This window comes from Urocitellus parryii, chromosome 13 (genome assembly GCF_045843805.1).
Source record: "Urocitellus parryii isolate mUroPar1 chromosome 13, mUroPar1.hap1, whole genome shotgun sequence".
In the NCBI taxonomy this organism is placed as follows: domain Eukaryota; kingdom Metazoa; phylum Chordata; class Mammalia; order Rodentia; family Sciuridae; genus Urocitellus; species Urocitellus parryii.
The window spans coordinates 67,112,395-67,400,752 of record NC_135543.1 but is presented as its reverse complement, the minus strand read 5'-3'; the positions used below and the strand labels follow the sequence as shown (position 1 = coordinate 67,400,752).

The 288,358-nt window shown below is 48.4% G+C and overlaps 2 protein-coding genes across 2 annotated transcripts; both read right to left on the bottom strand.

Moving 5' to 3' along the window:
- Nucleotides 1-69,009: 69,009 nt before the first annotated feature.
- Phf2 (PHD finger protein 2) lies at nucleotides 69,010-168,795 on the bottom strand. Its single transcript, XM_026406930.2, has 22 exons — nucleotides 168,653-168,795; nucleotides 111,487-111,572; nucleotides 107,542-107,656; nucleotides 97,376-97,536; nucleotides 93,527-93,668; nucleotides 90,001-90,187; nucleotides 89,023-89,185; nucleotides 87,746-87,833; nucleotides 87,228-87,334; nucleotides 86,643-86,734; nucleotides 85,480-85,569; nucleotides 84,589-84,957; nucleotides 83,602-83,721; nucleotides 83,122-83,237; nucleotides 81,067-81,245; nucleotides 80,886-80,956; nucleotides 80,025-80,185; nucleotides 75,453-75,727; nucleotides 73,704-73,799; nucleotides 73,100-73,209; nucleotides 71,826-72,204; nucleotides 69,010-71,047 (listed from the first exon to the last, which is right to left on the bottom strand). Exons 1-22 carry the CDS (start codon nucleotides 168,748-168,750, stop codon nucleotides 70,959-70,961), a joined length of 3,294 nt encoding a protein of 1,097 aa, XP_026262715.1. The 5' UTR covers nucleotides 168,751-168,795; the 3' UTR covers nucleotides 69,010-70,958.
- A 12,118-nt stretch (nucleotides 168,796-180,913) lies between these two features.
- Fam120a (family with sequence similarity 120 member A) lies at nucleotides 180,914-281,634 on the bottom strand. Its single transcript, XM_026406929.2, has 18 exons — nucleotides 281,126-281,634; nucleotides 265,140-265,386; nucleotides 262,090-262,172; nucleotides 243,684-243,812; nucleotides 242,808-242,904; nucleotides 228,679-228,776; nucleotides 228,188-228,471; nucleotides 218,008-218,095; nucleotides 215,385-215,612; nucleotides 212,644-212,818; nucleotides 202,212-202,461; nucleotides 196,164-196,278; nucleotides 190,809-191,018; nucleotides 189,844-190,027; nucleotides 189,124-189,261; nucleotides 186,774-186,915; nucleotides 185,921-186,017; nucleotides 180,914-181,803 (listed from the first exon to the last, which is right to left on the bottom strand). Exons 1-18 carry the CDS (start codon nucleotides 281,597-281,599, stop codon nucleotides 181,492-181,494), a joined length of 3,351 nt encoding a protein of 1,116 aa, XP_026262714.1. The 5' UTR covers nucleotides 281,600-281,634; the 3' UTR covers nucleotides 180,914-181,491.
- Nucleotides 281,635-288,358: the final 6,724 nt, after the last annotated feature.

Sequence of the window (288,358 nt, the reverse complement as noted above, 5' to 3'; positions counted from 1 at the left end):
ATCACGGACTGAGTGACTTCAACAACAGAAACATGTCCTCCCACATTCTAGAGACCTGTGGTCGAAGATCAAGTTGCCTTCAGGGTTTCTGGGAAGCCTCTCTGTCCCGGCTTGTCAATGGCCACCTTTTACTGTGACCACATAAGTCTCTTTTTGGACCATCTACCTCTTCTTAAAAGAACACCAGCCCTACCTGGGAATTAGAGCAGAAACAGTGACAGTGCCGGAAGAAGACGCGGGCAAAACACTCCAACACATGGCCCAGGCACCAGCATCCCTGAAAAGACTCCTAGAGGTCAGTAAATGGGATAATATTAAATTTAAAAACCTTCTGCAAGTCAAAAGAAAAAAGAGCATGAAGAGAGAGCCTACAGAATGGACAAAAATCTTTGCCAGGTACTCTTCTGACAGGGGATTAGTGACAAGAATATATGGGAACTCAAAAAATACCAAAACAAATGAACAAACCAACAAACCACCCACACACACAACTCAATAAACAGGCAAAAGTTCTAAAGAGAAATTTCTCAAAAAAGAAGAAATACAAATAAATGGCCAACAAACATTTAAAGAATGCTCAACATCTGTAGCAATCAGGCAAACGGAAATCAAAACTACATTGAGATTTCATCTCGCCCGTTAGAATGGCAATCATCAAGAATACAAATAACAATAATTTCTGACAAGGATATGGAGAAAAAAGTATACTTACACATTGTTGGTGGGACTGCAAATTAATACAACAACTTTGGAAAGCAAAAAGGAGAGTCCTTAAAAGACTAGAATTAGAACTACCATATGACTCGGCTATCCCACTCCGTGATATTTATCCAAAAGAATTAAAATCAGCATTCTACAAGGAGGTGCGCATACCAATGTTTATGGCAGCATGATTCACAATAGCCAAGTTATGGAACCAGTCCAGATGCCTGTCAATGGATGAATGGATAAAGAAAATGTGGTATATACACAATGGACCTCTGCTCAGAAATAAAGAAGAATGAATTATGGCATTTGTGGTACATAGATAAAGATAGAGAATATTGTGCTAAGTGAAATAAGCCAGACTCAAAAAGTCAAGGGTTGAATGCCTTCTCTCATATGTGGATGCCAGAGGGGAAAAGGAATTTATAAAGGGAGATCAGCGGAGCAGAAGCAGAGGACCAACGGTGAGGGAGAAGGGGAGGGAAAGGGGAAGAATTTGGGAATGAAGTTGACCAAATTATGTTATGTGTATGAATGCGAAAGTGCCACAATTCATTCAATTTTATATGTAACTATCAGGTATCAATTCAAACCACCAGAGGAAAGGGATCAGGATGAAAGAGGAGGGGAGGTGGAGGGGAAGTACTGGGGGTTGGAAGGAAGAGAACTGTTATATGCATTTATGAATACGTCAAAATAAACCCCACTATTTTATATAACTGTCACGCACTAATAAATAAATTAGTAAAATAAAATGAAGGGCACGAGCCTTATCAGATTAGGCCCCCACTTGTATGTATGACCTCAGTTAACCCTAATAACCCTCCTCAGAATGCTATCTCCAAACATAATCACACTGGGGACCCAGGCTTTGACATAAATTGAAGTTGGGGGGGGGCACACAATTCAGTCCACAAGCTTGTGCCTTTTTTGCCCTGAATATTCACATCCTCCTCGTATGCAAAATACTTTCACCTCATGCCAACGGCCTCCAAATTTCAACCCATTCCGGCTTCAATTTCAAGTCCAAAGTCCCATCTAAAAATCACTAAATGAGGCATGGGTGAGACTTGAAGTTTCATTCTGGGACAAAACTCCTCTGTGGGCGTGGATCTCTGAAACCAGACAGGTCATGTGCTTCCCAACTCCAAAGGCAGGGCACACAGAGCGTAGAAAATCCCTTTGCAAAATAGAGAACTAGGAAATACGAAAGAGGTCCTGGGTCCCATCAAGTCCAAAACCTAGCAAGGAGAATTCCATTAGATCTTAAAAAAAGGATCAAGATGCTAGATGCTAGATGCTCGACTTTCCGGGCTCACTGAGGCAGCAACATCGCCCCTACTTATACAGGCTTGTTCCCACTTCCTTGTCTGTGGGTGGGAACTCTGCTTCCAGGGATCTTTGGTAGTCCACCCTCTGAGGCATTGAGCAGGGTGTCCTGTCCTGCTGACACTGAAGAAAGCCCATCTCCCCATCCCTGAAACCAAGAAGGAACAGGCTCCATTCCTGGGCTCGTGGTGGGAGTGGTGACCCTGACGTTCTCTGAATCACGTTTGGGATCATTCCTCCTTTATTTTATAGGAAATATCATGTTCATGACCAGTAGCTCCATAATCCCATCCTGTACCATCCTGGAATTCCTAAAGCCTGCCTTTATTCATCATGGGTTCACTCTGGTGTGACCTGGCAGCGTCTCTCCTGGTATAATCCCTTCTCAGTTCCTGGTTGCTGCTGGGGTGTTTCACTCCACGGGTTGATCTCAAGGAACGTTTGTTCACCTACACCTTTAGTGTTCTCTTCCAAAAGCTTTTCAGGTTTAGCAATGTGGGTAGGCTGCAAAGTTTTGAAGTGTACAAGTTCTGGATCCTTTTTACTAAATGTTATCTCTCTCTCCCGACAGATGTTAGATAGATAATAAAGGATAGATAGATGATAGATAGATAGATAGACAGACAGACAGATAGAAAGAAGACATACATACATATTTGGGGAGCTTTCTCATAAGGAATTGATCTTGGCAAGTTTGAAAGAAGGAAAGGCCCAAGATCTGCAGGGAGATGGGCAAACTGAGGACCTAGAACCTGTGAGTTAGTTTCAGTTTGAGTCTAAAGGCCTGAGAACCAAAAGAATTGAGTTTGTACCTTTTAACCAGAGACTGACAGGCTTGAGACCCAGAAAGAGCCTTTATTTCAGTTTAAATCCAAAAGCAGAGGGGGAAAAACCCTGATGACCCATTCAGACAGTCAGGCAGGAAGCATTTTCTCTTATTTGGGAAAGGGTCAACCTTTTGTTCCATTCGGACCTGCAACTGAGTGGACAGGGCCCACCACATTTGGGAGGGTGATCTGCAGGACTCCGTCTAATGATTTAAATGCTAAACTCATCTAAACATCCTCACAGAAACACTCAGAATAATGTGTGAACAAACATGCGGTTGCTCCGTGGCCTGGTCAAGTTGACCCATAATTTTAATCATCACACAGGACATTTTGATTATCATAGTCTTAGAGTCAGTCCTGAAACAAAGTAACATGAGTCCTAATCGTAGGGAGAACGCATCTGGCTTTTCCCCACTGAGTGTGATGTTGGCGGTGGGTGTTTTGCATGTATTATTTATCACTTGGAGGAACTTCCTCTCTATTTCCAGTTGGCTGCTAAATACTTTTTCTACTCCAATTGCTATGATCATATATTTTCTTTTTTAGTTTGTTGATATAGTGGACTCATTGGTTTCTTTCTTTGATGTTGAACTAGAGTTGTGCCCCTTGGTCTTTTTTTCGGGGGGTGGGAGGTGCTATTGGGGATTGAACTCAGGAGCACTTAACCACTGAGCCACCTCCCCAGCCCTTTTTACTTTGAGACAGGGTCTTGCTGAGTTACTTAGGGCCTTGCTGAGTTGCTAAGGCTGGCTTTGAACTTGTGATCCTCCTGCCTCCACCTCCCGAGTTGCCGGGATTTCAGGTGTGCATTGTTGGATTTGATTTGCTAATGTGTTGTTGAGGATTTCTGCCTCTGTATTCATGAAAGATACTGGTCTGTGGTTTTTCCTTTTGTGTATTGATCTAATTTTAGTATTTGAGCAAACGCTGACCTCATAGAATGAGTTAGGAATTGTTCTTTCTTCTCTCCCTCCTCTTCCTCTTCTTGGGGAAAAGTTGTATGAATTAGTATCATTTCTTAATTATTTAGTGGAATTCACCAGATAACTCATCTGCACCAGGTACTTTTTGTTTTGAAAGTTACAATTAATCATTCAAGTTTGTTAATAGATAGGGGAATGTTCAGATTGTCTATTTCTCCTTGTGTGAGTTTTGGTAGTTCATTGCCTTTCAAGGAACTGGTCCATCTCATCCAGGTTATTAAATGTGTGGACATAGAATAGTTCTCATTGTTTTTATTATCCCTTTAGTGTCCACAAGATGAGTCATCTTATGATATTGGCAATTTATGTCTTTCATGTTTTCTTGGTTAGCTTGGTTAGAAGTTTGTCAATTTTATTGATATTTTCACAGAACCAGCTTTTGTTTTATAGGTTTTGTTCCCTATCTTTTCCTGCTTTCAATTTCATTTATTTCTGCTCTGACTTGCATTATTACTTTTCTGTGCTTGCTTCAGACTTAAATTGCTTTTCTTTCCTCTATTATCCTGAAGTGAAAGTATAGGTTATTGATTTGGGGGAAGGGTACCGAGGATTCAACCCAGGGGCAATTTAACACTGAGCCACATCCCCCAACACCTTTTTATTATTTATTTGTAAACTTAGAGATAAGGTCTCACTAAGTTCCTTAGAGCACCCTAAGTTGCTGAGGCTGGCCTTGAACTTCCAATCTTCCTGCCTCAGCCTCCTGAGCTGCTGGGATTACAGGCATGCATCACCACGCCCAGCAGGTTATTGATTTTTTTAATCCTCCTTCTTTTGTAAATACAAAGTTAATATTATAAATTTCCCTCTAGGCACTCTTTTTTCGGCATTGCATATATTTTTATGAGTTCAGAATACTTTGAAATTTTCTCTAGACTTCTTTTTCAACTCATGTATTATTTAGAAAGATATTGTTTTATTTCCAAACAACAGGAATTTTCTAGCTATCTCTGTGTTATTGACCTATAGTTTAATTCTGTTGAAGTCAATTTGAGAACGAACTTTGGTGTGATTTCTGTTCTTTTAATTTGTAAGTCATATTTTGTGGCCCCACATGTGGTTTAATTTGATAGGTATTACATGTGAGACTTAAAACAGTATGCTATGATTGAAAGAAGTAGTCTGAAGCATCAATTATGTCTAGTTGATTGATCGTTCTACTTGAGTGAACTCATTATTTTTGTGATCTGTCCATGACTGACAGAGGGGTGTCCAACTTCAGTAATGGATCTATCTACATCTCCTGCTGTTCTATCATTATTTTACTCATGCATTTTGATTATCTATTGTTACACACATACCTGTTTAGCACTGTTAAATCTTCTTGGAGACTCATTATGTATTAACCCTCTTCACCTCTCAATGTTTCCCTTGCTCTGAAGTTTTCTCTGTCTTAAATTAATGTACTTTTGATTGTTGTTAGCATGGTATATCTTTCTTCATCACTTTACTTTTAATTGATCAGCATCAGTATGATTAAGGCAGGTCACTTGTAGATTACATACAGTTGGGTCTTGTCTTTTTACCCACTCTGACAGTCACTGGTTTTGATTGGTGTTCTTAGACCACTAGCATTTAAAGTGATTATTGATGTGTATGGATTAATATCTATTATAGTTTGGATGTGAGGTATCCCCCAAAAGCTCATGTGTGAGACAATACAAGAAGGTTTGGAGGAGAAATGATTGATTAGGTTAGCCTTAACCTAATCAGTGGATCAATCACCTGATGGGATTAATTGAGTGGTAACTGAAGGCAGGTGGGTGTGGCTGGAGGAGGTGGTGCACTGGGGGCGTGGTTTTGGGGTATGTATTTGTATCTGGCAAATGGAGATCACTCTCTCTCCCACCCCTTTCTGAGCATCATGTGAGCCGCTTCCTTCTGCCACACTCTTGTGCCATGATGTTCAGCCTCCCTTTGAGCCCTGAGGAATGGAGCCTGCTGTCTATGGGCTGAGATCTCTGAAACCCTGAGCCCTCACATCAACTTTTTCTCCTCTACAATTGTTCTGATTGGGTCTTTTAATCACAATGGGGGAAAAGGCTGACTTAAACAATATCAACCATGGTTGTAACTGTTTTTAATTCATCACCAAAGGCCTCTTTTCAACTTCCTCTGGTTCTAATTGAGTGTTTTATGATTTCACTCTTTCTCCTTTTTCAGTGCATCCATTATACTTTAAACGAATTTAGTGGTTGCCCCAGAGTTTACAATATATATTTGTAGCCAGGTGTGGTGGCACACACCTGTAATCCCAGGCTCGGGCTCAGGAGATTGAGGTGGAGGATCACAAGTTCAAAGCCAGCCTCAGCAAATAGCCATAAGCAACTCAGTGAGCCCCTGTCTCTAAACAAAATACAAAAAAGAGTTGGGGATGTGGCTCAGTGGCCGAGTCCCTTTGAGTTCAATCCCTGGTACCAGATTATATATATATATATATATTTCTAACTAAGCCTACCTTTAAATAACACTAATCTTCTACCACTATGAACAGTGCTCGCGTTTACTGCAGGATGCTTGTAACAGCATATTATCAATCCTTTCTCCTTTCTCTTGTGACATTCTTACTCTTGGTTAACCCATTGTATAGTGGGTTAGCAAAGAGTAAGAAAAGTAAAAGATTTTATTTTACTTTTATTTATTCCATCTTTAACTCTCTTTCTATACCTGCACATATGAACACAAATGGAAAGATTTCTATGAAAACAACCAATAGTATGCTTTATTAAATTTAAGATGATCAGCAGAGTTCTCATCTCCTCAATCTGTTGCCTGCAGCTCCATCAACGTTTAGAAAGCAAACCTAACCCATGATCCAAGCATCCCTGGTTGTCTGGAATTGGCCTTTTGAAAAAACACTATTTATTTTGCTTTTTCTAGATTGTTTAGATTTTACAGGAAAATCTTGCACACAGTAGAATACCATGCCCCCTTCTCCTCCAAACAGTTTCCCCTATTGTTAGTACCCTGCATTGGTGGGACCTAAGTAATTCACTTGTTTCATACAGACCTTATACACATAAGCTGAAGGTAATGTTCTACATTATTTTTAGTGTGCCTGTGTTTTGAATGCAACTAGTCACTTTAAGTCAGGTGTGGAATTTTCTACTTGTGACATCATGTCAAAGGGTTTAGAATTTTGGAGCATTTCAGATTTCAGAATGCAGCTTGCAGACTTTTCAATTGCCTCTGTTCACTTAGTGCATTTTTCTCCCTTTTTTATGGCTTCGTAGGCTCATTTTGTTTTAGCACTAAGAAATATCCCACCGTGGCACATTATTCTGTACTGCAATTTGTTCACCCTCTCACCTATTGATGGGCAGCTTAGTAGCTTCTAACTTTTGGCAATTTATAAATAAATTTTATGCAAATATTTGTGTGCAAGTTTTGTGTGGGCATGTTTTCAACTCCTCTGAGTGAACGCCAAGAAGAATAATTGCCGGCTGTATGGCAAGAGTATGGCTAGTCCCAGAGGATGATACTGCCTTCCAAAGTGGCTGGATGAGAGTTCCTGTGGCTTTGCATGCTCACCAGTACAGTGACGTGCATCCACCTTTACAGTGTCCCACAGAACCATTTCACTGCTGTGGGTGTTGTCTGGGCTCTGGACTCCAGCCATTCTGGTAGATGAGTAGTGATGACTCATTTCTGTTTTAATTTGCATTTCTCTGATGCCATTCAAACTGCGTTTTATTTTCGTGTGCTTATTTTTGTCTACATATTTTTGGTGATGTGTCTCTTAAGGTCTTTGGACCATTTTCCAAACGGATTTTTTTTTAATTGGTGAGTTTTAAGAGGCTTTTGAAAAACAGTTCTTTATCAAATATGTCCTTTGCAAATATTTCTTCCAGTCTGTGTCTTGTCTTCTTATTCTCTTGATCATATCTTTCACAGAGGAAGTTTTAAAAATTATAGTGCAGTCCAATTTATCCATTCTCCTTCATGCTTTTGGTTTTGTATGTTAAAAACCTGTTATGTCCAGGGTCATTCTAGTTTGCTCTTATGTTATCTTCAAGGAGTCCTAAAGGTTTGTATTTTACATTTATGTCCATGATCCATTTTGAGTTAATTTTTGTGAAAGTTATAGTTTGTGTCTGTATATACTTTCTGCCTGTTTATATTTTATTAGTGTGACATAGTTTTCTTTAGATAGATCATACATACACACATAGATGATAGAGGATAGATATCAGATAAAGAAATGAACATGTTTATACATGTATGTGAATATGTATGTTGACGTAAGCATGAGTCCACTTATATAACATTTAGGAAAAGGCAATGATTATCCATGATAATAGAAGGCAGAATTTTGGTTATCTGTCCAGGGAAAGGTGTTGGTTTGGAAGTGGCATGAGGGAGCTTTCTGGGGTGCTGGAGGTATTTTATAACCTGGTTACACAGATGTATGAAAAAGTAAAAATTGAATTCCACCCTGTTGTATATAGGAGTTATCACTCATTTTTAAAGATTAAACTATTTGCACACATAACACAAAGGACTTTTCCTTTATACCAATTAAATTTTCATGTCACAGATTCAATTTCAAAGCGCTCAACCCATGTTTCTTACCACTAAGAAAATGTTGAATCTGATTCTGTCATCACTGGCATTAGTTATATACGATCTAAATGAAATAGCAACTGAACCTTGTAGACTTTTGGTGCTAAAGAGCTTACACCAACACCTTGAGTTTTTTCATTCACTGAAATCTTCCTAACTTTATATGCCACAACCAGTGCGGCCAAACAGGTTCCCATGAGGGTCAAAGGGGATAAGAAAAATAAAGACGAACGCAGATTGTGAAGATATAGCTGGGGTCAAGTGGAGCGCTGCTCTCTGATGGAGAAGCAGGTCTAAAGAATTACACCAGAATTTCTTTATTTATATATGTCTCATCATCAGGTTAAAGACTATGCGAGCATTATTCTTTGTATTCAGGAAAGTTACAAAGTTAGCAACATTATGCAACTTATTCTGCAGTTACAGTCTACAGTTACAATGTGCAATGATAGGAGCTTTTTTCACTAAAAAAAATTTTAGTTGTAGATTGACTCAATGCCTTTATTTGTTTTTAGGTGGGGCTAGGATTGAACTCAACGCCCACACTTGCAAGGCAATTGTTCTACCACTGAGCAGTTAGGAGCTTTGTGCAGCTCTCAAGAAAGTCCGTTGTTTAAAGTTACTGTTATGTGGTTCAGGAGCAGCAGAGCTGGTGAAACATTGTGGTTGTCTAGCAGGAGAGTTCCTCTATTCCCAGGAGCTGTGTGCCTGAGATCAAGGTGAGGCTTGATCTAATTGCTTTGGCTAACATTTGAAGTACTATATTGAATAGGATAGGTCATAGTAGACATCCTTATCTTGATTTTAGATGAAACCAAAGAACTTATTCATGATGCACAATCTTTTAAATATGTTTTTGAATGTGGATTTTAGATGAAATGCTTTCGGTTCATCCAGTCTGATTTTTGTTTGGGTTTTTCATATATATCCTTTATGATGTTGAAGCAAGATCCTTCTATCCCTAGTTCTGCAGTGTTTTTAACATGAATGGGTACTGAATTTAATTGAAGGCTTTTTCTTTATCTATTGAGATAATAATGAGATTTTTGTCCTTAATTCTGTTTATGTGATGGATTATGTTTATTGATGTGTGCATGTTGAACCAACCTTGTATCCCTGAAGTGAAAGAACTTAATTATGGTGTCCAATCTTCTTAATGTTTTTGAACATGGATTGCTAATATTTTATTAAAGATTTTTGCATTTATTTCCTCAAGAATGTTGACCTGTAATTTCCTTTGAAAATACGACTTTGTTTAGAAGAACCAAATACTCTAGATTTTATTTCAAGATGGTTATTTTTCCTCTTTCTCTGTTATAAGAACAAAGGTGTTTTCCTTTGATCTTCACCCTAAGAACTTGGTGTAGTTCTTGGAAGCAAAACTCATGCAAGTTATGAACCCCTTAACTCTGGACCCCATGAGCTTTTATCTGCAAAGCTACTCTATTCTAAGTCTCTAGAATTATTCCGTTAATTACCCCAGGCGTTCAGTGGCTGACTTCAACAGTGGCTGCAGTTCACAGTGAGCCAATGCTAGGCATCTTCCTGACTCTCTGGGTTTCAGGGCAGGAAACTGCCCTCTGAATTCAATTTTCTGACATGGTGATGAAGAATTGTTGCTGGTTCCCTTTTGTGTGTGTGAGGACAGAAGTCATGATTTTCAAGTTGCTTAGGGCCTCAGTAAGTTGCTGAGGCTGGCTTTGAAGTTGAGATCCTTCTGCCTCAGAAGATCCTTCTCCCAAGCCACTGGGATGGCAGGCGTGTGCCCCTGATCCAGCTCTGGCAAAAGTGCTTTAAAAAATGAAGGTGGAGACCACACCAATCATAAACAAGCATGTGGAGCAACAAAAAGTCTCAGACATAGCTGGTGGGAATGCAAAATAGTTTAGTCACTTTGGAAAAAACCTGGTAGTTTCTTAGAAAGTTAAACATACTCCTGCAATATGATCCTGCAGTCACTTCCCTAAGTATTTATCTGTTAGAGTCTGTAAACAAGTCAGGATGGCGCCTGGCATTTTGCCAGAGGGAGTGGTTTGTGAAGTAACTTGAAATCCTCCTGCCTCAGCCTCCTGAGTCACGAGGATGACAGGCATGTGCCACCACACCCAGCTATGACCAGATTTTAGAGTGAAAGAGAACACGAATAATACCTCCAATTGGTTTGCTGTTTGTCTGGAAGCTTCTGCACTCCCTGATTTAACCTTTGGTGGGGCAGGGTAGCTGTCTGCCAGGACCTCCGTGGCAAGTAAAGGGAACACATATCATCTGTGTCCCATAGGGCCAAACGGAAGACCCCCAGGGAGAGAGAGGCTTCCCATTATTCCAGGTCGTCTCTACCCTACACCTGAGAATTGGCATTTTCTTCTGCATTTCATAGAAGACACAGGCTCAGACGCTGAAGTGACTTACATAAGGTCACAAGGCAAGGAAACTGGAGCCAGGACTAAAACCTCATCCTGCCAGACACCAAAGCCTTTCCCACCTCTCATCCCCACAGGCTCCCTGCTCAGGAGCCCAGCCCCCAGCCCCCACCGTCCATAAATGAGTGTTGGGAAGGCCGCGGCTCCTATTCATCACCGTGTCTTATGAATTAAAAACAATGTCCATGAGGTCATTTCCATGGGGCTCGAGGGTGGGTTGTGTAAATATTTGGCCTTCGGGGCTCTTCTCGGCCAAGCTCCTCGGGGTGCTGACGTTAAACACACTCCTGCAGGAAAAATGCAGTGGGTTTCAGGAAGCCCCCCGAGCCGGGCGCTCAGAGGGTGTCTGCTCAGGCTAATGTTTGACAACACAAAGCCCATTTTTCCTCTGACTTTTTCTCATTTAAGACAAGAAGGATCACCCTCGGCTTGCCAACGCACATACTCACCAGTCATTAATACGCAGGCATTTAAAAACATTTGTGATCAGAAAGGTCTGTGTTTTCTCATCTCTTTAAAGAGTCGGGGAGGTTGGAGAGCGAGAGCCAGAGGGGCGTGGAGAATGAGCTCGAACCAGGAAGGAAGAAAGAGGGAGGGAGGGGGGAGGGAAGAAAGAGGGAGGGAGGGGGGAGGGAAGAAAGAGGGAGGGAGGGGGGAGGGAAGAAAGAGGGAGGGAGGGGGGGAGGGAAGAAAGAGGGAGGGAGGGGGGAGGGAAGAAAGAGGGAGGGAGGGGGGAGGGAAGAAAGAGGGAGGGAGGGGGGAGGGAAGAAACAGCCTCCCCGTCCACCAAGCGTGGCTCTGTGACCGTGTTGTATCCACAGTGGAAAGCCGCTTACCCACTCAAGCCACCCTATGAGCCCACGTGGAAATGTCCACAGTGCGTCCATGAGTGGGAGAGGAGGTAGGTGTCCACACAGCCCACGGAGCCGCCTCAGGGCCAGGGCCATGCACACAGGCACTGCCAATCAGGAGCAGCCGCCTCCTCTGGGTGACAGAATTGGGGCCGTTTTAACTTAATTCCATGACGGAGACTCACTACGTTAGTTTCCTGGGGCAACTGGAACAAAGGACCAAAAACTTGGTGGCTAAAAAAGATAGAAATGCATTCTCACAGTTCTGGAGGCTGCCAGCCTCGTCCTGCTTCTGTGGTGGCTGGAAACCCTTGGTGCTCCTTAGCTGGTGGCTGCAGAGTGTCACTCTCTGCCTGTGCACTCACAGGGACATTCCCCCCTTTGTGTGTTTCCGTGTCACCTCCTCGTCTATGAGGACCTCAGTTGGGTTGGGTGAGGCCCTGCTCCAACAGGGTCTCATCCTGGGGATCGGGATCTCAGCAGAACTTTTTGGAAGGGCACAATCCAACCCCTAATACTCCATGATCAGAAAGTGGCCATTTGTAGATGGTGAGTGGAGGTGAAGGTGCCCACCATCTGGAGTATGGAACCTCTGTGTTTCTGGGGAATCACAGGTTTCCCCCAGATTGATGCCATTCCCAGCTCCAGGCACTGTGTCCCCACCAGACAGGCTGGGGTCCCATCTCCAGACCAGGCTGAGGGCTGCAGATGAAGGAGCCAAGGTCAGACGGTCCCCACTATTAACTGTGAACCTTGGAGAGCATTTTCCTGGTTTACGGGGAGGGGCACAGGGAGTGGGACATCCAGGATGAACTGATGGGACACTGCATCTGAGTATCTTATCACAACCCCTGCTGCTTCCGAGAGCAGAACTGGGCTCACAGGCCTTCCCCAGGCCGGGTGGGTGGGCGGGATTCAGGTGGATCACAAGGAAGAGCGACACCATCAACTCTTGCTGGTGTGGGTGGGGGGGATGGGGGTGGGGTGACTGAAGAAAAGAGAGACCCAGGGCCAAGGGCAGGGGGCTGTGTCTCAGGAGGGGATCCCAGGTGGGTCGTGTGAACAGGAAAAAAAGAGGCGCCAGGGACTCCTTCTTAATAACACTGGGTTCACAGGAGTGTGTCTAGAGCACATGGGCAGGGAGGATGCTAGGAAAGGAGCACCTTCAAGCTACCCCGACCCTCAAGAAATAGGAACCCCACCGCGGCCCCTCCCACAGGGCGGCTGCTGCACCCACACCCCGTCCACGGTTCCCTGGTGCATTCAGAGCTCCTCTCGCCACACACCTGTGTGCCTCCTCAGTGATGGAGGGTGCATGTTGCTTATTTCCAGACTTTGTAGAGTTGGAACCACAGGCTATAGATCCCTTGGTGAGCGTGCGTGGTCGTGAGATCCATGCACGGTTAAATACGTATCTGTAATGACTTTTCCTCAGTGTTTGTGCTGTTGCCGTTGATGGTTTTGTTGCAGGAGTTCACAGTTTGTCCACTCTACTGCCAAGGGCCCTCACTCCCTTGCTGTTATGAGCAAAGTTCCTAGGAACATTCTTTGCCTGTCTCCTGGTGCCTGGGAGTAGGTAGGGACTTGCTAAGGAGTGGGAATGGGGTAGTTCTGCCAACTGATGCCAGACTGGCTTCCAATTCCCGAGGCCACCTCACGTGCCCACTGTGTCAGTCAGCTTTCTGTCGCTATCATGAAATATCTGAGGCAATTAACTTATAAAGAGAAAAGGCTTATTGGGGCTTCTGCTTTTGGAGGTTGCAGCCCAAGATTGAGTGACTTCAGGCCTCTGGCAAAGGCCGCGCATCATAGCAGGAGGGTGTGGGGAGCAGACTCCACTTCGTGATCCAAGAAGGAGAGGAAACAAGGCACATTTTTTTTAACCTTTGTTCCTTCTCCAAAATCCATGGCCACAACCTTTATATAGTCACAACCTTTCTTCTTGGTGACTCCCGCAGCTCCTAGGCTGGTGCAGCCACCGCCTACAGCCTGGGCCCCAGAGGACCCTGCCTGAGTGCCAGCTTCCCTGTTGTCCCCGAGCTCTGCCCAGCTGGCCACCCCATTGTGCAGAAAGAAGCAGGGTCTCAGGAGATGACACTGGATCCTGGGGAAACAGGATTGGAACCTGGGTGACAAATCTGGAGGTTGACGGTCTCTCTACCCCAGGGTGCTGTGTGCAGAGCAGGGTGGGCCATGTGGCTTTGGATGGAGGGCAAGATGGGGCTCTGTGTCCTTGTCCCACGGAAGAGCCAGTGTCCTAGAGCTCTCGAGTCTCCCCAGCTCAGCACAGTGGCTGGCACAGAGCCATGCTGACGACCCAGTAAATCAGATCCTCTGTGGTCCTGGCTTGGTACCAAGGAGCCACCACTGTCACCATCTGGCCATGTGCCCTGGACACCCATCTGTGTAGTAGGTGGGTAATCCCGTGTTCTGAGGGAGAGGCTGAGCTCCACCAGGGCCTTGACCTTATATCCACCATGGCTCAGCTGGGCAACTGAGAAACCCTGGTCCTGGTTGCCAGAAGGGGGTCAGTGATCCCCACAGGGACCTGGCCCCTCCCAGGGCTCACTCTGCTGGCTCTGGAAATGGCAGTAAGAGAGGAAATCCACCTGCAGGTGCTTTGAAGATGTGCAGGAGTTAGCAGGGACCTGGGCACGAGGACCTGCAGTCGGTGTTCACCGGGTGGCTGTGCCCTTAGGAGCAGGGCCTGGAGGAGGGCAGGTCACCAACCTCAGGCCACACCTGCGAGAGGTAAAGGAAGGAGCAGGAGAGGACAGGAGCCTCGGAAAGCTGCCATCCACACCCGCAGAGCCCTCGGGACCCACCAGGAGCCCTGTGCCTGCTGCAGACTGTGGGGTAGGGATGACCCCACGGTAAGGTAAGGAGGAGGAGGCCAGTGGCTCCCCACAGTGTCCCCAGGGGCCTAGAGTTACCACCGCACACGGGGGTTCACCTTGTAGCTCTGTGCTCTCTCCCAGGGCCAGCTGGCTGGGTCCTGCACGCCACGACCCACCTCAGCCACTGGAGTTCACCCAAGCCTCTCAGCTACCAGAGCGTGGACTCGGCACAGAGGAGCGGCCTCTCCATCCCCAGCTCTGTTCCTCCCGAGGCCGCTACCTTGGCCACAGGTCCCCTCGGTACATCAGTGCTGCCATCTGCAGAGGGGGTCCCCATACCCTCCCTCCTGTCAGCAGTGTGTTCAGATGGGACAGGGATGGACAGCTGGACAGTTGGAAGGACCTGCTAGGCCTCCAAGGCGAGGTCCCTGCAGCACAGCCTGTGCAATGCAGAGGGGTGGCAGCCCAAACCTCAGCCTGCCAAGTCAGACCCAGCATCCCCAAGACTGTGGGATGCTGTGAATGGGGGTGTCAGGCTGTCTGCTGCCCCAGGACCCTCCCATCCAGGTGCAGCTGTCCTTTCCAGCTCTGTCTCAGATGCTTTCTAATCTGTGACCCCCAGCTCGAAACTGGGTGCTCCCCCTGTGCCAAGCTGCACCTATCAGCTCTGGACTCTCTGAGGCTCTGCTCCTAGGAGGAGGAGGCACAAAAGAAGCATCACATGTGTTTAGGGAGGGGGGCTCTTGCCACACAAGTCAAGCCTGGTCCCTGGATGCCAGTGGCGCAGGAGCTGGCCCCTCCCACTTGCTGGCTCTGGAAATGACAGTAAGGGAAGGGCCAGGCCTGGGCACAGCCGCCCTCCCTTCCTCCTGGCTCCCTGGAGGTGCTACCTGGGTGCCCCAGGCCTGGCCCTATTAACCCATCTAAGCCTCCTGGGGAGGGGCCATGATCCGTTGAAGAGGGCTCTGCCTAATGCCCATGAGCCAGGAAGGATAGATCCCCAGGGAAGGAGACAGGGCCCAGCGCCTTGGGCTGCAGGAGAGAGGACGAGGGGACCCCTCCCTCTTGGCCCAGGGGTCTGGCTCAACCTTCCAGGGGTCAGAACGAAGTCCAGCTAGGCCAGGGTCACCCCTGTTCCCAGAATGAGATGCCATGCTCCCAGGAAGTGCTCCTCCTCCAGGACTCCAACCTGCTTCCCTAGTCAGACCCCCCGACGGAGCAGCACGCCCTGAACAAGAGGACTGCTGGGAAAGCAAAGGAGAGAAGGCACCCGGCTGGCACCTTCCAAGAGCAGGGAACGATGGTCACCATTGCCCCTGACTGCCCGGATTCTCTGTGCTCCCTTCCCATGGTCCTTTTAGGGACCTCACTGCCCAGGCAAATCTGCAAGACTGTCCTAGGAACAGCTCAGGAGGCACAGGCCACAGGGCTGGCGTGGAGAACAGGAGAGTGACAGCAGCCCCCGGACCTCAGTCCAGCCCCTCCATCCCCATCACCCCCTGCCCAAGATTCAATCGCATGCCAGAGCCACAACACTCAGCCCTGGGCCCGGGAGCCCCAGTCCGGCACCATTTTCTGGGTGACTTCCATGGTTCATCAAGCCTCTCTGCTCCTAACACGTCCCTAACCCGGCTCCTAACTGCTTATCCTCAGTGGCGCGAATAAGTCATAAACTCTGGAGCCTGCCCAGGTATTTATTTTAGTTAGGAAAAAAAAATGCCTTGGGCTTTGCCAAGAGCCATTTGCCTTTAATTGGAAACTTTTGAGGCATTAAGAATGTGCCGAGGTTCAAAACGCGTCTGAAGGCCGTGGAATCATCGATCATTCGAGCGATGTGCTGGACCAGGTGGGAAGAAGGCAACCTTTTAGCAAATCCACCTCCGTTAATGGACTCATTTATAACTCTCAGTAACGCCAGGCCGCATTTCTCCTCCAGAGCTGTAGGCACGCCAGCTAGCACGACGGAGAGATGTTAACATCTGGTGACTGTAAATGAGGCACCCAGAAAAACAAAACACGACCTAAACAAAAGGCAGCGAGGAGGGCAACGGGTCCCACGCTGGGGCAGGGCGGTCATGTGCCTGCAGTGAGGAGGAGACTAGAGGAGAGGCGCCATCTGCAGCTCACTCCAGAAACTTGTGCCATTAGCTTTGTTTAGAGACTCTCTGGGGGCCAGTCCTGGCCAGGTGGTCTCCAGGGACATGACCAATCCTGCCACCTCATCTCCAGACTCTTCCCACCTGCCTCTCTGAGACCCCATCCCATGTAAGGTCTCTGCTCAGAGTCTTCCTTATGCCTGAAGCAACCCTTGTTCCTCCCCTTATCTGTCGTGGTTAGCTACAGCTGCGTAACAAGTTACCCAAAGCTTAGCAACTGAGAACAACACCTATCATCACAAAATTTCTGTGAATCAGGAAGGCAGAGGCAGCTTACCTACATGGTTCTGGCTCAGGGTCCATCCTAAGGCTGTGGTCAAGCTATCAGCTGTGACTGGAGGATCTGCTTTGAGCTTGCTCTGTGGCTGTTGGCTGGAGGCTGTTGGCTGGAGGCTGTGGCTCCTCACCCTAGAGACCAATCCACAGGCTGTCTGAGGAGACTTCAACATGGAAACTCACCTACCGCAGAGCAAGATCCAAGAATGTGGAGTGGGAGAGAAGGTGTGGGCAGTGAAGGCGTGGTCTTTCATGACCTAATTTTGGAAGTGATATGTCATCACCTTCGTCATATTCTGTTGTCTGTTGGGTTAAATAATGTCCCTAAAATTTTAGGTGTACCCAGAAGCTCAGAACGGGAACTGATTTGAAAAGAAAGTCTTTGCAGATATAGTTAAAATGAGCTTAGGATAGGCTAGGTTGGGCCTTAAATCTAATTTCTGGCATCCTTACAAGAAAGCCACATCTTCATACATCTGAAGATGGGGCAGAGGTTGGAGTGGTGTATCTATAAGCCAAGTGCCACGTTTGGGCCTAAACCATGCCCTGAAGAACCATGTGTTTAAGAGTTAGCCCCAGGGGGCATTGTTGGGTGGTAGTGGATCCTTTAAGAGGTGGGGCCTATTGGAAGGAAGTTAGGTCTTTGGAGGTGTGTCCTTGAAGAGGATATTCTGACCCTAGCTTTTTCCCATCTCTCTCTCTCTTTGCCTGCTGACTGGCATGAAGAGAATAGGCCTCCTCTACCATGTGCTCCCACCATGATCTGTGCTGCCACAGGTGAAAAGAAGCAAGGTCAAATGACCATAGACTGAAACCATGAGCCAAAATAAACCTTTCTTCTTTTAAGTTGTTTATCTCAGGCCTTTTGTCATAGTGATGGAAAGCTGACAAACATTTCAAGGATGACTGACCACACCAGAAGCTGGGAGATAGGCCTGGAAAGGGCTTTCTCTCAGAGCCTCCAAAAGGAACCAACTTGGCTGACTTCTTGATTTCAGGGTCCTGGACCCCAGAGCTGGGGGCAAATAAACTCCTGTTACTTTAAGCCATCCAGTTTGCAGTGTTTTGTTCTGACAGCCCTAGGAGACTCAGACATTTGGTCACATACAACCCTGAGCCATGTAGGAGAATATTAAGGGGTTGGTTGGTTATGAGGCATCCAACCACATGCCTAAGCTTTCTCCCTTTGTTCTTCAGATCTCAGGGACCACAGCTTCATAATGCACTTCCACTTGGAGCCGTTTTCACCGTCTTTCCACCCTACTGGACTGGAAGGCCCACAGGCAAGGGTAGGTTCTATCTGGTTCATTTGCCACCTCCTTGCTCTTATCCTGGGTGACCAGAAAATGTCTGATGTCCTTAGGTTCTTCCTAAGTACCTGAGTGGCCAGGTGAATGGCTGTCCATCTGCTGCCTATACCCCTGCACTGTCGAGGATCCTCCTTCCACTTTACAGACTAAGACTGAGCTGGTGGAAACTCCTCCCCTCCCGGCCCCCAGCAGTGGGCGTCACAGCTGGGGCTCCAACCTGAGTCTGGCTGGTGGGAGTCCTGGGATCTCCCTGCTGCAGGAACACAGACTCCTGGGTCACAGAAGCTGTCAGTGGTGGGTGAGGCCTCAGAAGGAGTGTGGGCCTTGAGGAAAGGGTGACTATGGACAGGGACCAGCTCCTATGGGACCAGCTCACATTCCGAGGGATACGGCCATGAGCCTTGTACCCGGAGAGTATTCTGCTAGGTACTTCTGCTCTCAGCCACTAGCAGATACAGTTACACTGAGTGGCCCATCTGGGTCACAGGACATGTTCTTTGGCTCTCCTAAGCACAGTGGAGAAAAGACCCAAACAGTGAGAATGAATTCAGCAATGGCTCAGAAATGAAAATGGACACACACACACACACACACACACACACACAGAGACGGAGCCTACCTGAGCTGGAGGAGTAGCACCAGGTGTGTCCCCAAGACCAAGCTCCCTCCTCCCCTTACACACAGAGAATCATGCCCCTAGATATATCTACATTTCTCAGTCTCCCATGTGGCTAGACATGATCACACATGTGAGTGCTGGCCAATGAGATCATAACACAAGTGTCACATAGGACTAGTGATATAAAGTAGGAGGTTGAATGCTTCTTTGCCCCTTATATGACTGCTAGCTTGCTGGAATGGCAGATCTGATGGCTGGCACTCAAGCAGCCATATTTAACCAGCAGATTGAAGATAGGGGTTGAAGAAGGCTGAGCAAAAGATAAAGTGCTGGGGTCACTGCATTTTTTATGAGAGAAATAAACTGGGATTTATCTTAAGCTACTGTAATTTTTACTTTTCTGTTCATTACAGCCAAACATAACACCAATTCATAAAAAAGACTGTGTTTTCCTATAGTCTAGCTTCTGCTCTCAGAGCTTTCCATACCTCTCTGAACACTTGGAGGGGCCACTGAAAAGGAACCCTGGATTTGGGGTTCTGACACCTCTCAGTCCACCACCTCGGCTGGGAGCTTTCCTTGGGACTCACTCACACACACACACACACACACACACACACACACCAGCTGTCTCTGCTGCCTCCCTCTGGGACTCAGTCCAGGGTTCAGGTCCCTTGTATCAGCTATCTCCTGTAGTTCTCACCAATACACCCCAAGATGACTGTACAATTTACAGATGAGGAAGAGGAGGCTCAGAGATGTCACTTACCACTTCACCCACGTTCCCATAGTGAGTGTGTAGCACAGGTGATAGAAACCTGACTAACCTTTGCCCAGTGTGATGGGGATGTGCCTGGTGAAGGCACCCGGGCGCAAAGGCAGAGAGAAGCTCTCTGCACCCGCCCACACCCCCTGGCTCACTCTGATTGGACAGCTGAGATCCCCTACTTCCCTGGCTCACTCTGATTGGACAGCTGAGATCCCCTACTTCCCTGGCTCACTCTGATTGGACAGCTGAGATCCCCTACTCCCCTGGCTCACTCTGATTGGACAGCTCAGATATCCTACTTCCCTGGCTCACTCTGATTGGACAGCTGAGATCACCTACTCCCCTGGCTCACTCTGATTGGACAGCTGAGGTCACCTTCTCAGAGCCAATCCCTCACGGTCATGCCATGGATGAGGGCCCCAGGTTGGGTGAACATTTCTACCTCAGTGGGAAAAAGTGAGCCCCAGAAGAAAATGGGCACCATGGCCAGAAGAAGGGGGCAGGAGCCAGGGGTGAGGCCAGCATTGTCGTAATGACCACGGAGCTGGCTTCCTCCCCAACAGCTCTTCCTCCGGAGGAGTCCTGGCTGAGGGCTCAGGGTCCTGAGAAGCCTCGAGGCTTCAGTGAAAATGCTGGCCTCGAAGATGGCTAGGTGACTGGGAGCCCACTTTACAGATGAATGAATGTATTTATATTTATACTTGTTTATATATTACATTATTATAATACTGTCAATCTAAACAAAATTAGAGATTCTCCCCAAAATACTGATTTTGGGAAGAATATCAGAGTATGGCAATGGAAATTTGCAGAGATTGAGGCAAAGAGAAGGTTTTAAAGACAAAGATGAGGATTACACAGAGGCTTTGAAACAATAAGCTTTGGCTAATTAACCAATGATTAGTAACAAGGTGGCATCTGTCTGAGGTTGAACAGATCATTGTTGGCAGATTTTTCTTATAAAAGCACATGTTGTATGAGGTTGTGCTGGCCTCTGTCCAAGCTTGTGGTTCTGGAAGAGTCTTTTGTGAAAGTTATTATAAGGTGATCACATGTAAGAACCCTTCTTACATAACCTCCTGGCTCTATCTACATTTTTTCATTAGGGCTGACACAGAGATTCCATTTTGATTTTTTTTTTTGAGGTGCTGGGGATTGAACCTATGGCTTTGTGCATTCAAGGCAAGCATTCTACCAAGAGAAGTTTTTAAAGACAAAAACTGAGCTGCATCCCCAGCCCTCCATTTTTATTCTGACAACTTTCACAATGTGTAATATATTATCACGTAATAATAATTATATTCCTTATAATGATATTCTGTATTATTCTATCATATATCATCTGCATTATACTATTGTATATTAGGTAGTCTCTCTTTTTCATAGAGGACACATTCCAGGATCCCCAATGAGTGCCTGAAAGCTTTACTGAACCCTACACACAAGCCCTGCAGTACCAAGACCAATGATCTGATAACTGAGGTGGCTATTAAGTGACTAATGGCTGGGTAGAGTATAAGCAAGGACAGGCTGAACAAAGGGATGATTCACATCCTGGGTGGGAGAGAATGGGACACTTCAAGATTTTGTGTAATTTAAAACTTATTTCTGGAACTTTCTACTTCATATTTTCTGACGGCTGTTGACTGCCTGTGACTGAGAGTGAGCCCACACAGAAGGGAGGCTACAGTGTGATTCAGCAGCAGATCCTTCTGATTGCAGTCCGTGCAGACTGTGCACAAGAGCTTCTATCAAATTTCTGTTCAGCAATTTGTACATAAAGACCACAGTCCAGTTCCATAGAAGGAAGACATGTGCAGTGGTTTGTGCTATGGAATGGTGCAGGAGCTCTGTGCGTGGTGGTTCATATCTTAATATTGCCAAAGGCCCAAGTACCGGAGGTTGGGTTGGCAGCCTGTACCACGGTTGGGAGGTGGAGCACCTTTACAAGGTGGAGCCGAATGGAAGGAAGTTAGTCCATTTCAGGTGTGCCCTTGAAAGGTATATTGGGACTCTGGCTTTTTCCATCTCCCTCTTTGCTTCCTGCCATGAGGTAGGAAGTCCCCTGCCCACATGTTCTTGCCATGATTTACTGCGCCATCACACACCTAAGCAACTGTGGACTGAAACCTCTGAAATTGTGAGCCGGAATAAACCTTTCCTCATTTTAAGTGGTTTATCTCAGGTACTTTGTCACAGGGATGGAAAGCTGACAAATACCAGTTCCTACCAGCCTTGGAAGCTGGGATCCTGTGTGAGGGGAAGATTGAGTGATAGTCTGTCTTTGGTCAAAAGTCATCCAAAATACATGTCGTCTCTAAGTCCCAGCCTCATCTTCCAGAAGCAGATCCTGGAACAAGGACACCTATTCAGAGAGCAGGAAGGCAAGTGGCCCCAGGAGGCACTCAGCAGAGAAGGGTGGCTGCACACCCCCATATGGTGGTCCTTCCCGGCCCTGCAGCTGGGTCCACCAGCTCCTCAGTCTCCCTCTCCCTGCAGTGAGGATGTTGGGAGTTTAGCTTCCCAGTCCCAAGAGATATCGATTCAGTATTGCTGGAGTGTGAGTGTGTGTGTGTGTGTGTGTGGGGGGGGGTGATCCTTAGCACTCTGACGCCCTGCGCAAGTGGCAAAACAGACTTCAGGGCCAGAGGGACCCCTCAGCTGAGAAATCAGGGTCTGGCATGGAAGTTTCCGGCAATCACTGATGGGGAAGGCAAGGGGATTCAGGAGAGCATCTGTCGCATGTGCCCTAGAACAGGAAGTGGCTCTGCTTTGCAGATACTGGGAAGAACCTTTCCCAAGGGATGCAGTTTGGCTCAGTGGCCGCAGCTGCCCATGTCCCCTCCTGACCATAAAGCCAGCTCCACACTGCCTGGGAAGTATCTCCCGGGGCCTTCCCAAGGTTAACCTGGCATCTACCCCTCTACCCCCAGTTCTCTTTTCTTGGCCTGGGGTCAACCCTCTAGGACCTCAGACCCCACTGCCCCTTTGCCCTGCCAGGACCTCCAAAGAGAGGACAGGAAGGCTAAACACAGCAGTCTCACTCCTGAGGTGTGCCTGACAGACACTTGGGGAGGCCACCACCAGATACCCACAGAGCAAGGACACTGCAGCATCTTCCCTCACCATCGCCCGAACACAGGAGCATTCCCTGCCAGGCAGCCAACTCATCAGATGGAATGGGACACCCACCACAAGAGAAAGAGCCAAGTCTCGGCCTGGGCAATAACATGGGAGAATCTAAGTGACACCATGTTGAGCATGAAGTAACCTGACACAGAAGAGTGAACCCTGGCCATTCTACCCACACAAGGTCAAAAGCTTGACCTTGATTGAGAGCACAGACGGCATTCTGGAGCACCTTGCCCCAGCCCTACAAGGTCCTGCCTCCCCACTGGTGCCATGCCAGGGCTGGGGTACAGCTCAGTGGGTAAGGTGCTTGCCTTGGCATGCACAAGGCCCTGGGTTCTAATTCTCAATACCACACACACACACACACACACACACACACACACACACACACAAAGGCCATTCCATCATTTTGTGAATCAGCTGCTTCAGGGTGGTGGGGAACATGGTAGGATCAGTGAAGCCCCTGGGCAGGGCTCACTGCTGCACATTCTGGGCTCTGCAGGGCATTCCCTGGCCGGAAGCAATGCTGTGTGGAGCACCGTGACTGTGGGTAAGGACTGACGTGTCCACAGATGGTAGTCTTGGTGGAGGCAGTCTACACAAGGTAGGCAAATCCCAGTGCTGATCATCGTCCCGAAAGACACAATCCTGAATGCCATAATCCCCAAGAAAATTGTAAAAAAGAATACTAGCAATTTAAAATCGTGGCGGGGGGGGACCAAAAAGAGGGGAAAACAAGAAAAATCTAAAAAGAAAACTCAACGTGCAAAAAAAGTGGATTACCAGGGTGGATTACAGACAATGGAAAGGAGGGAGCTCATAGAGGAGCTGGCCAACATTCATGCTCATGAACTGTATTTTAAAATCTTGCATCATGATGACGAGGTGCTTCTTTTTCTTTTAGGGCATGGCTCACCTCGGAGAATACGCTCACATTCATTTTCTCCCTGATCCTCCTTGCTTCGAATTCATTCCATGATGTGACAAACACCGACAGGAGACATGCCTATTAAATCTTCCCACCTTCTGTGCCCCGATTCTGTGTTGCTTGGGGTATGTGGAAATGCATGCCCTCATATGCAGACCCCAGGAGCAATTCTGGTGATCCAACAGCAAAACCATTGCATAAGCGTCTTCTTGTCCTACCAGGAACGTAACATTCAGCAACTTCACTGGCTTCTTCAGGCAAACGCATCTTTAACTCATTAAACGCCCCTGGAATTCCATCAGCTGGAGGGAAAGCTAGTGCAGACAAACGCGCATTTTTAAGCTGATGTTTTCATCGTTGCTGAATCATGTGGCCAATCTCTTTCCCCAGAATTTAGTTTTCTACCCTCTTACATAACCTTTTCTTCTTTCTTGGGAGTTGCAGTTGTTTGGATTTTGGCTTTCAGTTCAACCTTTGGGGGTTTAATCTTTTGGAATTGTGATGGGGGAGGGGGTTAGACGTTAGGGATTTTCATTTTTCAGGACTTTACTATTCAGAATTAAGGTTTTGGGGACTGTGATTGGTGCCATATGGGGCACTGCTGTGCACACCCAGCTTTAGGGCTTGGAGGGACAAATAAGGCTTGGTTTGTGGTGAGCATCTCAAATGGCATGGTGACTTGGTGGTCCATGGTCATTCAGGTTATACTAAGACCCAGGAGCAGGCCCAAAGCAGTCTCCCAAAAGAAGAATAGTTATCTGCAGATAGCATTAGGGCCTTGCTCTGAAATCATAATGACATGCACTGGGATTCACCTGAGGGGGCCTGACAAAGGTTGCAAACAGCATCTCTATCTGCTAGTCACACTTGAAGCACAAGTGGATCTGCTGGACAATATGGCCTAAGGGACAGCAGCTTGCATAGCAGCCCAGACCTATTGCAGAGACACAACCAAAATCTAGCAGTTGGCCAGGCATCATGGTTTACGCCTATAATCCCAGCAACTCAGGAAGCTGAGGCAGAAGGATTGCAAGTTCAAGGCCAGCCTCAGCAACTTAGTGAGGCCTGTCTCAAAATAAAAAAAAATAAAGGAACTATGGATTTAGCTCAGTGGTAAAGTGCTCCTGGGTTTAATCCCCAGTACCCCCCCCCAAAAAAAAAAAAAAGTTAGTAGCTTTTTAGGTCACTCATAAAATGGGCTGGGAGAAAGAACACTCACCTCTAGAAAGTTGACTGGGGTAGAAGTCCCCTGGAATTTTGTCACACTTATTTTCTACCCTCTGGTGTATTAACATCTTACCAAGACGTTTAGAGTAATGCTGCTTCACACGCAGTGGGTGCAGTTAACACGATGACATCACATGCTAGACCAGTATGATGAGCTGTGGTAGGAAAGGCTATCAAGATCCTGTGAGCAGCTGGGGCTGGGGCTCACTGCACTTGCCTAGCATGTGTGAGGCACTGGGTTCAAATCTCAGCACCACATAGAAATAAATAAAATAAAGGTCCATTGGTAACTAAAAAATATTTTTTAAAAAATCCTGTGAGCCAAATTATGACACCAGGCTGGATGGGGGGGGGACCATGAAGGTGTATTGCTGGCCTTCCCAGCCCAAAGCAAGCTTCTTCTGGTGGTCCTCATGGACAGGAATGTTGGAAGAGGTGTTTTCCACACCAACAGCCACATGCCAGTACCAGGGAAGGATTCATTGGCTCTAACAATCAAACCACATCTGGAATGGCAGCTGCAGTTGGATAATACACAGTCCTTCTCCAGGACCCTCTGCCTCCTGCACAGACCCAATAGGAGACCAACAGGGATGCGTTAGGAATCATCAGTCCTTGACAGTGGCACAGATACAGGGCAATCTATCAAAGAATTGCTTTTGGTTTGCTACTTTGAAGATAGAGGCAATTCTAGTGGCTTCTGCTCAGTTGTTTTTTTGTTTGTTTGTTTTTTTTTTTTTTGCCATAATATCTCTCACTTAAGGAAGCAGGGAACAGATGTGGGGATTCTACCAATGGTTGAGTATGTCTATTCTAATTATATGTTCTGGAACTGGAGAATGAATAACAGGATGGATGTGGAAACTCACTGGACCCTCTGTAAGACAGTGAGCTACAACTATCGATCACCTGACTTCCATGAGACCCTTCTCGGATGGACCAAAGTGATCAGGGAGTTGTTGTTTTATAGGGCTGGGGATCAAACCCGGGACCTCATGCTTACTTGGTAAGCACTCTACCACTGAGCTACATCCCCAGTCCCAAAGTGATGTGTGGAGTCTCCTGGAGTCACCATCAGTTCAAAGTCAGTGTCCAAGAATCTCCCTAAAATCTGACTTACTTCCTTTCCCCAATCCACCCAATGGCATTCAATGCATTTTACCTGCTGCACACTATGGTGATGGAGAAAGCTTATAACTATACTAATAGTATAAATTTTTGGCAGCGTACAGGATTCTTCCTCACAGGAACAAGGTCTCCCCTTCCTGTAAGGAGTTCTGGGTTGGTAAACTGGCTCCAGTCTGGGAATTAATGGAGAAGTTGTGATTCTGTGACGATTCCAGTTGTAAATCTGTTCACTTGACCTAGAACTTTCTACTTGAACAGATCAAGTAAGAATTTGGTAAATTTCCTCATCTCTCTCACCTCCATAAAGCACATTTCTAAAATCACCATGGTCCATTAGACATGCCTATGGCATTTCGAGCCAGACTACTGCGATCGCTTCTTTGACCCACCCCCGGCCGCACCCGCCCGGTCCATTGAAGTAACCATGTCCACTTGCCTTCCGTGAATAAGCTTCATCCACTTGGTTTCTGGGATCTAACCACCCTCACTGCATTTCAGCAGTTCCCACTGTGACTTCCGACTGACAGAACAATCACAGAGCTCTTCAGGGATGCTAGGCCTCTCTTCATAAATTGATTCCTCACAATCATGGTGAAAGACGTGTCCTCTGGACCCCCGGCGGGTCTTACATGAACGATCCACTCTGACATTGCCATCTGCCGAAGTCTTTGGTGACTTTCCCATAGGATGTACCAAGGGGTTCTTTAGTGTAGTGTTTTAATTCCGTTTCAGCTGACCCGTCATGGTCTGGCTGACATTCTGTTGGAGCTCTTTTTATCCCTTCAATCTGAAATATTAAACCCAGAATATCTGCTTAGTGGACTCATCTCAATAAATTCCTTCTGATCCCACCTATGATCCTCCCACCGTTATTCCACACCCTTAATCTCCATTCATTCCCATATATTTTTCACAGATTTATAGATAGAAAAATCATGGCCTTTTTTTTGTTGTTGGCTTGTGGGTTGGTGGGTTTTAAACTTTATTTTATTTACTTATTATTTTTTAGTAGATCCTTGGAGATCATACTTTGTACCTTACCTTTGGGGCCTGCTGTGATTTGAATACAGTTACAGTTTATCAGCAAAGATGAGGAAAATGAGTGTCCTGCAGAACAGCTTCCTGGGGTTAGTGGGAGGGAGCTACAGGTTCTGTAGGCAAAGGAGGGCTGACCTTTTTAGGCAGGTAAAAGGGCTATTTCTACTGGAAAAGAAACTCATCAGACTTTAGAGGTTTGATGTTCCCAGTTTCATCAAGATCTTTCCATGTGTCCCCATTCCAATTTTCAGGATTCCTTCCTAATCGATGCCCTCACTTTTGTCCCCAAGACAGCAAAAAGTCAGGAGTTCAATTTGCATTGTAATCCAGCCACTCACAAAATGAAATTCTGGGTGGGATTTTCAGGAACCCCAGTCCTATGGCTATAGGAGAGACGGATTTCAGGATAGATAGAGAAGATAGAAGGTCGTGAATGCAGAATTGGAGTTGGAATTGTGAAGCCTGATATGATTTTCTTTCCTTTACCTTCTCCAGCACATTAAGGAGAGACCACATAATGTCATTCTTTAATTGACTGAAATGTTCTAAGGTAGCAAATACTACCTAGTGTTTGGCTACCTAGACACTCTCAGAGTGATCAATCTTATTCAGATTTCATTAGTTTAATTTTCACTCATTTGTGTGTGTGTGTGTGTGTGTGTGTTGTGTGGTGTTGTGTGTGTGTGGTACCACAGTTTCACCACGTGTAGGTTCATGAATCTTCCAACACCATCAAGACCCAGGACTGTCCTGTCCCAAAGCTCCCTCCCACTGTCCTCTGTGTTCACCGCCCATCCCCACCTGGCCTTTAGCCCCTGGCAATTACTAATCTGTTTCCCATTTCTGCAGTTTTGCCATTTTCATAAAAACATATAAATGCAATCACACAGTACGTAACCTTTGCGTTGGCTTTCCTTTCGCTTAGCACGATTCCCCAGAGATTCATCCAAGTTGTAGGATGGATTGAGAGTTCATTTCCTTTCACGGCTGAGGATGCCCGGGTACGCTGCTGGTGCCAGTGTGGTTAGCCGTGGGCTTGTGGAAGGCCTCCTTCCGTGAGGTGGAAAATGTTCCCTCTTCTCTTTTCTGCCAGAGAGTAGAGGGAATTGATAGAATTTGTGATCATTCTTCTTTAAATATTTGGAAGAATCTTCTAGTGAAACCATCCAGGCTGGGACATTTCTAGTTCAGGAGATTTTTTTAATTGCAGGTTCAACTTGTTAGTGATTATTAGGCTTTTGATGTTATTGATTTATCCTTGATTGAGTTTTCATGGTTTGTGGTGTTCAAGAAACTGAATCGTTGGACTTAGGAGCATAAAGTTGTTCCCAGCATTTCCCTTATCAGCCTCTGAAGGACTGAAGCAAGGTCTCTCGAGATGTCCCCTAATTCATTAACGCTGGTGATTGTCTTTTCGCTTTCATTTTGTCAACCTCCCTACAGGTTTATTAGTTCAATTGATTTTTTTTCATAGAATTAGACTTTTGTCCCTGATTTTTCTCTATTGTTTACATCTTCAATTTTATTAAATTCTCCTCTTAGGGGGCTGGGGTTGTGGCTCGGTGGTGGACCGTTGGCTTGAAATGTGTGAGGCACTGGGTTCGATTCTCAGCATCACTTATAAATAAATGAATAAAATAAAGATCCATCAACATCTTTAAAAAATTCTTTTAAAAATTCTCCTCTTACTGTCTCCTTGATGTTGAAACACGTTTTATTGACTTGAGACCTTTTTTCCTTTCTAATGTAAGCACTTAGTACTATAAACTTCCCTTCAGCACATTTGAATCACACATATTTTTATTTTTTCCTTTGAAACTTCCTCTTTGAGCCATAAATTATTTAAAAGTGTGGTTTTTAATTTCTAACAGTCTAAAGATTTCCTGTTGTCTTTTTTCTTACAATTACACATCATTTAACAACAGGGATGCATTCTGTGAAATTCACCATTAAGTGAATTTCATTCACCATTAAGTGAATTTCATTCACCTTTTGTTCTTTTGTGTGAACATCACAGAGTTCTTGACAAAACCAGGTGATACGGGTCAATCATCCAGTGTGGCCTCTTGATACAATCAAGTGATGATAAACATGAGATGGATGAAGCCACTGGCAGGGTAACATGGCACAGTGTTTTACAGTTAGCTTTTTTATGAATAGAATGATTTCCTCAGAAACAATGACAAACAGTAGAGTGTAGCACCGTAAATACATCCCAGTAACGTGATCGTCGATCGTTATCAAGTATTAGGTACGGAACATGATTCTGTGTGTTACAGTTTTATACAACTGATAGAACAGTAAGCGTGTTTATTCACATATGACCACCAACATGTGAGCAGTACGTTGCCCTAACGTGTTATGACAGCTGCCTTATCACCAGGCAATAGGAGACTTCCAGCCCATTATCATCTCTTGGGACCACTTGGGTATATGCAGTCTGTGATTGATGTGTCATTACGTGGCACAAGAACGTATTGACTCCTCGTTTTCTGCCATTTTGGCTAGAGAACCCACTCAGTATGAATTTGATTTTTAGAAACTTGTTAAAAGTAGTTTTAAGCTCAGGGTCTGTCTCTTTTTAGTGACTGCCCTAAGGCCCTTGAAGAGCCTGTGTGTTCTGCTGTCTTGGTGGGATTCCTCTATAAATGTCCACTGGATCCTGCTGGTTGGTGGGGTCTGGTTTCTCCACATGCTGCTGATTTGCTGTTTGGTAGTTCCACTGTTGCTGAGTTAGGGGTGTTGACATCTCTTGAATTGCAGATTAAGATGCAATGTGACGGCTAGTCTGCATTGTCAACTCGTCTGACTGAAGAGACACCTGAGGTTAAAAGACGTCAGTGTGTGTGGCTGGGGCTGTTTCCCGAGATGTTTGGCGTGTAAGACAGCAAACGGAGGGGGAGGCAGAGATACCCACCCTGACCATGGGCAGCACTGTCCAAAAGACCTGGAGAGGGTGGAAGAGGCAGGAAGCCCACACAGACGCAGCTCTCTTCTTGAATGGCTGCTGCCGTGGCCTGAGGACATGGGACTCCAGCTCCTTCACCCTGGCAGAGCTGACTCTGACCAGCAGCAGCTTCCAGGCCTCCCGTCTAGACTGGGACTGCACCGTGGGTCCCTCCTCGGAGGTTCCCAGCTGTGGGGATGAGCGGCTACTGCTTCCTCCAGTTCTCAGCCTGCAGACAGCCATTGTGGGCTCTGGCTTCCGATCCTGTAAGCCAATCTAATAAATCCCTTGTTTATAATCACATAAAGCATATAATCACATAAACTATATAATCCTGTTGGTTCTGTTCCTCTAGAAAAACCTCACTAATACAGTTTAATATTTCTCCTTGAAGCTGGACCAATTTTTCTTCAAGTTTTTTGAGATTCTGCTGTCTAGTTGAAACCATTAAGTTTTCCTGGGAATTCTGTTTTTGTTTTTTGGTACTGGGAATTGAACCCAGGGGCACCTTACCACTGAGCTACAGCCCTATTCCTTTTTATTTTGTCTTGCTGAGTTGTTGAGGGTCTCACTAAGATGCTAAGGCTGGCCTCAAATTTGCCATCCTCCTGTCTCAGCCTCCCAAGTCACTGAAATTACAGGTATGTGCCACTAAGCCTAGCTGTTGAGTTAATCTTTTTCTCATTATATATCATTTCTCTTTGTCTCCAGTATTTATCTTTGCTCTAAAGTCTTTTTTATCTGATATTTATTTATTTATTTTAAAGAGAGAGAGAGAATTTTTAATATTTATTTTTTAGTTTTCGGCAGACACAACATCTTTGTTGGTATGTGGTGCTGAGGATCGAACCCCGGCTGCATGCATGCCAGGCGAGCGCGCTACCGCTTGAGCCACATCCCCAGCCCTTTATCTGATATTTATATAGAAATTCCTGCTTTTAAAAAAAATTAATGTTGATGGTTTTATCTTTTCCAATCTTTTACTTTTAACCTCCTTATGCCATTGAAGTTGGAGGAAGGGGCTTGGAAGCAGAATACAGTTGTGTGGTGGGTTTTAATCCCCTTTGCCAAGCTCTGGTCCAATCTTATGTCCACATCTGAGTTCCTCCTGGCAGCTAGGGCATGCTGCGACTGGTGCTGGGTCCCAGGGTCGGCTCCACCCAAACCATTTAGATGAGGAGAGTGAGAGATTCGATCTCCAAAGAACGGCAGGAGATGGTGAGATGGAAGTAGACAGCAGAAACGTCGTCTATGGCTGCCACTCCTTCCTCACCAATCAGGGTGCTGGGGGTGGGCAGGCAATCCTATCCTTCTGCCCCACCTCCCTTCCTCTTGAAGATGAAACGTGGGTACGAGAGGCATCCTCAGAGGACTCTGAATCTGCCCTGTGCCTTCCTGCAGGTCCAGCTGCCATCAAGCCTCAGGGCCTGGCAGGTGGCCATGCCTGATGATGCCCAGCTCTGCACTCACAGAGCCGGGCAGGAGCAGAGGAGGTAGACCCACCTGAAGGCACCTGAGATCATGCACCTGTGCCAAATGATCAGATGGGTGCAGATGGGCAGCCAGTATTCTGAGAAAGGCCAAGTCAGGGGGCTCTGTGCCCCTCATAAAGGAGCAGGAGTCCCTTCCAGAGGGGAGAGAGCCGGAGCACTGCACCTGCGTCAGCCAGGCCTCCTCTTCACACAGCCGGGTGCCTTCAGATCCCCGACCCACAGAATGTGTCTGGAACCCTTCTTCCACCTGGGGTCGACCAGATGCAGACGGGGCAGCCAAAGGGGGTTTTCAGGGGTGCATGGCTGCTCGGAGTAGGGCCAGGACTTGGGTCAGGTCTGTCTGGCCCCAAAGTTTGGGCTTGGCAGGGGAACTAGCTGAGGGTTCTCCAAGGAAAAACAGAAATGGAGGAGCACATTCAGTGATTCTTACAGGGGGCAGGGGTTGAAGCCCCTCACAGTTGATGGTCAGCGTGAGGGCCTGACCACCCATCTCCTCACCTGCAAGATTTGGGGGCATTTTACCCACCCAGACCTAGGGAAGGTGGCAGGAGACCATGGCCAGGCCCTCTGAACTCAGCCCGAGGTGGGGCTTGTCATAGGGAGGAAGGAAGGTGTCTTTCCTCCTCCAGGTCTGGTTGGAACCCCCACCTCAGTCTCTCCATCCTCACCCTCTGCTCTATCCAGCTCCATCCTGGAAGGCACAAGAGAACCCTTGGAATCCTAGCAGGGCCTTGAGCTTCCCCAGAGGTTCCAAGGACCCAGTTGGCAAGAGAACCATGTTCTTCAAGCTGGGGAGAGTTTAGACACAGGACTCAGGTGTTGATAAGAGCTGCTGGGGCCACTGCCCTCTGCCCTGGCTTCCAAAGACCTAATAGAAAGGCAAGGAGAAGAGAGGATAAGGGCAAGTCCTGAGAAAGAATAAGGAAATTCCTTGCATAGTCCTGAGGACTGGTCTTCAAGGTAAATAGAGAAAAACAAAGAAATCAAAGCACATTTGCATGCCCCAAAAGTAAATATTTTAAAATTAAGTAATGGAGAGATAAAATGCTTATCTGGAAATTCCGGAAGGAAATGCAAAAAGCCATGATGGAGGGACAGGACTGCACCAAGAGGGAAGGAGTATCCCATGCACCCTTTTTATCTACTGAATTTTGAATAATAGAAAATTTTGAAGAATAATAATACTGGGGCTGGGGCGGTAGCTCAGTGGTAAAGTGCTTGCCTCGCATGTGTGAGGCACTGGGTTCAGTCCTCAGCACCACATCAAAATAAATAACGATACTGTGTGTTCATCTACAACTAAATCAATATTTTTTAAAAAGAGATTACTGTTTTAAAAATAAAAATAAATGATATTTAAGATGTAAAGCTTTTCATGTTTTGTTTGAAGCCATCTTTGATGAGCACATTGGTGATTCTGCTTCTCCCAGAGTTAAACCTCTGTGGAATTTGACCCCGATCAATTATCTGGATGGCAAGTATCATTCCCAAACTGTTCATCCATTTATCCGTGCATTATTACCTCTAGGTGTCTTAAATTCTAGGGGGCAGATAACTGCCATGAAATCCTACACTTAGAATTTTATGTACATAATAGATAGTTTATTGCATGGCTCCAGATTAACTGGACTTTCTGATAGCTTGGGTCTGTTTCTTTAAATTGAGGTCATGGAGCTACACACACTCACACTGGGCTACCTCCCATCATCCCGTTACTCTGGAGACCAGCAGCCCAGTCTCCATATCACGTGTCTGAAAGATCGTGAGCACTGCAGTGAGGCTCCCCTGCGCTACCCATGGCCCCACCACCTGTAGAAGAAATGGCCTGAAGCAAATCAGCCCCCCTGAACCCCAGCAGTGGTCTGTGTAAATGAGAATAGTCGTGTGATCAACCTCAAAGGGACACCAACAGGCGCACACGCAAAAGCCTCTTCTCACAAGCAACAAGAATAAATTGGTCTTTATCAAAATTAAATACTTTTACGCACCAAAGGACACTTTCAAGAAAGTTATAGAGTCATCCTGGATCTGACTAGGGGCTAATATTCATAATAAACAAAGAATTCTTACAACTCAACAGCAAAAATACAAAAAAAAAATGGGTGAAAGACTTGAATAGGCAACGTCTCTGAAAAAGATAGTCTAACAGCCAACAAACATCCACACCACTAGCCATAAGGAAAACGCAAGTTGAAACCACTGTGAGATATCACGCCACAGGCCTCCGTATGGCTAGAATTAAGGGAAAACACAGAAATTAATATGCACTGTCAAGGGCGTGGAGAAACTGGAACTCTTGTGGCCAGCCGAATTGAAAATAGTGCAATTGCTATTTAAAACAATGTGTTGCTTCTTCAAAAAGTTAAACTTAGAATTACCATGTGACCCAGAAATCTCAATCCTGGCTACAACCTGAGAAGAACTGAGAAGCGTTCAGACAAAACCTTGTAGATGAGCATTATCAGCAGCATCGTTCCCCATAGCAAGAAACTGACACATCCCAACATTCATCAACTGACGAGTGGATACACACAATGTGGTAGATGCAGACAAGGGACTATCACTCATCCACAAGTAGGAATGAAGCCCTGCTACACTGATGGTCCCTTAAAAACATTCCCAGACACAAAAAGTCACCTACTGCATGATTTCATTTGTGTGAAACATCCAGAAGAGATACATCCATTAAGACCTAAGGGTGACGAATGCTTGACAGGGAAGGAAGAGCAGAGATGGGGACTAATTGCTTAAGGGGGGTAGGGTTTTCTTTTAGGGTCAGTGAGAATGTTCTAAATTGTATAGTACCGCTGGTTTTACAATGTTGCACACATACAAAATGTCATAATAGTAGATTGTATCATATGTATTTTATATGCACACACACATACACACAAATACACACACACACACACACACACACACACACACACACACATATATGCTTTTGGCTAGAGAGACTCTTTTTTTCAGCCTGGGTGACTCTTTAACACATTGCTAAGTAAGAGAAACCAGACACAAAGACCAAACTGTTCATCCATTTAGTCGTGCATTATTTACCTCTAGGTGTCTTAAATGTTTTTTGATTCCATTCATGTGAGATGTGCAACATAGATAGATCTGGAGAGACAGTAAAGGGGGATTCCCAAGGTCCTATCTGCCTTGTAGATGTGCAGTCCCTCTGGGGTGATGCAAATGTTCTGGAACTAGATAGAGCTGAGGTTTCACAACATTACAGATGCACTAAATGCCACTGAGTTGGTTCATTTCTGAATGGTTAATTTTATGTTGTGAATTCCATGTCGACTCTGTTTTAAAAGGTGAGTTGATCGTAAAGTATTGCAGACAAGGTGCAAAGATGTAGGTGCAAGGATAGAAAACACAAAAGGACAGGCGTTTGAAGAGCTCTGCCGGAATCCCTGTCTCTTGAGGGAATGGGGACGTGGATCCCGAGGGACCTGACTGCTCAAGGCCTTTCCTCATCGGCTGTATCAATGGCCTTGCTCCTGCCCACTATCAGGAAGGCCACTGATGTCATCTGCAGCTCCACATTTATACCTGGCTCAGGGGAGCTCCCCCTGCCCCCTGCAGAAAACTCAGCCCTGTGGTGCCTGATTCTCCCAGAGACAAATCCACCCACGAAACTGAGTCCCCTTGGGACAGGCTCAACTATTTTCAAGATATATAAGATAGTATATAATATAAAATATATTTTTAAAAATACATGTTATATAATATTAAAATTTATAAATATATCTAATATGTAAATATATGTTCATATATTTATATGTACAAATATATTATATAAAATAGATATTATACATATAAATATATACATTATAATATATACATGAATAATATTATTATATAATATATTTATGTGTATATGTATAAATATACATGTTATATTTGACATATGTATATACCAAAATAGGACAGCCTTATAAGAGAGAAACTTTTTTGGCAATGCCTACCCTACTCCAATCAAAGATGAAAGGAAATTATGTATCCACCTCACCTCAGTGGTATCAGCAGATCTGAACAGAAGGTTGATCTTCCATTCTCCCTCTAGGAGAAGCAGGTGATACTGATCTAATTTTCTTATCAGACTAGTTTGGATTTGGTATCAAGTGGGCTGCTCATTTTCCAGCCCCTGCTCAGAAGAAGCAGGTGATCTCTATCCTCCTGCCAGCAGTGTTGGTGTGGTCCAATGACATGCTGAGCCTACATCATCTCCAGGATCCATGAGACTGTACACAGTGATCTGTCAGGGCTCCAAGTATCACCGAGGCCTTTGGGGTGGTAAGCTTGCAACCCTGCCACTTAAGTCTGCCCTCGACCTCTCCATCCCTGATAGAAGTGGGAACCATCATGGAAGTGGTCTCCTATCTCCACTGAGTCAATGAGGAGCCAGGCATAGTAGCACGTGCCTGTAATCCCAGAGACTGGGGGCGCTGAGGAAGGAGAATTACAAACTCAATGCCAACCTTAGCAATTTAGCAAGAGCTTGTCTAAAAGCAAAAAATAAAAAGACCTGGAGATGTAGATGAGTGGTAGGGCACCGCAGAGTTCAGTTACTAGTACTTAAAAAAAAAAAAGGGTCAATGAGGTAGTTTGAGTTGGTGCCAAGAGGTATCAGCCAGGCCTATATCTAGCAGATGCAGAGTCTCTGTCTAATGCCTAGGTCCTTGATTAATTTGAGCTACGTTTTGTGCACGGTGAGAGATAGGGGTTAAATTTCTTTCTACTACATATGGATTTCCAGTTTTCCCAGCACCATTTGTTAAGAGGCTATATCCTCCATTGTATGTTTTTGGAGCCTTTGTCAAGTATGAGGTAACTGTATTTTTGTGGGTTTGTCTCTATGTCTTTTGTTCCATTGGTCTTCTTGTCTGTCTGGGTGCCAATACCATGATGCTTTTGTAACTATAGCTGTGTAGTATAATTTAAGGTCTGGTATTGTGATAACTGCTGCTTTGCTTTTCTAAGGATTTCATTAGCTATCCTGGACCTCTTATTTTCCAAAACGAATTTCATGACTGCTTTTTCAATTTCTATGAAGAATGTCATTGGAATTTTGATGGGAATTGCATTGAATCTGTACAGCACTTTTAGTGGTATGGCCTATTTTGACAATATTGATTTCACCTTTCCAAGAACATGGGAGGTCTTTCCACCTTATAAGGTCTTCCTCAATATTATGATGATGATAATGTTGATAATGATGATGATGATGATGCTAGGGATTGAACCCATGGCCTTGTGCATGCAAGGCAAGCACTCTACCAACTGAGCTATATCCCCATCCCTCAATTTCTTTCTTTAGTGTTCTGTAGTCTTCATTGTAGAGGTCCTTCACTTCTTCTGTTAGACTGATTGCCAAGAATTTTATTTTTTTAAGGCTATTGGGAATAAGATCATTTTCCTAATTTCTCTATCAGCTGATTTGTCACTGGAGAATAGGAATACAATTGATTTATGAGTGTTAATTTTGTATCCTGCTACTTGGCTTAATTCATTTATGAGTTCTAGAAGTTTTCTGGTGGAGTTTCTTAAATACAGAGGATAACCAGAAGCTATTTTGAAAATTTATACTCCAATAAATTAGAAAATCTTGAAGATATCAACAATTCCTACAGGAATTTGAACAAGGAGGATATAGAAACTTTAAACAGAACAATTTCAAGTAATGAAATTGAAATCATTAAAAGCCTACAAACAAAGAAAAGCCCAGGACCAGATGGATTCTCAGCCAAGTTCTACCAGACCTTTAAAGAAGAACTAATACCAATATTCCTCAAATTATTCCATGAAGTAGAAAAGAGGGGAACTCATTCAAATACATTCTATGAAAGTAGTATCACCTTGACACCAAAATGAGACAAAAATCCATCAAGGAAAGAAATATTCAATATTCCTGATGAACACAGATGCAAAATTATCAGCAAAATGCTGGCAAATTGCATACAAAAACTCATTAAGAAGATAGCATTCCATGATCAAGTGGGGTTCATCCCAGGGTTGCAAGGTTGGTTCAACACACAGAAATCAATAAACATGATTCATCACATAGATAGACTTAAAGGCAAGAATAACATGATTATCTCAATAGATACAGAAAAAACATCTGACAAAATACAGCATCCATTCATGATTAAAACACTAAAAAATATATAGGGGGGCTGGGGCTATAGCTCAGTGGCAGAGCACTTGCCTTGCACATGTGAGGCACTGGTTTGATCCTCAGCACCACATTAAAAGAATAAAATAAAGCCATGTTGTTCAACTACGAAAAATAAAATTTAAAAAAAGTTTTAAAAATCAGGATATAAGGAACATACCTCAACATTGTAAAAGTTATATACAACAAATTCAAGGCCAGTATCATTCTCAATGGAGAAAAACTGAAAGCATTCCCTCTAAAAACAGGAACAAGACAGGGATGCCCATTTTCACCACTTCTATTCAACATGGTCCTTGAACCTCTAGCCAGAGCAATTAGGCAAAAGAAACAAATTAAAGCAATACAGACAGGAAAAGAAGAGCTAAAATTATCTTTCTTTGCCAACAACATGAGTCTATATTTGGAAGACCAAAAAACTTCACCAGCCCGGCCAAAGGGGAAACTAAACCTACACACTCACCTGATCTTTGTGTTACATACCAACAAAACAGACCTTGCCAGGCTAAAGCACCGTGAACAAAGGAATAGAGTGGAAGGAATCCCTGACTCAGTATTAAGGCTTATTCCACAGCTACTGTGAGGAAGACATGACAGCGCTGCTAGAGGCATGGGACACAGAACCCAGAAACAGATCTGCACTAGGATGGCCAAGTGGCTTTGACAAAAGTGCAAAAGCCATTTGATGGAGGAATGATAGTTTTTTCAACTGATAGTGTCGGAGCAATTACACATCCATAGGCAAAAATGAATCCTGATCTGAACTTCACTTTGTATGCAAAAATCATCATCAAAATGCTGGCAAATTGCATACAAAAACACATTAAGAAGCGAGTGTACCATGACCAAGTGGGTCACTAAATTAAAGGTTAAAACTAAAAATACTTATAAAAACTAAGAGGGGAAACATTGACAAGTGGCCTTGCGATTGTTGCAGAGGTCAAGACATTCCATGATGTAAGCTTGGAGAAAACAGGGTCAAGGCTGCTCCAAGTCCTCATAGGATAGGATCTAAACACACGGGGGTCCCAGGCCCTTGTAGGACTATGATGGCCCATGATCTAGATGCATAGTCAGAAAACAAGACCACAGACAACCTCAGCAGGAAAGGAGGGGAGTGGCTGGGTATCTCCAAACCACTCACCATGGAGGGGAGGGCCTCTGCAGAGTGCGGGCTGCGTCCTGGTTTTTTAAACAGAGGGACGACATGGCTTGGCTAGAGGTAGAAACCACCTGGGACCCACTAAGGACGGCATTGCTCTTCTGTTCTCTCCTGGACAGCCAGGCACCCAGGAGCTTTGGGGGACAAACGAACAAATGGCAGGCTTTACCCCAGATATCCTGAAGCAGAATATTGAATGGGGGTCCAGTCGAATTTAGATGGTAGGTAGGTATAGGTAGGTAGATAGATAGATGGTAGATAATAAATAAATGATAAATGATAGGAATAGAGAGAGAGAGGCAGATAGATGATGAACACAAAGTCAGATGACTGAAGATAGATGATCGATGGGCACCATGAGGAGGGGACTCAGGGTCCCCTCTTCTGATCCTGAACTAGGACATTGAGAGGCATCATGGAGAGTGGTGCCATCCACTGAAAACAGAGAGGAACAGCAACATGAGAAGCTCACACAGCAAGCTCATGACTGAACCTGGCTCCCCACCTCAGAGGAGGGTTTCCTTCATTCTGAGCAAATTTCTTCACAGTCCCCATCCTGATTCGTGGACCCCAAAGCAATGGCAGGTGCAGACACTCATGGTCCTGTCCTGGCTGGAGCCCAAGCCATCTCCCCTGATACCCTGATTTTCTGTCAGGAAGGGCAGCTGGAGCAGGAGTGGGGACCCCAGGCACAGCCTGTGTCCTGGCCTCCGTCCCATTTGGCTCACCGGGTGCAGGCAGGCAGTTTGCTTCTGAGAATGCACGAGGCTTTGGACCTGCTGCAGCTCAGCCTGGCTGGATCCCATTCTTAGATCCCCCAGGAGGTTCTGTCAGGAGAGACAGACACAGAGACCAAGAAGTCCAAAATAACCACGCAGCACTCTTCCCAGAGGCGGCAGGGCCACTGTGGGGGACACAGCAGCCTCTGGTTTCCAAGTGGAAAGACACAGAAATCACCAAAAGCCCCTCTCTGCTCAGATGAGGAAACTGAGGAGGTAAAATGGTTCCAAGACTCACCAGAAGAAAAGGGAAGGGCCACCTCCACTCCCAGCAGCCTCCCGGCTCCAAGGGCAGCAGGACTTGACAGGGGCATCAGTCAGGGAAACCAAGGCCCAGAGAGAAGATGGAGCTAATCACTGAAGTAACTGGCCCACGAGATGTGGAGCAGTGGCCTTGACATGCAGAGGGCATTGGGAACACAATCTTTTCTCTTGGGAACCCTTCTGGGGTAAGTGATCTATAGGGCTTTCATAAAGCAATCAGGACAATAATTCTAATAATAAGCACTCCTGTCCCCTGATTCTGTTCTGTTTCCAGTACCCTGCGATGCCCTCCTCCAGGCTGGGCCTAGCTATTTGGCACATGGTAGATGCTTCATAATCAAGAGAGCATCTCCTTTTCCCCCTGCGGTGATCATTGGCTCAGAACTGCTTCCCAAGCACCAGCCCAGGCTCACTCATTCTGTGATGTCTTGCAGGAGGCTGTTGCCCAAATAAGAGTGGTCCTTGTCACTGCTCCAAATCTCCTGGTGTCCTTAAAGCACAGTTGGGACCGTCACCACACACTTTCCTCTTTGGAACCCAGGTAGGTCCATCAGAAAGCTGGTACCAGTACAAAGAACATGACTTTAGGAACAGGTATGTGTTTTTTAAATATGACCACAAACTACCTAATATTGCACAACTGGGAGCCCTCTTTGAGTCGGGGTGGGCTGTACTTACTTTGACCAATGAGAAGGAGAAACGACACTCTAAATTATAAAGGTCCCAGAAGATAGTGCAGCTTTCATACTGCTCACTGGAAAACCCACACGTGGAGCTCTGGCTCCATGTAAAAAGTTCCACTAGTCTGGGGCCACCATGATGTAAGGAAGCCCAATCCATTCTGAGAGGCATCAGTAGACACTCCAGTCAATAGTCACCCCCAGCCTTTCCCTTGGCCACCCCAGCCCTGCTGACAGAGTCAAAATGCCACTTTAAAGAGGACCTGCTTGCTTAGCAATTCCAGCTCCCAACACAATCCTTTGGTGTAGAATAAACATAAGCTGTCTCTATTGTACCCTTTCCAAGTTCTTATACACAGACTCTATGAGAAAAATTAAATTATTGTTATTTTAAGCTACAAAGTTTTGGTGTTGTTTGCTATGCAGCAATAGATAATCACAACATAGGATCAGTGGGCACTGAATTCTGGTGAACCAGTTTTGTGAATCTCTCTGAGTTTGGTTTCCTTACATTTAAAGGTCAAAGGTGGTCCTAGAACTTGGATGTGTGTGTGTCAAATGCGAAAGAACTTCCTGAAAATAGAGCAAATCACTATCAAAATATTAACTGAATATGAGCTAAAGGAACAGAGGCTTCAGTGATCACACATGACAAGGAATAGTATTAACTATTTGGAAAAGCATCAAAACAAACATACTACTATAGCCCTCAGCAATAAAAGCAAAACAAAACAGGAAACCCTAGGGAAAAAAGAGAATATTATTTCCAAAGTTAACATCATAGTAGTCAAATTCCCATTTTTCAAAACAAAAACAAAAAAAAAATCACAAAACATACAAAGAAACAGCAAATGTGGCCCACTTGAAGAAAAAAAATTAAACCAATAGAAACCAAATATGATTTGAGCTCAGAAGTTAGACTTACTAGGTGAAGACTTTAAAACAACTGTTTTAAAAATGCACCAATAAAAAAAATAAAATAAAAATAAAAATGCACCAATAGCTAAAGAAAAGCAGAGAAAAAATGACTACAGGAGATCAAGACCAGACAGAGGAACAAAATGAGCAAATCAATAAAGAGAAATTATAAAAGGAAACTAAACAGAAATCCTGTAAAAAAAATAATAACTAAAATTTGAAAAATCCACTAGAGGGTTCAATGGCAAATTTGAATGTGCAAAACAAAGAATTAGTGAGCTTGAATACAGAGCAACTGAAATTATTGAATATGAGGAACAGAAAGAAAAACAATGAAGAAAGTAAACAGACCCTGAGTAACATGTGAGATGCTACCAAGCAGATCAATAGTTTCATTGTAAGGTTTCCAAACAGGAAAAGTCAAAGGGACCCACACCAAGACTCATTATAATTAAAGCATCAAAACTCAAAGACAAAGAATCTTCAAAGCAGGAAGAGAGAACAACATGTCAAATGTTATAAGGAATTCATAATATGATTATAAATCAACTTCTCACCATACACCTTAGAGACCAGAACACAATGGGATTCTTATGTTTAAGTGCTGGATAAAAAACACTGTCAACCAAGAATTCTATAATCAGAAAAAAACAGGTAGAGAGAGTCTGTTATCACTAGACCTTGTGTAAGAAATGCTAAAGGGAGTCCTCAGGCTGAAATAAAAAGATCCAGTGACCTAACTTCTTCCCACTAGACTCCTCCTAAAGGTTCTACAACCTCCCAATAGCATTGCAGGCTGGGAGCCAAGCCTTTAGCGTATAAACCTTTGAGGACAATTATCCAAACTATAGCAATGTACAAATATCAATAACTTAAAAGGGTAGACAAAGTGGTATAGAAGCACAGAGTGGTATACTATGGAAGTTAAATTCCCATCAAATTGAATTATATTGTTACAATGTTAGGATGTTAAAGATAAACCCCATGTGGAGTAATCACAAAGTAAATATCTACAAAATATACTAAAAACAAATAGGGAATTAAAGTATTTCACTGTAAAAGAAAAAAAGTTACCTAAACACAGAATAAAGTAGGAATGAAGGCAATGAGAAACACAAAGCTGTAAGCTGTACAGAAAACAGAAAACAAAATGGCAAGAGCAAGTCCTTCCTCATCAGTAATTACTTAGACATAAGTGGATTAAATTCTCTAATCCAAAGGAAGATTGAAACTGGGCCCAGTGGCACACGCCTGTAATCCCAGTTACTTTGGCAACTGAGGCAAAAGGATCACAAGTTCACAGCCAACCTAGGCAATATAGTGAGACCTGTCTCCAAAAAAAGTCAGAATGAATAAAAATGATTCAACTATATACTGTCTATAGGAGTCTCACTTCAGATCTAACGAGATAAATAGATCAAAATAGATCCAATGAAAAAATACTCCATGAAAATAGTGAGAAAAGGATAGCTACGTTTGACCTTATCTTTTTTGTAACTAGTTGACATTTCACTAGCTGTCCATACTGACCTTATCTTACAACGTCACACAAATAGTCTAAGTCAAAAATTGTTATAAGAGACAAAGAAAGACATTCCTATATTGCTAAAAGGATCAATTCATCAAGAATATATAACAATTGTAAACATACATGCATCAAACAACCAAAGCCAAAAATATATAAAGCATGAGAAGAAGTTGTCAAAAAAAACCAATCCTGACCCCTGAATTTCGCTCTTCCTGACATATCGTGTGATTTCTCTCTCTCATACATACTCCTGCCATGATGCCATACGCAAGAGAAAAAAATAAATTGAAAAGAAAGAATGTAAAATTTCTATTCAAAGATGACATGATCGTTTTATGTAGAGATGCTAAATTTTGCACACCAAAAAAATTTAAGAAACTATCATAGTTAATAAATGAATTCAACAAAGTTGCAGGGTGCAAAATCAATACGCCAAAGCTAATTGCATTTCTATATATGCACAATGAAAAGGAAAGAAAGAAAATAATTTTATTTACAATAGCATCAAAAAGAATAAAGTTCTTAGGGACAAATTGAAGGACATAAAAGACCTGTACACTCAAAATTATAAAACATTGCCCAAAAAAAAAAAAAACTAGAGAATACATAAATGCAAAGGCATCCCATGCTCATTAAGCCTTTTGGAAGACCTGAGATTGCCAAGATTTCAGTTTTAACAAAAGCAATCTATTACTTTGCTATAAACCCTATGGTACTTTTTATAGAAATGGAAAAAAAAAAAAAAAAACCTTCTAAAATTCTTACGGAATCTCAAGGAACCCCAAACAGTCAAAACACTTTGAAAAAGATCAAAGCTGGAGGATCCAGACTTCCTAATTTCAAAACTACTACAAAGCTACAGTAATCAAAGCAGTGTTGTCTGGTATAAAAACAGACATACAGACCAATGGAATTCAATAGAAGGCCGAGAAATAAACTCTCACATACATGGCCAAGTGATCTTCCACAGGGTGTCAAGACCATTTAATCCGGAAAGAGCCATCTTTTCTTATAAGGTGTTGCTTTTACTGGATATCCCCATGCAAAAGAATGATGTTTGACCTTATCTTTTTTGTAACCAGTTGACATTTCACTAGCTGTCCCTATTGACCTTATCTTACATACAAAAATTAACTCAAAATGAATCAAAGGCCTCAACTTCACAGCTAAAACTGTAAAACTCTTAGAAGGAAACAAGGGATAATCTTCATGACATTGGATTTAATGATGTTTTTTATAACACCAAAAGCCCAGGCAACAAAAATAAAAATAGACACATTTGTAGTCTATAAAATTTTTAAAAACTTTGTGTATGAACCAGCGTTATCAAAAGAATGAAAAGATGACACACATAATGGAAGAAAATATTTGTAAATCATATATCTAATAAAGAATTAACATCCAAAATACATTAAAAATCTACTAGCACTTAAGAACAGAAAATCAAACAAGCCAATTAAAAAATGAGCAAAGGGTTGAATAGACATTTTGTCCAAAGAATATACATAAATGGTCAATGAACACATGAAAAGATGCCCCAACCGTTAATCATTAAGGAAATGTAAATCAAAACTACAATGAGATGCCACTTCCCATCCATTAGGACAGATATTATTTTAAAACATGGAAAATAACAAGTGTTGGCCAAGATGGGGAGAAATTGAATACTCTGTGCATTGCTGTTAGAAATATAAATAGGAAAGCTGGTAAAGAATACAGCATGGTGGTTCCTCAAAAAGTTAAAGGCTGAATTACCATCTGACCCAGCAAATCCACTTCTGGTCCTATCCCCCAAAGATTTGAAAACAGAAATTTGAAGAGATATTTCATAGCAACATTATTCTTAAGAGTCAAGAAGTAGAAGAAAACTCAAGAATACACAATAAGTGAATGGATCAATTAAACATGGTATTATGGTTTAGATATGAGGTGTCCTTCAAAGGCTTACGTGTGAGACAAGGCAAGAATTTTCAGAGTCCAGGTGATTAGGTTAATGAGAGTCATAATCTAGTCAGTGGATTAATCCACTGATATGGATTAACTGGGTAATAAGTAGACAGCTAGGGTATGGCTGAGGGAGGCAGGTCACAGAGGACATGCCTTTGGGGTTTATATTTTGTCCCTTGTGAGTGTAGAGAGTAAAGATTCATTCATATTCTCATTCTCTCTCTCTCTCTCTCTCTCTCTCTCTCTCTCTCTCTCTCTCCCTCCCTCCCTCCCTCTGACAGCTGCTACCACAGGGATGAACTTTGAAGGCATTAAGCTAGTGAAATAAGCCAGGCACAAAAGGCCCAATCCCAAAGGCACGGAAGGCCCTCTGTGACCTCTCTCCTCTAGTCACACCCTACCCGCCTACAGTCACCACCCAGTTAATCCCTATCAGTGGATTAATCCACTGACTCAGTTACGACTCTCACAACCTAATTGTCTCATCTGAAAATCCTTACCTGGTCTCACACATGAGCTTTTGGGGGACACTCCATACGTATGCTACGGGATTTTAGTTATATGAAGTGGCTTAAGTAGGTGAATTCACAGACAGAGAGGGGAGTGGTGGTGACCAGGGACGGGGGAGTGGTTTCAGTCTGGGACAGTGAAAACGTTCTGGGGGAGGATGGTGGCCGTGGTCACACAACATTGTGAAGTGCTTAATGGCACTGAACTGCACACTTAAAGATGGTTAAGATGGTAAGTTTTATTGTGCATAATTGGCCACACCAAAAAAAAGGGGGTGGTGGTGGTGAGAGGGACAAACTAAAGAAAGAAATGAGGGGAGAAGGGGAAGCGCAGGGCCAGGCCTGACAGCCGACCAGGGCCAGGTGACTGGGTTTCTGCCTTTCCGGACACAGTTTCCACACAAATGGTGCTCTCAGACCAGGCATATATCCACTTCCAAAGTAAACAGAAGGATATTTTAATTCCCAAAGAAGGAAAAGGCGGAGGGGAAAGTTTCTTCAATTCTCATCATCTTAATTCTTCAAGTGCATGGAAAACCCTCATTCTGCTTCCGGATGGGAATCCCAGGGTTTCACCCCGGGAAAACCCACTCTCTGAGCAGCTCTAGGAATCACCTGGGTGGTGAGTGGGTAGCACAACCAACCTTCTCTGCATGAGCCTCACCCAGTCTAATTAACCAGCTCCCAGGCACCGTGAGAGGGGTGTGCTTGCCCCGCATCACAGAGAACCCCCGTTTCTGGGACACCCGGGCTTGCTCATGATCACAAGACAAGGCACAGATCTGCCTGAGGACTCCCTACCGACTTCCAGGTGCGGCAAAGCTTCTCCAGGCACAGAAATACTGCATTTGGAAGCAGAAGGTTTGCTCCCACCTTTGTCCCAGCGCACGGCTCCCCTTAGCCCCATCCATCCTTCTCAGCCTGGTTTTCCTTGTTGGCGAAAGGAAGGTCCAGCTCTGCTCACAGACGATGTCACGGGACTCGGCTCCAGGCAACTGCTTGATCAGCCACGGCGCATGGCCTTCTGCGCTCATTTGAGAAAGACCTGACAGTGACTGGCCTGTTTCCTTCCACGTTCTTGAGGTGAGTGCCCTGAGAGAGGTCATTTCTCTTGGTCTGTGTTTTCCCTCCAAAAATGGGTGACGGAAGTGTAATGAAGGGGCCTCCCGCCCCAACTCTGACCCAAGGTGACGTGAACACCCTAGGGAAAGTGGGACACCAACAGCCAGCCAGTGGCAGTGTACAGAGGGGATGGCTTGATTATCCTTTGAAAACCTGAGAAAGTCTGATGACCTTCAAGGGGAGCAGGAGAAGCAGGAGCACTTTGAGGTGCCCTGGGGAACCCACATGAAGGAGACACCCTTGAGCAATGGCTTTGGGCCTGTCACATTCTCTTCTCACTAGCTGTGTGACCTCCTCCTGTCTCTGGGTCTCACTGTCCTTTAACTCCAAACGCCTGCTACCTTCTCCTGAGTGCTTAGAATAAAATCTTCCTGATCTGAAAGGCATGGAGTACACGGCTGTGAGTGTAGTCAGACATCTCCACCCACCACCGTGGCTAGGAATCCCACTATTGGAGTGTTTTTCTTCAGTGTAAGGGTTTGTCATGCACAAGTGTGTTTTTGCACACCTCCGATGCCCCAAGTTCATCCCTAAGCATTGAACACAAACATCCTGAGGACATAACCGTATTCAGGCACCAGGAGTCCCGTATAGATCAGGGTGACTGAGTTTGGGCATAGGAGTTCTCAGTAGTGAGATGACTCAGAGTGGCCTGGCCCTGGGGGAAGCCAAACAAGGACAGTCGTGTGCCAACTTTGCTGGAGTGGTAGCTGAGTGAGTGAATGAGCCAGATGGAGGTTGAGGCAAAGTGGAGACACCTTGCCCCCAAATTAAGCTGTTACTCAGCTCTGACACTTATTGTCATGTGGGACATGGGCTTTTCAGGGGCCAGATCTAACTTTTTTCTACAAAATCCAGAGATCCAAACTCTTATGTCCAATGTCCATATTAGTCAGTATCATCTTGGTTCACTGCACTAACAAACAATCCCTATGTGGCTTAAAACAACAGAGACTTTTTTGTGTGTTCTGGATAGGCTGCAGGAACTTCTGACCATCATAATTATTTGCCAAATTTATGTCCTATGTGACTCATTTTGGAGGAGGGAAGTTTGGAGGTCTGACCTAGTTCAACTCTTGCTGGAAGAGCGGCCCCCATTTCAAATGCCTTCACATCAAAGTGGGGATTTTCCCCTCGATGTCAAAAGTTCCATCCCCAAAGGGACCCAACACGCTTTCCCACCTTGCCCATTGGTCAGAAAAACAATAACTTACAGTGTCTGTTTGAGTCTCTGCCTTGAATTCTTTGGCTTATATACCCAGAAGTGGAATTAGTAGATCACATGGTCATTATACACTTATGCTTCTGAGAAACAGAAATATTTTTAAATCATCTTTTTAGTAATTTATATTCATTGCAGAAAAGTGGAAAAACTTGATCAAGAAAAAAAAAATGATTATTTTTTCAACTTCCGGGAAGAAAACCTCTATTAACACGTGTCGAGTTCCCTCCCAAGGCATCCCACAGTCCCCCCCACCCCTCAGGCTCCAGGGCCACCTGTGTTCTGTTGGATCTGGTACTGGACTCACCCTGTGCACCCTGGAGGGGCACCCTCTGGCTGCAGGGTGCCACACTAGTGACTTGCATGGATGTCACTAGTGTCCTCAGCACTCTCCATCCACCACCCCAGGCCTGCCTTGTGGGTGCTGGGGCTGAGCCTGCCTGCCTTGCAGCAGCTCCAGAGTCAACTACGGCATGGACTTGGGCTGTCGTGGGGAGTTGAGTTTCTTTTGGCAAACGCTAGAGACTGACAAAAATATTCACGTCAAAACATTTCTAGTGCAAAATTTATGAAAGCATTTGAATTTGGCCTGGGCATTTTTTCCCTTTTTTCCCTCTCCCCGCCCCCTCCCTGTCCTGACTTGGGGGTGGGGAGAAGAGATAGAGTCCAGATGTTGGTGGGAATTATTCCCTTCTCTCCCTCCCCCCACCCCTCTGGCCAGAAGGACCTTGGAATCAATGGCCGCTGTGTGCCACACAGCACAAAGAGCCTGTCCAGAGCCCTGGGCCACTCGGGGCTGGAGAGCTCCGAGGAAGTGTGCCTGCCTGCAGCCTGCCCCCTAACCCCAGGGTCTGGGGTAATTGTGTGCAGAGGTGGCCTGAGGCCGGGCAGGCCATAATGATTTAGGCAGGATCGATTTCACTTCAAGCCTTTTCTACTCCGAAGAGGCCTAATCGAAAGTAATCTGAAAATTAGGGAAAATAAAAACCATGCCCACCGTTACATAAATACCCATTTCCTCGCATCGGCTGCTCGAAATCACTTCATTCCAGAGCAGCGTGATGTTTCCCTCATGGGCAAGGCTGGGCCCTGGGGGGGCGTTTGATCTGCCGCCTGCTGCTCCCTGACAGCGGCCAGTGACCAAGGGGGAGAGGGTACAGAGGGAGGGGGAGGCCCTGAGACTGGCCTTGGCACTGGCTGGCCCAGCCTGGGCCCTGTGGGAGCCGGGCCCTCCTGGAAGACCTCAGCTTATGGCCTGCGGGTAGGGGAGGGGAGAGAACTAGGTTTGAGGTGGCCTCCATGAGTCCTTCATGAGTCCTTCTCATGTCCTCTCAAGACCCCCAGGGCCCACAGAATGGCTCCAGGTGTCCTGTCTACTAACCTAGCCCTGACTTCCTATGTCCTTGCTTTGACTCAGACACTCTCACCTCAGTGGATCCCAGGGCCTTTGCACATTCCATGCCCACTGCCTCATGGGCCCCTCCCGAGGTCTGGGGTAACAACATCCGACTCACAGGCCTGGGGGGGGGGATGGGAGGGGCTCTGGCCCTGTGCCAGCTCCTGAATGGCCCTTATCATTACTGCTCTTTCTGTTGGTGTGAAATTTGAATGAGAGTTCTCTGACATGCCTCCCCTGTGGAAGCAGGCTTAATGTCCATCCCCTGGACCTTGCCTGGGCTTGTGATGGTCCATTCCAGAGGTGGAAGAAGCAGCTCTGTGTCTTCCTCCCCAGGCAGCAGAAGGAAATTCGCTTTCTCTAGGTTCGCTGGAAATGCTCCTGCAGAGCCCCAAGCCTCCTTATAAAAGTCCCACTACCCAGCAGCCACCATGCTGTGGGCAAGCCCAACCCACAGAGAGTCATCTCAGCCCCCCAGCCAGACATGTGAGCCAAGAAGCTTCTGGAAGATTCCAGAAGTCCCCAGCTGTCTGCATCCTCCAAGTCTGTTCCCAGCTAAAACATTTGGACTGCCGCTCTGGAACTGTGATGAGGAACAGATCCCGGGGCTCACCAGGGCCCAGCCTGCCACGGTGGCAGAGTTCAGAGGTGAGTGAGGGGATAGTTCAGATGGGGCTGCCAGCACCTGGCCAGCTGTCCTTCCCTTGCCTTTCAAGACAGACAGAAGGACGCCCTCCCCAGGCTGATCTCAGGGACGAGGTCTTTGATAGGCAGGGGCTGAGAGCTCAGGGGGTATTTCTGGGACCGACTATGGCTATTTTGTAGAGTTTGCAGTGCCAGGGATCAAACCAGGGCCTCGCACAAGCTCGCCAGAGCTCCACCACCGAGCGACCTAGAACCAATGACTCCGCACTAACTGGTGTGCGTCACTTCCCCAGCAGGAGCTGAGTCTCACACCTGTCACCATGCCCACCCCCACTGCCCCCATGAGAAGACCGAGCATAACGAGGTCAAGTGATGGCCAAGGGTCAGCCTCTGGTGGAGTCTGGTTTCAGGCCTCTATGACTGACCAGAGCTCAGCATCCCACTTCCCCAGCCACTCAGACCTCCCTGAGATGAGGCTTCCCTCCTCTAAGCAGTCTGCTCCATTTCCCCTGCAGCTTGATGGGACCCCAGAGGAAGGTGAGATGTAGCAAAGAAGCTCGACAGTCCCAGCCGGGCAGCCCTGACCCACCCCCGGTGTCTCACGAGGACCCCTGGCATCTCTGCACACAGGATGACGTCTCCCTAGTGAGAGCTCAGCCAGGGTGGAGGAGACACTGGGAGGGTGGAGGGCCTGTGGCCAGAGAGTGGCAGAGGAGGCAGCCTGGGGCAGAAGGTCAGCACCTAGGCTTGGGCCGACCCAGGGCCAGGGGCCCTCAAGCCCTCCAAACCCCAGGTTCTATGGGCCTGCATGCTACAGGGAGGTGGGGTAGATTCAGAGGCCTCCCCAGCCCCACGCAGCACCACGATCCTGACCACTTCACAGCCAGGCCTTTGTGTGATGGTCTGGTTAGGGTCATCAGTGTCCCTCCCAACAGCGTCACCTGGTCCCCTTGCAGCTCCCCAGGTCTCAGCCACATGGGAACCTAGGCCAGGGTCCCTCTGGGTGCCACAGCTGACTTCTTTGAGCAGTGCCTGTGTTGGGAACTTTGAAGCATCCATGGCCACGTCCAGTTGTTCAGGCCAGTGCTGCCCAGGCACATTGTCTGGGCCAGACCAACCCTGAGCACTTGGAGATGGAGCAGTTGGGTGTCAGTGGGACCTGGAGAAGATTCAGGAAATCCCCAAAGCAAGAAAAAGGTGTCCCTGCCTGAGACGTGGGTTGTGGCAGGAGCCTGAGTTGAAATGCACATGCCGACTCCCACACAAACTCTCCCCAGGAGAGAGGACGGGAAGAGTTTGAGATGGTGGATGTCCCCGGAGCAGAGGGCCCATGTCAGTGGAGCCAAGAACAGCAGATGTGGCCAAGAAGGAGCAGCCAGGGCCAGCTGGGCAGGAAGAGGTGGGCCAGAGATCCAAAGAGTGGAAGCCACTCAGCCAGAAGCTGGGGTAGGGAGGCTACCTGAGGACCTGGCTTGGAAGACCATAGCAGAAGGGTGACCAGGGGACTCACCATGGACAGGACAGGACCCCAAAGACCAGAGGCCTGAGGAAGCTGCGAGTTCCCTTTCCCCCAGAGAAAGTCGCTTCCAGAAGGCCTGGCCTCTGCCTGGGGTGGGGGCTTGAAGCTTGGGTACGTATTCCATGGGGCTCCCAAGGCCAGGGCAGCTGTAGCCGCAGTAGTCCGGGCGGGGGTGCCAGGCGGGGGCTCCCCAGGCGGAGCTAGTGTTCTGTTGCAATTACCCGTAAGCCTGGTGTTTACACGGGGTTTACAGGGAATTCAAAGCATATCTTCCTGTTGCTTTGGCAATGAAGGCATATCAAGTGAGTGTTCAAAAGGGCTGAGCCGCATTCACAAAAATAAAAACCAAATGGCTGAGTAATTTCCACCAGAGAAGAACTTATTCTCGCAATTGCACGGTCTATTTAGCCTGCTTTCATAAAACCTTTTAACGAATCAGCCCTGAACCCCCGACAGCAGGGCCCACCCCACCTGTCAGGCTTGGATTTCCAAACACAGGTATGGCCCTCGCTCGAAGATTGGTTGCAGGTTTCCTTTCCTGCACGGAGCAGAGCAGAGCAGGAACCCCAGTGGGCCGGGCCTCAAGGCTCTGGGCTGGAGATGGAGATCCCTGTCCTGGAGGACACCCCAGCAAGAGCCGAGTCAGGCTTTCTAGAACCACGAAACACCAGCTCAGCACTGTGACACCCAGGGACGAGGCCCTGCTCAGCCTGGGGAATCCAGGAAAACTTCCTGGAGGGGGAAGTGCCTGGCACAGAAAGGGACAAGGCAGAACCGGAGCACAGGGAAGGGCCTCTGGGTGGACAGCAGCCAACGGCGGGCGGCCAAGGCTCTGCCCAAAGGAGACAGGAGGGAGAATGCTTTCATGTCGGATTTTGTTCTGGAAGAGAACGGCCCAGACCATGCCCCCACGCACAGCTATTGCTGCTGATTAACAGACTGAGCTGCAGGCGTGCTAATGAATGCGCAGTGAGTCGGATCTCATCTGGGCTTCAATTTGCATTTCCCCTGATGTACAACCCTAAACACCTCTGCATGTGCAGACTGGCCATTTCCATATCTTCTTGAAAGGGCTTTCAGATCTTTTATTGAACTTTATTGTATGTCTTCTTGTTGAGTTCTGAGGGTTCCTTTTATATTCTGAGTCTATACATCCTGTTTAGTTTTGTTTTCCTCCCAAATGTGGATTGCCTTTAAAAAATTTTTTTTTTGAATACTGATAGAGTCAAAGCAATTTGCAAAAACAAAATGTCCAAGAGGTCCAACGTCACCCTTCATGTTGCATAATGATGGTAAGATAGTAAAATGAGAAGACTGGCATTGGTCGATGTATCCAGTTAAACATGTATTCATTTGTGCATGCGTGTGTGCGCGCACGCGCTTCCTTGTTCTTCCAACTTTTATTCCATCCAAGCCACCATCCTATTGGATGGTGCTGCCCACACTTAGGGAGGGTCTCCACTTCAGGTGGCTATCCCACATGTCAATCATTCCTAGACACACCCTCATGACACACCCAGAAGCCTCTTAGTCTTCGGCATCTGTTAATCCTGTCAAGAAGTTGGCAGTTCAAATGAACCATTACAGTCACAGTCCGGGCTTCGTTTGCATTTCTCCAATGGCGAGGGCTGCTGAGCACTCTATCATATGGTTATCTGCCATTTGCTCATCATCTTCAGCAAAGCGTCTGTTCAGGGATGGGAGTGTTGCTCAGTGGTAGAATCCTTGCCTCACATTTGTGGGGTGGCCCTGGGTTCGATTTCCCCCACATACACCAAACACACATGCACAGTTCATTCATGAATTTTGCCTATTTTCTAATGGAACTGGTTTTTACTGCTGGACTTTAAGAGGTCAGATATATTCTCGATCCTTGTCCTTGTCAGCTCTTTGCAAACTGTCTCCCAGGCTGGAGATTGTTTTTCATCCTTTTAATACCATCTTTCACAGAGAAGCAAGAGTATTTATTTTTGATCAATTTTCATTTTATGGATCGTTCTTTTGACACCAAGTGTAAGAACTCTTTGACTACTCTAAAACCTGAAGATTTCCATCTGCATCTTTTTTCCTGAAAGTAATTGTTGATTTTTGTGTGAGGTTTGGGTTGAGGTTCATTGGTTTGCTGAGGAACAACATCAATTGTTGAAATAACCTACTTTTCCTCCATTGAACTGCTTTTGCATTTTTTTTCCAAAAACCAGTTGGCCATACTTGTGTGGGTCTCTTTTTTGGGTTCTCTATTGTAACATCCCTAAAGCAAATCGAGACAGTAAAAGACCATGTCCCTGAATACCCCCTTTCTCTTCCCAGAAACATGGTTAAGGGCACGATGACAGCAAGCCTGGGTCGGAGCATCCAGATGCATGCTACCTTACAGGACACCGGCTCTCTCTTATGCACACTGGGAACCAGGGCAAATTTGTGGCACCTGTGAAAAGCTTCTCTCTTGCATGTACACCTGGACAGGTGCTCCTTGGGATGCTGGTCGGAAAAGCAAACTAAGTAAGCAAACGCTGAGGATGTCACTGTCTCTGTAGTCTCACTGTGAAACCCCTCTCTGAGTAGGGACAAGCGTGGAATTGAAGGCACCATGGAAGGGCTACTTGTCACTCATCCAGCCAGCCACCCCCAGACAAAGCACCATGTGGAAGAGGAGGCACTGTCTGCCTGTCACCTCTGAACTCTTCTTGGAGCAGTCGCTAATCTCTTGTAAGTGTCCCCCATAAACCATACATCTTCCATGTCATCTCTGGGCACTGTCTTTGGCCTGTCTGCAACCCACCCCAGTGCCCTGGCACTACTGGGCTGTGAATGAGTCCTGTGTTCTGTGCTCTCCATCTGGATGTCCATGCCCCCAGCGGGACCTCCTGTCTTTTCCTCATAGTAGCTATGGAATGAACTTGCATAGGGAGTCCAGTGGCTCCTCCCACAATGTTCTTCTTTTTCAAAATTGTTTTAACTAATTGTAGTAGTTTTCTAGGACCACCCTCACAAAGCATCTCAAAGGCGATGACTTGAAAGACAGAGATCTTTGTCTCCCAGTTCTGCAGACTAAGTTCTAAGTCAAGGTATGGGCAGGGTTCCTTCCGTCTGCGGGCTGTGAGGGAGGGACCCGTTCCAGGCCTCTCTCCCTGGTGTGTAGATGGCAGCCTTCACGTTCACAGGGTATTCTCCCTGTGCCTCTGTACCTTTCCCCTTTTTATAAGGGCATTGGTCATGCTGGATGAGGATCCTCCCCAATCACCTCTTTTTAACTTGATTACCTCTGTAAAGACCCTGCTTCCTAATAAGTTTCCATTCCAAGGTCACTAGGGATTAAGATGTCAACATATGAATTTGACACAGTTCTGCCCATAACACTAACTGAAGACCTGTTCTTTTCCACCAACACTTCATAGTGTGCTTTTCTACACCTACTAAAAACCTTGGGACGTTGATAGAAATTGCATTACACCTATAGATCCATTTGGGGAGAACGACATCTTTACTATATTGGATCTTCCAGTTCATGAACATGGTATGGCTCTCCATTTTATTCAGGTCTTCTTTGATTTTTTTCATCAATGTTTTATAATTGTCAGTATCCTGTACAAGTTTTCTTACACTTAGCACTAAATGTTAGTGTTTCATTTTCTTTGGAGTGAGTGTAAGTAATAGTGTTGTTTTAGTTTCGATTTTCAAATGTTTATTTTTAGTTATGTAGAAATCCAATCAACAGTAGTGTGTTAATCTGCTATCCTTCACCCTGGCTGAACTCACTGATTCCTTTGGATGCACTCAAGTCATCTGCAAATGGGACACTTTCATTTTTCCTTTATAAACTGTGTGACTTTTTCCCTTTGTCTCATCACAACAGCTAGACTATCCAGTACCGTGTAGAAATAACCCTGATGCTAACATCTTCTCCTTGTTCCCAAACTCAAGGGGAAGCAAAAGCTGTGGGCTTCTTGTACATGTTCTTTAGCAAATCAAAGGAGTTCCCCCTCTAGTCCAAGTCTGCAGAATATTTTTCATGAATGCTCTCTGGATTTTGTCAAAATATTTTTCTTTATCGATTGATATAATCATATGATTTTTTTCTTCACTGACCTGTTGATATAGTGGATTGTATTGATTGACTTTAAAATATTGGATTGGCCTTGCATTCCTAGAATAAATCCCAGTTGGTCAATGTATATACTTTTTGTTGTTTAATAACCAAATTTTTGTTGGTTCACATTTTGTTGAGGAATGCAGGATCTAAGTTCATAAGAGATTTTGACCTATAGTTGTCTACGTTGAACTACATTGAACTAATTTTGTTTGGCCTTTGAATCAGGGTAACAAGTCCCCATGAAATGAGTATGAAAATGTTCCTTCTCTTCTGTTTCCTGAAAGAGATTGTGTAGCAATGATGCTAATTCTTTATTGTTTGGTGCATTTTTCCAGTGAAGTTATTTTGGCCTGAGATTTTTTTTTAAGAGATGTAAGTGACCAATTCATTTTATTTGGTGGTTATAGGATTGTTCTATTGTCTCATTCATCTTGGTTGAATTTCAGTCACTTGTGGTATTTGAGGAATTAGTCCATTATTTTCAGTTGTCAAATTTGTTAACACAAATTTGTTCTGTAGGATGACCTTACTAATTTTAAATGGCTATAGAATCACTCTTGACATTGATGCTTTGGATCTCCTATCTTAATTTTGTTAGAAGATTTAGTGATTTTTTTCATTAATTTTCTAATTGATTTTTCTCTTCTCAATTTCACAGATTCTTGTTCTTTATTATTTCCTTCCTTCAAATTGTTTTGGAGATATTTTGCACTTCTTTTGCTGATTTCTAAAGGTATGAGCATTGTCTTAATGTGAAAGGGTGGCTATAACAAAAAAAAAAATACCATAGACTGAAATTTATTTCTCAAAGTTCTGGAAGTCCAAGGTCAAGGTGGATTTGTTGTCTAGTGAGGGTTCATTCCCTGGTTCTTAGACTGTTGACTTCTCATTATATCTTCGCATGATGCAAAGAGGTGAGACTCCCTGCAGTCTCTTTCATAAGGACTTAGTTCCATGAATGCAGTGTCCACCATGATGACCCAGGCACCTCCTGTTGTGATTTGGATATGTGGTGTCCCCAAAGCTCATGCATGAAACAATGCAAGAACTGCTCAGAGGTGAAATGATTAGATGGTGAGAGTCGCAACTTTATCCATGAATTAACCGGGTGGTAATTTGGAGATGGCTGGGGGAGGTGGGCCACTAGGGGCATGCCTGTAGGGCTTATATTTTGTCCCTGGTGAGCAGAAGAGTTCTCTCTCTTCTTCCTGATTGCCATGTCCTGAGCTGCTTTCCTCCTCCAGGCCCTTCTGCCATGACATTCTGCCTCACTTGGAGTCCATGTCTATGACGTCGGCTGATCATGGACTGAACCTCTGAAACTATGAAACAAAACGAACTTTCCCTCTTCTCATTGTTCTTGTAGGTCTTTTGTCACAACAATGCAAAACCTGACTAAAACACCTCCCAACCCACCTCCAAACGCCATCGTATTAGAGTTTAGGATGACAACATACGAATCTGGGAAGAACAGCATTCAGTCCATAACAAATGTATATTATTGACTTAAAAACTAGTCCCACTTCTAATGCAAACATTTAATGTTATATATTTCCCTCTCAGTATGGCTTTCACTGAGCCCTAATATTTTGACATGCCACGTTTTAATTTCTACTGTTGTGCTTATTATCTAACTTTCTTTGAGGCCTACTTTTTGTTCCATGGATTACATATAAATGTGTTATTTACTTTCCAAGTGTTTAGGGGTGTTCCTTTTGACTTTACATTGTTAATTCCTAAGTTAAATCCATATGGTCAGAGGACATTATTAATTCCTAAGTTAAGTCCCTATGGTCAGAGGACATTCTTTTCATAATTTCAATTTTTAGAAACTTTGCTAAAATTTGTTAAATGGCCCATGCCTTCTTGAAAAGAATGTGTGTTCTGTGGCTATTCAGTGGAGTGGCTAACGTCCTCTCAGTTGCTGAGAGTCAGGTGTTGAAGTGCCATTCATTACTGTGGATCTGTCTCTTCATCCCACTTGATCAGTCTTTGCTTCATGGACTTGGAAGCTGTGATGTTCACTACACAAACACCTAGGGCTGCTATGTGTTTCTGATGGATTTATGCTTCTGTTATTATCTTATGACCCTTTTTGTCCCTAGTAATTTTCTTCACTCTTAATTCATTTTTTTAAATTTTTTTTTTATTTTTTAGGTGTAGATGGACACGACACAATGCCTTTATTTTTATGTGGTGCTGAGGATCGAACCCGGGTCCCACCCATGCTAGGCAAGCGCTCTACCGCTGAGCCACAATCCCAGCCCCTTCACTCTTAATTCTACTTTATGTTATATTGACATAGCCACTTATTCTTTTTTAATTAATGCTTGCCACACATACATCTCTCTGTCCTTTGACTTTCAACCTATCTTTGTCATTATGTTTGAAATACATTCTTGAGAATCACATAGAGTGGGAAGAATTTTATCCAGACTCTCAATCTTTGTCTATTAATTGATATATTCATGTTATGTACATTTAAAGCAATTATTGACATGTTAGAGCATAAATCTGACATTTTATTATTTTGTACTGTACTTTTTTTCCTCGTTTCACTTTTGTTGCCTAGCTTTGGTTACTTAAAATTTTTTGATAGTTTTATTCTTATTTATTTATCATCATTGTATTTATTTTTTTATAGTAGCTCTGAATAGTTTGCTTTGTGGTTGCTCTAGGTCATTACCATGCCCACTTATTACTTATCCCAGCCTGGCGGTGTGGATGTTTTTCTAGTATGAGTGGTTAAGAGAAACTGTACTTCCACTTAGACTTCCTTCCCAGTCCTAGCTTTCAAATAGAATGTTCTTGATTATTTCTTCTATATAACATTGGACACCATATCTGAGGGGGCCATTACTTTTGTTTCGACAACAACAACAAAAAAATGATTCAACTTTCATGATGGAGAGTTTACTTTTATTTTGACCGAAGCCATTGACTCCTATTTTTATCGATTCTGTTGTTCTTATTTCTTTTCTGAAGGTCCCTGTCTTCTTCTGCTATCATTTTCCTTCTGTCTGTCAGAGAGTCTCCTGCAGCTGTTAGATGGGTGTGCTGACAATGAATTCTGTGTTCAGTCATCTGAGAGGGTCTTTATTCCTCCTTCAGTGGTGAAGAATAGTTTCAGTAGATATAGGTGGGGATTGACAGTTCTTTTCTTTCAGCACTTGAAAATTGTTGTACCACTTCCTTTCGAACTCCATGGTTTCAGATGAGGAATCTGCTGTCATTGACTTGATCCTTCTTCATAGGTAATGTGCTATCTAGCTCTGACTTCTGAAGATCTTCTCTTTATCTTTAGCTTTCCAAAGTTTAACTCTGGTGTCTCTTAGTTTTGAACTTTTGGTTATTATCCTATTTGGAATTCATTTAGCTTCCTCAGTCTGCAGATTTATGACTTTTGTGTGACTTGTTTTTTTTGTTTGTTTGTTTTTTATTTTCTTACTAAAAGCTTACAGGTATTTTTGTGTGTGTGAATTTTAATGTGTCAATTTTTTATTTTATATTTTGTTATTTTTATGTTTTGCCTACACAAGTTCATAAATATTTTCTTCTATGTTTTATTCTAGAAAATGTACTGTTTTAACATTTTGTTTAGGTTTCTGATCCACTGGCCTTAATTATTGCATATGATATGAATTAAGGGTCAAAGTTAACTCCACCCCCTCCCCAAATAGATATCTAGTTCTTCCAGGATCATTTGTTGAAAAGACTTGCATTTTCTGTATCAAATTGCCTTGTAACTTTGAGAAAATGAATTGACCATCATGGATTAATTCTATATAATTCATTCAGGTCCATTTTTTCTATATCTACTTGTCTTTTTACTTAGCTAACAAGCCTTTATAACTTCATATCAAATCTTGAAATCAACCATTGTAGTTCTTCACTTTTGTTCTTTAAAAAAATTTTTTGGATGTTCTAGATCCTTTATATTTCCATGTCAGTTTCTACCAAATACATTGCTAAGAATGGAATTTTAATAAATGTATAGATTGGCTTGGGGAAATTTACATCTTAAAATATCAACTCTGTAATCCTAGCATCTAAGGAGGCTGAGGCAGGAGGATTTCGAGTTCTAAGCCAACCTCAGGAACTTAGCAAGGCACTAAGCAACTCAATGAGACCCTGTCTCTAAATAAAATACAAAAAAGGTCTGGGGATATGGCTCCATGGTTAAGTGTGCCTCTGTTCAATCACCATTGAAAAAAAAAAAAGATCCACTCTTCCAGTAAATAAATACACTTCTCTTCATTTACTTGAGTCTTCATTAAGTTCTTTCACAACTTTTGTTAGTTTTTAGTGTATAGGTCTTGCAAATATTTTTTGTTAAAAAAGCATGAAATACTTTTTAAAGTATATTTTTTAGTTGTAGATGGACCTTTCTTTATTTGTTTATTTTTATGTGGTGCTGGGGACCAAACCCAGTGCCTCATACATGCTACTCTACCACTGAGCCACAACCCCAGCCCCAAGTATTTCATGCTTTTTAAGCTACAGCAAAAAGTACTGCTTTACAATTTTATTTTCAAGTTGTTCACTATTATCCTATAGAAATCTAATTAATATTTGGTACTAATCTTGCATCCTGTACTGTTAAGGTCTGTAAATAAGTCAAAAATAACACCTGGTATTTTGCCAGAGAAATGTTAGAGTTCGTAAACAAGTCTGGATGGTGCCTGGCAAAATGTCAGAGGGAGTGGTTTGAGAAGTAACAAAATTGAGCCATTAAGTGTGGAGATTCCTTATTGGTTGATGGATGTATCTAGTTTATGCTAATTAAGATAAGCTGTGCAAAATGTATAAATAGCTCTGTTGCCCTACAATAAATGGCTCCCATTCCTGCTGTATCAACGAACACAAGTTATTCGTCACCCCCCGGCTATTTTGCTGCAGCCGGACTCCGGCACTGTACCCTTGATAAACTGACATTTGCTAATCCCTCTGCTCTTCACACTTTTCCCTCCTTATCTCTTCCTTGGGAGATAAAATAACAACAACAACTTGAATTGTGCTCTAGATTTTTGCTCAAAGCAGTTCCAGTAACTATTTTGAAGATTCCTTAGGAATTTCTATGAATGCAATGCCAACTGTGAATGTCATCTAATCCATATGCCTTTTATTTTTTCTTGCTTTAGTGCACTGGCTAACTACAGCATTGACTAGAAGTGCAAGAGTGTATATTCTTATCTCAGTTCTGCTCTCAAGAACTTTCTCACCAAAAAGTAGGCATAGATGCCCTTTATCAGGTTGAGCACATTACCTTCTATTCCTAAGTTCCTGAGAATTTTTATCTTGAGTAGATGCTCAATTTTGTCAAGAGCTTCTCTTCTTTATTCTCTTAGTGTGTAAATTACATTGATAGATTTGAGAAGGTTAGGCCAACTTTGCCTTCCTGACATCAACTTCACTAAAACATGGTGTATTGTCCTTTTTTATATGTTGTTGGATTTTATTTGCTAATATTAGCTGAAGAATCTGTGTCTGTGTACATGAGGAATTTTGCTTGTGGTTGTCTCTGTAATACATCTAATTTTAATGACAGGGTAATGCTAGCCTTGTAAAACGAGATAAGTATTGCATCATCCTCTATGTTCTGGAAAAGTCTATGTATTAAATCATCATAAAATGTTTGCTAGAGTTCACTAGTGAAGGCCTCTGGGCCTGGAAGGCCTCGTAATTATGAACTCAAAAATTTTTACATATGAGGGCTCATCAGATTTTCTCTTTCTTCTTGTGTCAGTTCTAGTTATTTGTGTGTTTTTTTTTTAATGAATTTGTTCATAACACTCAAGTTGTCAAACTTATTTGGGTGAGTTTGATCATTTTTATTCTTTTGAAGCCTGCTGCAGCTACAGTAATGACCCCAACACTCTTCTGTTTGTGATATTTGTAATTCACATCTTCTCCAATTTTCCATATCCCATCTTGCTAAAGGTTTATCCATATTATTGATTTTCTCAAAGTATGGCCTTTAATTTCACAGATTTTTCTCTATTGTTTTTTCTATCTTCTGTTTCCCTGGATTTTTGTGTAGATATTTGAATTTTAAAATGAAGTAATTAAAATTAAGTAAAATTTAAAATTCAGAACTCAGTCACATGAGCCACATTTCTCATGCTCAACTGCCCATCCTTGCCCCAGTGCTATTGGATGGCCTTACTCTGGGGAGTGGGGAGTCTTTCTTCAGTCTTTCTCTTAGCTAGGCATTTTCTCTAAGCTTCCTGGGGTTCCTAGGAGGACCAGGCAGCTCTCAAATCTTGTCCTTTCCATGACCCTGGCTTTGGCCCCACTCTCCTTCTTCCTGGTCCCTCAAATCATACCATCGGTTCCCACGTCTGCTTCCCAGGGAGCTTCTCCCTCAGCAGTCCACAGGCACCTGCTTGACTCTCAATACCCCTGTTAACCGGCTGCCAAAGTCTCCCACAAGCCCCGGCTCTCCCACAGCCTGAGGCACAGTGGCTTTGAGGTGGGCCAGGAGCACCCACATCACTGGGATCACTTCTCCGTCAAGAGGAGGGGCCGGGACAAAAACCCACAGCCCCAGAGCTTCCCCGGGGCCTGGTTGATACCTGAGCCTCAGAACTGGCCCAAGGGCCGGGAGGGAGCTTCTCTCCAGGTCCCCCTGCAGAGCCACACAGCAAGGCAGGTCCTAGCTCACTGAGTCCAGCCAAGTTCAGGTGAGGCAGAGTGTCCAGGAGGTCGGGAGTCAGCCCTCAGGGCAGCGTGGGGTGGAAGCCAATGGCCAGGTGCCTGGAACGGGCAGCCCAGCCCACCAGGGTGAAAACGACCTGGACCGCCTCCCTGCTGGCCAGGCCTAGCCGCTGACCACTGGGTCTGGCTCACCCAGGCTTCACAGGAGGAAACAATGACAACCCCGGTCCCCCTCAGGGCCACCCGGGGCCTCTGTGTCCTAATCACCCTGCAACTCCAGCCTCACACAGCCTGCCCCTGCCTGCCCCAGGGCCCTGGGCAGCTGGGTGTCCTGTCCCTGGCTCCTGCACTCATCCTGGCCAACCCAATCCCTGTCCCTCCATATCCCCACTGCTGCCCTGGGCCAGGGAACCCATGTGTCCCTCTGCTTGACGCCTCCTCCTCTCAGGTCCTTCCTCGCTCCGGCCACGGTCACTTCTTGAAAAAGCTACTCAGGTAGCTCCTCTCTGAAGGTTCCCTCCACTGCCTTCTTTTCCAGGGTCCTGGTCACTCGGGCCCCATGAACAGGGGTCGAGAGGGAAGGACCACCGCTGGCTCATTTCCCTGGCCGCGACACCAGCCCGTGAACAGTCAAGTTCAGAGACAGGGGCAAAAGGGGCCACGGGAGCTCCACTTGACCACCCAGAGGAGGCCCTGTCCTCTGGGGTGTGGAAGTTGAGGTAGGAGAGAAGGAAGGGCCCAGAATGTCGGGTCCTTAGGGCAGTTAATAGGGAGCCACAGAAGGTGGTTGAGCAGGAGAGCAGCCAGACAGGGTGATGTTTCCAAGCTGCATCTGGGGGCAGCCGGAGAGGGAAGCAGACAGACAGGCCTGGGCTGGTGTCGGGGTCCCCGGGAGAGTGTGCAGCGCCCCTCCTGTCTGAGGAGGAAGGGTGGCTGCAGTCCCAGGCCCATCCACAGCCCTCACAGCCGCTTTGCACACTTGCCACACTTCAGTGCAGAACAAGCAGCAGCTGATGGATTGGAAACACCTTCACACAGCGTGAAAACTTGTGTAGGTGCTGAATTCAGGGCAGAGCGAATCCAGGTCAGCGCCCAAGGGCAGAAGTCCCCAGAATTCCTCAAGTCCTCGATGCCCCCTCCTCCTCCCAGAAGCCACCCACGGCCCCCCAGCTCCCCAGCTTGGCGCTGTTCCTGGGCACCCCAAACATTGACGTTGGACACCAGAAACCACCCACCCGCAGGGACACTGAGTCTTGTGTGAGATTTGTGGGCCATGAACGCCCGGATGCGGATGGGGGGAAAACTCACACTTGGCCACGGTCACCACACACACCCCCGGAGGCAGGAGGCAGAGTGAGGCCGACTGAAGATTCAAAGGTGACCTCGATGGCTTTTTGGAGCAACGATAATGACCCCAGTAAACACTGCGTGGGCCCTTCTGTGAGCTGGCACCCAGCTGATGCGGTCGATCTCTGTAATCCTAGTGGCGCCCGAGAGTAACGTGACTGTCCCCACGTGAAAACCCCATGAGGTCCTCCCCCACTTGAGGGATCCGAGTAGCTGTGACCCCTGGTGCCCCCTGGAGGCAAAGGCGTGCAATTTCCCTAAACTGCAAAAGAAAGGGGCAGGAGAAGGAAGCCAGGAAGGAAATAGGGATGTCTTCCTGGGCCTGCAGCTCACCAATGCGGATTCCATCACACACGGGGACTCGGGACGAATGTTGACATAAGATCCCCTTTGACACAGAGGGAAGAGGCATTACTGGCCAACACAGGCTCCACTGGACAACAGTCCTATAAACTCCCTCTTCTGCATAAAAAGACACACTTCAAGGTCAAGGTGGCCTTGTGCACTTATTCAATTAACTGAAATAAGGAGAATTGAAGAGTCAGAGCTGGTCATACAGCCTCCCAGGGCGTGTGCAGGGTGACACTAGCTCTGAACCCTGAGTCCTCGCCCAGGTCGCCCAAGAGAACGGTCCCAAAGGACGCAGCCGGGGGCGGGCAGTGCTCACACCTGGCAGGTGTAATCCCCAGCACACCAGGCGCTTGCTGTCCCCCTCAACCAGCTCAGGAGGCCAGGGTCGCCGCCCCGATTTTACAGGGAGGAAGTTGAGTTCCGAGGTCACCCCGTCGGAAGGCGCCCCAACACCAGCACCAGAGGCCGGCGCAGGCTCCCCTGGCGCTCCTCCTACCAGCCCCGCCACATCCGCTGTTTGGTAAATACCGTTTGCAGGAGGCAGGGAGGGATTTTGATTTTGAAATGGCACTGGCTGGATCTTGGGGCCCGGGGTCTGACCAGGCCCGGAGGAGGACAATTAATGACTAGGATCCCGGAGGCCGGGCGAGGGCCCAGCTGGGGCCGGGTGTTTACACGCCTGCTTGTCTGTTTGGGGCCTGCAAATCCGTGTCAGATGTTAATGGAACAGCGTCATTTTTCTGCAGAGGTGGCACCCCCGGGTTGTTTGGATGAGGCGACCGGCTGGACTCAGATTGGGCGGTGGGCGGATCACCAGGGAGGCCAGGGCTTTACTGGAGGCCATTTGTCAGGCCGCCGACAGCCGCCCCGGCTCCCCTCCTGCAGCCCAGGCCTCTGCACCGGCCCAGCACCTCCACCCGGCGTCCCCTGCCCCAGGCCTCCCCTCCTCCCTGGCTCCGAGGATGAAAATCTGTGAATCGTGAAAACATCAAAAGGATTCACTCCAAAAGAGCAGGAAACTGAAACTGGAAATGAGTGAATGTGCAATGAAGCGACAGTTCAGCCAGGCGCCAGGAGGGGTCCTACGCCCGGGTCCAGGCCCCGCACCCTGGAGACCTGGGGCACAGCCTCCACCTGCTCCGCACACCTGCTGGGGACAGAAGCGCCCCGGGGCCTGGCCGCCCGAGGCAGGCCCGTGTCCTGCACCCTGGACTCCTGTGTAGACAGTTTCCTGGGCCATCAGGACAGGAGAGCTGCAGGGTCAAAGGGAGGGCAGGATGAGCCGCCCTTCCCTCCCGCCCAGGGGCAGATGTTCCCGCCCCTGGGGCAGGTACAGAGGAGCTGGGCCTGGAGCATCCCTCTGTCGGGTCCAGGCCATCGTCCCACTCTTCACAAGAGGAAGTCGAGGCTGCCACTAAGACCACACAGCCAGGCCAGGGGAGGGCCTGTCCAGGGCTCCAGAGGACCGGCCTCTCACTCTGACCCCGGCAGCTCTCAGCCCACCTTCTACACTCCCACTGCCTCCTGTTACTCCTCAGCCAGCTTGTTCCTGCCCCAGGGCCTTTGCACAGGCTGTTCCTCCTACCAAACACTCTTCCCTCCAGGGTCTCAGGGTTCTCTCTGCTCAAAGACCACCTCCTCAGACAGTCCTCCCGGTCCAGACAGGCGGACACATGCCCAGCCCCTGTCCCCTCTGTGGATCTGAGTTTGGGGAGCACAGTAAGTGGTCAGAGAGCCATGTGAAAGCTTGTAGTGCCCTTCCCAGCACACAGTAGGGCTCAAGGCAGGAGTCTTTACCACTGGTGCCCAGGGCTTCACTCTGAACGCTTGTCCCCTCGGATCCCTGGGAATTCGGAGTAAGGAGACTCTGTGCAGGACGGAGGGGACACAGCAGGGATTTGTAAATCAGCACCGTGTCTTCCCCCACCCTGGGCCGCGAGTGCTCTCAGCCTCCCTCCCTCCCTCCTAGGCAGCCTCCTCGACCCCCAGCTGCTGTGGATCCCAGCTGAGCTCTGCCTCAGAGTCTCCATCTGCAAACAGGCTCCTCCTCTGAACCGGGCAGCACCCGGGGCGGGCACAGACCCTGCAGCCTCCCCAGAGGGCCACGCTTGTCCCCAGATCTGGGGGTCTGCCCTCCTGGCCACCACCTATGGCAGGGTCTCTCTCAAAAGCTGATCCCTGTGTACTTAAGTCCTGCTGCACCAGCTGTGACCCCGTGCCTCAGTCTCCCTGGCAGTAAGCAGAGGTGCTCCTGGGCCTCCCTCGGGGCCTGCACACCAGGCCATACTGGTGCTTAAAAGCTGGTGACGGAACCAGATGAATTTCGCCGTCTGCTTCCCAGCACTCGCGGCAGGCTTGTGATTCTGTTTCCTGAGTCACAGTCCCCTGGCTCCCACAAGCCTCCCGGGCCCCAGGCCCCGTGGGGCCCCCAGCCCCAGGCACTGAGTAACCTAGGGCCACGCTCCTCCTGTTCCCGGCCCTGCCCTGCCCCCTGGTGTTCATTCTGGGCATTGCCCCTGACTCCTGCTTTGGACCCTTCCCTCCCCACAGCAGGTTCAGGGACAGGCCCTGGGTCCAGCAGGGCCCGCAGGACCTGAGCACTGGGTCAGGCGGGACCATGCAGACAGGCTGAGCCGCCACCTTTCTGAGCTCCCCACGAGGCATGGAGAAGATGGGCAGTGCCCACCTGCCACTCCATCTTCTCACAAATTGTGGGGTCCCCAGGGCCACTGTACCTGTGGGCTCCAGACCCTCCCTCGATTCCTCCTGTGGGGGCTGTCTGACCAACCTGGGGCCTGGCACCTGCCTCGGAGAGCATCTTCACATCCCCTGGGTCTGCTCGGGGGCCTTCCCTGCGGTCCCTTCCCACCCTGCCTGGCCCCACACTCTGCATGGGACAGGGACCAGGGACAGCACAGGTCCAGCTCTGCTCAGGGTAGCTGGCGCCTGCTCTGAGCCTCGGCGGACTCCTCAGCAGAAATGTGCTAGTGGAACCCCTCCCTCTGGGTCATGGGCATGGGTGAGGACTGGGCAGCGTCTGGACAGAGTCCAGATGTGGAGTCCAGCTGGGTTTGGGGATGCCACCAGAAGGGCAGTTTGTGGATCCTCCCACAGTCCTGCCCCGGGCACTGGCCACATCCGTCAGAGCTTTCCAGGGCAGCTCCCTGCCCAGTGGGCCTGGAGGACCCAGCCGTGCACCCTGTGGCCCCCAACCCAACGGGAGGGTCAGAGCCAGCTGCTAGGCCACCCACCATGAAGGGACTGAGAAATGATGACAATCAGGTCACTTCCAGAGCACCACCATCCTGCCCGCAGAGGGGCTCCCGGGTCTCCCTGGCAGGCTGTGCTGGGCGCCCGAGGACAGGCGGGCGGGCTGCGAGGACGGGGGTCTCGGTTCCCTTGTTCAGTGTGCCGTGAACACTCCCTGCTGGAACACAGCCCGGGTTTGGATCCTCTGGCCTTGAGGGGCCGTTGCCATCCTGGGCTGTGCCCACTGAGGGCAGAGGGGAGGGTCCCAGAGGCAGAACTGGGGCTCCTCACTGTGGCTCACGGAAGCCAACGAGGAGACTGAGTGAATTTCTCCTCGGAGGGTCCCCATCCTCCCCTGTGGAGAGAGGGGTCTGGCTACGGGGCTTCCATGGATGCGTCCACCTGTGCCTTGGACCCCCAGCCTGACTGTCAGGGGCCCGTTGTCACCAACCCGGAGGTGGGGGGAGGAGCATCAGGCTCAGGAGGCCTCGGCCAGGGCCTGTGTCCCCTGCTGCAGGCACAGGCTCAGAGACCCTCCCCCAGGGTCCACCGACACACAGGGCGCCTGGCACCGAGCAAGGGCCAGCACATGGCCCAGGCCTCACCACAGGCCAGGGTCGTGCAAGACAGCACCGGGGCCCTGGGAGACGCTGAGTGGTCTCTGGAAGCTCCTCCCAGGGCCCAGGATGGCCAGATCTCCGACAGTCCTGACAGCAATTAGGATGGTGGTCGGCCAGCACCCAGGAAGCTCAGCGGCAAGAACACGGGGCTGGGCCCCAGGTTGGGGGCGTTCAGAACCCCCTGCAGGAGAGGCACAGAGCAGCCCAGGGCTGGGCACTGTCCCCAAGAGGCATGGGCACTGCTGAGAGAGCCCCAGGGCAGCCCCCGGCTGGGGTGCGAGGCCACCTCCCTCTCACTGGGGGCCAGGCCATGAGCGTCCATGAGGATCCCAGGTGCCCCAGGGCACCACCTGGTGACAGCCCAGCCCCTGCCCCACCCTGCAGCCCAGAGGGCCCAAAGACACCCCTGGGGGCTCAGCTCAGGATGGGCCACCTTCCCGGAGCCTCCAGCAGGGACTCATGCCAGGCTGCGGGTTACAGCCGCCAGCGGCCTCCTGGGTGTGGCTGGGGTCCGCCACAGCAGGACTGTCTGCTTGCGGTCTCCCTTGGGGACAGCTGCTCTCTATTTGCTTAGAGTGTGAGTAAACAGGGCTCATCTTTGTTCAGTGACCTACAACCTGGTGGCCTTGGGCGACCTTGGCCAATCTCGCGCATCTCCAGCTGCTGATCTGAGGTTGGTGCCTCCGGTCACCGCACACCCCCGGGGCCCGTGTGGCCAGGGCCTGCACAGGGGCCTGCTAGTGGAGCCAGGCTACTCCTCAGCTGTGCCCGGGACCCTTGGGACCGTCTCACCCGCCGTCTTCAGCATGGTCATCGGCCCCCACCCAGGAAACCCGCCCTAAACAGAACGGGCATCACCTACCCCCCCCCCCCCGCAGCCCTGCCCAGCAGGGCCATGGACGGACACCTAGTGCGCACGACGGGCACCTCCTGTCCTGTCATCCCAGCAAACCCGTCTCGGACAGGGCCTTTCCGCTGGTTTCTTGTGAATGAGGCCTGCTGAGGCGGGTCCTGCCCCTGTGCTGACCATCCCACACACCCCAGAGCCCAGGTGGCACCGAGGTCCTCCAAGCCCCCGGATCTCAAAGGCCGCCACCCCGGGGTCCTCGAGGACCTCTCCTGTCCCTTCCTGCCGGCGAGCTTGGGGCGCTGTGGCTCAGTGGGACCGTCCACGGCTTTCCCCGGGGATCACGGACAGCCTCAGGCGGGGCCGCCACTGGAGGACAAGGGGGCGGCGAACGAGGCAGAAATGACACAGACGTGGTTCTGTACAAAACCTGAAATATTTTTACTTTTTTAAAACTTTGGTCTAAGTGGCCTTAGACCTCATGGACTCGATACAAGAGTAATAGGAATCGGGAAATAAAACACTTTAATAGCCACGATAAACTCTGTTAGAAATGTACATGTTGCCAAAATAATAATAAAATTAAAAAGAGAAAGAGAGAGAAGGAGAGAGAGAGGAGAGAGAGAGAGAGAGAGAGAGAACACAGCTTGATGCCCGGGTTAGATTATATAAATGTTCAACAAGGACAGGGAAAAGGAAACTTTAAAAACGCCAGTTCTGAGTAAGCCTGGGGCCCTGTGAGACCTCCCCTCTCCCAGCCTCGGGCCCTGGGGACGGCGTCCCTCCTCACAGGACAGTGGGGGTGGATAAGGCCTCCGCCAAGCTGCTTCTCCCCGTGGACGAAACATCCAGGTAATGGGTATATAAACAAAGCTCATAAGAAATGTACAAATATAAAAAGCTACAAACATTAATAAATTACAGCGTCACAAAACACAGAAAACACTTCACAAGGTGCTAGTAAAATAACTGTCCCCCGACCCCCTCGTCATACAAGAAGGAAAACAAAGAGCTGGTATGAAAGCTGAAGAGTCATCTTCAGAACGTGTCTGAAATCGCTCTCGTGTGTACTGTTTGCTTCTGTGAAGGCAGAGTGGAAGGCTGCACAGACAGCACTTGTTTTTCAGGCAATACCTTAGTTCCTAAAAGAAAAAAAGAAGAAGGAGGAGAAGAACAAAAGGAAAGAAGGAAAAAGGATCAAAAAAAAAAAAAGAAAAAGAAAAAGAAAAAGCACTGGAACCCAGCCGGCCATCAGAGTCGGCAAAAAACTCGTATAAAGGTTGATGAAGGGCTCTATAGAAAGAAATTCCTAAAGATACTTTTGCTCTTGTAAAAAAGAAGTCGTTTAAAAAGCTATTTACACGCTACATTCTATGAAAAATAGGCTTCAGGAAATACATCTAAAATTAAAATACAGGATTGCCTGAGAAACAAATCCAGACCCTCTGCCACGCGGGCAGCCAGCCACCGGGGACGGCCGTGCCCGCCACACCCCACGCCAGCCAGCCCGGGGGAACAGAGAAGTGCCATCCCCGGCCCCCAGCCCCCTGGCCGCCCTCCAGCCCGCCAGTCTCGGGGCAGGGGCCTCGGCCGAGAAGTGCTTCTCCCGGGTGCAGCCGGCAGAGTCGGTGGGGCCCCTCCACCAGGCTTAGCCTGGGCCCCCCGGGGCCCCCAGACGTGGCCGGGCCCTCGCCCTCCCCCGGGGATCCTGCGGTGGCTCCCCCACCCGCTGACACACCCACCCAGCTGCTGGTCCTAGTCGCCCCAGAGAAACGCCCCTGGGCATTTCGGGCGCCACACCCACTCTCTAGACTGCCACCTGCCAGCTGGGGCAGACCTCTCCTGGCCGGCCAGCGCTCTCGGGACTTGTCTGAGAAACCGCTTGGGAAGAGAAGCCCAGGGGGCACGTAAACATCCCGCCTGCTCCTCCTCATTCTCTCTGTGTTCTTTGCCTTTTTTTAAGCCTCTGGAGGCTACCAGCCTGCGGCCAGCTCAGACTCTGGGGCTGGTGAGCATTGGCTCACTCTACCTTCCTCGAAGGACTGTGCTCCCAGCAGAGCCGCGGAGGCCCCCGCCATCACACCCATGCTCCGGGTGCCTGGAGGCTGTCCTGAACCTGGAATGATCCTCAAACTGGCAGGGCCGCTTTTCAGGAACTGGTCACTCTAAGCAACTTGAGAAAGGATGTCCATATTCGAAACGAGGGACGGCCATGCTTGGCTCGCTCCGCCTGCTCAAGGGACAGACGCTCGTCGGGGGGTGTGGTGGCTGGGAGGAAGCGAGGCCCTCCCTGGGTGAGGCAGCTGACCACCCTCCCGGGGGGCGGATGTTCTAGCGGGGCTCCGGGGTCCTGAGCAGAGCAGAAGGATCCTGGCTTCCGAGCTCTAAAGGAGCAGCTTGCCGTTCCGATGGATCTTCAGGATCTTTCCGAGCCGCTGCTTGGCCGTGGCCATACCCTTTTTAGTACGTTTTCCTAAGAGGGCGGGGGAGGGGACACAGAACACAAGGGTGAGAGGGCAAAGGGGGCAGCGAGCCGGGGCACGGGGCCCCCCGACACTGGGTCAGCTTGCAGCCCCTGGGCCCCTGCCTTTCTCTGCAAAAATGGGCCTCTGTGGCCACAGCTCTGAGCTCCAAGTCCAGCCAAGTGACCGCACCCAGCTCAGAGGCCGCTGCGTCCACAGGGGCCACGGTGGGTGGGTGGACTCAGGCTCGGGGACTCGAGGTCACCCTGGGCCTGGCACCCTACGCACCCCGGTCCCCATGGCCAGCGGGGTCCGTGACCAGGGGGCAGCTAGGGAGGCCCGGCAGGAGCAGGAGATGAAGACACGGGGGTCGGAGGGGACCTGGCCGACACGATGTCCAGCCCTCGCAGAGGGGCTGGTGACGGTGCGTACCAGGTCAGTCCCAGCCCCACCCTGGGCAAATGGCTGACCACACCCCAGCTCCGGAGGACCCCAGAGCTTCAGACTTGAGCCTCATCCACAGGACCAGAGGCTGTCCTGGCCCCAATCCCCTGGTCTCCACGGAGGCCAGCTCTTCCCCACATCGACACTCGGCAGGCCGGCTGCAAACTTTGGTGTGCCTGGCCGCGGGGGCGGGCGGAGGCCCAGCCGGGAACGAGCTCAGACCCCAGTGTCTGCCGTCCTGAGGCCAGAACCTGCCCTGGCCACGTGCCGTCCTCTATCGAGGGACAGGGGCTGCAAGTCTGGGGCTGCCCCGGGGCCCAGCAGGGGCAGGCAGGACGGGGCTACCTTTGGCAGCAGTGTTGTTGTTGGGGGACGACGCAGAGGGCCGCCTCTGTGTGAGAAAGACTCCAGGGGCCATGGGCTGGGAGGCGCGGCCAGCCGGGGCCCCCGCGAAGGCGCCGGCCGCTGTGTACTCGTGGTCAGCCAGGCTACTGCTGTGTGACTCAGGCGGGGGCTCAGGTGAGCTGCCCTCCTGAGAGGCCTGGCTGCTGGCCGTGCTGGTGGAGGCTGGGGTAGTGGAGGCCGGGGTAGTGGAGGCTGGGGTGGTGGAGGCTGGCGTGGTGGAGGCCGAGGTGGTGCCGGCCGAGGCAGAGGCGGAGGGAGAGGCGGTGCTGGGGGTCAGTTTCCTTTTAGTGCTCTTTTTCTTCCTGCTTTTCTGCTCCTCCTTGGAACAAAGCAGGCAGGTGTGTCACCCGCAGGGCAGCTTCGGACACACTTCCCGACAGAACCCAGGGGCCGGGCTCCGCACGTCAGGGCTGGGCCCGGGGAAGGGCCGCCACGCTCGCCACAGCAGGCTGAGCAGGAAGGGCTCCGGGCCTGAGCCTGGCCCAGCTGGGACATGCGGCCACTGCGGGCCCCCCACACGGTGTGCCTTCCCCTGGTGGCTGGGCACAGGGGCCAGGCACTCTGAGCTGCCACGGGCCTCTCAGTTCTGAAGGGACATTCACTTTGATCCTACTAACTCCTGTGGGTGGTCCCCGGATGGAGTCAGGCCTGGTGGACTGGGTTCCTGGGCTCCAGGACCCTGTCTGGGCTGGGAGAGCAGAGCCCGAGTGGACAGGCCACCGTCCATCTCCATGTGGACGGCTGGAAAAGGCAGGACCCAGGGGAGGGGAAGGGCCAGGACCCCAGGGGAGGGGAAGGGTCCGGACCCCAGGGGAGGGGAAGGGCCCGGACCCCAGGGGAGGGGAAGGGCCAGGACCCCAGGAGAGGGGAAGGGTCCGGACCCCAGGGGAGAGGAAGGGCCCCTCCCAGGGGCGCCAAGGGTGAGAGCCATGGAGGTCCCCGGGGGCACCCCCTGCACCAGAACAGCCCAGCCTCAGCAAGAGGCGCCCATCAGGGCCAGGGGCCCAGGGCGAGGGGCCCAGGCCTTCAACGCTGGCTCCCCTGTCTCCCTGCAGGATCTAGGCTAGGACGGAATGGGCCACCCTGTGAGTCAACGTCCCCCAGCCTGAAACCCCCCAGCCCAGGTGGTCTGTGTGTGGGGACAGAGGATGGGGACATCTGGGGTGGGGTGCTAGGCCGGGCCTCGGGGAGTCTCTCCCCCAACCCCTCCTCACCTGCTGGGAGAGCTTGGCCGCTGCCGCCGCCAGCCCGGTCTCAATAGAGGCCACTCTCGTCCCCTCCCGCACAGGCCTGTCCTGTCTGGGCACCGATGGGCCGACCCTCGCTGTGGAAGAGAAGGGCCAGCCCCTGAGCTTTCAGCCACGGTCCACCCACCCCTCACCCTGGTCCACCCCCGAGTCCAGAGGACCCCGAGCACCAGGCCTGGTGGGGGCGGAGACACAGCACTGGCCTGGCCACAGTGGGCACCACGTCAGGCTTCCCGGGCAAAGCCTGCGAGTCAGGCAGGCCAGCGGGGCCCCCTGGGAGGGGGGCAGGGCTGCGCCCACCAGCCACCTCGGCCGGCGTCCCTCGGCGAGCAGGCCCCTCACGTGGAAAGAGGGGCCCACCCCAGGGGCTTCCCAGGACCTGGCCTGGGCCCTGGGACCCAAAGAGGAGTCCCAGTCATGCTCTGGCGGGCAGCTGACCAGTCCCTCAGGACAGGCCCCCCAACCACGGGACAGGACTAGCCCACAGCAGAGCCCACGTTCCCAGTGGCCAGAGGGACGGCCGACGAGGACACAGCCGTCCACGTCAGTGTCGCGTGGCCCCCGGCACTACCTGTGGGGCTGTAGGGAGCATCGTCCGAGCCTTTCCTCTTCTTGGACCGGGACTTGAAGACGGGGTTGTCTTCGTCAGACTCCAGCGAGGGGTAAACTGAGGGAGGCGAAAGGAGGATGGCCCCTGAGCAGCTGGACACAGCTGGGCTGCAGCGCAACAGACCTCCCTGACCGGTGCCCCGGGGCCCAGCCCCAGGCCTGCCACGCAGTGACCACCCCACGTGTGGGCCCAGACGAGAAGGCGCCTGCATCCACCTGACCAGCCACGTCTGCCTCACCCGGCCTCCTGCTCTCGGGACCACCGTCCACACAGGTGTCCACAGAGCCCGGGACCTCGGGGGCCCCACCTCGAGGCTAGCTGTGGCAGAGGTGGGAAGACCAGGGAGGGACGGCCCCCCAGCAGGGCACCCGGCTCTGGGGACAGAATTCTGGGTCTCCAGCTTCCTCGTGAACCGTCCACCCTCCGAGGCCAGGAGCTGGGTGGGCTCTGCAGTGAGTCTCAGAGGAGGGGCCGTGCACAGCGGTACGGTGGCCAGCAGGAGCTGCCCCCGGACTGTGACTTGCCGGGGACCCTGGCACTGTGGGTCCTGGTCCCCCAGCCTCCAAGGCCTGCAGAGGAGCCCCAGGGCCTGTGACTCGGGAGGCAGCAGCAGGAGCCCGCACTCCACACCCGGAAGGAGTGCAGAGAACAGGAGTCAGCCGAGCTGTCGTCTGCCTGTCAACAGGGCAGGCCCCGCCGCAGGCCCAGATCTGTCCACCAGATGTGGGGCTCGGCCAGCCTGGTGTGTGGGAGCTCTCCAACTCACGGCGGCCCAGCTTGGCCAGGCCCCAGCCTCTGGCCGGTAGTACGCGTGTTGGAGAAAGTTCTGGACTCAGCAAGGCCTGTCCGGCCCTGGGAACAGTGGGCCTGCCCCGGCGCCCCACACCCAGAACCTTCTCCGAGGCACGCAGACAGGCTCCTTGCTCTCTGGCCCTCTGGACGGGGCTGAGGACAGCGCTATGCAGCCTGACCACATGTCTGGTGGGAGACGGAGGCTCTGTCACAGCCCATTTCTAACTCCCTGCCACACCTCCGACGTGGCCACAGTGCCACCGGGGGTCTCCCACAGAGGCAGGGTGGACACAATGATCTCAAAGTCCTGCCCCTACAGAACGGTAGAGCTGCAGGGGAAGCCCTGGGGCAGGTCCTCGAGAGCTGAGCACCCAGTGACCTACGACCCCGCCCGCCCTCCTAGGCACGAGGGCGGGGGCACGGGGGAGCACGCACAGGCGCGTGCGGGGGAGCCACACAAGCGTCCCTGGACGTACAGACAAATGTGGGCTACCTCTGGAGGAAGAGTCAGCCTCAAAGAGGGAAGGAACCTGGCACAGGCCCCTGCCATGGGGGGACCTTCAGGACACAGAGGTGACGGGCAGGATCCAGGTGCAGGTCGAGTCCCGAGCAGAGGGGCCACAGAGCCCCACGGCACTCCCGGGGCCAGGAAGTGGGAAGGGTGACCTTTAGGGGTCAGGGATTTCTCCCGAGATGTGATGAAGGTGGCTGTGGGCATACACCCCTCGGAGGACACCAGATGAACTGCCGACCTCTACAGGTGGCTTTTATGACGTGTAAGTGACATCTCAAAATCAAAAGGGCTCAGCTCCAGGAAGAGCTCCCGGTGGGCACAGCCCCGGGTGTGAGGTTTCTGCCCGCCACGGGCACCGGCCCCCTCCCTGGCTGCGGCACCCCTGCCCCGGCAGCGCCACACACCGTAGTCCGAGTCCTTGAAGCAGGCGTCCAGGTGGTCCTGCTCCTCCTCGTAGTCGTCCAGGTCCACGCTGTTCTTGGCGGCCCTCTTGAGCAGCCGCTTGCCCGAGCTCTTGCTGCCACCTCCGTTCTTCCGGCCACCGTGGGCTGCCAGCGAGCCGCCCTTGGCCTGGCCAGCGCCCCACGTGGTCTGCAGGCAGGAGTCAGAGGCCTGCAGGTTGGCCATGGACAGCATTCCCTGAATGGCTTCCTGTGTGCTGGGGGACGCCGGCGGCTGGCTGGGGACACAGAGAGACGGGGACTCAGCCACAGCCCCGGGTCCACAGCCCAGAGCATCAGCCCACAGCTCACTGTACACGGTGGTCCTCAGCCCAGGACACGACCGAGCCCGCAGCCCGCAGCCCAGGACGCTCGGACTTCCAACAGCCCACAGCCCAGGGGCCACAGAGTCACTGGCCTGGGTGACAGGCAGAGGACATGGAGTGGAGAGGGTGGTGTGGCTGGTGACTTCCCTGGGACAGATGTCAGGAAGCCCCTCTGCTCACCCAGCCACACTCTGGGGAGGGTAGAGGCCTGGGGACAGAAGTGGGTCACAGAAGGGAGACACAGGGGGACGGGTAGGGCCAGGTCCTGCATGATCATGCTCCAGGCTTTGCCATCTCAAGGCTGGCCAGCAGGACCAGCCCGCCCTCCTGCACTCCTGCCAGCCCTGTGCACCCACCCCTCAGAGCACCCTGGGCTGCTCTCCCCACCACAGACCCCCAACCTCAGCCCTCACGGAGGACATTCCTCCCCGGCACCTCCCACTCACCATGCTACCGGGAAAGAACAGCACTCCCCTCTCAGGCACAGACTCTCCCCACACCTACACCTACATATCTGCTTGCATGTGCACCTGCATCCACACCTGAATCCACACCTGTCCCCCATCTGCACTTACGCCCTCACCTGCATCCACACCTGTCCCCACATCTGCACCTATGCCCTCACCTGCATCCACACCTGTCCCCACATCTGCACCTATGCCTACACCTGCATCCACACCCACACCTGCACCTATGCCCACACCTGCATCCACACCCACACCTGCACCTATGCCCACACCTGCATCCACACCTGTACCTATGCCTACACCTGCATCCACACCCCACCTGCACCTATGCCCACACCTACACCTACGCCTGCACCTATGCCCACACCTGCATCCACACCTGCCCCCACATCTGCACCTATGCCCTCACCTGCATCCACACCTGTCCCCACATCTGCACCTATGCCTACACCTGCATCCACACCCCCACCTGCACCTATGCCCACACCTACACCTACGCCTACACCTATGCCCACACCTGCATCCACACCCACACCTGCACCTATGCCCACACCTGCATCCACACCTGTACCCACACCTGTACCTACACCTACACCTGCATCCACACCTATGTCCACACCTATGTCCACACCTGCATCCACACCCACACCTGCATCAGACATGCTCCTGTTCCTGTGCCCACCTGGACAGGCACAGCTGCACCTCTGCCCAACCCACACTCCCGGTCTCTGGCAGCTTCCACGCAGACTCCCAGGCTTTCTGGGGGCCCCTTGCTCCCCAGTCCTCTGCTGCCCTCTAGCTCCAGGCCTCGCCGCCCACAGCAGCCTGCTGGCATTCTGGCCAGCTCCTCGTCCCCTGCCCCATTCCTGTGCCTGTGCCTCCTGCTGGCTGCACTGGTGTCCCTCCTTCCAGATGCAGCTTCCAAAGCCAGGCTCAGGGAAAGGTGGGACGGGATGACCATGGTCACTCCACAGAGCTGGGGCTGGAAGCTGCTGGACGGCAAGGCCCCTTGAGCCAAGTTCTGGGATTCTTGGGGAGCCTCCCACCATCCGCACCATGGAGCCCAGCCCCAGTGTCCTTGTGGGGCCTTACCCCGCCCAGGCCATGTCCTGCCCCAACCAGGACCCCCGCCCGTCTGCCTCAGAAATGCCAACGCCTGGGCCCTTCTGGAGATGGTGAGTCAGGCTCAGGCTCAGGCTCCAGACACCGCAGGCGGCCGGGACGGAGAGCCTGCATTTCCCCATAGGCCTCCTGTCCACGGCCTGCACTCCTCCAACCCAGGGTGGGATGGCCCACTCTAGCCTGCAGAGTAGTCCTGCCACACAGTACCCTGCTCCCTCCCTGCCAGAGCCCACTGCTAAGGAGGCCGGTTCTGCGACAGCCTCCTCCCTCCAGCCTCGGCCCTCCCCTTTCCCCCAGCCCCTGAGATGTGAAGGCAGGACAAGCTGCTGAGAGCGGGGGTGAGCAGGGCGCCGAAGGGGGTGTCAGGCCCAGGACGGGACACTGACCACAAGCAGAGGTGGGTGCACGCCAGCCCTGTGGAGAACTGCTCGGCCTTCTGCGTGGGGGAGAGAGGCTCGTGCACCTCCAGCCCCTCGCGGGAGGCAGAGCACACATGAGATGAGAGGGGCTGTGGAGGGCGTGTTGCCCAGACACAGGCTGAAGCCCCAGGGACCCGGAGACGTCGTCGCTGCTCAGAAGCAAGTGAGTCCCCAAGAACGGGGTCTGACAGAGGGTGGCGGAGCGGTCTGGCCACAGCATGCATAAATGGCCCTGCAGCCGCCAGGCAAACCTGCAGGAGACCCGCCTTCAAGGGACGTGCGGGAGGCCAGGCCCACAGCCCTCTGAGGGTCTCCACAGCCCTCCATGAGAGCGGCCTCGCAGGCCCCCACCACGGCCATGAAACACCAAGTACAGACGACGGTGCTGAGTCCCTGGGAGGTGCTCCCGGGGCTGCCCCTCCGCTGCCCCCCAGGGCTGCGCTGTCACGCTGCCTGGCTGCGGTGCCACGGCCAACAGCTGCCCGTGCTCTGTCACCACTGTACCACCCTCACTGACCTCTCTGAGCAGGGACAGGCCACCAGTAGGAGCTATTTGCTCTTGAACCCTCTGCACTAGGCCCTACCCTGTCCCCGACCTGGGCCCCAGGGTGATGCCGAGACACCCACCATGAGGTTCCCCAACACAGGTGGAGGGCCCCCCCCCGGAGCCCGTGCAGAAGTGGTCTGTCCACCCAGGCCATCTGGGCGACCCCAGCCTGTCCGTCCACAGTCACTGGTGAATCAATGAGCAAAGTTTAACCAGTCAACATGGAAAATAATACTTTAATCCCCCAATTATCATACCCGAATTCTCTCCTTTCTTCCACAGCGGTAAACACTAAGCAAACCATCCACAGAAATTAACATATTTTCCTCCAGTTTTCTTTAGCTGTTTTTTTTTTTTTTTTTCCAAACAGCTAGTACTTACAGCAGAGCAAATGGACCATCAAAAACTGACCTACACTCCAAATGGGGGACTGCAGAGAGGAACTGCCTGCAGCAGGCTGTGGGGGCCACCTGGCTCTGGAGGCCCCCGGGGGCACGTGTGCTTGTGCCTGCACGTGCAGGAGGTCACATGAGGTGTCTTCAAGGCCCGTCCCCAAGAGGCACGGGGGCCGGGGCAGCTCTGGGTGGGTGCCTCCTTAGCAGATGGGCCTCCCGTCCTGGGCACAGAACCTCCCCATCTCTGTCCCCACTCTGCCCTTGAGAGTCCCCTCTGTACAGCATCCACAGCAAGGTACCTGGTGACCCAAGCCAAGGCTCCATCTGACCTCTTCCTGGGTGACCTCAGTCTCACCCCAGCCCCTGGCCTTTAGTCCTCTCTGTGGAGGCCCTGGGGGCTCCAGGGTGTCCCCAGGGTCGGTCACGGAGGCTCAGCCAACACGTACCTCCTCCTGGAAGGCAAGCAGCCCCTGCCAGGCTGCGGGGAGCCCCGCGCAGGGCTGCAGCCTCCCCGCCTGGGGAGGGCCAGGCGGCCAGCCTTCACCTCCTGGCTACAATCATCTCTGCAGTCAGGACAGAACAGAAATGACCTCATGCCAAGCAGGAAATCTGTCCCCCAAGGTGCTGTGGACCCCTCTAGTCATGCTTCACTCCCGCTGAAAGACAGGGCCTGCAGCTGGAGGGGCGAATGTGATACTGCACGCAAACAGCCATTTATGAAACAAAACCCAGCCGACTGATTCCGCAAAACCTTCTCAATCAAGCTCTTCATCCACCTTTCCAGAGCCCCTCCGCCATCTAAGAGCAGGCCGGGCCTTCTGCGTCCACCTGCCCCGGAGCAGCCCCAAGGGCCATGCTGAGCTGTCAGTAGCTCCATCTAAGTGGTCACCTCCAGAAACCAGAGACTAAAACGCAGATCTGGGAAATGGAGCGAGCACCCAACAGGTCGCGAGGGCCCTGCCTTCCTCAGGCCAAGGTGTGACAAGGGACCAGGGCTCACTGCAGGACAGCAGAGTCCAGCACCAGACGATACTTCAGGAACCCCCAACGCTCTGGTTCTCAAATCAAGCAGACCGTGACCCTAGGCCCGTCTGCTACCTTGGAGCCGTGGCCAGGCAAGAGGGTCGAGCTCGCTGCGCCTCTGTTTCCCCAACTGTGTGGGTCTCTGCGCTGTCCTGAGACTAGGTTCAGCCCCGTTCCTAGAGTCTCTACCCTGTGGCCCGCCTCGCTGCCCGAGCCCAGGGTCTGGCCGGGGCCCACCTGTTGGGGTTGTACTCGAACGCTCCGACCTCCTCACTAGCCTGCAGCAGGTCCAGGATGCCAGCCGCCGAGCCACTCTCCTTCTTGACTTTGGCGTTGCGTCCGGGCTTGGTGTCCGTGTCAATGTGCAGAGAGCCCTCGTCCGAGGAGTCGTCACTGTGCTACACGGGGACAAAGGTGCTGGTCAGTGCAGGGGCGTGGAAGGAGGGTGGGGGATCACTTCTTCCCTTCAGGGAGAAACATAGGAAAGTTCTTACGGAGCCCTCTCTTTCTAATGAACATGGCCAGGGTCTGCCCAAGGCCCCGGAACTGAGGGAGGAGCCAGCCAGGCACGCGGGGCTGGCAAGGGTGCCGGGCTGTCTCTGGGACCCCAGGACCACCTCCACCATTTCTACAGCAAAGGTCTCACATGAGAGAGCCCAGTGTGAGGCTGCCACGGCAGGAGGAGCAGGGCACGGGGGAGCACCTGCAGTTCCCCAGAACTCCAGCCTCAGCTCCTGGGGCAGAGACCCCAGATCCGCAGAGAGGGCCTCTGCATGGTGGTCTTGGAGGTCATCTGAGTACAAACCCCCTCCTAACCACAGTCCCCTCCCACAGACTCCCACCCCGGGGCATCTTACTGCACCTATCTCCCCAGTGGTGCTCTGACGGGGGCCAGGCGGGTGGCTCTTCAGGTGGCCAAGGGCTCAGGCAGGCACTTGTGCCTCCTGTGCCAACCCCACATCGGAGCCCAACCCACAGCCTAAGAGCGCTGAGGAAAGGGCAGGGCGAGGCGGAGGCCCTGGTCGCCCCAAGCAGAGACACAAGGACCACCCCACTGAGCCTTGGGCCCCCCCGAGCTGGCCCCGGAAGGGGGCTCACCTTGTACACTGCCGACTCCAGCTTTGGCTTCGTGACAGGCGTGGGAAGAACCTCCTTCTTGTCCAACAAGACTGAAAGCAGAGCAGATGTGAGTCCTCCTGCATGGAGCTGGCCAGGTCCTGACCTCTCGCACGGCCAGGATGGGCCGCCCGAGCCCCTGCCCCCGCCCCGCTGCACTCACAGGACAAGTCCCTTTTCGGGGCGTTCTTCTTCCTCCTGATGGGAAACTCGTCGATCTTCAGCTCCCCGTCATCTGACACGTACTCATACTCATCCCGCACGGGCTTGGCCTTGTCCTCCTTGAAGTTCTGCAGGGCCCCAAATACACCAGGGCTCGTCGGGGGCCTGAGGGCCTTGGAGCTAGGGGGCAGAAGGACGCAGGTCAGCAGGCTAGGAGGAGCTCCCCTGGAACCCGGTCCCAGCATCCCTGGGAAGCAGTTGGTGGCAGAAGACAAGACTGCATGGTAGGAGGTCACCTGTCCCTAGAGAGGAGGTACTCCCAAGCCCACGGCCACCTCCTCAATGCCCTGTAGCCTGGCGTGTGGTCCTGATAGGCAGCTCGTGTGGTACAGAGAAAGTCCTTCTGAGAACAGGGCCCTCTGCCAGCCTGCTGGACCATCCTGACACACTCTGAATCCGGTCTTGGATGGGGAACTAGCCAAGCCTCTCATCTTTTTCTGCAAGCTGTTTTGGAAAGATACCTTCAGGGCCACGGTGTCTGCTCCCTGGCCTAAGAAATACGTAACTCATCTCTGCTGGGGCCAGGAAGGCTGCTCCAGGCAAGACGCACCCACGTGCTCAGCCCTCGCAGCTCCAGCCTGGGCCCAGGGGCCTTGGGACTCCATCAATGGCGGGGACAGCAGGGAGAAGCAGAAATGCCTGGAACTTCAAACAGGCGCAGCTGAGTTCTAAGTGAAGGGGAGGCTGGTGCGCGGACAGTGCATGGGGCAGCTGCTGCTTCCAGTGCTCTCGGAGAAGGGCCGCATCCAGACCGTGGCCTGAGAGCTGCGCCTCCAACACGCGCATGTGCACAGGGGCACGCCTAGCCAGAGTCACGCCCACCTTCCTCATCCCATCTGTAAACTCTAGGTGCCATCAAGGAACCAATCCCACTGAAAAGCCTCCCGAGACCTGGAGGCAGCGCACATCGGGGGCAAGCCCGGGGCCATCGGGTCAGGGCACCCAGACCAGACCATGCAAGCTACCACCTGCTGAGCAACCGCGGGCTCACCCAGGAAAGGACGCTGCCTCTCACCAGGCTCAGCCCTGGCACCTGCCTGCTTCTTCACCACCCCGGGGGCCTCCTCCCGTCTCCTGGGGGAGGAACCTGAGATCCAGCCATGTCACTCAGTGGCCACCACTCCCACCAGGACCTGTCTGATTCAGCAGGCAATGGGGACACCTCGGGGACATGTCTGTGCCCAGGACCGGCAGACCCTGCAGCCGGAGCCTGGAAGTCCACAGCCTGGTTCACACCACAGCACCCTGGCTCCCATCTGAGCTCCGAGGCTGGTGCCCTCCGCCTTCTCCAGGAAGCCTCCTGGCTCCCACGGAGGACAGGCCTGCACACCTAGGGGCCCACAAACCCTTCCCCGTGGTGCCCCTCACAGCCACGATTTCAGGTGCACTCAGGAGACTGCTGGGTTCACACTGCCCCGTCCCACTGGCCATGGGGCTCCCCTGCTCACCACCTCAGTGCCTTCATGACAGCCAGGCAGTCCACTGGGGCTCCCTCCCTGCCCACCGCAGGCTCCCTCCTCCCAGCTGCCCCATGGGCAGAGCTTGCTGGAAGCAGAGGCTCAGCTTTCCTGAGGCCTGGCCCTGACCCAGGCCTGGCCCTGGCCCTGACCGAGGCGTGCCATGCGCAGAGCTGCAGTGAGCGAGGTCAGCAGCTTGGAGGCAGAAGAGCCCAGCTGAGGGTACATCGGCCAAAGGCTGTTAGTGTGTGTGTGTGGTGTGAAATGCACGTGTGGCGTATGTGTGTAGTGGAGAGTGGGGTCTGTCCATGCGGGGAGCTGGGTGCACATGCTGGGCAGGGAGTGTCCACTGGGTTTCCCCAGGTGTGACAGACGTGCTGCAGTGTGCAGGGGTGTGCTGCGGGTGCCTGTGTAGGGTGTGTGAGGCACAGGATGCCTGCACAGCATCTGCATGTGCGTGACGCGGTCCCTGTGTGGCATGTGCGGTGTGTGTGGTGCGGCCTGTGGGGTCACCCCCCCACCTGAGCCCCCTCACATACCCCAGGAGTTTCTTGTTGGAGAAAGAAAAGGAAAACTTGTCCTTGTTCCCAGCCAGGGGCGACTTCTCCAGCTTCTGCTCCTCCTCCATCTTCAGTAGGGAGTCGGGTTTGCTGTTCTGAAAGCCAGAGCGGGGCCGTGGCTGAGCCCCGGGGCGGAGGCAGAGGCACCGGCCAGGAAAGTCACTCACAGTTGGGACGGCTGGCCAGCCCCAGGCCTGCAGGGCCCTCCTGGCTCCCAGGGAGCAGCGACACACACCAGGGCACTGATGGCGAAGACAGTGAAACGCCACCCACCCAGCGTGGCACGTGGGCTCTGCATCCAGGCTGCCCCACAGCAGGTGATTCTCAGCGGGGGTCGTGCGCCCTCCAGACCTGCAGAGGTGCCTCAGGGCACCGCCTGTCCAGTACCTCACCACCCTCACGCCTGCAGGGAGTCATGGACCCACCTCGGCTCACACTCACACACACACACAACCGCACCTTGTACTTCCACTTGGCCTCCGACTTGCTCTTGGTCTGCTCGCGGATCTCTAGCCGCTCCACGTCGTTCTGTGTGTGGACTAGGTCCTTGTTGGGAACACTCAGGACACTCTTTGGAGCCTAGAAAGCAGGGCATTTATGACTCAGAGGCAGACGAGGAGGATGAGTCGGGCTCCCTTGGTTTACACCATTGAAGCCTGGCCCCCAAGCCCTGGCCTCCTGGCCCCCAAGCCTTGGCCTCCTGGTCCTCAAGCCCTGGCCTCCCGGCTCCACAAGGCCCTGCCTCCTGCTGCCCTCACGTGGCTCAGCCAGCCCCTCCTCCACCTTACTGTCCATCATTCATCTGTTCATCCCTCCATGGTCCACTCAACCCTCCTTCATCCATCCACCCATCCCTCTATCCATCCGTTCTTCCACGTTTATCCTGAGAAATAAACTACCAGTGTGTCCCACTGTGACCCTGGAGGAGGGCCCCCAAGAAGCCGGTGACAGCCTCCCCCTGGAGGTCATTCACCCTCAGCGGTGCCTGGTCTCAGGGCGCAGGTTCCTGAAGCCCAGACCTCAGACCCTGGAGTCAGAGTGGGTGCCCCAGCTGGGCCTGTCCCTCTCCGGGCTCCAGTGCCGTCCACGCTGCTTCTGCAGGGACACTTCCTCCACCCTCAGGTCTCAGCCCCAGGGACAGCTCCTCGATTCCCAGGTGGGCCACCCTCCCGGAAGACCACCCCTCTCCCTGTGCTGCTTGGCCCTCCTGAGCGCAGCCCCTGCCCAACACCAGTGGTGCTAACTCCCTCTGGGCCACTGCTGGCCGGGCACCGTCTGGGCCTGACACACAGTCCGAGTGTCAGCAGGAAGTCGGCCCCAGCACGACCCTGGCACGCTCTGGGACACCACCTCATGGCTGCCCCCTCCCCGCACAGGCACAAGCCCCCGGAGGGCAAGGAGACCGCGGCCCCAGCGTCCCGCCGGCCCGGCACCCAGCAGGCCCACCTTGCCCTTCTTGGGCGGCTCCATCTTGGTCAGCGCCTCCTTGGTGTGGGCCTCGAGCAGGTCCAGGTTGGGGATGGTGGGCGAGGATGACTCCCGGCACTTCTTCCCTTTCTTCTTGCTTCCGTCCTTGAGCTTCAGAGTTTTGGGGGGCTTCGGGGGCTTGGGGGGCTTCGGGGGCTTGGGGATTTTGGATGGCTTGGGCATCTTCACAGTCTTGGGAGTCTTTTTTTTGGACACTTTCTCCAAGAGGGACCGAGGTGGGGTGGCCTCGACGGGAGACGGGGGCTCCTCCTTCTCCCTGTCCCCGTCACAGACCTCGTCCGAGGAGGCAACAACAGTCACTTCTGGTCGGACGGTCTTGGAGGCATTCTGGGATGGGAAAAGGACAGGGTCACGCAGGTCCCTAGACCAGGGCCAGGAGGGTCCCCACAGGACTCGGGAGAGGCAGAGAGGGGCCCACCCACTCCATGTGGTGACCCTACGATCTGCTCACAACACTCCATGCCGACACGTGACACACGCCCGCCCCATGCCACCCTGTGATGAGCCCACTGTCCTGGGCCATCAAGACACTCAGCCCCCCCACATCCTGTGACGCCCTCGGCACCAGATCCTCAGTCCTCCCGAGCAGGGAGGCTGCCAGGCTCACAGGGGCGGGCATCAAGAGGCTGGACACAGGGGGTTCCCCCGCTGGACGCCCCGCCACGTGGGAGCTGTGAGGCCCCATCCACCTCTCACTCCCAGTGTGCCACCACCAGAGCCCAGCCCAGCGCCAGGCCTGGGAGTGGACCCTCAGGCAGGTGAGCCACCTGGAGGGGCAGCTCTGGTCAAGCTGGCTCACAGACCCGGAGGACAGGTCAGCCCACCCTCATCCCAGGGGCATGTCCTCACCTCACTGAGCCGGATCTCTCTGGCCAGGTCCTTGATGAGCTGGGAGGGCCTGATGTGCTCGGGGAGCTCATCCTCGTGCTCGGCCAGGGCCTGCGGGACCTGGGGTCAGCACCAGCTCTACCATCTGCGGCCCCGCACCCCCTGCCCCATCCCTCCAATCTATTCCCCTCCTTCCCACCCGGACAGGACCAGGACCACCCAACTGTCCTGGGGTAAGAGGCTGCCATGGAGCACTGGGTCCTGCGCACCCCACTCCAGAGGCGATACACAGGGCTAGGACCCCACCTGAGGCTCCTGCGAGCAGCCTGTGGGGCATTTGTGGACCTAAGCCTTCTACCTGGCCAAGCAGCTGGGGTGAGGTGCAGGGGCCCCCGGACTACCCCAGTCATAAGGCCACAGGACGGCCCCGGGAGGACACCAGCTGCGCTCTCCCCACTTGCCTCACCCATGAGCAAGTCAGCTCACTGGGCTCCCTGCGTGGACTCCACCTGGTGAAAGCCCCTGTGACCCCAGCCCTGGGAGGCAGCCCCCTCCCTCAGGCTGCAGATGGCCAGGTAGCTCTGCACAAGGACAGCCCCAGGAGGAGACAAGGTTCCAAGGGTGCCCAAGGCTGAGCCAGACCCGCACCCTCTCTCTGTAGCCACAACCCAGGCAAAGAGAACACAAATGGGACGCGGGGTCCTCTGGGCCCTGTTTGAGAAACAGCATCCACTGCTCCAGGGGCCAGCACCATGGGGCATGGGGAAGGCACAGCCGGCGCAGAGCCGAGGCCACTGCAAGTTGGCTGGGCGCCTGCACCAGGTTGTGTGGCTCCTAAGTAGGAGGGCCCAACCGTGCCCCTAGCACTCCCTGTCCAGATCCAGATGCCTGGTCATTGGGCCAGCTGCTCCCAGGTCCTCCTGTCCTCTCCAGGTTCATGGTGCTGTCCCCACCATAGCCCCAGATGGGGGGGGGCACTCTCAATCTACCTATGTCTTACCCCCTCAGGAGTCCCAGATGGTTCCATCAGTGGGCAGGAGACAGCTGTCTGTGAGTGATGTAAAAGTACTCCCTGGGCCAGATGGGGCCACCCACCTGTCACCCACTGAGTAGGACATCCCTGGGTGTTGCCCCTGCCTGTCACCCACTCCCCTGTCCAAGAACACAAGTGACCTGCTACCTACCTGCTTCTTTGTCCATGACCTGAAAGCACCATTGAGAATTTTAGCTCCTTGGACTAAATGAGGGGGCAGCTGTTTCCCAGACTTGTGAGAACCTGGAGAGGAGACAGCTCATGAGCTGGGGTGGGCACCCAGCCCAGCAGCAGGCTGGAGGGCGCCCAGGGCCCTGCCTCCCAGAGGCCTCCGCCCACAGCCACCTGCCCAACTGCCAACGGTTCCTCTTGGAACCTGGGGTGTCCACCCACCTGGTGGCCTGGCCTGCCAGGGGAAGGGTCGGCCCTCCACCAGCCTCCTGCTACCTTACCCGTGGCTCGCCCACCAGGCTCCTGGAACAGGCCAGCTGGCTTGCCCTCTCCACCCCGTATCCCAGCCCTGCCCCAGCCAAGGACTGTGGGAGTGCCAGGAGATAGGCCATGGGTTGTCCCCACGGTCCTGCACCAAGCAGCCCCAAGCCCCTTCTTATTCCCAAGGGGCTATGATCAAGCTACACAAAAGCAGTACCCAGACCAGGACAGAGAGCCCCATCCCAGGTCTGTCCACCCCACAGCCAAAGGCACGGCTCAGTGCCTGCCCTGGGACGGCCGGTACCTTTGAAAGCCTCCAGCAGGTGCTTCCCCATGTACCAGCAGGCAGTTTCAAAGTTGGGAAACTGAGTCAGGCTGCCCAGTTTCAACCTCCTTTCCACCTCATATGCCCTGGAAGCCACAGCAGAAAAACATTTAGCGCAAGGAATAACAAGTCGCCACGCTAGAGGGCAAATACAGGCCACGGCCACGCTACCCAAGCCACGCCACAGCCACGAGGACCCAGAGGAACACACCGGGAGGACCGACCACATCAGGAGGATGCAGTGGGCTGCAGCTCCCGGGACCTCAGCCAAAGCCCAGGAGAGGTGGCAGCAGCTTTTAATGACCTCAAACCATCACTAGCCTGCCCAGCCCCGGCCCCTCAGGGACTGTGAGACCATGGAGCTCACGTGCCCTCCCGCCGGCCCAGCCAGGCCAACAGTGGTGCCCAGAACCATCCACAGGTTGGGCCCAGCCGGCTCAGGCCACCAACCCAGCCAGGGGAACCCCACCGCGGGCAGATGGCACTGCTGGCCCTACCTCATCTGCATCTCCACACTCAGGCTGTGGAGAAAGTGTCCCGCGAAGGCCAGGCAGTCCACAGGGGTGAGCGTGGCGTAAATCCAGCCTGCGAGAGACAGACGGGCTCCACCTTGCTCTGTGCACTCAGAGCTGCCTGTCCAGGCTGCAGACCGGTGCTGGCCTCCCCTGCCCAGGTCCTATCAGCCCATCCTGGCTGCTTACCCCCTCTGAGGGGACTGGGGACAGAACGTGACTGAGCTAGCCCAGGCCGTTGGATCGAGCCTTGCACCACACGGAGCATGAGCTAGGTCCCAGGCCTCCATCTGCAGGGGCAGGAGAAACCTGAACTGGGCTTCTGCCCTCCCTGGGAGCTGGCATCGGTCCCCAGGTTATCCTTGGGGATGGAGCCAGGGCCAAACCCCGGGAAATCCGCAGCTCTTCCTAAAATAACTGTGACTGTGAGGAAGACGGGGAGGGAAAGAGGGACCCTGGAGAGTGCAAAGATTTAGAGGCTTGGAAACCAGTCAAACTCAGAGGACATCTGGATCCTGAATTTAAATGGAGAAAGAAATATCACCGTTAGAAAATCTGAGCACTCTGGCTACTTGATGATACCGTGAACTTTTTTTTTTTTTTAATATTTATTTATTTATTTATTTATTTATTTTAGTTCTCGGTGGACACAACATCTTTGTTGGTATGTGGTGCTGAGGATCGAACCCGGGCCGCACGCATGCCAGGCGAGCGCGCTACCGCTTGAGCCACATCCCCAGCCCGATACCGTGAACTTGTGATTCATTGTTCACTTTTAAAGACAGGATACCAGGATTATAACTGTGTTACCATAAAGGGAATGAAGGCTTTCAGACAGTGGACTACTTAAAGGTGAGACCATGGAGCTAAAAGTTCTGGAATTTACCCTCACAGAAGAATCTGGGGGACACTCAGCTGCTCGGGACCTGCTTTCTCCCGCACTCGGTCAACACATCCCTTAACAAGCATCCAAGTCGGCAGCTACCTGCCCTCCTTCCTCAGCACTGGTCTCGGTGTCTTTGATGTGTGGCTGCTTCTGCCACCTTGGGCTCTCTGAGCCAGGTCTCCCAGGCTGGTGGCTCAGCCCCACAGCCCAGAGGCAGTCCCAGTGTTGACCAAACGGGATTGGCACCCAGGCCTCCTCTCTAAGGACTGGGTGGAACAGGCAGCCAGTGGCTGGGACACAGCACAGGGGACAGAGCAGCGACCAGGAGAAGGGCTGGCAAGCCCAAGCTGCGCGTTCCCGGAGCCAGCGAGCTCACCTGAGGGGATGAAGAGAGTCTGGCCCTGCTTGACGGTGCACCGGTAGCACTTGTCCACCTGGTCGGCAAAGAACATCTCGCTGTGGTTGGAGGCCGACCGCCAGCGCTCGTACAGGGAGATGTTGGCCGAGGCCGGCCGGATGAGATAGAAGATCTTCTCCCCCTGTCGAGAGAGCCCGTTGACAGACCCACAACACCAGGGCCACGGGGCAGCTCCCACCCGGGGCTGAGGATGCTGTGGGGCGGCCAGAGCCTGCCTGGCGTTGGGGACACTGAGACCCAGGGTGGCAGAGCCCCCGGGGAGACACAGGGACACAGCCCCTGGTGCTGGAGACGACAGAACACGGGGGAGCAGCGTCTGCCCAGTGCTGGGGACACTGGGGGACAGGGCAGCAAAGATGTCCTGGCGCTGCTGGACGAGTCCTGACTTGGAAAGCACCCTGACAGGCGCGTCATTCCTACCTGCAGAACAGCCACCAGGCAGGGCTCTGCACAGAGCAGTCAGACCCGAGACGTTGTGTACTGGGTCAAAGATGGGCCAGAGGACGCTGTGGCAACTGGCTCAAGGCCATCACCCCCAACCCAAGCCCCGGGGGGTCTGGAGAAGCTAAGCTTAGGGACTCTGCCGTCACTGGCATCTGGCTTTTCTCCTGGCTTCCCCCAGTGGGAGACTCCTGCTGGGGTGGCTGCCACGGGAGTCCGGGCTGTGGCTAATTCTCTTCCAGGAAGGCTCCCCAACTCCTCTACCTTCTCTGCACACGGGACCCCTGGGGTCTCACCCAACTGTCAGTGAGCCTCGGTCCCATAGGAAGAGGAGACACAAGCACGTCACTGGTCTCAGTGCACCCCTGCCCCTCTGCCCAGATGTGTCTCCACAGCCTCCTGTCCCAGGCCCGACAGTCCAGGGTCCCTCCTGTGGGGTGACCTCTGGGGGACTGCATGGACCAGGCGTGCCCTGAGTGGGGCGGCGGGGCTCACCTTGAGCACGTGGTACCAGGCAGAGGCCCCCCCAGAGTCGATGTGGAAGTCTGTGTAGCTGTCCTTCACACAGATCAGGCAGTACTTGGTCACTTTGGGCTTGGCCAGCAGAGCGTCATCAGGCCAGTAGTTTTCTACCCAGGACAGTTTCTTCACAATGTCAGGCGGCTCCACGAAGCTGGACATTCTGGGGGCAGGAAAGCAGAGTCAGGGGCGATGGGAACAGTGCTTCCGTTTTTTTTTGTTTTTTTTTTTAAGCTTGGGGCAGGCAAGGAGCAGGTCACCCGCTGTTTCCCAGCCCATGGGCCACGTGGCATGGCTCCCATTTCACAGACAGGCCAACTGAAGATGGCAGACGGTGGACTGAGCCCACTGCTGTGGCCACGCAGGCCAAGACTGCTCTTCTCCACATGCAGCAGAAAGGGAGGAGAAGGCCTGGGGACCCACCGCCCCAGGACGAGAACCCCTTCCCAGGGGGACTCCGCGCCAGCCCACATCCGTGTTCCTAAAAGGGCCTGAGGGTCCAGGTTTCTCACCGGCAACCCTCCCTGCACACCAGGGCACAGTCAGACCCCGCTGGCTCATACCCACGGGGTGTGGGGGCAGGCGAAGAGAGCCTTGATTCCACTGAATGTCACTGTCCTGCATAGACTGCCTGATACCGCATCAAATGTCAAGGCCAGCAGCAACTGGGTGGGACATTCTGGCCACCCTGGAGAACCAGGTCTTGGAGCTTTTTACTGCCTCAGGCCATATAGGTTCTCCTGTCCCCTCGGCTCCATCTGAAGCTCCTTCCCAGCCCCCCGCGTCCCCATCTCCACCTCGGCGTGAAGCCACGCGCACTCTGATGACATCCTCTTTAAACAAAGGCTGGACTTCCCACACCACAAGTGGCACTCAGTCACCCCTCACAGTCTCCGTTCCCAGCCTCCTCCCACTTCCTCAACGTGGCTGGTCCAGATGTCTGCCCTGGGGACCGCCTCCCCATGGGAGGGTGGCATACGACAGGCCTGACTGGCCCTGGCGGCCTCTCTACTGGTCTGGACTACGCACGACTGCTACCGCGACCACCTCTTGGTGACAGTGTGACTCCGTGGAGCCCAGGCCTGCCGGAAGCCACCAACTCCAGCTCACCCAGGAAGCCGGCTGCAGTTGGACCTGGACCCCTAAGGTCACTGGCTCTTGGCCCCTCTCTCCCGCTCAGTGTTCCCTGGCCTCCAGGTGTGACCCTTCTCAGCAGATGCTAGAGCCCCAGGACCGAGAAGAAATGAAATATTTTTATCCGTGTTTCTCCTGATCAGTGGAAGGGAGTTCTCTTTTTTCTTTTTTTTTTTTTCTACCAGGGATTGAGCCCAGGGGCATTTTACCACTGAGCCACATCCCGTGGCTTAGGGTCTCACTTTTGCAGAGGCTGGCTTTGAACTCACGATCCTCCTGCCTCAGTCTCCTGAGTTTCTGGGATTACGGGCGTGTACCATTGCACCCAGCAAGTTCTCTATCTTAGAGACCCTAAATCAAAACAGTGTCACAGTCCCAAGCCTGGTCCTGCCACCCTGACCCCAACAGTTTCAGCCACAGACCCTCACCCTTAAATCTCCAGCCACCTTCTCACGACCACCCCCCACAGAGTTCTCAGGCCCCCAGTCCATGCCCTGAGCTACTGCTGCACTCAGGAGGGGGTCCCTGGCCTGTAAGAGGGTTCCCTGCCCCCAGTGAAAGGCGCTGCCTGCAGGAAAGGGTCCCTGCTTCGGCCACCTGGGTCTTCCTCATCGGGATCTGGCCTAGCCTTTTGCACAGGGCTCACTGAAAGTGCCTGCTGACTCCACGTCCTGACACAGCCCGGAAGTCCTCTCTTTGGCTTGGCCCCTCGGGTATCCAGTCGGCCCTTCCTCTGAGCTGGAGAGGATCCCAGCCTCCTGTGGGCCCCGAGGCTGCCGTGGTGTGAGGCAGGCGCTTGGAGGACAGGCAGCTGGCCCACGGCTCTCAACCCACCACACCATGGGCATCGGCAGGGGTGCTGCACACTGGTCACCGCAGGCCCCGAGGGCTGCCCCAGATGCCCGTGGGCCTGGGCCTCATCTTGGTGGGCCTGGCCAACCTCTGGGGGATGACCGGCCAGCCAGACATGGCTGCCCTCCCAGTCTTGCCGCGGCCCTGGCCCACACCAGGAGAACACTCAGGTGCACGAGAGCTCGGTAAGAGCCTCAGACTGTGTCTGGGGACACAGGTGGCAAAACACATCCCTGAGAGGCCCAAGGAGAAGCTCCAGGCCAAAGCACCATCTAGTTCTGTCTGTCACCAGGTGTCTCTGGGGAAGGACCCCAAGAGCAGGGCAGCAAAGGAAGCTGCTGGAGAAATGACTCCGTGTGTCCCAGGGACCAGCGCCACACACGGCTCGGAGTGCAGCCTTGGGAACAGTCTCGTGCACAGGCAGGCAGCTGCCCTCTCTGTGACCAAAGGCCATCCCTTTGTGCCTTTGCTGTCAGGAGGCTCAAACCAAACCCAGTGTCCAGTCCCCTTCCTTCTGTGGCCCTGGGCCCAGCCTGTAATCTTCCTGGGTGTGGTTTTCTTTGATTTTTCCCCACGACCTCTATGCACACGGGTCACCTCGGGAGCTTTCTGGAAGCAGACGTGGTGGGAATGATGCAAGAACAAAATCCCTCCTAGCCACTCCTGCCCATGGTGACGGGTGTTCCAGGTCTTCCCCAAGGGGCCAGCTGGAGGGCAGCGGAACTGAGGGTCGGGGGTGGGCAGGGCAGGCTCTGACCACGGCCAAGTACGCAGTCCTGGAGGCGAGCAGGGTCCTGAGGAGAGGACGGAGGCCGCGTGTGACCAGCTTAGTGGCTGTGGGATGGGGACTGCGTGGCCCGAGGACTGCGTGCAGCTCCTGCCCAGCCAGCAGGCCCTGGGTTCCGGCCCCAGCATCACCCACAAAACCAAAACCACCACCTGGAGCTCTGGAACCATGGGACGAGGTCCACAGGGCCACCCGTGTGGGACCTCATCACCTAAGCAGTGAGGGGAGCCAGGCTGGGGGAAACAGGGCAGGCGGGCGCAGGGTAGGCGGGCAGTGGGACTTCCTGTGAATGCAAGTGTCTGCGTATGTGTTTGAGGGTGTAAGTGTGCCAGGGATGCGTAGTGGGTGTGTCAGTGGGTGAGTGTGACAGTGGTTCAGCATCTCAGTGACGTATGGGTAGATGTGTGGTGCGCGTGCCTGTGGTTGTACGTGAGAGTGTCATGAGTGTGTTGGTGAGTGTGTCATACATTGGCGTGTCAGGAGTGTGTCACTGTGTTCGTCCTGGAAGAGACCACTCCACACCTCACCAAGGGTCCCTGGCCGGGGACGGGCCTCCTCTGGTTGCTCTCTTATCCACACTATTCACACTCCCATACTTGAAAAGAGAAACAGGAAGAACCAGCGTGTGCCGCGGCCAGCACGTCACACTCCCGTGATGTTTGCCCTGTAGCAGGGGTCAGTCCCCAAGCCAGGCCCCTCTAGCCCCCACTTCCAGGGTGGCTCGGTCACCTGGTGTCGGAGAACTCGAGGTTGGTGACGTTGAGGACCCGCTTGCGGTTGGTGCTGTAGTAATAGTCCACGAACTCCTTCAGCTTCATCTTGCAGTCCTTCTGCTTGGTGACGTCTGTCACGTCCACGCTCCGCTCTGGCCCTGGGAAGCCGCAGGAGGACATGAGAACACCAAGGAAGTGACGTGGCTTCCCTTGAACCCAGGGGACACACGCCCTCAGTGCCTCGCATGTGGCGTGGGTGGGTCTGGCCCTGAGGCTCTGGGTGCTGAACTCTCCTGCCTGCCATTCCCCGGGATTCAAAGTGCCCAGTGCTCCCTTCCCCCATCACAGGACCCAGAGGTGGTGAGCGTTGGGCCTCAGGCAGGGCAGCCGGGTCCCCTGGTGAGCATGCAGATGCCAAGTCAACTTGCATCTCAGACCGACAGTGCATTTCAGTGTAAGCACACCCTGAACGCCACCCGGACACGTTAGTTCTGGACTTTAAGGACTATGACGTCAAAACCCTTCAATTTGAGGGCCATGCCACGGTTTGGATAAGTGTCCCCCAAGGCCCATGAGGTTTGGTCCTCAGCCTGTGGTGCCACTGGGAGATGGCAGAATCTCTAAAAGGAGGAGCCTTGTGGGAGGTCCTTAGGTCATGCCCTTGAAGAGGACTGTGGGATTCTTGTCCTTCTTCCTTCCTCTTTTCCTGGCTCGTGACATAGCAGCTTGTTCTACCCACCATGACCTGGCACACTTGGTCCAAAGCTATGGGACCAAACCAAAATAAACTGTTAGGGGTTAGATGTGGTGTCCCCAAAAGCTCATGTGAGAGACAACACAAGAAGGTTCAGAGGAAAAACGATTGGGTTGTAAGAATCTTAACCTGATAGGGATTAACTGAATGGTAACTGAAGTGGTGGGGTGTGGGCTGGAGGAGGTGGGAATTGGGGGGTGGCTGCAGGAGGTGGGAATTGGGGGGTGGCTGGAGGAGGTGGGAATTGGGGTGTGGCTGGAGGAGGTGGGAATTGGGGGGTGGCTGCAGGAGGTGGGAATTGGGGTGCGGCTGGAGGAGGTGGGAATTGGGGTGCGGCTGGAGGAGGTGGGAATTGGGGGGTGGCTTTGGGGATATATTTACATCTGCCAGTGGAGTTTCTCTCTCTGCTTTCTGATCACCATGAAAGCCACTTCCCTCTGCCACACTCTTCCGCCATGCTGTTCCTGCCTCACCCGGAGCCCTGAGGAATGGAGCCAGCTGTCTATGGATTGAGACCTCTGAAACTGTGGGCCCTCAAATAAACTCTTCCTCCTCTACAGTTGTGCAAGCAAGGTCATTTCGTCACAGCCGCCAAAAAGCTGACTAAAACATAAACCTTTTTTCCTTTTTAAGTTATTGCTCAGGCATTTTGTTCTAGTGACAGACAGCCAACTAATATAGGTACTTCGCTATTCTAAAAATCCAGCAATTGAAAAATTAGGGGAAAAACATTGATCCTGCCTTTTCTGAGGTTGTGATGGAGTTTCCATCTTTTAAAGGTTCCACCATCTCCCAACAGTGCCACAGGCTGGGGACCAAGTCTTTAATACATGAGCCTTTGGGGGACATTGATATAAACCATAGCAGTGCTCCCGGAGTGCAGGATTCCTGACTTTAGTCTAAAGTGTAGGTGTGTGCCATGTCTTCTCCAGGATTGCCAGATAACTGAAGAGGAAAAGTTCTTTATGGAAGATCCATGATCAAGAGGAGAAGGAGAACAGAAGGAACTAGCAAGCTGGCCCCTTGCCAGGGCGCAGCGGATAGTTGGAAGGGAGCTGAAGGCCACTGGGTGACCTCCAGGGTGGCATCACCAAGGTGTACGGCAGGTGACAGGTGTCCTCACAGATGGGGGCACACCCATCCAGAAGGAGATGTGCCCAGCCTGAGCTCCATCTCCACAGGACCCTGAGCCTGAGTTTACAGGAAGCCCCAGGGACAGAGAGACCCAGTGAGCCACGCCACAGGGACACTGACCACCAACTCCCAGATGTGAGAAGTTCTGCCGACCCACAGTCCCTTTCTCCAATAAACCAAAACAATGGGAGCAGGTGGGAGCTGTCAGAGAGGAGAAGAGACTTCAAGGACACAAAAATGCAAGGCACCGTGTGGATGTGGTTTGAATTTGGATGCCAACAGCCAAATGGAAGGAGGCTCTTTGGAGGGAACTGGGGAGAACCAACCTGGGTCTTCAATACTATGGAGGAATTATCATTAGCACTACGGAGTGTGAGGATGAAATTGTGATCACACATTTTTAAAAACCTGTTACAGCTACACACTGAAGTTTTTATGGGCAAAAAGATGTATGTGGAGATTTGCTTTAAAACCCTGCAGTGGTGAGGAGAGTGGGGTTGGCAGACAACCAACAGAAAGCTGGGGGCTCGTGGCCAGTGCCGGGTGCACAGGGCTCGCTGTCACTTTGGAAGTGTTTTTTAAAAATTCCACAATTTTTTGTTTTAAATTAAGGGGAAAAAGAAAGACTGTAGGAAGCAATAAATACCACTAAGGACCACTTCTTCCTGCCTCCGCAGGGACACCCATGGAGGGGCCAGGGCCCTTGTGGGTCCCCACTTCTCAGGGCTGGCAGCAGGATGAAACCTGCTCCTACGTGGGAGGAGCCTGGACAGGGCCCAGGGCCGGGCAGTGCGCACTGGATACTGGTGCTCCCACTGCGCTCCCTGCCCAGCAGGACAGCCAGGCCTGGTGTTAGAAAGAGGACGGCACCCCTGACAGGCAGACTGGCCTCCTGTGCCTGGCAGGACCAAGGCGCCCAGAGACGGCCAAGACGAGGCCACTCTCCAGCACGGCAGAGCAAGGCGGCTGTGAACTGCCATGTCCCTGTCTACGCATGGCTGCGTGCGCAGTGGCCCAGTGGCCCGTCGCCTGCCCTCCCTCCTGAAGAGGACGGCACAGAACAAGCCTCGTCCACAGAGCCCAACACCGCCAACCGCAGCCAGGGAGGAGGCCTCCTGACCCCTCTCCGAGACTCCCCAGCGGTCCCCTCGGGGTATGTCCTTCTCCCTGCGTGAGTCTGAGGGCCCGTCCTGGGAAGCCCCAGTGTGCACCTGTGGCCCCTGTCCACTGCCAAAATGGACCGTGGCAGCTTCCTGGGGGTGCTTCCGTGTGTCCGGTGGCTTTCACAGATGATCTCGCTTTAACCCCCAACACCCCTGACCGTGGGCTTCACAGACGTCCAGGTCAGAGTGAAGGGGCTGCTGGGCTGCAGGGCCTCGCCCACACCCGCACCCTTTCCCCTGCTGGGTGCTGTGTTTCCAGGACTTCTCCTCCTTCCCCACCAGCCATTCCCAGGACCCCCTCCCATGAACACCCGAGTCCAGCCACCGAGGAGCCCAACCTGCCAGAGTGACCCCAGGGGTGCTGCCTCACGTCTGCCACACAGACACCCTCCTCCCCCTGCACGGGCCCTGACAGAGTGTCACAAGCTGCAGCTCTATACGGACACGCAAGGCAGCTGCCACCAGCATCAGCAGGAACTAGCAGAACCCTGGAGAGGTCAGTGGCCCTGGCACTGGGGAAGCAGATCATGGCGTAGGGAAAGCAGGCCTGGACCCAGCTGGCAGCCAGGGCAGGGGAGGGACCCACGTTCCCACCACCTGATACCTCGCCATAGTGGGATTCAAGACTGGGAGAATCAGGGGGCCCCGGACCAGCCCCATTTTGTAGCCAGGGTCATGCAGAAGGAAATGGGCCTGCCGGGCTTCTATGTCCAGGATGTGGCCACAGTGCTGGGGAGGTCTGCCCCGGGCAGTGGATGACCCCCCCGCCTCACAACTTCAGACCCCCATGAGATGGGAAGGGGACAGCACTTACCCACGTAGTTCTCCACGTCACTGACATAGAACGTGGGGGCGGGGACAGCCAGGCCCAGCCCGTCTTTCTTAGGGACAAGGATGGGTTCCGTGAAGCCATGTTCCTCCATGTAACCCAGGGTGAGCTGGCTGCCGGGCACCCGGGACACCACATCTTCAGCACTGCAGGGGAAGGGCAGCTCAGAGGCCCTGTCATAGCTGCCGGCGCCAGACAGGTCTGGACAGGGCCCCGGCAGGAGGGGCCCAGCACCTTCTGGCCATGAGCCTCCCAGGCCACTGAAGGAGGCTGGCCCACAGCACCTCCCTGGGGCCACCAGCGCAGTCACAGGCAGACATGGTGCCAGCTCTTGTACCCCCACCACCAGGCACCCTGCTCCCATCATTGAGATCAGGGCCCATGGTGACAAGGGACACTGAGACTGCCACATCCCTGCAGACCACTGCCCTTCCTGTTATCCCCACAGCCTGGTTGGGATCCCCTCCGACTGCCCAGCCCCAGCCCCAAGGGTGAGGACAAGAGCAGGTTCTCCCACGGCCTCTGGGTGGGCTGGGCCACACAGGAGTAGTGTCCAGGGACAGCCCCAGCAGGTAGGACTCAGGGAGCCCAGGCCTGAAAGCCCATTCCCACCTCCCACCAGAGCCCTGGGACACGGCGTGACAACACAAGGCTTTGGGACCACCACCTCCTCGCCCTGGGTGGGGATCCCTCGCCAGAGCTGGCAGCTGCCCAGCGTGGCCACTCCCAAGGCCCTCGCAGCCTCTCCCTCACCCGCCTGGGGACCTGGTGTCCCCATCACCTTGACAGGACTTGCCAAGCTCTGTGCAGCCGGACTCCACCCAGCTAAAATAGTGGCCACCAGGGTCAGCGCTGACAAGGGAAGGAGCCATCAAAACGGTGGACAGAGTCCATGACCCCAGGAGGGACCCAGAAGAGGCTCCATGGCTGGGAGGGCCTTGAACAAAGCCCCACAGGGAGGTGGCTGTGAAAATCAGGCCTCTTCCACCTCCCACGCTGCCCAGCCCTGTCTGCCCCACACTTCTGCCCCAGAAGAGGTGGCAAGGCCAGGACCAGGCATCCGCCAGAATGGCCACTGTGACCTTCCCAAGGGTATCCAATCCTGGCCTGCCCCCTACTGGACACTGCTGCCCCCACAAGGCCAGAGGCATGAGGAGGTCCACAGGCAGAGGGGTCCAGTGGCAGTCTCAGAGCCTGGACAGGCCCTGACAGTCTTCCAGGGGAAGCGGGAGCCCAAAGAGAATGTGGGTTCCCCGGCCACCACACAGTGGACGCCCTCCCCGCCCCACCCCGGTGTGTGGGCACCGTCCTGGGTCCAGGCTGTGCTGGAGGAGCCCCTGCCGGGAGGCCCTGAGAACAGGCTCCATCAGAGAAGGGGCCTAGGAGTGGGGACAGAAGTCGCGTCACCAGGGCCTCAGGGCGTAGAGCAGAGGGCAGGTGTGAGGAAGGACAGGGGGCTGGGCACTGGAGGGCCGTCCACCTGGCCAGGGCTCGTGTTGCAGGCACAGAGCGTGGACAAGTTGCAGCAGGGTGGTGACAGCCCGTGGTTCTGCCCACGGCTGGGGGGACAGGGGACTACAGCAGAACCAAGACAGGAGCAGGAGGAGGCTCGGGACCTCCCTCGGCGGGTGCCTGGAGAGTGAGCAGGCGGAACGAGGGGGCTCAGGAGATGCCAACACCCACTGCTCCGTCACCCGGGGGTGAGGGAAGAGGGCCAAGGTGGGTGGCAGGGGACTGGTGTGAGAGGAGGGACCATGGAGAAGGGGAGTGGGGAGCAAGGAGCAGACCTTGCTGAGCTGGGGACATGTTTGGTCTGAGGTGTGTGTCGGATTCTGCAGTGGAACCACAGGCCAAGAGCTCAGAACAGCTAGAAGAGGAGACAGGTGTGGAGCCTCAGGGCGGGGCCAGGAACAGAGCCCCTGGCAGGTGACGCCCCAGGGAGGGGAGTCAGCAGGAGAGAAAGCAGGTGGGGGAGGAAGACTCAAGAAAGCACAGGGCTCCAGCGAGAAGAGGGCGGCAGCCTCCAGTGCTGGGGGTGGGTGGGTTGGTTTGTCTGGGCACTGGGGATTGATCCCAGGGGTGCTTAACCGCTGAGTTACATCTGCAGCCTTTTTAATTTTTTGAGACGAGGTCTGGCTAAATTGTTTGGGGCCTCACTAAGTTGCAGAGGCTGGCTTTGAACTTGTGAGCCTCCTGCCTCAGCCTCCCAAGTCACTGGAATTACAGGTGTGTGCCACTGCTCCCGGCCCAGCTTTGCCCAGAAGTCAGTTCAGATCAGGATGGAAGAGGGCCCGCCGGCTGGACCACAGGGTAACAGTGCTAAAGATGAACCGGCAGGAGTAACAGGAAGGTGAGAAAGAAGAAAATGTCCCGAGACTGCTGTGGGGCGGCTGGGGAACACCAAGGTCACTCCAGGAAGCTTTGGAAGCCAAGAGAAATTTCTCCTCTACAGGGTCATCCATGGAAAGCTGCCCTTGATAATCTCCACCTCTTTTATCCCTGGGGAGAATTCCAAATTCACATTCATCCACAGAGCAGGAAGCCCAAATGGGATCCGGAGCTATGAAGTTCACGGGGCCACAGTAAACGGCACTTACAAAACCAAGTGGCAGCTTGGGACATGCCAGAGACCCTGGAAGACCACCCCTCTGAAGAACCAAGCCCCACAGAAGCAGGTGAACACCAGGAGGAAGTCCACAGAGACACCAGGCAAGAGGAAATCCCAAGAGCTGAGGGAAACAGAACGGCTGAAAAAGAAATTCTAAAACATCTCCAACACATTACAAGTCAGAAAACAAAAGGATCCGGTAAAGAACAGGGAGTGTGAAAAAGGAACAGAAAAGGACACTGGAAAGGAACTTCATAGAAATTCTAAAAATAGAAATTTGACTGAGATTTTCCAAACCCAATGGATGCATTCAATGGCAACTTGCTGAACAGAAGAAAGTGAATTTGAAGAAAGATTTGAAAAATGACAAAGGTCATGCTGAAGAAATGCTATTGAAAGGGAAAATAGAATACTTTACAGAATTCAGACATGACTTCTCAGATTAAAAATGTGTACAGAGTTCCAATCAGGAAAAACAAACAAACAAAAAAACGCGCACATAGAGTTATCAGCGTCCACTATGGTACATCAAAGACCAGACTATCTTCAGTGTTTTCAAAGGAGCGGGGAAATACCACATTATTTATCAGGAAAAACAAAAAGCCCAGCAACAAGACTGACAGCAGACATCATGAGCAACATGAGATGTCAAAAGATGATAAAATAGTATCTTCAAGGAGTAAAAGGAAAATAACTTTAACTCTAGAACTAGAGATCAATTTCAGGATATTAGAATCATTCAAGAATAAGGATGAAATGAAAACACCGTCAGACAAAAAGAGTATATTTTTCATAGGCTTTTGCTAAAAGAACTAATAAAGGCTATTTATTATTCAACAAGAGGGAAATCAAAACTAGAAGGCAGGAGTAGGATTCAAGAAACAATGGAGCCAGGCATTAGGAGCTTCTTAGGAGGCAGAGGCAGGAGGATCACAAGTTTGAGGCCAGCTTAGGCAACCTTGTGAGAACTTTTCTCAAAAGAAAAATGAGAGGGTGGGCATGTAGTTTAGTGGTAGAGTGTCCCTGGGTTCAATCCCCAGTGCTTCCGAGAGAGAGAGAGAGAGAGAGAGAGAGAGAGAGAGAGAGAGAGAGAGAGAGAGACCGAGACCAAGAGATAGAGAGACAAGAGAGAGAGAGGAAAAAAAGAAAATTTTAAAAAAAGAAGAAGAAAGAAAAAACAAATGATGGAATGTTGATCTGCAGTCCATACAATTCCTACCAAAACGTGGAATGTGAACGGAATGCAAGGCACCCACAGGACACCTCGCCACTTCTCAATTCACTTCAAAGCTTACGACAATCAGGACCACACAGCCCAAGCACAAGCAGAGACCTGCAGAGCCATGGAACACAACAGAGAGTCCAGAGGTCCACCCTCACATCCATGGTCAAGTGCCCAGACAGACCAACAGGAAAGGGCAGCCTTCTCAGGGAGAGGTGCCGGGACCCTGGAGATCCACACGCTGAAGAACGGCAGAGCCCCCACCTCACAACATAGACAAATTAAAGCAGAATGAGTCAAAGACCTAAATAAAAAGCTCAGGCTACAAAAACTGTCGAAGACCAAAGCGTGAATGCTCAAGATCTTATATGAGGTGATGCTTTCACAGAAGTGGCACCAAAAGCCCAAACAATAGAAAAATTGGACTTCACCAAAATCAAAACTTTAGTGCTTCAAAGGACACTATCAAGAAATCAAAAAGAGAACCTGTAGCATGGGGTGGGGGGATCTGAAAAGGAATGAGTATCTGGAATAGGTAAAAAGAGATTTTCCCCCCTTTGGGCCAGAAATTGAACCCAGGGGCGCTCAGCCACTGAATCATATCCCCAGCCCTTTTCATTTTTTGAGACAGGGTCTTGCTGAGTTGCTTAGGGCCTCCAAAGTGGCTGAGGCCGGCTTTCAATTCGCAATCCTGCCTCAGCCTCTGGAGCTGCTGGGATTACAGGCGTGTGCCACCACGCCCTGCTGGAATATGTAAAGAACTCCTACAACTTAATTATAAAAAGATAAATAACCCAATTAACGTGAGGTGCTTCGAACAGTGTGGAACTTGACTTGTGGCTTCAACTCCAACACATACAGAGCTTGAAAGCTGACACTCCCATCCTCACAATAAAAAAGCCAAATAAACCAAGAACCAACAACTTTTCTCAGGTTCATCGGGGAATTGGCGTTACAGGGCAAACCACCATCACCAAATCTGAGGAAACAGGAAAATAAAGAAAATCACAGGCAAGACTTGCCTCACTTGGAGCAGGAGCTGCTAACTGGTGGGAATTTTAAATGGTAATTCTTTTGGACAAACAGCTGGAAGTTGAGTATAGACCAGCTTATGAGTTAAAAAGTCCCCACCCAGGGTGGTGGTGTGGGGGTGGGGGGCATACTTTCATCAATTCAGAAACCACCAAGTACTCAAGGTCAAGATCCCCCTTAGAGGGCACAGTGGCATGTGCCTGTCATCCCAGAGGCTTGGGAGGCTGAGAGTGGAGGATCTCAAATTCAAAGCCAGCCTAAGCAATTTAGCAAGGCCCTAAGAAACTTAGTGAGACCCTCTCTAAATAAAAAATTTTAGAAAGGGGTCGGTGATGTGGTTCAGTGCACATGGGTTCAATCCCTGGTAACAAAAACAAAATAGAAAACAAAGATCCCTCTTGACCCAGGCTGGGGAAAGGGAAAAGAAATCATTTTTAAATACACCTAGAATGTTCTCCAGAACCAAGCTCTACCATCCAGGGGAAATCACTTTACCAGGCCTTTCTAGGACAGGAAGAAGGGAAATAAGCCAAGTCCGGCCCCTTCCAGCCATGCCGTCTCGGGTCTCAGGTAAGGGTGGTGCCGGAGACAGAGAAATGCTTCCAAAGGTCACAGCCCAGAAACTCAGGCCAACGAAAGCACTGAGAATTGACCATGAAATCACAGAGCACGTCGGTTCCCCACAGCCTGACCACCTGGTAAAACAGAAGTCCAAAAGGCTGTAGAATGGATCAAACGAGACAAGACTCCTCTCTTGGCCTTAGAGATGCACTTTCAGGGGCGGGAGACCTGCCACAAAGAGGTCAGGAACTGAATCCGCTAGAAAGAAAAGTTTCCCAGAACCTAGTAACACCTTGAGTGACCAGTCTTTGCCCCTGACCCGGGCAGTCCAGTGGATGACAAGGTGCACGAGCATCCTGAGGTGGTGGTTTCCACCCGCTGCATGGGCCTGGGTCCGGCTGACCTCCTCCAACACCAAGTTGCACTTCTCCTTGATATAAAAGCCCAGACCAACTTTCCCTCAAAGGAATGACAGCGTGATCAAATGGAACTTCTTCTATTCTCTGATCTGCAAATCTATTCTGCACCTTGGCAGAATAAAAACACCTTGGCTTTTATTTTAACCTTGGTCATGATTTCTTAGTCGACAGACCACACGGGGGCCACTCCTTTGGGAGTTGTCCCTCTGCGGAGTCCCTTCTCTTCCCTGTGCCGAGCATTCTAAATTCTAAAGACGAGCAGCACCTAACTTTACAGTTACGGTGAGCACACAGTGACACAACTGTAACTTTAGAGTTACAGTGAACTATAACTGTAACTACATTTACAGAACCCAGAACATCTGTCGACTTTCAGATAAGATCTGCGTGTGTGTGTGTGTGTGTGTAACAGGGCCCTCCTTATTCTTTAATTCTGTGCATCACTAACACAGTCAATTGTATGTTTAACTTCTAGAAAATATGGTTGTAACTAGACCTCGGGGGTCAAGGTCAATTGCAAATTTTCAGTGGGGGGCGGCGTCAGCCAGGAGACATGTGAGATGATGAAGACCCTGCTCAGCATGTGACCTCTCTGCCCAGTGTCCCACCGCACATCCTTCCATTCCTTCTGTGTACTTGAGGTCCCCAAGACAGAGTGCCAAGGGGGACAGCCTCCTCTAGCTTCTCAGGCCTGGTCCTTGAATAAACCTGGCTTCCTCTTTTCCAACTTTCCTCTCAACTACTGGCTTTTGAGTAAAGAGCAAACACACCCGGGTCCAGTGGCAAAGAGCACATTAGGATCACAAGTTGGTTCTAAGAGCTGCAAGACACAGACTGATTAAATAATCAGGAAATCAAAGAAAATGGGGGGAGGTAATTAAACAGTGAAACTAGAAGAAGTGAAGCCTCTGGCACCTAGAGCTATAGCAAATTTAACATGGCCTCCGTCCTGGCCAAATCAACCTAACGCCACACGGAAAGCCAGTCACCTCAGTTCCTCTTACACAACACATCACGCCCAGCTTTCAGCCCCAAATTACAAAGTATACTATATGCAAAATCGTAGCATATGCACAATGGGGATATCAGAAGGAAAAGAGACAAAGAAGCAGAAAAATATTTAATATATAAAAAAATATCCAGAGGGCCCAGAAGACATCTATGCCAAGGCATATCACATCCCAACTGCAGGAAACCAAAGACAAAGGTGATGTTTTGAAAGAAACCAGATGAGAGAGAGAAATTCCTAGCATGATAGTGGAACTGGGGGAAATTATTTACAAAGCAATTATTCAAAGCCGGTTCATTCACGAATGAAGAAAATCTATAAAAAAATCATTAAGAAAGGCTGTGATACTTCAAGACAGAGCATTCTCTCACTCCACCTTTCACTGCTCGGCAGGATGCGGACTCCATTCTAGACACCTGCAGCCAAGAACACAGGCTCCATGGCCTGTCCCCACTCCAGGGCTTCTTTCTGAAACCCTGACTCTCCCAGTCTCTGTGGCTGAGGCTAAGCCCTGGGTAAGTACTGCCAGGAAGTGGGGGCTGCCTTCTTGCAGGGGGGCCACGTGTGGAACGGAAGCTCCCCCCCCCCCCGTGTGGCATGCTCACAGCACTGGGTGGAGCCCTGATCACCCCTGCCCTGCCCCTTCTACTCAGCATCACAGGGAGGTTCTAGAGCCAAAGCAATTAGGCAAGAAAAAGAAATACAAGTCATCCAGACAGAAAAGTAAAGAAAGAAGTAAAACCATCTCTATTTTCAAGTCACATGATCTTTTATAGAGAAAATCCTAAGGGACTCGTTAAAAATTAGAGCTAACACACTAGTCTGCAAGGTTGCAGGACACAAGACGGATATACAAAAACCAAATATATGTCTATGCACTGAACAATCTGAAAATAAAATGAATGATTCCATTACAGGAGCACCAAAAAGAATAAAACACAAATAAATTTAACCAGAGCAGTCCAAAACTCAGAAAAGTATAAATCATTGTTGAAAGAAATTTCAAAAGATCCAAATAAGTGGAAAAACATCCCAAGTTCATGCACCAGAAGATTTAACGTGGTTAAGATGGAAAAACTCTATCATAATCTATAGATCAAAAACATTCAGAATCCAAGGTGACTTCTTTGTAGAAATTGACAAGTTGATCTTAATAAAATGCAAGGAACAGGTAAGGACCCAGAAGAACCAAAATAGTCTTGAAAAAGAAAAAGCAAAGTTAGACTTTGCTGCACACCTCTTGATTTTAAAACTTACTATGACTTCAGTGGTCGATATGGGGGTGGAGGAAGGGAGGAGGGAAGGGGGACAAGTGATGATGAAACTGATTAAAATTATGTTTTTATGTATGTGAAATATGCCACAATGGCATGTACCAATAAAAAATAATCAGAAGAAGAAAAAAGACTGTGTGGTATTGGCATAAGGAAAAAATAGACCAGTGAAACTGAATTAGCATCCAGAAATAAACATGTACATCTATGGCAAACTGATTTTGATACAGGCTCCAAGACCACTTAGTAGTAAAAAAATAGGCTCAGTGGTGGAGTGCTCGCCTGGCATGCATGAGGCACTGGGTTAGATCCTCAGCACCACATAAAAATAAACAGTAAAAGAATAGTCTTTTCATCAAAAAAAGACACTGGGACAAATGGATAGCAATATGTAAAAAAAAAATAAAGTTAGATCTTTGCCTCCCACCATATACAAAAAAATTAATTAAGATATAATAAAGAATAAACTGTAAATGCTACAACGACAAAACTCTTAGAAAGTTCCATAATCACAGAAAAAGATTCTCAACACCTTTGGTCATTTGGTCATGCAAATCAAAATACAATGACATAACAGATCACCTCCACTAGGACAGTCAGAATCAAAATGTTAAAAAATAACAAGACCTAGTGAGGAGGATGTAGAAAAATGAGAAGCCTCATATACTGCTTACAGGAATGTAAAATGGTACAGCTGCTTTGGGAAATGGTCTAGCAATTTCTCAGACCATTAAACACGGAGTTACCATACAACCTAGCAATTCCATTCTTAAAAAAATGAAAACATGACCCCACAAAAACTTGTACATGCAGAAACAACCCAAATTCCCATCACCCGGTGAATGCATAAACAGAATGTGGTTTAGGCACCGGTGGAATATTATCCAATCATTAAAAAGAAAAAAGCACTGAGCCTCGGTACAACGTGGTGAACCTCGAAGGCGTGACACAGGACACAAGCAGCCAGTCATAGACTGTACAATTCTATCGATATAAAATGTCCACAGTAAGCAAACGTATGAATAAAAGAAAGTGACAGTAGTTGCTTAGGGCTGTGGGGAGGGGGATAGAAGATAAGGGTGACAATGAACATTGGGGGATTTCTTTTTGGGGTGACAAAAATGTTCTAAAACTGACCGGTGAAGATGCACATGTCTGTGAACACACCACAAACCACGGAACTGTGCACTTTAAGTGGATGAATTTTGGTCTGTGAATTACCCCTCACTAAACAGGGGTGGGGGGGGGGTTTGGAGAAAAAAAGAAAGAAGTCCGAAGAGAAAAGCACTTCCACAGAGGGGAGTAAGGATAAGGTGACATTCTAGTTCTCATCAGAAATCCCAGAAGCAAGAAAGGAGTTGGCGGAGATACTTAAAGTGTCAAAAGAAAAATCCACAACGGAAAACTTTTTTTCCAGTGACATTATCCTTCCAAAATAAAGAAGAAGAAAAAAGGTCTTGTCAGCCACGGTAGCTCAGGGGGGCCTCAGGTGAATGCCCTTTCTCACCAGGGGCCATTCCGTGCCACCTCCTCAAGGCGCTGGCCTCCTGGCCCTGTGGGAGGCAAGAGGGCTCCAAGGCGGGGTGGGCAAACCAGGAGCCAGGCACCGGGGCGCACACCTCTCTCCCAGCGACTCAGGAGGCTGAGGCCCCTCACAATTCAGCAAAACCCTGTCTCTAAAGAAAATCTAGGAAAGGCTGGGATGCAGCTCAGTGCTAAAGCACCCCTGGGTTCCATCCCTAGGACCAAAAAGAGAAAGAAGGAAACCCACAGGAAAAATGACATAAAGGCGAAGCACTTGGCAGGAAGGGTGCCCTCCACCCAGGGAACAGTGGTTGTGCTTGTCCCCCTGGCCGTCACCCTCGGGCTGCAGGTGGGGGCTCTGCATAACCACTCCCCCTCTCCTGGAAGAGGGAGCCCCGGCCATCGTCAGCAGGACCACCGGGGACAGAGCACAGGGCCACTGGCTGCAGGGGGTGAAAGAGGAAGGGAGAAGGCAGGGCCCCCCACCCCTTCCTGGCCCCACCTGGGGAAGGTCCGGCTCCGCAACTCCTTGATGAAGAGCTGGCTGCCGTTCTGCACGGGCTTCACGTCGGGCGTCTGCCCCGGGCCGTGCTTGTGCCACGTCCGCTTCTTCTTCACTGCAGGGGGGCGGGGGGGACAGGAGGTGGGGGACAGGAGGTGGGCAATGTCACCAAGTGCAACCCCTCCTCCGGGGCCCTCATACCTGCTGCCCTGCAGGGGGACCCAGCAAGGCATTCGAAAGGTGGGAAGGATCTGGGGAGCCTGCGAGTACTCAGACCTCCCGACACCCCAACCCTCACACCCAGCACCTCCTCACCCTGACCACACACACACAGAGGAGCTCGGACCCCAGCCTTCCTCGTCAGCCTCCCGTGTCACCCACTAAAGTGGCATCACCATCCATCACTCTGACGCAGAACCTGGGGTCTCCCAGGACTCCTCTTCCTCCAGGCAACAAATCTGCCAAGATCACCAGAGACACCTCCTGCAAGGTCCCTGGCCAAGGGAGCCACCATCCCAGAGCAGGATGACACCTTCCACCTGCCCTCCACATCAAGACCCGGACACCTCCCTGCTGGGACCTTTGGCACCTGATAGCCACCACCACAGGTGGCCCTCTTCTCCCCTCCTCCTTCCCCGTGACACACCCCTGAAGATGGCTTAGGGCATGAGGTGAGGTGTCCCCCAGGCCCAGCACGGAGCCCTCCGTTCCTCTCTGAGCAGGTGAGGATGGTGCCTGGACAAGCAGGCTCTCACCCCAACCCTCAGAACGTGACCGTGACAGAGAGGGGAAAGTCAGTCTGGCCATTTAGTGACTTTGCTTGTCACAGAGCTGCAACTCAGAGCTGCTGCTTCCCTGCTTCTCCTGTGCCTTGGTCACACAGGACACCTTGCCAAAATTCAGTCTAGGAACTCTGAGGCCCTCCATCTACTCTATGCTGGTCAGATAAGCCTGTGGGGCCCATGGTTCAAAGTCAGTCCCAGGAACATATCAGGACAGGGGACAGCTCGGGGAAGCGCCCTGCCATCCCACCACTGTGGCCTCCATAAAGAGAAGGTGATGCTTGGCCACAGGCATGGGTCCCTCTTGTCCTCGCAATGTCCATTGAAAGCCCCAGTCCAGGCCAGAACAGCAAGGGCAGGAAGGCAGGAGGCAGGCCTGGGGCCTCCAGAGGGCTTCGCAGGCCATAGGCTGCACCAGGGACAGGACCCTCACCAGACACAGGATCTTCCAGAGCCTGTTTCTTGAACTTCCCAGTCTCCAGAGTGGTGGGAAATAAATTTGATGTTATTTAAGCCATCCAGTCTCTGGTATTTTGTTACAGCAGCTCAAATGGACTAATACACATCCCCCCACACACAAACAAAAACACAAGCAAGCATGCGCGCGCACACGCACACACACACACACACACACACACACACACACACACACACACACATTGCTCCCTAGGGGCTGGGCTATAGGAAATGGGATGGGGAGCTTGCATGTGAGCTCTTAGTTGACGGCCAAACCTTGGCCCAAAATCTCCCCAGGCACAGGAGTGGGGCCTGGGTAGATTGGGTCCACATGCATCCCACAGCAAGTGGGTTGTCACACTGAGTGTTTCAGAGGACACCCAGGGGCACTAAAGACATCAACACCATGTGCTCGTCAATGTGGGTAACCTGTTCAGCTATGCAGCCCCCACCCCACCCCAGCTAGACTCACAAGCGTCCCCAGGCAAAGACACCTGGAACCCGTGCTGACTGTCAAAGCAGGAGCCGCAGCCTGTGGTTTCCAAGACCTCTAAGTCTACAACTTCTTCTCAGGTGACACTCACGTGCACCTGTGGCATAAACCACACAGAGCAAGTGCTGCCCCCAAAATCCTCTCACCAGGGCCCCCTGAGTGAGCAGGTAGATCCTCCACCCCCAGGAAACACTTCTTGGGATCTCCTAACGCCAGCCCTGCTCTGCCCTGGCCACCTCCCAGGTCCCATGGTGCAGCCCTGGATCCGCCCAGAAGCTCTGCCTCATTTGTCTGGGTCCTGTGGCAAAGATAAGGAGGCCCTGAGACCTCCAGGTGTGCTCGGCGAGGTACCTGGACCCAGGAGAAATTCTTCCTCCCCTAATTCTGATTTGAAGCAGTCTCCAGAATGTAGGGTCATCGTTTGTCCCCAGGGTTGCTGATGGCTGGGGAGGGGCTAGGAAGGTAACTTCCCCCAGGCATAGCCTTAGCCTAGAAGGCTCAGAAAGCACCACCAGACTTCTCATCTGCACCACCCCCCCACACATTTGGTGGCATCTGACGGGGCTGAGGATGTGCTAGGGAGCAAGGGACAAAATCTGGAACAACGGCAGCTCCCACCTTCAGAGCGATGGACACAGGCAGTTAACGGTCTAGCTCTGGAATGTGCCCCAATGCTCACGTCTTGAAGACCAGGTCTCCAATGCAGCAAAGTCCAGAGTTGGGCTCTGGGGGAGGTGCTTGGATCCGAAGGACTGTGACCTCCACAGTTAGTCCATTGAAGGCTGAATAGATCACTGGGAGCAGGCGGAAACGGCAGGCAGGTGGGGCATGGCTGGAGACCTGGTCGCTGGTTTGCCCAGGGGAGTATATCTTGTCCCTGGCCCTTACCCTTCCCCCACCTCCGCTTCCTGGCTGCCAAGAGCTGAGCAGTGCCCCTCTGTCACTCCTTCCATCACCATGCTCTGTCTCACCTGGGGCCCAGAGCAGTGGACGGAAACTCTGAGCCCAAATCCACTTTTCCTTCTTTTAGTTGTTTGCTCAGGTATTTTGGTGACAGAAGCAAAAAGCTTACTAACACACAGGCCAAGCCCTAGAGAGGCCAAGAGACAGCAGTGAGGTCCCCAGAGCAGGGAGACCTCACTCTACAGCGCCAGCTTCACCAAGCGCCAGGCCAGCCAAAGCTCCCCTGAGACCAGGCTGGGCCCCGAGAACAAGAGCCTGGGGCCTTCTCCCACCTCTGCCTCCTCCCTCAATCCCACTGTGTCTATGGGAGCCCACGGAGCCTGGGGGTCTGGCCCCCCGGGCTTGCAACAGGGACCTGAGGGAACTCTCTTGAAGGAGCCTGACGCCCCAGCCCTATCCCAGGGCACCATCCCACTCGGCCCAGCCAGCCCAGGGCCAGGAACGGGAGTGTGATCAGCCAGCCAGCCCAGGGCCACGTTCAGCCTCAGTTTCTGTGGGTACAAACCCAGGCAGGAGCCCTGAGGCCACACTGGCACACTTGTGACACTGGTCCAGTCCCCAGGTCACTTCTCTCCTGAGGTCTTCGCAGAACATGGCTCTGACCCCCACTTGCCACTCAGGCTTGGTCTTGGAGCTGAAAGGCCACTTGGGTGAACCTGCCAAGCATGACGGAGCCTGTGCCTTGGGAGCCCCCCAGGACCCACTGAACCTGAGAGGGACCAGAGGAAAGGGGAGGGGAGGGACAGCCTCAGCACACACAAACAGCCAGCTCTGTGAGACCCAGGCCCTCTGAGATTCCCTGGGAAGGGGGTGCTGTTGCTGGAGGAGCAGGCAGAGCCCACCCACAAACACATACGGATGACCTGGGTCCACCTGTGCCAGTGGCTAGTGCAGCAGGGATGGGCTGATCTGGGGGCCCTGATGCACCTTCATCACCGTTTACCTGAATTCCCAAGTCTGCACCCCAGACTCAGGCTATCGTGGCCACTACCAGAGTTCATTATGCAGCCCTGTCTGGGCTTTAAATCTAGTGGGGTTTTTGCATAGCTCTTGAGGGCAGGAGCCAATCAGAAGGGGCAGGTGAGGCCTGAGGGGTTCCCAGCTTTGGAGTCCTGAGGCTGTGACACTGCCATCTGGTGCTACCCAGGGCGTTTCAGCCCTAGCATCTCGGGGCCGAGGCCCGGGCCTCCCTGCAGCCAAGGCGAGTATTTGCCACTCCAGATGGCAAGAGGCGGCCTTCCGGGTACTTACGGGTGGACTTCCCGTGGGTTTTCTCGCAGTTTGGGCAGTGGTAGATGTCAATGTCTGGCGCCTCCTCCTCTTCCACCCCAACACAGCTGAAACGGGAGGAAACAGATCGTTACCCTCTCACTCAAGCCCCCTCAGGTGACGTTCATCCACCAACTCCGAGGTAGGGTCCCAGCTCACCACCCGAGGACTGAGGCCAGATGGAGTAGTTGCACAGGACAGGGTCCTTGGAGGGCAGGGGGGCTGCAGGGCTGCCCTCCTAGAGTGGATCTGCAGCCCAGACGCAGACAGTGTTGGACATGACCACCACGTGGACCCACTGGATGGGCTGGGCCTCACATCCAGCAGGCCTGTCTCCACAAGGCCACCTCCACCCTGTCCCCCAGGGTTCAGAGAAGGTGAGGGGGGATCTCGGAGCCAGGTCACCCCCAGGTCTTTCCCTGGAGCAGCCCGTGAGGACAGAACATACCAGCAGCAGCCAGGAGCACCCCAGGCAGGACAGACCAGGGCCACCTGCCCAGCTCAACCCCAGAGGGCTCAGGATGACACCTGGGTCACAGGAATCATGAGCTCTCCAACCCCCCTCCCTGAGTTCCTGCCGAGAGCTCAGCCCAGGAGAGAGCTGCCTGCTGAGCAGACACTGGCCTGGTCACAGGCCAAAGCCACTTAGGCAATGAGGACAGTGAGCACCAAAGGCTACAACCCAAAACATCAAAAGCTTCTAGCGAATCCAACCCAGCAAGATGGAAACACATGGCTCCGTTCCGATGGCTTCTACTTTTTTGGTTAAAAGTGACAGAAAAGTGGCCATCTGTTCCCTGCAATAATGAAGGGCGGGACGTGGGGAAACCTACCCCCACAAGGAAACGCAGCCGATGGGCTGGGAACACGCTTCAGCGTTTCCTTCTCGTGGGCCAAGAAGTGTGAGGAAAACTGACCAGACATTTTTTAAAAATGACACTTTCCCCAGGGGCACATCCAGAATTTCTGTGTAGGAGGAGTTCAGAGGAACAAGCTATCCAGAAGCCACCGGTGTCCACCAAGCAGATGGTTTTGGTGGAGGACAGGCACTCCCAAACAATGAAAGCCAAGTTTCCTACACCATTTTCAGTCACATTTAGAACGACCTCTTAAATGTTTTCTTTTGTTTAATTTTTTTATTTGGGGGCCGATAGAGATTCATAGCTATCAGAAATTAGTAGGAATCTTTTAAAACACTAAAAGGCAAAGGTGAGGAGACTGGGAAATAGGGACAGGACGGCTCCTGTGGGCAGGGCGTACTGCCAAAGCTGGCCAGGAGCCCGGTTCCCCACACACCCCAACAGGTGGACATGGGAACATCCCGAGAGGGAAGCACTGTATGAACCGCGACGCTTGCTCAGCATCCTGTGTTAGAAGAAGATTAGAAACAGCTTAAATGTTCCCTTTAGAGACAAACTCGGCCATCTAGTGTCCCTCCCCCTGATGGAATCATCAGTGACCATTAAGAGTGATGAATGACAAGACCATGTGGGGACAGGTGAGTGGCCAGAACACTGGGAGTTGACAGGCTACGTCAGGGTGGGAGCGGGTGACAGTTCCCCTTTCCAACTGCCTACACTTGAACCAAGGGAAAGCAGCGTATTTCAGTGCAGATGCTGGGCCTGGTCTCACCCCTGGCTCTGAGCTGGTCATTCTTCTCCCACATCCGCTAAGGACACAGGCTGCATCCCCCAGCCCACTCGGTCACCTTGGCCATGCCAGGGGGGCTGCTGGAGCCACAGGGCACACGGGTCCCTGGAGAGGGAAGCGCAGGGCAGCTGGACTCATCTCCAGGGAACCCGTGCTCTTCTGGGTCTGAACCACTGGACACTTTTCCTGACGTCTTAGAGCCCGGAGCTTTCTTTGATGGTGGAACATCATATCTCTCTCTGAACTTGTTTTCTCCTCTGAACGGGGGCCCTGCGATGTTAAGTGTTGGGAGGGGAATGCAGTAACCTACGTAGAAATGAACTCAGCGACTTTAGAGGAGGATCGACCAAACCAAAAGCTGGTTCTTTGACAAGTCTTTAGATAGAAGAGGAGACTCAAATGACTAAAACCAGAAATTACTACTGACCTTAAGGAAACAGAAAAGGATTCTGAAAGAACAGGCCAATGAACTATACAACCGAGGTGAAATGGACAGATTCCTAGGAACACACAAACTATCGAAATTTAAAAAAATAGAAACTTTAAACATATCCATAAGAAATCAAGAGATGGAATCAGTCACTGAAAACCTTCCTAAAACAAAATTCCAAACCACCACGAGTGAATTCTATCAAATATTTAAAGATGAATACTACCAAGCCTGGGCTGAGCCAAAAATAATTCAACACCACCTATTCTCTCAAACTGCTGCAGAAAGTTAGAAGTGGAGGGAATATTTCCTAGTCCATTATAAAAATCCAGCATCATCCTGACTCTGAAGTCAGTCAAACGCTACAGGAAAACTACCCACCAGCAACCCTGATGAACACTGGGATAAAATCCTCAGCAAAACACCAGCGAATAAAACCCAGCAGCACCTTAAGGGGGCCACACACCACAAACAAGTGAGCTCTGTCACAGGAATGCAAGGGTCACTCCACACGGGAAATGAGCCAACAGTGCAATCCCCGAGGCATCGCCGCTGTCTGTCAGCAGGCAAGTGTCCCTGGGCCCTGCCTGGAGGCTGGGACAGCAGATTTCTGCTTCTCTTTCCCTGACTGGAGAAGACAGAGCTCTGACGGGGAGCGTGGCTCACCTGGCCCTTTCTCTGGGGCTGCACAGCCTCTGCCTGGCCCTCTGCTCCCTCTCTCCCAGTCCTCTCCTGTCCCCTTCCTTCCACACCACACCACGTTAATGTGATGAAGAAAACCACACGCCACCTCTGTGTCTCCAGATTGATACAGAGAAAGCCACTTGACACAATCCCACACCCTTCGTGATTAAAACGCAGCGACAACAACAACTCCACAAACTCTAAATAGAAGGGAACGTCTTCGGATGATAAAGGCCATACGTGAAAAACCACGGCTAATATCATACACCAGGGTGACATCAGACACATTGATAAAAGGCTGAAAGTGTTCCCTAGAAGATCAGGCAGGGGACAGGATGTCTGCTGTTGCCACTTCTATTCAACACAGTGCTAGAAGTCCTATTCAGAGAAAGGAAATGAAATTAAAAGCATCCAAATTGGAAAGGAAGATGTAAAATGATCTTTATTTGAATGACATAATCCTACAGAAATTCCTAAAGAATCCACACACACACACACAAAATGCTAGAGCTAATAAATTCAGAAGTTGTAGCATGCAAGATCAACACACAAAAACTAGCTGTATTTCCATACACTAGGAATGAATAATGCAAAAATAAAATTAAGAAAGCAATTAGGATAACATAAAAGGAATGAAATACTGAGAACCAGGCCTAGTGGTGCAAGCCTGGAATCCCAAGCCACTTGGGAGGCGGAGGTAGGAGGATCCGAAGTTTAAGGCCAGCCTCAGCAACTTAGCAAGATACTGTCTCACAATAAAATAGAAAGGGCTGGGGTTGAAGCTCAGTGGTACAGCACTTTCCTAACATACATAAGGCACTGGGTTCAAGCCCTACTTCTGGAAAAAAAAATAAAATAATATTTAGAAATAAACTTAACCTAAGCTATGCAACACTGAAATTTTGAAAGGCAGAAATACATGAAAATACATCCCCTGTTCACAGGTCAGAAGACTTAATGTCAAGAGAGCAATAATATCGAAAGTGATGAGAGATCCAATGTCATCCCTGCAAAATCCCAACACCTTTGTTCTCGGAAATGGAAAAGCTTATCCTTAAATCCGTATGGAATAATAAAGAACCCCAAAGAGCCAAAACAACCTCCAGAAAGAAAAATAAAGAGACTTACACTTCCCAATTTCAAAACTTAATACTTAAACTTAAAAAGTCATTTTTGACAAGGGTTACCAGACCGTCGGGGAAAGGGTAATCTCTTCATCAAACGACAGGCTCAGGCAGAAGAACAGACTTGGATGCCTACCTCGCTCCCTATACAAAAATTAACTGAAAACAAAAACAGCCTAAATGTAAGATGTGAAATTGTAAAACTCCTAGAAGAAAAAAAAAATGGAGAAAAATCTTTGTGGCTTTGTATTTGCCAACGGATTCCTAGACATGACACCAAAACCATGAGCAACAAGAGAGAAATTAAATGTTCTTTGTGCATCAAAGAACACCGTGAGGATGGCTGGTGCCTGTCATCTCAGGGACTCAGGAGGCTGAGGAAGGAGGATCACAAGTTGGGGGACAGCCTCAGCAACTCAGCAAGACCCAGTCTCAAGTAAAAACCAAAAAGACTGGGGACACAGCTGAATGGTGGAGTGCCCTTGGGTTCAATTCCCAGTACCAAAAAAAAAAAAAAAAAGGAGTTAGAGGAGGAGAAACGGCGCTGAGAGAATGAAGGGAAATATCTGCCAATCATATACCAGATAAGGACTGGGCGTCCACATGAAGAACGCTTACAGCTCAACAATAAAGACAAATAATCCCATTTAAAAATGGACAAATGGTTTAAACACTTTTCCAAAGATTGGTAAATGGATGACAAGCACATGAAAAAATGTTCACCATTGTTATTAAAGTGCAAATCAAAACTAAATGACGTATCACTTCGTACCCACTAGAATGGCTATAAATTTGCTTTTATAATTTTTTTTAGAAAAATAAGTATTTACAAGAGTATGGGATAATTGTAACCCTCTTCCAATTCCTCAGTGGAGGGAATATAAAATGGCACAGGCACCTTGGGAAAAAAGTTTGATGTTTCCTCAGAAAATAGACATAAAATTACAATGTGTCCCAGCAATTATTCCACTCATGGGTATATACCCAAGAGAACTAAATATAGGCTTCAAAAAAAAAATCTTTGAATACAAGTAATAAGAGTATTCACAAAAACCGCAAGGTGAAAACAACCCAAACAGCCAATGACAAATGAACAGATAAACAATACGTGGTCCTACATACAGTGGAATATCATTGAGCCCTAAAAAAGGAATAAAGTTTGAGTATGTCCGAGAGTGTGTATGAATCTCAAAATTATGTCAGTGTAAAATGCCACACACACCCGCACTGACACCGTGTGATTCTACTGATAAGAAATGTCCATAACAGGTCCATCTAGAGAGACACAGAGTGGTGCGTAGGCTGGGAGCAAGTCGAGGGAATGGGAGGCTACCATGTAGTGGCTGTGGAGCTTCCTTTGGGAACTGTTCTGGAACCAGATACAGGCAATGGTTACACAGACTGAACGTACGAGGTGCTACTGACTTGTTCACGTTAAAATGGCTAATTTCAAGTTATATGAGTTTTAGCTCAATAAAAAAGAGAGAAAAAAATAAAGACCTGACTTTGCCTGAGTGACATCACCACCAGCATGATCTCCCTCATCACCATCACCTTCATCCCCACCATCCTCATCATCATCCCCTTCATAATCACCATCCTCACCAGCTTCACCATCATCATCACCGTCATCTCCACCACCATCATCACCGTCATCCCCAACACCATCATCACCGTCATCCCCACCACCAACATCACCATCATCTCCATCACCATCATCACCATCACCATCATCACCATCACCATCATCACCATCACCATCATCACCATCATCCCCAACACCATCATCACCGTCATCTCCACCACCATCATCACCGTCATCCCCAACACCATCATCACCATCATCTCCACCACCATCATCACCGTCATCTCCACCACCATCATCACTGTCATCCCCACCACCAACATCACCATCATCTCCATCACCATCATCACCATCACCATCATCACCATCATCCCCAACACCATCATCACCGTCATCTCCACCACCATCATCACCGTCATCTCCACCACCATCATCACTGTCATCCCCACCACCAACATCACCATCATCTCCACCACCATCATCACCATCATCCCCACCACCATCATCACCGTCATCTCCACCACCATCATCACCATCATCCCCATCACCATCATCACCGTCATCTCCACCACCATCATCACTGTCATCCCCACCACCAACATCACCATCATCTCCATCACCATCATCCCCACCATCATCCCCACCATCATCATCACTATCTCCACCGTCATCATCACCTTCTTCACCACCATCTCCACCACCACCATCATCATCACCTTCTTCACTATCACGAACCCCATCACTGCCAAGAACCCTGAATGTGATTATGAAGCAGTGCTTCAATGATGGGGATATTATTTCGTCAGCCCTACTTATCAGAACAGAGGAACTGGGCCCCGGGGTTAAACGTGGTTCTTGCTGGTTCCTGGGGTCAGTACTGCCCTTGCCTTTGGGGCATTTGCAGGTGCAGATCCAGGAGGCAAACGGACGGCTGGGCCTGACCCAGGGTGAACACTCCATAGATGGAGTGGTCACAGCCACTGCCCAAGGTACCCGACCAACCCTCCCAGGCACAGGGCCTTGTCCCTGTGCCGGTGGCTCTGCCAGAGCTGTCACGGCCGTGAGTCTGAGCGAGAGAGCCCAAAGCCCAGAAACAGACCTTGGAAATGTTTAGAAATACAGACCGAAACCGAAGTGCAGTCCAGGTAGCCTAAAAAGTCCAGCAAAAGACAAGACCAGCTAGAGCAGAGTGAGGACCTCCGTCTGCTCCAGGAAGCCAAGTGGCTGGGTGATCAAACAGAAGTTGGGAAGGAAGCGGAGGGAATGCCCAGGATGAACACAGTGCTCCCAGTCATCAGAGCTGGAAACGCACTGCGGAGGACGTTTCCCACCCAACGTCAGGACCGCCCAGAGGCCACTAGACTCGGGGATCTCCCCAACAGACGCGAAGGCCAGGCCACGAGTACAGGAGGAGGGCGGGGACAGAAGCGCAGCCAGCAGGTGGAGCCGGGAGGTGGAGGTGCAGCGTGGCACCCGGTGGCACTCTGCACACGTCCCCTTCACAGTGACCCTGGGCCTCAGCAGGCCCAAAGGCTTTTGTGGGGCCAGACACGGAGCAGGCTGGGAACAGCACCTTTGTCATGACTGCCATGATTCATAATGACGAAACGAGCCCAGTCACCTGGCAGGGGAACGGGCTGCATCCTGCTGGTTTCAGAGCTGGGACCACCCTGGCCTGTGGAAAGCCCCCAGACGCCCCGGAGAGCAGGCCATGCCCCAGGAAGCCACACGTCTGCCTCAGCCAGGACCAGCTGCGCCCCGGGAGCAGAGGAGGGGGTTTCCACAGGCGAAGCTCAGCGCGTGGGGATCCACCCTGTCGCAAAGCCACAGTGCAGCTTGGGCTGCAGGCCGACCCTCAAGGACGGAAACCAACGCGTTCTTCAAATTCACCTCCCACTACAGCACTGGCCCCACAGCTCCAGGACCAGGACGGGGCCTGGGAGCACCCAGCGTGAGCCCAGCTCTCAGGCGAGGAAGCCGAGGCCAAGGGCACCACCCTGCGGCAGCCAGCACCCCGACTGGGAGCACTGTCCAGGGAGTCAGTGCGCGACCAGGTTCCAAGCACCTCAGGGCATAAAGGGCAGGGTGCTGACGCTCACAGGGCCACAACCTCTGGGTCCTCCACACAGCGTGAGCACCAGCCACAGAAGGACCCACAGGAGGGTCCACCCACACAACGGGGCATCCAGGCCTGCCACCCCACGCCACGCAGCCAGGAAATGAACTGACGGCGCAGTGACGGGGCGGCCTGTCCTCGGCCAGAATGGCCACCCTGAGCTCCAGGGAAAGAGAGGGGGTCAGCAGGTCTGAGTTTGCCTGGATGAACCCGACCACCATGTATGACCATGAAGCTCTAATTGAGAGAGAGAGAGAGAGAGAGTGTTGTCGCAGGTTGGTCTCTCTGCTTCTGCTCCAAGTAAGCTCACAGAACTGAGGGCCTTGGTGCCCTTCTACCTGAGCCAGCCAGGGCCTGGGCCAGAGGTGGGCACAGAACGTGCAGGGCTGGCCCAGGGGTGACCACAGGGGCCTCCCCATCGCCTGCCACACTGAAGGAGCAGACCTGCTAAGGGAACCGGGTGGGCTCCCTGCAGGCCCTCACCTCGAGTCACTAGGCCAGGCCCTACTGCCCGGGCCACCAACCCTGACCACAGCCACCTAGGGGTAAAATCCCAGCTACCCAAACGAGGCTCAGGAGTAGAGGGACATGGAAGAACCCAGGGACCTGCTGTGAGCCAGGTCCCACTGTGGCCACCACCATCCTCACAGGCAGGCTATTTGCCAACCCTGGTCACTTTATTTTCTTCTCCCAAAGTTAAAGCTTTCCAAGGGCCCCTAAGAAATCATTCAGAACAATAGCCACAGCACAGGGAAAGAGTTTCCTAAGCCAGGAGCGAATGACACTGGCATTCTGAAGGGGGCTTGGTGGCTTGAGGACTCTGCAGTCCCTACACTCCTGGTGTGAGTTTAACACGATTCACTGAGTAACAGGAAATGTCACTCAGCGGTACTGCTCTGTGGACACTCCTAGTGGCCCTCACCCACCGTGCCCTCCAAAAGACACCCTTTGCAGGCCACCTGACATTTCAACGGCCAGATTTAGCTCATTTTAATGCCACCTCCTGGGGGAAAAGCTGGCTCAGGCGAAGAATGAGCCCCCAACAGGACCTCACAGGAGGCGCATGGCTCGAGCACCCGGCCCACTGGTCACCTGTGCCCTGCAGCAGGGTCCTCAGCCTCCGCTGCCCTCCCCTCTGACAAGCCAAGGTGGATGAGCCGCAGTCCCTGGGAAAGAGCAGAGACACGGAGCCTCAGGGGTGGCCCCGGGCCTGACCGCCTCCTTCAGCCTTGCTGAGAGCCCTCTGCCTCTCCAGACCTGGGGGAGAGGCAGGATCTGACCCCAGGGGAGGCAGAGACCTCGGAGGCAGGGAGGGCCCAGGACACCGGCTCCACAGGAGAACACACCGCCGCTGTGGAAACCGGGCAGAGTCGTGTCCCCCGGACAGCCGCAGCGGTTCTCCCCTCTCGGGTCTGGAGGAGAGCCACAGAGCAGGCTTGGTTACGGGACAGCCCAGGGCACAGGCCACAGAGCCACCTAAGAACTGATGCTGCTGGGACTCTCCCCCCGGGCCACTGCCACCTCCACAGCTCCATCCTTCAGACACTAGGAATGAGCAGCCCCATACTTTGGTGATGCCGGCACATGCTGCTCCCGGGCACCAGCTCAGACCAGTCAAAACTTCCTTCCCTCCCCGGGAGCATCTGAGCAGCTCAGACCCCAGGGAGAGGCACAGCAGAGGAATGAGGTTTGCACCAACTCACAGGCCCCTGAGTCTGGGTCTCCAGTGTGGGGCTCCAAGGGGCTGGGAGATGGCTCGGCAGGGCTGTCCACACCTGTGATGGCTGAGGGGCATGGGACAAGGACCTCAGAGCTGTGAGGAAGAAACAAAACACCTGCCCTGCAGTCAACGTGATGGGGAGGGTCCACCGGGGCCTGAGAAAGGAGAAGCCAACGTGGCGCAGGGTGGGGGCTGTGGGCACAGGGCACAGGGAGCCCAGTTCTGCAGGTCCCAGCAAAGTACCACAGTGATGACAGGAGAGGCAGCTCCCAAAATGTCACCACAGAAGGACGCCGAGGCCCACATGGCCACAAATAGGCATCCAAGCACGCAATCCATGACGTGGCTTCACACTCACACTGGCACACGCCCCACACAGACACACACTATGCACACACGGACAGACACACATACACGCAGACAAGCAGGCCACAGTGCTGCTAAACTAATTTACAACAAAAAGAATGAAGTCACTTTTCCCTGCTGAGGAGAGTGCCACAATACAGCAAGCGCAGAGATGCGGGTTAGAGGAGAAAAGCGGCCCGATCCCTTTTAAAATGAGGACATGCCGCGCGTGTGAGAATCCGTGTATGTCTACGTGCTATGTGTGGCCTGTGCGTGCATGAGTGCCTGGTGTGTGCATGAGTGCCTGGTGTGTGCATGAGTGCCTTGTGCCGTGCCTTGCGTCTGTGTGTGCATGTGCTCAGGGATGAGTGTGTGCCTGGGAGTGCGGGCAGATGTGCTGGCTTGTGTGTGCAAGCACACGTGTCCAGTTCTGGGTGTATGCATGTCGGTGCACACGTGTACCCATACTCATGTCATATGTGGGATTCCGTCCATCACACTCACCTTGGCCCTGAGAAGGGCCCTGTGGAGAGGACAGGGTGGAGGGAGCCGCGTTCCAGTGACACGGGTGCGATCGTACCACTAGGTGAGGCCGACCTGTCTCACCTGAGCCAACTGTGACCCCAGCACCACAAACTGAGTCGACTCCAAAGAAGGCTAAAGCAAATTTAGGGCCAGAAGCTCAGTAACTAGGAAGATGGTAGAATTTCCAAATCCAGAGATGGATGGGGTGGGGGATGCGACCCAAAAGAAAATGGCCAAGATCAAGGAAACTGAACGGGGATGAGGCAGGAGGGCTGGACTCGGTGACTTGCAGGGGCCATGAAACCCCCACTTAGATGGCTCACGAAGCTTGTCAGCTCCCAGGAAGCCTCACGCAGTTCCTTGGGTGAACACCAGACTCTGCCACTCGGCACGGCTCTAAGACCCTCTCCGTAGGACAGGCAAGGGGGGCCCCAGAGAGGAAGTGTTTTTTGAGAGACTGTCCCATTGTCCTGCAGGAATCCCTGCTCTGCAGATGGTGACATGGAATCCCAGCTTCAAGTGGGTCAGGGTACAACACCGAGCAATGACCGGTGCCCAAGGCCACGGTCAGCAGTAAACCACAGGCAGAGACCCCTGGAGGGCTTCAGGTTGTCTTGGGCTCCCTCCAAGCAGAGTCAAGGGTCCAGCACAGTAGCCCAGGGAGGGAAGACTGGGTCCTGACCCTGGCCCACAGCAGGGCACCCCTCACCATGTCACATTCCTTAATGCTTTAAATCCTGATTGGAATTAGTTTGTGAGCAACACCACTGGACAGCAGTGGAGCTTCTCCTCCTGCTGTTAAAAGCACTGACTTCCATTAACCTCAGTTCTTGTAACCTTGCTCTGACAGTTTTTTGTTTTTTGTTTTAATTATAGGAAGAATCTCAGATCCTCTTTTAATCCCCTAGGAGGGGGGGAGAGGCGGAGCGCTCATTGACCTTTGGCCCTTCCGCAGCATCACGGGCGCAGGACCACAGAAGCTCCCCTGGTGGCGGGTGTGCATTAAGGCAGCGACCACCACCGGGAATGGCCCTTGGCAAAGTTCATCTTTAAAAACACCAACTCGTGACCCAAGTGGGAGCGCAGGGTGGGTGACCTGGTCCTCCCGGGCAGGGTGGTAAGTTGGCAAGGGGCCTCCTAAACTCCAGCCACATGTGGCAAGAGCTGTAACAGATTTGTGTCTTTAGGTCAGTAACTCCACGTTTACAAACCTTAGGCAAAGAGTAGACATGCACACAAAGATTCGTGGTTATTTTAAAATCACAAAAGCTAGGGGTAATGTACATCTCCAGCCAGCAACCGTCAGGTAACCAGGTCAAGCTGTGCTCAAACGACACTATAGTTAAAACAACAGGTTCTTGGGTGGAGGTGTGGCTCAGTGGTAGAGAGCTTGCCTAGCAGGCATAAGTCCCAGGCTTTGATCCCCAGCACTGTCAATACATAAATAAAACTGTGGTCTTCTAAGTGTCTGAGTTGAGAAGTTTAAGTTTCTATGCAACACACTAAACATGGCAGCATACCCTCTACACTTTACTAAATCACCAAAAATACCGGGTTTTTATATCTAGCAAAAGAAACCCTGCTTAAGGACAGCTGTCTTCCTAGTCATCTCCTCCCTCCTCCTGTGCCCTGTGCCCTCATAGAACACCTCCTGAGCCATCCAGCCTGGAGTGAGGCTGGGGACCTCTGTCTCAGGACGAATCGTGGTCTAGACAGGTTCCTGCTGCTCAAGATGCCCTGGGTGTCAAAAGGAGCCCGGTGGTGATGGGGCAGAAGTAGGCATGAAGAGGCTACCAAGATGTCAGGAGGTCCAGTGGTCTGGCCCCTAGCACAGCACCTGGGGTATCTCAGGTCCAGTGACACCCAGGGCATGTAGAAACCCTGGGCTGTGATTGCCACCACCAACTTGGTGACCACCAGACGTATTGAGCCACAGTGAGTCTCAGATTCTTTACCACAAAGAATAGACCATCAGATCTTAATAGAGTTGGTGAGAGAATTACAGGAGGGGTTGCATGTAGCACACCAACCACAGTGCCTATCACACAGCAGGTGCCTGAAAAGATAGTTCCCTGCTTGTCATAGTCATCACCATCACTACCATCTTTACCATCACATCACCATTAGGATCGTCACCATTAGGATCACCACTGCCAGCACCTCCATTATCATCACCACCATCAGCACCACCATCAGCACCATCACCATCACCACCATCATTACCATCACATCACCATTAGGATCACCACCGCCAGCACCTCCATTATCATCACCACCATCAGCACCACCATCAGCACCATCACCATCACCACCATCATTACCATCACATCACCATTAGGATCGTCACCATTAGGATCACCGCTGCCAGCACCTCCATTATCATCACCACCATCAGCACCACCACCATCATCACCACCATCACCACCATCATTACCACCACCACCACCACCATCACCACCATCATTACCATCACCTCACCATCGGGATCACCACTACTAGTCTCCATACAAGCCAAGCACCACCATCATCCCCATCATCCCCATCACTATCACCGCCATCATTTTCTCCTGCTGGGCTGACAGAACATTACAATAACTTTCATTTCTGGTAGTGAGTGGCTAAAAAAGGGCAAAACTCCACAGGGAAACAGAATCTGGGTGGGAAGAATGCCAACATCTCTTCCCTGTTACCAGGTATGCCTAGTGCACTCTTCCAGAACCCTGAATTGATGGAGCCCAGCCCAGCCTCTTTCTCACTCCCAGGAGAAGAGGGACGGGTAGGGCAACATCTGATGAGCTGGGCCTTGCCCCGAGCTGCTTCCTGGCCGTGCTGACTTCATGTGAACTCTTCTGTGCTTCTCTTCAGCAGGACAGGTGGCCAGGGGAACAGAAGGGAGAAAATCCCTGTGGAAGGTGAAGAAGCTGGGCCCAGGGAGCCTGTGTGCATCTTCAAGTTCTCACTGTGTCACAACCAAGCGGAGCACGTTCTGCATGTTGAGCAGCACTCGGGTCCCCGCACGAGAGACGCCAACACCCAGGGACACGCCCCAGGAGGCTGCTCTTCTCTTCTAGGTCAGTGGGTACACATGCTGGGTGATGGCCCTGGGAGCCAATGTCCTCTCTCCTTAGTGGACACAGCCTGGCACTGGAGGGCGTGATCTGACCCCTGTGCCTCTTCTGCTAGCAGCCCTGGGGCACGTGACTTGGCTCCTTCACCTGCAAAGGGGCCACAGCACCACCTACTCCAAAGTGGCTGTGAGGACCACATCATGAGAAGAGGACCTGGTAGGCCTTCAGATTTCCCCAGGGGTCCCCACAGTGGTCAGTGTAGACATCTGTGCATTTGCTCCAAGATCACATGCAGTACTCAGCCTCCAGGTCTCTGAGCTCCTTAAACTGGCAGGTTTTTGTCCTTCACAGCCTGGCCTTCTGAGGGCCCTGGGCTGCTGGTCTCCTGCAGAGACACTGTCTGGGTCTCTCTGGTGTTGCTAGCACTGAGGCATCAAGCCTGCCTGGCAGCCACTGGACAGGCTGCTGCAGGACAGTGTGAGCAGCGTGGACTGGCCCTGGGTGTGGGGTGGACAGTGCCCCTCCTTCTCTCAGGTCAGATGCCAGGACAGAAGTCACCCCCCGGCACCATTCCCCAAGTCCTCCTGACAGCCCAGGACAGTTCCCCCTTCTATGGAAGGTGCGGCACACAAGGTTGGCAGCAGGCAGGGATGGACCCCAACTCCCCCCAGACCCTTCCTTGGGTGTGGGCAAGCAGAAGCCACACGGGGTCAGGCAGGACCTGGGCCCTGATCTGGCACGGGTGAAGTGTGAGGCAGAGGAGAAGGTGGCCACGGACAGACGGGTGACAGTTCTCCGTGTCAATGGCCTCCAAGAGGACTCTTCGTTCCTCTTTTTATTTTGAAACTTTAAAATCTACAGAAACGTAGAAAGATCAGTACGAGGAAGACTCACCATTTCCCTCAATGCTAACATTCAGCTTTATTTGCTTCCTGCCTGATTTTGGTTTTGCTTTATTTTGGTTTGTTTTTTCCTGTATTGGGGATCAAGCCCAGAGGGACTTTCACCACTGAGCTGCACCCCAATCATTTTTTTCTTTTTTTTTAATGGGGCCCCACTAAGTTGCTGAGGCTGGCCTTAAACTTGTCACTCAGTCTCCTGAGGTGCCGGGTCTTTCACTGATTAGGGGACCATCCTCCTAATCGCCCAGCTGGCAGCCTCCTCACCACAAGGACACTGTCCACCCCGACCACAATACGACATCAGACAAAGTGACCCCCGGGACGAGCTCCCTCCTCTAGATATCGACATCTTCAGATTTCCCCAGGGGTCCCCACAGTGGTCAGTGTCGACGTCGGTGCATTTGCTCCAAGATCACACGCAGTACTCAGCCTCCAGGTCTCCGAGCTCCTTAACCTGGGACAGGTTTTGTCCTTCACAGCCTGGCCTTCTGAGGGCCCTGGGCTGCTGGGCTGATGCACAGACCACTGTCTGGGTTTCTCCGGTGTTTCCACGTGATTGTGCCAAGCTGTGCATTTCTAGAGCAGGCGCTGCGTGGTGCTGCATATGCCAACTGCAGGCACAGGCCAGGCTGCCCCGGATGGGGACAGGACTGGGGTCTCTTGGTTGAGGTGAGCCTCCCAATCCCTCTGCTGTCAGGATGTGAAGAAGCTCTGATTTGAGGGCTCAGGGTGGTCCTGCTGGACCACGGTAGCCTCAGGGGCTCTGCACTTGGCAATGTGTCCTAGAACTCATTCCACACCAGGTCACAGAGACATCTGGGAAGGGTTACGAAATCTGGACACCAACTTCCACCCTGCCCCCGGGTCCTGCTGGGTCAGAGCCTGTCCCTAAAGTCACATCAGGCCTCCTCGATGGATTTCTCATGCGCCATTGGGACTAGCCCAGACACGCGCCGACCCACATGCCACCCTGGCTTTCCCTCTGGCATCGTGGCGCCCGTGCCAAGGTGCTGGCTTTGGCTGGTTTATCTGGGAATCCCCTTCTTAGCCACATTTCTAGAATGGTTTGCTTAAAGAAAACCCCAAGCATGACTGGTGGAAATCAGGACAGAGCAGAGCTCCCCTAAACTCCAGAGGTGCATTGCTTAGTGTGACAAGGCCCAGTTCCTGAGCTCTAGAGCCGAGGGCTTTGCTGGGCTAGTCTCAGAAGTCCCCGTGGCAGCTCATGTTCCATGACCACAAAACCTGAAAAACCTGCCCCAGGCTTGGGCACTCGCAGAGGAAGCAGGGAAGTGCTCAGGTTCCACTGGGAGACATCCCCAAGTCCAGAGGCAAACAGGAACCAGGAAGGGCAGGCCAGAGTGGCCACGGCACAAAGGCCCAAGTCGCTCTAGGGAACTCGGCTGAAATACGGCATTCTGGGGCAGCCTGTTGAAAGTCAGCCCTCTAGGGCATTTAAAGTGCAGAAACACCGCTGTAGGTTCACTTAAAATAAATAGACGTGGGAGAGACCTCGGCAGGGCACACTGGCCTACCGCTCTAATTGAGGCCACATCAGGGATGGCTGTGGAGGGTATCTGCATGTGAACTAGACCTTCTTGCACCTCCATAGTGATGGGGGTCGGGGGGCTCCTCTCCTGAGAGCCTGGGAGCTCCACATCGTGGATGCAAAAATCAAGATGATCCAGGACAACGGAACAGCTGCCCATTACTCTGAAAAATATCAAGGACCAACATCAATGACTGCTCGCCAATGAGTTTCATGCACCTAAGGCAGGCCTCAGCCTAGAGCTGATGCATGTTAAGGAGGGAGCAAACAGTAAGAAGAACCTCTTCTGTAGGAAAATTGCATAATGGAATGTCTGCCTGACTCGTGATTTTTTGCTGCACTGTGGTTGTACATGACAGTAGGATTCCTTTTGACATTCATAAATGCACATAACAGTTTTCTCCACTTCAGGCCCTAGTACTATCTTCCCTTCCCCCTCCCTCCCTGATCCCCTTCCTCTCCCCTACTTGTCTTCCTTCCCTCTATTTATTTTTAATTGGTGCATTATAATTATATATAAAGTGGCATAATCTGGTCGACTTTATGACCCACTTCTTCCCCTTTGCCTTCCTTCCACCCTCACCCTTGGTCCCCTGCTTCTACTTAGTGAATCTCCCTTCTATTGTCACAAGATCCCCTTTTTTTATGTATTTTTTTCTCTCTCTAGCTTTCATATACGAAAGAAAACATTCGACCCTTGACTTTCTGAGTCTGGCTTCTTGTGCTTAGCATGATGTTCCCCAGTTCCATCCATTTACCAGCAAATGACATCATTTCATTCTTCTTTATGGCTCAGTAAAACTCCATTATGTATCTACACCACATTTTCTTGATCCATTTGGCTACAGATGGGCACCTGGGCTGGTTTCATGACTTGGTTAATGTAAATTGTGCTGCTATAAGCATTGTTATGCATGTGTCATTTTAGTACGCCGATTTTAGTTCTTTGGGATATATATCAAGGTGTGGGATGGCTGGGTCATATAGTGGTTCCATTCCTCGTCTTTTGAGAAATGTCCACAGTGCTTTCCAGAGTGGTTGTACTAATTTGCAGTCCTACCAGCAACCTATGAGAGTACCTTTTTCCCCAGCAATGGTCTTTATTTGTACTCTTGACAGCTGCCATTCTAAAGTGAAATGAAATCTCAATGTACTTTTGATTTTGCATTTCCCTGATTGCTAAAAATGTTGAACATTTTTTCATACAGTTTTTGGCCATTTGTAGTTCTTCTTTTGAGACATCTGACTGTTGATTGAAGCTGTGACTTCAACAGCTTACAGAAAAGGACATACAAATGGCTTTTTAACATATGAGAAGATGTGCAACAACACCACTGGTAGGAAGAAATGCCCCCTGGAACCGCAGTGAGATTCCTCACCATGGGGCTGGTAAAGGTCAACAATTTCAGAGGGTGCTTGGTGGTACTGCTTGTGTCGGCAGCTTTTCATCGCTATAACAAAACCCCTGAGATAATCAACTTACAAAAAGGAAATATTTATTTGGGCTCAGTTTCAAAGCTTTGAATCAGTGGCTACTTGTCCCTGTTGCTTTGGGCCTGTGGCAGCATGGTACATCATGGTGGGAGCACACAGCAGATGAAACCCATTTGCCCCATGGCAGCCAAAAAGCAAAGAAAGAGGGAGCAGAGGGGCCAGGGTCCCAATATTTCATTCCAGGGCACATCACCAATGACCTAAAACCTCCCACTAGGTCCCATCTCCAAAAGATTCCACCACCTCTCAATAGTGCCACAGGCTGAAGATGGTGCCTTCAACACATGGGCCTTTGGGATACATTCCAGACCCAAACTCTGAGACTGATGCTACAGACCAACAAGCATCCTCATTGATTCCTGGCAGGAACCCGCATTAGTGTGAGCTCTTGGGTGGGAGCAGCCAATATCTGAAACACAGACTCCTGTTCTATGTCCTCTTCTGAGACTCTGCCTGTGGACAAGTGGCACACCTGTGCACAGGGCGTCTACTGCAGCAGCTAAAGTTAGAACCGGCATAAGCGTCCCCCCATGGGAAACAGGTAAATATACTGGAGTACCAAGAAATACAAACTCTACACTTGCTAATCTGGACAGACTCCAGGAGGTTCAGTTCAGCAAAGAACATAAGTTGCAGAACAGTGTAAAACCATAGCCAGTTTTTTTGTGTGTGTTGGGGGGGAAACTGAAGGAAATCCAAAAACATGCTTCTCTGTGATCACAATGTTCTGGAAAGATACATCTCTGGAGAGGTCTGGTAGCTGCAGTCTGTAGCAAGGAGGGACAGACTCTTCATAGCAAAGTTTTAACTGTAGCATTTTTTTCCTGTGTGTATCTATTGCTATCCACCCATTGAAAATGTTAAAGTGTTTTTTGTTTGTTTGTTTCTTTGTTTTTTGCCTCCAGGACTAGGGATTACTTAGGACCTTGCACATACTAGACAAGTACTCCACCAATGAGCTACGTCCCCCAGTCCCTAAAGAATATTTTCAATCATAATAAATTGATTTGGTTTCAATCAGAGTTATTTGAATTTAAAAGTATATAGAAACTTACTTTTAAAAAATAAATACTTTCTAATCCTAAAAGATCAATCTGTATAGAATGCAAGTCCAAGGCAAGGACTGGTTCAGAACTGTTCAGAACTTTCAGGTTAAGTAGCTTACGACAAGTCAAAACTTGAGGCTCTCGAGCACAAAAAAAGAAATGATCAAGAATCTTCTCATCCTGTCTCTCCCTCTGGTTTGTGAGGCCAGGGCACAAAAGTCAAGAGTGGAGACTTCTCATGACAATTTCACCTTCACCAAGGAACCACTCAGCACTGCGAGAAGAGGCCCCATGCACAAGGAGAAGCCTTCTCAGATACCACTCCAAAGAAACACAGAGACTAAAGCATCAGAGATGTCCCAATCACAGGGCTGCAAATGGGAAACAGCGACTTCACGTGGTCTCAACATCCACAGGGAAGACTAGCAGGATGAGGCAAACACATGCAGGTATCCTACAGGGGACCTCCCTCTGGATGGCAATGGACAGGGTTAGGGTTAGACTTCTTGTTTTTAAAATTGTGGCAACAAAAATCACAAAGCTCACTAAAAACAAAAGCAAACAAAAGGACCCAGAGTCTGAAGACACAAAGCAAGTGTCAAGAACCAGACCCAGACACGGCTGGGAAGTTGGAATTAGAACAGGAATATAAAACAACTATGATTCATTCGCTAAGGAAATTAGAAGACAAGCTGTAAGATCAGATTCAATGTAAGGAAAGAAAGAGATGGGAACTCTAAGAAAGAACCAAAAGGGGGCTGGGGTTGTGGCTCAGAGCGCTTGCCTAGCACATGTGACACCCTGGGTTTGATCCTCAGCACTACATTGAAAAAATAAATAAATGAAATAAAGTTATATATAAAAGAACCAAAAGGAAATGCTAGAAATAAAAAATGCTATAACAGAAATGGAGAATGCCTTTGAGGGGCTCATCAGTAAACGGAACGTGACCATGGAAGACACAAGGAACTTGAACATCTGTCCAGAGAAACTTCCAAGACCACAAAACTCAGAGGACATGAAATGGTATAAATGCCAAAAGTGTTTACATTGACCCAGCTACTACTTGGAAGGTTGAGGCAAGAGGATTTTAAATTCAAAGCCAGCCTGAGCAATTAGCAAGACCATGTCTCCAAAATATCTTTTTTTAAAGGTCCTGAGATGTAGTTCAGTGGTACAGTACTTGCCAAGCATATGCAAGGACCTGGGTTCAATACCCAGTACTGGAAAAAAAAATTACACTGAGAAAATCACTTTCAAATTGCAGAAACTCAAAACAGAAAGAATACGTTGAGAAAATCCAGGGGGTGAGGAGAAATACCTTACCTAAAGAGAAGCAAGGACAGAATTACATCACACTTCTCTAAAATCATGGAAACAAGAAAGGTGGGGAGTGAAATATTAAAAGTGTTGAGAGAAAGACCTAGAATCCTGAATACAGAAAAATCATCTTTCAAAAGCATAGGAGATCCGGGTGTGGTGCCACATCCCTGTAATCCTAACGATTTGGGAGGCTGAGGCAGGAGGCTCACACATTTGAGAGGAGCCTTGGCAACTTAACGAGACCCTTGGCAACTTAGCAAGACCTTGACTCAAAATAGAAAAGGGGTGGGATATAGCTCAGTGGTAAAGCCCCCCTGGGTTCAAAAGCAGAGGAAAAATAAAATCTTGATAGGTTATGAAAACTGGTCGCTGGCAGACCTGTCTTGCAAGAAATGTTAAGGAAAATTCAGAGAAGAAAAATGAAATAGGTTAGAAACTCAAATGAACATAAAGAATGTTGTTAGACAAGTAACAAGGGAGGATAAAATTAAAAGGGTTAGTTCTCATATTCTTTTTTTTTTTTAAGAGAGTGAGGAGAGAGAGAGAGAGAGAGAGAGAGAGAGAGAGAGAGAGAATTTTTAATATTTATTTTTTAGTTCTCGGCGGACACGACATCTTTGTTGGTATGTGGTGCTGAGGATCGAACCCGGGCCGCACGCATGCCAGGAGAGCATGCTACCGCTTGAGCCACATCCCCAGCCCCCACATTCTTTTTTTTTAATGAAAGCTTTTTTTATCTTTATTTTATTTATTTATTTTTATGTGGTGCTGAGTATCGAACCCAGGGCCTTGCACATGATAGGTGAGCGCTCTACCACTGAGCCACAACCCCAGCCCTAGTTCTCATATTTTTATTGCTCCATTAGACAGTAGTTTGTCCAAAATAATAATAGCACAGTACACTTCATGACTGTGGTTTCTGGATAAAGCAAGTGGGTAACAGCAATGTTATAAAGTATGGGAAGGAATAATTAGAAATATGAAGACTCAGATTAAAAGTAAGGGGATGGAACAACTCCATGTCCCAAAATTTAATGACCTGGATGAAATAGACCAATTCCTTGAAAGATATACTTTGCCAAAACTCACGCAAAAGACACAGAAATTTGAATAGACCAGTATCTATTGAAGAAATTGAATCAACAATTATATAACCTGCTAAAACAGAAAGCACCATGCCCAGATGGGTTCACTGGTGGATTCTACCAAATATTTAAGGAAGAAAGTGTACCAATTTTCACAATCTTCTTCAGAGAATAGAAGCAGAAGCAATCCTTCCTAATTCATTCTATGAAGCCAGCACTACCCTAACATCCAAACCAAAGACGTTACAACAAAAGAAAACTACAGACCAATAGCTCTCGTGAACATACATGCAAAAATCCTCAATAAAATATTGGCAAAATGAATTCAGCAATGTATACAAAGAATTATACACCATGACCAACTGTGATTGACCGCAGTAGGCAAGGCTGGTTCAACATTGGAAAATCTATTTCTGCCATACACCAAAATCCACAAAATCATATCAAGAAATGCATAAAAAGCATTCGATAAAATCCAACACCAAATTTATGAAAATAAAAAACTCTCAGCAAACGAGAAACAAAGGTAAACTTTTCAACTTGATACACAACATCTACCAAGAGAAAACAACAAACAACAACAAAACCCACAGCTAACATCATAAGTGATGCTCATGAAAAACTAGAAGAAGGCCACTAAGATCAAGAAAAATATAAAAGCCAGGCGTGGTGGCACATACCTGGAACCCCAGCAGCTCAGAAGGGCTGAGGCAGGAGGATCGTGAGTTTAAAGCCCACCTCAGTACCTAAGCGAGGCACTAAGCAACTTAGCGAGACCCTGTCTCTAAGTAAAATATAAAAAGGGCTGGGGATGTGGCTCTCTTCCAATTGCTTTTCTACATAATACTGGAAATATTCAGTAATGCAATAAGAAAAGAAAGAATGTATTCATATTGGGAAGGAAGAAATGAGATGGTCATTGTTCACAGATGACATGATGGTCAATGCAGAAGGTCCCAAGGAATCAGGAACTAATAAGCAATTACATAGCAAGGATGCGAGATCCAAAGTTAATATACGAAAACCAAGGGCTTTCTTATATACCAGCAATGAACACTTGAAATTGGAATTAAGAAATACTATACTAGTATCCCCCAAAATGAAATGAGACAGAACTATAAGAAAATATCTAGAAGATCTACATGGGAAAACTATGACACTCCAATGAAATAAGTCAAAGAACTAACAAAAAAAGTGGACGATCCATGTCCGTGTTCAGACAGGAACTCAATATGGTCAAGATGCTGGTTCTTTCTAACTTGATCTTTAGAATTGACTTGAGACCAACGCCTGCCAGTTACTTTGTGGAGATTAACAAACTGACTCTAGAGTTTATGTGTGGCCAAGCGAAAGGCCCAGAATAGCCAGCACAGTATTAAAGGGGAACAAAGTCAGAGGGGTAACACCACCTGGCTCTAAGACTTACTATAAAGCAGCAGTGATCAAAATAGTGGGGTAAAAACAGGGCATGATGGTGCAAGCCTGTAATCCCAGTGACTGGGGAGGCTGAGGTAGGAGGATCAGAAGTTGGAAGCCAGCCTTAGCAACTTAGCAAGACCCTGTCACAAAATATAAAACAAAAAAAGGACTAGGGAGGTTAGCTCATCCCTTAGTAAAGTATCCCTGGGTTCAATTCCCAGTATCAAAAAAGGAGTGTGTGTGTGTGTCGATGAACTCACAATAAAAGAGGTCAACAGAGCAGGAAGAACCCAGAAGTGGACCCACACAAATATAATTAACTGATTTTTGACAGAGGAGCCAAGACAATACAAGGGAGAAAATCGTCTTTTCAACAAATGATGCTGAAACAACCAGACATCTCCTACAAAAACAATGAGGTGGGGGACGGACAAAGAGGAGGAAGAGAGAGAAAAGAAGAAGAATCTAGACACAGAATTTATAAATTTCCCAAAAATTAACTTTCCATAATAGACCTAAATATAAAATGTGAAACTACTAACTCCTAGAAGGTGACACAGAACACATACACAGCCTCGGGTTTGTTGAAGACTTTTTAGATGCAAGGCCACCAAGGGCATGACTCATGAAAGAATTGACAAGTTGGACGTAATTAAAATTTAAAATTCCTGCTCTGCAAAAGACACTGTTGAGAGAGAGAGAGAGAGAGAGAGAGAGAGAGAGAGAGAGAGAGAGAGAGGAGAGAGAGAGAAGCCACAGACTGGGAGAAAATATTTGAAAACATTTTTGTTAAAGGACTGGTATCCATCCAAGATTTGCAAAGAACTCTTCAAATTCAACAATAAGAAAACAAACACTCTAACTTAAAAATGGGCCACAGACATTGACAGACACTTCACCAAAGAAGATATCCAGATGGCAATTACAGAAGCATATGAAAAGATGGCACCAGGGAAATGCAAATTGAAACAACAATGACCTCCCACTGCACATCTATTAGATGGGGTACCGACAACAGGAAACGCTATGACCTCCCACTGCACATCTATCAGATGGGGTACCGACAACAGGAAACGCCATGACCTCCCACTGCACATCTATCAGATGGGATACCTACAACAGGAAACGCCATGACCTCCCACTGCACATCTATCAGATGGGGTACCGACAACAGGAAACGCCATGACCTCCCACTGCACATCTATCAGATGGGGTACTGACAACAGGAAACGCCATGACCTCCCACTGCACATCTATCAGATGGGGTACCGACAACAGGAAACGCCATGACCTCCCACTGCACATCTATCAGATGGGGTACCGACAACAGGAAATGCCATGACCTCCCACTGCACATCTATCAGATGGGGTACCGACAACAGGAAATGCCATGACCTCCCACTGCACATCTATCAGATGGATACTGACAACAGGAAACGCCATGACCTCCCACTGCACATCTATCAGATGGGGTACTGACAACAGGAAACGCCATGACCTCCCACTGCACATCTATCAGATGAGGTACCGACAACAGGAAACGCCATGACCTCCCACTGCACATCTATCAGATGGATACTGACAACAGGAAACGCCATGACCTCCCACTGCACATCTATCAGATGGGGTACTGACAACAGGAAACGCCATGACCTCCCACTGCACATCTATCAGATGGATACTGACAACAGGAAACGCCATGACCTCCCACTGCACATCTATCAGATGGATACTGACAACAGGAAACGCCATGACCTCCCACTGCACATCTATCAGATGGATACTGACAACAGGAAACGCCATGGCCTCCCACTGCACATCTATCAGATGGGGTACTGACAACAGGAAACGCCATGACCTCCCACTGCACATCTATCAGATGGGGTACTGACAACAGGAAACGCCATGACCTCCCACTGCACATCTATCAGATGGGGTACCGACAACAGGAAACGCCATGACCTCCCACTGCACATCTATCAGATGGGGTACCGACAACAGGAAATGCCATGACCTCCCACTGCACATCTATCAGATGGGATACCGACAACAGGAAACGCCATGACCTCCCACTGCACATCTATTAGATGGGGTACCGACAACAGGAAACGCCATGACCTCCCACTGCACATCTATCAGATGGGGTACCGACAACAGGAAATGCCATGACCTCCCACTGCACATCTATCAGATGGGATACCGACAACAGGAAACGCCATGACCTCCCACTGCACATCTATTAGATGGGGTACTGACAACAGGAAACGCCATGACCTCCCACTGCACATCTATCAGATGGGGTACCGACAACAGGAAACGCCATGACCTCCCACTGCACATCTATCAGATGGGGTACCGACAACAGGAAATGCCATGACCTCCCACTGCACATCTATCAGATGGGGTACTGACAACAGGAAACGCTATGACCTCCCACTGCACATCTATCAGATGGGATACCTACAACAGGAAATGCCATGACCTCCCAATGCACATCTATCAGATGGGGTACTGACAACAGGAAACGCCATGACCTCCCACTGCACATCTATCAGATGGGGTACCGACAACAGGAAACGCCATGACCTCCCACTGCACATCTATCAGATGGGGTACCGACAACAGGAAACGCCATGATCTCCCACTGCACATCTATCAGATGGGGTACCGACAACAGGAAACGCCATGACCTCCCACTGCACATCGATCAGATGGGGTACTGACAACAGGAAACGCCATGACCTCCCACTGCACATCTATCAGATGGGGTACTGACAACAGGAAACGCCATGACCTCCCACTGCACATCTATCAGATGGGATACCGACAACAGGAAACGCTATGACCTCCCACTGCACATCTATCAGATGGATACTGACAACAGGAAATGCCATGACCTCCCACTGCACATCTATCAGATGGGGTACCGACAACAGGAAACGCCATGACCTCCCACTGCACATCTATCAGATGGGGTACCGACAACAGGAAACGCCATGATCTCCCACTGCACATCTATCAGATGGGGTACCGACAACAGGAAACGCCATGACCTCCCACTGCACATCTATCAGATGGGATACCAACAACAAGAAACACTATGACCTCCCACTGCACATCTATCAGATGGGGTACCGACAACAGGAAACGCCATGACCTCCCACTGCACATCTATCAGATGGGGTACTGACAACAGGAAACGCCATGACCTCCCACTGCACATCTATCAGATGGGGTACTGACAACAGGAAACGCCATGACCTCCCACTGCACATCTATCAGATGGGATACTGACAACAGGAAACGCCATGACCTCCCACTGCACATCTATCAGATGGGGTACTGACAACAGGAAACGCTATGACCTCCCACTGCACATCTATCAGATGGGGTACCGACAACAGGAAACGCCATGACCGCCCACTGCACATCTATCAGATGGGATACCGACAACAGGAAACGCCATGACCTCCCACTGCACATCTATCAGATGGGATACCGACAACAGGAAACGCCATGACCTCCCACTGCACATCTATCAGATGGATACCGACAACAGGAAACGCCATGACCTCCCACTGCACATCTATCAGATGGGGTACTGACAACAGGAAACGCCATGACCTCCCACTGCACATCTATTAGATGGGGTACTGACAACAGGAAACGCCATGACCTCCCACTGCACATCTATCAGATGGGGTACTGACAACAGGAAACGCCATGACCTCCCACTGCACATCTATTAGATGGGGTACCGACAACAGGAAACGCCATGACCTCCCACTGCACATCTATCAGATGGATACTGACAACAGGAAACGCCATGACCTCCCACTGCACATCTATCAGATGGGGTACTGACAACAGGAAACGCCATGACCTCCCACTGCACATCTATCAGATGGGGTACTGACAACAGGAAACGCCATGACCTCCCACTGCACATCTATCAGATGGGGTACTGACAACAGGAAACGCCATGACCTCCCACTGCACATCTATCAGATGGGGTACTGACAACAGGAAACGCCATGATCTCCCACTGCACATCTATCAGATAGGATACTGACAACAGGAAACGCCATGACCTCCCACTGCACATCTATCAGATGGGGTACTGACAACAGGAAACGCCATGACCTCCCACTGCACATCTATCAGATGGATACTGACAACAGGAAACGCCATGACCTCCCACTGCACATCTATCAGATGGGGTACCGACAACAGGAAACGCCATGACCTCCCACTGCACATCTATCAGATGGATACTGACAACAGGAAACGCCATGACCTCCCACTGCACATCTATCAGATGGGGTACTGACAACAGGAAACGCCATGACCTCCCACTGCACATCTATCAGATGGGGTACTGACAACAGGAAACGCCATGACCTCCCACTGCACATCTATCAGATGGGGTACTGACAACAGGAAACGCCATGACCTCCTACTGCACATCTATCAGATGGGGTACTGACAACAGGAAACGCCATGACCTCCCACTGCACATCTATCAGATGGGATACCGACAACAGGAAACACTATGACCTCCCACTGCACATCTATTAGATGGGGTACTGACAACAGGAAACGCCATGACCTCCCACTGCACATCTATCAGATGGGGTACTGACAACAGGAAACGCCATGACCTCCCACTGCACATCTATCAGATGGGGTACTGACAACAGGAAACGCCATGACCTCCCACTGCACATCTATCAGATGGGGTACTGACAACAGGAAACGCCATGACCTCCCACTGCACATCTATCAGATGGGGTACTGACAACAGGAAACGCCATGACCTCCCACTGCACATCTATCAGATGGGGTACCGACAACAGGAAACGCCATGACCTCCCACTGCACATCTATCAGATGGGGTACCGACAACAGGAAACGCCATGACCTCCCACTGCACATCTATCAGATGGGGTACTGACAACAGGAAACGCCATGACCTCCCACTGCACATCTATCAGATGGGATACTGACAACAGGAAACGCCATGACCTCCCACTGCACATCTATCAGATGGATACTGACAACAGGAAACGCCATGACCTCCCACTGCACATCTATCAGATGGGGTACCGACAACAGGAAACGCCATGACCTCCCACTGCACATCTATCAGATGGGATACCGACAACAGGAAACGCCATGACCTCCCACTGCACATCTATCAGATGGGGTACCGACAACAGGAAACGCCATGACCTCCCACTGCACATCTATCAGATGGGGTACCGACAACAGGAAACGCCATGACCTCCCACTGCACATCTATCAGATGGGGTACCGACAACAGGAAACGCCATGACCTCCCACTGCACATCTATCAGATGGGGTACCGACAACAGGAAACGCCATGACCTCCCACTGCACATCTATCAGATGGGGTACCGACAACAGGAAACGCCATGACCTCCCACTGCACATCTATCAGATGGATACCGACAACAGGAAACGCCATGACCTCCCACTGCACATCTATCAGATGGATACTGACAACAGGAAACGCCATGACCTCCCACTGCACATCTATCAGATGGGGTACTGACAACAGGAAACGCCATGACCTCCCACTGCACATCTATCAGATGGGGTACTGACAACAGGAAACGCCATGACCTCCCACTGCACATCTATCAGATGGGGTACTGACAACAGGAAACGCCATGACCTCCCACTGCACATCTATCAGATGGGGTACTGACAACAGGAAACGCCATGACCTCCCACTGCACATCTATCAGATGGGGTACCGAAAACAGGAAACGCCATGACCTCCCACTGCACATCTATCAGATGGGATACTGACAACAGGAAACGCCATGACCTCCCACTGCACATCTATCAGATGGGGTACTGACAACAGGAAACGCCATGACCTCCCACTGCACATCTATCAGATGGGATACTGACAACAGGAAACGCTATGACCTCCCACTGCACATCTATCAGATGGATACTGACAACAGGAAACGCCATGACCTCCCACTGCACATCTATCAGATGGGATACTGACAACAGGAAACGCTATGACCTCCCACTGCACATCTATCAGATAGGATACTGACAACAGGAAACGCCATGACCTCCCACTGCACATCTATCAGATGGGGTACTGACAACAGGAAACGCCATGACCTCCCACTGCACATCTATCAGATGGGATACTGACAACAGGAAACGCCATGACCTCCCACTGCACATCTATCAGATGGGGTACCGACAACAGGAAACGCCATGACCTCCCACTGCACATCTATCAGATGGGGTACCGACAACAGGAAACGCCATGACCTCCCACTGCACATCTATCAGATGGGGTACTGACAACAGGAAACGCCATGACCTCCCACTGCACATCTATCAGATGGGATACTGACAACAGGAAACGCCATGACCTCCCACTGCACATCTATCAGATGGGGTACTGACAACAGGAAACGCCATGACCTCCCACTGCACATCTATCAGATGGGATACTGACAACAGGAAACACCATGACCTCCCACTGCACATCTATCAGATGGGGTACTGACAACAGGAAACGCCATGACCTCCCACTGCACATCTATCAGATGGGGTACTGACAACAGGAAACGCCATGACCTCCCACTGCACATCTATCAGATGGGATACCGACAACAGGAAACACCATGACCTCCCACTGCACATCTATCAGATGGGGTACCGACAACAGGAAACGCCATGACCTCCCACTGCACATCTATCAGATGGATACTGACAACAGGAAACGCCATGACCTCCCACTGCACATCTATCAGATGGGGTACTGACAACAGGAAACGCCATGACCTCCCACTGCACATCTATCAGATGGATACTGACAACAGGAAACGCCATGACCTCCCACTGCACATCTATCAGATGGATACCGACAACAGGAAACACCATGACCTCCCACTGCACATCTATCAGATGGGGTACCGACAACAGGAAACGCCATGACCTCCCACTGCACATCTATCAGATGGATACTGACAACAGGAAACGCCATGACCTCCCACTGCACATCTATCAGATGGGGTACTGACAACAGGAAACGCCATGACCTCCCACTGCACATCTATCAGATGGGGTACTGACAACAGGAAACGCCATGACCTCCCACTGCACATCTATCAGATGGGGTACTGACAACAGGAAACGCCATGACCTCCCACTGCACATCTATCAGATGGGATACCGACAACAGGAAACACCATGACCTCCCACTGCACATCTATCAGATGGGGTACCGACAACAGGAAACGCCATGACCTCCCACTGCACATCTATCAGATGGGATACTGACAACAGGAAACACCATGACCTCCCACTGCACATCTATCAGATGGGGTACTGACAACAGGAAACGCCATGACCTCCCACTGCACATCTATCAGATGGGGTACTGACAACAGGAAACGCCATGACCTCCCACTGCACATCTATCAGATGGGATACCGACAACAGGAAACACCATGACCTCCCACTGCACATCTATCAGATGGGGTACCGACAACAGGAAACGCCATGACCTCCCACTGCACATCTATCAGATGGATACTGACAACAGGAAACGCCATGACCTCCCACTGCACATCTATCAGATGGGGTACTGACAACAGGAAACGCCATGACCTCCCACTGCACATCTATCAGATGGATACTGACAACAGGAAACGCCATGACCTCCCACTGCACATCTATCAGATGGATACTGACAACAGGAAACACCATGACCTCCCACTGCACATCTATCAAATGGGGTACCGACAACAGGAAACGCCATGACCTCCCACTGCACATCTATCAGATGGATACTGACAACAGGAAACGCCATGACCTCCCACTGCACATCTATCAGATGGGGTACTGACAACAGGAAACGCCATGACCTCCCACTGCACATCTATCAGATGGATACTGACAACAGGAAACGCCATGACCTCCCACTGCACATCTATCAGATGGGGTACTGACAACAGGAAACGCCATGACCTCCCACTGCACATCTATCAGATGGGGTACCGACAACAGGAAACGCCATGACCTCCCACTGCACATCTATCAGATGGATACTGACAACAGGAAACGCCATGACCTCCCACTGCACATCTATCAGATGGGATACTGACAACAGGAAACACCATGACCTCCCACTGCACATCTATCAGATGGGGTACCGACAACAGGAAACGCCATGACCTCCCACTGCACATCTATCAGATGGATACTGACAACAGGAAACGCCATGACCTCCCACTGCACATCTATCAGATGGGGTACTGACAACAGGAAACACCATGACCTCCCACTGCACATCTATCAGATGGGGTACCGACAACAGGAAACGCCATGACCTCCCACTGCACATCTATCAGATGGATACTGACAACAGGAAACGCCATGACCTCCCACTGCACATCTATCAGATGGGATACTGACAACAGGAAACACCATGACCTCCCACTGCACATCTATCAGATGGGGTACCGACAACAGGAAACGCCATGACCTCCCACTGCACATCTATCAGATGGGGTACTGACAACAGGAAACGCCATGACCTCCCACTGCACATCTATCAGATGGGATACTGACAACAGGAAACACCATGACCTCCCACTGCACATCTATCAGATGGGATACCGACAACAGGAAACGCCATGACCTCCCACTGCACATCTATTAGATGGATACTGACAACAGGAAACGCCATGACCTCCCACTGCACATCTATTAGATGGATACTGACAACAGGAAACGCCATGACCTCCCACTGCACATCTATCAGATGGATACTGACAACAGGAAACGCCATGACCTCCCACTGCACATCTATTATATGGATACTGACAACAGGAAACGCCATGACCTCCCACTGCACATCTATCAGATGGGATACTGACAACAGGAAACACCATGACCTCCTACTGCACATCTATCAGATGGGATACTGACAACAGGAAACGCTATGACCTCCCACTGCACATCTATCAGATGGGGTACCGACAACAGGAAACGCCATGACCTCCCACTGCACATCTATCAGATGGGGTACCGACAACAGGAAACGCCATGACCTCCCACTGCACATCTATCAGATGGGGTACTGACAACAGGAAACGCCATGACCTCCCACTGCACATCTATCAGATGGGATACTGACAACAGGAAACACCATGACCTCCCACTGCACATCTATCAGATGGGATACTGACAACAGGAAACGCTATGACCTCCCACTGCACATCTATCAGATAGGATACTGACAACAGGAAACGCCATGACCTCCCACTGCACATCTATTAGATGGATACTGACAACAGGAAACGTTATGAAGCTGTGGAGGCACAGGAACTCTCCTTCCTTGCTGGCAGAAATGCAAAATGGCACTGCCTCTTTTTTTGCAGTTTCTTACAAAACTGAACATGCTCTTAGCGTATGATTCAGCAGTTGCTCCCCTGGGTATTTACCCAAAGGAACTGAAAACTTATGTCACCGCAAAAACCTGCACATGTGTGTTTATAGCAGCTTTATTCATAAATGCCAAAGTGTGGAAGCAACCAAGATGTTCTCTGGTAGATGAACAGATAAATAAACTGTGGCAGATCCAGACAACGGAATATTATTCAGCACTAAAAAGAAATGAGCTATCAAACCACGAAAAGACACAGGGGAAACCTGAAGGCCTGGGACTACAGGAAGGAAGCCAGTTTGAAAAGGCTACGCGCTGGATGATCCCAACTATACGACATCCTGCAAAACTATGGAGACAATCAAAAGATCTATCGTTGCTGGGGATTCGGGGAAGAGGGGAGAGACGAGCAGGTGGAGCACGGAGGACTTTAGGAAGATCTGTTCTATATGACCCTGCAATGGTGCATTCATGACATTAGAGTTCAAAGCCATAAGTGGTCTAACACAATGAGTGGATTTTAATGCAGAACAAAGATCATAACAAATGTACCATCATAACAAATGTACCACCCAATGCAAAATGTAAATCATGGGGAAACTTAGTGGAGGGGAGAGGGGTATGTTCGTCTCACCCCATCTTTCTGTAAATCTAAAAGTGGTCTAAAAGTTAAGTCTGTCAAAAATAATCACAGTGCACATAATTCCTAATTGAAAACCCCCAGAGAAACATGCAACGCCATCAGCAGTCACGGTGGGAATGCTGGGAGATGTGGGCAAAGCTACCAGGATGGGAAAAATCTCATGAAGGTGACACTATGTAAACTCTCGGAATGCAACCATTCTATCTCATGATTCACTCATCATTCATTATTTATTACTTAAAATAATGAAGAATGAGCAAGCAAAGGGACAAAGATGAGAAGGTAAGGGATGTGATTTATGGGCTCAGGAGACCCTGGGGTCTGCTGCTAGGTAGCCTACACTCCTACGCAAACGCAAAGAACACTCATCTCGCTCAACTAAAAGGCAAAGCCTCCTGCCCCTGCCGGAGCCCACCCCCCGTCCAGGGCTCTTGGACATGCAGGAGCAGAGTGGAGAGGTGCAGCCCTGCCCTGTCCACAGGCCAGAGACACACGCCTCTTCCCTACCGACTCGATGACCTGTCCTTCCCTTGTAGACTGGGCCTCTTCATCTCAGGTCCCCTCGGTGCCTCCTCCTGGGTCACCTCATCTGCTGCCAGGGTCAAACCTGGGTTGCCGTCTGGCTCAGCAGAAATGCCCCTCAGCCGGCCAGCGAGGCACACAGGCCACAGCTGGCCTCAGGTGGGTGACCAGGAGAAGGGCAGCAGCCCCTGGGTGCCCAGACCCACCGTGGCCACAAGGGTGAGTGCTGGGCAGGGTCCACAGAACCGTATGTGGAGGGCACAGGGAGGGAACACTGGCCACACCTGACGGCTTCTCCAAGGAGGCCCTGCGCTGGGCTGGTCCCGAGGGCTGGGTGAGGCCTCCTCAGGCAAGTGCACAGGCAAGGAGCCCAGTGGACCAAGCAGGGGTACACCGGGAGGTGCCACCTATGGTCCCTGCTGGGGACGGCCTGGCAGGATAGAGGGCTGCATCCAGCATGTGCGGACCCCAGGCGTGAGGGTCCCTGCTGGACTCTGCAGCCAGCGGAGGGTCTGTCAGCCCCACAGGGATCTGCACTGTGTAATGGCAGACTCTAGCTGTGGTGGAGGGTGACAGGGAGGGCTGGCCAATGGGTGGCTGGTCCCTGATCCCCCTGTCCAACACCAGCAGTCCTTTGGAAGACCCAGGAGCACCTGGAAAAACAACACAAGGACACGGACTATGTCCTCACTTGAGGGCACCGAGGGTACTCACTGCAGCTAAGACCAGGCCAAGCTCGGAGCCCACCGTGCTTCCCCGCCGTGGACACGCAGGACAGCCGTGCACAGGGCACCCACGGGGTCCAGGAGACCCACTGCACCGATGGGACCATCCAGCCCAGCTGCCTCAGCAGCCCTGGGCCCCCAGAGGGGAGGGCAGAGCTGCACAGCCCGTCTGCCAGCCCCTGACCCCGCAGCCCCTGGGCAGCAGCCCAGCGCCCTCTAGCTCCACGCCACTCACCTCTGCCCGCTGGCTTCTAAGACTCCCATGCAGAGCCCCAGCCCCAGGCTTGGGGAAGACGAGGATTCCACCCCAGGTGGGCCCCACCAGCCTGGCTCCAGGTGATCCTTCGAGGGTCAACGTCACAACAAACGAGCCATCAAACACGACTGTTCCTCTGTCCAGTAACACAGCTGCTGAGAACCTGCCCTAAAGAGTGATTCCCACCAACATTTTTAAAGACTCCTGGCAGTTTATAGCACTCCAGGGCCCCAGAGCGAGAGGCAGGAGGCTGGGATGGAGAGGCAGCACAACCCTGCCCGCCCTGGGGGAACTCTGGGGCTCTCATGTTGAGAGTCTAAGAACTAAAGCCTCCTGCCTGGTGCAGGGAAATGCTCCGGGACTCCTCTCCTCCTAGGTGATGGCACTGTGGTGTCTTGACTCTCGAGCCTGCCACTGCCCAGCCCCTAACACCAAGGCTCCAAGGGGCCTTGTCAGAAAAGCAGGTCAACGAGGGCAAGAGGGAAGACCGAGGGAAGAGCAGCGAGCAGGAGCCCGGACATCTGGAGGCAGGTTTGCATGGGGCATCATCCAGACCTGGGTGGGCACCAGGGCACAATGCCAGGAGCCTGAGAGCCAGGCCTTGCCTCAAAAAGCTTGGCGCGGGCAGCAGAGGATCCCAAAGTGGCGTCTGCCAGGTTGCTCTGCAGGAATAGCTCTCTCCTGCCAGCTATGGGCTCAAACTGCACAGCCCAGAGGGACACGAGTGGGGTATGGCAAACAGCCCCTGAAATACCCAGCCAATCCTCAGCAAAGACGGGAGGTTCCTGCAGGGTGCCGTGGGGCACGCCTGCGATCTCAGCAACTCGGGAGGCTGAGGCAGGAGGATCACAGGCTCAAGGCCAGCCTCAGCAACTTATCAAGGCCCTATCTCAAAATCAGAAATAAAAAGGGCTGGGGATGGAATGCAGCTCAGTGGCAAAGAAGCAAAGGGGCTGCGGAGAGGAGCTCTGGGGTCCATGGTGGCCAGGGACGGGAGTCTCGGAGCCAAAATCTCAGGTATTGAGATGGATGTGCGTCAGAAGAACAGCAATGTGATCTCCCCACACCACACCTGTGGGAGGCCAGGCCCCTCAGAGCCCATCCCTCAGGGAGAGTCCCACTGAGGATGGCAGAGATGGCCTCCGTCCAGGCAGGAGCTCTGGCTGCAGAAACAGGGGGCTCCTTGGGCAGCCACCGGCCACACCCACCTTCCAGGAGGCAGGGCGCCCATCGGCACCACCCCGTCGGCCCAGGCGAGAAATCAATCCCCAAAGTCTTCATGTATAACTAGAAAGAATTAAAAAGTCTTCCTGCGCAGGCAGCCACCCCGCAGACACCCCGCCTTGCTGCAGGGCCACACTCTCCGTGGGGTAGCACCGAACCCCGAAGAGAGGACGGGCCCCAGTGAGTGGCAGCAGACACGTCACCTAACCGACAGTGGAACATGGTGTGTTAAATGACTGGCAGGAAAGGAAGAATGGAGGCCAAGATGGGAGGCCAGGCAGCGCGCACTCTCACACCAAGGGAACCGTCAAACTGGGAGAACAAGGCCCTCCAGATCGAAGAGGGCTTTCCAATGCAAAACTCTAAACAACAGCTTGGACACTTTTGCTCCTGACTTCCAACACTTCCAGGGTCTGGTGAGCCGGAAGAGAGCTCTGAAGACATCACCCAGGCATGAGGCTGGGAGGAGGCGGTGAGGAGGTGCAAGTGCCCAGCCACAAGCCGGAGCAGAAACAGGAAGGGCCGACGCAGGCAGAGGGAGCCTGGAAGCTACGAGCAGCCGGGGCGAGGCCCAGGCTTTCATGGTCACAGAGACACATGCACAACACAGTGACCCCCTCCCAAACGCCGGGGAACACCTCTAAAGCCAGCCGGGTCCTTGGCCTTGTACGTCCACGCTGGCTAACTCCTCTTGTCTTCCTCAGACAGACACCGAGACAAAGAGAGGCTGACCCAAGTGCGTCCACAGCCCACGGCCACCTGCGAACACAGCACCACCGTGGTGTCCACGACGCGCCTTGGCTCCCGAGCCCAGCAACAGTGACTGTTTCCCGAGGTGTGGCTACTCGGTCACTGGGGCCCATGCGAGCGCCCCACCTGGACTCAGCCCACCAAACACGGAGGTCCAGCCAGACCGCAGCCCAGCGGAGGGAAAGAGAGTCCCAGAAACACTGGGATGGGACCGTTCAGCGGAAGGAGGGATGGTCCACCTTCTCTTTCCCCCAAGGCCCGTGAGGGTCCACGGGACAAAGCTACCTGCACTAGGAAAACGGACCCCAGGAAACCCCTCCCACCAGTGTGTGGCCGGCTTGTCAGTTAGGACAATGTCACCCTGTCTATCAGGTGACTGTGGAGTTGCTCCGGGATCTCTCTTCACACTCACAGATTCCCAGGAACACTACATCATACATGAACTGTCCCCCAACGCGCTGGACAAACGCCCATGTCAGAAGCTTGGAGTCCGGGAGCCCACAGTCTGGCTGGGTTGGGGCCTGGGCAGGGCTCCTTGGGCTGCGTCCCTCTGGGCCATTGGGAGGACTGAGAGCTCAGCAGGGGGACGGCGTGAGCACAGGTCTCCTCCCACCCTGCCCTGGGCACCGCCTGAGCCTCAGTTCCCCAGACCTGCCCGTGGCCAGTCACTGTCACAGCACCCCTGGGGTGGGGGCTCTCAGGCCCCTCCTTCGGGAGCAGCTTAGGAAAGGGCCACCTGTGCTCACCCCAGCACCACGGTGGGTACACGAGGTGGCAGCCGGGTCCTCACAGGTGAGTGCACTCCAGACGGGAGAGCACGGAGTGCAGCTCCGCCAGGCTCCCGTCCACCCCTCCAGAGAAAATGTGTAGCTCCAGTGCCTGCAGGTGACACCTGCCTCCCCCAGATTCTCAGAGAGCGAGATGAAGGTGACAAGAGGCCCACCGTGCCATCGCCAGGCACAGCCACACCATACACACGCCACACACATACAGCACACACAGCCACACACATAGCCACACCACACACACCATACGCCACAAGCAGACACACACCACGTACACACCGTGCACAACACCACACACACGACATACACACCACATCCCTACAGATACTACAGACACAAAGACCCCCCACACACACACACACACCCCAGGGCGCTCCTCTGACAGGAGCTTGGGGCAGGGGCGGCCCCAGGGCTGAATCTTCACCAACGGCTCAGGGCCTTCCAGGTGCCCCTTTTCCTGGCACCAATGTCATCACTGGCAAAGCTAAAGGGCTGGTCAGCACTCGGGGACCAGACTTGGCAAAAAAAATACAGGACCCCAGTTGAAGCTGAGCCTCAGATAAGGAACGCAACTGGTGTCCTGGTGATGTGTGGCTCCCGCCTCCAAGTCCAGAGCCCACACGTCACCAGAGCTGGGCCAGTGTGGCATGTGGCTTAGTCAAGTCCAGGACGGGGGTCCCCTCAGGTGCCCACCGACTCCCCCCAGCTGGCAGACGTTCCTGAGTCTGAAGCACTGAGGGTCACCAGCTATGGACCCCTTCCCTCAGACTTGTAAAGTCATGGCTTCTGCCCTCCACACCCTGTCCCCCGCCCCCCCACTGCCATGGCTCATCTGGAATTCTCTAGAACTTCTGTCTGCGTCTCACTGGGTCCCCCCCATTAAACGTGCCAAAGCAACAGGTTGCTAGGGGCAGGGGTGTGGGCAGTGTGGAGTGCGGTGGGACGCTTCTGTCACGCACACCACCTCCTGCCCAGCCGATGCCACCTCGTCCCTGGTCCTCGTTGCCCCTCGAAGATAAACATGGTGTTGGCAGTGAACGTGGGCAAAGAGCCAGTTCAAGAAAGCTCACCTCCCTTGATGGTGGACTCACACGGAGAGGCCACGGCTCGCCTGGGGAGCCCCTGCAGGTGCCCAGAGGACTTCCCTGCAGGTGGCGGATCCCCAGGGACACCACTCCACGGAGGGGCCATGAGACTTGCGCAGAGCGTAAGAAACAGGCTCCAGGAGAAGCAGCCCCATGCAGAACGACTCTCACCAGCCCACGCCAAAATGGGGGCCGTGGGAAGTCCCTGAGGTGCAGGGACCAGGACCAGCCAACGGGAAGGAGCTGCGTGGAATGTGGCCCAGGTTTTCTAGGTAAATGGAAGGATTCTCACTGACTTGGAGTGGTTTAAAACTAAATCTAAAAAGAGGAAAGGCCCTCACTCCAGGGCCTGTGCCAAAGGTCAGGGAGGGGAGCCGAGCCCAGGGTCCAAGTGGCCTCCAGCCCACCCCAGCTCCGGGTTCTCTGGACATGCCCTCCTCGGCAGGGCCGGCTAAGGCCTCCCCAGCCAGCGGGAGCCCCTCCCAACACTCACCACCGCCCTTCTGGGGGCTTCTTCCTGCCCCGGCTGACCAGGTGCCCAGAGGCCAGGGCCAGCGTGGGCTTGACCCACTTCAGGCTGGGGCTGGCGGCTTGATTTTCTTATAACTGCCATTCTGGAAGCACATGCCCAGCCCTGACTACCCTGCAGACCGCCTGCCCCCTCCTGACCACTGTCTCCAGGAGGGTGGGAGCCATGGCCGCCGGCCCAGAGTATCATCACGAAATGTGAAGTCTGACTTTCACTTGCCAAAAATGAATGGTCCCCGGGCTGGGGCTGGGGCTCGGTGGAAGCGTGCTCGCCTAGCATGCATGAGGCACTGGGTTCCATCCTCAGCACCACATAAATGTAAAATAAAGGTAATGTGTCCACCCAAAACTAAAAAAATAAATATTTTCTTTAAAAATGGTCCCTCAGACCCTGTGGGGCACACCTTTAATCCCAGCAGCTTAGGAGGCTGAGGCAGGAGGATCCCAAGTAAGAGGCCAGTTTCATCAACTTAGCGAGATGCTGTCTCAAAAACAATTTACAAAGGGCTGGGGTGTAGTTCAGTGGTAGAGTGCCCCAGGTTCATTCCCAGTGCAAGGGGAGAAAAGAGGGAAGAGGGCTGGGTGGTGGCTCAATGGTAGGTGCTTGCTTAGCATGAGTGAGGCACAGGGTTCCATCCTCAGCACGACACAAAGTAAAATAAAGACATTGTGTCCACCTGCAACTAAAAAATAAATACTAAAAAAAAAGAGGGGGGAGAGGCAGGAGGGGAGGAGGAGGAGGAGGGGAAAAAGAAGAAGAAGAGGAAAAATGGCCACTCCCTGTGCAGTGCGTAGATGGAGCCCCTCCGGCTGCAGGCAGGGGCAGGTCCCCCCAGTCCCTGGGCTCAGGAGGTCCTGGAGAGCCTCCCAGATGGCCTCCCTCCCGAGGCTCGGCAAAGTTGTCACCCTGGGCTACAGTCAGCTTTGGGGACGTGACCTGCTCAACCTGGCCTGTCCGACCCCCCCACCCAACACACAGGAGGAGAAGCCGCCTCTCACACACAGAAGGGCCAGGTGTGGTGAGCCCCAGGCCTCATGCAAGTGAGCAACTGGCTGCTGAGGACATGCGAATTCAAACTAAGACCAGTCACCAGATCTGAACTCGGCACCACCCAGGCCGGGAGCCAAGAGCGAAGCTGACATGACCCCAACCCGCGTGAGTAAGTGACCCTGCTCGGCTGAAGCAGAGAAAGGGGACGTTGGTCTCATGAGACTAGCTCAGGAAAGGCAGCTGTGCATCCTCAGGGAACGGCCATCTCTGGATAGGAGCACATTTAGCAGCAAACCAGCTGCGCGCACACACGTATTTATAGAGGACACAGACCTGGCCAGCACCCGCGGCCACCCGTCAACCCGCCGTCAGCCTCAGTCAGCACCTCTCGGGCTGTGCACGGTGCGTCTGGCACACTCGGGATGGACCCGGGCACAACACGCAGGTGTGTTCACAGGCATTTCAGAACGGGACTTTGTGTCCACAAATGGTCACAGAATGAATGGGACCAGCAAATGTTTTCTGGGACTCCAAGTCTTAAATCACTAACATTAAATTTTCAGAGATTCATTACTGTTGTTCAGAAAGGTTAGAGATCCTATTCAAAGTGGCTCCTGGTATTCTGGCCTTGCGTTACCTTACTTTCTACTTCCAGGGGGAGTATCTGTACGTCATCACCTAGCAACTGTAAGTGTTCAAATATCTGTAGGCAATTGTTTAGTATCTGCGTGACCTGAACATCAACAGTGGGTTAACACTTGTAGGTACCCTGGTACCCATAAAGTAACTTCCCAACATCTCTGAGCACCCATGTGCCTACAAAGAAGCATTAAAAAGACTTAAAAACCAGTATCGCAAGTGCCCCTGCGTTCAGGTAATCATTCAGCATCTGAAGGTGTTCGAGTACCTGTAAGTAGTCACTTGGTATTGACAAGTACCTGAGCATCTGCAATGGTTCAGCGTACGTGAGCACCTAAAGAGCTGTAATTGTTTGGTACCTGTGACCCCCAACTATGTTAGAAGTCACCTCGCGTCTGTAAGCACCCGGGTCACGGTGAACATTACTTGGAAGCCCCACGCAGGAGGGATCCACGTGTTTAACGTCTCCAGAGCAGAACTGATCCCCGCTGGTCTGTGCCCTCGGCCAGTGTGGTGAGGCTGGTGCTTGCTGGGCTGCCCCCAGGACCCTCGCTGGGCTCCCCCGTGCACCCTGAAACCCACGTGTGCAGCGCAAGGTCCCAACTTGCCCCCGTGTGGTCAAAGGAGCAGTAACGGGAGCTCAGCTGCCCACACACGGGAGGGGAACCTGCCAGAAGGGGCTTGGCCATGCAGGCCCACGGTGGCCTCTGGCCAGGCACTTGACACCCCGGGTGAGAGAGCACAGCTGCAGACAGGCTGGCCCTCTGCTCCGAGGGCTGTGGGAGGACACTGCTGGCCTCTGGGACCAGGACACCTCCGCAGCACAGTTCAGAGGAGGAGAGGGGCTGGCTGGGGAGCTCTTGTGAACTAAGGGCTTCCCCTGCAGCCCCCTGGGGCCAAAGGAACCGACAGGCTGACGTGCATAATGGGTGGGGGCTCACAGCAGAAAAGGGGGCCACGCGGTGCAGGAAAGGGGGACACCCCAGTCCCAGCCTTCAGTGACGAGAGGCCTAGGGTCAGCAGCTCTGGGACAGGGAGCTTCTCAAACCCCAGAGTCTATAAAACCCAGGGTCCATAAAATCTGTAAGGGGGGCCAGGTGACCTGGCCTCTAACCCCTGACCTCTAACCCCTGACCACCTTACTTCCTGGCCTGCTTTAGTCCTGATTATAAAAGTAGTAGAATGGGCCTGGGAAGCAGCTGGAAAGTGTAGGGAAGTGTAAAAGTGGTAGGAAAAAAGCAGCCTTAACTTCCAATAATCTTAACCTCTAAATGTCTTAGTTTTTCGGGGCTGAGGACGTCGCTCAGGGATCGAGCACTCGCTCTGCCTGCTAAGGCCCTCGGTCTTACCCCAGCTCCTCAGAGATACTTGAAAACTGATTTTTCAGTCTGTTTTTTAACCTTAACTAATTAAAGCCTGCTATCACTTCACTTCTTACATCATAAACAGTCCCCCAGGTCATTGAAACCTGTTGTAAACACCACCATGGATGACGGCATGATTTCCTGCGGTATGCATACACTGTCATTTACTTTAACACTCAACCTTGTAGGATGCTTGGTATATTAAATGAATATTCAGACTGCCTCCATAGGTACTTTTAAACTTATCCTATGAATCTTTACCAGCTATTCTCAATAAAGGGCAGGGTCTCTTTAAAAATCATTAGCAGGTATTCTGAACATCCACTCCAGTGGTTTCTAAGGAAACCAGTTGTATGCAGATTTAGAGCAAATATCTCTTCTAGGAAGCTCTGGGATCTGGATAAAATCCTCAGAGACGAGACAAATCTGACGACAGATTTGTATACAAATGTGGTCCAGGGTCTTATTAACAGAGATAGGGACTCCAGACCAAAGGAGGTGAGACCCCTGTCCTCAGTTCTGTGGTGGGGTTAGGGGAGGAGGTGAGGGGGGATATCTCTGCACTGTTGCTCTCCAGGCAACATGAGAATATGAGGTGAGAATCAGGAGACGCTCCTGATAACTCTGGGACCTAGAGGTTCCCCACGGCTAGGCACCTGACTACGGCCCATCCTGTCTGAAGAGTCAGGCATCCGTTCTTGGGCCTTTTCGTTGTAGCTGTGTTGCTGTTGTTGTGCAGTCATAAAGGACAAGGCAGATTAGGAGACAGAAATGTGGATGCAGACAAGCAGTTTGGGCCCCTCTTCCTGGGCCTCTGGATAGACCCTGCCCCTGACCCCATGAGGATCTGGCTGCAGGACCTGGGCCTGGAGCAGGGGCAGAGCCGCGGTCCTCCAGGATGAGGCCAGTACCTCCTGAAGGGCGCCCTTCCATGAGAGGGTACAGCACACGGTTGAGCAGCACCTTTGTGCTTCTCTAGAGCTCCAGCAAGGACACCAGGCAGACGGAGAGGCCCAGAGCTCCCACCGGCTGGCTCTCCACCGTGGGCCACACCTGCTGGGGCTCTCCAGCTGCCCGCAGCCTCGGGGTCCTCCCAGGGCGGGCAGCATGCAGCAGACCAGCCTGGACACCCAGCCACGCCTCAGGGAACCGGCACCGACACACAGGGATGGACAGACAGCTGTAGAGCTCTGCTTGGGAAAGACCCTGAACAACCAGCGGAGAATCTCCCCAGGCCACTGCGAGCACCGGGTCTTGTCCCTAAGCCCAGCCATCCCCCCGGGTGGGATGGCAGCCCACCCAGACGCTGCCAGGGCCTGGGGACTTCTCGGGATGGCAGCTGGTTCTGTTACAGTGATTTCCTTCAGAGAAGAAAAGGCACCAAGGCCCAGAGAGAAGGCAGAGCATGGTCCCTGCCCACCCCAGAAGTGACAGTAGCCCGTTTCCCATTTGCAGAAAGAGGAGTTGAGACCCAATATTCCCTGGGCCTGTTCAGCTCTCACACCCTGTTCAGAGGAAGCCCAGAGAGGGCGACAACCCTGGAAGCAACCCAGCAAACCTTCTGCCTAAGGAGGGCCTGGTCCAATCCAAACCGTTCTAGAGTCCACTCCTAACAGATGGGACTCGGAAGACCCAGGTAATGAATTCTCTCCTTTCCAAAGAGGAGTTTAAAATTTAACAAAATAATACATTTGAAATCTAGAAGACACCGTAAACAGGAAAAAGCATTCATGGTCATCAGGGCCATGGTCAGGACCAGGAAGACCCTGGCATGAAGGGCAGTCACTGGGACCCGCGTTCCAGCAGATCGTGAGAGCACGTGTCATGAGACCACCACGTCTGGTCACCACACACATCTGTCAACTGGCACCAGCTCCCTCTAGGGGTCACAGCAGTCTGCCACCTGGAGAGCCACCCAGAGGTGTGTTGGAGTATCTGGGGACAGGCAGCCCCTCAACAGAGCACCAGCCATCAAGGGATACTCTGGCCTGACCAGTGCAGAACCCAAAGGGGCCAGGAGCTGTGAGGACAGGTGTGTGGCCTTCAGGGTGGGTCTTGGCACCAGGAGGACCTGCAGGAAGGGCTGGGGCCCCAAGCAAGCCCACAGCCTCATGGATGGCGACGGACACTGTCTCCTACTGTGGCGACAAGATGTGAGAATCCAGGGAAACTGGGCCAGGGCTGTGCAGCGGTGCTCTGCACCAGATCTGCAACTTTTCTGTAAAACGACTCTAAACTGAAAAGTGTATGAAGGAGGAAAACCAGTGAGTCCGGACCTCACAGCCGGATTCAAACAAGGAAGGGGACAGTCAGCACTCAGGTAGGGGACAGCCGGCCACCCAGCCCAGGGGGAGCTCTGCAGGGGGAGGAGACAGCAGAAGGGTCGTCCCCAACCCAGGGGAGGACGGCTCCCGTGCCCTCTGGCTTCGCAGGGTGGACCTGTTCCTTGTGTCCACAGCAGACAGAATGCACAGCTCCGGGGAAGAGGGAGTTAAATGTGAGCGAGCTCAAGAGTTGAACCAGTGCAAACCCCTGAGAAGACGGTTTTTCTAGGTTAATGACAAAGGTGGAAGGAGGCTGCCCGCGTGGAGGGAAATCAGAGCAACCTCGCCGGCCACGCCGACCCCTCCGACCCGCCACTTCTGGAAACACAGGCACAACCCGCGCTGGGGGGGGGGGGGGGGGCTCACGATGGGAAAGAGCTGAGAGCCCAGTGCCTCTGGCCGCAGCCCAGGGGGTAGGGGAGAGCTGCGTCACCTGCAGGGCCACGTTCCCAGCGCCCCCTCTCCTAGTGTGAGGGAAGGGGAAGGGGAGGCTGTCGCCACAGGGAGCTCTGAAGGGAGAATGGAGTCGGTTCCCGGGGGGACAGGGGATGGTAGCTGAGGCCACTGCGATTCTTTTTTTTTATTTTTTTTTTCTTAGTGGTAGTTGGACACAATACCTTAATTTTATTTATTTATTTTTGCTTTTTTAAATATTTTTGTTTATTTAGTGGTAGTTGGACACAATACCTTTATTTTTTATTTTTCTGTGTTGCCGAGGCTCGAACCCAGGGCCTCACACACACGAGGCGAGCGCTCCACCGCTGAGCCACAACCCCAGCCCCAGATGCAGCTGATTTCTTGGGTAGGTCAATAAAGGAAGCAAAGCCCCGTGTCACTGAGCTTTTCTTTTTTCTTTTTTTCTTTTCGTTGTCAATGGCCCTTTGCTTTATCTATTTGTATGCGGTGCTGAGGATTTGAACCCAGTGCCTCACACATGCCAGGCCAGCACTCTGCCACTGAGCCACAACCCCGGCTCCTGAGCTTGGTTTTCCATCAGATGAAACAGTACCTTCGGCAGAGGGGAGTCTCTTCTTGCCTCAGCTGGGCCTCACCGTGTCTCCCGGGGGACATTTGGCAATGTCTAGAGATACTAGCTGTCACAGCTGGGATGTGGGGGCTGTTTCTGGCATCGGGGGGTGGACCCCAGGATCAACCATCCCGCAGTACACAAGAATCAATCCACAAGCCCTGCCACCAGGAATCTCCAGCCCAGGGTGTCCGCAGCACTGAGACCGGGAAACCTTGGTCTCCAGGAAACCTTGGTCCCCGCAAACCTCGTCTCTCTAGACAGTGTCCCTTGGGGGCCAGTTCCAATTACTAGAAAGCTTCTCAAAGTGCCCACTGACCATCATCCTTCTCCTCCCCGGGTTCCTCCCCGGCTCTGTGAACGGGGTGCCCACTCAGCAGAAGGGACTGGAGAAAGGAAGTGCATCTAGGCGTGGCCGGGCGGTCCTAGACCCAGGTCCCTCCCTCCGTCACACCATCACCCACAGGCGGTCAGAGGGTCACTCCCGGCTTTGCCACACACAGACACTTCAGAAGGGCTTTATGGGACCCGGGGAAGAAGTGGGGGAAGGTCAGCAAGGCTTGGCTTGGCTTTGTGGTGACACGCAGAGCAAGTTATTCTCATCACTTCTCTAACTTGGTGCCTAACACTAAGAGGCTGTATCTGGTCTGGGCGTGTCGCATGGCCCTCAGGCTAGAACGGTGCAGGCACCCAGGCTGGCACCAAGTTCACCTGCTGCTGTCCATCTCCACCCTCCGCCCCCTGGTCCCCATCACGTGATGCTGGACACAAAGGCAGAGCCACCCCGATCCCAGTGTCACACCCACAAGAGCAAGGGATCCGCCCCAGTCACACGTGCAGGACACAGGCTGCCCAAGGCGCCCTCCTGAGAGGGCCCTGGTCCAGGAAGGGAGCATCTGCAGCAGCACCTGGAGATGGGAACTCAGGTACACGGGTCCTCAGAGCTCCAGGCCACCACAGCTGCAGCCTGACGCAGGGAGCAGCCCCCAGGCTCACAAACTCGTGACTGCCTCAGGCACCCGGGTGACTCATGCAGGTGACCACCAAGGAGACAATGAGCACCAATGGCTACCACGGGCTCCACACCCAGGGCCCAGGAGCAACTCAGGTGGCACAAGGCCACCACAGGGGGACAGGCCAGAGAGGCAATGGGCACACAGGGGCAGATCAGAGGGTCAGCCACACAGATAAGGACTGCACTGTGCAAACCTCAAGGCCAAGGGCAGCTGTCTTGGGACTGGGGGTGGGGGGGATGGTAAAGCGCCTGCTAGCCCCCAGGAGCCTGTGTTAGCTCCCCAGCACGGCAATGACAAGGGCAGCTAGTCTCTGTCCTCTAGTGGAGTGGACACTGGTGGAGCCCAGAGCAGGAGCAGACTCAGACCTTCCATGGGGCAGGCAACCTTCGCCCAGCCCCAGCTCCTGCGCCCTGGACCCGGGGGTTCTCTCAGCCAGGGTTCCTCCACTCCCCGTCCCAGGGCCACCCCAGGGCCGCCCCAGGGCCCCGTGAGCTCTCACCCCAGGGATCTTCCGCTCCTCCCCTGACGCTGTCAGCTTCTAACCGGCCTCTGGTCTCTCTCCATCTTTTTTTTTTTTTTAAGTTGTAGATGGACACAATGTTTTTATTTTATTTATTTATTTTTATGCGGTGCTGAGGATCGAACCCAGGGCTTCACACGTGCCAGGCGAGCGCTCTGCCACTGAGCCCCAGCCCCTCTCCATCTTGTCTACCATCCTGGCAACCCTCTGAGAGACCTTTGTAAAAACACCAACTAGAGAACGCTGGGCCCTGTCCTGGTCCTACTGTTTTTTGCATTGGAAATTAAATGCAAACTCCCACCCAGGGCTTACAGGCTCACCCACAGCCTGTCCCCTCTCTTGGGGCCAGCTGTCCCCTCAGGGGGTTCCATAGCACAGACTTCTGGGTGGCTGGCAACAAGAGATGTGCCCGCCTGTTGTGCCTCCCGGCCATGGTCCCTCAGTGGAGTCTGCTACCGGTGTGTGCCACCCATAAACACAGGGACCTTGCTGCCTTCCTCATGCTACATCCCAGTGGCTAATAGACATCCCCCCCCCGCCCCAGGGAGTTCAGCCAATGTGGCCAGCTGGATGGACAGACAGATGAGGACCCCTGTCCAGTCACCCGCACACCTCCTGCCTCCCAGCGCAGTCTGTGCAGGATGCTTGGGCCCTGAGACCAAGGCATGCCCGGTGGGGGACATGCAGTCACCAGGCACAGCCAGGAGTGGCCCAAAGCCTCCCTGTCCCTATCTAGCCCGGGTGTGGGCTGGAATGGAAGGAGTAAGGGCCTCGGGATTGGCCGGGTCCCTGGCTGGCAGCTGGGCCTCCCCACAGCAGGTCTCTACAGAGCGGCCTCAGGTCGGGGCCCGCTGCAGAGCTGCTTCAAGGCCCAGGGTGGCATTGGAGGGGCCTGATGGTTGTGTACAAACTGCAGGCAAGAGAGCCCCTCCCTGTGTGTGGCTCTACAGCCCCCCAGTACAAGCAGCAGCTCCAAAGCCACCAGACAGAGGTCAGCGCCATTCTGTCCACTTTCAGGAAAGAGTAGCCCCCATGTTCCCAGCAAGTACTCCCCAGCGGCTCTCCCTGCCTGCCTGCCCCTTCCCAGGTCCACACACCTTCCTCCTGGTGGGGTGTTCTAAGGGGAAGTCACAGAGCCACATGCTGATCTTCCGTCCAGCCCACTGGTCTGTGACAGTCCTCCAGGGACGTGGAACGGTCAACAGCAGTGGTAGTGGGCCGGAGTCCAGCTCTGTGCTCAAGTCTGGCTGTCCAGGGTCTGGGTGTGTCTAGTCCTCACCCCAAACCCTGGGCCCATAACACTCCCCAAGGCCAATCAGACCCTTGCACTTGTCCCAGCCCACAGCCTTCGGGGACCAGATGAAGGAGGAGGGCTGGGGCGTAGCTCGGTGGTACAGTGCTTCCCCGGCATCTGGAAGGCCCTGGGTTTGGGAGCTTTGTACAGTCTCAGGGCTGCTGCTGGCCACCAAGCGTTCTGTGTGGATCAGAAAGTGGTGCTCCCACTTTGGGGGAGTCAGCCTTACACGCACGGCCAGAGCCTCCCCAGGCACAGCCCCGCTCACACGCGGCTCCTCCAAAGGCCCCATGAGGCAGGGAGGCCTATATCCCAGTGGCTCTCTTTCTGCTGGCCCTGTCACGCCTTCATGACCTTTGCTCTCACTTGCTGGCCCTCCAGCCCCCGCAGGCCATGTGACCTCTGACAGCCTGCTTCGGTCTGGCTGCAAGGACCTGGTCAGGTACCTCCCCTCTCTGACCCTTACTGAGGTCTCTGGATGGACATTACAAGGAGCGGGAGAGGACCCAGGTCCCTCCCCAACCCAAGGCTTTGCATGGCCTCAGCATTCCCTCCTGGCCTCCCTGCAGGAGCATACCCTACCCACGCCAGGCTAGGGTCCTCTGCCACCTCCTAGCCAGTCTGCCCCTCCTGATCCACTCAGCTTTAGCCCCAGGTGTCCCTGACCCCAGGACACTCCAGGTGTCCTCTTCCTAGCCTGGTGGGCTCCCCTGGCTAGTCTTGGAGCTTCCTGACACTTTTACCAATGAAGGAGTACTACTGGGGTGGCCTACTGCACATCCGACCTGCCACTTTGTCATATTGACTCTGGCAGCTGAGCCCTCTGAGCGCTGGTTGGCTTGGGAATAACCCGCCAAGCTCTCAATGCTGCATCGAGATCCACGAGGCCGTGTGCTGCCACGTGGAACACCAGCACCGCTCCAAGATCGCTCACTGTCTTCACCCCAAGCTCTGGAGGCCAAGGACTGGCACCACCAAATCTCCAACCACAAAGGCAGGGCTCGGGGAGGATGGCGGTCAGGGGAAGGAGATGGAGACTTCACAAGAGGACCCTCAAGCACAGTTCAAGAGGGATCCCACATGCATGCAGAAATGCCTGCATCTGGCAGAGAGGGTTGACACATGCTTATGGTCAAAAAGGAAGATAGCATCAGGCATGGTGGCACATGCCTATAATCCCAGCAACTCAGGAGGCTGAGGCAGAAGGAACACAAGTTCAAGACCAGCATTGACATCTTAGTGAGATCCTTTCTCAAAATAAAACATAAAGGGGCTAGGGATGTAGTTCAATGGTAAAGTTCCCGAGTTCAATCCACAGTTAAAAAAAAAAAAAAAAAAAAAAGACAGCACAGAGACATGCAGGAGGCACACGGCATCTTGAATATACACACACAGCATGGGCATAAGCACCCTGCACAAGTGTGGCTCTGGAAACCCAGTTATTACATGTTGAAAAGTGATTACAAATAAGGATAAAAACATCAGCAATGAGACTGGGGTATGGCTCAGTGGTAGAGTTCTTGTCTAGCATGCACAAGGTTCTGGGTTTGATTCTCAGCATGTCCCTGCCCCCGGGAGGGGGGCGGGAAAGTACTAGCAATGAATAAAAAAAAAAAAAAAAATTAACCATTTCTGCTTACAATAGCATCCACAAAGAAAAAAAACAAAAACACCTAGGAAGAAATTTAACCAAGGAGGTGAAGGACATGAACACTCAAAAGTACAAAATGTCCAGTGGCTTGGGAGGCCAAGACAAAAGGATGACAAGTTCAAGGCCAGCCTCAACAACTTAGCAAGATTCTGCCTCAAAATAAAAAATAAAGGGGCTGGGGTCATGGCTCAGCAGTAGAGCGCTCGCCTACAAGTGAGGGCCCTGGATTCTATCATCAGCACCACATAAAAATAAATAAATGAAGGTATTGTGTCCAACTACAACTAAAAAATAAAAAATAAAAAGGGGTGCAGATGTAGCTCAGTGATAAAGAGCCCTTGAGTTAAATCACCGGTACCCACCCCCAAACAAAGTACAAAATTTTGCTGAAAGAAATTAGAGAAGACACACATAAATTGAGAGACATTTCCATGTTCATGGGTTGTCTGAAGACTTAATGCTGTTGAGATGACAATATCACCCAAAGCAATCTACAGATGCAATGTGATCCTTATCAAAAATTCCAACAGCCTTCTTAGAACTGCAGTAGCCAATCCTAAAACACAGGGCATTGCAAGAGGCCACAAACAGCCAAAGGAATCTTAGACAAGAACAAAGCTGAAGGACTCATGCTTCCTGATATTAGCTCAGTGGTACAGAACTTGCCTAGTGTGGATGGGGCCCTCAGCTGCCCCAGAACTGCCCCCTACAAACACACACAAATCTACTGCAATGATCAAAACAGTGTGGTACTGACATAAGGATAGCATACAGACTAATGGAGCAAAACTCAAAGTTCAAAAATAAACCCTTGTATATAAGGCCAAATAATTTTTTTTTATTTTTAATATTTATGTTTTAGTTCTCGGCGGACACAACATCTTTGTTGGTATGTGGTGCTGAGGATCGAACCCCGGCCGCACGCATGCCAGGCGAGCGCGCTACCACTTGAGCCACATCCCCAGCCCAGCCACATCCCCAGCCCAAATAATTTTCAACAAGGGTGCCAAGAGCATTCAGTGGAGAAAAGACTGTCTTTTCTTCCACAAATGGTCCTGGGACAACTGGATATTCACATGCAAAAGAATGAACCTGGATCCCACCTCCTACTACTGCAAAAATAGGCTGAAAATGGCTGAAAAACTTATATAAAAGCTAAAACCATAAAACTGTTAGAAGACATCACAAGTATAAATCCTCATAATCCTGGATTTGGCAACAAGATTCTTAGATAGATAGGACACCAAAAGCCTGAGCAACAAAAGAAAGAGTACATACACTGAACATCATCAAAGTTAAAAACTTTGTATATCAATGGATATTTTCAAGAAAGTGAGGAGACAGCCCAGGTTCTCAAGAAAAAAAAAAAAAAAAAGACCCTGCAGATCGTGTAGCTGATAAAGTTATAGTCTGTAGAATATATAAAGAACCGTTAAAGCTCAGCAATAAAAAAACAACAATCCAATTTAAAAATGGGCCAAGGGGGTTGGCTAGCATGCATCACGGTTCAATCTCCAGTACCTCAGCACCACCAAAAAAAAAAGGACTTGAGTAGATATTTCTCCAAAGAAAAAATCACCAACAAGCACATAAAAAGATACTTCACATCATTAATCATTATGGAAATGCAAGTAAAAACCACAATGAAATGCCACTTCACACCCACCAGGATGGCTTATGATGGAAAAAAAAAAGGAAAATAACAAGTGTTGGTGAGGATGTGGAGAAGAACACTGCCCCTATGGAAAATAATTTGTTGGTTACTCCAAAAGTTAAATATAGGGCTGGGGGTGTAGCTCAGCAGCCGTATGCCCACGTGGTTAGTATGCAGCAAAGAACTGAAAACAGGTGTTCAACCGAACATTTGTGCACACATGTTCACAACATCACTATTTACAACGGCCATAGGTGGAAAGGATCCAAATGTCCATCAACTGATAAATGGATAAACTTTGGCCTCATACAGCAGAATAATGTTCAGCCCTTAAAAATCAATGAATACTGACCCAGGCTGCAATGAGGAGGAGCCTCAAAAACATCACTCTCAGTAAAAAGAGGCCAGATTGGAAAGGTTGCATATTGTATGAGTCTATTTATATGAAATAACAAAGTACCCAGAATAGATAAACCCAGAGAGCCAGAGAGCAGACGGGTGGTCGTCCAGGGTTGAAGGGACAGAAGGGAACAGGGAATGGCAGCTTACAGGATGGAGATCCACTTTGGCATCATGAAAATATTTGGGGACTAGAGGTGATGGCTGCAAAACAATATGTATGCACCGAATGCCACTAACCTATACTTTAAAATGGTTCATTTTATGTTATCTAAATTCTACCTCAACTTAAAAAATAAATAAATAAAGAGAAAAGACTGATTTCTCCATTAGCCTGGACAGACAGCACAGAGACCTTCCATTCCCAGGCCTGAGGTGAAAGCCGTCGTGGCTAGAATTCTGTTTTCCTGTTTTCCCCAGCACTTGGGTGGCCAGGTGGAGGCACAGTGAGAGTCCTCTACCACCACCAAGCCACAGAGCTGGGACTCCAGGTAGCAGAAGTTAGGGTGAACAATGAACAGACACAGGAGGGACACAGAGAGGGAGGTGCTGCAATGAGAGGGCCCCTGAGAGACTCTGAGACCAGGATGGAGCTGCTTGGAGGGAACCGCGTCCCTTACCTAGCACAGTTTGCAACTCTCCTCTGTGACAATTCCACTCTGTGCAGTATCACAACCGTGGACATGAATGGTTACCAGCACCTGGTATTTGTTCAAGTCCTTGAGCCAGAGGAGCATAAGCCAGATGCCGCCTCCTTCCTGCACGCTGTCAGGGCGTGTGCATCTGCCTGCTGCAGGTCAGAGGACACCTCCCGAAGTCTGGAAACCTGCATGTCACTGAGCTATGTGACATCTCCTCCGGCTGCCTCTGACTTAGTGCTGAGAATGTGGATCATGGTGTGACCTGCCCCGTCTACCATAGGAGAACAAAATAAGATGATGAATGTACAATGGCCCCTAAGGCAGGGAACACTGCCCAGAGGTCAGCCCCTACAGCAATGACCATCCCCATCCATAACTCCACAAACCAATTGGTGGACTTTGTCTTACCCTTACCCTGAATTTTAGGAGTTAGATGCTTCTAGTACACTCCATCAGGGAACATCATATGATGGCCCACGTTTATTCCCAACAACAAATCCCGCCATTCTTTTAAAATAGGACCTGGCAACACTAGCAGGGCACGATGCACACCTATAATCCCAGCTACTCAGGAGGCTGAGGCAGGAGGATAACAAGTTTGAAGCCAACCTCCACAATTTGGTGAGATTCTGTCTCAAAATAAAGTTACAAAAAGGGCTGGGGATATAGGTCAGTGGTATGGCATCCCTGGGTTTAGTCCCCAGAACCGGGTGGGGGTAAAAAATCAATCTGGCAAGTAGCAAGGTACTATGAGGAGATGGCCACAGAGAAGACGTTGTCCAGAGGTGGCAGGGTTGACACCAAGCATACCAAATCTCAGCCCAGATCTTAGGCTATTTGTGGCCATACCTGATGCCCACATGGCTCCAAACAAATCTGGGCTGCAGTTCCGAGGCTCACTTCAAACATTCTGGCAATTAGGATGAGGCTTATGTCAAATTGCTCCCTTCGAGACACCTCTTTTGAACAAAAATAGGGAGGTCTGCTTTCCCCTCTAGAAATCGGCCAAACATTCTTCCCACCTCCCCCAGAAGTTCAGAAACCCACACAGGGAGAAGTCCTGGTCTTAAATTGATGAATCATTCTTCCCAAACACTTCATGACACTGCCCCCGTGGGGAGGACCCTTCCCCTAGCATTCAGCTTCTGGGGTCCTGGTCACCCAGACTTCAGTGTTGACATCTGACCACGGCAGGGCCTCCTCCCCTCCCGCACACTCCACTGGCAACAACACAGCCAGCCCACTGGGCCCGGCCACAAGCCTGCTCCACATCCCCAGGTACCCAGACACAGCTCTGCCACAAGGAGTGGACATACCGACAATCCCATAGTCCATCTCACTCCTCAGGAAGATGCACACAAAGAAAGAGCCCCCAGCCAGGAGGGCAGACAGAGCCCAGAGCGAAAGACAGACCACAGGGTCGGAGGGGCCATGCCAGGCGAGTCTCCAGCAGTTCACCTTCCAGGCATTTCCAGAATCTGATCATCTCCCCACACCCTACAGGAGCCCTGTCTTCTCCCACCTGGATGGTGGCCCTTGCCTATGACTGGCTCACTGCCCCCAACTGCTGGCTACCAGGTTGGACCCTGTCAAAACTCCTGCCCTCCTTTGTTCAGAACCCCAGTGTGGCTTCCACTCTCAGAGAAGCCCACTTCCCGGCTATACCTACGGGTACCCCCGATGGCCTCCTCCTCTCCCAACCCTATTCTCTGCACTCAGAGCACTCACTCACCCCTCTGTGACAAGACTCGCCAGCCTGAGATGGGACTCCATCTGCAAGTGTGATTTCCCTACAAGAAACTCTTTAAGAGACGAGAGACCTGTCTGGCTAACCCCAGAGCTCTCCTGGCCAACTTCAAGCCCCTCGTAGAATTCACACCGACAAATATTTACTGAAAAATAAATGAAATTTTTTTGTCACCAAAGTCACCTGCACTGCCTTCAAGCTCTTTCAAGCCAATTTAACAGACGATGTTTCCTAAAACCCTTCAAATGCAATAGGACAAGCAGCTGAAAGAGGAGCAGAGAGCTATGGTTGAAGGATGTTGGGTGCTTTAACAGAATCATTCTTCGCAGAGATTCAAATGCTCCAATCAAATCAGCAACCAGGTGAGAGGCCAAGTCGTGGAGATATGGCTGAAGCAGCGGTGGAGGGCATGGGGTCTGGTCTCATCTTCCAGATGGAAGGCACAGGCACAAGGAGAGACAACAGCCCATGACCCAAGGAGTGTGTCGGAAAGTAAGACCTCTGAAAGGAGAGGACAGGTTCCCTACACGCGTGCAAGGCACCACATCCCCACCAAACAGAGTGCACAAGACAGTCAGGTGGCGACTGGCTTCCAGCTGCCTCCTACCAGGTCCTGCCCCCAAATCCATCCCTGTTAAGTAAAAGCCTGAATTCCCAGGCCGTGCTGCATGGAGGTCAGCGAAGACCAGCTGGCTGATGAGGTACCCAGTGCCAGGAGCACCAGCCAAGGTCAAGGTGAGACTGGAGGAAGAATCTTGCAACCATTTGGGAAAGAGGTAACTCAGGTATGACACTCATGTCCCAGGGGCTGAAAAGAGGGTCTCCTTCCCCATCTGCTCCCACCCCCACACTGCCTCTTCCAGGGAATGCAGGATGAACCACCCCAGGGATGGCACCCATGCCCAGCCCAGCTGGGCTGTCCCCCCTTCTCTGCCCTCAAGGGGTGCTATGGGGCTTGGCGTCCCTGCAGCCGTGAATTAGAAGCAAGATGGGGCCCTAGAAAGAAGCTGCCCCCAGTCGAATCCTCAGCTCCAGATGCTGCCACTGTGAGGTGGGAGACCCTCTCTCCAACTCTCCCCAAAGCAAGGTTCACTGAAGGAACATAATGTGACCTAAGGTAGGACAAACGGAGGCTTTTGACTTCAACAGTTACTGTATTTATTTTTACAGTCACTGTGTATGGCTAGTTACACTAATGTTCTATTTCAGGCAATGATACGAAGTTTCCTTTTAAAAGAAATATTCACCAGAGCAAGGAGACCCAGGGAACTAAATGTGATGTGAGATCCTGGAACAGGAAAAGGACATCCAGGAGGGAAACCTGGTTAAGTTGATCTGAATAAAGCCTGCCGTTCAGTCAACAGCGGTGTGCCAAGGCTCTCTCCTTGGTTTCGAGGCTGGCGCCGTGGTTACCATGTCAGATGTTAACTTTAGGGGAAGTGGAACGGAGGGCACAAGTAAGGAAACTGTCGTTTTTAAGCCCTTCTGCAAGTCTAAAGTTCCTGCAGAACACAAAGTGTAAAAACATGCAAACTTTTAAAAAGTGAGTTGAAATGTGAACTGTGAAGTAAACAATAGGCAGGTGGTCTGCAGGGCCAGGAAGAGGTCTGGCCGTCCAAGAACACCTGGAGGTTGAGAAGCCGGAAGGGCTGCCCCACGCCTTCACTTTACATACAAGCCGTGATGCCGAGGGAGGCCCACGGATCTGCCAGGGCTGTGGGAGCTACAGTGCCCTGCCTTGCCCACCAGGCCCAACTCCAACCTTCCCCCCACGGCAGCTCTGGCCCCAAGCCAACCAAGGATCCAGACCCACAACGGGGCTTTCCCTGCTCAGGGTTCACTTGGGAAAGGGACCCTTGATTAGAGGAATGAGAAAATATGTCCCATGGCTGACCCCCTTTCAGAACTCAGGGCCACCCCAAATAGGTGGCAGCTGATCAACTGCCTTTACTGAATCAAATTGCAAAACTCAGATAAGGAACAGGAGATAAGATCCCCCCCAAAATCTTCCTTCAAGCGTCTATCTCCTCTGCCTCTGCCTCTGGACCAATGCAGCAAAAACACCAACCCCTCAGGCCAGCTCCCAGTCCCTCTCCCCGGCTTGCCCTTTACTCCTGGGTTTTCCCCTGGCCTGAAAGTCCAGCTCAGAACTAGCCTTGCCTTCCCAGAGGGTCGCTCTGGGCACATGACAAAGCCCTCTTGCCTACCCCAATCTGGGCACTGAGTATAGACAGCAACAGGGAGCTGACAGGTACCCAGCTGGTCCTGGGTGGGGACAGGGGAGAAGGAAGGGACCCCGCCACTTTCAGGGACATTCAGAGCCAGCTTCCCAGCATATTGAGATCTGAGTACTACAGGCTCTCAGCCACTGTGCTGTGTCCACGAATCCCTCTGAGGTGGATGGCAATTGGTGGCTGTTTGTAGTGGCCCTGTTTTGGGCAGAGCCACACCTGGTCTCCCCTGTTCTGATAGCCTGGGGCATCTCAGGAGGGCCACCCAGGAGGCTCAAAAGATTTCAGTGAGCCATAGAGCCCCACACCCCCCTGAGGGATATCCCTATGACAGGCCTGGAGATAGGATGCAGGCCCAGGGCTGACAAATGTAACCAGGCCAGGTCACATCCTGACCACCCAGCTCCCCACATGTTCAGGAGCCAGGCTGGACCAGAGGCCTTAGCTCACTTTTAAAAGCCACTGACCAATCACAGTGGAGAATAAGCAGGAGGGGACCACCTACGCCATACCCCCTGCTCTCCCTCCAGCCTGCTCCTGGGCATTGAAGACTGGAACCAACCCCAGAGGGCACACAGCCCTATCCAGCCCCAGGCCAGCCCCCACCCCCACCAGGCCCTAACACATCCCACAGGCAAAGTCAGATTCAAGAGAACCTGTTGGAGCAGTTTAGGCAGGAGGATCACCTCTTCCTCCTCCTCTTTTTACTTCTGGGTGGGAAGGGACCTCATCTTTGAAAACTAGGCACACGGCCAGGTCGTGGAAATGGGCAAGGGCCAAGAGAGCGAGTTTCAGTATCTGGGCTCACCTCCTTCCCAGCTCCCCGTTTTCCTTAGAGAGCATAAGGTCATGTCAAAACTGGGGTGTCCCTGCCTAGGACAGAGAGGAGGGAAATGGGGAACCGCGAAGGCCAGAGAGGAGGCGGCAAAGCCACAACCCCCACCCCCCACACACAGAGACACCGTTCTGTCACCGCACTCCCGCCCAGGCCCGCAGGCCGGCCGGGACTAGGAGCTGCGCGGAGACCGGGGAGGGGTCCTGCCCGCCAGGACAAGGTCCGAGGGAGCTCCCGTGCCCCGGCGGAGGGTGGGGGCCCTGGCCGCCACCTCGCCAGAGTCCCCTCGGCCGCCCCAGCCCTGCCAGCTCCGGAGCCCGCCACTCGCTCCTCTCCGGGGACCCGCGCCCGGCTGCGCGCCTGCCTCTCCCGGCCCGGCCGCCCCGAGCCCGCGCGGGGAAAGTTCCTGCAACTTCGCAGGGGGAGGCGGCGGGGGCGCCGGGCCTGGGCCTCCCTCCGGTGCCCGGCCTTCACGGCCGCCGCGGCCCCGCTGTCAGCCGGCCCGGCCCGGGCCCGGAGCCCCAACTTCCCGGCGCCGCGAGCCCACCTCCCGGCCCGCGGGCCTCGCTTTGTGCGCGGCGGCCGGGGGCGCCCGGCGCGGGCCCAGCGCCCAGCGCCCCCGCCCTGGGCACAAAAGGGCGCGCGGCCCGGCCCGGCCAGACCCGGGCGCCCGGAATGCGGCGGCGGCCGGTCCCCGAGCCGGGCCTGGGGCGCGCAGCCGGAGGCGCGGGGCTTGGCCGGGCGGGAGCCGGGCCCGGCCAGGCGGGGGCCACGGCGCGCTCACCTGCCGTGGAACCAGTCCTTGCAGGCGTCGCACTCGATCATGAAGCGGGTAACGTCGTAGGGGAGCCGGCAGACGCAGTACACGGGCACCGTCGCCATGTTGCCGCGCCGCGCCGCCGCTCGCCCCGCCGCTGCGCTGCCCGGGTCGGGCCGGGCCGGGCCGGGGGCCGGGCCGCGCGGGGGCGGCGGGGGCGGCGGGGCGCAGGCGGCGCCGCGGCCGGGAGGGGACGGGGACGGGGGCGCACGACAGCCCCCGCGCGCGCTCCCGGCCGGGCGCGTCCACACAATGCCGGCGCGCTGGCTGGAGGGGCCGCGCCGGGAGCCGCCCGCCGGCCCGCGGGGCGCAGGGCGCGAGTGTGCGCGGGGCCGGGCCGCGCGCGGGACACAAAAGGGAATGGACGCGCGGGGGCGGCGGGCGGGGAGCCGCGGCCCCACCGAAGGGACCCCCGGCCGCCGAGCGGCCTCTACGTCAGCGCCCCGGGTGGCGCCGCCTCCGCCCGCCGGCCTGGGCCCCGCTCCCGCCGCCGGGAAGGCGGGCCGGGGGAGAAGGTGGGCCCGAGGGTCCCGGGGGAGAAGGTGCGCTGCGGGGACCCCTTGGGAGAAAGGGGAAATTCCGAGGGAAGAAGATGGGCTGGGGGGACCCTGGAGGGAGAAGGTGGACCCGGGGCGCCGAGGAAAGGCAGGCTGGGGAGCCTTCCCTGTCCCTGGGTACAGGAGGAGAGCCCGCAGGATGTCCTTCCTCGTCCAGAAAGCCAAGAAGCAACTCCTTCGCCCTAACTTTTTTCTGACCCCAGAGTGAGGCGGAGAGGGGACTGTTCCTCTCTTTTCTTGGGCCTTGCTGCCTCTCTCCCATCCCGAGTTCCGAGAGAGTTTCTGGCTCGGCCACAGCTTCCCCTTCCCCTCCTCCCTGGCGGGGGGCTGCTCCACTCCCTCCCTCGAGCCCATGGACTTCCCTCATGCTCAGCCCCCCGGACGAGGGGGACAAGAATCAGGGGACCTGAGAGCGCGCTGGCATGGGTCAGCTCTGTAACGAGACAGCTTACCTGACGTTTGTGCTGCCGAGAAACCTCGGTTCGAGCCCCCAGACTTAGGGTCTGGGAGGACAGCCTAGCCACCGCATCTGTGCAGCAGAAATGGGGAGGCAGAGCCCCAGGGCTAGGTTGTGGCTGTCGCCCCTGCAGCCTGAGCCCCGAACTGGGTCTCTGGCCTCACCTGCTGTGATCAGGGGCTTTGGTGTGTGGGGGAGAGAAAAGGTGTCCTCTGGGGGACGGAGGCCCTTGACCCCTCCCTAGCTGTAGCATCCTTTGGGCACCCCTGCTGGGTAAGAAATCTGCCTGCCTGGCTCACCGTCTTCTTTCCCTTTCCCCCTGTGGCACAATTTACATAAAATGGGGAAATGCTGATGGCTGCAAGTGAATCCCAAGTCCTCAGGCCTCCCCGTCCCTCACAGCACCTGGAGGAGGCACAGTCCAGCACGATTGCCCAGCAGCACCTGCCTATGGGCTTTGCATCCCAGGGAGCTCCATGAAGGTCCTCCCTCCCACTGAGTCACAGTCTGCCCTCAGAGTCCACCACCCTCTCCAAACAGGTGGCCCCTTAACCTGTGAAAGGGCCTTAGCTCCAGGGCAAGCATGAGGAAGGTGAAGGGTGGGAAAAAGAACCTGGGAATAAGGGTAGGGGCACCCCCACACACGCACAGCCGAAACCTCTGAGCTGCCCAGGATGAACATAACCCTCCCTGCCTCCTGCCTCAATTCCAATGTCACCTTTGGTTTCCTTCCTCATGGGTGGTTTTTTTACTTACTTCGGCTCTGGTAAAGGAATAACTATTAAGCCATTGTCCAGCATTAGCACCTTGGTGTGAATTCCTGCAGAAAAGGGGGGTCTGAAAGGAGGCCCAGAGGAAGCCCTGCTGGGGAGGGTGCTGCCCAATTACCTAAAGGACACACTTCCTTTCCTGTGACAGCAGTGCCAAAGCAGTAGTAGAGCACAGTGGCCAAAACCCTGAGTTGTCTAGTCACCAAAGCTAGAAACTTCTGGAGGCCCTTGTGTGCAAGGAACAGCAACTGTGGGCAGTCTTCCCTTTTGAACTCTTCCATTTTCTTGTTCACAGATGATGATTATAGTCACCAACACTTACCAAATGCCTCCTAGACACCACGCTCCGGTTCTTCACCAGGGTTACTAGTCTTAAGCCATACTGCCTGGGTCATGGTGTCAGTGCCATTTTACAGAAGTGAAAACTGAGGCCCAAAGCAATTAAATGCCTAGCCCAAAGAGGAGCTGCCTGGTAAGAGGTAGGAGGAAGTAAGCAAGCAAAGCACCCACACTTCCCCAATGCTGACCCTGTGGCCCCTGAGCCTCTCAAGCTTCAGCCTGCCTCCTTCCAGAATGTGCCTGGAAAAGCCCTCCCTCTGCAAGTTTCTCAGGCACTGATCACTGAGATGCTGTCCATCCTCCCTTCCCACAGGATGGTCCCCTCTCTGCAGCTGACCACGACCAACACACCTGCTCTATGCATGTCCACCTGACACTTTTCTGGTACTCAAAAATTTTCCAGGCCAGCTGCCATCTGCAGCACCAAACAGGCCTTCTCTGATACCTTCCCTGTTTTCTCCTTTCTCTCCATCTCCTGCAAATGCACCTTTCCTCCCTTCTCCCAACACCCCCCTATTTAGATATTTGTTGAGCACCTATTGTAGACATTGAAGGCTCAGCAGAGTCTCAGCTTTGTTAGAATCCTCCCTAGAGTGAAGGGAGCCAGTGGGTGTGTGTATACATTTGTAAATGCAGGGAACAGATGGGGAAAAGGAAGGAGTTGAGGGGTGCACAGAGATGCCTCTGAGAAGGGGATCTGGGAGAGGGGGTAAAGGGAGGGAATTGAGCTTCCCATACTGAAGGGGGTGGGAGGAGGACCCCCAAGCAGGGGGGATCAATAGTCCCCAAAATTCAGGGGGCATCCTGACCCTCAAAAGAATGGGTTAACGTTCATGTCTGTGGTAAGGGGAGGAAAACGCCTCTGTCTCGGTCAATGGCACAGGGCTGCAATTGGAGTGCCAGGGAAGGCCCCAAAACTTGGTAGCCCCATCTGCTTGTGCTATCTGGACCCCAGTGCCTGCCCACCAGGCCCTCCCCATGCCCTTGGGCTCAGGGGCAGTTCAGCATCCACGAATCTGTTGCAGGGGTAGGGAGCATGGGCTCACTAGCTGTGTGGCCCCCCACGCTGTCCCTGCACCCTGGCACTCCAGTGGCAGCACAGTTGCGGCCTACATGCCAGGCTGCACACCAGCACAGCTGTTTGAAGCAGACCCATTTTTTTCCCCTTTCAACTCAGAGGTAAGCGTCACCCATTCCAGTGCCTGTTTTTCTCAGGCATGCACCCTCTTGCCCCTTTGCATGACTGAGTGCTAGTGCAGGTTTCTTTTAAATTGTGGTTAAAGATGCACAATTTAAAATTGACCTTTCTGGGGGTGGGTACCAGGGATTGAGCTCAGGGACACTTGACCACTGAGCCACATCCCCAGCCCTATTTTGTATTTTATTTAGAGACAGGGTCTCCCTGAGTTGCTTAGCGCCTCACCATGGCTGAGGCTGACTTTGAATTTGCTATCCTCCTGCCTCAGCTTCCCAAGCCATGGGATTACAGGAACGCGCCATCACACTCAGCTAAAATTTACTGTTTTAACTTTTTTTTTTTCAATGATGGGGATTGAACCCAGGGTTCCATGCATGCTAGGTGCATGCTGTACCATTGAGCTACAACCTGGCCCATATGAACCATTTTAAATGTGCAGTTTTGTATTAAACACATTCACACTGTGGCAGCCACCAACAACCATCTCCAGAACCTTTTTCATCTTCCCTGAGACTTTGTCTTTCTTACAATAACTCCCTACTGTCCACTCCCCCTGTCCCTGGCAACCATCATTCTATATTCTCACTCTATGAATTTTACTACTCTAGGGGCCTCATACAAGGGGAATCACACGGTATTTGTTTTTTCACAACTGCTTCTGTCACTTAGTAAAATATACTCAAGTTGCATCCATGCTGTAACACATATCAGGATTTCCCTCCTTAAGATTCAATAACATTCCATTACATGTGTGTTTGTGTGTGAATGTGTGTACTGTGTGTGTACATTGTGCAGGTGTATATTTTTATTGCATGAATATATATATATATATATATATATATATATATATATATGTACACTATACACACACACACATACACATACACATACCACATTTTAAACATCCATTTGTCTATCGGTAGACACTTGGGGTTGCTTCCACCCTTTGCTATTGTGAATAACACTGCAATGAACATTGATATGTCAATGTCTATTCACTTCTTTGGGGTATATTTTTAGAACTGGAATTGCTGGATTATGTGGTGATTTTTTTGAGGCACTAACCAGACCATTTTCCACAGTGGCTGCAGTGCATTCCCACCAACAATTCATGAGTTCTAATTTCTCCACATCCATGCCAACACTCATAGATTTGGTTTTCTCTTAGTTTTGTTGTTTTCGTTTGGTAATAGCCACCCTAATTGGTCTGAGTTAGTATCTTATTGTAGTTTAAATTTACATTTCCATAATAATTAATGATGTTGACAACTTTTCCTGTGCTTTTTGGCCATCTACAGATTCTTTGGAGAAACATCGATTCAAATCCTTAGCCCATACTTGAATTGGGTTGTTTGCTGGGTGTTAAGTTGTAGGGATCCTTTATTTATTGTGGATATTAACCTCTTAGATGTATGATTTGCAAATGTTTTCTCCTGTTTTGTTAGCTGCTTTTTACTCTGTTAATAATGTCCTTTTATGCACAAAAGTTTTTAATTTTAATAAAGTCCAAATTTTCTATTTTTTTATTTGTTACTTGAATGTTTGGTTTCATATCCAAGAAATTGTCACCAACTCCAATATCAGGAAGATTTTTCCTTATATTTTCTTCTAAGATTTTTCTGGTTTTGGCTCTTGTGTTTAGATCTTTGATACACTTTGAGTTAATTTTTTATATGGCATAAGGTAATGCTCCAAATTCATTGTTTTGAATACAGATATCTGCAACCATTTGTTAAAAAGATTGCCCTTTCCTCACTGAATGGTCCTGATCCCCTTGTTGAAAATTATTTGATCCCCTTTTGAGATTTCTGGTACATGTGGGGGTTTATTTCTGGCCTCTCACTTATGTTTCATCTGCCAGTATAGGTGCTTTTATGCCAGTACCACATGGTTTTGATTACTGTAGCTTTGTAGTAAGCTTTGAAATCAGGAAGTGCGAGTTCTCCAACTTTGTCTTCTTTTCCAAAATTATTTTGGCTAGTTGGGGTCTCCTGAGGCTACATATGAATTTTAGGTTGGATTTTTTTTCTTAAAAAAATGTATTTCTGAGGGTTGGTTTGTGGCTCAGTGGTAGAGTGCTTGCCTAGCATGTGTGAGGCCCTGAATTCGATCCTCAGCACCACATAAAAATAAAATAAAGATATTATGTCCACCTACAACTAAAAAAAAAAATTATATTTCTGAGGGCTGGTTTGTGGCTCAGTGATAGAGTGTTTGCCTAGAATGTGTGAGGCCCTGGGTTTAATTCTCAACACCACATGTAAATAAAATAAAGGTCCATTGACAACTAAAAAAATATTTTTTAAAAAATGTATTTCTAAAAACCAGATCATTGGGATTTTGATAGGGATCACTGTGAATCTGTAGAGTGATTTTAAGAGACTGACTTCTAAACAATATTAAGTCTTCTAAACCATAAACACAAGCTGTCTATCCATTTATTCACATCTTCTTTAATTACTTTCATCAATGTTTGATCATTTTCAGTGGATAAGTCTTTTGCTTCTTTGATTAAGTTTATTCCTCAGTATTTTTTATGCTTATAAATGAAATTATTTTCTTAATTTTCTTTTTAGATTGTTCATTGCTAGTGTATGGGGAGGGGACTGATTTTCATATGTTGATTTGTATCCTGCTCTTTGTTGAATATAAGTTAAGGTTTTCTTTTGTTTTGTTTTGTTTTTTTGATACCAGGGATTGAACTCAGCGGCAGTGAGCCACATCCCCAACCCTTTTTGTATTTTATTTAGGGACAGGGACTCACTGAGATGCTAAGCGCCTTGATTTTGCTGAAGTTGGCTTTGAACTGGTGATCTTTGAATTTGTAATCCTCCTTCCTCAGCCTCCAGGGCCACTGGGATTACAGGCATGCGCTACCAAGACTGGTGTGTTATTAGTTCTAAATGGTGTGTGTATACATGTGTAAGATCTTTAGAGCCATCCTGACATCCCATTTGGGTAATTAACCCTGTCCTCCAAGGTCACTCCTTGTGAAGGCTTCCCTGATGCCTTCTTTCCCCCCAACTGGTGTATGCTCCTCACTTACGCTGATTTTCTCCTCCATAGAACCTTCTACTGCTGGGCGGGCACAGGCCTGTAATCCCAGCGACCTGGGAAGGTGAGGCAGAAGGATCACAAGTTCTAGGCCAGCCTCAGCAACTTAGCTCTAAGCAACTTAGCAAAACCTTATCTCAAAATAAAAAATAAAAAGATCTGGGGATGTGGCTCAGTGGTTAAATCCCCCTGGGTTCAATCCCAGTATCAAAAAACAAAACAAATGGGTCTACTACCATTGCTGTTGTGGTTGTCCTTGAATTTCTTCTTCTTCCTCCTGCACAGGGCATTGAACGCAGGGCCTCCTGTATGCTAGGCAAAAGCTCTACCACTACACTGTATCCCCTGCCTTATTTATTTATTCGTTTATTTATCTTGAGACAGGGTGTCACTAAATTGCTGGGGCTGGCCGAATAGCTGGGATTACAGGTGTGTGCCATAGCACCCGACTTGGATTCATTTTTTCCTGTGTGTTTTCACATGACTGTCCTTTCCCCACTCAGGTAAAGTTCTACAGCCCTGGGAGGACACTGTCCCCTTGGGAGTAAGCACAGCACTGCCCCCTGCAGACCCTCCCGAGTGACCAGCTGGTGGTAAAGGCCCAAAGGACATCTGTCTTCATGGGGAGACCCTAAGTCATTCTTTCCAGATGCAGGGTCTGGGGTGCTTGTGTAGGGCCGACTGGGGTCACTTGGTTAAGACCTTCAGTCTGAATCCCCTTGTCAGCTAGCGAGGCAGGGCTGGCTACAGTTCCGGCTACCTAGGCGGGCGTACTGTCCATGGAACCCTTTGCATTCTGGTTGGCTTGGGCCACTTCCAGTTTGGGAGGCCAGAGGGGGGAAAAATGGGTGCATGCACTGGCTGAGTCCCAACCCTGCTGAGGGTCAGGGAGGACGGTGGCCCTACTATGGTCTCAGACACCTCCACTTTCCAGGACAGTGGCACATTCAGTGTTCCAGAGTCCTGGGCTGCATAAAAAAGGACCACAGACCTAGACAGCAGACATTTAGTGTCTCCAGTTTTGGAGGCTAGAAGTCTGAGCTCCAGGTGTCTAGGCCACACTCACACAGGTGCTAGGGAAGGGTCTGTTCCAGCCACTGTCCATCTTCTGGTAGTTGCTTGGCCTATGGTAGTCACTCCAGCTTTCCCAGAGGATTCTCCCTGTGTATGCCTCTCCTCTGTCCATATTTTCCCTTTTTATAAATTCACCAGTTGTCCTGGATTAGGGCCCAACCTACTCCAACATAACCTTGTCCTAATTCAACTAATTATATCTGCAAAGAACCTATTTCCAAGTAAGGTCACATTCTGAGTGACTGGGGGTCAGAACTTAACCATATGAATTTGGGAGAGGGCTGGGGATGTGGCTCAAGTTGGTAGTGAGCTCGCCTAGCATGCGTGAAGCCCGGGTTCGATCCTCAGCACCACATACAAACAAAGATGTTGTGTCCACCGAAAAACTAAAAAAAAAAAAATAAATAAATGTTAAAAAAATTCTCTCTCTCTCTCTCTCTTAAAAAAAAAAAAATGAATTTGGGAGGGACATGTATCTACCCTAGCACAGGGTGAGGCATCTTATTGAAAAACCTCTTCCTGTCCCCACCTGTAGGCCATTGAGTCACCTTAGCCTAAGCCCTGCTAGCGGGGCACACAGGGCCTGGGTAGGAGGCCCGAGCACCCCACCATGGTTCCCCAGGGCACAGAGCAATAAGTGAACAGCTCCCAGCACCACAATGTGAAGGATGCAGGCAGGGTTGGCAGGCCAGCAAGCAACCGGCTCCTGACAAAAAGTCTCTGCTAGGTCCACTCCGTCAAGTAGCAAATAATTTTTCCGCCCAAGATATGATGTGTGGGGATGGGAGTGGGACAATAACAAATTAGTGCCTTCTTGGAAGAAGTGAGGCTAGACTAAATCAATGGAAGAGAGAGCCTCCAGATCCCCCTAAGGATGCCCTCCATCAGGGAAGGACTGGCCCCCTCCTGTTTGTTCCTGTAGGGCAGCTGGAGGTGGGATGCAGAGAGAGTCCCCAAGGCTGAGCCAGCACTCCTGTTGTCTCTGCAAGTGGTGATATGGATTAAGTTATAGACCGTGAATTATTTCTTAAAATGCTTGCCTTTGGCCTGACCGAGGGATCATAAAAGCCTGGGTTCGATCCTCAGCACCATATACAAATAAAGATGTTGTGTCCGCCGAAAACTAAAAAAAAAAAAAAAAAATTAAAAAATTCTCTCTCTCTTAAAAAAAAAAAACCAAAACATTCAATATATGAAATACTCTCTGCCATGCTGGGGATCAAACCTAGGGAAAGTGCTCATGCATACTATGTAAGTGCTCTACCACTGAACTACGTCTCCAACCCACCTGAAATATTTTTAATTGTACATACCGTAGGGTACGCCCCCCCCATTCAAATGTAAATGCCACAAAGGCAGGGTCCTTATGCCTTCTGCTCCTTGGGGCCCAGGGCAGGACCTGACACAGATGCTTCTTAAGAATTTGTTGAGGCTGGTCATGGTGGCACACACCTGTAATCCCAGCAACTCTGGAGGCTGAGGCAGGAGGATTAAAAGTTCAAGGCCAGCCTCAGCAACTTGGTGAGACTCCCCATCTCAAAATCTAAAAAGGAGTTGGGGATGCAGCTCAGTGGGTGGAGCACCTCTGGGTTCAAAGCCTTGTAACACACCCACACCCACACCCACACACACCCCCCCACACACACACATATGTGAGCATGTACATGTTCAAAGAACTTGTTGGATGACAAATAAGTGGAATGTCCTGCTGGGCTACCAGATAAAGACAGGGAATCCACTGTGGTATAGCAATCATCAAATGATGCTAGGTGAGAAAAATGTTAGAAAACATATATGGGCAGTTTGAAATGTTTTCTATATAAGAAAAAAAAAATCCATAAGGGAAACCCACTCTTCACAGTAATGGAAGAGTTGCTGGTGGCTTTTCTTTTCCTTTTTATTTATCTGTATTTTAAGCATAGTTCTTACAAAAAATGTGTGGTGGGGATCAATAAAAGCTACTTTTTTTAAAGGAAGAAAATAAACACTAAGCCAGGAGCAGTGTGTGTGACCTGCCTGCCCCAAGAAGCCATACATCCAGGACAACACCAACCTCACAATCAGTCTTGAGCCCTGGCCAGGTTCACCTGCCGCTGCAGTCCCTCAGCCCAACTCGGCATTGACCTTTGTTTGGGTCTCCCCCTGCGATTCCAGTGGTGTGGGAGGAACCGCCAGCCTGGTGTCCTCAACCTCCCTGTTCCAGCCCCTTAATGCTCGGAGCCTCCAGCACCCTTTCCCTTTTTCTTTCCTGTTCAAACCTGCAACTCAAGGACTTCAGAAACAGGAAGAGAGACCCTCCTTGCAGTCAACTTCCAGGGTCTACAGCACTTGCCACTCTCCAAGTGGCATGAAAACCTGCAGGGGGAAGGTTATCAAGGAAAGGATGCACATCTTTGAGATGATGGCATTCCTGCTCCTGGGAATTGTGCAGAAACCCATCCTGTCCCCTCTCCAAGTCAGAGGGCTGTTCAGGTCAGTTTGCTGTTCTCAGGTGGGATGGACCTAAGCTTACAGAGAACCCAGTAGTGGGGGAGTTTGTGGTTGTCACTGGAAGTGGGGGCAACACTGCTGGCACTCGGTGGTTGGAGGCCATCAAACTGAAAAGTCTTCCTCCAAAAATCGGCCCTTCTACCAGGCGTTTGGGATCCAGAGTGTTTCAAACTTGCTCCTCAAAGGCCTCCCGGGAGTGGGGGTAAGATGGAGTGAGTGTTCCTTGTTCCAACAGCCCTGAGAAGGAGCTTTGTGGTGTGACACCCTCAGGCAGCGGGCACACACAGAGAGGGAGTGAAACTCAAAACTCAGCCACTGAGAACCCAGTGGGATCAAAATGATAGATGACAATCGGGGTGAGGAAGAGGATCGGAGTGAGGCTTCAGTTCCTCCCAAATCTCAAGCCCAGTCCCGTGCAACACAGAATTAAATTCCTCTGGGTCTGCATACGGGCAGGCCCTGGACACCTCCCAGGGACTCAGGGACGACGGGGCCCTAGGTCCATGCGGCCACCCAGGGCGGGTTCCGGCGACATCGAGGGCCTGGACAGTCCCAGGTGGACTCGGAGCCCTCCCTGGGAGAGGGCCGACTCGGGACCGAAGCGCTCGGCCAGGGTCCCCCGGGAAACCGGACCATCAGGGGCCGCCTCCGGCACCGAAGGCACCCGGCTCTACGGAAGCCCTCAGGCCGCCGCGGGCCGCAAGGCCCCAGCAACTGGGCACCGCCCGGGGCTGCGCGCGCACCCGGCCTGCTGGGCGGCGAGGGAGGACGCCAACAACGCCCCGCCCCGCCCCGCCCCGCGCGCCCGCCGCGCAAACCCCGCCCCCGAGTCCCCGCCCCTCGGGCTGGCCAAGGGCCTCCTCCCCGCCCCCGCCAGGTGCGCGGCCCTTCCGCAGAGAGAGCGCACCACGCCAGGTCCTTGCCAGGCTGCAGGTCAAAACGTGGCACGAAAAGCAGGCCACACATTGTAAAAACGTAATTTTATCAAGATCAAATTTATTTCTACCACGGGACTTAAAAATGTTTCCTATTTCTAAGCCTGCTTTATCAGACGATATCTTTTTTGGTTGCATGAAACAACTGCAGAACCCCAAAGCTGCGCAGTCAGCATAATTTTCCCACTGACCATATATTCAGATTTCCCTAAAGCTAGAACTGTGGAATCAACTTGGAAAGGGCACAATATTTCTACGTTTTGGTTGTCTGATGGAACTCTTCAAAAGCTATCTGAATTTGAATTAACCTCTGTAAAATGTATGCTTTTACAAGTGAATTTAAAAGCCACACCATACTTTATACTAAAAGAATAAAGATTTTTATTAAGCATTGTAAGTTGCATTCAATAGCCTCCGGATACGCCACACCACAATCCATCGACAGTCAATCAGACCCAACAGCAGTTCATTCTTCACAATCCATGAGTTAGGGCAGAACTCCCTTCAACTTACAGTAAGATCCTACTTAGCTCTTGCGGGCAGGGGTTGGGGAATTACACCTCATTTCTGATCACTAATGTGATGAAGAGCATCAGAAGTATATGAAAACGATAAGAAGTGATTCTGATTTCAAAGTACATTGTTTGGAAACATTAACAAAAACATCAAAATGATAGAAGTATACCTGCTTCTACTAAATTCTTGATGGGAAAGTTTTCAAGAACAAGCAATTTGTTTCCTGCTACAGAAGGGGGGGTGGTTTTTTTAAAGATCAAAGGGTTTTTTTTTCTTCACAGAATTTCATATTTTGCTAATATGAAGGCATAAAACAGCAACAAAGAACAATAATGCATACAGCAGTGAATACACCAGGGTAATGTTGATATTCGAAAACGGCTAGATAATTTTTGGGGGATTTTAGAATAAATGCAACAGAGGTCAATAATCACAAAATTTTAAGGTTAGAGCAAGATCAGTCAATGACTAAACAGAGTTAACATCTTTTATAGGACTATTACTGATTATTAGCATTTTTGTTTTGCAAATGGGCACATACTGGTAAGAATGGAAGAAAGGACAATAACATGCATAATATTAACTACACACTTTAAAAATTATGAACCATGCAGAAGTTTAGCTCAAGTAGTATACTAATGGTCTACGTCCGATTCAAAACCACATAGTTCATTGATCACAGATGCATGGTATTAGTCACGAAGTTTCAGAACACATTGTGTTGATTTTGAAAGGTCATTTGCATCTCTATGATTTCAACTTTATCTCCATTTAACTTGCTTGTAAAGTATGTATGATGTACTGTATATTTAAAATCAGCAGAACGGCAATATTACTCTATAATTTTTTAGTTTCGATAGTTGCACTTTTTTTTTTTTAACACAAAAGAACCACATCAACGGTGATGAAATTTAAGTAAGAAAGAAAAACTGTGGTTGTGTCTTATTTCTTTCATAATCATAAAAATCAAAGCCTTAAACAAAGCTTCATTGTGAAACAGTAATGCAAAATCAAATATAATGGCATACATATGGTGCCAAATGCTAAAAATTATATTTTAAGCTATATATAAAGACTGCCAAAATTTGTTTTCTTTATAGTTCAAGAAATACAACTATAGGCTTTTGTCATAACCAGTTTAAACTTTGTGTGTACTTCATTTTAAATGCGGGAGTCAAATGCTCTTCATTTTCTTTCTCTCTTTTTTGTTTTATTGTAGCATTTTGACTACAACTGGTTAAAACTAAAAATGTGTTGTTTAAATCTCTGATATCAAAGAGGGATCTGAATTTCCAAAGTCCTCATTTTTTCTCTTACGGAAAGGACAAAATGTACATAACTGCAGGCTCTCTTTCTCTCCAGATATTCCTAAATCCTTACCCTTCCAGCATCCTTCACCCTCTATAAAAAATAAGTTTACTCTTCTTTATTTAAGACAGCTGCCTCCAGAGCAGCCTCCCTGCGGCAGGCGCTGTCTGTACTTAGTGCATTTAAATGAGGATTTGTATTGCACGTTTTAGAGTCATTGTTCAAGGCACTTTCGGAGTGGCTGGGGGCCCTGGTGTCACCCGCGCTCCCGTTCATCTGGGGCACTGGCTTCTCCTCGGCCATCACTCCGTTTTCAGCCAGGGACCCGTCTGAAGACACGGCAGAGGACTTGGATTCCCCGGATTTCGACTTCAGCTCTTTGGCCACTTCTTCCGCTGAAGCAGCATAAGGAGGTCTGCCCTGTTTAAAGGAAAAGACAAATGGTGAGGCAGCCTGGGTAAGCGGTGGGACAGCGGGCCGGGTTCTGGCCTAGCGGCTCTGACTACAGACTCCGAGCACACAGAGACTCCTGACTCTGACTTCACCCTGAGTGGCCTTCAGGTGGTGCAGCTTCTCCTATATCAGTTCGTCCCTCCTTGGCCCCTTTCCTTGACATTTCTGCAATTAATATCCTGAAAAAGAGGGAGATTCCCATTTCAGGAGCTCTAACTAATCCTTTATATAGCACCCAACCTTTTTTTGTTGTTGTTTAAATAGTTTTAGTTGTAAATGAACACAGTGCCTTTATTTTATTTATTTATGTGGTGCTAAGGACTGAACCTAGGGCTGCACACGCACTAGGCAAGCACTCCACCACTAAGCCCAGCACCCAATCTTTTAAGGTAACGAATATTCCTCATGAGTCTCCTCTGAAATGGAGGCTGTGCCCATGCCCTCCAAAATGAACAACTGGATGGGCACCCCCCTACCGCCCCCACCCTAATCACCAGGATAGGGTGGTGCCCTCCAGCACCTTCCTGTCATCCTATCCTCAAACCCAGGGGGGCTTTACACTAGTGCAGACTAAGTCCACTGGCTCCACCTAGAAGAGGGAGCATGTCCAGTGACCCTTGTCAAAACACGGAGTCCCCCCTTTCTCCCACAACAACACTTCTTACTTTAGATCCTGACACTTGTGTTCAGAAATACCCACACTAGTCAATGCTATTCTCACAAATCAATGCTATTGTTATTTCCTTGGAACTCGAAAACAAATAATTTGTTTTGTTTTTATGATGCTGGGGATTGGACCAAGGATCTTGTGCACGACAGGCAAGTCTCTAACACTGAATTACATTCCCAGCCTGAGACGAACACTTAACAACAACTGATTTCCCCACATGTGGAAACACGCACTCTACAACTGGTTTCTCTTTCTTTGCCACCACGAGGCAGCTTCTTCTGCCATCACTAAATGTGCCGTCCGAGCAAGCAAGCAGCGCGGCTTCCTCCACCTCTTGGTACCTCCTCTATGAACTGACCCACAGGGATAAAGCTCTCCAGGGAAGGAGACGAGCTGGGAGTGGAGTAGCAATGGAACAGGATAGCAAAAACAAGGAAAGAGAAGATCTAGAAGCGACGATAAGCCCCCCCCCCTTTTTTTTTGGTGGTACCAGGGAGGGAATCCAGGGCCTTGCACATGCTAGGGATACATTCTAACACTGAGGCACATCCCCAGTCTTTCTGCCATACTTTTAACATTCTGGAAAAGGCAAAACTATGGGGAGAGTAAAAAGATCAGTGGTTGCCATGGGTTTCCAAGGAGAGAGGGAGGGATGACTCTAAGGTGCACACAGGATTTCAGGACAGTGAAACTACCCTTGGATATCATAATGGTGGACATATGGGACATGTGTCAAACCTGTAGAATGTGTAACACTGAGAGTAAGCCCTAGGATAAGCTAGTCCTGATGAACTCTGTTGATCATGATGCATCTGTACGTTCACAGCTCTGATAGGGGTGAAGCAGGTGGTGGGGAGCCTGGGGGAGGGGCAGGCAGGAACTCTCTGTACCTTCCTCATAAGTTTTGCTGTGAACCTAAAAACTGCTCCCCAAACTATCCTTAAAGAACCAAATTACCGAATTGTGCACTTTAATCAGGTGAGTTATATCAAGAAGGGAAGAAAAAGATACAAAGGAATTGGGCTGGGGATGTGGCTCAAGCGGTAGCGCGCTCGCCTGGCATGCATGCGGCCCGGGTTCGATCCTCAGCACCACACACAAACAAAGATGTTGTGTCCGCCAAAAACTGAAAAATAAATATTAAAAAATTCTCTCTCTCTCTCTCTCAAATACACACACACACACACACACACACACACACACACACACACACACACACAAAGGAATCAAGATCCTGAAGGCAGGTGTAGAAGCAGCAGCACGAGAGCAATGGGAGCACTCAAGCGAAAGATGAAGACTTTCCTGATTCAGGATAACTTTTTAACACAGAATAAGGTCTGAAATCACCTATGGAAAGAGTACCCCTCACACTGTGTATGGTCTAGGACAACCAGTGCCAGGGAATGACAGAGAGGTACTAACTCTCAAGGAAGACCAGAAACAATCTGGGTGCTTAGGACAACGTCACGAGTGGCTTCAAAGGGAAAAGCATTAGATGTCTTTGACAGTAAAGCTTTATACACACAAACAAAATGAAATGATGTGAAGATCATGGAGAAGAAAAACTGTTTCCTGGTCAGGAAAACCGTTTCACGTTGAATTCTGTTTCCTGAGTCCTTCCTGTGGACGTTTCCTACAGGATCCACTGAGGAAAGTCTTTGAAAGACCAGAACAGAGGTACAGACATGAGCCTAGAGAGGACGTGGAATATGAAGGTATTTACAGAATCAAGAAAAATAAAGCAAAAAGGGAAAGTATAGTAGGTGATGGCTGCTTCCTCCAGATACTGTGGATAAGAACAGCACAGCTGGTAGCTGGGGTGTGGCTCAGTGGTAAAGCACTTGCCTCCCACATGTGAAGCACTGAGTTTGATCCTCAGCACCACATAAAAGTAAATAAACAAAATACTTAGTCCATGCACAACTAAGAAATTAAAAAAAAAAGAAGAAGAACAGCATAGCTATCTTAAAACTGTGCGTGCATGTGTGTGTGTATGAATAAGTGTTAATGTTTTCTTTCTTTTTGAGACAGGGGCTCATTCTCTTGCCCAGGCAGTCTCAAACACCTAGGCTCAAGGGATCCTTCTGCCTCAGCCTGCCAGGGAGCTGGGACACTACGACGGTGGATACATGTCAAGCCTATAGAGAATACAACACTAAGAGTAAGCCCTAGTGTAAACTACCGACTCTGGGTAATTATGACCTGTCAGGAGGGTTTGACAATTACAATAAATGTTATCACTGTGAGAGGGGATGTAGTAGATAGTGGGGGAGGCTGGACACCAACCCTGCTTACAAATTTTTTTTTTTTTTTTTTTAGCTATTTGCAGTGAATAATGTTGGCCATGGTAGTGAGAACAGGTATTCTGAGCCCATGTGTGTAATATGGGAGAAAGCAATGATGCATTATAGCATATAGCATATTAATTAACCCTGTTTTCTAAAGAACCAAGATTCTCAGAATAGAAAAAAAAAAAAGAACATTCAGAGGTTGTAGTAGAGGGTAAGTACATTTCTAAGCCCTTAATTGGAACTGGAAGATTCAACAAAGAATTCATGAAGTATTTTCTGGGGTGGGAGGAGGAATTACAGGTATGAATCTATGGGGTATGTTTGTACAGGCATGTATGTACCTTCCGTCTCTGCGACTGTCCATAGGAGAAACCTAAAAACATAGACTCAGTCCAGAGGACATAAGGACATAAAAGAGAAGAGGTAAAATATAAAAGTCCACAGCCCTCAACTTGGACAAGAAACAACAGCAGGAATTCACAAGGATCTTATCCTAAAAAAAAAGAAAACCAATGGGCACAGTGGGCCAATGGCCAAGCCTCAATCCCAGGAATTTGGGCAGCAGACGTAAGAGGATGGTAGCTTCAAGGCTGGCTTGAACCTTAATGAGACCCTGTCTCCAAACAAAAAGAACTCCTGGATTCAATCCCCAGTACCAGGGGAGTGGGCCCCCACAAAAGCCAGTATATGTTGTATGTGTATTTATGTTAAAACAAACAGGACACCAATAGAACACCAGGACCTGTGACCAATCCTGTGGTCAGTGCCTAGGCTGTGGTCTTGAAATGACATTTCCTACTAAGAAAAAAAGAAACCAATAGAAGCAGATGTCCTGGGTTTGGTCCCTCTGGGTGCAGTAACATCCCAGGGAGCATGGGATTTTGTGTCCCAACAGACAAGAAGCTGCTGAATGCCAAAGGGAGCACAGTGAGGGACAGAGGCTCCCAAATGAGAAGGAAATGGCTCAGCCTCCAGGGCCTACATGTCTGGCAAACTCCCGTGTACCAGAGGGCCTGGTGGCCACAGTGCCCACTCACCCCCTTGGTCTGAACACAGGCACTGAGAACCTGGCTGAGAAAGGAGACACGCACAGCGAATGATAGGAAACCTTGCAGGGCATTACCTGAATTGCTCCCTGGCTTTTATAACCTCGGCCATAGTACCTTCCACCTCTACCAAACGTCCGTATCACTGGGGTGGAAATAACTCCTCTTGGACGCCTAGGTGAATAGAAAAGGACAAGAGTAAATGCACTTAAATTCATCACAGACAACATGTGCAATAACTTTAAGTGGATGTAAAGGTGTCTGATCTTATGCTCCGTAAAGGATCGAGTTTATTGAATATGGTCACGCTAAAATTTATTTAAGAAATCAATCTTATTTTCATCATATTCAAGGCTTTTGATTTAAAAATAGTTTAAAAATAGTCTTAAAAAGGCAACTGACTGGGGCTGGAGTTGTGGCTCAGTGGTAGAGCACTTGTCTAGCATGTGTGAGGCACTGGGTTCGATTCTCAGCACCACATATAAATAAGTAAATAAAATAAAATCCATGAACAACTAATAAAAATATTTTTAAAAAAGGCAACTGATTAGCTGAACGTGTGATTATTTGATAATGGTTAAAATACAAAATGAGCTGAGCATCACAGCGCACACCTGTAATCCCAGTGGCTTGGGAGGTTGAGGCAGGAGGATCACAAGTTCAAAGCCGGCCTCAGCCAAAAAAAAAAAAAAAAAAAAAGGGCTGGGGGTGTGGCTCAGTGCCGCCCTCCCTCCCCAGTTCAGTTCAATCCCTGGTACCTTAAAAAAAAAAAAAAAAAAATTTACATAATGCTATAATAGGATCTTATGATGTTAAAGTGTACGTAATGATACAAAAACATTCCTGTTAAGTTCATCATTTAAAAAAAAAGCAATTCAGGGGCTACTGTTTTGCACTAGACAAGATACATTTTCCTGGCCCAGAGCTTACCCTCTTGCTGGTCCTCCCACTGAGACCACTTGTAGTGGGAAGGGCCCTCGGCCTCCACGGCCCCGCCTACTTCCTGCCCAGTGGCCAACCACAGTGCCAGCAATTTCTAGTTTCCCTCCCTGAGAAGGTATAGGTTGGACTCCTGCACAAAAAATACACAAGAAGACAAAATCTTTATAATCACAGCATTAAAACTGGTAAAGAGAAACAAACAGGCAAATTCTTTTCAGTTCTGGTTTCTATTTAGGATGAAGCCATTTTATCTTGTTTGCAAAGACTCCTTTTTTAAATTATGTAGACTCTATGTACACACTGTGATTTTAAGCTGTTGGTTCCAACGGCAAGGGTGCAGGCCCTTCAGAGAAAGAGATTCAAGAAGGGACTCTGCAAACTCACATGTTTTTCTCTTTTTTGGGGTGGGGTGGGGGTTGGGGCAGCGTGCTAGGGATTGAATGCATGGCCTTGGGCATGCAAGGCAAACACTGTACCAACTGAGCTGTATCCCCAGCCCTCATGCTTTTCTGTTTAGGCAAATACTTCCAAGTTTACTTCTTTAGCCAAACATTATAGAAAATTATTAATAAATGAAACCCAAAGTTCAGAATATTAAGTAGTCACTGTATTTACCAACTTCTATTAATTATAGGTATCTTGAATGTTCAAAAGTTTTCTGACCTAAAATAATTCTCAAACTATTACCTGATAGAAAGAATTCTGATAAAATAAACCAGAGCCCCAAGATTTATGTTTTCTGCTGGGGGTGGATCATCACAAACCTTCCACCATATGGTGGGCTGGCAGGCCATGGCCACTGCAGTGACTGCGTAAGCAAAGGCCAACAGAACTCCAAGATAAAACTTAAGTTTTCTGGTAGCCACATGGAAAAAAAGTACAGACAGATGAAATAAGTTTTACTATTATATCTTTTTTTTTCTAATTTTTTTTAAAGAGAATTTTTAATATTTATTTTTTAGTTTTCGGCGGACACCACATCTTTGTTGGTATGTGGTGCTGAGGATCGAACCTGGGCCGCACGCATGCCAGGCGAGCGCGCCACCGCTTGAGCCACATCCCCAGCCCCAAGTTTTACTATTATATCTTATTTCACCCAAATAACATTATTTCAACATGTAATCAAGATAAAAAGTAAATGGACTACTTTACATCCATTTTTCTTTGAAATCTGGCGTACATCTGCACTTACTGGTCACAGCTGGAGTGCTCAGTGGTAGACGTGGCTACTATGCAGGACAGCCCAGGGTCTGGGTTTCAGACACCGTGGCAGGAAAGCCAGGAAGCCGGTTCCTTGGCCATCATTACCCACACTATCCAGAATGGTACCTGCCCTATCCTCACTCTTTTCCCCAACCACAGGCCAGCTTCAGTGGTCAGGTACTGCAAGGAGCTGAAGCACCTCAAGAAGCAGAGGACGGGGCTAGGGACATAGCTCAGTTGGAAGAGCGCTTGCCTCGCATGCACAAGGCCCTGGGTTCAACTCCCAGCACCACTACCACAAAAAAAAAAAAAAAAAAAGAAGAAGAAGAAGAAGAAGAAGCAGAGGCTGCAGGGCCGTGAGGTCCAAGAACAATGGCCATGGAACAGAAAAGCCTTGTGGGAGGCTAGGAGACATAGGAAGAGGGGCCTTCTGGGCTGCAGACGAGCGGACCCACAGTCATATCTCCTGCCTCCTAGCATACCATACCTCCTGCCCAGGTCACTGAGTGGAGAAAATATTGCCCCTCCCGCCCCCCGCCCAGAGAAAGGCTTGCCTACCCTAAAGGTTATTCCAGATTTGTCAGAACAATCCTGCAATGTGACTTGATGGCCAGATTTAGACCTGCAGTCTAAAGCCGAAGTCACAAGTTTCAAATGACAGCAGCATCACAAGATAGTAAAAAGACTTTTCTCTCCCTGGAAAGACTAACTCAAATAAAAAGAGAAGCAACAGGAATTTCAAGTAAACTAACTTATTTATATACTAGACACCAGATCTTTCTTTCAAAATGTTTTCATGAAATGAACTGTGACAGCCTTTTTGTCAGGAGTTCTGTGCCTACAACCATCTTCTACACAAGTGTGAGCACCTTGACCAGGAGAGGGTTGCTTGGGTGCTGGTCAGGTCACCCAGGTGCACAAAAGTGCTCGGCTCTAGGTGGTTTACCCTGAAAGGAAAGATGACCACCACAGGGCCACTCCGGAGACCTGAGGGCAGGGAGTCGGGTCAGGGACCCATGAGAAAGGGAGCTCTGATGGAGCAGGTGGCTCACGAGGACAGTCAGGGAAGGCGCGGGATGATGGAGCAGAGGAAGGGCTGGCAGGCGGGAGCTCTGGGAGGGGTGAGTGTAATTACCGCCCTGGGACTTGCTAGTCCTGCTGCTGTCACTGCCTGAGAAGGCTCCGCAGTGTCCAGATGCTGCCGCCACCCGGAAGGCACGGTAAGGGCCTGATGCTACCGTTTCCCCATAGGGGCCGCCAAAGCCACAGACTCCTGTGGGGACCAGGGTAGAGAGAGACAGGGAGAAGCATGAGGGACAGGGGTCAGCCCCCACCCCCCCTGCTTGGTGTGAGACCTGGCAGAGTGACCCCCATCTCCTTAAGCTGCAGGGAAGGGGTATCCTGGCCCCCCTCACCACCTTATTGCCTTGCACCCTTTGCACCCAGAGGCCACCACTGCAGGCCACCTTCCCTGCAGCAAGTCATCCAACAGGGTGCTAGCCAGGGGATCACACTAGGCCCCAGGAGGCGGATGTTGGAAGACGGCTTTCTCGCACCCAGGTGGATTACTTTCCCACACTGCACACAGGAGGAAAAAAACATCTTCAAAACATGAGCAGCGCTGTAAGCTACATTCCCGGATTTTAGATCAACCCTCTATAACAGCGCTGGTGGCTGCCATCCTCCCTTCTTACAACCACCTCTGGGGTCTAGCTCACTCTTTGCTGATTCAAAGAAATACTACTGTGGCCCTCCCAAGACTGACAATTACCCGGGCTTTGCATGGCAGGCTACATCCCACTAGGAGGACAACATGTCCCATTTCCACCCAACAGCGTGCCAACCCGTGACTCACCTGCAAAGCCTCTGCCCCTGCCCTGAGACGGGGGGACGGGCCCGAAGTGCCGAGGGTACACAGATGCGGGGTAGAAGGGCAGAGCAGGCGGTGGCGGGAAGGGGAGTGGGTGGTTCTGCCGGGAGAAGTTGAGCCCCTCCAGAACACTCTGCCGCATCTTCTCTACCTTGGCGGCCTGCTCAGCCTGGAAGGCAAGGACCCGGCAGGTGAAAATGCCACTCAAGAGTCGTGACCAGATGTGAACGAGCACTGACAGATTAAAACATGCAGACTCACTGCTGGGAGTCCTGTCTGCACACCCCTCTACTTGCTGACGTTTATCTGTAACCACCCAAATCAATCCTTGGCCATTCGCAGTCCTGTGTGGAGCATGGGGTGGCATATGAGCCCAGATGAGATGAAACAGGACAACACCGACCTGCCAGACTCAGCTCATGTTGAAAATGAGCATCCTCTTTGTGGCCTGTTTAGTGACTTCTTGTTTGCAATCTGTCCTTGCAGTTGGTGGTTTTGGTGTTTAGGATGGACCCCAGTGCCGAGGCGCTGCCCAGTGTTTCTCAGCACACCCGGGACTAGACGTGCCGGTGTCAGAGCAGCTTCCTGCAGCTGGAGTTACAGTGCTGCTGGTCATGAGCTTGAAGGCCACGAATGGACAGTATGTATTAAATGAGGTGTCTGTAAGCAGAAACCCTCTAGGAACAAGGTTCTGAGCTGACTGAGGCAAATGTGCAGGTGGAATCTTGCAGGCACCTAATCCTAAATTTCCGAGGAGAAATGGTTCATACTCGCTAATTCAGGGTCTGAGGAGAATTCTGGAAGCTAACTACCAGGAGTAATGAGGATCAAAGGCCTACTGGGCGAGGCCCTCTCACAGGTTTCATGGTGAGTACGGTATAGAAGACGACATAGTCAGCCGGTGCACCGTATTTCATTAAGGTCAGGGGAGGCTGTCCCGCCCAACATACCTGACCATCACAGAGGTCGATGAGTGGGGTCTTTTCCCGGCTGGCTTTGAGGAGTTTGGACTGGAAGAGCTTCCCATCGAAATACATCCAAGGACAACAGTGTTCCCAGGGGATGGGCTGTCCACACGCATCATTGGCAAACAATGCCATGTCTACTCCACTCATGAAGAGAGCTGACAGTTGAATTCCTCGGGGGTCTAGGTTCTCAATCTTTAAATTGAAAAGAGTGATTTCTATGGAATAAGAGCACTTCAATATTCTCCCACTGTCCCACTGCTCTCCAAAGTTAATAGAGATCACTCCTCAATAAAAGGGTACCACTAAGCAGTCCTAATTTGACCTAGCACTGATCTTATTTAAATAGAATTACTTCTTATTATTTAGCATATTTAAATTTAAGAACATGTTTCATGAACATACTGAAGTATTCCAGCTTGGCATCTGAAATCATCACCTAGAGTGTATAAGTACTGTATTTAAGGCAGGACGTTACAAGGGGACCAACGATGCGTGCGTGGTCCCCTCAGCAGCTGGGACTCTCACGATCCCTTCACGAAATAACACCTCAGATCTGAACACAGGTCAGGTAAATTACCTGGGATAATTTCATTCAGAAATAAATTTGTATTTTGTTTTTATTTTTATATGTTTATGTTTCAGATAGCTACTTATTAAAGAAATTGTCAAAACATTTCAGGAGACATGAATAGCTTATAAATGAAAGAACAAAACAAGAGAACTACTGTACTGAACCACGAGCACTACAGAATTTGCACAGCTTGTACGTCATGTGTGAGTGATGATGCCTGCTCTGCCCAGAGCCCTTTCCTCTCCCAGGACAGGTTGGGCAAGAGACTCAATGGAATATACAGTCAACTCTTGATCATCTGACAGAAAGACCTTGTTTGTGGATTATCCAGGATAGTTTTTAAACTCTGCTCGTTTCTATCTTCTACCTGGATGGCTTCTCAAGAACGCAGTCTTTATGGGGCATCAGTCTAAATAATGCCTAAAGGTGGCAATAAAATGGTTTCGTAAAAGAGGAAAAAACAGACCATTCTGGTGCCAAATGCTAATGAAATTTATGATTAGCTGCTATTTCGTGCTGTTTATGTCAGCTTTTCCCATTATTAGCCAACACTGTTTTCTAACCTTTTTAAAAATTTTAAGTCAATGCAAATGAACTTCCAAAATAAGTCTGCTCACAATAAAAGTGGTTCATCTACATTTCCTGACCCAACTGTGCAGCATGCCAGCTCCTCCGTGCCCCATGCATTACTGGGAAGCAGCTGGGGCTGGATGATGGAATTAGACATATATTCATTATTTATGTGTATTGTGGAGAAAGAGAGGGTCTAATCGGAACAAAATGGAGAAAATCTATTTTATTTATTTAGATACCAGCCACCCTATCTCTGAGCTGTACAAAAGAAGAAAAATCATCATGACAGAAAGAGGGAAGCGGCTCTGCTGGAGAGGGGTTTAAAGCAGAGGTGGAGCCTGATGAGTAAACAGGGCCACCCCAGGACACTGGTCCCCTGTTCTCTTGCATTTTGGGACAGTGACCACAAAACACTTCCAGCCAGGTGAGGGCCCACCACTTTTGGCCCAGGGCCTCATCCCCCACTTGGCCCACATCAGAGAGCAGAGGATCTGGGTCAAGGGCGAATGCAAGAGGTGAATGGGCCTGACGGAGCTCTGAAGAGGTCTGCCTCTGTCCAAGCGTCCTGCATAGAATGCCATGCTCGGCCATGGATCGTGGCTGGTCACCTCCAGACACAAACCCCTGCTAACACCCTGGTAAACTGCCATCTGCACTGTGAGTTAAAAAACCCTCAGCAGGTGCACACAGCATGGAGGGGTGGTGTGAGGCAGCACTGTGTATAAACATGCATGTATCAACCAACTTCAATACTGGTTGATAGCTATTTTTCATGAATTTAAAAAATGATGTTTATAGTTTAATTTTCAATTTCAGGAATAACAATTAGAATTAATTTAAAAGTTCTCAAAAGCTACGTTAAAAATGTTTTTGGAGTGGGGGCAGGGGGAACTGGGCTTGAACCCAGTGATGTTCTGCCATTGAGCTACATCCCAGCACTTTTTACTTTTTATTTTGAGACAGGGTCTTGCTAAGTTTTCCAGGCTGGCCTCCAACTGGCAAGATCCTCCTGCCTCAGCCACCCAAGTCACTAGGATTACAGGTGTGTGCCACTGCAGTCAGCCCTTTGAAAATTATTTAAAACTTACATTTGCATAATATTTTTCTTTCCCTAAATGTTTACTGTGCAAATAATAATGTGATACTTGTAGGGAACTTAAAAAAAGATGTATCAGACACCACCCTTTTTTTCAAACATGTACTTTTATGTGTCCTACCTCATTTCCATCTCTCAATACCTATAGGACACATGGACTTCTAACAGTATTCCACTGTAATAGACAGTCACAGACTTCAAGGTCACAGAGACTGCAGAACCCCAATCTGAACCCTTGACTATAGAAATATCTGCAGTAATATTCATATTCGAATCTTATTCTCTTATATAAACTGAGATAAAATATTCAGCATTATCCAAAGTTCCTCAGCTAGAGAAACAGAGAAAAAATTCTGACTTTATGGGAAATACACACATGAAACTTGATCTATCTCAGAACCCAAATCCAGCACAGTGACTCTGTGTGTCCTCTAACTACGGGGCACAGACTCTTACTGTAATTTGTCATATTTACCTATATGCAAAATAATTCTTACAGGTATCACAGACATGCTGCACGCCCCTAATACTGCCTTTAAAGCTCTTCATTTTCCATCTTTTATATTCTGCACTTGGCATGTGAAACTGTTAAAAAGAATTTAAGGCAATTATAGGGATGTCAAGAACAAGGGAGAAGAAACTGGACAGACATTACAACTGGACAAAGTTCCTTCTCCTCGTCCTTTACCCACCCTCCTAGAAACCCAGGCTCAGGGCTCATTTTACCTTAATTACACTCATGCTGTTAACCTAGGAGAAGGGCTTAAAAATATAAAAAGAAAAAAATGAGGGTCATCAGTCACTGTCACAGGTGTTCAAGGAACCACACAGAACTCTCAATTATTCATGAACATGGCAGACGGAGAAAGCATGGATGAAATGAAATTCTTAAAAAATTCATTTAAGGTAATGGTTGCAATGTCTTTTCCCACTGAACCTCCCCGCAGAAAAGCTAACAAGAGCCCAAGCTGTCAGAACTGGGTCCGTTCTTCCTCTTTTCTTCCACTGATGGCAAAGCATGTGGTGGACACTAAGGGGAGAAGAAAGAGGGGCCTGGGCAATCCACAAACTGGTCACGGCCCCGACACAGGAGCAGCGACAGTCAAGAGGCGACTGTGTCTTAAACAGTGAAATGGCATCTCACAGGAAAGGACTGTCATTGCTTTTGCTATGCTGGAAAACTTTAATGTTTACATGAAAAGGCAATTTTAATTTTAATTTTCCACCACTGAATTTTGGAACCATTGGCTCTGCCTATGAATTTTGGTTAGCACTGAAATAAGGATTGTTCTGGTTCTGATTCTCGGTCTGATCGCTGAGAGGAGCTTAAATCTTTACAAAACAAATGACTGCCTTCCCCTCAAACGCTTTTTCCTCACAGCTCTTCCAGAGTCTGCACCGATCCTGACAATGACGCTGTTCCAGTGTAGGCTGTGCTCTTAACCGGGACTGTCGCCCTGCACACAAGAAGACCCCGGGCAGCAATGAGTGAGACAGAAGGCAGCCGCACATGGAATGTGTCCCATACAGCTCTAGAAATGCCTGGCCTCAGATGAAGAACCGGGAGAAAACCATGAAGGCACTAAGACCTCAAAAGAACCAAAATGAAAGCTTTGAGTGACTGGGTTTCAAAAGTTATATCCTGTGTGTGGATCGGAAAATGAAAAGGATATGGGAAATAAGATGGACTTGGTTAAAGTAACTTGATGGTGAATAAAGCTTGGTGGGCATACCTGGTCCCTGGCGGTGTGACTTTCAGAACTGGGATGTCAGTACTGAAGGAATAATCTATACAAGAGAAACAGGAGGAGAGGTAGGGGGTGGCACCACACTCTAGGAAAGTGTTTCCACCCCCTGAAGCACAGCCTGCAGCGCGCACGGTGGTGACGGCACCGGGGAGGACCTGACTGGGCCCGCCACACTGCCTGACACCAGAAACAAAAGCGTTAAAGACAATAACAATTTCTGCCTAACAAACAGAAAAGTTGATCCACAAAGTAAAGAACACAATTTGAGGGGTTTCTACGTTTTGGCTTTGTACTTAGCTTGTTTCAAAGTCATCAGAAGCCTCAGGTGAGCTCCACTCTGCACCAAATTTTGCAATTTAACACAGTAATTTAGGGAAAACCAGACATTTATTGAGCACCACCTGTTGAATACTGAACTTCTATAAAGCAAGTCTAAAATTCCTCTGCAGGGCAAGATGCGTTCATAAAGAACAGCAAAAAGATCTAAAAGCGAAGGCAATTTTGTCAAAGGAAACTAACTGATTATAAATCAAACTTTGTAAAAATAAATAAATGAATAAATAAACAAATAATAAAAAACAAATAACAGATGGCAAAGAAAAAACAAAACCCTGTGCATTAAAAAGAAAAGGCAGACCTATGAGTTTGGCTAACTTTGAAGTCTTGAACATTCTAACATTTAATAGAAATTAGAAAGCAATTAACAATTGTGAACACAGCAACTAATAAAAGTGTACTGAAAAAGATGTGCACACTCAAAAACTGGGTGACAACTTAGAGAAAACAAACCTTGTCAAAACAAAGAACAAAAGGAACTGCTAGAAGGCAAAATTAAAAGGAATATGATGTTAAACGCTGACTAAAAAGGGCACTGGGAGGATGGTGTCACGTGGTTCCTCAAGTGGCTGTTTTAAAAGGGATTTTACAAAACTAGAAGGGCAAAGAACATTTTTTAGAGAAAACTAAAGTTGTGACTAGGAACAATGGAATGAAATAAGAAAAAGAATCCTGGCTAGATGTTAGAAAATCCTTAAGATCAAGCCCTCCCACGATTTGGAATCCCCTCTTAAAATAAAAAAGAGAAGTTTATTTCCTGATGTGAAAAACAAGAATAAACACCCACTGGTAAATGAGGGAAAATCTTTCTCTCAAGGTGGAACTGATCATTTCCAACTGGGGATGGCAAATCTATATAACTAGGTAGGAATGGCCCTTTTGCCCTGAAGGCTCTTGATTCACATCGAATTAGTATCATTAGTTTAGTGCACAGAGCAAGTCTGCCTGGTAAAGGTTAGCTGTGTTACACCAAAACTCAAAGCAAAACTTCCCGAGACAGGCTGGCACACTACCTTGAGCTCCTGTAGCTGGTCTGGCTCGTAGAGTTTGGGGGACAGCGCTTGGGCCAGGAAGGCGTCCAGCTCCTGACGCCGTAGGATTCGAGCTCCCGGCCACTGCACCATATACCTAGGGAGAGACAGAAACACCGGGCATGATTGTGTGGTCAAACCTAGTGAGAGGGTCTAAGCACATTTGGGATGATGTGATCACTGAGAAAGCTCCGAAGGCTTTTTTTTATCCAGCCTGTTTTCACAAGATGATGCCAATTAGAAATGAAAATGTAGTCATCGTCCAGGCTGACTGGAATGGTTTACTTTAATTAAAAATGGCACCTTAAAAAAAAAAAAAGGCATCTAAATTGTATATACTGAAGACTACCTCCTCAGTAACACCCCTACCCCAAGTTCTGGGGATTGAACTCAGGGGCCCTCAAACACTGAGCTACCTCCCCAGCTCCTCTCAGGTTTTTAAGAGACAGGGTCTTGCTGAATCACCCAGACTGGGCCTCTTGATCCTCCTGCCTCAGCTCCCAGAGCACCTGGGATTACAAGTGTGTGCATGTCCCACTATGGCTGCCACCGGTGATTTTTGATACAACTTGACTCTCGTGAAACATTTAAAACGCGGAAAGTACACTACAGACACCAATTCACATGATTGGTTCATTTTAATTCAGGCCAGGATGCCCTGGAGGCAGAACCTAGGTCACAATAAGAAAGATTAATCTCATGAGTGAAGAAGGGCTTCTCAGCAGCCGCCCAACAAGGGATAAGGCACAGGCGGGTCCACGGGGGTTGCCGGGGAAATGCACAGGATGCTCACCAAAGCCCACCCCCTTCAAATGAGGAGCACCCTGGTGTGGGTAGCTGAGGGGAAAACAACACCCAAATCTTCAATATCAGCTAGAACAGATCTGCCAAGAGCAATGGGCTTCCTGTTTCTGTGGCAACACTGCTCAAGAGACAAATAATGTTGTTTCACTACACAGGACACAATCCCAGGTAATGTCCAGAGAAAATGAAATGCTAACCGTACAACTGAGTCACAAACCTGCAAGTCCAACGATCCCAATTCTCTTCATTCAACCAACCTGCAGGTGATCTGATCAAGTTGCCAGCTGATCACTAAAAATAACTTCTGATGACAGAATGCTATATGATCTCTTGAGAACAACTCTAAGGAGTCTGGAGAAAAGTGACATGCCTAACAAGGCTCGTTCCACCCCCACCTGCTGAGTCAATTTTTTCAGGGCTTAAAACCAAGTTTACAAAAACCCAGGTCTGGGTTGGTGCTGAACCTAAACTCCTTTTTATAATAATTGATCCATGGTAATACAGAATAAGCAAAGAGATGTAGGTTCCACACCTATAAACCCATTAAGAGCACGTTCCTATTTATTTAAATATTTTACACATATAAACTCATTCACTGTCCTAGCAAGAATGATTACCATCTCATTCTAGAGATGGGTAAACAGAGGCATGGGGAGCTTATAAAATTATGTGGCAAAAGCAGGGAAATATAATTTCTTTTTCCTTCCTTCCTTCTTTCTTTTTTTGGTACTGAGCATTGAACCCAAGAGCACTTGACCACTGAGCCACATTCCCAGCTCTTCCCAACCCCTTTTTGAGATAGGGTCTAAGTTGCTGAGGGCCTTGCTAAGTTACCGAGGCTGGTCTTGAGCCTCCTGCTTCAGTCTCCCAAGTAGCTAGGATTATAGGTGTGCACTACCACACCCAACTCCAGGAAATGCAAGTTCAAGATGAACAAATAGTAAATGTGTCTATCATATTTAAATAAAAGAGTGGCCTAAAACTTTTATTTAAGTAAACTGTCAACATTTGTAATGAGGAAATATACATCCTTTCATTTGAGCACCACAAGCCTTAAATACAATGGTCTTTCTGAGTTGAGTTTTAATCAGGGCTTGATGCAAGAAAAGAGTTAGCTCAGTGGTAAAGCATTGCCTACCATGATGAGGCCCTGTGTTCCATCCCTAACCAACAAAAACAATGACTAGGACTGGGGACATAGCTCAGTTGGTAGAGTGCTTGCCTCACATGCACAAGGCCCTGGGTTCAATCCCCAGCACCATACACACTGCGGGGGGGGGGGGGGGGGGTGTGGTGTGAGGGTGTATCAGTCCTCAGAGTTGTTTGGAAAAAAACAAAACAAAACACAACACTGTGGAGAAGGTTATGCTCAATTATACAATGTGCTTTGTCTTCAGGATCATGGTTTATGTTCTTTTAACTTTTTAATTTTTGTTTTGTGTTTGTTTTTATTTTGTTTAAACTGTGTTAAAATACACAGCTTAAATGTACACCTTTTCCCAGATATCAAGTGTCCATTTTAGTGGCCCTGGGTACAGTCACAGTATCCTGAAGCCACCAATCCTCCCAAAGCCAAACTGAAACTTTGACCCTCAGGTACTACTTCCCCAGAGCACTGAACCAGGCTGGTTTTCTGGAGATCTTCCCTGTTTTTCTGACAGGGAAGCCGCTCAGAACTCAACACAGCTGCAGGAATACGCGTGTACTGGGCAGAATTCTGTTTCCACCATTTGGCGCTCTGAACCAAAGGTAGCATCCGCTCTTCTCAGGGGCAGATGTTAGAAGAATACATGGACATAAACGCATGGGTCAGTCATCAAGACCCACAGGCAGCAGTCACAGCGACCCACTCACTCCTGTTTCATTCATTTAGGCTGCTCCTACCTACACTACTCCTCTACAGAATGTCTTTGGATCCCTTTTACACTGCCAAATCTACCTGTGCAATTTCTGGAACAATTCTCTGGATGTTCTTTTCCATGCAACTGAGCAGAGTGTAAATATGTTACGTGAAGAGCTTATCAGCAATGGACCTTGGGAAAGCTAGTTACCCTTCTTGTCTTTTCTTTCTTACCATGGAAGGATAAGGACCGTCTCGATTGTTCTGGAGTCTTCTAAGGCTGATCTCCTTTCACTGCCCTTCTCAAACAGGGAAGCTGGGGAAAGCCAGAGCTCCAAGAGCAGAGCAGGGGCCCTTACACACCCCTGGGGACAGCGCGGCCTGCACTCCATTGAGGGAGCACAGCTGGTATGATCTGCAGCATGTCCACACACACACACACACTGGCCTGAGGGCCATTCTGGTGCCTCGAGCTTGCCCTCCCTGATAACTCACGTTGACTCTAGCCCTTCCAGGAGTCCCCAAAGTCTGTCTTTCCACCTTGGAGGAGGACCTGATCGACTTTGTCCACATGTTTCTCCAAGACCTTCCAGGCTGGAACGTGGCTCAGTGATTGAACACTTGCCTACCATGCATGAGGCATGAGTTTGATCCTTGGCACCACAATTAACAAAACCAAAAAACCTTCTGCCTTCACAGTCATGCCATGACAACTTGTGCTCTGATTCCCTCCTCTCTCTGCTGCTGAAATTCTAGAGACTGAACTGACACTTTTCTTTTATGCACCTCAACTGCTGCCACAATGTAACATTTAACACTGGAGTACCCCAGCAACTTTACCAAGGAGCCAAGATTAACAGCAGTAGCAAAGACAAAACTGCCTTTTGGAGCCTTGAGAAGATGCCAACCCTTCTGTGGTGTTCCACCAGAGTGTACAGGCTGAATCAAATCGCAAAGAAAATACCTGTCAAGTCTACAACAACAGTTTACATAGGAGTTGAAAAACTACAGCCACAGGCTGGCTCCTGTATTTGTGAATAAGCTTTTACTGGAGGCCTGCCTCTCCTGTCCATCCTGTGGTCTTGCCTGTGTCTCCTCCTGGAAATAGCATCGAGAAGAGCATGAGGTAGTTCCTGCCAAGGAAAGGGTTCACACTGCAGCCAGTAAGGTAGAAGTGCAGAGGTGAGAGTGGGCACAGAGTGAGCCTCCATGTGGCACCAGCCAGATGAGAGGCTGAGGGAGCCAAGAGCCAGGATACAAGGGCAGTCGGAGTCTATGCTGCAACACCAAGGAACACACACTGGGACTTGCAGCTGAAGCGTGGACATCAAGCTCCACTCCTGACCAATGCTGTTCAGCGGCACCTGTATACTATACTATATCCCCCATCTGGGGTCCAATGTACTCTTGCATCAGGTGGACAGTGAGTACTATATATCAGGTACTATATATCACCTCACTTTTGCTGGGTTGATCTCAGAGCACCCAAAGTCCTCATCTTAAACTTTCACTAATGTCAAGTACTAATGATAAAAACATGTCTTCAGTTGAATTTTCCAGCATAGAAAAACCTAGTCAGAGAACGTTAACCAACTGGCACACTATGTTCTAAGCTGATATTCTCGCCTTCAACAAGTTATTGGCCTTGAATTTTGTTTCAAATTTAAGAAACTTCAGGAATAAGAATAGAAAGAAAGCTCTATCTCTGCCTTCCTAAAGCCCGGTAGGAGGGGCGCAAAGGGCCATCAGGACCTGCATGAAGATGGCCTCTAAAGGGGGCCCATCCCACATAGGGAACAGGAACAAGCAGGGAGCCAGGAGGGCCAGTCCCAAGTCTCATTGTCAGAGCCACAAGTTACACACAATGGAGGGGATACCACTGTGCCAGGTCAGAGGGACCAAGGTGAATGCACTGTTTTCAGCGAGAAATAGGAGAGCTGAGGCATCAGGAGCCACTGGCTGAAGAGTCTGGTCTCTCAATCCCACCCCCCTTCTTGTAGGGACCCAGGACAGCTTGAAGAAGTGGGGATCCTAGAGCTAATGCAAGGAGGTAGGAGGAAGGAGAACACCTGCAGAGAGAAAAAGAGATGCTCAGAGAACAAGGGGACAGTTGGAGACCATGGAGGTCCAGTGACATGGTGACAAGTGCCAAAATAAACATTGGTACCATGGTCTGAAGGCCCTGGGAGGCCAGTCCATACGGAAACAAACACATGGACAGCCAAAAAGGAGGGCACATTTCCTGAGACCAGAGCACCTCCCCCACGGGACATGCATCACCTGGAAGGTGAGAGCAACTCTGCAGGGAGAAGCTGCACATGCCCCACCAAGTCCTCTGCTGGGGAGGACTGTCCAGTGACCCAGGTGGAACCTTGCACCCCCAGGTGGGAAACGACCCCCGAAAGCACACAGGACCTGTAGTGGGTCCCTTGTCACAGAGAACACTGTTAGGACAATTAAGAAATGAGCCTGAGATGAGATGGACTAAAGGATCCATATGGATTTGAGTCTGGTGGCTACTTGGTGGTCCTACAGAATAATCTTGCTAGAAAACTATACTAAAGGATGTGGACTGGATTTAAAACAAAGCCTTTTGTATTGTATTTGCAACTTTTCTCTATGTCTAAATCGTTTCAAAATAAAACAAATCCAACTAAAACGTACTAAACATCCAATATGTAACCCAATTCAGATAAACTTCAAAATATCCCATTCACCCATCCTCGTGTGCTGCAAGGGCCCAGTGGAGGTGCCCCAGTGGAGGTGCCCCAGGAGCACAGCAGCCTGGTCCACATGCGGCTCCAGGACCGCAGACAGCTGGTGCTGGAACACGGAAATACTTGTATCTTGTTGGGCAGGGAAGCAAGGAAAAGCCCCACACCAAAAGATGATGTGTGCCTCAGGGCCAACCTGGCCGGGCTCCCAAGGCCAGAGCCTGGGCAAAAAAGTGATTACGACCTACAAAGTACACTTGTGTCCATTACCAGTTAGATAATGATTAAATAAATGAAGGGGGGAAGAAGAGAAATTTTTCCAACAGAAGAATTCCAAATAAATCCCCCTTCCAGACTTCAAAATCTTCAATATTTAAAGAATAAACTGTCTAAAATCATTATGTATCTACAGGCCATGTGTGTTTACCAAATATACCTACTTTATAAACATAGTCTTCAGTGTAAATTAAACCATACATTGCCATTTCTGTGGGCCTACATTCCCAGAACATATACAAATACAGGACCAGGACAAGTCTCAACAGACAATACACAATACCTACAGCGTGAACTTTCCATCCTTCCTAGAAGGCTGGACACTGTGATTACCCTGCCCCCCTCCCCAAGCCTTAGTCCCTGGGTCCACCCCTCCACCCATGGCTGGGCACGCACCGTAGGACGCAGCAGAGCACCATGAGGTGAGTGGGCACGTTGGCGGGGTTAAGCATGGCTGGGGTGTCGGACCTCATGCAGGCCAGGAAGGCCCTCATCCTGCGGTTCTTGTCCTCTACGGCCTTGCCAAGCCAGAGCCTCTTCAAATTGGGGCAGGTCCACTCCCGGAAGGCCAGGGCTTCCACTAGTTCCGGGGTTTGAGGAGACTTCCCCTTGTAAGCTGCCCATTCCTTAATGATCACTGGTGAGACTACAGAAAAAAGAGAGAGAGAAAAGAAAGCTCATTGAGGCACATGACTTACCGACCCTCAGCCTGCACAAAAACAACCTGCTCTACCCACGAGCCTGGAGATATGTCCTTGCAGGTAATTGAGGCGTCCTCACCTTAGCAAACTACCAAGAGCAGAGCCCTCATGCTCAAGTACTTTGTGCCCTCTACTCTGTGATTAATGGCTCATTCAGATTTGTAGTGAGGTCATATGTAAATTTCTTCTCAATCAGATCATGGCTTGACTTTCCCATAGACCCAATGAACAAATCAAGGATGTTAGAATGTACCAGGAGTTTAAATCTACTAAAAGTTTTAGTAATATTCACAGAATAGGTAAAATTCACAGAAGTACGTGATTATATAGTTATGTTAACATGGAAAGCCCAACTTAGACAGCTAATCTCTTCTTCCCAAATACTTTCACAAATTGGATTCGAAAAATAATTTGTATTTGGCAACCACTTTACTCAAGGACTTCCTTCTTGAATAAACAGCGGACTCTAAAAGAGTGGCCAGGAAGACACAAGTAGAAAAAAATTTCCAAGTTCTGAATCTGGATGATGTCAGCACAATGACTGTATCCAGCAAGACTCAAGACACTGCCAGAATCTCTAACATTTCATTTGGAAAAAGGGCAAGAAGTTCTGAATTCATATAGTACAAAACAATGACCTCTTATCCACAGTGTGAATTCTTACAAACACAAAAACATGCACATTTTCCCCACATCATTTCTAAATAAATTAAGGGAAAACTGTGAGAGTGCAGATACAATGAAGGTGCTCCATGTGCCAGCAGCATGTTAAACTTCCTCGTCAACTGCACTGAGGTGACGGCCTGATGGTAAAGTGTAGGTATGCATTTCAGAAGGAACAAGTGGCTCACTTTAGTTCAGTAAACACCAGAACCAGAGCAGGGACCTGTGTGGTCCTGTGCCCAGTGCAGGGCTCAACGTGAGTCCAAGGCCCCACTGCTAGCCACCATACTCCACGGCACGGCCCACAGGCCAGCAGCAGGGGCAGAAACCAGGATGGTATCGTGAATTCTAATTTGGTCTTCAGCACATTATTTCTATCCAGATAACATCAATCCCCCGGGGTTCATTTTCTCTAAAGTAACACCTAAGGCAGGTGAAAGATTCTGAAGGTTCCAAAACCGCGACAGAGTTACATGAATAACTGGATGGTCTCCAGTTCCACTTCACGTGTAAATATATCAGGCAATACAACAATCTCTTAAAATGTGAAGAAAACTGTCAGGAGTTAGATACGTGGATGTACAGTTTATCGGCAACAGAAAATGTAAATACATTTCAATACCCAACAAGCCAAGTAACAGTGTCACACATAGGAACATGTCATGGACATGCCTTGGGGAAGGGCTCCAGACTGTGCCCCTACACATCAAGCTCACTGGGATGAACAGGGGTACAAGTCAGGACAGTCGCTGAAAAGTTAGCCTTTTACAAAAGTGTTACTGCTGTCATTAGACAAATTCCTTCCATTGACATTTTGCTATCTTAGTGTTTAAATGTTAAAGGGATATTTAAAACACTCAAAATATTTGAAAATCCATCAACTCAAAAAACACAGGTAATACATATATAAACATACACTTATTTGCTTTTATTTAATATTTTTAGGTGTCAGAAAACCAAAAAAATCTCCATCAAGCAGAACCTGTCTTTAGACGCACAATCTAAGGTGCCCCTCCCCCACACCTAGTTCCCACTGAGCTCCAGCACAGCTCAGCTTCCAGAAGCACCCCAGGCAGCAGTGTCAGACACAGAGGATCATCATCATCACATGAGCAGCCATCCTGGGAGCCCACTCCCCTTCCTGGCTCCCTTCTGCATCCAATTCAAAGGAAGTATGGGCCAAGAGGAGCAAGCCAGGCGAGGAGCTTCAGAATGAGCTGGTGACCAACGCACCGTTTGGGATGTGCCAACAAGCACACACCCCCACGCACCATTCCATATACACCCCACCCCCCTCCACAAACACCCGCCACACCATTCCACACACACCACACACATGCACACTAGCATGGGTTCTAATGAATCACAAAAAATAGAATGTTAGAAGCCCCTTGGACTTTCTCAAAAGAGGCGTTCTTATTAAATTTATCTTCAATGTTTCTTTCCCTTCTGTCAGCTGTGTTTGCCCCCATTTAGTCATATTTAGCAATCATTTTATTTTATTTTATTATGTTATCTTCATTTGGGGAGGTATGGGAGGTACCTGCCCTGCCTGGTGCCCTTAGAAACACTTGCCAGGCTCTGGGTCTGGCAACTCTCCTACCAGGGTGCTTGAGGGCTGGCAGCGGCCCGAGCTGGCCTCATCTGACACTGTGCCTCAGATGCATACCTCCAGACTCAGCGGGCCACAGTGGGTGCCGGGAGGAGCCATGCTCTCTATCACAGCACCAAGCATTTATGTTCCCACTGAGCTCCAATACCGCTATTCACAAACACAGCTCACATCTAATTTAGAAACTTGTGTCTGTACCAGAGGAAATAGGTACGATGAGCACAAATCTTGCTCCGAATGCAAAGCTGCTCTGGAGTTGCTTTATCTTACAAGAGGCTCAGCTGCTTTTAAACAGTCTAATAACCTGGAGACCATTTGAATACACTGCCACTCAGCAGCTCAGCCGTGGAGCCTTTGGCAAACCATTTACCAAATACGCAGCCAGCAGCTTCTGTGTCCAGGCAGGGCCAGGGCAAGGAAGGCAGGTGAGCAGCGACCTGCATGTGCCTGAGCCTAAGGGAGGGTCTTCTTGGATTCCCCGACCCAGCCTGGTTGCAGGGATTAAGAAAAGGGGCTGTAACCTCGCTATGCAACACAAGCCTGATGATTAAACATAACAAGCACCTAGCAACCCTCACCACGCAGGAAAAACTGTGAGGCCAGCCAACATTTTATATATTATTTACAACAAATTAATATAAAAATAGTTTACAGATTGAAGAATTCCAAGGCTTGTCCAATTTTCAGGTTGACTGTAGTAGCGTTGAAGGTGCTGGGGGCCAAACAAAGCAAAAGGCTTGGCTCTGTGTGGCAAGTCTCTGAACTGGGCAGCTAAAGGGTACCAGTCAGGATAAGTGAGCTGGCAATGCCTACTGCTCTCAGAGAATCACAGCTGCCCAGAAGACAGGTGTCTCCACTCTCTGCTCTAGCTCATAGCAGCCAGTTAACAGAAAGGAGGCTGAATTCTCATCATTTTTGCAAAAACCTCTGGACACACAGGATTGCCTGGAAGGGTGCCAAGGAACCAAACCACAGGAACATCTTGGATGGGCACAGATCGGGCTTTAGGAAAAGCATGGTGGTATGAATGACTCTGTGCTGGTAGCAGGGCAGAAAAATAGACAAATATTCCAGAGGTCCACTCATCCAGCTGAAGATCTATGAGTAAATCTTGTGTGTCACCATCAACAAATATATTTATTTTGCTTTTCCTACTGATAGGAAAACTATTTCAGGAACAAACTTTTTTTGTCTTTGGTGGTGCTGGGGATGGAACCCAGGGCCTCAGGCAAGCTAAGGCACGTGCTCAACCACTGAGGTTCAGCTGCAGCCTGAGAGGCTCACTTAGCCGTCACACTAGCGAACAACTCTAGGACATCCACTTCCTATGTGACTAGAGGCCAAATTCAGAATGCATTTTCTTTATAGAAAGGACCCCTTTAAACTGCAAGTTGGGGGCATAAAACACTGTCATACTTAAGCTGTCCTTAAAAGCAAAACAAAACAAAAACCAGTATTTCCCATTGGACCTTAATCACATTTTCCTAGCATTGCACTTGACATGACAACCAGCCACCTTGGAAATCTGTTACAATGCTGACTTGGAATCAACCCCAGCCAAGGAATAAGAAACGTGGTTCTTTGTAAGCCAGTTCCTACAGGCTGGTAGTGGCTGCCTATAAGGCCACATTATATGGTATGTCCCTAAGCTCAGTGCCAGGGCACCACCACCAATGAGCAATACTTGCTCGGAGCTCAGGAAGGGGCAGCCTGCATTGTGGACAGGCCACCTTGACAGGGAGGGACAAGAGAGTGAGAAGAGTGACCTCCATGACCTGGCCAGCTAGCCTGCTATGCTCGTGCACCTGTGTCTTAGGAGGCACATCCTGAGCACTCCTCCCACAGTTAAGAGCTCCTTTGTCTCAGGTCAGAAAGAGGAAACTGGATACAGTGAAGCTGATTTTTCCTTCTAATAGGAAAGCTTCCTGCTCCTTCCTTCCCAAGCAGCACCAGCATGTGGGCAGCAGGGAGGCCCTGTGGTTCTTAGCCACTCAGCTGCACACCTGTGAACAGCTCAATGGATCCCAAAGGTGAAAGGCTGAGAATGCTCTTCTTAAAACTTTGCTACCTGAGGTTGGGGCAGTCCACTGCCCACAGAAATATCAAGCTTATTAGTAGGACAGAGGCATGCAGTAGACCTGATATTGCAGATGTGAAGGTAACTCGTTCATAATCCTCATTCTCCCCAAGTACGTGATAAAGCCAGGCATGGTGGCCTGCTGCTGTTATAATCCAGCAACTTGGGAGGCTGAGATTGAAGGACTGAAAGTTTATGGGCAGTCTCAGCAATTTAGTGAGACCCTGTCTCAAAAAAAAAAAAAAAAAAAAAAAAAAAAGAGCTGGGGATATAGATCAGGGATAAAGCACCTCAGGATTTAATCACCAGCATCAGATTTAAAAAATAAAAAAAAAAAAAATCTCAAAAGTTCAAGGCCTTACAAAATAAACACTAATCCAAAAGAGTAACATCAGACTCTGATGGTGGTGACAGTCTTAAGTAACCATATCTTGGGCTGGATCAATTAAAAGGTTTGTGAGAACAATATTGCAAATACTAAATCAGCATACTACTATTGATCAGTTATGCTATTTCATGAAATAATCTACAATGGCAGATTGACTGACTTTTAATCCCGATGGTCACATAAGCAAGTCATTTCTAAAGCAAAGGGGACTAGGGGGAAAAACAACAATACTCCTTTTGGTAGCCAGAAAGGAGTAATAAACACAGGGCTGGGGGCGTAGCTCAGGGGTATGCTTGTCCAGCATACACAGGGCCCTGGGTTCAATCCCCAGCACCACACAAACACACAGAGAATGAACAAAGACTTAATGTGCCTAACCTAAAAATGTGAAATTCAAAATGCTCAGAAATTCAAAACCTTTGAGTTCCAACATACAGTCACAAAGTTTTGGGTTTGGGAAGTAGCTCAGTGGCAGAGCATGTGTTTAGGTACGCTGTGATGTTGTAGGACCTCGATCTATCCCCTAGTCCTCCAGGCCCCCACCTCAAAATGTTGCAGATCTTGGAGCATTTCAGATTTAGGGTTTTGGGATAAAGGATGCTTGATCAGCAAAGTTTATGCAAATATTCTAAAAATCCAAAAAACTCTGAAATATGAAACATTTTTGGTCCTTTATTTTAAATAAAGGAAACACTCAAGCTATATAGGGAAATCCTTTATAAAATAATACAGTCTAGAAAACTGCTCCCTAGGTTCTATAAATTTATCATGAGTTTATAATTTACTTCCACCTATTTTATAAGCCTGTTTCTTTTTTTTTTTTTAAGAGAGAGTGAGAATTTTTTTTTTCTAATATTTATTTTTTAGTTATCGGCGGACACAACATCTTTGTTTGTATGTGGTGCTGAGGATCGAACCCGGGCCGCACGCATGCCAGGTGAGTGCGCTACTGCTAGAGCCACATCCCCAGCCCCTAAGTCTGTTTCTTTTACTTACTTAGTTTCGAGATAATGACAAAGACTTGTTATGGGAAATGCAAAGTGAGCCACTTTTGTTATTAACTGAATGTTAATTAAAAAAAAAGTTGATCACTGAACTTTACACCATGAATTCTTCACTCTTATTGTAACTGAGGCTCCACACAATGCACTATATATCCTTTTAAAACTTAGGCCTTGCTCATCCTCAAATCATTGCAGCCCCTCCCCTGGCCCTTGGGAAGAATCACTCATTGAGGGTGGCCCAGCGCACCTGAGGAGGGAGGCCAGGAGGAAGAGGGGGAGCCAGGACCACCTGCTCCACAGGTGGCCCTAGGAACTTGCCAGAGCCTCAGCACTTCCACAGGGTGAAGCCTCCAGTCAGGAGCCTGGCTCCAGAGCCTTGCCCTGTCTCCAGCAGCAAGAGAAACAGGCCTCTGGGCTCCGGCCTCCCCAACCACAGATGCTCCTGGTCCTGCCCTGGGTCGGTTAGTGGTGCCACTACTGGCAAAGGTTTGATGCATTTCCTGACAGAACCTAGGGATGAACACAGAGGAGTGGAAAACAATACTCCAGACTTTCCAAGGCTATAATTCTTAAAGGGTCTGACATCCTATTTCCACCGTACAGCAACTTAAATGATGGCTAGGTAAGTCACATGAAAACTGTGAACATTGATCACCTGCCTCAATCAAGACTTGGTTTCTACATGAACTCATGCCTTACATTAAATGAGAGTTAAATACTTTTAAACAACCCTTTACGACTTTAATATACCCTTTGAATAGTTTTCTCGGATAATAAAGCCCTCTTGAAATATTATTTTCATAATGGTGACCGTGAACTGGAACATACATCTCTACAGCACAATTCTCAGATCCCTGCCTCAGAAATGGCCACCAAAGCTGTCTGAGCGGAAGGCTCCTTCTGGAGCCCATAGAAAGAACAAGCCTTCTCAGGAGCCTGCCCTCTGTGGCCTATGGCTCTTCTTCCATGAGCCAGTGATGTAGTACAATCTGCATGTAGTCCAGGAGTGACCCCAGGTTAGACTGTGAATGTCAACAGGTGGCAATGCCATCATGACCCACCAGTCACCACGAATTCCTGGGAACCTTCCTAAGTCCGGCTTCACTGGAGCATGATCAAGCCTTCTCCTGTCTCACTCAGAGCATCAACAAGCTACAGCCCTCTCCCTACTACCAGCAAAATGTGTGATCGATTAATAGATATTTCAAGTGATGAAGCCTAAACTGATGGTCTGAGCAGCCAGTATTCAGTCAGCCGCAATGTGATGAGCAGGTGGAGGCAGGCATCTTAGTGCTCACACCACAGTGAGCATTAGTAGATGCCACTCACAAACAGCATTCAAACACAGCACTCACAAGAGATTCTCAGCATGAAAATCTCCCTGTGGAGAGCTGGGGTCAGCTAGGGTACTCACGGGTGGGGGTGGATTACTGCCATAAAATCCCTTTTACAGGCTGTTTGCCCCTCATGAACGTAAGTAATGGATGAAGGAGCTCCCCATGAAGATCAAGATTCCTAAGCTGCTGCCTAAGATCTCTCACACTGAAACTCGGGTCAAGTTTACTCATCATTTCCACTGAGAAGCAAGTTTTTATTTGTAACAGCACATCATGAATACATTTCTCCCAACACTTAAATTCTAAGGGCTTTAATTAACTCAGCCTAGGCAAAGTCCACCTGAATGAGCCCTTTCCTTCCCATGTACAGACCTGTCTTTTTCAGGTCAGTCTGTACATAGCTGGCAACTCACCTTGCTAAGTAGCAATATCACTCGTACCAAACCTCCAGTGGCTCCCTCATCTCTATGAAGAGTCAAAACTGGAGTCCCTAAATCACCCTAGCAAAAAATGATTTGTTCAGCACCAACCCTTAGAAGGACCTCACCACATCTATGTACTCTCTCACATGCGAATTTAATTTTCTAATGTTCCAAATTTCAGATCTTCACCTCCATTAAACCACAGCCATGTCCCTATAGCAATTATTCACCCTTTGTTTTAATAACCTGCTAGATACTCCAATAATAATGGATGTGTTTTAAAAATCACTTTTAAAGTCTGATGAATCTGGCAGGTGGAGTCCTCACTCCTCCATGATCCTGGTGTGACCCAGCTGGGTCTCATCCTTTTGCACACTGCTAAGTGGCTACCTTCTCCAAAGCAGGCCTGAGACAGCCTCACCCCCCATTTTCCCTTCCCTCACCCAGAATGGCAGCCCCAGAGCCTGCACTCCTCCCTCTTCCTCCCTCCCACCTAAGCTCCACGAACATCCACTCCTTATCCATAACTTTCGTAATTTTCTCCTATTCTCCCTGGCACATTCACCTACTCTCTCCCCCAGTCCTTTCCACTGATCAAATACCACAATAATAATCAAACTTTAACTTCCCATCCTTACCAAGGAGGAGGAGGTGAAGAGAGGAAGGAGGGATAGGGTAGAGAAGAGGTGGGGGGAGGGACCAGACCAACCCAGCTCTGAAAAGCAGAGCTTTTCAGAGCAGCCCCGCCTATCTTACCTGCATTTGGAGATAAGAGTATCTCCGCCCTTCTGCACTCTCCTCCCAAGTCCCTTTCCTCCTCCACTAGGTCTACCGCACCCCCACCTGAGGTCTTGCATGCCTGCCTGAGTCACCCCAGACTTCTCCTCCTGGTCCTTCCTTCCTCTGATGGCTCATTCTCACAACTTCTGACCCTGGCTGGGGTTGGCCTGCATGGAACAGGGGTGGGAGCAGTCAAGCACCTCTGGGGCCAAGGCTCTGCCCGACGACTCCCCTCCCTGTGTGCTCAGCACACTTCAGCCCTTGAGAAGGTTTGGCCCCACTGCCTGTTAGCACTCCAGACCCAGGCACGGGTCAGCTGTGTGTGCACACGTGCTGGTCGCACACCCACAGCAGGGCACAAGGTGTTAAGACTACTCTCTGAAAGTATCTGGCAATGCAGTACACACGAAGCCAAACATTCTGAGGCCAGAGGGAAAGGGGACAGTCAAGTTGGCCTCCATGGGATGGCACAGGTGATCACTGGAAATTCCTCGAGGAGCCTGCTGTGGAAAGGTAAGTCTAGTTTTGGAACACTTAACCAAATAAGCCAAATACTTTCTACCACAAAACAGTTTTTCCCAGGATCGAAGGCTGGGCGTTATTAGCCACCAACCCAAGCCAGGCTACAAAGTGAGAAATGCCATTTTTTTCTGAGCAAATGAAACACGGTATGAGGAAAGAATGAGAATGTATTCATGTAAGAGAGCCACGTCTTTGAGAAGATGCCATTTCTAACACTCAGTGTTCCTATCCATCAAGGACACAGAGGTGGAAGGTAGCGACCCTGTGGGGCCAGCATCACCTTCTATCAGCTCTGCTCACACAAGCAACTCAGCAGTGGCTCGCAGGACAACTGTCTCCAAGGAAGGAGTGACAGGTGCTTGGTTTAAAGCCTTACGGATCACCATTCTGGCACAGAAACTGCAAACAGAAAATTGAAGAATCTACTTAACTTTAAACTAAGTTCTGAAACTCAGAACTACACAGTCAGTACTGATCATGAGTTTCACCTCTAATGAGGCCTGCATTTCCCCACCACACAGCAGGAACTCTGTAACCAAACGTTCTTCCTTTAAAAAGAATGATGTGGTAATTTACAATTTCCACAACTCATAATATTCTTATTTTAGACTGTATGTTTTGGGGATATTTTCTATTTCCTAGTAAACATACACTGGTTTTTAAACTGCTTACATCAGGAGATCAAATTACTGAGAGTAGGAAGGCTCTATTTTCTTAAAAATATGACATAAACCCACTAGAAGATAAAAGAAAATGCTTTTGACCTCAACTTTGATCAGAGTTTCAAGTTAATACTTTCCAGCAGCCCCAGTCGATCAGCTGGAAGCACACCGCCTCTCGAGGGCTCTGAAGTAAATCAGCGCAATCCTGGGACGACCCACTCAAGTCCCACAACCTCTGCCATGGATGCAGAGCCCTGCAGGACCTGTCTCCAGACGCCAGCCTGCTGGGGAGAGCAGATCTGCACCTTGTCAACACCACAGCAGACACACAAGTGTCCCGGTTACTAAGACGGGTAATTACAGAGAGTGACGGCCATTCAAGAGTGCTTCCAGATCAACATTCAGTTTAAAGTGTAAACCTGCGGTTTTATTATTTTACTGAATAAGCACCATTACTGGAACATTACTGAGGAAAGTCTGGCTTCTCCTCCTGTCCTCAGGGCTCTACCCTGGCCTACTGCCCAGTGGGCAGCCCGGCCCACCTCCTGTACACGCAGACTCTTGGGTCAACTCAGTCAGGATTCTTCTAAGACTTTAGAAAATGCACAAGAGATTACGAGGTACCGAGGAAAACAAACAATGGATTGTTACAGTACATACATTCTGGTGGAAGTCTGTTCTTTCTAAAAGCAAGTCTCTCAGTTTTCTTTCTGCTTTCTGCCAAACTAAACAGGACTCCGTAAACATACTGACGAACTGGCCTATAGAGCAGGGCAGCCGGAGGCAGGTCTTTGTTGGCTTCATCTTCAATAGAAACAGCAATTTTGATTTCACCCTTTGCATGGAAGAAAGCAGAATAATATTGCACATTTTTCATGTTGAATTTATAATCAACTCACAGAAACATATTGTATTATCTCCATTAATGACATTGCAATTCTATTCCAAATCAAAGGCTTAACAACTGGCCTACCCCACGACGTACAGAAGAGTTAATTTGGCAGTCTGTGTCTAAATGTATGCTCAAAGCCTCAAAACAGACCCTACACTACTTTATACTTAATCCAAAACTAATAACAAAACACGTAGAAAATCCAAAGTCTTTGAAACAACCTAGACAGATCACACCAGACAACAAATAGAATAGAAAATGTTGAGAACTTGGAACTTTTTTATTTAAGGGATTAAGATGGTCATAGTATAATAAAATTTATAATTTTCAAAGACCTGATGCAATCCAAGGAATTAAGTATTCTGAAAATGAAGTGGTCATATATTTTTAATTAGGCTCTTTCATTAAAAATGACCACATATTAAAAATATTCTACCTAAGAGAATGCTCCATTTTACAAATGTACTAGGTCTCTGCATTAGTGTGATAGGTGCTCAAAGAGCATCTCATTGTGAGTGAGGTCATGAGCAGCTACTAGGGCAAAGGATCAAAGCACCCCACCTCACTCAAGTTCCAGTTAATCTCGTGACTCAAGAACATGCCTCCCAGAGGCAAAAGGCCACTGTGTGGCCTTCAGCAACCCAGACTGTTGCCAAAATTCTGTGGTCCTGTCTGGGGCATTTTATGACACCAAAATATATCTCAGAATATTTTGTGGAGAAATTTTATTTATGTATATTCATAACATTAAAATATATTTGATATCTTCAATGTCTGTTAAATTTATTGCCTTAATAATTTTATAACATTTTCTTTCATAAAAATTTAATTTCAAAACTGGTCATTCCCTTTTCATCCACTACTCTCATATTCATTCATCCAGTAGCTATGTGTATTCTAACTCTTTTTCTAAATCCAGTAACTATGTGTATTCTAACACTCTCATCTCTTAGGATTATGACGCTTTGACAATTCTCTGTACTATCATGAAGCTTCATACCTGAAGCTACACATCTTAGCCTGTACAATTTAATGCCAGAGCTATTCAGCTCATAAGAAATAGTATGCACTATACTATTCCCTAGGATACTTAAAAGCTGAACATTCTAAAATCTAAAAAGACAGGTTTACTTTTCTCAAAGTCATTATGTCAACATTTCCCCCTTGAAATTTGTGAGAACCAAAGAGTGTCAGCTAGAGTCTGCATCCCTCATGTGGATCTGAGTAACTGTTGGGGACAGGGCTCAGATCCCATAGGGAGGGTGCAGCAGATGGCTCCAGGGTACCCTACATCTCCAAGAGCCCCACAGGGAAACTGTGCCATCTTTTTACATGTTATTTCCCCAAACTGTGGTCCCTTAAACTTAGCAAAATCCTTTTCCCACAAAGTAACTTTCACTTACCCTTTATAATTTACATTGAACCCCAAAATAATATTTACCTTACAACCACAACCTGAAAGTGATACTATTCATGCATATTAATATCAAACAGTAAGATGAGTTTGGAGGCAATTACAACTAAAAAATAAATGAACCAAGTAAATATTACTAGCTAAATATTCATGTCCTTTTTAATTTATAAAAGTAAGCAATGTTTGGACTAGTCCATCAACAGTCTACCTCATGAGTACTGTGGAGTAGGAGTCTTTTATACTTACTGACTCCATTTCACAAACCACAGATGAATTGCAAAAACCAGAAAAGCCTGATTATATATAGTGGCACAAGTATTGAGGAAAGCACATAAATAATACATGATAGTAACAAACCAATTCTGCATGATAACTGGTCACTTAAGTAACTTGTTAAATTGTGGGCCCATGATTACAAATGCCAACATAAAGACTACAGATCACTGAAGAGATTTAAATACACATAGATGCACTGGAAACACCCAGATTAAAAAACAATGCCACACTATATGCACATATTTAATCATGCAGTTGGAAAGATACCAGTAAAGTGAAATTATGACGCTGTGTAAAAAGGTCACTGTGTTTTCTGAGTGTGCATATGGTAACAAGATCCTGTATTCCACAATGCTATTAGCACCATTAAAACTGCACTCAATGAAGTAGATGAACAAGTCAAAATACATGAAGTTATTACTACCTACTCAAAAGGGGAAACATTACTTTCTAAGGACAAACAATAAATAAATCAGACATTATATCTTACATCAGAATTAATTCTGACATTACAGCACAAATATGGAAGAAATTTTGAAGTTGAAATCAGGACAATATAATTACCAGTAATAAAACAATGTGATGTGTCATTATTTCATTAGAAATTTGAAAAATATTTTAAACTAAGTTGAAGAAGAAAGTAAGACTTTCAAAAGGTCTTTACAGGCATAAACTTTCAGCTTTTGTTTAATGTTTAGAAAGGAGAACGTAAATTCTGATTACAAATATTTTACTAAGAAAGAAAAATGGTTTCCAAAATGAAAAAGTACAAAACACCTGTCAAGGAATGGGAGCCACTCCAGGGCCCCTGGATAATACCTTCGTCAGGACGTGGAAGATGTAGGGGTACATCAGCCCCTTCTTGTGCCTGTGCTCGGCCACTCTTAGCACCTCAGGTGCGACGGGGGGCAAGGGAGGTGTGGTGATGTCCATGTGGTTCCTGGTGGGCATCGACAGGAGGCAGGGGATTGGCTGGACTGTGCCCATCTGGCTCCCTTTGCCTTCCACTAGCTGGCTTCCTGAAGAGGCAGTGGAGGAACCTTCTGCCTACAGAGTGACGGACAGGAGAGAGAACAAGTTTGCATCACATTTCCACTTTCTCAAGGGTTCCAGATGCTTGTCTACCTGACATCCATGGAGGGTACAGAGTCCTAGCCGGAGAGACCAGATCTAGTGCCAACCTAAAGACAGAGCAATCAGAGAGCTCTTATCTGATCCTCTCCTTAGACTGCCTCGCACACACAAATGCCACTAACACCCACTGTCCTCAGAGGACAGCCCTGTGCTCCCAGCTCCTCTGTGTCTGTGTGACTCTGCACTGGGGGAGGGGGGATGGTGCTGGAGGCTCAGGAAGCCACTGTTGCTCCCCCACCCACTGTGCTCATCTCTTGGGACCTCCTGCTCTGTCACTGCTTCACTATCTCACTCAGCTCTCACTCCCCATCACCACTTGGCCAAGTCCTCCATGTTCCTGCTGTCCTCAAGAAATTGCTAATATTTCTACACAGCAAGAAACTAACACTCAGAGAGGCTACACAGTCTGCCTACCAATATGCAACCAACAATTCAGAACTGAATTCATATCCAACCCTGACTTAAGTCTTGCTCTTTACTGCCATCGCTGGTATTTAAAGAACAGAATCCTACTGGGTATAGTGGCACATGCCTATGGTACCAGCTACACCAGAGGCTAAGGCAGGAGGATCACTTGAGCCCAGGAGTTTGGGGCAAGCCTGGACAACATAGAGAGACCCCCACCTTTAAAAAAAAAAAAAGAAAGAAAGAAAAGAAAAAAGAGAGAGAAAGAAAACAAAACCCCAAACTCAATTACATGCAGGCAAAAATTAAAGCAAAACCAAAACAAACCCAAGTAATCCTATCAAACACAATGGCTCAAATCTATTAGATGGGAAATACTCAATTTGTAATAACTACCCACCAAAACCTGGAATGTGTGCACAGAACAGGAAAGCACTGTGACCCCAGATGATTAATGCAGTGCTGGGCTAGTGCCAGGTGGTGGTGCCGACGAGACGCAGGAGATGCTCTGGCATAATCTGTATCTTCTGAATAACTGCCTAAGAGCAATTATTATTTGTACAATAAACTTCTTTTTTTGATCAGAATAAAAGTTGGAAATGAGAATTGCTTATTACTTGATTCAATGCCACCCTAAAGACACAAATTTTTCTGTTTTGGAACAAAATGTCTTTCAAATGGGTGCAATTAAGTGCTTAATTTTACTCTTTAATACACAAGTGCAAAAATAAGTCTTAAGAAGAGTAACTAGTGGATAATTCACGAGTGTTTTCTACATTCTCCCTCTTCCAGAAGAAAACAGGAGCAACTCAAAATGCTTTGGAAGGTGCTTTGAAAATAACAGGTATCCACACTGCAATTCTGTTACTTATTTGTAGGACAATCATTCAACAGTTGAGACTATGTAACAGTTGAGTTCAAATGGATTTCTGATATTCAGATGGCCCTGTATATAAACCAACCCTCTTCCAGCAGGAGTCCTGCTCCTTCTAGGGCCCACAGGTGGCAGGCGTGGCTTTGAAAAAAAAAAAAATTCTAGAGTTCACTATTAACAAGTAGGAACAAGTGAGATGGGAGAAGTGAATTGAGTTTCTTTCTTCTGGGGAGGGGACACCAAGGATCGAACCCAGGGCACTTGATGGCTGAGTCACAGCTCCAGCCTTTTTTCTTTCTTTCTTTTTTAATGATTAATTTGCTGTGTTAGCTTCTTCCTCTTTGGCTTTATCTATTTATTTATTATTTTATGTGGTGCTGACACATGCTAGGTAAGTGCTCTACCACTGAACTGTAACCCCAGCCCCATCTCCAGCCCCCTTTTTTTAAAAAATATTAATTTATTTATTTTAGCTCTCGGCGGACACAACATCTTTGTTGGTATGTGGTGCTGAGGATCGAACCCGGGCCGCACGCATGCCAGACGGGCGCGCTACCGCTGAGCCACATCCCCAGCCCCTCCAGCCCTTTTTATTTTTTCTTATTTTTAAATTTGAGACAGAGTCTCATTAAGTTGCTTAGGATACCACTAAGTTGCTGAGGCTGGCCTGGAACTTGTAATCCTTCTGCCTCCGCCTCCCAAGTCTCTGGGATTATAGATGTGTGCCACCACACTTGGCAGTTATTTCCATTTGTAATGAACACATTCCAGGTGCTCACAGAAATCCCCCAAGACAGGCAACTCAGGCAGGCTCAGGCACTATGCCCCAGAGCAAAGAGAGGTGCACTGGGTAACCCCGCCTTGCTGAGACAGACAGGCTGGAGGTAACTCTCCACAATTACTTCTCCTCCCCTCTTGAAAGACATATGTGACCTATGTGCTCAAACGAAAAGGATTCTTATTTAAACTGACCATTTATACAACATACACAGAATTAGAACTTAGAGAAAGAAGGCACAGACTTTGTACCTTTGCTTGGTCTCCTGGGTCTCCCCGCGTCTGAGGTTCCGTGTGGCTTCCGGTCTTCTCCCAGCCAATCTTGTTCCCACTGATGTGGCTGAATGTAAAAGGAACACCATCACTGACTACCATGAACCACCATCCAAACAAGCTCGTGATGACAAGAAGGGCCCAAACTAAGTCTACAGACTTGTGATAACAACAGTAATACCTCCCATGCTTTACCCCACCCCAGAAATTACCTCTAGAAAGAATTGTGTTCTATTACAGGAATATTTCTTCCTGCTTCAAGGGGGCAAGTGGCAACCATTGATAAGGAAAAGGAATTCTCAGGGAGGGACCAGACAGTACAAAGATGGCCTGTGACATCCTCGGCACCATGGAGGGTGCAGAGGAAATAAAGGCAGTCCTCGCCTCCAAGGAGCCTTCTGTTGTCGCAGGGAGACCAGGAATCACATCATGTAAGTGACAACATTCAGGCAGCAAAAGATTCAATATTCTCAGCAAAACTAATAAAAAGTGTAAGGTAGTGACACACATGTAGGGCGTCTAGTCTACTCTGCAGCCAGGGCCAGGGAAGTTGCCAAGCGGACCATCAGGAAGGCACGGGAAGAGCAATACAGGAAGGAGAAGACAATGAACGTGGCGAGTTTAGAGAACAGAAGGTTAATGGGAACTTATTTGAGGAACAGCTTTATTTGGCAAAGTAGTAAAAAAATAGGGTAGGGAGAGGGACGAGGCAGGCCCAGCGGAGATGTCTCTATCAGCCTCTATTAGACCATGTTGTGAACCTGAGGTAGTCTGGTAAAACCACATAGTGGGTTGAATTGGCATGTTGCAAAACGAAAATGGAACAGACCAGAACAAGTATGAAGAGTAAGCACCATTTCTTAGTTTTCTGCTGACTTGTGCTTGTGGACTACAAGGCTAGTAGGGTGGTTTACCATGGTGCCCAGCAAAGTGAAAAGCTTTGTCCTATAGGTAGCAGGTATCTGAGGGGCCTTGAGCAGGGTGGGCAGGGAACCACTCCACGCTGCAGACCCAGCAGACAGGGTGACTCCAGGTGGGGATGGCCAGGGCAGCTCTGGGCATTTTGCCCCTGCACTTGGTCCCTCTGTGGCAGGCCTAAGCACTCAAATGACCTCATGAAAAGAGTGCTGACAACAGGGCATGCCAGCATGGGACACTGAGACCTGGCTTATCTAACTGACCTGTGTGACAAATGGACAGACTTTAAGACCCATTAATTCTCCTATCTTCTAATCAACTTCATTTTAGTTCTAATTTTTAAATAAAGGTACAAAAAGGATAGATGAGAAGATTATCCCATCCATCTTAAGCCAAGAACACTGTCCCACAAGGTGACACCCCAGAGTCTCATTCCAGCTCCTCAATCCCAGTCACACGACAAGCCCTTCTAGTCAAGGACACCACACACTTGACACAAAAAGACTGCTCTGTGTCCAGGTTCCCAGAGTTGCCAGGGAAACCACTGCTCTGTGCAAGGTTGCTATGAACTCAGATGCCACTGAACCAACAAGAGGACCCCCAGTGACGGCCAGGAGGCATGGAAACCAGGGCAAGCACCCCGGGAGAAGGAGGGTCCCGACCACCAAAAAGGCCAGAGGAAGCAGCTCTATTGGCTGAGTGTGAAGAGGCCTGGACAGCGCGCTGGAGGCAGACCCATCGACGACTGGCGACTGTGCTGCTGGGGGTAGGGTCAGAGAAATAACAGCTGGATAAGTGCTGTGAGGCATGCAGTGGGGACACACGGGAAGATGAGTCCCTTCATCATGCCACACACCAAGAGTACATGACGATGGTAGCACAGACGACATGAAGAACAGCCAAGATTCTCTAATCGCTGTGAAGACACGTCTGGAAGGTTCACTGACCACAGAGGCAACCAGCACTCCCCCACCCCCAGGATCAGGAACCCCAGACAGAGGGCAGGAAGGCTGTACACCAGTCGTGAGAGTGACAGGAGACAGACAGAGCAGTGGGAACACGGGGTTAGGGGATAATTAGCTGGCCCCCACAAGCTTTCTTGTAAAAAAGCGATTTATCTGCAGCATTGCCTGGCTTAAGTCAACAGAACAGGTAACATTCCTCAGGAAACAAGCTGCTATCTGCAAGAGAAATGCAGGCCCAAAATGCCAAAAGGGGGGACTTATCTGACCTTTACCCAGATCAGATCCCAGAACTCAGCAAGACAAGGATAATTCCCCCTACCATAAAACCTGTGAGAACAGGTTCCAATTAGAACTGGCTGGCTTGGGCCAAAGTGGCTTAGAGCTGGACTGTGCAGTGGGGACGCAGTGGGGACGTAACCTGTTGTCAGTCTCAAGTCAAGACTGTCTGGAAATTGCTCCGGGATCCCCCCCAAAAACTGGAGGGCAAGGCAGGAGAGACTGTCCTTCCCCTGAGATGACCCACCCTCTCCACTGAGAGTATCTGTCCCCTTTTCCCCTTTTCCTATCCCTTCAATAAACTCATGCTTGCTACTCAGAGTGACGTGTCTGAAATCTTTCTAATGTCATCATGAGAACCAGTGAGAAAAAACTGACCTGACCACCTCCGTTTTGTGGCAGAATCACATTTTTCTAGTGACCCTGGAACTCGACCCACTGCTGTGCTACCAGAAACCCCACAGAACCTACATTTGCTAGTATTAGTGTTTGTTCTACATAGTTGATCAAACTGAAAATAATGTCATCTAGATGCTCCTAGAACCTTCTAATGATACTATAAAATCTAAAATTTTCCCTGAAAAGCCTCTTGATAACAGCCATTTTTTTTTTGGCACTGGGGATTGAACCAGGGGTCTTAACCACTGAGCCACATCTCCAGCCCTTTTTATATTTTGTTTAGAGACAGGGTCTCACTGAGTTGCTGAGGCTGGCTTTGAATTAGCGATCCTCCTGCCTCAGCCTTCCAAGCCATTGGGCCTGTGCCACCACACCCAGCTGACAACAGCAAATCTTAAAATAAATCCAATATACTTCAATGGGATAACTCTATTACTAAACAACTTAAGACAGCAATTATATGAAAGTGACAAAGGCCATACTTGGAAGAACAGATGGATTAGATTTCAGAATTCTTCCATGCACATTTATATTTCATCTTACACACCGATAAGATCTTAAAACTGTACTTAAATCAGACGTCTCCCCTCTTTCCTTTTGGCCAGGGGGAGAGACGGTGCAGTGCTAGGCTATTTGAGGAAGGAGGCTCCCTCGGACCCAGACAGAGTTTACATCCCTCTGTATTAGCCTCTGATGATAAAAATTCAGGCTCAGAGAAAAGGGAACTAATCGAGGCGTGTGTGCACGCGCGCACACGTAAAGGCACTGGTTTCAAATGAGACCCATTATTCCAAACTGTGCCACAAGTAGCCTTGGGAGAGCTGGCTGTGGATGGAAGCTGCACACACATGAAAAGATCTAGGAGGTGAGCAACAGGAAGACCATGTGCACTTTGGCAAGTCCACGTGTGGTAGGGGAGCCCAGCAGGGCAGGGTGGGCCTTGCAGTTTGTCAGAAAGTGGCAACACAGCCTTGCTCCTCCAGGGACACTTGGGGCTGCTTCTGCATGAAAGCATGCCAAAGGCAGCAAACTACGCTAGTCCCTGAAAGACTTCCTCCCACGTTTCTTAGTGAATGTGCTGGCTTGCCCACCCCCCATCCCAGAGTATGATGTCAGAGAGAAGAAAAGGGGCAGAACATGGAGTAAAACCTGACTCCAGCAAAAGGAAGAGCAAAGGCAAATAATACCAATGTGGAAGAAGTATTAAATTTTGAAAGGTAACAGATACAATCCACAGTAGAAATGTCTGAGGAGAGAGTGTGTGTATAAAGTCAGACGTGGCCAAACTAGCAAGGCTGACTTTCAATAAGAGTTTTCAGGGCTACCTGCTCCCTAACTCAACCAGGCGGAGAACAAAAGAGAGAAGGCTCTAGGTCCATGTGTGACAGGAGGGTGTGGGCCCCAAGGCGCTTGGCAGGACTTGGCCTCACCAGACAGGCACTCAGGGTTCTCCTTCGAGGCCTGGTCTGGTCAAATGCCATCCTTCAGAATCCTGATGACCAGGAAGGCCACGCATGCAGACACCTACAATGCCCTCTTGCCCCTAATTATGCCAGTGTCCCTGCACACAGTCTTCTCCATGGAACAGGGTTGGGAGCATAGAACCAAAGAGTGCAGAAAGCGCATCCCAGGCAACAGTGAGCATGGCTCACACTTTTCTCACTGGTATCAGGGAGATATGTGGTCACAGGGCCCTCCTTACAGAATGTGAGGGAGGGTCCCGAGGTGCCTCACCATGAGCCACTGCTGGCTGCTGTGACAAATGAATACAAAACACCTTCAGAGGGGAGTGGGTGGCTAGGACATCCACGGGCCCTCTCACTGCAATGGCACAGATCAAAACTATTTTTTGCCAAACAAAATTCAGAATTGTTTATATGAGAAATTACTAGAAAAATCACTATGTGTTAAAAAGCCAAGATAGAAATCTATCCAACACAAGAGCCCAACAATTTGAAAGACAAGCCTACACCTGCTCATTGTAAGCCATTCTCCTAGCTGCTGGCCTGTGGGTGTCTCCATATCCCAAAGCTGGGAAACATAATTTTCTTTGTGAACCACAAGGTTCCTGAAAAAACTCAAAGTGGAAGAAAAACACCCGGACCCCCTTAAAGAAAAAAAGACACAACCTCAAGCACATGCTGCCTGGGATGCCAGGTCAGAGCTAACAAAATGAGATTCTTTATCTATACTACATTAAAAACCAAAAATATATTTGGGTCTTTGAAAACAAATAAATTATTTATTATCTGCAAAATGATACAATGATATATTTTGATCTTATATTGTTGTAATGGTTAACTTTAAAATAATAGTGATAGCTGCCACTTATTATGCACATTCATCAGTTTGTATAATTCACGAACAACCCTGTAGACCTCCCACTAACACAGGAGTGCACTGGAGTCTGAAGCCAGATAACACAGACCTGGAGGCCAGCCCTTGACAGCTGCTGGGGTACAGAGGCTCCCCAGGGCCCTGAACTCCTACACGGAGTAGCCTGCCTTCCCAAATCCTCCTCCACAGCCCAGATGTGGGCTTCCAGGAGCTACACACGAGCTAATGGGGTGTGAGCATGTGCAAAGTGCACACAAGAGATGCCACCATGCAAGCATAACTCAGAACCAACAGTACATGCCAAAAGACACTCGCGACTCTGGGCGCCCTTGTCCACTTCAGGCACACGTCAGTGTACAAGAACATGAAACAGCCCATGTGAGTGGAAAAAGTCACAAAGCTGACATGTCTTCTCTCTGAATAGGACTTTTACCTATCCACTTAAAAATGTCAGCAATAATATGCAAAAACACTAAAGCAATATTAAGTGTAATACACATATTTACACTTATATGTACAAGTAAGTACACACGTAAACTTACATAAGTGTATAGAACATAAAAGAGGGAAGAAAAGGGGAAAAGGCAAGTTGCTATCCCTAAGACCAGACCTTAATCTTGTAAAAACTTTATTTCAGTATATGCAGAGAAACATAAGATGTCTGAACTCTTAAAAAGAGAGTCACCTCTCTAGAGGTGGAAGATGGAAGATTCTCGATATTGTACTTTCCAGTGTTTTAATTCTATAACTTTGTATCGAGATGGTAATTTTTTAAAGGATGTAAAAAAAGAATTAAAAATATAGCAACCTCATTTTGATTCAAATTCTATGAGCCCAAATAAATCTACAAAAAATAACATAAAATAAACATCTCCATAAGGATCTGAATGTAATTCTTAATTCAATCAAAACAGGACTGACAGAGGCCACAAAGGGAAGGAAAAACAAGACCATCACCTTAATTTAAAAAAATTTAACCAAGAATAGAACAAGTGTGTGCAGATGCTACTCTGACAAAAAGAACAGAAGAAAACACATTTCTTTCTTATTCTCCTGCTAAACCAACTGTCATGGGCCTAGTAACTGGCTGGTCTGATCGTGGCCCAAGGCACCTTTTCCTCCTACGGCAAACAGCACACCCTGGAAGTCCCAGCTAGACCCAGGCCTGCTTCCCACAGGCTTGCCCCCATCGCTAATCTCTGTTGGAAACACCCCCCAGCAGCAGAGGCTGTGGCTGGGTGGCTGGGTGGCAGGACGGCCCCATGCTCCAAGAGCCCTGCGCAGAACTGTCAGGACTCCCATTCCACAGAACCAAGAACAGAGCCACTTGACAACTCTCCCAACTCAAGAACCTGAAATGCTGAACAAGACATCAAAAAAAAAAAATAAATAAATAAAGGGAAACAAAGGGATGAAGCACAGGGACTGCCCAGTGCATGTCATGATAGCCTCTGGCAGTGTGGCTGCCTGTCCTTAGGGTCAGCTGGGTCAGCTCTGCACTTTCTCAGGACATTCCAGGGCACTGGGTAATGCTCCCTGGGCACACAGCCCACACCCACCTTCCTACAGGTACAGAGCACATCTCCACAATCGGTGCCTAGTGCCCAGTGCCCGTGGCTCTCAGACTCCTATGGGAAGGGCTGAGGTGCAAGGAGGACCTGCCGGGAGAGCCACGTCTCACCCTCTCCACCCACAGCACCCTCCATAGTTTATCTTTAAGAACAAATGTTTGACAATTTTATGGGTTTTAAAAAAGATACCTTTTTATGTTTTAAGTTTCATTCCTTGATCTTCTTAGTGAGGGTGAACATCCTTCTACGTGTTTAGTGATGTCTGTATTTCCTCTGAATTGCATGCGTCTATCTTTTGCCATTTAAAACATTTATCTTAATTTGTAGGAAGCATTTTTCTTTCTTGGTTGCCTCTTTTATTCTGTGACAGTCCCCATCACCCATCACCAACACCCTTAAAAAAAAAATGCCATTGATTTATTGTTGGGAGAACTAGGCCATTTCTTTTGTAAACTGTCCCACATTCTGCATTTGACTATCGCTTCCTTGTGGTATCATCTAACATGTATTAGGGGAAGGATTTCTAAATTGTAGAAGCTGACCTTTGTTTTCCATCACAGGCATCTCAACCTATCCAGTAAGTATTTACTGAGCACCCCTCGGCCCCCCAGGCAGTCTTGTGGGGGGACAAGTTGTGAGGCAACTAGAAGGCCGCTCTCCATTGCTATTTCACGGTCTAGAGATTATAAGCATTTCCACAGTCCACCTGTCAAAGGGGTTAAGATCAGATCTCTGAGGCTCAGCTGCTCAACTGTCTAGAGACTTTTCTGTCCCAAAGGAAAACAGCACAGAGATGAGAACAAACTCATGTCCAAAGAAACACCAGGCCTCTCCAGCCCAGGCCCTGCTTGAGCACACTCAAGGCTGTTTCCTATGGCACTGAAGGCCTCCAGCTCCAAAAGGCCCAGCCCCGGGGACCAGGTATCAACCTCCTACCCTGCTCTCCTGCGCTCTGGACAAGTGCTCCTCTTGAAGTCTTCCTCACACACTTTCATTTGCTCACTGTCCTGCCTCAGAACATACCACATGAACACAGCCCTGTCTTTCCCACCCACTGCCCTGCTCACTGTAAACAGCAAGTGCTCAAGCATTTCTTGGCTAATAAAGGATAACTTTTTTCCCCCTTAAGACCATCCTAAAAGCACAGAGTAGGTCTGGGGTTCTAATTTGAGTTCAAACCAAGAGTAACTAAAGTTCCGACTTATTACTCCTGGTTTATTTATTTATTTTTAATTATTATTATTTTGGTACTATAGATTGAACCCAGGGGCACTTAACCACAATGAGCCACATCCCCAAGCCCTTTTTATTTTGAGACAGGGTCTTACTAAGTTGTTAAGGGCCTTGATAAACTGCTGAGGCTGGCTTTGGACTTGTGAGCCACTTGTCTCAGACTCCAGAACCGCTAGGATCATAGGCATGGGCCACCACCCCTAACTATTTGTTTTAAATGTAGACAGGGTCTCATTGCCCAGGCTGGCCCCAAACTCCTAAGCTCAAGTGATCCTTGTGCCTCAGCCTCCTGAATAGTTGGGACTATAGGTACATACTACCATGACCTGCTTTTGAGTATTTTTTTTTTTTAACTACAAAATTCCGTTCTCTTACGTAGTCTGGAACTGCATAGAATACACACCACATACAACACATTCAACAAACTAGAACCTTCACTGAAAACCATGAAATTGACTCCTCTTGGCCCCTGCCACACACATAAACTTAAGTTGAACCACAGCACGAGCCATAAGCAAAGCACACCCCCAGTCTAGGGTCTAACGCTGAGGCTTCAGGCACTTTTCCTATCTGCCTGCTTTCCTTCACTTCTGACATGATCTCTATGTATTAAAGCGAACATGGAGAAGATTCAAGGAAATTAAATCTCTGCTGAGTGAGACGTCTTGAGTCCAGCCTTTTGATGTGGCGCTGTGTGTGCACTGTGCCTTCTCTTCTGCCTGACACTTCACGCTGCAAGGACGGCAAGACACCAACCAATCACAAGACTGAGCAGTTCACACCCCAGCTGCAGAAATAAGATGTGCCTGCAAGAAGCAGTAAAAAATGCCATGTCTGGGGTGAAGACTGGGAATTTCAAGACTTCACAGGGAGACCAGATCCCAGGGCACAGGAAGAGCTGACCAGACCCTTTATGAACAGGTTAAGAACTGAACACACAGAAAAGCACAGTGCCCAGGCAGCTGTCCTTGCTCCAAGTCCAGCTCTCACCCTCATGAAGACAAATCAGATAGGTCTCCTGAATGCCCACCCTGGTCCAAGCAACCACCTCAATCTGGTTTCTAAACTTCCTCCACTAGCACGTAACTCTTGGGTATAAGCTTACTTCTTTTGCCTTTTTTTGGGTGATGGAGACATGGGGGACATGAACCCAGAGCCTCACACATGCTAGGCAAGCACTCTACAAGAGCTCCGTCCCCAGTCCACTTCTTTTGCGTTTTTAACCTCTGTCAATGTTCCAGAGTCTGTTCAGATACTTTGATCTCGCTGACACAAGTGAATTTTAAAAAGAGAACACACAATGACCTAGAATTCTAGAGGGAAAGGGCTTCTTAGACCACCTGTCAGACTTCCATGTGAGCCTGAGACTTCCATGTGAGCCTGAGACTCCATGAGGTACTTATTTAAAATGCAGATTTCTGGGCCCCAACCAAGAAATTCTGGTTTAAAAGGTATTAAATTTATCATCCTATTAGAAGGCCAATTTAAATTTTGGAATGCTAAATTATAATCCTTAACTTCACTTTGGAGTTTCAGGATTGCGTATACATAGCTCACTTATGAATTTTATATTTCTCTGCTACAGACAGGATGTGCAGTCCCAGGGGGCAGAGAACTCTGCCCTGATCGCCACTAAGGTCAGCTGACATTTGCTCCCATTGTACAGGTGGACACACGGAATATTACAGAGAGGAAACATCACTTGCTTCAGGGGACACATCAGCAAGAACCTGCTCAAGGCTGGACACTTTCTCTAACTTCTTCTGTCAGAGGTCAAAGCTAGAGGTAACATCCATTGGCCCCGTTATAACTGAAATATTATTAACTAGCCTTGGTCATCTGCCCGACAAGATAGAGTTCAAACTAAAGAAAAAGAAACACAGACTCAACGGAAAAGACACTTCCTGTTTCTTTTTTCCTTACCTTTTTTTGAAACACAAGACAGTTTAAGGGAAGGGGTAGTATCCATTTAAGATTTTCTCCATCAGATTTTAACCAACTACGTATTTGCAACACTCCTCTCCTGGAAGAACTCCGGCCTGGGTCCAGGCAGCTTTCCGTGGTTTTACTTGGGCAAATAGTATTATTTCAAGAACAGTTCTATGAGCTGCTGAGTTTGGAGAAGGAGAGGAATTCAGAGCTCCCTGCAGCCAGGGGCCCAGAGGTTAAGGCTGTTGGAACAGTGGGGCTGATGCACATGAACCCCATATTCTACGTGTCACACAAATCCCTCCCCAAGAGGTTTCCTGCAGCTCCGGCCTTGGTGCTGGCCTGGTGCAGATAACCACAGTAGAGACCTCACAGACCAGGCCCTCTCTTCTCTCTCCTCCACAGCCAAGGAGCACAGGGCGCAGCACCTACCTGCAGTGGACCGCCTGAGTTAACACCCAAGCAGCTGCTGGCAGAGGGAGCCCCCCAGGTCACAGGCACCGGGAGTGCTCTGTGAGCACGCACACTCACTTGGTCGCCCCTCCACTGCCCTCGTCGTTGTCTGATGATGATGATGTAGAAGAGCCAGGGAAGTAGGCGGAATCCACGTGATTGGGGCTGCCACCCTGGGCTGGGTTGATGGGCGAGGACCGCTCATACAGCGGCGTGTGCTTCCCCTCGTGAGGAATGTTGCTGTAGTTGTTCTGCTCTGTCAGGTTCTTCCCGCTTGTGTCCAGAGTGAGGGCCGGCTCAGCGAGGCTGTATGGGTATGGACCCTGGCCCGGAGCCCCCCCAGGGCTGGGCACCTGTGGGGCCTAAAGCACAGGGCATAGGTCATCGCACGAGGCTGGCCTGGCCCAAGGCCTGTCGGGCTGCCTCCTCCTGGGTGATTTTTTAATTTGACCAACATTGGCACCTATCTCATATATCATTCCAAGAATTTAAGAAATCATTTTAGTATTCATTAAAACAAAATGCCCAAGGCCCATTGCCCCACCCACCCATCTCAGGAAACGCCTTACCACGGGCTTTGCTTGCAGAGAAGTCTGTGGAATGTTGAGCATCTGAGGGGGAACATAAGGTGGCACCATCCCAGGCATTCCAAACGGATTTGGTCTGGCTGTTTCATCAATATAGGAAGAAATAATAAAACAACTGTGAACAGAAGGCCATCTCCCTGGGACATCCCTGGAGCCAGCCCACGGCCCATGTGTCTAACATGCCTCAGATGTTGACACCACTGGTCCCACTTCTCAGAATTCTTTATAAACTGAGGTTTAACACGCAGCTCCTGATCCACAATCTCACTGGAACCAGAAGCCCAGCAGGCAGCACAGGGACCAAGCACTTCCCCTTACACTCGGAGAACAAGAGAAATTTTTTGTCTCAACCACTTAAATACAAATTCAATTCGCAGCTAACTAGCAAGGTTTTTTTTTTTTTTTTTAAACGGAAAAGCTTGCTTATTTATTTATTTATTGGCACTGGGGTTTGAACGCAGTGCTTTGTGCATGCAAGGCAAGCACTTTACCAACTGAGCTATATCCCCAGCATAAATTTCTAAGTATAAAAAATGTGTGGTACTAGTTGCCTGTACTTTTGTGTTTTTTTTTTCCAAGTTGTAGATAAACACAGTACATTTATTTATTTTTTATTTGTTTTTATGTGGTGCTGAGGATTGAACCCACATGCCAATCAAGAGCTCTACCACTGAGGCACAACTCCAGCCCTCGGGTTATTTTTAATTGTTAAGCAAAACCAATTAAGCTTATATATTTTAGCATGCATCCAAGGATCAGTAATTGGGGATTTTGTTTTCTCTGAAAACCACATTTTGTAAACGAGTTCTGATGCACAGTGGCACTTGCTATTCATTTATCTTATACTAACTTGTATTTTCAGAATTCTGTCTGGGAATAGAAAACCACATGGAAGAATGGCTGAAACACAGCAGCAGAAAACTGCCATAGACAGGCCGAAACATCCCCACCTATGGGGTCCAAGGAGAGGCGGGAGTTCAGGGCAACGTCCACCGGCAGAAGGGAAACCAGGGAGCGGATGGTGCCTCATGCCAGTTGCTGCTCAAGCAACCTAAGGTGGCACCAGGACTGTGCTGAGGCCTAGGAGGCAGCCCCAGTGCAGCCCCCTTGAAAGACCACCCAGGTAAGCACATGAGGAACGCGAGTCACGGGCCCTGCAGAGCCTGGGAACACCACCAGCTGGAAGGTCAGAGACTCACTCTACCAGGGACGTGGAGAAACAAATCCTGTGGAGAGACACAGCAGGCCCCAACTGGGCCCTCAGGGCTGGACCGTGACCCCCTCTGCTTTCTTAAAAAGCAGAATAAAACCAAACTCCCTGAGTTCCATTTTCCATGTTTAAGCAGCAGAAGGGCTGATGTGAATAGCACTGCGCAAAAGGAGCACGGCACCACGTGACCTACTGCTATGTAAAAAAGACACAGGAAAATCCCCCAAGCATGGTTCACTCTCTGCAAGCGAACTCTAGTGCAAAGCTAAGAGGCTTTCTAATACTAGCATGGTGAAACCAGGACTGTGAACATTGTCCTGGACACGCTGTCCTGATCCTGTGGACCTGCGGCCTCCTGAGTGCTAAGACCACAGAGGTCAGGAGAGAAGGGAAGACTGTTGCTCGCTTCCTTCCACCCTGATGCCACCAGCCTCACACACCTTACCTAGCTGGTACCTAGCTGGAGTTCCTGTCTCTAAGCTCAAGTTCTGAAAAGCCACAGGCCTTTAACCTTGGCTTTCACAAAGAGAATTTTGACACAGCTTCTACCTTTCATTCAAATACAAATAGCAGGGAACAGTGAGACTGGCGTGTGTGTGCTCACAGAGCACGCTCACACCCATGCACACAAAGCCACATCATGTGCACGATCATCTGCACACAAGAAGGTTCCTAAACAAGCAGCAAGTCCACTAATTTTCACCTCTGAGTATAAGGTGAAATTTGCTATGATTATCACAGTCAGATTTGGGCCAAAGAACATTGTAAATTTCAGCCAAGCTCTAATATTGTAATTTACAACCCTGGAAAAGGTCTAGTATACAATCTCTTACAGCTGATCTTCCACACCTAACTTAAATAATTTTTGTGTGTAGTACTAAGGATAGAACCCAGAGGTGCTCCACAATTGAGTCACACCTGCAGTCCTTTTATTTATTTATTTGTCTATTCATTTATTTTTGTGGTGCTGGGGATTGAACCCAGTGCCTGTCTATCTATCTATTTATTTATTTTTTATGGTGCCAGAGATGGAACCCAGGGCCTTGTGCATGCAAGGCAAGCACTCTACCTAACTATATCCCCAACCCCAGCTCTTTTTATTTTGAGACAGGGTCTCACTAAATTACTTAGGGTTTGGCTATGTTGCTGAGGCTGACCTTGGCCTCCTGAGGTCACTGGTGGCTTGTACCACCACGCAGAGCCATACCTAACATGAGAGAAATGAAAGGCTAGACTCATCAATATGCAGCAACAACTTTCAAGTGAGGATGATCATTTTTGTTTCATTCTTCTTTGGCCGCTACATGCTGAAACATCCTGCAAAGCACAAACTTTCCTTAAAATAAACAAATAATATTATAGCATAAAACCAAAGATTTCCAAAGAAAAAAATATTTTCTAAAATCACACTACAATTAATGACCTCAAACAAACCTTTGTGACTCCACAGGGTGAGTCCCTATTCTCTCATCACATAGCCCTATAATAATTGAACTAATTTGTCTACATCTTCCTGAAAGCTGCAGAAATGACTCCTCTCCCAAGGCCTGCCTCTGTACCCTGCAGCCTTCTTCTAAATTGGTTCTTGTTCTCCATGCCACGTGCAGCTGAGCAGAGTCAGTGTCTCCCTTCTCCAGGACAAGAGCGTCTTTCTCAGAAAAGGCACCGGGCTGAGTGCAGGCAACACTGCTGGTCCCCCATTCTCTGCCTATCACTGACACGAGCTAGAGAGACAATTCTTTGTTTGTTAGAAAAGTAAGCAGACCAAAGACAGGCTAAGACAGGGGAGAGAGAGGGGAAAACAACAACAACACACACACACAACAGCAAGAATGTTCAATTACTATACTAAAAGTATTTTTATAACTTTAAAAGTACTTGTTAAATACTACGGACTTCCTTAGGAATGCAAGAGAAAATCAGCAGCCACAGCAGACTTCAAGGTGCCGGCTGACTTTGCTCCCTGCAACACCTAAGTGTGGCTCTGGGCCCACCTCCTCCAATGACTCATGACACCTACACAGAGCTGCCCAGCTTTTGCTCTCCGTTAAAGATAATTTTTAAAAGGAACAGTGTTAAACTAGAATCTCTACTTAGATCTGCAGGCAGCTACACTCCAGGTGGTGCACGCCTATATCACCAGGGGCTCAGGAGGCGGAGGCAGGAGGATGGCGAGTTCAAAGCCAGCCTCAGCAATTCAGGGAGGTACTAAGCAACTCAGTGAGCCCCTATCTCTAATAAAATACAAAATAGGGCTCGGGATGTGGCTCAGTGGTCGAGTGCCTCCAAGTTCAATCCCTGGTACCCAAAAAACAAAAATTTAAAAAAAAAAGTCTCATCTATTAACTTAATGTTACATTAAACAAAACAAACAATAACAAAGTGATTTTTTTTAAAAAAACAAAATTCTATAACTTAAGACAAGTGCTGACCCTCCAATAGAATATTTTATATTTTATTAAAAGTTTAATAAATCAATACAGGCTACCACCAACCCTAGTTTTCAATGTTTGGTTTAAAAAAAAAAAAAGCAAACATTTTCTAGTATTTTAAACATCTTTCAATGGCTATTCTTGCTGAACATCAATATTCAACAGAAACGAAGGCACAAAGTTACGGGGAGGAGACTCTCCTCTGATCTGTCCCATGATTCTCCAGAAAGGCAGGGATGGGGCCTGTAGCACAGCGGAGGAGAAGGGAGAGTCTGGCTGTGGCTACAAGGAGACACCTGGCTGAGAAAGCCAAGCAGGTCAAGCCCAAACCAAGGCAATGACAAGGTGAGTGCCCAGAGCTGAGGATGAGCCAGACCAAGGGAGAAGGCGAAGGCCAGGATGGTCAGCTTGGAGTTCAAGTTGCAATAGTTAACTTTAAAAGAACTGTGTAGCTGCCACTGACTACGCACATTTATCAGTCTGTATAATTCACGCGCAACTCTGTGGACCTCCCACTGACACAGAAGTGCATGGAGTCTGAAGTGAAAAGTCAAATCCTAAGTAAGTGAGCAGGTACATTCTGTGTGGCACCTGAAAAAACTGGGAACAATGTTAAAAACTGAACTAAGGAAGGCTATTTCCAGTCAGCAGGAGCACGAGACTCCTCAAACCGGAAGCAGTGCTGACAGCTGGGCCGACCCAGGCCTCCAGGGCAGAGGGCACCCTGGCACGTGCGCGCATCCTGAAGGGCCTGGGCTCCTTGGTCACGAACCCCGACTTCACCGCCGCACTCTGTGCTTGCCTCTCTTCTGCCCAGAGGAGCAGTCTCGTTGCGCCGCACTCTGCCCTGCATCTGCCATGCATCTGCCATGCTGATGGGCGAGCTAGGCTCCAGAGCACGTGGGACGGGCCTATGGTGGCTGTGTTAGGAGGGAGCAGGTGCCCGCTCCTTCCCTGCCATGGAATATACATACCAGAGCCATCATGTGTCTCCAGCCTCCTCGCGATATGTTCCTTGTCCCCTTAGCAATTCAAACTTGCTCAAGTCTCCCCTTCATTTAAAAATCCCAACCTTTATGAAAATGATCTGAGGCAGACTAGGAGGCCCAGTGTTTCCCACCCCTCCCACACCTTTCAGAGGTAAAGAAGGAGAAAACCGAGATACACTTTTTCCTGGAAGCCCTTTCCCCTGCATGAGGTCTGGAAGTGGTGTGTCCCTGTGAGGCCTGACCAGGGCTATTCTGTGACAACTAGCAGTGTGTGGTCTCACCCTGCCCTGCCCTGAAGCTGTTCTCAGGACACTCTGCTGCACCATTCTTCACTCCGCCCTTCCCTAGGTCTCCCGTGTTCTTACCTGGCCTACACTACAGTCTGAGGTGCTCCTCACCCTCTAACCACTGCCACGGCCCCACCCAGGACCCCTTACTCTGCATAGACACACATATTCAACTATGTGTTACCATCTCCACCTGGATCTTAGAAGGTACATTAAAACTCACATCCAAAACTGTCCCAAGTCGGCTTCTCCTTTAGCAGCACCTGTCTCACAATGGATACCAATCACCTGAACTGCGCATGCCAAAAATCTGGGCGCTCTCTCTCCCGGAATCTTTTCCACTTAGTTCCCACACTCAAGTTCAATGCATGCTCATTCTGTCTCCCCGTAATCTATGAAAGGTCACCTTTCCCTCTACCCCTCACCAGACTGGCCTCATTTATGGCAAGAACTCCCTGCCCCTGCCCATGCCAACTGAAGTGACCAGGATGAACCCCTGAGCATACTGTTACCCAGATTACAACTTTTAGCAAGGATATTTCCTTAGTCTGGAAAATGTGGGGAGATAATAATGCTAAATGTTACACAGGCAAAATGTTTAACTTTCTCTTTAAGATCAAGAGCTAAATAAGAATATTATCCATGACTACTGTCTATAAATATTGTGTCCTAAGTCACAGCTGGTTCAGAAGGAAGGAAATGGAAGACACTGAACTACAGACAACATAACTACCCAAAGGAATTTACAAATCAATTATAAAAATTATTTAGAATTGAGTAAAGCTGTTTAATATAAAATTAATCTGTAAAAGCAGTTTGTATTCAATACACAAGCAATTTGGAATATAATTTAAGATATAAACTAATAGTACCCCCAAATAAAATACTTAGCAATGTACCTAACAATATATAAAGGTTTATCTTTATGAAGAAAATTAAAGTTCACTAAAGACATTCAAGACAATTCAAATCAAGAGAAATATAATATTTTATTCAATATGCAAAATCAATAAAAAAATTTATTCTCTCCAAACTGATCTATGGAGTCAGCTCAACTCCATGAAAACCTACCCAAGGATCACAAAATATATACAAAAGTGAAGAGTCAAGAATAGTCTCGAGGGACTGGGGTGCAGCTCAGTGGCAGAGTACTTGCCTACCACGTGGGACTGGGTTCGATCCTTAGCATCAAATAAAAATACATAAAATAAAGGTGGAATGCCTTTATAGTCCCCATGTCTTGCAGAAGTATTAAGTGGGAAGATCTGCCCAATCAGATATCTATTATCACAAGGGCCAGGATGGTATAGCATGGACATAAGGATAACCAGAAATTCAACAGGATCAGAAACAGACCCCTGTGAAGAGACTCTGCTGAGGACAGCATGGAGCAGCCTGCTCCTGAGCAGGGCTGGGGCAGCAGGTCATGCATGTGAATCCTGCTCATATCATAAGCCAAATTCAGTGCAGATAGGTTTAAGGCAAAAATCCATAAATAAAAATGTTTAGAAGAAAAACAAAAAATACGTTTGTGACCTCGGACTAGACAGGCGTCCCTCCTACACTGTCTTTTCGTTCTTCTGCACAACAATGCACAGCAGGAGTGAAGGGATGCACAATGAGCCCTAGGCACTTGTCTCCCCTTCAGAATGCCCAGCCCGACTGCGCTTCCTCCCCCCACCACCATATGACTGGAGCAAACCTCAGGCATGGTGACTCTTTATTTATAAATACAAGAAACGAATTCTTGGTGTTTTGTTTTACAGGTGCCTTACCACTGAGCTACATCCCAGTTCACCCCTTTTTAACATTTTTTTGATACAAGGTCTCACTAAGATGCTTAGGACCTGAGTTTCTGAGGCTCTCCTCAAACTTGCAATCCTCCTGCCTCACCCTCCTGAGTTGCTGGAATTATATGCATGTGCCACAGGGCTGGCTAGGAGAGGGATTATTAACAGAGCAAACAAAAAAAAAAATGCATGGTTCTGATTTTAAAACTAAGAATCTAGTGTCAAAGCATGTCATCAAGAAAGAAAAATGCAAGCCACAGCCTGAGAGGTTACACTTGCTATCTATAAAAGTGACAAAGGACTGGTATCCAACTTGTATTAAGAATTCCTATGAATCAACACAAAAAGAAAAACAACCCAACAGAAACACAGGCAATCAAGATGATCACGATTTCCAATAAGGTAACACTACACGTCCATAAACACAGCTATAGATTCTCAACCTCATTAATAATCAGGGAAATGAAACTGCAACCCTCCTGGACTATAATTCAACAATCACCAGATGAATAAACATGTGGAGTTAACTAGAGAGCACCCCACTTCTGGGAGAATAAATGCACTCATGCTGGGCAACCGTGCAGACATGAACAGGAAAGGCAAGTCTGCCCGGAGTGCTGTGCATGGGCACAGCAAGTCACATGCAGGAAAGCTTACAGTGACACTGTCTGCGATGGCCATCAGCAGGAAACAACCAATTCTCTATCCACAGTAAAATGCATAAATAGTAACACAATGAATTTTAAAAAAAAGAACTATGCTGAAAGAAAAGAAACACAGTAATAAGAGTATTGAGCTAGAACAGTAAGTCAGAGAATACATGTTATATGATTTCATTTAATAACACAAGTGAACCTATTCAGTACCCGGGGATACAGATACGCTAAACAGATAAAAAGAATGACTAGTATGAAGTTTAGGGTACAAGGGTGGGGAACACAATCAGAGCGAGCTATTAGTAGAGTTCTACTGACAAATATACTGCAGTGTGATATTACACGGTTATTTAAATCTTTATAATTAGGATTCTTTCAATGAGCTCTTGTCAGCCTAAGTAGAATGAAGGGCAGTGTGTGGCCTCTGCACTGCAGCTCTCCCCATCACCGACCATTCTTCCCTGCTTCCTGTGCTCCAAGCAGGATCTTCTTCCTTTTCTTACACCATGTATTCTCACCTCAGGCTCTTGGCATGTGCATTTTCTCTGCACAGAATATACTTTTTCCCATATCTTCATCTTCCTAAACTCTTACCAAATATATAAACCTCACTTACAATATTAATCAATCAGAATTAACCCCTAATTTAATTATATGGACTCCATCAGGTTGGGCTTCCTTGACTACTGGGTGGTAACCGTAGGCAGGTGGGGCATGGCTGGAGGAAGTGGTCATCCCTTCCTGGCTGCCCTGAGCTTAACAGCTATGCTCCTCTGCCATGATTTCTGCCTTACCAAGTCCAAAACAAACTCTTCCTCTTCCAAGCTGTTGTAGGTCACAGCAACTCAAGCTGGCTAACACACTGGACCATGGAGTAGGTGTGTTTCATTTGTTTCATTGTTTAAAAAAAAAAAAAAATCCAACTGTCCTGTAAAGCGTCTGCACTATTTTACATATGTACCAGCAATATTTGATTGGCGTTGGCAAGTGTTTGTATTCGAGCCATTCTAGCAAGTGGATACTGGAAGTTCATTTACTCTTCACAAGGAAGGCCAGTACAGTAGCCATTTCTTTAGCCTTGGTGGGCTTGGGCTTCACCTGTGCAGTCTTAAAAGTGTACATGAATGTGCACAGAATCTACATGCACAAATCTGGGAGTCCCTAATACCTATTATTTGTTGCTTTAAAAATTCTATCAGTGATTTTGAAGGCTCTGGCTTAACCAGGAAAGCAAATCTTTTGAGAACTCAACTGTGATATGTCTTATTTGTGCTTACATTCAGAGTGACTTACTGGGGAGCTACCACAGACCAGGCTGTGACAGGACAACCACAAGCATCCCCTGGAGCCGCAGGTCTCAGCACACGATTTATGACAGTAAATGCATAAAAAATAAGTACTCGTCACATCTGTACTACTTTTTTAATTTTTATTTTTTTAAAATACTTTTTCCTTGTAGTTGGACACAATACCTTTATTTATTTATTTATTTTCATGTGGTGCTGAGGATCGAACCCAGCACTTTGCCATGCTGAGCCACAACCCCAGGCCCTGTACTTAAAAAAAAAAAAAAAAAAAAAAAGTTGACGTCTTCGTTATTTTTAAATTTTTTTTTTAGTTGTAGATGGACATGACTTATTTATTTATTTGTTTATTTTTTATGTGGTGCTGAGGATCAAACCCAGCGCTTCACACGTGCTCGGCAAGCGCTCTACCTCTGAGCTACAACCCCAGCCCGTGTACTTATTCTTAAAAGTCTAAGAGTAGCTTGTTTCTGGGAGTCATAAAGGCAGTAAGGACACAAACACATTCTTCCCTCATCCCATATTTGTAGCCAGGGATGGTGGTGCACATTTACAATCCCAGCTACTTAGTAGGCTGAGACAGAAGAATCACAAATTCAAAGGCGGCAGGTAAAAAGGGTAGGAGAGGCAGCTCAGCGGTGGAATACTTGCTTAGTATGGATGGGGCTCTGAGTTCAATCCCCGGCACTATAAGATACACAGGATAGACAGCAGGTAGATGATGATAATAAATAGTAATAATAATAATAATAAAATACATTCATTAAATTTTAAAAATACCCCCTAGCTGTAGCTGAATGGTAAAGCACTTGCCTGGCCTGCACAAGGCCTGGGAGTCCATTCCCAGCACTACACAAAACAAGCCACACCTACCCAGGCTGTTCCTGACAGCACTGCTGGGGCAGGGCAAGGTGCGTCGTGCATGCCTACGTCCTTCCTTAGGCCCTCAGTAACTGTTGGGAAATCAGAGGGGGTGGGGGTGGGGGTGAACTCAGGGGCACTCAACCACTGAGCCACATCCCCAGTCCTGTTTTGTATTTTATTTAGAGACAGGGTCTCACTTTTGCTGAGGCTGGCTTTGAACTCATGATCCCCTTGCCTCAGCCTCCCCAACAGGAGTGCACCACCGCACCCAGCCTGAGTTTTCTTTTCAACACTGCAAAAGGCCCACAGGTTAAAAAGGAGGAAACGGAGGCTGAGTGGTGGTTTCCAAATGCCAGGATGGATAGCCAGGCCAAGGAAATTTGTTTCTTTAAATACAATGCTATGGTTTGGATGCTAGATGTCCCTGCAAAAGCTGATGTGTTAGAAGCCTGATTCGATGGTGATGGTGTTAGGGTGGTGTGGACCTTTAACAGGTGGGGCCTGGAGGGAAAGCTTCGGTCCACTGAGGTCACTGACCTTGGAAAGGATGCAGGTGGTTCTCACATGACCCTCTTGGTGGTGATCTCCAGAGGCTGGTTATAAAAGCCTGGCCTGGCCCCACCCAGCTCACTGGCTTCCTGTATCTGGATGTGATCACCTGCTCCCACACACGCTCCCACACGGCCATCTGCCATCACATGATGCAGATGAGAAGGCTGTCCCCAGAAATGAGTCTCTGCAGCACCACACCCTTGCACCTACCAAACTGTGGGCTAAATACACGTCTTTTCTTCCTAACTAGACTCCATGCTCGTTATAGGGACAAGAAGCTGAACGTTACAGACAGACACCTGAGTCCCAACTGAATTCCTGATATAGCAGTTCGAGGGAGAATCTAAAATTCCAGCCAGGTTTATAAGCCTCAGGCTAGAGCCAATGCACACCATTTTACGCCCCATAGATATCTAAACTGCTAGCATGATTTTCTTAAAAAGGTTTAAAAAATTCTCCACACATTGTAGTTTCTAAAATAATCAATGAAGACAGGTTCCAACAAACATGAAAATTATGCCCTCACATTGGCTGTTCAAAATTCACAGTGATTTCCTACAGAATGGCATGATGACATCTGCTCTGTTACAGGCACGCTCACCAAGAACACTCACCACTGCCTGTCACTTATAAAAAACACCCCCCTCTCATCTCACTTGGGATGCCAAGAAAGCAGCTCCCCAGGGAAGTAGACACCGCTTCTCCTTGTCCTGTTGTTTTCACTGAGAGGACACACCGGGAAGGAACTAAAACCCAGCAAGTGCTCTCTCCACGCTGCTGTGTCTCTAGATTGATCAGAAAAAAACTAAAAATCCATGTTTGCAGGTTTCAGATTGTGTCTATGCAGCTTGGGATAAACCTGCCTTCCCAGTCTCACCTCATTTCTCTGTAGCCTCACCTCCAGCCACACAGCAGACACCCTGAGTTCCACTCCGCCCCACTCCCTGCCCTGATGTTGTGCTGTGTCTGCACCCGTTGGTTGGCCCACAGGCATGCAATTCTGATTTCTGCAACAGCTGGCACCACAATGAAAGGCTTTATACAGGGGATATACAGGGAGCTATCACCTGTACTAGCCTGCCTGAAAATACCACTCTAAAATCGAAAATTCTTTACCAATATACCCCTGTTCTTCATGAATAACTGTGTGGTTAAAGAGAAAATGAAACTGAATTCAGAGTCAAATATATGAAACAACTTATCAAGTCATTTAATGATTAATTAAGAAAACGAAAGCACTTGGTAAAACATTTATCATTATTTGTGGTATTGGAGATTGAACCCAGAAGTTCTCCTGGCCACTGAGCATCACCCCAAACTCTTTTTATTTTGAGACAAGGTCTCACTAAGTTACCTGGACTGGTCCCTTGCAAACTTCCTGCCTCAGCCTCCCAAGATGGTGAGACTACAGCATGTGCCACCAGCTAAATATTACATATTTCTAAATTAAGTTTTAAAACTCACCTCACTTATAAAAAACATCTTCAAACTGGTTATCATTAACTCAGATCAATCCTAAATGTTAGGTGTACAGGTGTCCCTCTATATCCCCGGAAGACTGGTTCCCCAAAGATATCCAAACCACACATTTTCCAAGTCCCTTATATAAAATGGAATAGATTTGCATATAACCTACACACTTCCTCCAGTGTACTTTAAATCATCTTCAGATGACTTATAGAACCTAATACAAGATAATTGCAATTAAATAGCTTTTGTTCTGTGCTACTTAGGGAATAATAAGAAGAAAAAGCTTCTGTGTATATTCAGTACAGGTAATTTTTTCCCCCCAAATACTTTTGACTCAATTGATCGAATTTGCAGAATCTGTAGATAAGCAGAGTGACTATACTGTGTTTCTCCACAGTTACTTTCCTATTTCTCCCCTTCTGAATAAAAGTTCTACTCCCAGGTAAACTGTAACAACTGCTTAAGCTACAAATGCCACAGAGATTGTACCATATGCTATGGTTTGGATGTAATTTGTCTCCCAAAGGTTCATGTGCTGGAATCTTGGTCCTCAGTTTGGTGGTGTGGGAAGTGATGGAACTTTCAAGAGAGAAAACTTCAGTGGGAGGTCGTTAGTTAGGCCACCAGGGTTGCTACTCCCAGTATAGACAGTGGAACCTCAGTCTATCTCTGGCGGCATGCTTTGTGATTTGACCTCTCACTTCAGCAAACACTCCTGCCTTTGTGGTCCCACCTGCCATAAGGTCCTCAAGAGCTGAGGTGATGTCAATGACAGGACTTTGAATTTCCAGAACTGTGAGGTAAATAAACTTCTTTTCTTTATGGATACCCAGTTTTAGATATTTTGTTATAGTAGCAAAAGAACAAACTAATACACAAGAGGAGCAGGATATCAATGGAGATACTTGAGGATGCCAGTCTACCTCCGTTAGGTGTGTCCAGGCTACCTTCACTTTAACATTCCATCTTTTGGGGCCTTTTTAGGTTTACAAGAATAACGGTAATGGCATCTGCTATTGAACAAGTTCTTCACATATACTCTTTTTAACAGTCAGATAATGACACCGTTCTAATAGTACAGGGAGCCTGAGGCCAGGAAGTGGTGGGGCCCAACACTCAGGTACAGGTTCTAGAGCTCAATTCATGCTCTCTGATGTACCAACAAGCACTTATTAAACACCTTCTGTAAGGTATGATACTGACATAAAAGCATACTCTCTCCCCTTCTGCAGGGATAATCCTCAAATATACCATATTGTTTCACTCTGCTGATTTAAAAACAGTTAATGGATTAATTATTCATTCAGTCAAGGCTTCCTCTACCAGAATTACAAGACAGGCCCTGGTCTCTATGTTCTCAGGTTGGGAGGAAGTGAAGCAGCGTGGCTGACCAGGGTACAGCAACGGAGACAATGCCTAGCAGCCTTGGAGGAGGAACCAGCAAGCCTGGGTGGACCCAAACATAGGAGATTAGGGAAAGGAGCCCTCCAGGCCCAAGAGCTAGTGAAAAGGCCCCAGGCAAAAGCCAGCTCAGTGCATTCATGGCAAGAAAGAAGGCTGGGAGGTCGCCTGGGTCTCAGTGAGCAGGGTAAGGAGCTGGAGGTTACTCCCAGAGCAGTGGGAAGCCAGGGGAGATTGTACACATGATCTGGTTCACATTTTTAAACACTACTCTGGCTGCTGTGAGGATAATGAACTGTAGGGAAGAATGTAACAGGTATCCCATCAGAAGGCTACTGCTACCTGTGTCGCCAAAGACAGCCAGGCAGCCCTGGCTCTCTGGCCCCAGACCTTCTTCATCCCCATCTGTGCAGTCAGCCCAAGCCTTCATGTCGCTGAGCTATGTCCCCAGTGTCCAGCACACAGGCAGCACTGAACGGAGTCCATGGAGAAAAGCTCCTACAGTCAGAGGCAGCTCTTAGGGACATTTTCAACCTTGGAATTAAACTTCAGGAACCAACAAAAAGTCTAATTCCTACAACAATCTCTTGAACATGCCTTCTATTATTAACAGCTGACATGAAGCAAATGACACGACTCCAACAGACTTGGGCACTACTGCACAAACTTTACCACTCTGGACCGTTATAAGGCAGATTTGATTTAGAAAAGAGGAGCATGCTCATGGCTCATTGCCCAATAGCTTCTTGTGAGACATCATATGCAAACAGGCTTCAGGCTTACAATTATTTTGGGTCCCCAATTTCAAATATGATCTTTTTGATCTTTCTGGTCTTTTTGAGAAATGAAAAAAATAACTACAAATCCACTGTACTTATGAAGTCATTTACAGACCAAGAGGCTCTCTTGTGTCCAAGGAGTCAGAGACACCAAGATCTCTAGCCTGTGATTCGATGGCCTCCGCTTTTCTCTAAGAAGTCTGTCAAGTTTGCTCTTGCTCCTCAATATCCTCGGGGATTACTAGCAAGTTCAGCTACACTTAAGGGCATAAATGCAGAAATTCACCCTTCCAAAGAACAAGACTTGATTGGTGAAGTTGGCAAACCTCTGCATTATTGCAAGGTCAATATGATACAGAGAGGCCTTATTTACTTACCTAAGTAATGTGATGGATGAAATGACATAGGCTTACTAGTCGCTGAGTAATATCCAATTGCTCTCTTAAATCGAATAACTTTGTCATCTGTTCTAGACTGAAACAGATGTAGGAAAACCTTAGTTATGCCACTAGTCATGTGTATGAACATACTTTTATAATTCAGCACATGTATAATAATCTGTAGCCTTTCAAGTTAGATAAGAATTTAGAATGACATAAAAACCTTTAGGGGAAAAAAATCAAGAGGTTACTACTGAAAAAAATCAAATCAAAAATTAATTATTTTAAAGCAATGCAGTTAGAAAAGCAGAACTGTGAGCTTGTGGCAGAGTTGGGCCCTGGCTCTATGACTTACTTCTTTGACTTCAATTCTGCAGTCACTGGTCCTGCCAAGAGACCCGACCTGCCACCTGCAGCTGGTGGAACAGACTGCAGCACACTGATCAGGAATATGTCTAGACAGAAACAAGTCCCCCAAACCTTACCTATTCCACTAACACTGACTTGTTCACATGCCTTACTTTCCAAAGAAGAAAATCCCTGACTATCCCCTAAAGGATACAGACAAATCGGGAATTCACAACACCATCTGACCAATTTCATTCAGTTGATCTTCTGCCCACTCTGGAATACAGGTCTTTTTAAGATAGAGAACTCGAAGCAGCAGACTCAGCCATCAACTACTTGAAACCCTTATAGTTTGGAACTGACTGAGACCATCTGGTGGGAGCCTGGCCCCTTAGCCATGGGCTCCTTCAGAATGGCGTGTATGGCCCAGCCAGACATACACAGTCAGTTCGCACCTCCTAAGTCCCCTTCCCAAACCAGCCACACCACCATGCAAAGGCCCACCCTGAGTCTTGCTTTTTTTACCTGTGAATGCTGGAAAACATCTTTAGCTATGGCATCCAGGTCAGAGGTGTCTTGAATGTTGCGGACATAGTCAGCAACAGCTTTGATCACTACATCGCAGGGTGGCAAGACCAGCTGGTGGGCCCGGACCTGAGAAGAAATGCACATGTCAGCAGTGAGCATGGGACACAGAGCAGGGCACATCAGGATGCAGGGTCCAGAAATTCCAACATGGTGCTGCCTTCTAGGTTCCCCTGGGGCCTCCTATCATCCATCTCAGCCCTATAGCTTCCCTAAGTCTCCCATGCTCTGAAGCTCCAGACCTGGACTTTTCTTTCAGTTGATGAAATACAACTCAGCTGCTAAAACTCTGTTAGATTAAAAGAGCACTGACAACCTTTAGTTAGCTTGCGAAGTCTGACAATAGGAACTGTGCCCCCCAGATGCTAAGCACAAAGCAACTCATGAGAGAGGCCCTGCAGCCATCCGCAGCACTAACTTAGGACTCTCTGCAAAACTACAGTAAAAGACCAAATTTAGCTCTGAACTATGGAACAATGGTACCACTGCCTGATGAAGGGCATGTCTGACTGAAGAATGACAGAACATGAAATACAGTATAGGAACATCTCATTATCCAAGAGCTGGCATCAGAAAAAGTTAATGGATTTTTTAAAAAGGCAAAGACATCTGATAAAAGCTCTGGGGTCAGCAGAATGACAGTCTCCAAACACCAACCACATCCCGCTCTCCAGAGCCTGTGACTATGCTGCGCTGGGTGGCAAGATAGAACTGAGATTTCTAGTCACCTGGCCTTAAAATAAGAATACTGTTCAGGACGACATGGAGAGGTCCCCCTAATCACAGGGTCGGGCTTTGACGACAGAGGAGGGGGCCACAGGCCCATGAATGCGGGCAGCAGCTGAGGGTGGCAAAGACAAGGGAACATTCTCCCTGAAGCTGCCAAAGGGAACACAGCCTGCTGATACTCTGACTTCAGCCCAGGGAGACCCATTTTGGACTTCCAGCCTCTAATGCTGAGATAATTATGTTGACATGAGGGACAGGGAGGCGAAAATAGGATTAGAAAAATTCAACCTAAGCAAAGAAAATGAAAGAAATCTCTGGCAGACATATATATTTATACTTTGAAGTTATTATCATGCAAACTTTCAGAGGCACAAGACTACATTTAAAAAAAAAAAAAGATTCTTTCATTAAAACATGTTTTCCCCATGGTTGAGTAGCTGCTCCTCACCTCCTAAGGCAGCACATCCCCTTCCTTTAGATCACTAGTATCCAGAGGAGGAAAATGGAATAATAAGGGCCTTCAAAGCACCACACCTTCCTAGAAACTCAAGAGTTCTCTGCAGAATGTGAAAAGCTACTGTCACACTCATGCTCACAGCAGACACGTGGTGAACACTAGGTCCTAGGTCAGCCTGTCCATGCCCCAACTTCTAAGGGATGTTTCAACAATCCCACAGGCAAGTGAGAAGGCTGCCGTGACCACAGGGAGAGCAGGGTCAGAACGAGAGCCTTGAGCTGCCCCGCCCTAAGTTCCTCTCCTGCTCCTGCTGGGAGACACTGGGCACTCTGCTCACAGTGAGCATGCCTCCACATCTGTGGAGGATCCCTGGGGGCCAGGCCTCAGCCTTGTTCTCTGTGTGCAGGTGACCAGCTAACTACTCAAATCCCTCAACTCTACAAGCCAGTGACAACTCCCTTTCCCTGAAACACACAGTAATTTTAGATGATTTCACACACAAAACAAAAACATGACAGTTCTCATCAAGAAAAGAAGTTACTAGATATAAAAATGTCCAAAGTATGGACCCCTTCACCCCCCCGTCAGGAGGGAGTACAAACCTACTTACATGCCTCAAGCCCCTGGGCAGCTCTGTCAGACACCATTCTGCCTCAAAAGGAAACAACGGAATCTGCTGCTTTTGTTCCCATGTGCAGTCTTGCCACACACCCCCCCCAACACTGCTGCTCAAAGACCCTTGAAGTGAACAGATCCTATCTATATAGATATATAACCCAGGGGTACTCTACTACTGAGCTACATCCCAGGCCTTTTTATTTTTTGAGGCAGGGTCTCACTAAGTTGCTCCTGGTCTTGCTAAGTTGCTGAGGCTGACCCCAAACTTGTGCCGATCCTCCCATCTTACCCCCCCCCCAAGTCATGGGGATTACGGGAAGGTGCCATAGGGCCCAGCCAGATCATAGAAAGTGTCCTCTAAACTTTCCTGAGTGGCTAGATGACACTAGCTTAGCTCATGCTGCAAACACTACCCTTTATGACATGCTAACTGCACAGCCACACTCCATCCCATCCTCCATGACCCTTCTATAGCCAGACCCACCTTTCCCCTGGATGACTCCCAATCTAGCCTTCTAAATCCAACTCAGGATAAAGCCCCTGATCTACGCTGTATGAGAGGGGGGCTCTGAGGCCTAAGGGCCTGTTCACACCACAGTCCCCACCCTTCCTCAAGGAAGGCAGCCAGTGGACAGAAAAAATGCACTAGTATAGGGACACCCAGCAGGGCCTTACCGTACCCAAGAGCTAAAAGCACACTGCCTCCAGTACATGCTACGTGATGCTTTTACCATGGCAAAACGTGCAATGAGTTTCAAAAGGATTTACCAGGGAATTAATTTTGGTGCCAGGATCCTCTAGCACACTGAAATAAAGGTATGCATATAGGTATACATACCATGTAGATGATGGTTACCCATCAAAATAAACGGGGTGGGGGGATATCAAGACCTGTTTATTCAAAATCTTCCCAAATAGCAAGTGACTCAACATCAGCAGTCACCACACAGGAGGGTTACTCTGTCCTTGTCTGCTCATAAAAACAAAATCCACGCTCAAACCAAGTAACAGAAGTGTTTGCCATATAGTGGCAGGCTACAAAATATTAGTTCCATCTCCTCCTTTCCTTTATTCAGCTTTTGTTTTAAATTTTTAGCTCAAAAAGTTAACATTTGGGGAAAAAAAAAAATCAAATAAACTGCAACAGATCCAAAGTTGGAAACAAACGTACTTTCTGTTTGTTAGAATAGAAGGTAAATTGTTTCATTAAAAATACAAATGTTGCCAGGCGTGATGGCACACGCTTGTGATGGCAGCCATTAGGGAGGCTGGGGAAGGAGGATCGCAAGTTCCAGACTAGCCTGAGCAACTTTATGAGACCCTGTCTCAAAATAAAAAGTAAAAATGCCTGGGGATGCAGCTCAGTGGTACAGAGCCCCTGGGTCCAGTTCCCAGTAGTGGAGGGCAGGGGGAGCAAAAAATGTTTCTGATCAATTGCCTTTTATCATGGCACTTCATGGCAATTTCACTGTTATTTGCTTTGCCAGAAAGAAAAAAATTGAGGGCTAGAAAAGACCTCCAAAATATTTAACCCAACCCTTTGCTTTCAGGCAAGAAAATTAAATAATAAATAGGCACCATTTGCCTGGAAATGATCATTGTCTCTGTGCAAAAATATTCTTCTGTGAGAGATTTCACTTTTGGCATCATCTCTTTCCAAATTTCCAGACCTAAAGCTTTGTACTATGATTTTTACACATCATTGACAAATGAGAACAATGCGGGAAGTGCTTATAAACACTGGCACCATTAGACCTTACCTAGCAACCTGCTGCTGGCTCTGTGATAGGTCATGGTTGATAATCCAGTAGGTGTCCCTGTGTCGCCCATGATAAGCTGTCCTTTGACCACTCTGGACAACCTTTACTTTGGATTTTAAAAAACAACAACAACAAATACCTTCTTGGGCTCTAAAGCCCTGGGGCTGGGTGGTGGTGTGGACACTGGCTGGCCACACTCATGGGATTGGCCCTGAGAGGGCACTTGTGCTGAGGCCATACAGCATGAGGTTTCAGACCCATCCACGAGCAGCTGGACATGCCCAGGAACACCTTCTGCAAAAAGCTGCAGGTGTTCTCACTGACGGAGGAGAGGGACGGACCCTCAGGGTGGTGGTGAGCACAAGACTGCAACTTAGCAATGGGACCACACCCAAGGGGACTTCAGGAAGCCTCTCTGCAGTCATTTGCTGACGACCCCTTGAGATCTTTCATTCTTTACAGCTGCTAAACTCAGTCAATTGTTTTAGCCTTTCAAGAGCCATGTTAAGGGAAGCTGGGCACAGTACACTATAACAGCTGAGACCCACAGAAAACAACTGTCAGGTTCCTGAAGGCAAAGTATTAGAAGAGCCTGCTGAAGAAGCATTGATGCACTTATTCACTGCTTCCAAGCAGTTCACTCCTTGCAATTCTGCAGTCTCATTCTTGGTTATATTTTTAAAATGAAACATTTTCCTACAGCTGTGAATTCATTTAAATTATGTCACCATATCATAGTCCAGCTTTTAAATCAAGCCTATCATACCACAGGACTCAGAGGAGCCCATTTAAATCCAGTATGCTTTTTCTTGTAATATTGTTGATTAAAAACTCTTAAAAGCTTTCTAAATCCACCATTAGAAAGAATAACTTGAAGGGGTCTTGACTTTCACATGATGGAAATACAAGACTTCTGCACAAGGGCAAGATGGCAGGTCCCTCTCCAGAGATATGAGGGTCCTCCCCACTCAGGTCCAATCTCAGGAATCTGCTTCCACTGCTCACATGGCTTACAGGGAAGCTGCCCCCCAGAAAGACTGGGAGGGGGTTGGTTTCCAGATACAGTATTTTGATACATCAGGATGGACATTTTGTTTTAGGCAGACATTTACTTCTTCAGGAGGCCAAATCACTGTACCATGTTCCATTTTTGTATTGATGACGTTTCAATTCTAAATAGCCTTAAAACCTCACCTTGTCTGTTTTACAAGACAAAGAAAATGAGCATTTTCCATATTAATTGGTGTTTTAGTTTTACATTGGGTCACACTTTCCCTTTTTTTTTTTTTTTAAAGAGAGAGAGGAGAGGAGAGGAGAGGAGAGGAGAGGAGAGGAGAGGAGAGGAGAGAGAGAGAGAGAGAGAGAGAGAGAGAGAGAGAGAATTTTTAATATTTATTTTTTTAGTTCTCGGCAGACACAACATCTTTGTTTGTATGTGGTGCTGAGGATCGAACCCGGGCCGCACGCATGCCAGGCGAGTGCGCTACCGCTTGAGCCACATCCCCAGCCCACACTTTCCCTTTTTAAAGAACAGATATTCTCATTCAAAATTTTTCTTAATTTTGGTTCTTTTTTCCTTTAAACAACTGTGAATGTCAGTGTTCTTCTATGTAGAATACCTCGTGATCATGCCCTCACGAGAAACTGAACCTGTCTACCATTCAGTGTCCTTTATCAGGGGAAGAGGGACCACTCTTATATCCACATTGCATCAAATATCATTTATTTTGCACGTCTTCTTCTCGCTGCCTCTAAGGTTCGGCTGCCACGGCCCAGGCTCCCTCCCTCTCCTGCGTGCCCCGCTGCCTGCTGCCTGCTCCCTGGCCCTGGCTCCCGGGCTCTGACACAGGAGGGCAAGCACTAGGAACACAAAAGGCAGCAGGACAAACAACCACCCGGGGCCAGAACAAAAGGCTGCACCGCTGGCCATCTCTGGTCCTTCCTGCTCTCTGGTCCTTCCCAGTGGCCAGGCTTCCCTTCCCTTCCCTTCCCTTCCCTCCCATGGTCCCACTTTCTCACTACTGTGAAGATGACTGCTTTCCTCCCGATGCACACTTAACCCTGAGCACTTTGGTGTCCAAGGGCTGATCTTGCCACATTGCATTTTTAAGGAAAAAGAACTTCTGAATCAGGCTGGCCACAAGACTCAGATGAACACATGTATACACATGAGTTTCTTAACACAATTAAGTTAGTTCCCCCACCCAGGTAAGAATGTAAGAGCCAGTGAACTCCCCTGGAAATGAGGGTGTATGAGTAATCTGATGTCAGCACCTATGGCTCAGGAAGTCATCAAGTCTTTAAATAATCTTCATCCTCAGCATTTCGCCTCAGACAGGATATATGGAGTTTAGCCCCCTGAGTCTTTTTTCTTATACTGGTAGAAATTTGAAATCCTTGGATGTTCAGGACACTAAAGCGACTAACTGTGAGCCTGTGAAGTGGTAAAACCTGTTTAGTTGCCCACGTAAGAGTGTGTGTACGCTGAGTGGGGGGAGGAAGTAAGTGGGAGATGATAACAACTCATTACAAGTCAGTTTTCCCCAGGGGCATAAACGAGTTTCTAACTCGTTTTTTTTTTTAATGTTTATAAAGTTTCTAACTCGTTTTTTTTTTTTTATGTTTATAAAGTACATTTTAAATTGTGGCCTAAAACTGACACTGAAATAGGGGAAGATGAATGCATTTAGTTACACTATTCTGTACTTTACGGCATATTAATTCATGGTGAACAAAGAACATTTTCTTTACAAAGATGTTTAGAAAATATTAACTTGATGTTAGAAATCCAAATACTGAAGGAAGCAAAATCAAAAATAAGTGTGCAAAATGTAAAAACGTGCTTGTTTTGCTTAAATCAGATTATAGTTCCATATCAACTCTCTTATTAGGTCCTCCTAAGTTCTTTTACTTTTTTTTTTTTTTTTTGGTATTTGGTATTTTATTCTGCTTTTGGAAACTTTAAATTTATTTTATTTATTTTAATTTAAAAAAATTTTTTAGTTGTAATTGGACACAATACCTTTATTTTATTCTTTTATTTTTATGTGGTGCTGAGGATCGAATCCAGGGTCTTGCACGTGCGAGGCGGGCATTCTACCGCTGAGCCACAACCCCAGCCAACTTTTAAACCCCTTTCCATTCCAGTCCTAGGCAACCTCTGCTCTGCTTTCTATCACTGTAGTTCTGTCTTTGCTAGAATTTTATATAAAGGCAGTCATATAGATTTCCTTTGGGTTTGACTTTTCATTGAAAATAATGCTCCTGAAATTCATGCATATTTCAAGATCAGTAGTGGGTTCCATTTATTGCTATTTATCCATCCATTCACCAGCTGACAGATGCTCGGGCTAACTCCAGAATCTGGTTATAATGAATAAAGATGCTATGAACATTCAGACACAAGTCTCTGTGAAAACATGGTCTTTCGATTCTTCAGGGTAAATATTGAGGAGTGAGACTGTTGGATATATGGCAAGGGTATGTGGAAACTTATAATAAACAATCGCCAAGCCCTTTTCCAACTGGCCTTTCCTCGAGTTCTCCACTCCACAGCACAGAGAAATCTGCACTTGCTCAGGTCCTCCATAACGTCTGCATTATTAGTCTCTTTCACTCAGTCCATTGGTTGTTAGTTGTGATATCTCATGGTGGCTTTAATTTGCATTCCCTCAGCTATGTGAAGTATTTCTTTGTGTAATTATTGAACATTTTCTAAAATGCCTGCTCAAAGTCTGTGCCCATCTGTTATTGGGCTGACTTCTCATTGTATCATTCTTCTTATATTTTGGATATAAGTACTTTTTCAGAGACATTCTATTCTGCAAATAGTTTCTCTGTTGTTTGCTTTTCATTTTTTTTAAATTTATATATGACAGCAGAATGATTACAATTCCTACTACACATATGGAGTACAATTTTTCATATCTCTGGTTGTATACACAGCATATTCACACCAATTCGTGTCTTTGTTCCTATACTTTGGATAATAGTGATCATCACATTCCACCACTGTCAATAACCCCATGCCCCCTAACTTCCCCTCCACTGCTTTTTATTTTTAACTAAGAAATCTTTGTGTGACTCAAAGTCGTAAAGATTTTGTTACATTTTCCTATAGTTAATTTCTGCATTCTTTTTATTTTTGCATATAGATATCCATTTGTTGTAAAAATTATTCTTTCCCCACTTAACTGACCATTGATTTATACCTGGGTCTACTTCTGGACTCTAATCTGGTACCCTGATCTATACGACCAGCCAGAATTATTATGGTAGCCTCAGAGTGAAATTTGGTAGTATTAAGCCATCCAAATTTGTTCTTCCTTTTGAAAAGTGCTGCTATCCCTGTCCTTTGACATTCCACATGAATTTTAAAATCAGCATGTTTTCAGTGTCTATAGAAACTCCTGCTGGGATATGATTGGGAAGAAGGGACATCTTCATACCAGAGTCACCTGACCCCTGAACACAGTTCATCTCTTCATCCACTTGGACCCTTCTTTCATCTTCACAGTGGCATCCACCTGCTCGAGTGAGCTTCTCTGCGAGCAGAGGGCACAGACTGGCACTTGCGCGGGTCGAGACTCCGGGCAGGCAGGTAAGACAGGCCATGTGGTGTAGCCAGTTTAAGATGCTCTACCAGGAGGCCAGTGAGGCTCTAGAAAGCCAGCACCAAGTGTCACCTCTGTCAGCAATGGAGGCCGAAGAGAAATGAAGGAGATTCAGGTTTAGGATACCAAGAGCATCCTTCCAGGTGAAGACAAAAACCAGCTGATGGCTCTAAGGACAGTGCTACAGTGGAGTACCAGAGGACCAGGAACAATGCAACCCAGAGGACTTGGGCCCTCAAGCACTGTTTAAAGGGCCAGGGGAGCAGGGAATGACAAAGTGAGGACAAGTGAGTGATAGACTCACAAGCAGTGTAAGTGTATGCTGAGAGAGCTCAAGTCTGAGAGCTATCAGAGGACACCAGCAAGAAAATAAAACCATGGGAGGAGAGAAAATATTTGCAAATCATATATCTGATAAAAGACTTGCATCTGGAATGTATTAAAAATTCTTACAACTCAATGATAAAAAGACAAATAACTCTCTTTAAAAGTAGGCCAAGAATCTGAATAGGCATTATCCAAAGAGAAATGACCACTAAACACAATAGCTCAACATGACTGTCATCAGAGAAATACATATCAAAACCAAAATGAGAAATCTCACTGAACTCAGCAGGTGGCTAAAATAAAACAGCAGACAATAACAAGTGTTGGCACAGATGTTGAGAAATCAGAACCTTCACCCATTGCTGGAGGGAAGGTAAACTGTGCAGTTGCTGTGGAGAACAGAATGGTGGTTCTTCAAAACATTAAACACAGTATTTCCACGTGACCCAGGCAAGTCAGTTCTAGGTCTACACCCAAGAGAACTGAAAACATAACACACAAAAGTTTGTGCACACATGTTCACAGCAGCATTGTTTAGAATCACCCCATAGTAGAAATGACTGGAATGCCCATCAGCATGGGCATGGATATGCCCATGGATAAACTGTGGCATATCCATAAAACAGAATGTTACTCAGTCATAAAAAGGAATGCAGGGCCGAGATATGCCACAAGGAGGAACTGAAAGCACTATGCCAAGTGAAAGAAACGTGACATGAACACCACATATTATGTGATTCTATTTATAATGAAATGTCCAGAATAGATGAGCCACAGAGTCAGAAGTATGCTAGTGTTTGCCATGGGGTTGGGGGGGAGAAAAAGAACACTATTGAGTATATGGTTCCTTTTGAGGGAAACAAAAATATTCTAAAATTAGATATGGATAATGATTGCATATCTCTGAATTCTAAAAACCATTAAATTGTTTGAAGTCCTGGGATTTTATGGTATGTGAACAATATATCTCGATAAAGCTTTACTGAAAACAAAGAGGGAGAGGATTACTCTAGTAGTAGCTGTGGGAGCACCCAGTGTCCGGGCAAGGAGAAGAAGGGACTCCACTAAAGAAAGCTGAGGCAAAAACAACCTGTAGGCTGCGGGTCCCAGTAAAGATGAAGAGAGTTCATGCCAAAGACAGAGAGGCCAGTGTCTCCCAGACACGGCAAAAAGATGAGGAAGGGAAGCCAACCTGGATAAGGCCGGGGGGCAGAGGCATGAAGCCAGAGGGCACACACACTCAGGCCTGGAGCTGCTGGGATCAACATGTGGTCGGGTAGCAAGAAAAGTGACCTCCTCCAGGCTGAGAGCCGCCCTGGAGCCTCTGACGTGTGGTTGGCAGGTGAGGGCAGAACCTGTCACCCACCTGGGACAAGGGGCAGTGCGGGACAGGGATAAGGAAGCAGTGCTGTGATGACATTCAGAGCCAAGTGGGTATTCTGAGCAGGAAGTGCCAGAGGCAGGTGAGGTACAGGGCAGAGGCCTCAGCCTTGAAGGGTAGGAAATGAGCTGGAAAATGTTTACACGGTTATTTTTAAGACTGATGTTATGCGACTTATTCAAAATAAAACCAGAACATTCCAGCGTAATGATTCCTCCGTCTCTTCCAGGGGCCTCAGAAGAGCTGAACTCGCTTGCCGAGCGTTCCTGAGGTCCTGCGTTCACTCCTCAACCCCAGTGCTCCACTCGCCCACCACGTCTCAGACCCACTCAGACTGAGCAGGTCTCCTTCTGGGGGCCCTGCCCATACTAGCCAGCCATCTACTGCAAGAAGAGGACCACAAAGAAGTCTGACCCCCCTCCATGTAGGAGCATTCTAAAAGAAATATGAAGTCCCTCTCTTCCCAGCATTGTGACAGAGGACCCATCATAACCTCTAAAACATAATCAGAAAAGCTACTCCTGCATCCCAACATATTCCAGCAAATTCCTCAGAACTGCACGCCTTTCACCTTGATTTTTTATTTTTTTCTTAAAGAGAGAGAAAGAGAGTATTTTAATATTTATTTTTTAGCTTTTGGCAGACACAACATCTTTGTTTGTATGTGGTGCTGAGGATCGAACCTGGGCCGCACGCATGCCAGGCGAGCGCGCTACCGCTTGAGCCATATCCCCAGCCCTCACCTTTATTTTTAAACAGAGAACAGAGAAGGAATCTCTGATTGGAAGGTATAAGGAAAGCAGTCTTGTTTAGTCTTGTATTTAAAATTATTCCATTTAACAATTCCACATATAAATAAAAAATGAGCAAAGAATAAATTTCTTACTAAATGCAGGTTTTCAAGACCTCAGAGCTTAAAAAGCCCGGCACAGCCAATTTGTACTCTAAAGGGTTTACATGAACCACTGAGAACACACAGGTAGCCAGGCATGTGGCATACACTTGTAATCCCAGCGACTCGGGAGGGAGAGGCAAGAGGATCAAGAGTTCAAAGCCAGCCTCAGCTAGCACTTAGCAACTCAGCAAGACCTTGTCTCTAAATAAAATCCAAAAAAGGGTTGGGGATATGGCTTAGTGGTTAAGTGCCCCTGGGTTCAATCCCTGGTACTAAAAAAAAAAAAAAAAGAATACATAGTTAATGTGCATGACAATAGTGACAACTACCAAGAGAATATACATTTTTTTAAAAAATTCTGGAAGTACGGGGCTGGGGTTGTGGCTCAGTGGTAGAGTGCTCGCCTAGCATGCATGAGGCACTGGGTTAAATCCTCAGCATCACATAAATGTAAAATTAAAGATATTGTGTCCACCTAAAACTTAAGGATATTTTTAAAAATTCTGGAAGATCTTTTAGAATTGGTTGCCTCTCAGGAGTTGGATTGTAAGTAGCTTTCATTTCCACATCACCTCTTTTTATGTTGTTTGATTTTGTCTGTCTCCATTTTCCCCACATTCAAGTTATGTAAAAAGAAAAACAAAAAGAGACAAGTATTTCATCTATTTGTCTTTCAGCATTATTTTCTCTAAAACTCATGAAGTTCTTAGATTTTAGGAAGTTTTTCTTAGCTCCTTACTTACTGAACAACAGGATGACTTATTGGGAAGGGACTGCATTAAGTTAACTTAACACTCATAAGCCAGCAATGGGTCCTTCTCTAGAAGGTTCATGAAGTCAAACTACACCCTACTATGACGAAAAAGGCAAAACAAATGAAGCCCATCTTTTTATTTATTTACAATTTATATTCAACTTAATTTTCAAAAGGATTTCAGAAAGATGAAGCCACATGCTCACCAACCTATCTCCCACAAAGATGTTCCCTTATGCATCACAATGATGCCTCCAAGTGCCTGACAGCAGCTCTTCTAGGACAAAAGGTGCCTCCATACAGTGCCTGAGACCACAGGCTCCTCCAGCCACTGCTCCTTGCACAAGGGTCAGGCACAGCAGGCACTAGGCTGCAACTGCAGTGCTGGCAGCAGGGGTTACGGCACCCAGGGCATCCATCTGAGAAGCCTCAAGAGATGGACCTGAGCTACTATCAGACTTCAAATGACAGTAAAAATAGCAAAGAAATATAAAAACTATAAAGAGCAACTAATAAGACCAGAAGGGTTAGCCAAACCACCTCATCTTATCCTCCTCCATTTTTTCTCCATATTCAGGTTAGGTTTTTGAAAAACAGGAAGAATATCTGATATATTTAAAGGTGTCAAAGGTGCCATGATCCCACTCTGAAAGGAAGTGCCATGATCCCACTCTGAAGCTCAGGAACAGAAAACTAGTAAAATGAAAACAGTGATCTGCAAATAACAGCGGAACACCCAGATGAAGCAAGTATTCTAGAAAGTGAGGCTCAGGAAGACCACAGACAACAAGAAATTACAATTTAAAAAAATAAGTAAAGCCAGCAAACAACTATAAATATATATTTTTTTTAAAAATTAAAACAATAAAATACCCAAAATAAAAAAATTCTTATCTGAAGCCCTGCGCCAGGGCTGGCAGCCGCAGCTTCACACCCTCTGGGAGCACCCATCGTGCTGGGTTACAGAGGTCCTCAGGAGCCTGCCGAGCCACTGTTCTTCCTACCCAGGCAGACTGGCTGCCCTACCACCGGGCACTAGCAGAAGTCAGGCCCAAGCTCCAACAGACAGCTTTTGGAACCGTAGTCCACCCAAGGCCTCCCATGACCCTTACAGAACATTCTACCCCATCAAGACCAAGCAAATGGACACAGCAGTCCAGGGTAGGACTAGCACTGGGCGCCTCTTCAAAAGGCCAAAACACAGACCTGGTTTTTATTATTGTGAATACAGCAAGGGCTCACCATGATGACAGAGTCAAGACACACACAAGGATGTTCCACTTATTTAAGTCTATGACTCTTTATAAACCTTGCATCAGGAAAAGTGAGGATCTACCCATTGTTTAGAAATAGAATTTCCAACTATTCCAGGTAAGTAAAATATTCTAAGTGTCTATAGCCAATGAAAGTAATTTACCTAAAGCAAACAAAGCACAGGTTCAGGTTTGGGTGACCAGCCCTCAGGCCCCACCCAATGGCTCTAGTCTGCTGTTTCTGCTGCTGCCAGACTCCCTGCTCAGAGGATTAGCCCAGTCACTGGGCCACCAGGACTACAGTGAGGGACCTTCCGTCTCCAGAAGAATAGGGGTAATATATAACATTATTTTTCTTTCTTTCATTTATAAAGCTTACCAAATCTTAGAAGGTCCTCACCTGATCCTGCCCTAGAATTGTATAAGTTATATGAAAAGGCTTTCCATTTTCCTGAACACAAATGGAATATTCTTTACCTCTAAATCTAAAAATGTGAAGACCACTCTTAAGGTTTGGATCTAAAGATGTCTCCCCCAAGCACACTTGTTAGGCAATGTGGGAATATTCAAAACTAAAATGATTAGATTATGAGGGCTGTAAGATTGCCAGTGGATTAATCCTCTTAATGGATTAATAATTTGAATTGATATTAATTAACTTGAATCAAGTTAATAATTTGAATGGACCACTGGGTGGTAACTGTAGGCAGGTGGAGCATGGGTGAACACTATAATCTTGTCCCTGGCACTGAGCAGCTTTCCTTCGCCACACCCTGTGCCATAATGTTCTCAGGCCCCAAGCAATGGAGTCGGCTGACCATGGACTGAACCTCTGAAACTGTGAACCCCAAATAAACTTTTCCTACTCTAAGATGTTCTTATCGGCTATTTTGGTCACAGCAACAAAAAGCTGACTAATACACCCAGCTTACTAGCAGTTCTTAATACTTACAATGAGCTCAGAAAAAACCTTAAAACTTGAATAACCACGTTATTTCCTATTGCCTTCTCACAATTTGGGGTCCTAAACATGTCCAGCATCCATTCACAATCCAATAATAAGCATGATTCACTAACTAATAGGGCAGCACAAAATAGGATTTGTTCCCGGTCCCAGCTTTACTCACTGCAAATATTATCCAATGATTTAAACATTTCAGCTTTCTTTCCTGATCGATTCAGATCATTTTTGAGAATTTCAGCACATACAGCCCCAAAGTAAACATAGCATTCTTTTAGCAGAACCAGAGCTGTAGACAGTGAAGGAACCTCATGGCCTCCAGATGTTGTACGTGGTTGGGTGAAAGCTCAGTGATGGCAAGGCACATGGTGAAGTGGGAAAAGACATGTTTAAAGATGAACCTCAGAGCTGGGTGTGGGAGCCGGGTAGCTCCACAGTAGAGCACATGCCCAGTATGCATCAAGTGCTGGGTTTGATCCCCACACCACAAAAAAAAAAATAAATAAATAAACAAATGATGAGTCTAAGAATGCTACTTATCTACAAGACAAATTTTTAAAAAATTAAAATTCACTGTTGCCAGTATACTGAGGATTCCAAACCAAGTAAATTATAGACCACTGATGACTTCCTATCTACAGTATTTTGTGATTTTTTTTCCCCTCAGATGGTAAAAAACAAAATTTTCTTGGAAATTTTATTAGTTGTTTATTTTTTTTTAACATGGTATGTAGGATAATTTTAAGGCTATCTGGTTCTGCATCCTTAAGTTTGAGCCTTCTTGATCCATGCCTTTTATCACATTATGTAGCATTTTTCCAAAGTCAATCTGTTAGATTATTGTTTACAGAGGTGGGTATTATATGAATTTATTACCTAATCAACTCAGAGCACTTAATGTGTAACACACAGTAAGAAATGAAAAAGAAAAGCTGTTTTATTATTTTTTTAATATTTATATTTTTAGTTGTAGTTGGACACAATACCTTTATTTATTCATTTTTATGTGGTGCTGAGGATTGAACCCAGGGCCTTGCACTTGTGAGGCGAGTGCCCTACTGCTGAGCCATAACTCCAGCCTCAGAAAAGCTGTTTTAAATAGTAACGAACAAAACTAGAGATGGGGCAGAGGAAGTCTGCTTATACCTTCAGGAATCAACAAAGTTTTAAATGTAAGTTAAAATGCAGGAAGAAAAGCTCCAATGTAAAATGCCAATTAAAATGCTCAAGAATATTATGAATATAAGCAACTATATAAATTTTCAAAAGATATATTTTATAACTGACAGAAAAAAATAGCTAAAATACCAGATGGGATATATGCAATTCTGCACACCAGTAATGCTCGTGGTGGAAAAAAAATCTCATCTAACTCCCTCCATCTACATTAAGATGACCAAAATGATGTTGCACACATAAAGTGTGTATGTATAAAAGGTCAAAACATGAGCCGGGTGCAGTGGCACATGCCTGTAATCCCAGTGGCTTGGGAGGCTGAGGCAGGAAAATCACGAGTTCAAAGCCAGTCTCAGTAAAAGCGAGGTAGTAAGCAACTCAGTGAGACCCTGTCTCTAAATAAAATACAAAATAGGGCTGGGGATGTGGCTCAGTGGTTGAGTGCCTCTGGGTCAATTCCTGGTAGCCCTTCCCCACCCCCAAAAAAGGTCAAAACACAGAAGTGGCAAGAAATGCAATTTCTAAAATCATCTCAAAGCCAGAGTGCTTGTATTTCAGAATGTGACTAAAAATCCTACAACTTATCAAGTAACTGGAAAAGTTTCTTTGAACCACTGCTCCATTTTGTCATTAAAATACCCAGCTAATTTCAAAAATACACACAATTACAATTACACTTGACAGGATCCTGACTTAAAAAAAAAAAATACACCACGACCATAAATAACTTTTGGAGAACAACTGAAAAAATTTGAACATGGATTTAATATTCAAATTCACGGTTCTAGGGAATTATTAATAATTCAACTGATGCAATAAATAGCAAAATGAATGAAAGAACGTCTTTATTTTTAGGTGGTGGAAATGCAAGCCAAAGTCTCCATAGGTGGAGCATTTTAGTATCTACAATTTGATTCCAGTCTGAGTGAAAACAAAGCTTTTTATTTTGGTTTATTTTAAGTGGGGGTTTCCTGGGGATTTATCCCAGGGGCACTTCACCACTGAACTATATCTCTAGCCTTTTTCTTTTTTTTTTAATGTCTTATTTTGAGTCAAAGTCTCGCTAAGTTGCTGAGGCTGGCTTCAAACATGCCTCGTCTCCAGAGTTGCTGTAACAAAAATACCCGACAAGACAATTTACAAAAGGAAAAGTTTATTTTGGCTCATGTATTCAGAAGGTTAGTCCATGGAATGCCAACTCCATTGCTCTGGGTTCAAGGTGAGGGAGATCCTCATGGCAGAAGGGTGTGGTGGAGGAGCACTGCTGTTCTCCCTGGCCAAAAAGCAGAGGAGCCACAGGGAAGATGAGCCCCATTGTCTCACCTCCTCCAGCCACACCCCACCTGCCTGCAGTCACTACCCAGCTTAGCCCATTCAAACTAGGATCAAGTGACTAAGTTACAGCTCTCATAATACAATTATTTCACCTCTTAAATATTTCTGCACTGGCTTGGGAACTTTGCGGGGGTGCTTCATACCTAAACCCTAAGATACACACACACACACACACACACACACACACACACACACACACACACATACACACACACACTTTATTGCAAGATACCAACAATTATTGAGCCAAAATTGAAGACTTGAATTGGGTGTCAACATACTTTATATACAGAGATATGAAAAATTGTGGTATATATGTGTATTAAGAATTGTAATGCAAAAAAACCCCAAAGTACATGTATAGAGGCATAAATAGGCGTGAATATATTTTATATACAGAGATATGACAAATTGTGCTCTATATGTGTAATAAGAATTGTAAGCATTCCACTGCTGTCGTGTATTTAAAAAAAATGAGATCAATAAAAGATTAAAAAAAGAGAGAGAGAGAGAGAAGCAAGCCTCCACGAGTATCTCCACTTGTAAAAACACAGTGCTTACCAGCCTCAATGCGCATGGGTGCAGCTCTCTGAAGCACCACTGATTACAGACTGCACTCTCCCAGTCTGCAGGTCAGCCGTGGTATCCCGGAGAGCTGAGGGGCAACACTTCAGACCCTACCACTTCAATCCTAAGAACATATGGGAGGGATTCTACTGCCCATAACAAATAGAAACTTTTTTCCTTCAAGGACCAAAAAAGATTAAAAAAAAAAAAAAAAGAAAGAAAGAAAGAAAAAAGAAAACAAGTGATTTCTAATAAGAGGGGCGGGAAAGCCAACTTTCAAACACAAGTTGAAAACAGTTTGAACCTAAAACTATTAGAGTAAAAAGAAGAACATAGGCTGGGGTAGTGGCTCAGTGGTAGAGCGCTTGCCTAGCATGTGTGAGGCACTGGGTTCGATCCCCAGCTCCACATTTGGAAAAAAAAAACTAAATAAACAAAATAAAGGTATTATGACCATCTATAACCAAAAAAAAAAAAAAAAATTAAAGGGAGAATGTTCTGCAGCACACCAAACACCAACAAAAGATGAAAAAGGAACAAAATGAAAGCTGTAGCAGACAGAGTATGCTTGAAACTTCAGGAATCAACAGTTAAGTATAAATGAAAGTATAGGAAGAAAAACTCCAATTTGAAGTCAACACCAATGAAAACTGTTTATAGAGAGAGGGCCATTCTGAAGAACTAAGAACTTCGCAAGAAAGTCCGCCAGTAGAAAACATTCATTTCCACGCTCCTTGCCTAGACCAGATAGTTAGTTTCAGAGCTAGAAACAGACATAAGGCCCACCGACCTGTCTTCCTAACTCCAAGGCACTTACACCCAACAAGTGACAACTACAATCGCAGGATCACCAGCGAGAGCAAGATGAAGTGCCCCGGTGGCTCTACCAATCCCACTCTTCACTATGAGCTCACATCAACACATGAACTGCCTCACTTCAGAAAACCAGAGTGAAGTACCTCTTGTCTGATGCTCACTACTATCACAAACAGGGAGAAAACTGAAAGAAAGGTAAGAAAATATATCGTTAATTTAAAAAAAAGTACAAATGAACCAGTTCTCTAATGAATTTGGGTCTCCCTTATCATCCAATAAGCATTAAATTATACTGTTTTATAACTGCAGAAAATTGGTAAGAAAGCTATGAAATTTCTCAGACTATACTAAAAGACATTGATATGAGTAGCAGATATAACACTTGTTGAAAGTGCATATTGCAAGTAAAAAAATTAATATTCAGAAACTTTAGCTCAAAGATTTCCTTCTGAGTAGACACAAAGCATTCCTCCAGGAGAATTCAGGGAATTGACAATTTACTAACATACAGGCGTTGGAAACAGGGAAGAAAGGAGGATTGTTCTTTTTGTTCTTTAAGGCTGCTCAGTTCCTGAGATGGGGAAACATGACACTGCTAACTGCCATTTCCTTCTACAATAAAGGGCGTGACTTATAATATTAGCGTAAAAGCAAAAGTTAAGAGTTGACTGCTATAGATGGTGGAGATCAAATGAAGTCTGTACCTTCAGTGAGGCTAGTGGATGTTCTGGACCAAGTAAACTCCAATGAAAGGAAGCCAGATCTTCATCGGGTAGTATGTGATTTCCTAGAATACAAACATGAATCACGTAAAATAGTAACAAATGACACAGAAATGCCTAAATAACTCACTACATGCTTGCTTGTCAATATATCACTAAAATTTCCAAACAGAAAAGGAGAATATTTCTTTACTTTTTAACATAAAGCAACATACAACCAACTCAAGTACAATGTGAACTTCCAGTAGAGTTTCAACAACATTCACACTAAGGACTGCATAGAACTACAAACCTAAGCAACTTTCCAGCCCAGTGTTAAACAAATACCAATTTGCAAAAAGTCAGTCTGATAATACCCTGATGCCAAATACCAGCCAAATCCAAGTGTTCATCTCTTCGAGAAACAGCTGTGGCTCAAAATTTTGTGCACTCAGGAACAACAGTCAAATGTGGAATCGGCACAATTATAAAATCTTCCTTAGCAAAATTAAATGACAAATGTCAATGACTATTGGTCACCACCCCTGATTACATGTGAGAAGGCACATCCCAAAACAATTCTCACCCATGTCACCTATCACTAGAGTGCTGTCAGTCACCAAATAAGAATAGCTTTCAACTGAGACAAACTGCATTTTTGAGGGAATACTGTTTTTCCAGTAGTGCTTGAATGCCTGATACACTAACATCTGTAGGTTAGTTACCTCTATGCAACTTAAAAACAGCAATTTCCTAAATAACTCTTCATTTTTCTAACATGACTTAATCACCTCCACATTAAGACAGCAGATTCATTAATTAGCTGCTAACAGAAAGCAAAAACAAGCTGAGATCATATGCAACACTGCTACATCTTAATATTCCAAATGCATCACCACATAAAACAGGCAATGAAGTAGCAGGATGTCCCGTTGATCTGATCAGGCTGACTGTGCTTTGTGTTGCTTCCTGCTGTTACTGGACTACACTATTTTACTTTGACACATGAAATGTCAGAGGTCTTTTGTGAAGATTTAAATTGAAAAAAATATTAAGCCAATTCTAACATCCACAGCAGACTCTGTGAAAACTTGAGTTAAATATATGAATGACTACTACACTCAACTTTCCTAAAACCAAAGTATAAACTTTCTATTATGGGAGGAAAAAAGAAAAATGAGCCTTCTCTTTTCTAAAATAGAAAACCTCGGGCTGGGGTTGTGGCTCAGTGGTAGAGCACTTGCCTAGCATGAGTGAGGCATTGGGTTCGATTCTCAGCATTGGATAAATTTAAAAAAAAAAAAAAGGTCCATTGACAACTAAAAAATTTTTTTAAAAATAAAATAAAATAGAAAACCTCACTCTTAAAATTTAGAGTTTAACCTGTAACTTGCCTAAACTTTCTGAAGAGACTCCAAGACTCAAATTAATTAGGTGAAATATTATTATTGATTTTCATTTATTTTGAAAGTTCACAACGTAGTTAGCTAGAAAAGTATAAGCTGGCATTACCTCCCAAAAAAACATATTCAACATTTCTTAAATAAGATAATAAAAGTATCCTTCACATTTCAAATTAGTTCAGGTATACATGTTCTATGAACATGCAATTTTCATAACCTTTGAAAGTTCACTAACATACAGAAGTCATTCTTCATAACCTAAGCAAATACAGAACTTTTCATAAAATGTGCTACCCATATACTCACTTTTAACATCAAAGGAAGTATCCTTTTGTATTTTAATATTTGCAAACACACTTAGATTAGTTTTAAACCTTCAAATCCCAAAAGTCACAAGTTCTCTAAAAATTTACATTTGAAATTAGATCCACATAAACAAACTTGCGAAATCAGAATTTTGTTGATTGGCCATTATATAATAAAACTTAAAACTGTTTTGGAAATCTTTCTGACAACTAGAAATTTCTATGAATTCTGCAATGTAATTTCCCTCTCAAAAAGCAGCCCACATTAGTCTGCTAACCTCTATAGAATACAAACTAAAAGATCATGAAGTTTCCAAAAGGTCTCTCCCATGTGCCCAAAAAAGCCCCAAGTCCCATCAGAATTAGGAAGTCTAATCACAAGAGTGCCTCACTCCTAAATATACTTTATATGTGGAAACAATTATTACACATTCTGCAAATTAGAGCTTGAGACATACACACAGCAAGCACAGAAAAATAATTGACAGAAGAGATAAGAAAAACAATAACCACACAAAGTCAAAGAATAAATATTACTCTTGGAAACTTATTAAGGGAAAGAAATTAATATATAAAATCTTAGTTAAAACAAGATTTCGGGCTTGGGTTGTAGCTCAGTGGTAGAGTATTCGCTTAGCATGCACAAGACACTGGGTTCAATCCTCAGCACCACATAAATGTAAAATAAAGATATTGTGTCCACCTAAAACTAAAAAATAAATATTAAAAAAAAAACAGATTTCAACATTTATTGATTATAACATAAGTAGTTCTCCCAAAGGAATTTTAATTTATAAATTTACTTAATTTTTATTCTTCCTTTTAAGGCAATTGTTTTTCTTTTAAGTAGTGAGTATCCTAAAGATGGTGGAGAACATAACAGTGCTAACTGCATGGCATATTTTCCTCTATTATTAACATAATTTATGCCAAAGGCTTAAATGCCCTAATATTCATAGTAGGCATACCTGTAATTAAAAAATGTTATTTTCCCAAAACTTTTAAATTTATTCACAAAGTAAGTTTTCATCCCAGATAGAACACTACATTAAATGAATTCTTTTTTTCTTTTTCTTTTTTTTTTTTTTTTTTTTTTTGTGGTGCTAGGGATTGAAACCAGTGCCTTATGCATGCAAGGCTATATCCTCAGCCCACGTAAATGATTTCTTAAGAACAAAAATACCCCTTTGTCAGTCATGCCAAAAAATCTGAAGTAAAGAATGCTAAGGAAGAGCCTATTCATTGGTTCTTTTAAATTTAAGATATACAACCAAATGATTCAAGCGCTGAAATATTTCAAAGATCAGAATGCTCACAGTATATTTTTTCACAATGTTCCACCTACCTAACAGAGCAGCAAAAATAGGAAAACGATTTGGGTTCAGGTCCAGTTGCTTGGCAACTTCATGCATCAGATATTGGCTTGTCGTGAGACTTTTCCCGTTGCGGCTCAGCTTGAGGGCATGGGCACTGAAGTAGTAGGGGATGTTGCACAGTGCATAATCGGAGTCGTAGGCCACCAAGCCATGGAAACCGTTCTCTCTGCAGAAACCAATCACTTCTTGATGGTGATCCTCAATGCTCTGTGCAACCTGCACAGGGAAGAAAACTTCATCAGATGTGGTAAAACTTGCAGCACAATGTTCAACAGCAGACATGTCTGTACAGAAGCTGGAAAATTACAGACTATCCAAAAAAGCCAAATAGTCAAAAAGTCCACTGCTCCGACAGAAAGTCTCTGTGGGAAATCAGATTCAAGTCACCTCCTGTCAGTAACTTATGATCCCAATCTAGACTGCAAGTTAAGTTTCCATTTTGTGAAGTTCAAAGATCACCCTGCTTGAAAATATACAGAGCAGGATGACCCATGATACTATTCTGAAAGAAGGAAGAGAGGGAAACAGAACGAGGGAGGGAAAAGGGAAGGAAAATAGAGTATAGAAGACAAAGAAGCCATCTGTCTTCCATGCGAACAAAACAATTTCTTCAAAATAAACCAAATGTGTCAAATAGGTACAAGAATCAGAAGGGTTTTTAAAAGAAGCAAAGGCTGAATATTATCCCTCTCCTAGCTCTAAATCACTGTCACTTTACTGATGAAAAATGTAAGCCAAATGTTCTTTATTTCCATTGAATCCCTACCGTGGAGCATACATACCAGCTCAGATTTCTAGGACACCATGGAGGAAAGAGAGAAGCAACGCCTCTGAAAAGCAGAAAGTCCTCTGCAATTGCCACAGTCCCAGAAATAACTGGGAAAAAAAAAAAAAATGTTCTTCTAAAATATTTCAAGTCCAAAGCCACTGATTTCTTTTCTGCTATTTATTATGCTCATTTTTCCAACAAAAATCCTGGAAGGTTTACCTATTGTTTCGAGAATAAATAAGGTATTGTTTTAAAAATATTTTTTAGTTGTAAATGGACATTTATTTATTCATTTATCTATTTATTTGTATGTGGTGCTGAGGAATGAACCCAGGGCTTCACACATGTCAGGCAAGTGCTCTACCACTGAGCCACAACCCCAGCCCCTAGATAAAGTATTTTAAAGAACAAACTTTTATACTAAATCAGGTGATTCAGTTAACAATGGAAAATTAACTCTCTACAGAGCCTTTGTGGAGGAACACATGTGCCCTTAACCTAAAATGACTATACTGAAGAAAAAATTAAACTCAAAATCAACTTACAGCATTAGACAGTGACATGACCAGTACCTAACAGAATACCTGGATATCAAAGAATAGAACATTTCCATCAGTTCTGAAAATTCCACTGGACAGCACTTAATCTCAGTTCTCAGTGACTTTCATAATACAAGTGGTTACTAAATCTTATTGAAACGTTAGCTGTAATGAAATCTGAGAGGCAAAGAAAGCCTATTGGAAGATACTTATTTAAAGCAAACATAACTTCCTGAGTTTTCTTCCTTAGAATAAGAGGATGCTGTTTTATCCCTAAATCTAAAAACACTAAACACAAGCTATGACCGAAAAGTACAGCTTAAAAAAATTCTAAAATCAGGCCAGCTTTATTCTCTCACTTCCAGATATGGTAATCTCCAAGTTCAAGTTCTTTACCTTAAATAATGTTACTACACAGAACTTTGTATTTAGAGTGGTGCTGTGTTTTAAAATCACTAAAAATCACTGGCTGTTTCCCAGATATTTTTAATAGTAAGTCTGTATACTCTATAAACAGGCCCGAAAATGAGAGGAGACAGTGAGTCACCACTCCCACCTCTCCTCCCAGGACTTCTAGAAAAGGCAGGTGACCACTGGTTCTTTAGATCCATGCACCTTGTAGGTGGTGGTACAGAACAAAAACACAGGAGTATGCATATTCCAGATTTATATCTGTGAGGTAGTTTATTAGCACCCTTCCTCCAAGAAACTGACTGAGAGCAGATCCACCTCCATGCTGAGGGAGTCCAGCTGCCCATGGCTCATCTCCCAGTTGCTTACTCTTCGCAGTCCTTGGGCTACAAATTCATGGGATGGAGAAGAACTCCCACAGGTGCTGTACCAGAATGGGATGAAGCCTTCTAACGCAGGGTGGTTTTCAATAAAGACCTGAAGAAAGAGGAGGCCCTGAGAGGGTTTCCAGGAGTCCGTCCACACAGACCTGGGGCAAGTGCAATGGCCCCAAAGTGGGCGTGCACATGCCCAGCAGAGACAAACAATGAACTCCACCTGGGGTCAAAGATGAAGTCTAAGAGTTGGCCGAGGTCTAACCCTTCACTTTCAAATAATGCTGTGAGCGCTGTAAAACGGTGGCAATTATATCTCAAGAGCTGTAAAACATTCATACTCTTTGACCCAGTAACCTCACTCCAGGAAATAGAGCCTGAAAAACCAAACCATCAAATAAAATATCAGAAGCATAAAAATGATCACATTAACTTCTACAGGAAAGAAGCAAATTAACACTATGGAGACAGGCACATACAGCAACCACAGTGGATGTGGAGAAACGTGGGGAAAATGCCACAATAAAATATCAAATCATTCCAGAATACAATATGGTGACTGTACTGAATGAAGAATTAAATTCAACTTTAAATCAACTTCCGGCTGTACCACAACGGGATGATGTATTCACAACTACCTAAAACTGTATTTATGGAACCAGGGTAGAAAGGAAAAAGCAAAACCCAACACAGTTGTATCAGGGAACATAATTATGCTTAAAAAGCTGGTGGTGTCCTATTAGAAAGCACACCACACTCTACAGCACTTTCGGCAGTCTGACCTGGCTCTCCCCAGGGGACAAGGACCAGAGTGCATCTTTATGGACAGCAGACACCCAGTAAAAACTGAAAGAAGTAAAAATGGTCACATTTTTGTGGGTCTCTGAAGATTTCTTAAATTATCTGAAGATTAATAAGATACAATCTTCTATTAGAGACGGAAATCCAGTAGAACCTTATTAAAAGAAAATGGTACATGGAGCTCTTCACAGTCACCTCCTCTCCCCAGCCTACAGAATGCTCATTCAGAACATTCAATTTCAGATTGACATTCAAAAGCAACGTGCATAAACCATTAATAATTCACTACAACTCTAATTTGCAAATGATTAACAATATCTTAACCCTCCCCAAAGTACACAGAACATGAAACAAATAGCTGACTATGAGACCTAATGTCCTGAAACAAAAGATAAAGGAGCCACTCCCAAGAAGGGAGGCATCCAACCTACAGCAAAGGCAGGAGCAGGTCCATTCTCCTGAGTCTCCAAGAAGCGTGGAAATGTCTGGGCTCCAGCTCAGACTCCATACCCAACCTGCCAGATAACCTGCACAATTCCCAAGGTAAAACCTGATGGCTTTTCCAGGATCTTTCAACTTCTAGAATTCTCATACACCTCTCCACCTGTTAAAATTCATTATGCCTTATCTGAGAAAATGGAAACTCAACAGGACATTAAAAAAAACACAAGAAGGGGCTGAGGCTGTAGCTCGGTGGCAGAGCACTTGCCTAGTATGTGTGAGGCACTGGGTTTGATCCTTAGCATCACATATAAATAAACAAATAAAGGTGTTCTGTCCACCTACAACTACAAAAATTGAAAAAAAAAAAAAAAACCCACAAGGGTAAGGCTGGGGTGTAGCTCATGGTAAAGCACATTCAGCAAGTGCCAGGTTCTAAGTTCAATCCTCAACACCAAAAACAAAACAAAAAACCCCACAAGGATAACAGCTTAACCTTCTCAATGGGTGAATAATGGAAGTTTGCTTCAGCAATTACTCAATTAAGGAGGAAAAAAAGATCTACAGAAGAAAACCACAAAAAACATGAAGCGAAAAGTTAAATGTTGACAACCCAGAGATGGTGGGGACAATGTGGGGACAAGACAACTCCCTGCATTCATCAAAACTCAAACAACTGTTCATCACAAAGAATGAAACCTGTATGCAAATTAAAAAACAAATCAACCATGATGTGGGAGGGGAGTGCCAGAGAGGAACACAGACTGACCAGTGCATCGAGCTGCATCGTACAGAAGTGAAGCAACCTCACTGAGGAAGCCCGAAGGCTAGACAAACACCGCCTCTGCTTGGCAAGGTCTCCCCCCAGGGCCCTGTCACTGATTTTGAAACTGCTTTGTAAGAACACCTGGACAGATGCAAAGGGTACCTGGCAGAGGAAGAGGGTACAGATAAGCGGAGGCAGAGGCCACACGGGGCCAGCCTGGAGATGTGGGGGAGGGGCACTCACCATGGAGCTGCTGGAGGCCCTGGTGACGCACAGACCTCCCTGAGCCCAGCACAGACGCCAGGAAACACGACACACCTGAGGCATCTTGTAGGGCCAAGGCAAGGAAAAGCCCCCAAACCAAAGGACAGGGAGTGTCCCAGAACCAACCTTATAATGCAAGCAACAGGGTGGACAATGTGACTGATCACAGCCCCAAATAAACTGCTTCGGACTGATATGCTGATGAGATAAATGAGGGGGGAAGAAGACACAAATGTTCCCTAGAGAGGAATCCACATAATCCCTCCCAGAACAGAAGCTGATTAACCCTGCCGGCCTCCACCCCCACTGTATGTGGGCCTGACTCGTCTGCCTCCAAAGGAGGGTGCCACAAATAAGCAGCCTCCCCTCCCACCCTCTCCGGGAAAGGATAAGCACCCTTAGTACCAAAAAGTCAAAGCCACGGCAAAATCCCATTTTGGGACCCAAGGAAGTACTTTATATTTAGTTTAAGATAATAATTTTATGGTATTACAAATTACCACAGAATCCTGGGTGAATCTTTTTAATCAACAGTTTTAATGTCATTATTTTAAAAAGACAGAACCATCAAAACTCCAATTTTACAAGGAATAAAGGCTAAAAAGTTCCCAACCTTACTTGGCAAGTGTTAATTATTTGTCAATTCTTAAAATGTGACAATGGGGACAGTCCTGCACAAGTAACACTCAGCATTGTTGCTGACTCCTGATCCCCAGGGAAGACACTAGGACAATGAGGTGTCCACTGCCAACTTCAGTAACACTTTCTGTACTTCCACTTCTTCATCTGCAAAAATAGCATTCCTCCCCCTCACAGGGTAGCTCCGCAGCGCATGTCAACAGCTCGGCATCCTTCTGAGTACTGAACACTAGATACATGTCAGTTACTATCTTTTAAGGAAGCTACATGAAACAGGTTTCTGGATACTTTTCACTAGGGCTTGTCATAGAGTTTTTTGACACAAAGAAACAATGCCCTATGTGGCTTTTCCTCAGAATAATTTTACACTAGCTCCAAGAATAAAATGACATATCCTCCAGCCAGCTGCCTGAGTTAGGAGATATAAATTAACCCCATCTTATTACTTACAAAAAAAAAAAAAAAACAGGCTTTGACCTTTAGTCAACCGAACTCTAATCAACAGGTATTAGATGGTAAAATTTAACTCTCAGGCTTCTGTTCTCTACTGTGATCCAACTCATGAATGAGGACAGAAAAGTCAATTTCCAATCTGATGGGAGATGCTTGGGTTGACTCTCTTTAAAAAAGGGCAATTTACTGTTAGGATACATGTGGCAGTCTCTCCCCTCAGGAAATCTCAAATCAGGGCTGCACAATCACAACTTGCAGACCTTCTTCATTCCATAAGAACTGAATGCAGTGAGCTCTGAAACAAAGAAAAGCAGTTCTCTTAAAACAAGGGCATGATGCATGCAAAGACACTCAACTTCGCTAGTGACCAAAACCCCAAGACGCCACCTCACTCTCAGGGTGGCTACTACCCCAAAACTTAACTTAAAAACAGGTGATAAGAAGTGTTGGTGAGCATGTGGAGAAATGGAACTCTTGGGCACCAAGGTGGGAAAGTAACAGCTGTGCCACTACTGTGGCAAACGACATGGTCGAGTCTCAGGAGGTAAACAGAATCAACCTAGGATCCTGCAATTCCACTTCCAGGTTGAAAGCCTGGTCTCAACTGCACACCCACGTCCACAGCAGCACTGATCAACAATCATGGAAAAGTGGAAGTGACCCAAGTGTCTGTCCACACATGAATGGATAAGCAGACCGTGGCGCTCCATGCAACGGAATATTACTCACCCTTTAAAAAAAAGGAAATTCTGACACGTCCTACAACATGGAAAAAACCTTGAAGATACTACAAAAGGTATATAAGCCAGTCATAAAAGGACAAAAACTATGTGATCTCATTACATTAAGTTCCTAGCACAGCCCAGCTCAGAGTCAGAGGGTAACACGGTGGCTGCCGAAGCTGGGAGAGAGGAATAGGGGCTGTTGCTTAATGGGGATGAAGTTCCAGTTCAAGAAGATGGAAAAGATGTGGGGTGACAGCAGTCTGGATGGTGACGTGGTGATGTCTGTACAACACTATGAATGTGCCTGAGCTCACTGAACTGAATGATTAAAAATGGCTAAAATGGTACATTTTATATTATGTATATTTTACTATCATTTTAAAAAATAATAAGGGTATTGCTATGTCTTCCGGTCTTCTCAGAAAGCTTAGCTTCTCAAATATAACTTGGCTCTAAGACATAACCTCCTACTTATCAAAAGATACAAGTTTTGGGCTGGGATTGTGGCTCGGCGGTAGAGCACTCACCTAGCACGTGCAAGGCCCTGGATTCAATCCTCAGCACCACATAAAAATAAATAAATAAAATAAAGATACTGTGTCCAACTACAACTAAAAGAAATATAAACATTTAAAAATATATACATAAGTTTTATTTTCCCTTTGGATAATGACAATCTGCATGCATGTAATGAATTATGTGTCCCAGCCTGGATCAAAGGGTGACATTTTTTTTCCTTTCCAGATTGCTTGTGGTATGACTGCAGTCTGGTTCAGTGCTTATTCAACAATAAAACCATTTCCTTTCCCTTCTTAAAAAAAGAAAAAAAAAATAGGAGAGCAAATGTCATAAAAGAAATGCAAATTAAATTTTATAAACTTTAAAAATTAAAAAAAGGAATTCTTATATTTGTAATCTATTTAAAATAGTCTGCTATATTAATCTCCTGATGACTCAGCTACATCATAGTGAGATTATTCTTGTTAAGATTTCATTCCAAGCTGCATGTGGCAGTGCATGCCAACAGTCCCAGCTACTCAGGGAGGCTGAGGCAGGAGGACGGCTTGAGCCTGGGAGTTTGAAACCTGCCTAGGCAACATAGTAAGACACTGTCTCAAAAGACTAATAATAATAATACAAATAAAATTTAGAAGACAATCCACGCTCTTCAGACCTGTGAGGTGAACCCTCCAGCTCTGAACCCTCCAGCTACTGCCCCAACTATAACTGGTAAAATGCCAGTAACAAGGTAAATCCACTGTCCCCAAAGGCTAATTTATTCCTGAGACAACTAAGAAATGCCTATTGACTGGAGTGCTAAAGTGCTATTTCTGAGTTGCAGATCCTTCAGTACTATACCCTAGACTTATCTCTACTTGCTGTGACAACTCCACCCTCAATATGCACCTCAGAAGCAGGATATCAAGAGAAGCAGCAGCAGTTGACCCAAGCAATCATTCCCTTACCTTCCACTCGCCTCCTAAGAAGGATAAAAGGCTTATCAAAGACAAAAACCTCCGCACCAGGTGGCCAAGCTGGGAACTGGGAAATCAGCTCTGACTCTGGCCTTGAAATCCTCCGCTTCCTGCCACCACAGTGCCCTGTGTGAGGGACTACAGTGACTGCGGAGGCATGCATTCACCACACACTGTTTAACACCTGTTACAGGTCAGGTATTGTTCTAAGTGGACAACAGGCAAGGTCTGCTTAGAACTTACTTCCTTGGGTAAACATACAAATAGGCAAAACTGAAATAAATGATGAGCTATAAGAAATTCAGAGAATTTAAGAATATTTTTATCTAAACTCTGATTCACTATTTTATTTAGAAATTTTCGCCTATAAATACATTAAATAGTCCAGTAGTTCAAATTCTAAAATATCTCTTCTTCACATTACATGGTATTTGACATGTACTCCTATGGCTGACTGCTGAGGCTGGGATATATAGTGTGTGTTAATTAGTCTCTTTCTATTAGCATAAATTTCAGAAAATTAAAATGAAGAGCATGTGGGTCTAAAAGTAGTTTAGGAATAGGATGCACATATGTTTGTATTTTAATTAAGTTGGCCAGGCACAGTGGCACATGCCCATAATTCCAGAGGCTCTAGAGGCTGAGGCAGGAGGATCTCAAGTAAAGCCAGGCTCAGCAATGTAGCAAGGCCCTAATCAACTTATCAAGATCCTGTCTCAAAATAAAAAATAAAAAGGGCTGGGATGTGGCTCACTGGTTAAGCACATCTGGGTTCAATCCCTGGTACAAAAAACAAGTTGTACTTTTTGTTTCCTGGTGTACTTGGAAATATCTATTTCCAACAGTTAAATGGCTTTCTGAAGACCCCAGGCTTAGAGTTCTTTGACTTGCCCATACCAGGATTTCCTTGCCTTGGCACTGCTGATATTTGGGGCCAGATAATTCTTTGAGGGGGGAGTATTCTATGAACTGCAAAATGCTTAGCAGCACCCTGGCCTCTACCCAATGCCTACAGTTAACAGCCCTGACTCCCCAGCTCTAATAAGCAAAAATGTCACCAGACACTGCCAAGTCTCATCTGTCAACCTCAGTTGCAAACCATTCATAGATCCTCACTGAGTTTATTGTTTTATAGTATCAGAGAAAGTTCTAAACATTAACATGCAAAAATGATTTAAATGCCACTCCCCCTCACCACGCCACACCACACCCCTGCTGGCAGGAGTCTTCCTGGAGGTGTCCCTCTTCCTGCTTGGTTCACTCACCCATGCCTAGGCAGTAACAGGCACTTGAAAATTTACTGAAAGAAGAATTAATCATCTCAAAATGGTCTGGCTACATAATGGAACACAGCAAATACTCCAAAATAGAGAAGATGCCTACATGAACACGCTGGAGAGCCCCCATGGGGTGGGACACAATCCCTTGCCTCAGGGAGCTTACAGTTTAGTGGGGGAGGAAAGCGAGCAGGAGGTCACGGAGGACAGGACGGGACCCCCACTGCACAGACACTGTGTGTGCGGTTCTGGCACACCCTGCCCCAAATCAGGAGGGACTTCATGAGGGAAGCTGACGTTTGTGATGGGCTAACCGTGAGTCAGGTTGTGACAAACCAAAGTTGAGTAGTAGTTAGAAACCAGGAAATGGCATAAGCAGAGCTTGGAATATTCTTGAGGAAATGGTGAGCAGTTGGGTTGAAAGCATTTAAAAAGTAGAGAAATCATGAAACATGAAGCAATGGGTTCCAGTTACAGGTGTCTGCATGCCTCAACAAGAGCTGGGCCTCCCTGGAAATGCAGGCGACTGCTCTGCGAGGCTGGCGCTGGAGAAGCCAGGCAGGGCAGCAAGGCTGCTCTGGTGAGTCCACGTGCTGGGGATGTTGGAAGTGAGGGAGAGCACAGTGTGGAGACTGGAGCGGCATGGCACAACGCGTCCTCACTACAGGACCACAGGATGGGGCTGAACTGGCAGAGGACTCTGGGGTAGCAGGGCTTACTCCAGCGTGAATGGTCACCAGGCTCAAACCAGTCAGGGCTGAAAGTGAAACCAGAGAGTGGGAGGAGGAAGGGACAGCAGGGAAGGCCAGGTTGGGGACTAGGAGCCACAGGTGTGCTGATGGGACAAGATGTGATCCGGTGAAAGCAGGTGCTGGAGACTCTGCAGTGAGTGGCCTGGGAGCTGTCAGATACTGAATAAGGCGTGGACAGGGCCCACCCCGAAAAAAGGGGAGCTGGCGACTGTGAGAAGGAAGAGTGGACAACAGGGAGGGGCGAGGACTGGAGCATTCAAAGTCATTTTCAGGAACCCAAGGAAACACGAAAGAGCTCTGATCCTTGAAAAGGACTCAAGGAGGCAAGTAAAACAGACAGGGGGCTTCAGGGGTCTAACTTCAAACTTTAAAACAAAAACAAAAAAAGGAAGAGATCTAGACAAGAATGGTAACTGCTGATAAAGATCAGTGTTCAAATAGTAAAGAGATGGTTCAAGAACTGCATGTAGCCTGGAGCCCTGCTTGGCTTGGCACTTTTTAAATGGGATAATCTCAAATAAAATCCAGATTTATGGCTTTCTTAAAAAAAAAAAAAATCTGAAGATCTGACAATATGGACTCACAGTCCCATGTGGCTTTCAAAATGTGTGTACCATCTGTGAGGGCTGAACAAATTATGGAACACTACACAGGCATTAAAAAGAATGAATTCTCTATAGAAATGGAAAGAGGCCTTACACCGTGATTACATAATGTTAAAACTTGGAACCACAATGTAATAACAGATAACATATCGAATGACAGAGCACCTATAGCTTATGCAGTCCCTGTGAAAACTGTGTAGAGATTCTTTCAAAAGGTTAAAACACAGGACGGTGGATGTATTTGGGGGGGGGTAGAGAAGTGCCCAGTAAGTGTGAGGCCCTGACTTCGGCTCCCAGCATTGAGGGGGTGGGGGACAAACTCAGAATTACCATACAACCCAGCAATACCATTTGAGTACATACCTAAAAGAATTAAAAGCAGGGACACTCAAACAGATAATTTTTATACTTTGTTCTTAGAAGCATTATTCATTATTAACAAGTCAAAAAGTGGGAGAAACTCAAATATTCATAAATAGGCAAATGGATAAACAAAATGTGTAATATACACAATGGATTATTATTTAGTGTAAAAAAGATGGCGGAATTATAACACATGCTACAACATGACTGAACCCTTAAGACAGTCAGCCATCTAAGCAAATTTAACTACAGCCATGTGCCAAATAACAACATTTCAAGGTCGGGCTGCATAAATAACCATGGTTCCATGATTATTATAGGGGTGAAAATTTCCTGTCATCTAGCAGTTTCACTGAATCTTCTCTATGTTTAGGTACATAAACACGACTGTGTTACAGCTGCCTACAGTATACTCTCTACAAGTTTGTAGCTTAGAAGCAGGACATTTACCATACAACCTACAGGCTGCACCCTCTAAGTATCCAGGAAATCACATTCATCAGAATATTTCTCTGTCATTAAGCAACATGTTACTACAGTCACAAAACTGATACACTGGAGAAAAATACCCATTTTTAAGCGATGACTGATTTGAGTTATAACATGATCAATTTTGAACACTAAGTATTTCCTGGTCAACTAAAGATCCTTAAGAATAAAAACTATAGTCAATTCTCAGGGTCTACTGTTGGATGATTTCTTCTACATAGAAACCCTGCTGCTCCTTTTAAAAACTGGAAAAAGAACATGGACGTTTTGCTATCCCAACTGACACAGGGCAAACTGCAGGTAGGCATGCCCCAAAGTACTCTCACAATGAAACTGAACTTGGACTTTAGCACTGCACTTCCCTCTTGAAGGGGTGATGAATGGCTTGTTCACAGATGTCACTGAATCAGCAGATCCTATTTCTCTGCATGTAAAATGGGGTAGGGAGGCACTGAGGCCTAAATGACCTAGCAAGTGTGAGGAAGGACCTAGCAAGCACCTGGTCAGATACCAGTTACTTCAACAAGGACGAGAGATCATCATCTCTAGAAACAAACATGTTATTATGCTAACCACGAAAAATCTGAAAGCATGGTCTAATCTCACATTCTTTCACTGACTTAAAACATGAACACCATTTTACGTAAGATCTAAGTTACACATCAAAGAATTGATTTAACAAAATTCCAATAGAAGCAAATTCAAGGTACAATGTGAAGGACTTCATGATATACTCTCCCATCTCTACCACCTGTCTTATAGAAGATTTACAAAAATTTTGGTGATTTAATGCCACCAAGATTTAAAAATAAACATCTGTCATTCACTGAAGTTTCAAAGGTTATGATGACTCACGGCGAACAAGAGGAAATACTCTCGGATTTAAGCTAAAGCCAAGTTCAAATTAGGCTGTTCAATGTTCTAAACAAAACTAGTTCAAGTAAAGGTGAACTTTTAATGGCCAAAGAAATACAATTATAACTGTACAAAAAAGTACAGTTTTTACTCCATCAAAGAAACATTCGGTCCCTGCACAGTGATGCACACCTGTAATCCCAGCAACTCAGGAGGCTGAGGCAGGAAGATCACAAGTTTTAGGTCAGCCTGGGCAACTTAGCAAGATCTTATCTCCAAATGTGAAAAGAGCTAGGGATATAGCTCAGTGGCAGAGCATCGCTGGGTTCCTTCTCCACATGGAAAACAAACAAGCACACTACTGCCTGAAAAAGGAGTTCTCTGAGCAAGGACAACAGGAAATTATACCTTTCTGTCCATTCATAAAACATCAGAAGACCAACAAGATGGTAAATTTTTGTATGAGAAATGCCTTTATCCAATAGTTAAGTGTTCCTATCAATTCTTTTACCAGTGTTTAACCTTCTTTTAAAAAAACCGTCATTACCACACACTAAAGTTTTTATTTATTTTTGATGTACAATTCTTATGTTAAAACACATTACCACCACCACCTCCAGCAAACAGAACAGTTCCACTAACCCAAGAAGCTCACTCTGCTGTTCACATGTCCACACCTACTCCTCTCTACTCCTGACGCCAGTGAGTGGCCCCCAATGTTGCCGTTTATCTTCACAAGAACCACTCATTTGAACCTGGCTTCCTATACTCAGCCTAAAACCCCTGTAAAAGATTCTTGTTTAAGTTGATTCACATATCAATCAATAGTGCCTTCCTTTTAATTACTAAGTAGTACCCTATAGAATGGATCTAGTTTATTGCACACACTTACTAAACGATATTCTGATTGTTCCAGTTTGGGAGTGGGATTGCTGGGTCACACAAATATTCTTAATCTCATAAGAAACCATCAAACTATTTTCTAGAGAAATGGTCTCATTTTGTATTACCACCAGCAAGTAGGTATAGATTCCAGATGCTCAGCATTCTTGCTAGCACTTGGTTTTGCCAGCTTTTTATTTTTCCCTTTCTAATAGGCATACAGGGATATCTCATCATGGTTTAAGATTTCTAACCATTTTAGTGGTATCTTAAAAATAACAGTATACACTGCCTCACTCCTTAAACAGACAACACTGAAGATACAGTTTTCTAACTCACTCAAATCATCATTGTAGAATAAACATTGCACTACCCTCAGGGACTACTAAAGTACATACATAGGGCTGTTTTTCTTTTTCTAAAATAGCCCCAGAATTATGTCTGCTTTTTATAGCTTTTAAAATCTTCTCCCTTGTCACTGCTTGCTATTAATGGTGCTCCTGCCTCTGGCAGACTTTCCTCTTCACCCTCTTCTCAAGCTGAGTCGAGAAAATAGATAACGGAGCTTGTTAAATTACATCTAAAAAGGAGAGGGCAGTCTGGAAGTGAGAGAGCTTAAAGGGTTCTTCAGTGAAGAAAGAGAAGGATATTTTTTCCTGTTATTATACCTGAACTTCCTGACAACCCACTTGCTTGCTGAGAAATTGCTAGGAGGCAAATTTATTAAGCATCTTTTTAAAAAGGTGAGGTTGCAAGGGAAGGGACCATCAGATAGTGAAGTCATGACAATATTAATCTGTGCAATTAACACTATACCGTGATTCTGTGTCAGGAATCAACAGCTCATCTAAAATAAAACCTAGGGCTGGGGATGTGGCTCAAGCGGTAGCGCGCTCGCCTGGTATGTGTGAGGCCCGGGTTCGATCCTCAGCACCACATACCAACAAAGATGTTGTGTCCGCCGAAAACTGAAAAATAAATATTAAAAAATTCTCTCTCTCACTGTTAAAAAAAATCATTACTAAAATAAAACCTAGACAAAATTACTCTGCAACCAGAAATCTAAGCAAAAGATCATCTTAAATGTGGTTTAAATCCAGTTTCCAAACATAGATCAAAATTCTGATCAAGTCCTAGGTGTATGAGGCATTTAAAGGGACAAAAGATAAAGAGAATTTACAGTTAAAAACAAATCCGATTGTTCTTTCAAAAGATACAGCAACCCTATATATACAGACTGATTCTAAGCCAAAGTAATATTTTTAGTGTTCCCTTCAAAGTCACTGACTAGTTAGGCCACAGCCTGTAATATCACCAAAAGCAAATGAGTAAAGCTCCTGCTGTCTCCTAAGTGGTGTCTCCCAGCTCTGAAGACAAAACTATGAACACTAAGACGCTCCACTGGAGGTGGATCACGGAAAAGAAATGGCACCACTTTCCCTCTCCCAGAGCCCAGGCTGCCTCTGAGAAAATGTGAGCAGCACACACTGTCTCTCACCCGAACTTCCTGAGGAATGGCAGGCAGAGTATCTGCCAGGCTCATGGGCCAATCACCACTGCTCCTGCCGCTTCTATCTACAGCCTTAAAACCATTTCACCAATGGGATTGCAACTGGTGAAACTGCAACAGAATCCTGGGTGGGACTTCCGCTATCATTTTAGGCTTAACTACCACCATCTCATCACAGGCAGTGGGGGCAATCAGGAAGAGGGAGAATTTCACAAACTTTGAACTCGGGCACAGTTTCAAGAGAAATAGAAAGGACAAGTTGGAAGACAGTGGAGCAAGTGCTAAAAAAACCGATACCATACCCCCCCCCAAAAAAAAAACTGTTTTGAGGAAAAAGCAAGCGATCAAAACTTTAAGTTCATGATCATTTATGTACTTATTTTGCTAGTTAATTGTGGGTCCTCACATTCCTCTGGCCCAGTTTTGGCCTCACAACCCTCTGCCACAGGAAGAGCAGAAGGCTGACAATGTGGAGCTCTGATTACCCACCAGTCAGGGCACTGCTGAAGGTCACTGAACACTCAACTATGCACCAGAAAAATAAATCCTGCAAGTTCAGGCCTGTAATTGCCTGATCCCCAAACCTTTACCTCTAATTTTGAACTCCTTCTGCATCAGATACATAAAACTGAACTAGTTTAAAAACAGTCTGTCACAAAACTGACAAAAATCTTATCCTGTCAAGTTTTACAACTCCTGGGAATCAAACGCAATAAAAGAAAAGAAAAGAAGAGAAACCACCACCACAGACACAGACACTCTCCAAAGGCACACTCCATCTTCAAAGGCACGGGGGCAAGGTTCTGCGCTCTGAATTAGAGGCCAATGCGCGGGCCTTACACAAGATTCGCCTCCCACAGCTATGGAGGCAGCACTGCCATTTCCAACTGCTTCTCCCCATGGCCCTGGAGATGCCCCCACTATTACTACTCATCCTTCAGGCTTCCAGCAAAAACCTGTTGCTAGGAAAGGAAGGACTAAAATCGAAGAATGCATAGACTCATATACTGTTCAAATCAAACGCGAGTGAGTAGCCTGCCCACCTCCAAAAGGAGAGGAAACACTAAGGACATGAGTATCGACACCACCAATGCCAGTTCTGGTGCAGGGCTCTCACCGACGCTCAGTATCCTCAGTCGTCGAGGAGGCCCGAGCAGGCCAGGGAGGAGGGACGGCCGCGGGCGGACTTGAACAGTGCGCGGCCCGAACTGCCGGACCTCCATCTGGCGCCTGGGGGCTGGCTCCAGGCACGCTCTCCCGAGTCCCCCGCGCGCCACTTTGGCGACACGCTGCGCCCGGGAGAGAGGCCTGGGACCCGGAGGGAAGGCGGTGCGGCCTACTACCCAGTCCTTGCAAAGAGGGAGGACCCCCCCCAGGCCCAGTCCAGGCTTTCCCTGGACTCCGGCCCAGGCCTGCCCCTGGTCCAAGTGACCGCAGGCCCAGCCCTGACCCTGGGCACCCAGGACCCCAGGCGGAGGGACCTCGGCCCCCCTAGACCCTGGCCCACCCTGGCCCACCCGGGGCCCCCAGCCCCGAGGACCCCCGGCCTCGCGGCCCGGCCGCACCTTGACGTGGAAGCGGATGAGCGCCAGGCGGATGCAGTGGGCCATGCAGACGGGCGGCAGGAACCAGACCTTGGGCGGCGGCGTGCCCTTGTTCTGGACATGGCTGACGATCTGCTGCGCCGTCTGGCGCTCGTTGCCCTGCCGCTTGACCCACTCGTGCAGCCGGGCCTTCTCGAGCGCGCCGTTGAAGAAGACGAAGAGCTCGATGTTGCCGCCGAAGCAGGCCTTGGCCAGCGCCGCCAGGTAGCCGAGCATGTGGTTCCACTGGCCGCCGCTGACCCAGTCGGTGTAGAAGCCGCCGTACAGGCGGTGCAGGCAGTTGTCGGCGTCCACCAGCAGGCGCAGCGGGGTCTGCGGGGGCCGCTGCCGCCCGCCGCCCACCAGGCTGCCCCGGGCCAGCTTCTGCAGCTCCACCGGCACCACGGCGCTCGGGCAGTGCTTCTCGATGTAGTCCTGGAAGCCCTGCACGCCCATGGCGGCGGCGGGGCGGGCGCGCGCGGGCGGCGGGGCCGGCGGCGGCGGGGCGGGGGGCGGCGGGGCCGTGGCGGGCCGGCGCGGGCGGCCTCTAGGGCGGGCTGGGGCGGGCCGGGGGCGCGCTCACGGCCGCCGCGGCCGCCATGTGCTGCCGCCTCCCAGGGCCATGTCTGGGGAGGGACCTGCCGCCGCCGCGCTGCGAGGCCGAGGCGAGGCTGGGCCGGGCGGGGCGGCGCTGACGTCGGGCCCGCCCGCGCGGACGCCGGCGGGGCGGAAGAGGCGGCGCCGGACGCGGCCGGCTCCCGGGGCGGCGGCGGCCGAGGAGGAGGAGCGCGGGGCGCGGGAGGCGCGGCCTCGCTTCCCGGGCCTCGGGGGCCGCGGGCGGGCGGGCGGGCTGAGGCGGCGCCCGGGCGGAGCAGGCCGCGTCCCGGGGCCCCGAGCCGCCCCGCCCCGCCCGCGCTGGCCCTGAGGGCCCGAGAAGCGAGGCCGCGCCTCCCGCGCCCCGCGCTCCTCCTCCTCGGCTGCCGCCGGCGCCGCCCGCGGGGCTCGGGCGCTGGGAGGCCGGGCGGCGCTGCGGAGGGCGGCGGCAGCAAGATGGCGGCGGCGCGGCGCGGCCGGGCCCGGCCGTGGGGCAGGTGTGCGGGAGCCGCGGGGCGCGCCGCTCGGCACAGGCGCACAGCGGGAGTCCCGGAGGGACGCCCCGAGCGCGCAGGTCCGCGCCGGCCGTGCGCGGCCGCTGTCACCCGCGCCTCCAGAGGGGGCGCCGCGCGCCCGCGGAGGCACTGCACCTGCGCTGCCGAGCGACGTCGGTGCCGCGGGACCCGGGTGCGCCGGGACGGCTGCTGCGGCGAGGCTGGGACCTGCGTGCGTGGGACCGCCACCTCAGGTTCATAATCTTCCCGGGCGCCTAACGTGGCATTTGGCTACCTTCAACTCTCCGCTTTTCTCTGGAGAGACCTGGGGGGAGGCGGGATGCACCTGACGCGCGGGTGACCCGCACCAGCGCCGGCCTCCACCCCGCGCGCCAGTGCAGGCAGAGGCCAGCCGCACCTCAGTTTCTGTGCTTACCCCAAACTCAAGCAGCCACTCTGGTAGGTATGGAAGTCAAGTGCGCTTGGTGTTCTGACTAGTTCTCTTTCACCACCGGCCACTCATGCACAAAATAGTGATGAATTACATGTTACTTTTTTAATCTATTTAAAGCCATGTTAAATAAAAACGCCCAGAGCAGTCAGTAAGATTGACCAGCTGTTGTAACCACTCGTGTTATTCTCGTTAGTAGCACTGCGTTTCATATATTTATTCGTTTTTTGTTGTTGTTGTTGTTTGTTTTTTTTTTTACGTTGCTGGGCCTGGACCCCACGTGCTAGGCCAGCACTCTATCACTGATCTACATACCCATCCTATTTTTATTTATTTAAATATTATTTCTTTTGATTTTAAAAAATTGTCTTGGTGCCATTATCTGGGATTCTGGAAATTATTTTCACCTTCAGACAGTGTAAAATGCTAAGATTCTGGAGATAGACCACCAGATCTGTCTCATCTTAACTCTGTGCTCTCTCTAGAAGCCTTTAGAATGCAGTTTTTATCATCTGTAAAATAAGGATTACTCAAAGGTCTTACTTCCCAGTTTATACAAATATGCAATAAACGTTGGGTTTTATTCCAACTATTTCAATATACTATAATTGTGTAGACTTTATGCTTGAGAACATGGACCATTTATTTTACCATTTGAAAGTTTAAAATATTCATAAATTATGCCTACTTTTCCTATTTAACTGTTGACCTTTATTTTTAAAAAATTTTAGCATTATTAATGGCTGACAAAACATTTTAAATACACTATGTAAAATTTAGGGGTTGGGTGATATTTACATTTTCTAAATCTCAAAATGAAAGAAAATATATTTAAAGTTGAATAAAAAGTCACATGTGCTTGAATTTATAATAGAACAACTAATGATTGGGGATTTTCATTTCCATCCCTTTAATCTTTGGAAATCATAAGAGAAACTTTAAAATTCAGGAAGAGATTGCCATACCAGTGAGGGGGGAAAAAAGAAAAATGCTAAAAAATACATGGGGATGCTTCACAAAAATTATGTTTTTGAAAACTCAGAAAAAAGTGATAATTAATAGAGCCAACCCAGGATGTTCAGAAATTATCAATATATGGCAAACCAAGGAGATATTCTTTCAGCTTTTCCTTCATTTTCACTAGTTGGTTTCTTTCAGTCAATTCATCTATAACCCAAAGCAGGAAACAATTGTTTCAATTGCTCAATTCTTTCCAAACCAATGTGTTTTATAGTAGAATGATATCTTAAATTTATATTCCACTAAGTTGAGTCCTGTATTCACCAGCAATAACAGGTGAGTTTTCACTTTTTCAAGTAAGATGACAGAGACCTGGCTCCTACCAGGTCTTGCGGTAGGATAGAGGAACTGGACTGGGGCTAAGCTTAAACTCTGTGACCAGGGAAAAGACAGAGTAATCCATGCTTGGGATTTGAATGCCTAATGTTTCCTAGCCCCAGGCCTAATCTGTTAATTGATTGTCATCTTAATTTACCTGGAAGAGCACAGGTTTTTCTCAACAGTCTGAGGATTTTGATGTTTTGATGGTTTTTATACTCTAAAATTAGAAAGTTTTTTTTCTTGTTTTTTTTTTTTTTTTTTTTTTGGCTTTAGTTGTGTGGATTAAGAGTCCTATTCTCTTGCTTGTAATCCAGTGTCTGGGGAGGCTGAGATAGGAGGATTGCAAGTTCAAAGCCAGCCTCAACAATGGTGAGGCGCTAAGCAACTCAGTGAGACCCTGTCTCTAAAACACAAAATAGGGCTGGGGAGGTGGCTCAGTGGTTGAGTGCCCCTGAGTCCAATTCCTAGTACCAAAAAAAAAAAAAAAAAGAAGAAGAAGAAAGATGTGAAGGAACAGGACATTTAGTAGTGCTTTGGGCATTTCTCAGTACTGCCACCACAAGCAATATTGAGTGTCATTTCACTCTTCAAAGATGGAAGAGTCTTTACCCACCTACTCATTTCACAGATCTGAATATGGAGGTTGAGAGGGGAAAGTGCCATGTCCAGTCAGTGATGTCAATAACAAAACAACAGCTCACTCGCTGAGCACCTGCTATATGTAGGCCAGCTACTGGGATTATGGACACAGAGAAATTGGTCTATTTTTCAGGCAGCTCAGCCTAGCACACTAGACAGCTGCATAAACAGATCACAGTGTACTCAGGGGTCTCAGATTCAGGAACACAGTCATCCTGGGATTAGTGGAAACTCCCTGATTGGGGAGAAGGTTCTACCTCAAGTGCAGATAGCCTCAGTGTGGCACTATACCCTGAGCCTAGGAGAGCCCAGTGCTGGGAAAGAGGAGACAGTCCTGGCTCCCTTCTGTTCACAACTGCCTCCACCTAAACCTCTGCAGCTGCAGTTTGTGGTGCAGAGAGAACTGGCCCAGTCTGGGAGCTGAGAGCCTGGGGCATCCACCTACCACATCAGTGTAGTCAGGAGTAAGGATTTCAGCACAATTATTTGTGAGGTCATCATATACAAAGGCACCTCCAGTTTGTTAAACTAGGAAACACAATAAAATGTTTAAAAATCAAAATTTCTATGTCACTAATACATTGACTAAACTTATCCTGACATTTTTCTTGAGGAACACTGTCCAAAACAATTTTTTCTTATGGAAATTATTTGTACTAATTTTGTAACCACTAACCCTATGTGCCTAGAACAACTGAAAAACTAAATTTTTAAATTGAACTTAAATAACCTCATGAATCTAATGGCTACCATATTGGAAGATCTTAATTCCTAAGGGCCCTTACACCAGCAGACCCCATATTAGATTATGTTAGTGTTCATTAGTTTGTTCAATAAATTAGTCATACCTCGTTATAACCTTATTTGTGCAGTGTTTTATGCTTCATAAATTACTTTCCTTCCAAAATCTCCTCTACTCTCTTATTAGATGGCTGCCAACTTCTATAAATGTGGAAATGTTAAGGCTTACCCCCTAAACAACTATTTATATCACTTCACTCAAAAAGTTCTCACCACCTGGGATATTCTACCCGATAGCTCTTCAGTTTTTCAATAATGTTAAGGATACTTTGCTTGTACCAGACACAACTGTCAATTTATTGCCTGGTCAGTACTGTGCAATTATTATTTCTTGAGATCTGGGTAGGTCTGTGAGTGCAGACTAGGCTGAGTTACCATTACAGCAGATGTCTCTCACAGGTTTGAACTTGTAGTCAGACAGCCAAATTAACTGAAAAGACCATGTAAACCCCTACCTTGAGATATACGATTCCATGTTACTGTAACAGTATTTTGCTTTTAGGTCATAGGCGGCAAAAATGACTCTCCCTAATATAAGCAAAAAGTAACTTATTACAAAGATTAAGAACTCAAAAATCAATCTATGAAAGTGGGAGAACCATTATTAGAAAGGGGTGGGAACTAGTAGATGTAACACAGCCCAGGTTCTAACAACATAGGGAACTGCAGTCTTTTCTTATCCTGTAGTCAGGTGCTCAATATTCAAAGTCATGGAAAAAGTAAAATGGGCCAAACATCTCTTTGGCTTGGCAGTGAAAAGCCAAAGCTTCTTTGGCTTTAATTTGAAGAAGCAGATACTTTGAATGACAATCTCACCAGAACTGTGTACAACTTCAGAGAAAAATCTGGGTACTTTTAGCTGAACATACATGATAAGCCTCTTATGTACCCTGTCCTTAGAAGACACAGAAATCATAAAGCTATGCCTTCTAAGTCTTAAGCCACTGATTAGAAACTGATTGATTGCCAAGTCACTTGTCTAAAGAACTATCCTATTTTGATTTGATTCATTTTCCCTTTCCCCCCATTTGTTTAACACTACAGATACACCTACCTACGCCAAGAAATCACTATCTACATTTTTTTAAATTTTAGAGCCTCAGTCATCTCAGCCCCAATTTTTTTTTAAGTTGTTGATGGACCTTTTTTATTTATTTATATGTGTTACTGAGACTCAAACTCAGGACCTCACACATGCTAGGAAAGTGTGCTACCGCTAAGCCCCAGCCCCAGCCCGGCCACAGCCCTATGTCTACATCACAAAGACTCTCGCAAGATCATGGATAGCCTTACTGCTAGGAAAATACTACAACATTTCTATCTCAAATCTTGAAGTCCTGGGCCAAACAGGATTCCTATTTATTGTTATTCCATTAAGTAGATGCTTATTAAGTATTCATACTTCTCACATTTGTAAGGTCCTATACTAGGACTCAGAGTTTTTTTATGTTTCCTACCAGAAGCTCAGTCTACTTTAAGAAGATAAAAACATATGCATATATAACTTATATTGCCAAGAAAGGTATTAATGCCTGTGGAAAGACTAGAGAATATACCTTAGGAGATCATATGAAATTAATTTTAAGAAAATTTTATTTTAAGATTAATTTAGTTGGGAACTTCTGCTTTTCACTTCCAGCCAAGATGTAGTAACAGGTACTGGGTCACCCTTCCACCTGAAACAACTAAAAAAGGTAGACAAAATATATGAGACATTTGACCATCAGCCAATGCAGAACAGAGATTCTTGAAAGATTAGGGGGAAAAAAAGATGAAGTCACAATTGACTCACTGCCTGGAGAAAGTTTCCAGGCCATGATATGAGAGATGGGAAATGAGGCAGATCCTGGCAGTCTACCTGAGCTGAGGGTTGGGCAGCATCTCTGGAATTCAGAGAGCAGGAAAGGGGAATGGTGTACAGAAAGAGGACACTGGGGACCTGCAGAGGTCCCTCCTTCAGTGTTCAGTAAGGACTGATCAGTGCATGCACACGAGGAAGCTGCACACAACAAAGCAAAAAATACAGAGTATAGTGCCTGAAACTACCACAAGGCCAAAAGTAGTGCCTATTCCCAGAAGATTGGAGAATCACATCATTCAAAAGTTAACAGTACCAAAAAGAGTCTTCCTTCAGTAATGAGATAAATTAACCCGAGACAAGATTCACCTGCAGGCCTGCCTAACAAAGATTGACCATATATAAAAAATATACAGCACCCGACAAGATAAAACAATCAATGTCTGTTATTCAATCAAAAATTACCAGACACTCAAAGAAACTGGAAATCAACTCTTCATGAAAATTGTTCATTTCCTATTGCTTTTTAAATGTAGTAGCTTAAAATAATACATTATTGTACAGATCTGGAGGCCACAAGTCTACACTGAGTGATCAGTGCTGTGTTTCTTCTGCGAGTTCCCCAAGAGAATGTTTTCCTTACCTTTTTCAGCTTCTGGAAGTTTCCCACATTCCGTGACTAGTGGTCCCACATCACTCTGGTCTCTCTCTTGTAACTCTCCCTGCCTCTTATAAGGATCCTTGTAAGACCCCATTTAATGTCCCCATGTCAAGATCCCTCAATCACATACATAAAATCCCTTTTGCCCTATAATATTTTTAGGTTCAGAGTATTACAGTATGGACATCTTGGGGTGCATAGTATTCTGCTTACCAGGAGGAGACAAAATGATGAAATTAGACACAGACATTGACAGCAGTTTTTGGGATTATATTCCATATGTTCAAGAAATTAGAGGAAATATTGAACATAGTAAGTGGGTAGTTGAATGGACTGAAAAAGTCATTTTCAAATTTGATGAAAATCATAAACCCGCAGATTTGAGAACCTACATGAACCCATGTAAAATAACTGTGAAGAAAATCACGCCAAAGCA

Bases quoted from the DNA above. Each gene is read 5' to 3' on its own strand.
- Phf2 (XM_026406930.2), bottom strand. From the start codon at position 168,750: ATGGCGACGGTGCCCGTGTACTGCGTCTGCCGGCTCCCCTACGACGTT. The intron at 107,657-111,486 runs GTAAGTACCCGG...GCCCCCCTGCAG, and splicing joins AACCCACGGGAAGTCCACCC to TGAAGAAGAAGCGGACGTGG. The intron at 90,188-93,526 runs GTGACCGAGCCA...TCCTGCCCCCAG, and splicing joins CTCGAGTTCTCCGACACCAG to AATGTCCAGCTTCGTGGAGC.
- Fam120a (XM_026406929.2), bottom strand. From the start codon at position 281,599: ATGGGCGTGCAGGGCTTCCAGGACTACATCGAGAAGCACTGCCCGAGC. The intron at 265,387-281,125 runs GTGCGGCCGGGC...TTCCCTGTGCAG, and splicing joins TCATCCGCTTCCACGTCAAG to GTTGCACAGAGCATTGAGGA. The intron at 191,019-196,163 runs GTAGTGTGCCAG...TTCAATTTAAAG, and splicing joins ACCAGCTACAGGAGCTCAAG to ATTGAGAACCTAGACCCCCG.